This window comes from Stegodyphus dumicola, chromosome 9 (genome assembly GCF_044657685.1).
Source record: "Stegodyphus dumicola isolate Sdum_Otavi_A_Nest chromosome 9, ASM4465768v1".
In the NCBI taxonomy this organism is placed as follows: Eukaryota; Metazoa; Arthropoda; class Arachnida; order Araneae; family Eresidae; genus Stegodyphus; species Stegodyphus dumicola.
Window position 1 is genome coordinate 111,141,059 of NC_140776.1, and position 237,699 is coordinate 111,378,757.

Consider the following 237,699-nt stretch of genomic DNA (forward strand, 5'->3'; position numbering starts at 1 on the left):
TCTAACAATTGAGTTGAATGATATCACTTGATTTAATAGATATGGGAGAAACAAAGACACAAAGGGAGTAGAAAATAGTTGCTTTTAAAAGCAAAGTAGGAGTTAGTGATGTGATACTGTCAAAGATTTCTAGTTGGGAAGAGCAGACATTGTAGTACAGTAATCTTGGGGAAAACCAGAAGACCATCCACTCAGCCAATCAGTTTGCCTAGGATCAAACTCCCAGTATTAAGCATTTGGCCACTGATGGGACATTATAATAAGGATGAAGTTTAAAATACTAAATTGTCTGTATATAGAAGCCTCCAAATAACTCTTGATATTTGATGGAAACAAATACCATATTCACTCAAAAGTAAGAGCCCCTCCTTTTTTTTCCTTTTTTATTCTAAACATTGGTAGGCAACAAGAATCAAGTTAAAGAAGTTAAAAGGTTCATTCTACATATATAATTGTCTTACTGGTGTCTCTGAAAATGAAGAAATTAAGTAACACATCAATGAAGCTACAGAATTTTCAAGCTGGGTTCAAATCTTTAGATCTTGGAAAAGCAGATCTAGATGAAGGTCCATAAAATGTGTTTAGATCTTCAGTGGTACTGCCCATCAGATGAATTGAGATGCCAAGTAGAATCTTACTTTCATGCAGTTCCTCTCCAGCCCTTCCTTCTCCGAAGATTATGAAGACTTGATGGGACAAGGAACTACTGGAAGACATTCAGAAAGAATTCAGCAAATGGTCTACAGAAATACATTTTTTAATGGTTGCTGAATTAATTCTACAATCACTTTACACATCACCTGTCATGCAAACAAACTAGCGTATGATACCTTTATTTTTTAAGAGCAGAAAAAAATTAAATAGTTTTTTGAGTCTCGTGTTAGCAAAATCCTGTTCTTGAACCCTTGAAGGAGAGCCACCCAGATGGGTGGTGGTGGTGGTGGTGTGTTGAGTTATGGCAAAGCACACGAGGGCTATCTGCCTAAGGGGAGGGATGCCTTCGTGGAGGACTTTCTAAGGGAAACTGGCTCGTGTACAAGTTACACATGGGGAAAACCACGAAAACACCCATGCAGCCAGCCCGTTCGCGGGATTCGAACCTCGGACCGAACTACCAGTGTTCAGCGACTTTACCGCTCAGCCGCTGGTGGGCCCTCCACCCAGATGGGAAAGTGGTTAGTGACTCTGACTGCCGTACCGCAGATTCCTTTACCATGGTTAGAATTGATGGCAGCACTTCTGAGTGCAAAATTTTATCATTTGGCTGTTTAAAGTTTCAATAGTATAAATATGAAAACTTATTTCTGGGCAGAATTTTCAGTGTTTTTGGAATGGTTAAAGAAACGAAGTAATTGGTATGTGTTTATAGAAAACCAAGTTAACGATATTCAAGATTACAGCAAAGCAGGATATAGGAAACATACCAGTCATCTCAAACCCTGATGATTTATTTTTAAGAGGATGCTATCCATTGCAACTCCTAAAATCTCCTTGGTGGACAGGACCTGGATTTCAGGAGAAATGTCCAGAAACTTGTCCTTCAAATTATCCTGATTCTAATATGGAAGAAATCGACGGAGAATGACTTCGACCTTATTTCGGCGAAGAATTCAGCGATGGAAAAAAATTCTAGTGAAACTTATATCTAGGTTTTAAAATATTCTATGATTGTACGAACTATATCTTGGATGTTAAGATTTCCACCCACTTAACTGGAGAAATGAAAATCGTCAGGATAAATATATCCGTTGAAGAATTTAAGAAAGCAGAAAAACTACTTTCTCATATACAGAGAAATGCTTTTGAAGAAGAAAGTGGCATCTAAAAAATCTCCATCGCTGATGAATATGGAATGAGGTTGAAATCACGAGTTTTGGATTCTGTAGATTTACAGCAATCCGTATAGTGCTTACTTTCGAAAAATTGAAGAAAGAATGATTCACCAAATACACCTAAAGCATAAATATGGTGGAACACAAACACTTCTAATAATTCTGAGAGAAAGAGTTTGGATTACTAATGGTAGAAAAATTGTGTCAAAGAAATATCATATGCCAGAGCCATGCAGTTAAGGCCTTAGAAGTACCTAGTCTTCGTTTACCTGATGGTAAACTTTATGAAAATGGTGAGAACGTTCCGAGTGCCAGGAATTGATCTCGCCGTCACAATTTTTTTGAAAGAGAATTTAAACGTTTGGATAGTAATTTTCCCTTGTGCAGTTCTTAGGACTGTTGACATTGAATTAATTACTTCCTTGAACATAAACAACTTTATAGATGCTTTCGGACGTTTTATTTTACGAGGAGGTCGAATTGGTCTTATACTTCCAATTTCGTAGATTTAAATAGAGCTATGAATCAACTGGATTGGACTGATATCGAAAAGAAATTTACCTTAATGAAAATAAAATGGAAACTCAGCTTCATAGTGGAGCAGATTTTGGAAGAGGTTAATAAGAATTTTAAAGGAAAAAAAAAACCTGCGATACGTTTGTTTAGAATATGAAGAGTTCTATTCTAAACAAACCCTTCTGTGTGAATGTGAAAACTTTAACTTATTACCTGTACGAAGAAGGTGAAGATCTGAAGTTTATCTTTTCTTTGACGTTTATCTGATCTTTTAGGTTTCTAAAAAGCTCAGCTGGAAACAATGTATGGGTTTTAGATGAAATTCATTCTGTAAGGATTATTATAAAAGATTGAAACACTTGCAACGAATACAAATTCTTTTAAGAAAGAATATGCAGGCTTTCTTCGAAACACAGTGAAAGGTAAGAAAAGAATGATTAAAGTGAATGACATTGTTCTTATCGGAAATGTTAAGAAACGAATAGATTGAATGCTGACTCGAATACTAGGCAACTACTTCTCGTTAAAGATAATATCATGCATCTTCGGAAACTAAAAATATCCTCTGTAGTTGTACTTAGGCCAGTTTAGCGCCTCTTTTTCCTTGAACTAAACGCTAACTCGGAGGTAATCTTTCAGGAGTAATGTAGAAAACGATCGAAAAGCTGAATCTACACCCATCAAAGATCAGGCATGAAAGATTAAATTCGTCTTGATAGAGAAGTGCATCCTTCACAAAAACTGAACTTATAAACTTTAATTTAGAACCTTGTGAACTTTATTTGTAGTTTAGAACTTCCTTTCAGGAGTAATGTAGAAACAACCAGATTTCTCAAATAGAACAAAATGATCAAAAAGCTGAATCTACACCCATCGAAGAACAGGTATGAAAGACTAAATTCGTCTTTAATGTTGCAAAATTCCCATTTTGCAAGGTGGGCAGAATGTTGAAAATTAATACAGTTGCTTTAAATTTATCTTTTGCAGAATGGCAAAGAAAGGACTAGCTTAGCAATTGAGCTCTAAATGTTTAATAAGGATGTCAGGCTATTCTAGCTATGTTCTTTAATTACTTTATAGCCAAACATCGTAGTATTTAAAACAAGCGAAGTGGAATTTTATTATTTTAGAACCATTTTGCCACAGCTTATTGTATAAAAAACCTTTTTTGATAGTATTTTACTTCGTTGATGTCGTCATTAAAACGCTATTTGTGAACTGGAACGTGCGATGATCAATAAACAATTTTAGCAGCGCAAAGTTGCGCACTACATGATTACCTAAGATTTAATGGGAATTTCATGGTGAATGATGTTTGGAAATAAAAGTGACAAAATAAGAATGGGAAACTTTTATTATAGATATTTTTTAATACACAATACATTAGTAAATTGGTCCCCAAACCTTAGAAATTTTGGACATTACATTCATGTAAGCATATGTATAAGTCACAAGAAAGTACAATAAAATATACATTTTGTGTATTAAAAATTAAATGTTTTAATAACACAATACAAATAACAACTGGACCTAATTATTGGATGAGGGAAAAAATAGAGAAATATATGAATATTTTTATTCCTAAACATAAAAATTGTTATCTTTAGTTTTTAACTTTAATATTTTTCAGAATAACGGATTAACCTAATGAAACTTTAGCAAATTACAAGCAGTAAATTATGACTTACATTATTTTCTGCAGCTAAAACACATGATCAATATTTGTATTTCTCAAATAATGAAATGAATAAATATTTTAAGAATATAATCTAAGAAAAAAAAATTTCTTCGTGAATAGAAACAGTGAATAATGGATGAATTTAATGAACAATTATATAATATATGTAAAATAAATGATCATCTGTCTTTCCAGAAAATAATCATCATCACATATACAGATTATTATGAAAAACTGTCCAAATAGTTCCTCTCCGATCTTAAAATGTTCGTCCAGCCTAATCTGCCCTGTTATTCGGTCATTTTATCTACACCATTGAAATTTGATTGAAAATTTCTTAATAATAAAGATATGAATAAATAAAAATTCAGAAAATATATTGCTTCAGTACTTTTTTGATGAAAATACAGTAATTTAGATTTTTCTGTAGTGTAAAGGGGGGGGGGGAGAACCGAGGGAGGGAAGAATAAAATAAGATTTTAAAATATTTAATACTCGAACTTGTCTACATTTTCACTAATCTTTATCAAATTTGTTTAATTTTCTAACATTCATAATTTTCAGAATAAAGCAAACAATTTGAGATGACTGACAAATTTTATTTTATTGATAAAAGGTAGCAATAAATATATGTCTGTTTTATTAAATAATGAAGAACCTGTATGCATGTTATGTTCCTCGCACTGTATTAGAAAAATGAAGGCATTAAGGCTATTGTATTCTAAATACAGGAAGACCTCCACCCAAGCCTTGAAGAGAGAATTTTGAATTTCGAATTAGTTTTCAATTAATTTCATATTTGTGCAAATTTAATTAATTTTTAATTAATAAACTAAAAGCGAGCACTGGCGACACTCTTCGAAAAAGAACATTTTTATCTCAGCGCTGGACTGTTGCCATTAGGCAAAATATAAAGTCTATCAACTTTAATCAACAAATTTTGCTGTTTAAAAGCTGTGTTGTTATTTCTGGAGATAAAATACTTTTATCTTCCATGCCCAGCCTGTTGCCATTAAAAGTAAAGCCTCTTTCAAATTTAATTTGTATGTTACTGATTAAGAAATTAAGCCATTTAAAAGCAATAAACAAAGCTCTTAAGGTTTTTTCTGCTTTTTAAACCGATTGATTTATATTAAAATGCACTTAAATCACGAGATGTTAAATTAGAAATATTAAATATTTTCATGAAAATTGTACTAAATGGACTCATTAAAAGTCATATATTTTTTCTCTTTTTATGATAACTACTTATGCGGAAGTGCAAGCGATTAGTTGATTAAAATGTTCTTAATATTTCATTCCATCCCATTGAAATATCATGCCTAATTAACGATCACTATTGGAAATTTGTTTTACTAATCTATAAGCATTGAAATATGACTATAATATTAGATATAATCTCAATAAAACAATGTTTCCAACTTCGATGTTACATAGCTAAAATAAATACTTTTCACATTAGTTTTAAATAATTCAGCTCAAATCACTTAAAATGGTGTAATAATTCTGAAAAATATTGAAGTTCTATAGTATGTTTGTCATCTGCTATTTATATAATTTGAATATAAGTTTTTGTTTTGTAATGTAACGGTTCTGATTTAAAACAATTTATTTTAGTTTTTAAATCCCCCCTTTTCTGAATCTGCATGCTTGATATAGATTTTTTATTTATTAGCAGACTTAAAAAAACAGAAAATAGTCCAAAGCTGCATTAAACTGCATCTTTCTTAGTCCAACTGTATGCAGAACAAAATATTAAAATTACTTATTGTAAATTGTTTTCTCCTGAGGTGATATTCTTCTAGCATTAATGGAAGAAACATGGTGTAAAATGGCGATTAGTTTCTCCATTTATATGTGGCGGTGACTCATTCAGATAAAACTTCCTTTGGACTACAGAGTACTCCACATTTCTCTGTCGTATTTACACAAACAGCAAAGAATTCGTCTGACACTGCGAAAACAGTTCCACTGATTGCAGACATCAAACTTTAAAATATAGCATTTGCACAATATCTCAAAGTTAATAGTACGAGGGTTATTCGGAAAGTAAGTTCAGTAATTTAATAATTTCTGCCATATGACGCAAATCTGCCTATGCGGTATCACGGCTTCAAGGCCTAAGAATGCGTCGTAACAGAAAATTTCATATCCTAAAACACTCAGGGCAGTCTTAATACATGTGCCCACTGGGCACTTGCCCATGGGCCCCATATTATTTCATTTTTCTGAGTTGACGGAGGAACACCAGCACACTATTTTACCCAGGGGCCATAATGCTGTTAAGACGGTAGTGGAAATATTGAAACGTGTAAATCTTCCTCTAAAGATGTTTAAGACTCTAGAAGGTCCTACCAAATGTGAAAATTCAAATTCGTCCCGTAATTCGCTTTTTGAAAGCAAGGAATATGCGAAATGTATAGGTAAGTCTGTGAGGTGTACGGCGATACAGCTAAGAATGACGGAATGATTAGAAGATGGGTGTTGTTCTTGCACTTGAAGTAATTCTTGAGTGGCCAACGTTTTAATGACCATCCAGAAGTGAAAGATGCCGTAATATCCTGGCAAAATTCATGTGTGGCCCCCTTCTGTGATGATGGCATACAAAACCTAGTCTCTCGATAAGATAAATGCCTTAATGTGCTGAGTGACTACATCGAAAAGACGTGTAAGTTTGTAAATCGTTATTAAATATGCATCTTTCCTCACATCTGTCTACGTTTCACACAGTAAACTGAACGTTCGGAACTTACTTTCCGAACAGCCCTGGTAATTAATTCATAGCCTTTGCTATTTTCCTTTCCTACAAATCATTCGACTTTTCAAACATGAAAAGTTGCCCGAAGGCATTTTAATTGTTTGTCGTAATAATGATATTTATTAAATGAACAGACAAGCATTTTTCCCCTGTGGAATGATAAAACGATTTACGATTGCTTTTTCAAATGAAAATATCTCCTAGTGCGTGATGATCTGATACAGAATGAGCTTTGATTAATGCTAATCAGTTAAAACATTAGCTCAGCAAAAGCAGTGCAGACACAAATGCTCCAAAATTCCAACTTGAGAAGAAAATCCATTGAAATTTTTAGTATGATTTATTAGAATACACATTGATCAAATATTTACAACAATGTGTAAGGAGATGCTTATCTCCATTGTCTATATCACCATTCATTTCCCTTGTATATATATCCATTCCGTATTGCCCATCTTCGGTAAAATTTAAGTAAAAAGTAACTAAATCTCCTTCGACAGATTGTGTCACATTCTTGGACAGTCTTTTCTCTTCAACACCATTTTTATGCAGAGTTGCCATAAAGTCAGTCAAAGGTCTAGACATTCTGAACTGGATCTCCAATTCTCTGGGGGCAAAGATGAGGGCATCCTCGTGGGTAATCGGTATGAGGCCAAATAATCGCGTTGCTTTCATGGGTCCCCATTCCCCACTTGCACAGTCGGGTAGAGGCACCATCACCGTTTGCAGATCCTCACACACAATTTTGAACTTACAAACGCTTTTGAATTTCATGGGCTCGCCGGTGAGATATTCCCTCGGAGTAACAGCATTCGCAAAGATATCCAGAAGCAAGGAACCACTACAGGGTGCATGGACTCTGAAAGCCACGACGTTTCCGACTACAGATTGCATGACAAATCGTTTCAGACTGACAGCTTCGTAGGTGTCTACGTCTGTATCATAGAATTTGAGATTATAATGGAAGATCAAGCTGGAGGACATGCGGGATGGCATTGAAATGCGAACAGTAGCCGCTCCAGTGTTGTCTGTATTGAGCACAGCTTTTGTTTCTTCGTCAGGAAAGTAAAGGCCATATCTATAAAGAGAACAACATGAAAATAAATATAAATCGAAAATTGTTGTTTGAATTCAATAGCCTGAATCTTTTTCTGTAATTTTCTAAACCAAGGGTGGGCAAACATTTTGTGAAAAGGACAGACTGTAAAACTTTCATGCTGAGCGGCCTCCTCCCCCCCCCAAAAAAAAGTTTTAAAATATTTGAAGATAGTCATATTTTTACAAAATATTTATACATATTTTACTGGCATTTACAAGAAAAAGAATAAACAACATGAAAATAAACATAAATCGAAAATTGTTGTTTGAATTCAATAGCCTGAATCTTTTTCTGTAATTTTCTAAACCAAGGGTGGGCAAACATTTTGTGAAAAGGACAGACTGTAAAACTTTCATGCTGAGCGGCCTTCTCCCCCCCCCCCAAAAAAAAAGTTTTAAAATATTTGAAGATAGTCATATTTTTACAAAATATTTATACATATTTTACTGACATTTACAAGAAAAAGAATAAAACATTTCTATTTATCAATAAACGTATTACAGAAAAGTTCAATTTTGTACTAATGCGATGAATGCATTTTTTTTAAATAGATAATATTTCATCATACAGATATTCGACATTAGTACTTCCTATCATTAACGTTGTTTGCACAAGGTCATATGTTAATAACGTAATATCAGTCTGTACTGCGACTTTACACATTTCATGTCAGAAAATATTCTTTCACAGCGGTAAATACACTGAAATACAGATATAAATCCGCGTGTATCCTTTTGCAGTTGCATCAAGATCCGAAAAATGCTGTTGTAACTGTAATTTAAGTTCAGAAGATATCCCCGGCGGTTATATTTTCTGAACTATCTTCTTGGGAATCGAGATGTCGATAATATTTGAATTTTTTTACAGTATGAAAAAATGATCAAGCATTTTTAGTGCGATTTATGTTTCAAACAATATAAATTTTCGGCAATACGACTTACAATACGTTTCACGTACGAGCATACTTTTCCACTGTAATTTTAAATTTGTTAAAATATCCTACGATGTCTAAACAAATGCTATTTTCCACAGCCATTCATTTTCCGATAATAGTATCTATGGGCAGTTTTCTAATTTATAAAAATATTATTTCTCCAAGTTGGAAAAAATCTTAAAAATTTTCCATTCCTGACTCATTAAACTGCTGTATATCTGGTAGAGTCTGGATATTCTGTTTATATCTCTAGTAAAAAATCACTAAACTGACGATGGTTAAGTCCGCGCGAGAGAATAAAATTAAACGCTGACACAATGGTTCAATAACACACGACATATTGAAGTGTTTTCTACAAACAGTTTGCTGATGAATAATATAATGAATTATCAGAAGTTTCGGACATTTAGCTTCTCCACGAGCCTTAAAAATTTCTCCAACTAATCCTTTCTCTGTACCATATGCAAGGCCGGATTTAGACTTGATACGGCCCTAAGCTATTTGATATATCTGACCCTTTACAAGTCCAGATATTATATGTCAGTGCCAAATATGATTTTCGGATACCTAGAGGGTTTTTGGGAGGCCCTGAAGAAAGCGAGGGGGCACTAAGCTATAGTTTGCGTAGCTTATACGTAAATCCTGTACTGTCCATATGTATTTTTACCATCATCAGTTTCGTCACAGTTTAGCTGATTACATCATAAACTGTACAGTGTTACCGTTTTTGTTCGACTTCCTTAAAAATATCTTCGCTTGTTGCTGTTCTATGCAGTTCACGAAGTTAATTAATTCTTCAGTCACCTCAAACACAGTATTGACTCCTTGAATAAATAGCAACAACTAAGCAGTATCAGTAATGTCTATCGACACATTAATAGCCTACGAAAACCACTTGAAAATCTTTACCTTATCTTTTAATTGACTATAATAACTATTGTGTTATTACATGATAAACATAATACTTTTTCATAATTCTATGACAAAATAATTCACACACTATTCTGCTTTAAAAGCACGGCATTTGAAATCCCGTTTTCTGTTTTCGAAAATGGTATGACAACGCCAGATAATAAATAAAATCGACAAACATCACAGTCACTAACACGTTCCCCGCTAAAGCAAAATCGACGAAAATGGCAAAACCTGTTCTACGGCAACGACAAACAACTAAATGGGAATATACGACGCCAACAGAGCCACATGCGGTTATTATTAGTAACTTCTCAATTCGAATATTGACAGTTGAGTTAAAGCGCGTAATTTGATTTACTTAAACATTTTTCAGGCAAAACATAATATTAAGCTGTGGGCCAGATTAAAACAGGCGACGGGCGATGGTTTGCTGACTTCTGTTCTAAGCATCTCTCTGGAACACTTTCAGATAATTATTTCCAATTGGTGATTAAGTCTGTTGGACGGAGACTATTCTAAGAAAAACTACCTTGCAAATTTGCGTTACATATGGTAGATTCTATGAAAACTCCATAAAGCCATCCCGATAAAACTTCTTCAGCTATATTCAGTGGTGTCTTCTTTGTCCTACTCTATCAAAGAATTATATATTTAAACGCTACTGGGAAACTCGAGATCATATGAAACGTTCTAATTAGCATTTTAAGCTTTTTCTGTCTAAATTACGCTTCTGCTACTGAATTCTATTTGTATGTTTATATGCTATACAGTACGCGCCGCTTAATGTGATCATGTTCTCCACGATTATTTTGATAACATTAAGCGATCAGAAAAAGTGTCTTCAAAATAGCAAAGGAATTTAATATAAATATAACTAGCCTAGAAACAGAGTTGCTTTTCTCAGCATTTTAATTATGAAAAGGCAAAAATTTGTTTCATGAAGTGTTCTCAATGTGTTTAATGCAAAAGTTCGTTTATGAACAGTACATGCGGTGTCTGGAAATTATTTGGTTCATGTTGAACTGATAATCTGGAGGGTATCCCTCAGTAAAAGAGAGCATGCCAATGTAAAATTAAAAATGAAGCAAAAAATAAACCTACCTTAGTAGGTGTTTACTTGGATTTTACTTCAGGAGCTAGGAAAAGGAGAAAAACTATTCTGCAGAAACTTTGTTTGGTCCTGAAGAAGACCCGCCCTCAAAATCGATAGAATAATTCAATAGTTTGCCTTTTTTTTTTTTTTTTTTTTTTTCTTTTTTTCTTTTTGGCTTACTTTTAAATGGTTGATTAAAATCGAAAACAAAATGTTTTGCGGTTTAATCCCTTACTTGGTGACATATCTCTGAGACTTGCCGGTTTCTATAACATATTTTGACTTTATTCGGCGACTTTATTTCAGTTAAAAAAATATTTTCATCGTGTTAACCGAGTTGTTGACCACGATAAGCGATATAGTTTCCATATTTTCGTACACAAAGGCGGGACTTAAGCAATTCGATAACAATATCCGAAATGATAATAATAAGCGCAATCACATTAAACAGCGTCTACTGTATTTTATTTGTATCTTTAGTCTAAAGAAAAGTTTTCAGATGACTTTGTCATTAGGAAAGGGGGAAAATTACGTTAATCAGATTTGATTGTGTAGTGGAAAGCAGCAGTCTGAAAAGATATGTTGAATTTTAACCACGATGATTAAATGTTAATGCAAATTTCAAAGTACGAAATCCTTTACAGCCACATAAGAATTCTACTTTTTGATATACATTTTATCACATTGAAACATACTCACCTGAAGAAAAGAGATCGGACGAATGGTAATTCTTCGAATTCTGCTAGTGAAATGGGCACTTTCAGTAGTTGCCATTCTGGCTGCAATGGGAAGAACTCGTAAATAAATTCTTTAGGATCTGTCAAGAAATAATGGTCATCATATTCGTACCGAAGACTATCCGATTTGCCTCTGCTGCCAGGTTTTGGCACTTCTTTCGCGTTGACTAAATGCCTAGCGCCCCAGTTGCACTGGACGAATCGCCATGCGCCTGCAACATACACCGCATTCCAAGAATTTCTGAAACGACTGTCTTCAAATTTCACACCTGGCTGGTAACCCGCACTCTTGGAATAGCCTTTGATGACTACGCAATGCAGACCAGCATAACTAAAAGAGAAAAATTATCATTACATATTATAAAGGAAGAAATGAAATAATTCTTATACAGTCCAATAGAAAGGGTAAAAATAATTTAGTATATATGTATTAACTAATCCCTAACTAAAGACTATCTGTTAGTGTTGATCTTACATCATCGATTAACCTCCTCGCCGACACATTTATTGCTATTTTATTTTATAATTATGGAGAGATCACACGCATTCAATTTGGCCACGCATTTCCGCTTGTGCAATCATGGCCATCAAATGATTAAGTAGTACTTCGTGTAGACTACTGTTTCAATTTTACAACAGTATTTGTACAGTGGGGTAATTGGGAAAATTAAGGGTTTGCGGACATATGAATTTTCGTCCTTCTAAGAAATGTTTGAAATATTTAATGGAAATATAAATTGCGAGAAGTTCGCGATCATATGTACTGCAATTTTGCTGTGTAACGTTAAGTTTGTTGGAAAAAAAATCCGATTGGTTTCCAACTACCATTTTCAAATTGTTGTAAAAGTGAACCGAATGCCAAATCCGAAGGATCTGTGCACAACGAAAAAGGAGGGTTTCGGTGAGAGAGAAGAGCAACATTTGTTATAGCTTGTTCTCATGCGTCGTTTTTCAAAAAATGCTTGTATAAATTAACCATTCCGAGAAATGCTCGTAGTTGATAACAGTAGCAATTTAATATTAAGAATAGCTTTAACCTTGTCAGGAAGAGGTTTTGATCCCTCAGATGTAATTAGACAGCCTAAAAATTCCAATTCATTAACTCCAAAAACAGATTTAGAAATATTAAGTCTCAATCCATATTTTTGCAATCTATCAAAAACAAAATTTAAATGCTTTTCCTCTTCATTATTTAAATGGGTGTTCCTCTTCATTATTTGACGCAATCAAAACATCATCCAAATATAGAAAAACAAAATTTAATCCTCTAAATATCTCATTAATAAATTTCTAAAAAAAGTAGAAGATGCGCTACGCAACCCAAAACTCATGACGTTAAATTCATTTAGCCGGAAAGGGGTTATAATTAGGCAGTTTCTGGCTTATCATTTTAATTAATAGGAATCTGAAAATATGCTTTATGTAAATCAGTTTTAGAAAATATTCGATTATTCTTTAAAATGTGGTTGAAATCTTGTAATCGGGGCATAGAATAACAATATGGCATTATTTGTGCGTTCAAACGTCAATAATCTCCGCATGGTCGGAAAGAACCAACTTTTTTCGGAAACATATGAAAAGGACTGGCCCAATGTGATTTAGAAGGACGAATAATATGAGTTTCAAGCATACTATATTGAAATTCCTGGTTTGCTATTTGTAATCGTTTGGGATCAAATTGTCTAGCGCTGGTATAAACAGATTGTTCTCTAGTAGTAATATAATGCTCAACACCATGCTTAAATGTTGATACTGATAAATTCGGTTTTGCTAAATCTGGATATTGTTGTAACAAATTAGCACATTTAGGATTTTTATTTAGAGTACTATTACCATGATCAAAAATCAATGGTCTTATATTATTACTTCAACAGGTTATAGGTTAATTATTCCATCAATTGTTTATTATGAGTGTCAACTAAAAGTTTAAATTTATATAAAAAAATCAGCTCCTTTAATAGCATTATCAGCTTTAGTAGCTTATAGAAAAGGAAACTGGAATTCTGTTCCAAGTCCTAAATTTAAAGTTAAAATTTTAATTCTTCCATAAGTAGGAATTGCCGTTCCATTCGCTGCATATAATTCAAAATCATCTACATTTGTATTACGATTAGTCGCAGGAATGAGACTAACATCAGCACCTGAATCTACTATTAAACGCAGTCCTGTGTTTTTGTCCTTCACAACGAAATTTGCGGCTGTCGTTGATAACAGAAGCAGTAGTAGACGTTAATCCTGTTGCGCTATGGAGTTTTACAACTTTCTCGGCAAGCTCATGGCGAATAACATTTCTCAGGTGCACAGCGATAATTAAATTTAAAATTTAAGAAAATATTTTTTTTTTCTTTCCTATTAAATCTCTTTCTCGAACGGCTATGACTTCGAGATTTATTCCGATGATATCTAAACCTTGGTCTAGAACGTTAGAATCTAGGTCTAGAATCTTGGTTAGTTATTTGCATTGAATCAATTTTTTGTTCTAACGCAGCTATTCTTGCAAATAGAGCATCATTAACGTTTGGCGAAGCAGAGTAAATTTCTTTCCCAGATTTTATCTCATGAATTTTTCTGCCATCGTGACCAATTTCTCTAAATTTTCTTCACTGAAGAGAAGAATAATTCTTTATAAAATCGGGTATTTTATCCAACCATAAAGATTTTAGCACTCTTTCCGGAAAATCGTCTGTGGATAGACTTTTCATTTGCTGCAAAAGATGACTTATTTTATTATCTCCGAGGTCTAATCCAATAACCAAACGCTGAATTCGCTTATTTTCACTTTCTTTGAAAACATTTAAAAGTCTTTCTTTCGCCATAGAATATTTATTAGGCTTAGTGGTTTTCATACTGTTCCATATATTTTCAACATACTTGAAAAAGCTGGAATATCAAATAATTGAATCTAGTCTCTTCAGTTGTGATTTTATTTATTTGAAATTGGGCTTCCACTTGCAAGAACCAAATGTCGGGTTTTCACACTAAAATGGTGGAATTTTAATACTTACTTATTCGCTTCGCCACCTATAAAAGTAGTTGCTTCTGTTACGCTTTGCGTAGTAATGTTAAACAAACAAGTCGAACGCTGTCGGGTCACCGAATATAAGTACACCTGTTATGAATCCTCAGTTGATACAAAGTAATAGGAGGCAGACAAAATTTTACTATTCCACTGAACTCCAAAAAAATAAATAAAAATGATAAAAACAAAATCTGAAATGTTTCAGATTTTAAATTACGTCCAAAGGGGCGTTTTTTAACATTTTGTGTGTTACCTTTCTTTATTAAATATCATGTTCCTCGCACTTAAACCATAAGATCCAGTGCAACAGCAATATCGCAAAATAGTTTTAAAACGAGCATATCTTTAGAATTTCCGATACAGAGACTCACGCGCTGGAGATAAAAATGTTTTTTTCTGCACAACGTTGCCATTGCTCGCTTTGAAATCCTTGAGTTTGTTAATCAAAAATTCGTCAAAGTTTTAAAAAATAGGAAATCGATCATAAAACAAATTTCAAATTTCAAATTTGGTCTTCCACATGCTCATATTCGTTGGAGGATTACGTTATTCAAAATTCGATGACTCTATGTACCGTTGTTTTATCACAATACGAGAAATATACATACATTTATGCAGATTTTTCATTATTTAATTTCTTCAAATATAATGCAGGACTCTAACATTTTGTGGCAACAGTTTGAAAAGTGAACAGACATTTATGATGAACTGTTGAACTGCGGTGCTTAACCACCAGGGTGCCTGAGTGCCATAGCCCTACCTCTCATCGAATAACATGATAAAAGTTTCGAATTATGAGAAATATAACTGAATGTGCTAAATAATTAAATGAGCAAGAGTTTAAATTCATAATTGCTAATAGTTAAATACAAATTTTTTTCCTTAAGTACCTAATTACTAATCCATACATAATTAACTATTTTTTTAACAACTATTTCACAGAAGAATACATGTACACACAAGAGAAACAAAATACGAAGTGCGACGCCTTAGTGCCACTAGTAAAAACAAAAAGCAATCAGGAGGAAAAAAGAACAATATACAATAAAGAATCTGAGCAACAATTTGCATAACACATATACAAAATTACACATTACTAACATTTAGGATCGCCCTTGGGCGTTTCCTGAAATTGGGGTCCCTAGTATCATAACAATAGTTAACAACCACAGGATTGTCCAGAAGTTCCTGTTTATCATAAAATGACCTAGATAGGCGGCAATAAAAATCACAAAGATCCTCTATTCTTAACTCTTTACGAATTTGGCTATTCCGAATGTACCAGGGGGCATTACATATCATACGCAATACCCCGTTTTGGGCAGCTTGTAACTGCCTTCTCAAACTTTTGCACGAGTATGCCCAGACAGGGCATGCATAACTAAGAATTGGACGCAACATGGTTTTGTAAATGAGCAACTTATTATCAATAGATAGAATACTGTTTCGAGCAATTAAGGGGAAGAGTGAAGCTTTACTAGCTCGAAACTTCCTGAGAATATGTGTAACGTGTGGGTTCCATGTAAGAGATTTACTGAGGATCACCCCAAGATAAGGGACCTGCTTGACCCAGGGAATGTCCACACCATACATTTGCAGGTGAATCGGGAAATTCTTCTTAGTAGTAAACAGTATGGCATGTGTCTTGTCGACATTCACTTTGACTTTCCATTTGGTCAGCCAAGTCTCTAGCGAATGGATGTGGTGTTGTAGCTGTTGTATTGCTGAGCTAACAAATGCACTTTGAGTTAGGATCGCTGTGTCGTCTGCATACATAGCTAGTGTTGTGTTGTGTGTAGTGGGGATGTCGTTCACGTAAATATTGAATAGGGTAGGGCCCAGAAGGGATCCCTGTGGAACATCAGCCCGTATATGCCGGTTTGTGGATAATGAACCAGAAACATGAACGACAAAGTGTCTACCGGTTAGGTAGGATTTAATTATGTTTGTGATGTAGCCTGGGAGTCCCAGGTTGTGTAATTTGTATATGAGGGCATCCAGCCATACTCTATCGAAGGCTTTGGCGACATCTAAGAAAAGTCCACCAGTGACACGATGTTGTTGCATCCCACTGCTTATTAATTCAACAACTCTGTAGAGTTGATGCGTTGTCGAGTGCTTACGCCTGAACCCAAACTGATAGGGTATGAGGATCTTCTGCTCATCCAGGAAGATGTTTAGTCTATGTAGAATAACTGCTTCCACGATTTTGCTAATTGAGCTTAGCAAACTGATTGGTCGGTAACTCTCAGGAGCAGTCGCAGGCTTGTTGGGCTTTAGCAGAGGGACAATCTTAGCAGTTTTCCAACAAGTTGGGAAGTACTGCCATCGTAGTATGATATTCACTAACTTGGTGAAGTAGAGTATTATCTTGACAGGGAAGTGCTTGATCATCTCATTTGTGACCCCGTCTACTCCAGGGCTCTTCCTTTTCGCAATTCGCATGATATAGAGACAGACCTCCGATGGCATGGCTGATATAATGTTGTCTGTGCATGGCTGTGTGGTAAAATTGGAGTGGAAGTCAGCAATAAGCTGTTCAGTGTCTGAGTCTGAAATGTTGTTAATGCAGAACTGAGATTCCAGATGCTGAGCTAAAAGTTCTGCTTTCTCAGTTCCGGTGTAATGGATCCGTTGAGGGCCGTGAAGGGGCGGAATGGCGTTATAGCATTTTTTGTATCTCTTCATTGCTTTCCATAAGGAGTTATCCTCTGCAGAAAGAGATCTGAGGTGGTTAGTCCAGCGATTTTGTGAGAGTTTATTTGTAAGAAATTTGACCGCTTCGCACAGGCGATTGAAGTTCCTTTTATCATCACGGTGTCTGGTACGTTGATACGCTCGTCTTGCAGCATTTCTCTCTTTAATCAATAATCTGAGCTCTTGAGGCTTGTGTTTCATACCAGGTTTAACTTGTGCTTTCGCAGAGGTCCTTGACCAAACTATCAATGTCACTCCCCTTGTGTATCGTGGGTAAAGTGTACTGGGTGTTGGAGAGGGCTTTGGCAAAGACCTGCCAGTCTGTACGAAAGGCCCTGGTGTCTGATGTAGTATATCTGCTGAGGTCCAGAATAATCCTAACAGGATTGTGATCACTTGAGAGTATGAGTCCGACGCAAAATGCCAAAACGAAACTAATAGTCCTTCGGGATTCAAATCCCTTTGGACTAATAAAAAGATTACCATAGCAACATCAAATATAATTTTATTCACCAACTCAGTAGTCAAAAACTCATCTTCTGTTATTTTTAACAAATTGCATTACAAAGATAAAAGCTGTTGCCAAAAACGATAATACTATAATATGTAAAAAGTAAATATTTATAATTATTAAAATATTTATGAGTTACTTTCAAACTAATTATTTACATTTTATACCGTCACAAAAATATCAGTTTTTTTTTTTGGGTTTGTTTAGCCCCGTTCACAAGAGCAGATTCGACCGGTAGCGAAAACCGGTTCTTCCAACGTGCCCCGTTCACATGGGACAAGCATTAACTGCCTCGCCGAATTGGAGGTAGAACTTGGTTGAATGTTTCTTACCTCTCGGGAGCAGGGCAAATGGGGATATTTCCCGTTCTATACTGCGCGGTTCACTTAATTTTAGTTACTGCTCGCTGGACTGTCAGCGAAACAATCGCGCTGATAGATGTCTGGGGATCCCCCCCCCCCAAATTAGATAGAACTGTACAAGATACGGAAATTATAGGCAAATACAGACAAGGTTATCTGATGCTAGGTAATCCAGAAATATCGTTCAAATTAAAACTAAAGTTAAAACAAGTGCATATCGGCTTCAACGCAAAAAGGGACTCGGTACCTTTTGAATGATTTTTTTTAAAATTTAAGCATTTTCATCTACTTAATAATTATGAATCATCCATTTAATAATTATGAATATTATTAAATGGTTTTGTGAGACAAAATAATTTTAAGCTGAAAAAAAGTTTTTGCTAGCATTTTTTTAATTTAAATTTTTGAAGAAAAATTTTACAATTAAAATGTCTTTCTTCTCCTACAATTTTCAATGTCTTCCCCCCAGTTTTTTTATTGTATTTATTAGAGTGTTCGTAATAACTTCAAGGAATGATTTTGCAATTAATGAATTAGTTTCTGAGGAAAAAAAAATACACTTTTATCTAAAATCTTTAAAACAAATATGATCTCAGTCACATTTTCATTTCAAATAATTTTTTCCGAAAGTATTTTGCAAAATCCATCCTTGTTTCTATAAAGTATATAATTCTATATAAGCAGTAAAAATAATAAAAAATTTAATCCATACGTGTATATGTTTTAGGAGTAAAAGGATTTATTGAAAAAAGTGCAAAAGTTTCTCAGTTTGCATTTGCAGTTTAAAGAATTCAAACTGTCTAAATAGACATTTAATCATTTCAAATATTTAAAATTTTAATACTGAATTTCAATATAAACATATGTATATAAATCAAACCTAGTGCTATTTATTCAATTGGTAAATATAAACATAAATTACAATCCTTTTTTTAAAACCTTATGTGGCCAGAAAAATTGCAAAAACTAATAAAACGCAAGCAGAATTTTTCTTTACCTGTTTTTGTTTTGTAAAACACGTTCAAAACAATTTTAATACATTAATTACTTATAATATTGCTGCTTGCGTATGGGTTTGTAATAGATTGATAATAGTTCGTAAAAGATTGTCATTGCACTCAAATCCGATGATAGCTTAATTAAGTTTATTTTATCAACATAAACACTTCAAAGTTCTGGAATTTTCCACAGAAATACTCGTACAAGTGTTTAGCATATCACTAAGTATAATCAGTAGTTATGCTTCAATCTAAAGAACGTTAAACACAACGGAATGCAAAACGCATCTTAAGAGAAAGTTAACTCAGAAATATCTCCAATCTCACGCTGAACTAACAACTGGTAACAATAACAACTTATATAGCGTAAATAATGTCATAAAAATAGTGTGGTATAATGAGATTATTACTTTTAAACCGATTATTCGAATTGATGCCCAAGAAGAACTAATATTTTCCATTCTGCTTCATTGCATATCTTTCAAAAAAGTACAAAATTCTCCTAAAATATTTTTTTTAAAAATTACGCTAAAATTTCATTTAATTTCTTTTTTCTTTCGCAGTGTGTTATGGTGCAAACTATAATATTCTGAGATTCTCAGTTTATCTGTTAATATTTGCAAAAAGTCGTTTCAACTTTAAATTTGAAAAAAAAATCTAATCCTCTAAAAATCAAAAGCGTGACACCACATCCACAAGCAGTGTATGTACAAAGTTTGAGTTCTATATCTTATCGGGAAGCAGTTTAAAAATCCATTACCCTCTTTTAACCATAGCGACAAGCACCAAGAGTGAACTAAATAACAGCTTATAAAATAATAATAATAATAATTAAAAAGCATATATTTTTCAGGAACCATTACGAAAGTTCAGGTACCAGTTGCGAAAGTACAGATTACAAAATTAACAACAGTAAAACACGTTAAAAATGTGTAAACAGTATTAGAAATCTGCCAAATCGGAGACATGATTGTTCACAGAGGCTTTAGGTGTAAAGGGGAAGGAAGACGGTGGTCTTCTGAACGGGTCCTAAAGACGAAACTCTTTCATGTCTCCTTTTTCTCCCCTTGCTAACGGCAGCTGTGCGAAGGAGCGTTGCATGTGAACGGGGCTTTTGTTTTTTTGTTATGGGGGCTAATACTGCTACTACTTATCATTTAAGGGATACGACTATGGAAGACTTATCATTTGAGGCAATGGACTATATAATTAATAGCTCCTAAAAACTAATAATCTATCAGTGCTTTCAGAAAAGGATGTAATGATTAATCATATTTCCTTAGGCCCTCTTTTTTTTTTTTTTTTTTTTTTTTTTTTTTTTTTTACTGTCCAAATCTTATGTATAATGACTTTTCTTGCAAGACTGAATTCTTCGTAATTTTAAACTTCATGTTATTCAAATATACAGAATGTTTCCAGTTTGGTAATTGATTCGTTACTATGGTCATTACCTGCACAATCTCTTGAAGAGGACATGGTAACTCTCAGTTCCGTGCTTTATTCCACGTAGGATTCCCATAGGAGTGTCTGCATTCACATTATCATCGAATGTCATGGTGTTTAAATTCTTCACCGTGATCCAGCGGAAAATGGCTCTGAGTGAAAAAGAAGAAAAATGATTATAACATTTCACAAACTGGTAAATACACTCATGTCCATAAATTAAGGATAATGCAAAAGCAGGCAAAGGAAGAGTTAGAAGCAAAACAAATTTGACTTATTTGTAAAGCTTATTTATTAAACAAAAGGTAAAGAGCAAAAAAAGATGCTATATGTTTGATATTATTAAAAAAATTAGCGATTTTTTCTCCCTGGAGCAAATCACAAAAAAAAAAAAAAAAAAAAAAAAAAAAAAAACTATTTACAAAAAACCAATATTACATGGTTGGTATGATTGTTAATACATTGTACGTCCCCCAGACGATGCAATACAGTCCGTACAACGCCTAGGCATGCTGAGTATCAAATTATCGATTTGATCTTGGGGGATATTTCACCACTCAAAACGCAATGCTCTCCAAAGTTCCGGTAGACATGTAGGAGGAGCTTGACGGGCTGCAACTTGTCGGTCAAGCATGTCCCATACTTGCTCTATTGGATTCAAGTCCGGGGAGAATGCTTGCCAGTCCATACGGGTGATATCCTCCGATTGAAGGTATTCGCTTAGGATGTTTGCACGGTGAGGACGGGCGTTGTCATCCATAAACACAAATTGTGCGCCCATGGCGCCCCGAAACAAACGTACATGTTGTTCCAGAATGACGTGCCGATAGATTTGGCTTGTCATGGTTCCAATTTGAACATGCAGGTCAGTTCTGGAACCCAGAATAATTTCACCCCAAACGAGCACTCCTGCACCACCGTAACGGTGTCGTTCAATGATGTTTTCTTGGTGGTAACGGGTACCTGGAGCTCTCCATATGAAAGTCCGGCGAGAATCAGACTGCAAGCTAAACCTGGACTCGTCGGAAAACATCACACAAGCCCACTGTTGCGGTGTCCACAATGCATGCTCTCTACTCCAGGCTAACCGCAGGCGACGGTGAGTGTCAGTAAGTGGAACGCATCTGACAGGTCTACGAGCATATAGGCCAATCTGCCCTAAGCGTCTGTACACAGTCTGCCTGGAAATTGTCGTACCAGTGGCTGAACAGAGCTGACGAGACAGGTCTGAGGCTGTGTCCGCCTGCTTTTTATTTTATTTTATTTTTTTTTTTGGCAGTAACTGCCAAATACCGGTCCTCATTCGGTGTTGTAACTTTGGGGCGACCTGTGCTGTAACGTCTACTCACATTACCATCATCTTGAAATCGTTGCTAAAGCCTGGAGATGACACTCTGGGCAATTCCATTTTTGTCTGATACTTCCAGTTGGGTACGCCCACATTCCAAACGGCCGATAATTCTACCACGTAAAAAATCATCCAAATGCATCCTTTGTGTCATAACTATTCGGTTATTGCAATGAAATGCTTATAAAGCGCGTGCGAACAATTTTACTTCTTTGCCTGTATTCCTTATATATCACTCTCTTACACTCTCGTCATTGTGACGTACCATCGGTGTCATCTGGGTACTTCCTGAAATTTGCATATGATTCTTGAAGATGAGTGTAGTGATTTTACAGGTGATATATTTATTTTAGAGTTCGATTTCCGCGTGACTCCGAATTATTCTTAATTTATGGACATGAGTGCATTTTCACAAACGTGCAATTCAAAGAAGTTGCGCGTATGAAAACATTTACGAGGTTAAATGAAAGAGCATCATTTTAACAGTACATTAAATTCCTAGTTACAAAAATTAAATTGCCTAACTTGAAATACAATGCATTATATTTGATACAATACATCTGATTTTGCGAAACTTAGTCTTCGTCCTAAATCTTATTAGCTTGTAAGGGATTCTGTACAAAGCGAAATTAAAGGAAGATAACCTTACAGCATATGTCTTAACAGATGCTGTATTAACAGTGTTATGGTTATGAAATTTTATTTTAATCATCATCACCATACTTCAGGAATTAAATTTCATAATTAACGGCATAAATTTAACCTTTAAGATAATTTTATGGTTTTGATTGGTTTTTTACGCGATTTAATTTTTGTATTATGTAGTACTGAAGAAAAAATAACGGAAAGTTATATAAATTTAGAACCTACAGAACGTTAAGAGAAGAAAGAGGAAAAATTCCATTAAAAATGATTCTCACTTAACGAATAAAATATGTTTATATAAAGGCCTTACAAAATTTTTATAGAAAACTCTTCTATAAATTTCTATAAAATATTATACAGTAGAATTTCTACAGAACATTTTCAGCCCTTGAACAATATCGACAGCTTTCTGGGAAGGGTCTTCTAGGCAGGGCGTCGGCTTTCCGTGTGACGATCCTTTTTGATGACGGAAAGCTCGTCACATGTTTGCTTGATTGCTGGATTATCTCCCGTATTAATTCTATGTTGAGCCAAATTGGTTCGATCCATGTCCGAAAATGAGCGAGAGAAAAATCTTGAAATTCTTGAATTGCACGTTTGGCAGCACTCTTCTCTCTTCCTTGCTTAGATGTGCATTCTGCAGCAAATCCGATGTTAGGCTCTCCGAAGATACGGGGGACTGAAAGATTATTGGTTCGTTAAACGCAGATTACTGGAGCACATGGTGCAAAAATGTCGCCTTTCTTAAAGACTTTTGTCTTATCACTTGCATTAGCAACTCTCACCGGGATGAGGGTCTTCGCTAAGTCTACGAGTGCCGAAACTACAAGTACTCTTTCGGGTTCTTACAGTTACAGTTCTTAATATATTTCATTATGCCGTACTCCAAATTTCGTTTTTCAGCTCTGGATCCAGGAAAGAAAAATTCTTTTCTTGCTGGTACAGTGATATGATCTTGAGCTATGATTTGATGGATAGATTTAAATTTTTCATCTTTAATTCCGAACAAGGTTATGTCCTCAGAGGCAGAATGCAGTTAGTTATTTTTTAACTAAAAACTGTAATTCAATAGAAAGTCCAATCGGAGTATGCAAGGGTCTGTAATATTTGCCACATATGCCATGTGATATGAAGCGGAACTTTCAACGTGAAGTTAACATTGAACTTTCCGTCGATCTCGATTTTATCACCAAACACAGTCTGGAGTGTAACGCGGGGCAGAGTTTAGATAACTTCCAGTTGTTGAGCCAAGTTTATTCGGATGATAGTAACACTAGCTTCTGTATCGACGGTCATATTGCAAGAACTCCATTGATATGTCCCACGATGTCCATTACTGCTGCCCTCACTGCGGAAACCTGAAGCACTGGCAACCTTCGTTCTGTGAAATGGCCATTAATTTCCTGCCTCCCTGGTAGTGATCGGTCTTAGATTCCGTGCCTTGGGTAGTTATGCAGTTCCTTTGCACGTGGCCCTCATCACCGCAGTTCCAGCATTTTACGGTCGGTTTTCTGCCACTTCTGTTCCGCCTCAAGGCATTAATTTGCCTGGTTAAATCGTCTACATGAGCAGTCAGTCAATTCACTTGCTACTGGATATGAGCAGCTATGGTTAGGTGGCGGTCTGTACGGCTTACTTGCTGTATGTACTGCCTCGAATTTCATGCAGTATGCTAAGACGCTTTTAAAATAGTTGACATCTGCCATTCGAAGGGTTTTTTGTATCTTTGGATCCCGGATGCCATCGATGGATTGCTGCAGGAACAGGATTTCCCTTGTTTCTGATGGGCGGTTCGAAAAAAGAAGATGAGACATTCTTTCAACATCCGCAGCGAGCTCCTGGAGTGTTTTCATGGGCTTCTGTTGGCGAGATTTTTATTGAAGCCTGCTACAGTCTTTTAAACACTTCTCACCAAAGCGCAGCTCCAACGCGCCGAATACATCATCGAAATCTAGTCTCTGGTTTTCGGGCACAGCTTAGATGATAACTGCTGCGTCTGCTCTCAGAGAAGCGGATACCTGACTAGTTGGCAAGCATTAGGGAATCCCATACATCGGCGTCCACCACTACAGAAAACTGAGTATTGTATACTTGAGAGAGGTCTTTCCGTCATATGTGGATGGGTTTAGAGTGGGATGAGAAGACATGGCTAGGAATTTAAAAGCGTCAGATATTTTCCTGCTGTAATTATGGATTTCTTTAAGCTGTCAACTTCCTTGGCGATAGCAGCCGAAACTCTGTGATCAATTTGTTGTTCGACAGCAGAAACTCTTTCTTCGATTTGTTGTTTGACAGCAAAAACTCTTCTTCGATTTGCTATTTGAAAGCAGAAATTCTTGCTTCAATTTTTTGTTCTGCAGCAGAAACTCTCTCACCGATTTGTTGTTGTACAATTGAAATTTTTAGGTGGCGGTCTGTACGGCTTACTTGCTGTATGTACTGCCTCGAATTTCATGCAGTATGCTAAGACGCTTTTAAAATAGTTGACATCTGCCATTCGAAGGGTTTTTTGTATCTTTGGATCCCGGATGCCATCGATGGATTGCTGCAGGAACAGGATTTCCCTTGTTTCTGATGGGCGGTTCGAAAAAAGAAGATGAGACATTCTTTCAACATCCGCAGCGAGCTCCTGGAGTGTTTTCATGGGCTTCTGTTGGCGAGATTTTTATTGAAGCCTGCTACAGTCTTTTAAACACTTCTCACCAAAGCGCAGCTCCAACGCGCCGAATACATCATCGAAATCTAGTCTCTGGTTTTCGGGCACAGCTTAGATGATAACTGCTGCGTCTGCTCTCAGAGAAGCGGATACCTGACTAGTTGGCAAGCATTAGGGAATCCCATACATCGGCGTCCACCACTACAGAAAACTGAGTATTGTATACTTGAGAGAGGTCTTTCCGTCATATGTGGATGGGTTTAGAGTGGGATGAGAAGACATGGCTAGGAATTTAAAAGCGTCAGATATTTTCCTGCTGTAATTATGGATTTCTTTAAGCTGTCAACTTCCTTGGCGATAGCAGCCGAAACTCTGTGATCAATTTGTTGTTCGACAGCAGAAACTCTTTCTTCGATTTGTTGTTTGACAGCAAAAACTCTTCTTCGATTTGCTATTTGAAAGCAGAAATTCTTGCTTCAATTTTTTGTTCTGCAGCAGAAACTCTCTCACCGATTTGTTGTTGTACAATTGAAATTTTTCCGATTTTGTTGGTTGAAAGCAGAAACTCTTCCTTCGATTTCTTGAAACTCTCTTCAATTTCTCCAAATTTATTTTCAACTGCATTCGCTCTGCCTTCGATAGCCTCAAATTTGTTTTCTATTATAGCAGTAACTTCTCTTTTTCCTCTCGACTTCTTTCAATCTTTTTGTGGACTGACTGTATGGCCCCTTACATCTTTTCTTGGCCTGCTTTCATCTCTTCTTTAACAGACTTGATGGCTTCTTTTATCTTTTTACAGATTGCAGAAGGTCTGTCACCAGCTGTCTTAATTGCTCATCCACAGCTCTTGTCATCAACATTCAACACCACTTCCGAAATCAAAAATTGTTACGTGCGTACGGATTCGTAATGGATTGGATGCACACAGAACCGATTATAACTTGATTAAATATATTTTCCTAAAAACACTTAACAGTTCTGTAACTTTCCACAAAGTACTCGTACAACTACTGTCAGTATAACACAGCACTATCAATAGTCACCAAATCAAACTACTAAGAAGGTTAAGCATAACGCAAAGGGGAGCTCGCAAATACTCTTAATATTTGATTACTTGGCTTTAGATCTCAATTTAATATTATTAGAATTATAATTAGTATTACATTAGAAATATAACAGTAACTATTTATTGAATACTTTGGTACGAAAATGCTTAATAGCCAAACGAAAAATTTTTCTTTAAAATAAAAGAAATCGTATGCAAAGCACACTTCAGAATAAAAATTTTGAGTATAAATAACAACAAAACCCAATTCTCATATAGCAGGTTTTATGCTTCGTACTTCACTAGCATTTCAAGCAGAATGATTTGCGCCAGCACCCTGCGTGTTTGCTGCACCGCATACTAGCTTCGATTCGTAAGTCGCCTGAGGCGAACCAGACTGATTTACATTATGTCTACGGGAGCTAGCCTTCTTTTCCCATTCATATTTTTCAGTACAAGTATGGCTCTCTGGGCATTTTTTATGTATTCCAAAAGAGGAATAGTTACGCAGACTTGGGCTGTCCTGATGGGACACGCTACACGAGGAGTCAACTGTAATGATCGCCTAGGGCAGGGGTCTTCAAACAACGGACTGACAGAGGTTTCAGAAAAAATTTTATAAAATTTAAAATAAGCAAGGTAACATACACCTTAACTATTTTATATAAAAACCAATCTATAAATACACTGTCTGTCACGCACGTTGTTTAAAAGCACACTGGCCAATGCAAAACATTTATAGACACTGACCTATGAATTAGAAACCTAAGATCAATATTTTATTTGGCCTGTTTTCTCAAAGGAAAACTGCTCTGATTCGTCTGTGCATCGTGTCTACATGCTTCTGGAGTGCATTTACGTTCAGAGAATACCATGCATTGTCTACGTAGCTTTTTAAATCTTGTAAATTAAATAGAAGAGGAGAATGCTGTCGGATGCGTGTTTCCACCATATCTCATACATTTTCTATGGGGTTAAGATCCGGGCTATGCGGTAGCTAGCGAAGATGTTGGAAGTCAAACTGATGTTCAACGAACCAATTTTGATCACTTCTGGCACGATGTATAGCTGATTATAGTCCATGAACCCTCGCATCAGGATAAAAATGCAACATTCCAGGGTGCACTTGATCTTCCATTATATATAGGTATCTCATGGTTGTTTGTTTACTCTCGAGGAACACCAGGGCACCACTTGCATGGCAACAGAACATGCCCCATATCATGATACTCCCATCAGACTCTTGCACAGTGCGAGTTAGGCAAGATGGCTTCATGGGGTTCTCACCAAATTCGACGTGTTCCATTTTTTGTAGAAGCTGATAGAGCTCTACGGAAATGCCTAAAGAACTTTATAATATTTCTATATAGAAATGCTTCTATATAAAATTGTACAGTAATTTTATAAAGCTTTTACAGAACAGAACTTTATAGAAAATTTGTTTTCCAAAATTTAATAGAAATTTAACCTTTCGCACTCTTGGTCACTACTTGATTTGATGCGGTAATTCGAGAGGTGATTCTTGACTACACTCGGTTTGACACAATAATTTGAGCAGTAACGATGTTTATTTAGATTTAGTTTGGTCAGTATCGCTTCATGAGTGTATTCAAAAATACAAGCGTATAAAACAATTGCCGATCTTTAATCTTAAATACGTTTTTTAGATTTATTGTTATATATGTGTTTCCGACTCGACAATCTTGGCAACAGGAAAATTATTTCCAAAGTTACGGAGTCCAGTGAGCATGGAATACGATGAAAGAATCAATCCAAATGAAGATAAAATCGATTTCTCGTTGATGAAGAATGAAATTACGTTTATGCGTAGATTACTTGACGATACCGACGAGGAAAGCAGAACTGAAGATAGTGATGAAGTAAGAGGTGTAAGAAGGCGAAAAATCAGGGTAATAAATAGTGAATGTGAAAGCCACAGTGATTCTGCAGAAGAGCCAGAAAACTGAGAATAAATAAAATGCACAGAATCCGAAGAAATACCTCAGAGAATACTGTTTATATCGGCAAAAAAGGCGCGGGACTGCAAGTATCTTCAGACATAAAAAGAACCATTAGATTTCTTTAAATTGTGTTAAGTTCTTTAAATTACTTAGCTCTTTAAATTGTGTGCGAAATAATTTACATTTAAGAAATTCATAAAATATGCGGAAAATCGTCACGAGTTGCTGATTCGCCCAAGTGAAAAAGACCTTGAGTGATAAGAGTTAATAAATCGAATCGTATACTATAGAAACTCACAAAATTTTGAAAGTGTAATCAAAGCAAAATTTTAATGAGCAAAAAATAAACACTAAATAAACATTTAATAATCTTACATATTAAAAGTAAATTTGTACGGGGCGAAAAAATACAACATATGGCAGGAGTTAACGAGGCTGAAGATAAGAAAAGAGGAAAAGGATAAGGGTGGTATGGGTATTTTTAATCATAATAAATAAGTAAATAAACAGTATGAAAAAAGAAAAACTCCTTTAAAAATTATACACACTGTATCCTCTCGATTATCCTGGTGCGGATTATACGTCAAAGGCGAAGCTATTCGCAAGCATGTGTAAAAAACAAATACGCGCACATCTGAGTATGGAGAAAGATTCTTCCTAATATAGAAATTGGAGATTTATCTAATAGTTAAAAAGTCGAGTTAATAACTGAAGTTTTATGCCAAAAAAATTAAAACATAAAATTCTTCGAACGTGTCGATCGTGAAAACATCTAGGCATGGTTCAATAGCGATTCTACCAAAGTGGTCTCTTTCAATGTTCGAGTGATGCTGATATGGTTTCAAATGTCAAAAGAACAGACTAGGCAGAGAGTGATGGAATGAAATGCAATGATAAAATGGCATTTCGAAAAATACGCAGCGAAATTCGACAAATATTTAAACGTTCTCAGAAAAAAAGTGAAATTACTGATATTTTTAAAAAATAAACACAAGCAATATGCAAGAAAAGTAATAACTTGGATTATCCTTGTTTTTCAATTATGAGTGATCCGCAAGAGTCCGGATAATCGAGACTACCCTTTATTTGGAAAATGCGCAAGAGTAAACTAATCTGAAGCATTCACTGACTGGGTAAGCAAAAAAGGAAAGTAAATGTAAAAGAGGCACAGGGTTGAGTTAAGACATTTAGAGGTCCTAACGCTTAAACTATTTCGGTACCCCTACATAAATTTGCAATATAATGCCTGTTTTCCCCCTTTCTTTTCACTTGGTCTTAGATTTAATTGCACCATACATTCCATGGCAGAAAAGTCGGAGCAATCCCCTGATAAAGGTACCAGCACCATCACGAAGTTCAGTTTAAGAATCAGAGAAAGCATCTTTTATTGAGGTACTAGAAACTTTATGATGGATTATGGTGAACAACCTCCGATGTATTTTAAAGGTGTCCGTACCCTTATGAGTTTCAATTTAGAACATGGAGAAAGCAACTTCCATCGAAGTGACATACGTTTATGATGGTTTCTATCTTGGCGAAATCTCTATCATAAAGGTATCGACTTCTTATACTGCACTTACTTCTTATACTTGGACACTGTTTCTCGAGGATGCCTTCTCATCCTGTTTTTTCCTCACACCTTCTCTCTCTGTCTTGGTTTAACTGCACCATACATAAGACGAGGGTTGTTCGGAGTAAGAACATGAGACAGTTCGGGGTGATCATACTGGCGCGGCCAATTTTCATAAACGTGACCCAACGTTTATGGAAATTTACCATTGATCATCAGGGTACAAAAATGCCTCAGCATTTAGACACAAAAGTGTCGACACTCTTATGTATATACCATGATGAATGCAACTTTTATCGAGATTCCGGGACGTTCCTCTGAAGATCTAACTGAACAGCCGCCGACTTGAATAAAGTTGCCGGTATATTTGCAAGTTAGCCATTGTTCATCAAGATATAAGAAGTGCCTGTCACTCATTTGAAGTTTAGTTTTTAGTACGAAGAATGCAACTTTCATTAAGATTCTGAGACGTTCCTAAGCTAACAGTCACAGACTTGAATAAAGGTGCCTCAGCCTTATGGAAGTTGGCCACTGTTCACCAAGACATAAGGAATGCCTGGCACCGTCCTGAAGTTCAGTTCTTACCATGAATACGCAACTTTCGTAAAGGTTCCGGGTCGTTTCTATGAAGAATTAAGTCATCGACATAACGGTCGTCGACTTAAATAAAGGTGCCGGAACCTTATGCAAGTTAACCATTGTTCATCAAGAGATAAACCAGGCTAGACAACCTATGACCTGCGGGTCACCGAATGATCCATTTCATAATGTCACGGTGACTCACTTGATTTCCGAAAATAAAGTATAATATATGAAAATAAATTATAAAACTTAAACATAAAACGAGCACTTGAAGAATGCATAAATAATAAACCGAAAATAAATAACAACAATAATATTTTTGTTTGATTACAAAACTGCAGTAATGAAAATGCATTTTTACTTTTTAAAAATAAAAACTGTAACAGAATTTTAAGAAGAAATCGATAAGTTTGGCAACACATCTAAAATGCATAATTCCAAAAAATTGGCTTTGCGGTTTTGTCCGCATTTCGTTCAACTTATAAATGAGAGCAAATATTTTCACACATGAAATTCATTTTAAGTAAGGTCAGTAGAAGTTTAATATCGAAAATTCAGATGCTTGTTGTTCATCTTAAGACGACTAATTATAAGCCAAACTCAACTAAACTCACAGCACAAGTTCAGCATCAGGGCAGCCATTGATATCGAAGAGAAAAATAAAGTTCATTCAGTTATGTTTGTTTTTATAATAATGATTAGAATCAGAATTTAAACTTCTATGTTTAAAGTGTATTGTAATTATTTTCTCAATAAAATTTATCTTATTATTCACCAAGAAAGACTGTTCCAAAATGAAAATAACCATTGACCCGAAAGGCCTTCTTAATATATATATTTGGTTGATTATGACCCGAAGCCAAAAAAAAAGTTGACGTCTTCTGACATAAGGAATGCCTGGCACTCTTTTGAAACTCCGTTATTACAATAAAGAATGCAACTTTCATCGAAGTGCCGGAATGACCATGGTCAGGTGTTTATTTTAGTGAATAATCATCAACGTGCATATAGGTGGCCGCACCTTTATAAAGTTCAGTTTAGAACTTGGAGAAAGCAACTTCCATCAGAATGCCATACCTTTTTGATGGTTTCTCTCTTCGCAAAATCTTCGGAACAAAAGTGCCAGCAACTTCATACAAGAGAGCTGCTGTTGCCACGGGTACTTGGCATAACAGTGTGATATGGAGATGGCACCATTATTTGGTTCATTTTATGACTTGAAGAAAGAAACGTCCGCCGAGGTGCTGGTACCTTCGTATCACAGCGTTTTTATTAGGAGTCATGCCGAAATCATCTGATAAAGGTACAGGCACCATCACAAAATTTAATTTATGATTTGGAGAGAGCACATTTCATCGATGTGACAGCACCTTTATGATGACTTCCGCCTTGGCGAACAATCGCTGACTTGAATAACGGTGCCGGCATCTTTAGCGAAATGGCGTACGTAGAACCATCGGCAACTCGGGAAATTTCCCGAATTATGTATAGTACAGTCAGCCCCTGAACATACATTCCATACATCCCCTAAACATACATAGCAAAAACAGCAATGGGAAATTCTTTTGGTGCCCCTTTTCTTTTACTCCCTCATTACCTTTCTATGGTGCCTCCTATTCTTAATGCTCTAAAAGCATGTGCTTATTTTACTTGATGGATAGTCTAGGTCTAAAGAGAGATATTTACCTTGCTTTTTCTACATCTGTTATGCAGCTTCCGATCAGTTGTCTCACCAAATCAGTAAACGTTTGTTGATCATTTTGTGCCACCTATTAACGAAATAAATATCAATAAATTATTTATTCAGCATTAGGATAATTTGATACTACTTATTATAGCTAAGTGAAACACTACCTCGGTGTACATCATTAATCCGTTCCAAATCCTTGGACGTATACCAAAAGAACTTAGCAAAAGCAAACAAAATATAGGAAAAATAATTAACCCCTTAGAAAATATCGTACTATTATTATTAGAATATTGTTCAATACTAAAATACAAATGCAATGGGTGAAATATATATTGAGCACAGATGAAGCACTCAATTGGTACACTCAAAAAATGAAGCACTGCACTTCATACTGTATAAGGTATTTCTCCCGCTTTCTTGGCATGCCTTCGTGGCGTGGTGGTCTTCATGTTGGGCGTGTATTCCAGAGCTCCGTGGTTCGATTCCCGGCGAAGGCGTTGCTAATTTTTCATCTCTCCTGCTTCCAAAAGATACCTAATGTCTCTATAACTGTACATAAATGTTTTTCTGTTACCCAGATCAAAAGCAATTATTCAACACGCTCTAACGTCTCTGATCTTTATTTTGGTAATCGATTTCATCCTATCCAAATTTTAGCCGGTTTATAACCTCTTTGTGTTTAACAATCGTAGACACCGCCGTACTCGGCATTTAGAAACTCGGATATGCATGCCATTTTCATACTTTCCAACAATCTCTTCTTTTATCTCCATGGTGATCCTAACCATTTTGTTCATTACTCATTAACTTTCTAAACCTCATTGCAACACAAATTCACTCGAAAATTCAGAGCTATTGAGGAAATATTCAGAGCTATTCATAGCTGTTTACTGAATAGTAACAACAGGCATACCAAATGCCTTACAAACTCATGGGCTGTCGTAACACTGTCTCGAAAGACGTAAACAAGTGTAGTGCGCGCAATCGTGAATCAATTCGAGACGTATTCCAAACAAAATCCAAATCGCGTCTAAATAAGACTTATACCAACTTTTGCGTATTTCTCGGACGTATACCGAGTTGCCACCATATTTTTCAAGTTGTTTTCAGTATCAATCTGTCTTTTTTGAAAAAGATTTCCGAATTTTAAACTGAAATTTATTTTAATGCGGGTGCAAGAAGAAAGTAGTTCGCGGTATTCATATTGCGTCTTTCCATGCAAATGCAACTATCTAAATATATTCTTAAACGGAAAAAATAAATAAATAAAAATAATGCATAATACAGTGAAATAAATGTTTTGTGTAATAAAATGTTTATAACAAAAACCTGAATTGTTATCCCTTCTAGAATGGTCAATGTGAAGTTTGCAAAAGTAAGGATATACGGTTAATACAAAGAAGGTTAACACGTTTTTGTAACGATTTTGCAAAATTTTATATATAAACAAACCTCAGAATTTTATTTTCTAATATGTTCAGTCTGATAGCCCTTTTGTTGAAATATCATATTACATTTTAATTTTCGAGATAAAAGTCCTTAAAACATCCTCATTTAGTTAATGTTATTAAAATAGTTGTGGACAACCTTGATCACATTAAGTGGCTTCGAATCCCGGAGGTGGCATGGATGTTTGTAAATGTATAGTGTCGGTGCAGCATGGCGGCACTCTATATATGCGGCGAGCCGAAAGTCCTCTTGTGTGGTTTGGTGGAAGGGAAGAGAGGTAGGAGACCCTTGGACCCGTCCCCCTCCCCCGGGATGCTTTCCATCAAAATTGGGGAAGGGGCGGAACTGAGGTAAATTGCACTATCACCTGTATGGTACTCAAGGCTGTTGCCAACGACAGTCTTATCTTGCATTCCTTGCCACGAGGAATTTTGTGGGTTTGGACTGATGTTACTGTCAGACAAGTGAGCATAAGTAACAGCAACATTAAGTGGCATCTGCTGGCTGTTTCGTAAATTATTCTACAAGAGGTGCCCCCAACAGAGCTGGTACTGACCCCTTGGGGTTGATGACATTTTAAAGGAGATGAGTGATAATCAAAGGGTCGATAACCGAATATGCATCGGCAACTGATCGGCGTAACCCATTGATTACAATAACAATAATATTTTATTCATGTAAAAAAAGAGAGAAACACACCAAAGTAAAATATAAAATTAGGCAAAGCAACAATCTTGTGTTTGACGTAGATTTTAATTAAGACTCTGTTGATTTCGAAGGCGAACAGGTACAGGTCGCTCATCATAAGGAGCAAAGAAATTAAGCCCTATAATTTCTTTCTTTCTACAGTTATTTCGAAATCGATACAACATTAATTAAAATCAAAGCCAAACACGAGGTTATTTTCACTAATTATCGGCTATGCTATGTAGAGAGGAAGAAATTATATAAATTAAATGTAAGGAGTAAAATGTACAAAAATTACTTAATATATATATATATGTTGTATAATCTTAAATTCATTTATTGCAAAATATATAATTTTTATGCAATAAGAGCAATATAAAAAAGTAAAACGGAAGAATAAAAAAAAAAAAAAAAAATAATAAAATAAGAAGAATGCAAAACTAAAATGGAAAAGAAGCAACAAGTTTAATAAGTTTGAACGAAGTGATTTAAAAATTAAATTAAGCAAATTTTATGCCAAATATTAAAAAAATTGTATCCAGACATCAACAGCAACCATATCATTCATTAAAATCGAACTTATGTGCAATTAAAATCCGTGATTTTGTTTTTGAAAGCATGTTTATATTTATAAATTTAGAAATAATAATTAAACATAAATGCAATAAACCCTGTTTTAGAAACTTTTGTTCATACTCTTTATCTATTTGATATCTTTATTTATATGCAATTATTCGTATTATAATTGTGCTGCGTGCTGTACAACAGAGAGAAACATGTGAGGAGGTCGACTGAAGAAAAACCATTCTTTTAAAAAGGATCGATGCAAGAAAAAGGTAGGTTGGAAATCCCTATTCTACAGAATAGATTGATAATTCTGTACAAAAAGTGTTTTTGTTTACTACTACATTTCCTTTTGGAGAAGTTTAAAACAATATTGTTCCATTTTGTGGTGCTGAAAGGTATTATTTTGTTGTATTATAAGTTGTACAAATATATATATATATATATATATATAATTAATTACCTTAAAAGAAGATTTACTTTTAAGACAGAATTCAATATCACAAGAAAATATTTCAGATTTCATAGGCGGATAATAACGAAAAATTATGCAAAATACATTTAATCAAAAGCTGATGTTTTCGTAATTTTTCTATATGGCAAACGACTTACATTTATGGCGACTTGGTCGAGTTCCATGAAGACACTTGGGTCGCTGTAGATTTCAATTTTCGATATGAGGGGTGGACTTGGAGGAGGAGGATGTGTGGGGTAAGGCACCAGTTCTTCGCTTAAGTATCCTTCTCTGTCATTCAAACTCTGACTCTGAAAGCAAAAATTATTAGTGAATATTAATTATCATTTAAAACAATTCTGTAATTGGAAATTTATGTCTACGGCGAATGACCGAGAAAATAAAAGCCAGGTAAGGAGATGGATATTGCAATAAAAAAGGGAGGTGCGTAACTAGATGTTGTAGCAGTTTCGTATAACAAAATTTCAACGTTCTACGCCTAATCGTTTTTGAGCTATGCGAGGTACATACATACGTAGAGACGTCACGAAAAAATATCTTTTGAATACATTCTACAATCCGTTTTGAGAAAAAGAGTCCTTTATTCTATCCGTATGTACAGACGTCAAGAAAAAAATAGTCAAATTAGATTCGGTAATGGTCAACAATGGATATTTTCGTTGAGATCTAAAGCCCGAAATTTTTTGTGATTACAATAATTCCTTCACTTCGCACAAATAAGTTAAAAAAAGATTAATCACAATATTAAATACATAGAATAAACAAAAACTTAATTTAATTTTACTGTGCTTACGAGTAGAGTGTACGGAGGAAATTGCATAAGCGGAAGGAAAATATAAAGAAAGATTTGGATGCGAAATTTCCTTCCATAAAAACATCTGATAACTCTCTAGACTTCTAATCGTGTAAAAATTAAATCAAAGCATTATGACAATATTAGACTGAGTATGACATAATAATTGGTTAGTTAACAAATTACTTTGCAGCTCTCTTTAGGAGCATCTTGTTTCATCTTATTTTTGTCTCTAAGCGCCACCATGCTTGACAATCTCTAGACCTCTGTTTCACTCAAAATTCGCGCAATGTGATTTGTTGTTGCTAATGTTTTAAAATGTTTTAAAGTGAAACATGTCAGTGTCACTGAAAATGCTTCTGCTTATAGCTTGCTACTGCTTTATTGAGATAATATTATCACAGGAAGACTTTGAATCTTTCCCTATTTTGCGCAAACTTTGCGCCTAAGAGAAACTAGGGTCATATTTTCTTCTTGTTCAGCTGTTTCTTCTACTATCGACTTTTGTTGCTGAAGTTGTTATAATTCTTTCCTATTGGGATCATTTTTATAGTCCTCTCTTTATTTCTTCACATTTTCATTGTTAATTTCTTAGGTTTTTATCAAGAGACACAATATTACAGATAACAAAAAAAAAAAAAAAAAGTCTTAAGTGTCAAAGTCTTTGCCTGCAACCCAATCTGATTAATTTCTTCCTGGTCGAAGTCATGACTGTGTAAGGTGTTCGTGACACTTAACCGACGAGACGCCTAGCCAACAGCAGTTAGCCGACAGGCCGAAAGGACATTTAGCCGACATGGACATTTAACCGACAGGATATTTACCCGACACGAACATTTAACTGACAGAGCATTTAGCTAGCAGGACATTTAGCTGACAGAAACATAAGCCAACAGGTCATTTAACCGACATGGACATTTAGCTGACAAACATTTAACTAACAGCATGTTTCGCTGGCGATGCGTATATAAACAAAACAAGTAATAAAAGACAATGTTTTAGTAAAATTTGTCCATATTTATATGAAAAAAGGGATGTTTTCAGAGTATCCAACCAGAAGGTTTATGAATAAGTACCATATTTTTTACTTTAATATTAAGAAAACTCTGGATTTTAAAATTAAACAGAAAAGCAACCTTATTTTGGCGTACATTCTGAAATCAGTTTCCAGAGTAATCAGACATAGGTTTTATACGTATTTCAATTTGGTATGGTTTATTTGATTATGACAAAGTACTGGAAGGCTATTTGCCTAACGGAAGGAATGTCTTCGTGAAGGACTTTCTAGGGAAAACTAGCTCGTACACACGTTACATATGAGGAAAGCCACGAAAGCAATGGAGCCAACCCGTCCGCCGGGATTCAAACGCCGTACCGAACTATGTTCAGCAACTTTACCGCTCGGCGGTTGGTGGGCTCTTTCTCTGTGTTTCAGAAAAGGGATAAAAAATTTCAGAATGAAATAATTTTATATTTAAAGAAATGATTGGACAAAACGAAAACAAATGCAACGCGATCTATCGTGGAAAATAATAATGAAACGTGAAAAAGCTAAGATATCAGAATTTTGAAAGCGTACAAAAATTAATGTCATTTACTAAAGAAGAAATTTTTTAGTTAATGTGAAAGGGTTTAAAGAAATTCAGTTAACAATGCATTTGTTTTCGCTTTGCTCCGTTCGTTTTTTCATATAAAATCGTTCCGACTGCAGAAATTTTCTTTCCCACTTCTGAAATATAGAGACATATGTCCGATTACTCTCGTAACTGATTTCAAAATCTTCCCCAAAATAAAGTTGTTTTGTTTCCAATTTTAAAATCCATAGTTTCTTCAACATTAAATTAGGTCAAAAACATTGCACTTGACGATAAACCTTCTTGTTAGGTAGCCTGGAAGCACCCTTTTTTCCTCCAGATAAATATGAACAAATTTTACTAACACACTCTCGCATGTTTTTTGTGTATATGTATGCGTTGTCAGCTAAACGTGCTGTCCGCTAAACGTCTTGTCGGTTAAATGTCCTGTAGGTTAAATGCCCGTGACGGTTAAATGCCCTATCGGCTAAAAGTCTGTATCAGCTAAGTGTCCTGTCGGCTAACTGTCCTTGTCAGTTAAATGTCCTGTCGGCTGCTGTCAGCTATGTATCCGCAACCGTTGTGTAAGCATCGAGTTCCGGTAAGTAAAATTAAGCAATAACAAATATTAAGATAACGTTTCCAGAAGTTCCTGAGTTGCCGACTTGAGTGTTCGTAACTCGAGATAAATTTCGTCATTCAAGTTGAGGTTTTTTGGTCACGTAATTTGAAGAAAGGCGTTCATGATGCGAGGTTCCACTATAACTTGATTTAAAATATCGTTGATGAAAAACAGCACGTATATCTTAAATAAGAGATTGATCAAAATAGAATTTTAGAAGATTCCTGATTCAACTTTCTGGAAAAAGGTAAGAGAAAGGCTTGGCAATACCTTCTGGTCAAGGAATTATCCTAGATCATATTCCTGCTGCAGCTGAAGCATCATTTTGTCTTTTAACTGCGCATGATTGCTTCAGTGAAAACGGGCGTGATTGCTCTTTTACATTAGACTTGGAAATGCTCCTGTGTGTTTGTTCTCTTCGTAGCTCTGGATAAACCATGAGCACAGAAATACATACTCTGCGCTTAATGGTTTTGTTTCTGTCACCCAAAAGTACTGGAAGGCAAGACAGCTGCTAAACTGCCAAAAGCCAGAAAATTTTAAATAAATAAATAATAATCTTTAGCTTATACTAATCATTCATATAATTTAAGCTATTGCGGTTATTGCAAATTTTGCCTTAAGCTTCGTTCACGCAGTGGGTTTGAAGTCATAAGCGATCTAAGCCGAGTTTTTGCTAGGCAGGCAGCCCTTGCCACTCCATAAAAACTGGTTTAAGGATCTGCCTAAAAGTTCTAACTGTTTTATGAAAAGTTAGTATAACAGCCACCAATCACAGCGGAGCAAACATCGGTCGACGATAGTGCTGAGTCAACTGCATATTTATGTATGCGCATCTTTCGCTTTCATGACTGGCTACGGCTTAAACCCTGTTAAACATGTGTGAGTGGACTTTAACTTTTCTGCTTGCAAAAACACAAAGCTTGAATGACAACAAAACCGCCAACCAACCTAGGAAGGAAAAATGGCGGATTCGTAAATGCGTAGCTAACTCAGTGAAACCATCGACTGATGCTTGCTTTACTTTGTTTGGTAAGCTCATGCCAAGTGGTTTAAAGTTGAAAAGTTAGCACATTTAGGCAAAATAGTTAGATCAGTTTTCTGACGTACCAAGCTCTGTTTGCGTCACAACGAAGCTCGGCTTAGACGACATATAATTTTAAAACCACCATGTGAAACGAAGCTTTAAAGAATATAGAGTTTATGTTTGGAGAAGAGCTTGCTTGTACGCCTCATGACCTAGTATTCTGGTATGTTCCGTGGTAGGTGTGAAAACACAGGAAAATGCTGTTTATTTTATATTATGTGTTGTTTGATGAATTTCATACCAGAATTGTAACAAACAAACTAATACATTCTCCGTACAGCTACAGGCAATGTGGGGCGATTGAGACCTAAGACATTTGGCACGTCAGGTAAAATAATAAGAAGAGACATACATTATGATAGTTTAGTTATAATACTACGTTAACTATTAATGCGAAAGTGAGGGAAAAAGACGTTTAGAGAGCGCAAGTCTTAAATTTATCTCGAGAGTTAAAACTTACAGCTCGGAAACTCAGAACCTCTATGTGGGCTATAGCAAGACTACCTAAATTTTTGTTATAGGCTAGAATTCAAAGTATCTGTTTTGGCTGTAGCCAGGACTGTCTATTCCGATTTGAAAGATTACAAAAACCAAACAAGCCGTGCTTATTATAATAACGTTACAGAACAATTACAGAAAACCGGCGGTAACTTGTCCTGCAGAGAATGCCAAGAAATTCATATCTGTAAGGATTTATTATGCTCTTTAACTTTGTAGGGTTCCTCGCCGTTTGTCTGTGATAAAACGTCGAGGAACCTAGTGAACTATGTAGCGATTTATTGATGAGTTCAAACAACTTAGACTCGAGATGGGTTAAATTACCCTTTTATTCACTCAAATAAAAATAACAGGTGGCTTCTTCTCGGGCTTAACTCAGAATAAAAAACTAAACTATAATTAACTAAACAAGACTTAGTCGAAACTAGGCACAATTATCTAACGTAGTTGGCCCTTAAATTAAACTAGCCGGCGAATATCAATAGGCACGCATAATACGGCCGAGTGTAGCAGCTTCAAGAGTGATTTAGTCAGAAGACAAATAAGCGCCATTAAAGACTCCTAGCACTTTCTATCGAAGTAAAAGTTGAACCTTCCTTTCTTCTAAACTCATTTGTATTCAACGCGTTTCTAAGAATTCTTATTCTGGTAAAGAGTTGTAAGTGGAAACAAGAATTGATAGAAAAGGGTTTCAAAATTAAAATAACTGTTATCAAATTAAAATATATCTTACAACTTTCAAAATGGGAAGCTGTAGGAAATATGGTATTTACTCACAAGTACAAATTCTGTTCTTTTCTCGTTGATAAGATTCAACATCTCCTTAGAATGTTTCTCTACCAAATCAGCAGTGGCAGCTCTCTCCTGTTCTAGAAGTTTTCTGGTCAGAGATTCCTTCTTCCTATCTAATTTGATAGTCATGTTCTTCTCCAGATCTTCTTTTTCCTTTTGATGCCTGCAAAAGATAAATTGTAATCATTTAGTAATGCTGTGCTAAAATCAAACTCTTTTAGACTCGAATAAATGGTTGCTTAAAGTAATGACGAAGACGTTTATTTCTTTAGATGTAGATAATAATTAAAAAGAATGCATTTTCAGAGGGTGCCAAGAGGTTGATCTTTGATTAAGGATCAAGGCTTAATATATCTCTATTAAAAATGCTTGACAGAAGCCAGAAAAACTTTCTCGTGGCACTAATAGAATTCTGGTTTCTACTAATCTGTAATATCCTAGCTAAAACAGAGTTCTTTGGAAGCTAGAATATTGAAGAATTATCTAGCGACTATTCGCTGAGTCCTTGTAGCGTAAATAGCAAGTCCAAAGAAGGGTTATAATACTCTTTTATCCTAACTCAAAATGAATTACCGTATTTGACGACATATAAGACGCATCCTTATTTAGAAGGCCACACACAAGAAAAAAAAAAGTTTCAATAGCGTGGTTTCTTTTAGTTCTCACGTTTCGTAAAAGCCAAATAAACAATTATTGAATGCAATTACCTTCACGTATAAGACGCAGGTAACTTTTTTGAGACCAAATTTAGGAAAAAAAGTGCGTCTTATATGCCGTCAAATACGGTAACAGGTGGCTCCTCGCGGGCATACAAGAAGCCTCCACTTGGGCTCTAACACGAAATCGAAAATATAATGCTAACTAACACTAAATAATTTAATCAGCCGAAGCTGCACACAATGTATTTGCGTAGTTGGCACATATTAAAGGATCATCGGCGTATATTAGCAGGCACGTATAAGGTACAGCCGTGGAATAGCAAGCTCAGGCTGACAGCAACAACGTGGCCGAAAGGCAGAACGTGCTTTTATGCCCTTTAAGATGATAATGATCTTGCGGTTCGCACTATCGTAAAAGCGCTCTCGTGCGGTAGATTCTGGTATTCCAACCGCTTTGTAATGCGAGCGTTTGATTGGCTCTCGGGATCGCTACAGAAACTTTACACGTATTTTATGAATTAAAAAGAAATGTAAGGAGTATTATGGTCTAAAATTTTCATTAAACGTCTTCAAAATATACATATAATACCGGACAACAATTCCGAGAATTAGTCTGTTAAAAAATATATATATATATATATATCACGTAACAGGATACCATTAGTGTTTTGATAGGAATGAACTCACCTGAAAGTTAAAGCTTTTTCCTCATCCGTGGAAATGCGACGTTTTTTCATCTTAATCTCGTAGTTGAAGCGAGACGTCAGCTTTTCTAATTCTTTTTCCCATTCTTCCTACATAAGTAACATGGGAAGAAAAATTTTACAGTAAAATTTCTGCAACAAAGCAATTTTTATGTATGTTCTCCGTTAATTTGTAACAGCTTCAATTGTAAATAAAATATAATTAAAAAAAGTTTTATGGAATACGCTTTTATTCAAAATGGATATGATAACAAATGCACTAAAAGGACAAGAATAATATATCATATAGTTTGATAGAAATAATGAATTAAGTAATTCTATTTACGACATTCATATACAATTCTATATCGCGAATAACAAAAGCGGGGAGCGGCCATGGCAAATTAAAAAAAATAAATAAATCAAATAAACTTATACATTTGACGATGCAAGTAAATTAATATATTATGTTATTTAGGCGCAATCATTATCAATCAGAATCTTTGCTATTGACAATTCTGTTTAAGACAGAATTCAGACAATTGAAATTCAGATAATTTGAAGTGGAAGTCAGACAAACTTGCATTCTCTATTCGCTCTTCTTTTAAAATATAAATATGGCTGTCACAGTACAATAATGATTTTGAAAAGTCCAGCCATAGTAATTTCATAAAATGTTTATAAATAATATTTGTCATTAATTAGATACATCATGAATTAACTGCAATTTTTACTTATTGCTTGAGCAATTGCTTACTATTTACTTGAGCGTCTCGAAATCTAGTGCCGAGTTGGTCATAGAGCGCATCGACAGTCTCTTAGTGTATTGCAAGTTAGTGCATCGCGGAGTTTTTATCTTAGAGTGTGTTGAGCTCCGGGAACGACTGAACGGAGTCGAGAGCTGTACTCTTGAGTATGGTCGAGTGCATCGTGAGTTGTAGCGTGAAGAGTCTCGAGAGTACGTAGAGTTCCGAGAACGACCTATGAGAGTCGGGAGCTGTACTCTGGTGCTTTGCCGTTAAGCTGTCTTCACCGTTATAGCCTGAAGGCTGCGTCGCTGATTGTTTCAGCGTGTTTGTAGTAGTTCTCCGACGACTGTAGACGTGCTTTTGGAGCTGTCTTGAATAATACTGGCGAATAAAGTGTGTTTTGATACTTCATCGAATGTCGTCGTTATTCACTCCAAATCCACGAACCCGTGCTGTACATAAAAGAAGAAAAACGTAACAATATTGTCTGGTCCAAGTGAAATCCTTTTCATCCAGACAATGGGAAAATCCGAATAATAGGGTAATCATTTTCCCATATCCAAGATGATATGTTACTGTTTTCACTACACGAATGTCGAGTTATCGCAAAATAGAAATCTTTGCTTCTCCACTTGCAGGAAATATTGTTGTAAAACTCATACGCGAGCTAAAAAATGGACCAGGTTGAGACAGAAGTGAAATTTAAAGAAAACAATTAATTAAAAAGATATTTATAATATGCATTAGTTTCTATTGGAATATTACCTATAATTGTAATATTTTATAGTAATTTCTAATATTAAATAATGAAGAATCTGTATGTATATATGTATGTACATTTTTTTCTCATATTGCGGAAAAACGATCACATGTAGAGCCACCCAATTTGGAACACACTTAATACCCCACCTGAACATAAGCACTATGAAGCCCGAATTTTTTACCTTTATTTATTTATTTTATTTTTATATTTCGTATTTTGCGATAATTTAATGACACTGTGATTAACAAAGTCAGAGATTTAAAAGCGATGAATTGCCATTATTCGAAATAAAATCTATCTTCGAGGCGGCAGTGTGTTGCCGTTCGGCATAGTGTAAGACATGCGACTAATACTTCTGAAATACATTATTTTATCGCAAAGAATATTTTGATGATATTTATTTTGTAAAAAGCCAGACTTAAACAGAGATAAAATAATCCATTAGGAGGAAAAAAAATCTGAAGTCTATCCTTCAATATTTAGTACGAGAGCTGTGCAAATAAATTTCAAAATACAAATGTCCGACAACAAATGTGAGCCACTGTATATGCCAGTGTTAAAATTATGTCTCTCTTAATAACAAATAATTTTTGTCATTAAGAAAAATGACATATCATTACGAAAAATACCATACCCCTAACCAAATCATGGTACATATATTATTTTCTTTTTCAAAATAACTATTTTAAGCGGCTAATGTAAATGGTAATAAACATTAAATATCTGTATTAAAAAAAAGTATGAAAAGTGCGCGCTAAGCCAAAGTTAACAAATGCATGCAGTGAATTTTTCTGCGTATCTACAGTTCATTCGAAGCAGTGCAAAAATTTTTATGACTTTCAACTACTTACCTTTATCTCAGGCCACAGCTTCTGCGCAGCATTTAAAATTATAAAACAGTATCACTAAAGCGTACATCACGAGCTTTTATACTAATTTCTTTCACACAAATGCAGTCCAACCCTGCTATAACACTTTCAAGAAACCGGAAGTTTGGTTCTCTATAGCCGATCTGATAAGAAATGCAGATTATTATTATGCAGATGCAAAAGTATAAGAAATATAGGGTACGCTTACAAATAAAAAATTTGGTAACTTTCGCAAAGCATATCCAAGCCTTTCAAATGACCTAAAAACTGCAACCCCCATTCGGAGGATAGGACTTAATTAGGATTTATATTCACTCAAAAAAGGAGGGGAATAAAAAATTATTATTCTCTAAAAGACGAATCATAAAATGTCTTGTAAAAGACCTAAGGAATGTAAAATCCTTATTCGAAGGATATAACTCGCAGAGCATTTATACTAAACAAAACAAACCGATAAGAATCAAATTTTATTTCTGGAAAGACGAATCAACTGCATATACTGAAATTTATATAATTCACTATTTTCTCTTTCCCTGCGTAGTGAAAATTTCAAAATTTCCACAATAACATCTCCGTTGAATAGAGTTCTGTCTGACAGCTCAGTGAAAGAATTTGATTGGAATCAGACTAAAACCATATGGTGTCCTAACATATGTCTACTGTGTACCCATCCTCCTAGCATTGGTTTCAAACTTACAGAACATTTACTTAGAACACAGAGAACGCGAGAAAATAAAAAAAAGAACGCTAACGCCAAAATGATTTTTACGGATTAACTTTTACGGATGGAATGCGGATCGTGGATCATTTTAAGGGTTAGTAAATTTTTTAACCAAAATCTGCAGAAATTCTAAGAAAATTAAAAAAAGAAGTTAATCGAAGATATCCATATAGTTCGCTATATCCGAGTTTTCATCCGATTCCTTCCATGATTCGCTATAGCAATTAAAATAACTGCATTGGAAATTGAACGGGAGGAAAAATTTCTTTTCGTTATAGCAGGGTTCGACTGTATTATCATCTGATATAAAGTCTAGTATTTCGCATTGTTATTTCAGAAGCATTTTCATTTTCACATATCAGAAGATCAGAAATTTAAATTTTACAGTAAATTAAATTACTTCAAGAAATTCATTTTTCAAAAGAAAATTAAAAGAAGATCAAATCTGCGGCAGTCAAGAAATGACAACTCAAAATTAAAAATAACAGAAATAACAATAATACATACGTCCGAAATTTTGAATTCCAGTTCTAGAGTGCACGATCGAAAATTTTTAGGTGATTTTATTTATTTATTTGAATTCTCATTTATCTAGCCATTATTATTACATTTCAGGCCAATTAATGGCCGAATGGACAAGATCGCTGAATACCGATAGTTCAGCCCATATCGCTATCAAGCGAAAGGATTGACAGCATGAAGTTTTCTTATTTTCCCTATTACGTAAATTCTAGTTCAGTTTTCATCAGTAAGTTCCCCACAAAAGCATCTCTCGCATGCTTTGCTCTAATTAATCATACAACTAACCGAAATATTTCTTCAATCTCAGAACGGTAAGATGGTCAACGAAGGTTTATTGATTCCCTGTCGTTGCACTTACTTTCGAATTCTTAATAAGGAACGGATGTTTATGAATGCATAATGTGCTTGCGACATGAGGGCACTTAAAACCTATCCAATGGAATTGCTTGTCAAGAGGTTGGTAGTATGGAAAACCGGGATTCGAGATACTCAGATTTCCTCCCTTGGTCAATTTCCACTCAAGATTAATCCTTTGCGGCACAGTGTGCCCGGTCTAGACACCTAAAAATTTCCTTCTGTACGCAGAGAAGAATTGATTGAAAAAGGATTTATAAGTTACTATAGGTTACTCTGAACCTTCTTTATTTATACTAGATGGCAGCTCAACACAAACCAGTCCATATATTTTAGCCATGTTTAGTTTTTTAAGACCCTCACTTTTCAAAGAAATCTTCGAGATTTTTTTAGGGTATAAAAGGAATTATTTGAAAAGAAATTTCTGTTAATTTTTTGGCTGTATGCTAATCTCCTTATTCTATATTAGTTTTAAATTTTTACCTTGAAATTTTGCCTAAAATCAAATGGCGAACTCTAGGTGTGTCCAGACCGAGCTCACCGATAATCTAGGACAACTGAGTGTCTGTATTCTTTGTTTCTTCACATATCATCGGTCAGTGCATTGACAACAATGCTCGTTCCAGCACTCTTTGCGAAGCTCTACTCGATCAGTGTGCCCACTTTGGGCACACCCACAGAATTAAAACGATAAGTGCTATCTTCACAAAATTTGACTTGTGTATTCCTCTAGGCCTAATTAGACTGCCTACCTCTTTTTTGTTTATCAAAACTCCAACTTTAAAAGGTAGCGTGCTGGAAAGGGTTAAAATGCAGCTGACAGTCATTGTATACTTTGAAAAGTTTCGAATCATATTTCTTAAATTCAAATCATTATAATAAAATCTCATTAGCAAAAATGTGAACGGTTGAAATACTAACGAACGATCAGTTAAAAAAATTAAATTTTCTAAATCAATAAATTTCCTACAAATGCTTTTTTTGCTATCAATAGAGACATCTAGATATTCTCATTATTAGCCCAAAAGGGACGTTAGTCCCGAATGGGATATTAGTCTCGAAATGGCATTTTCAGCTGAATCACTTTAAACGGCGTATCAGTTTTAAAATTGTTATCGCCTTGTATTATGTTTAAAGAAATTTAATGATGAAGAATCTGCATGAATGTATGGAAATTTTGCGCACTGGGAAAAAACAACGGTACCTAGAGCCATCAAATTTTCAATAACATAATCCTTCACCGAACATGGGCACTTGGAAGCGCAGATGTTGAATTTGTTTTATAATCTATTTCAAAATTTGTAAAACTTTTACGAATTTTCGATTAGCACACACAACGATTTCAAAGCGAACAGTGGTGGCAATACTGTACGGAGAAAAACATTTTTACCTCCAGCGTGAGACTGTCTATTGGAAATTCTAAAGATATGCTGTTTTTAAATATTTTGCGATTTTGCTGTTGAATCTAATTTTATGTGGCGTTAGCGCCAAGAATGTGATATTTGATAAATAAGGTATACACAACGTTACTAATGAAAAGACGAAAAAAAATGTTAAAAACGCAGCTATCTTACTGAGAAAAACTGGACATTAAAATGATGTAAAATGTATGCAATACTAAGCGCTGCGTTAGGAATTAAGCGTATATTGCTATGCTGCTTTTAAAATTTTTACAATTTTGCTGCTGAATTCTATATGGCATAAGTGCGAAGAACATTATGCTTAATAATAAAGCTACAAATTAAAAAAATTGAAACGGAAAGGTAATACTGAGTGCAGCAGAATGGTAGACTGCGAACTCTGCGAGAACGTAAAAACCCTTAACAAACCCTGTTAGGCGACCGTTAAAACCTGATACCTTTCAGATTTATTTAAATATAATTTTTGGCAAAAATTAAATGCGATTGTCGCTAATAAAATTTCTGCTTTACATTTTTGAAATTTATGAGGCAGAGTTATAGTTGTACACAGCCCTTGCCGAATGCGGACTTGCAGAAAGTGATTTCGCGTATAAGTGTTATCTTTACTATCTCCATTTAATTTCTCTAACGGAAGAATTTCAGTTATACGCGGGACGCTGCACAATGTTGGTAGCGTTGCGAAGGCCTCTGTAAGGACTATTGTGTAAATTATCATTCATTAAAGAAGTCAAACATTAATCAGAACAGCAAAAATCTGAGCTTGAAAGGCCTAATTTTCGATAATGCTCCAGGACACAGTTATGCAACCTTCATAACATAGCATCCAAAAAGCAGAGGTTTAATTCCTTTCACCGAACACCAATTCATTAATCCAACCAAAAATACCATAATCCTAAATTCATACATATTTACATCTCTGCAAATAAAGAACTAGATGAAAGAATGGACAACACACTAATGGCATTTTGGAAGCAACTCAAAATAAGACACTGCATAGATATGACTAAACTCGCATGGAAGGAGAAGCTGTCAACCGTTTCAAAGGATTTCCATCAATTAAAAATGAAGGCAAGGAAATCCTACACACTGCAAAAGCAAATAAGTGGCGAAGGATTTTCAGATACAGAAAAGGAGGAAATTAAAGAATTAGTCTACATTGATGATCATGAAATGGCAAGAAATGACAAATATTGAACACTAGCCCCGACGGCGAAAGCAGCGATAATAATCATGATAAAAAAGCTTTTAGGAATTGTTAGGAAAGGCATAGGAACTGTCTGATTTTGTAACGTAGAAAGAAGCGAACACCTTATGAAAGGTACTGAAAAACTCTCGCGTGCCTTACCGCGACACGTTTAATGATTAGCCTCAGATATCGTCCCAAGCAGAAATCACCTAGATATTTAAAAAAATTACTAATTAGTAACAGAAATCCGTTCAGTTAGTATTTGTTACGCTTTCCCCTTTTAATTAAAATAATATTTAAGTTTATCAAGAAAATTACATATAAATTCTTAATCTGAACTATACCAAATCCGTTTTTTTTCCACAAAAAGAACGCCATTTTGCCATGCGCGCAATGTGTTAATGATGCAACCCTGTATCGCATGTATTAGGTATAAAGCTTTTTAAGGATATTTTTGGAAATGGTGCAAACTGAACAATATCTTAAAATGCAAATACTATTTTAAATTCCATTCGTTTCATCTCAATTGTAACCTGCAACTAGTTAGAATGCTTTAAATCGTTTTTTGCTTTTACTGTTAATTACTCCGCGACATTTCTAAACATACGTCTAGCATTAGGCATGACTCATCAGCTATTTGATTTTTATTCCATCAATCAAAATGTGCATGATTCATTCATTACCTGTATCTGCTCGGTGATGTGAACCTCTTCTTCTTGACGTTTTTTCGCAAACTGTCGGTAGAGGGCGTCTTCTTCAGCCCGATGTCGCATCTCCAGCTTTGTCTGCGTCTCTTTATCCTGAGAGATAAGAATAATTTTATTTCCAATAATTATTAACATAAATTATTATAATTACAATTATTTATTAATAATAAGAGGAGGGAGAGAGAAAATAATAATTTTATAAGAGAGAAGTAACAATTTAATTAAAAAATTATTATATAATGGTGACAATAATAATTATTATTGGATAAAAATTTTTTAAGAGTTAGAAATAAATTTTTTATTTCCAATAATTACAACTGTAAATTATTATTATTATCATTAGTAGTAGTAGTAGTATAATTAATTGCCATTGGAAATTAATATTAAATTTATTAATAATAATTATTATTAACATTATTTTATTTCCAATACATATTTATTTTACTTTCTTTCCAATAATTTTATTTTATCCTTTTATGATTTATATATATATATTTTCTACAAACAATTATAAATAGTGCTATACACTGTGTCTGTCTTCCCCGGCCTTTATTTTAGCAATCGTTGAGCAATATGTATCTATAGTAGACATATGTATCTATTTACAAAAATGTTTTAAATGATGTTAAGATTCATATTTTGGAAATTTTAAATTTAAAGAAATCAGTTCAGTCAGTGTAGGTAATTAAAATTATTGATCAATGCAATTTTTTCCCAAATTAGGAATTTATTCAAAGAATCTTATAAAATCCGTGTTCTAGAAAACTCCGATACGATATGTTGGCTCGGATATCGGCAAGTAGCTTGATATTATTTGTATTAATTGAGAATAAAAAAATATTTATGAAATTTAATGAATTTTTTATGATTACCAGATTATGTATGTTCTCCCTCCTTTCTGCATGCCTTCATAGTGCAATGGTAGCACACTCGGCGCATATTCCAGAGGTCCAGGTTCGAGTCCCGGCGAGGGCATTTTTTATTTTTCGTGTTTCCTATTTCAAAAATTCTAATGACTCTACAGTGATACCCGAACTAAAAGATGGTTAATGATGATTCTTCATCACCAGGATTTGGCGACTGGGTCCCGTAATTCCTAGTCGCCCTTTAAAAGGGAAGTATTTTTTCCCTCCTTTCTGCATGCCTTCGTGGTGTAACGGTAGCACACTCGACGCGTATTCGAGAGGTCCAGGTTCGAGAACACTGCACATTTTTCATGACTGAAGCTTTAAATAAACCTAATATATCTACAATTCTACTATAATAAAACTTCATGAGTATATTAATCTCATTTCCCTCCCCACTATGTCATATATCCATTCAAAATTTACACAAGATTAAAAAATTTATATTTCAAAATGAAAATTTAATCTATTATTTTTAATCCCTAAAACATTTTTTATAACTTTTTAAATACTCAAAATCTTCTATAAGATCTTTTATAACAAATTAAAGCAAAGAAACTTGGCTAGAATTCTTTAGATGTATGCCTCAGTTTTCTATACACAGGATCTGATGTTTTCAATATAATTCTCTTAATTGATTCAATACACATTAAATAAGATTCTGTACTATGTATCTATTCTGTATCTACTTTAGAAAGTCTTTATAAATATTTATAGAATTCCTGCACAAATCTCTACAGAATATCTACACATAGTTCTATAGAAGATTATATGTAAAATTTTATAGATTTATATAGAAGATCTCTGACCTAGTTTACAGAAAACTGAGCGATTCTAAAGGATTCAAAGCAGTAGAATTTTTTATAGAATTCTAAAACGTATTTCGTATACCTTGAGACAGGCGCTTACATTTAGCTCTAAAATTCATTTTTACAGTTTCAGATTGCGTATTTTGAACGCACGTGGTCAAACATTTAGATTATTATCACAGAAATGCATTTATCTACAACAAGTTTAAACAAATTTGTAGCGAACTTAAAGACGTCGTCTTATTTTTCGATAATATTAAACTCGGCATTGATACGCTATCTGTTGAGATGTCACGTTAAATTATATTCTTACATCACATCTGTTTTATTGTTGCCATTCTGTTAGCTAGAATTTAGTACAATAAAAGGATTATAAAATTAAACTTATTCTTCCTCGTCATATAAAGCAAAAAAGACTTCATGCAAATGCAAGAAATGGCCTAAATTTCACATCGTAAGAATTAGTATTGTTTTATTTATTTATTATTTACTTATTTTTTTTAGATTTTTTAAAAACTGGTGACGAAGTATAATCTCTCGTGGAACTTGTATTGGACGAAACAAGCCATTCTGCTTTCTTGACAAAACAATAGAGCTACAATTGAAAAATCAATTCCTCAAATATAGCGACCCGACAACCTGTATTTCAAATTTTCATACCACATCATTTTGTCTGCAGCTCATAGAACGACCCAGTTAACGAACCGCGTTAAATTAATAAGAAACTTTTCTATTGTCTCCAGCTCTGCAATGACGTTGTATTTTGAATCTTCCAGGCACGCTCGAAGAGGTACATTTTAATTGTTGCACCCAATTTGAAAACGGGAAGTAGAAATCTAAACTTATAATAGACTACAGCTGTGTCCTCAAACTAGCGGCTGCTGAAGCAATTTTATGCGGCCCGCGAATACATTTTAATTTCTTGTAAATACGGTGTTTCAAAGATTTTACGATTTTAGTTATTTGAAGTCCGAGTTTATATCACTTTCATTACCATTAGAAACGAACATGTATAACGCGCCAAAAAATCAGTAAATGGAGCTAATTAATTTATTGTATATAAATCTTGTACACAGATTTGGAGAAGCAGATTTTTATTCACTTTTATTCGCACTTGTAAAAAAATAAATGCATTTAATTAAGACTCAGGGAATACATTTATATGCGAACAGCTTCTTTTCGGAGTTGAAAATTAATAAGAAATTAACCCCATTGAACGGTGAGCATCTACAGTCCGTGATGAAGATAATTTCTAGTAATTTCTCTCCAAGACTACAGATTTTATAAAAATTTATAAACTCCATCAAATGTCAAGCTGTAGCAAGAAACGTAGAAGTTTATAAGTATTTACATACAAACATGAGTATTTTTATTTAAACGTCAAAGAAAAGACAAAGTTATCATTATTTACTCTCAAGCATTGTCCTGCTTGGAAAGCTTTCACTGAAAAATTAAAAAGATTTTATAGTTTGTTTATTTTTATTTTAAATTAAATTTAGGTTAATACGTTAAATTAAATAAGTTAGAATTATTTGGAATATATGTCAGTTCGAAAAATTTAATATTTACAGCTGCCAATGTATTTGAATTATAAAGCGTAACCAATAAAAATGTTTTTCAGGTACCAAACTTTAGATTTCAGATAGAAAAGAAGTTTGAATTTTTTTTTCTTTGCTACATTATTATCGTTTATGTATAGCGGAATTTAAAATTTACTTAAAACATTTTTTAATTTGTTATTACAAATTTTTCATTTTGTTAAAAAAAAAATCTGGCCCATCATCTGTTTTTAGATTCAGTGTGCAGTTTGAGTTTGAGACCACTGGTTTAGGTAACCGGAAAACAATTTGGATGATGTCAATTTTTTTAGACGCACAGATCTCTATGACGATCGCTTCAGCACAATGAGTCAGTCCGTCGGCTTCCTGCTTCAGGTCACGCTATGCTGTCTTCCAGCGTGCTAAGTGGCCAGCCTCGCCGCGATGACAATCGCTGAAGCACAATGTGACCCACGCCACGCTGATACAGACAAAACGAAACAAAACAGGAAAAGCATTACGAAACGGTTACCTTACCTAAATGTACTAGCGGAAGTACAGCTCCCTCTTAAGTGCTTTGTAATTAAAACGTAAAAACACGCATATTCATAATGTCATTACTATGAAAGTAATTTTATTTCGAAAAGAAAAATTTTGTAAGGAATAATTTCTGCATAAAGGAACTTAATGAGCTAAAACGAAGAACTGAACCGGTACAAAATAAATATTTGCTAAAATTTAATTCAAAAGAAACTGCATTATAGTAGTCGAACTAACACGGAACTGATTAACGGATTTCTGCCAGAGGGAAATTAAAAATTAAATTTTATGAAACCATTCCTAGTTAAAAGATCGAATAATTCCGTACCAAACTAAAAAAGTTCCCCCCCCTTCAGTAATTCAGTACATTAAAAATCAAGTACAACAATATTAAAAACATTCAACATAATTCTGCAATTCTGCTTTAATATTAACCGCATATATGTAGTTCAAATATTAAAAATCAAAATGTAATTCTAGAGTTTTGGATATTAAAAATCAAATTCTGTTATTCTTCAGTAATTCTGTATTAATTAATATTAACCCCATTTCTGTAATTCTAGTATTAAAAAATTCCAAATGCAATTATAAATTCTGTATTAATATTGAACGCATTTCTGTAATTCTAATATTAAAATATCTGATGTAGACACAACATTACTTCCTTAAATTTATACATTCAATGCACTTTATTCGTACTTAAAATTATACACATTTTTTACTCCGTTTCATTTGCACTTATTTCCTCCAATTTCATTAGAGATACATTTCTAATACCATCAGTTCGGTTCTCACTTTGCAGCAAAGCAAAAATACATAAAAAACTCAATCTTCATTAAAAATTGTAAAAAAAAAAAAAAAAAAAAAAAAATACAGTTAAAAATAATTTTACAATTAAAATTAGAGTTTGTACGCGCCAGCGAGCTGGAACGCGAAATTTTCGGTGCACCAACTAACTTATATACTATTCTACTAAGAGTTTCAAATCCAAACGAACGACGGCCTCGTTAGGCTTAGCGCCACTACAACTATTAAATTGCTGATAATTCTATAGCTATAGCTTGCAGATTAACTAAAGACATACAAACCTTAACCAGAACATAAGAACAACTTAATTCAATCATTTTTAAAGCAACAAATGCACAATTTACTAATATATAAAAATAAAAAACCTCAGCTCACCGAGTCAGTTAACACAATGACAATATATATGTATATATACACACACACACACACACACACATATATATATATATATATATGTTTGGTGCGGACGACTGCAACGAAAAAAGAAGGTGCCGAACTATATGTCATAGTAGTCCCATATACAAAATTTCAACGTTCCATGGCTTCGATTTTGAGTATACGAGATACATATATACATACGTAGAAACGTCACGAAAAAAAATCCCCTCTGAATCTATTTTAAATGCATTTTACAATCCACTTAAAAAGCAAAACAAAACAAAAAAAAAAAAAAAAAAAGTTCTTTATTCTATCCGTACGTACCGAGTTACGTAAAATCGTCGTTAAAACGTATTCGGAAAGGGTCAAAATGGATATTTTCTTTAAAATGTGATACCCGAAATTTTTCGTGCTTACAATATTTTTTCTTTTCAATATTTTGCAAAACCCATCCTTGTTTCTATTAAGCATATAATAATAAACATGCAGTAAGAAAATTAAATAATTTAGTCTACATCTGCCTAAGTTTATGGACTTTGAGTAAAAAGATTTATCGAAAAAATACAAACTGAGAAAACGCAGTTTAAAGAATGTAAACTCTTAAAATGGTCATTATATCATTTCTAATTTGTTTAATATTTTTCTCACCGTATTTATACTACTTATATCTAAAACAAAACCTATTACTATTCAATCGTGAATATAAATATAAATTACACGCTTGTACTTGAAACTTTATCTGACCGGAAGAAAAGAAAAATCATAAAATGTAAGTAAAATTTTTCTTTACCTGTATTTGTTTTGTAAAACAAGTACAAAGCAATTTTAATAAATAAATTATTTTTTTAACATATTTATAATCAATATTAATAAAATTAATTTTGTTGTTTTTCTTTAAAAAAGTGTAATTTGAAATTTGAACAGTCACAAATACTTAAAACTGCCCAGCACTCTATGTAATATCTTCCGTTGTTTAAACCATTTGTCTAGTATATAAATTGCCTTTTTAATTAATTTAGGAGTCTTTTAATTAATTAAAGAGTTTAATGTTTCTTCCAGCACAATTTTCAATAATGCTACAGTCAGGAACTTGATCATTTTCATTCAGACACCTTTTTCTGTTCATGTCTATCACAAATAATTTTCGTTTCTGACGAAGCATGGCCCCCTCCGATAATAGGAGGCGAGTTACAGATAACGAAAATCACTTCGCATTGGCTAAACGCCCACAACTCTTCGCTCCCCCCTACCTACGTCATCCAAAAATAAGACGCTTAAAGTTAGCAGCCATTTTACTACATGTTTTCAGAGGGACAGCTTTACATCGCCAAGGTCAGTTTTTTGTTTCTTTTGTTACAACTTTTTCTTGGTCTTAGCAAGACCCACTGAGTTGTTCTTTTCTCAATTTTTTTTTTTTTTTTAAATTTTATATTGATTATTAACTACAGGTTTTCTTACAGTTTTATAAAATCTACAATTTAAAAATTAAATTGTTAATCTTTAAGCTTGCAGGCCCAGCCCGAATGTATTTGTATTTTTAGGACTAATAGCTCATCGCTATTTATTTTCGTTTTGATTTTAATTTTAGACTAGATTTAGAAAGTTTGATTTTGATTTACATATTTTAACACCTTAATGTGTCTTTCTAAGCGGACGCGTAGGGAAATTGGAACAGAGAATTGAGACTATTAAAATTTCCAAGACACTTTGTCAAAAAATTTTTTAGCGTAAAAGTTTCAATTGTCTGTTTCGGCGAAACGCGTAATGGGGTTAGCTTGATTCGACGTTCAAACAATGAAATTTCCCTTGAAAAGCCTGTTTGGATATCGAATTGGGCTAATTTACCATTTTCCGCTTACTTTTTAACTTTTTCTGTTATTTAATTTTATTGTATTTATGTTTTACATGTCTAATGATTTGCTTTTCATGTGTATTGATTTTTGAAAACGTCTTTAACCTTTTGGAGCGGCAGCTCTTGGTAACTTTTAGGCGAGCTTTCTACAATTTTTATTTTTTACTTATTTTGCAGCATATTGCGCAAGATGTTTTCTTGACCAAAATTGTTTTTACTGCTTTGCTTGATAAATTATATATATATATATATATATATATATATATATATATATAAGAAAAAAAAAGAGAGGGGGAGAGAGAGAAACCTGAAAGTTCAAATATGGGGGGGGTGAATTCTTTTTTGAATTTCAGTCAGTATTTAAAATCAATCAAATTATACCTACGAACAAAGTTTCATTTACATTGATGTTTAATACATAATTGAGACAATTAAGAAGTAAAAGAAAACAGAGATGGGTGTGGCATTTAAAGGGCTGTTAAAATTTAAAAGCCTTTTTATAGAATTTATTACAGCCAGAACTTTTCAAAATTTCTTCTCAATGTAGTAAGGGTATTAAAGTATATTTTTAGCAAAAACTGGAAAATCGATAATTTCATCCATTTTGTAGGACAAAGCCCCCTTAGGGTTATAAAAGCCTCGAACTGCTATTATTCGAAAAACTCGAACTGTGATGAGTTAAGTGGAATATTATAAGATTAGATCGGATAAGACGTGGTCCACCGGTCAAAGTCACGCAAGTGGTGACAAATGGTTTTCAGTGTCAAGTCTTCGACAACTTTGAAGCAGGCCGGAGGTAGAAAGAAAGTCACGCAAAGAATTGCCAAATTCTGTCAGATAAATTAAGAAAAAAAAAAAAAAAAAAAACTGTAATCCTGACATCAGTGGCATTGAAAAACTTGATGGTAATCCGGAACTTAATAAAATATTTTAAGAGTTATTATGTTACTCAATACATTAATTATATTAGTAACCCCGAGGTCAAATCAAAATATCCGGGTTCGACGATACAGAAATAAATGCGTTTTCAAATCTACGCAATTTGTTTGTGCAACTGAGGAATTAATAAGGTATGTACTCTAATCAAATACAGGCTTACCAGACGTCTCGCTTTGACCGGGACTATCTCGATTTGATGATGTCTCAGCGTCCCGGCCATTTCGTCATTTGGTCCCGGTTATTCAGTAAAATTTAAAAGTGGCGAAAATACAAGAAGTAAAAACAGTGCAGCCTCAGATAAAACGGCGATTTGGCAATTGAAATATTCCCTCTGTTACATTCACTGTTACCAATTTAAAAATTTTGTATCTAGTCTACGTACTTTAAATGCTTTTCTTCAAAATGACAACTGATGTCTTTCTCATTACTGAACTATGAGAAAACATGTTTAATGGAGTAAAATCTTTTCCTTGAATAAACAACAGTGAGTTGACATGAGCTGAAATTGAAGTTGCATGTGAAAACATTAATGAAACTGTCGCAAATATTACAATCAACATGGCTTCTTTTTGATGAAGTAATGATTGCAAAAGTTCTTTTTGATCAGCTACTTATGAAATCTATAAAAATAAAAGTTGTGACAAAAAATCTATACAACGTTTCAGTCATTTAAAAGAAAAAAAAATAAAAAACATTTGCCAATCTTGCTCAAATAATAGAATACATTTTCAGCAAGCCAAGAATATCGCACCACTGGAAAGAATATTTCCCAATATATAACATACTCTGAAGAAAGAGGCAGAACAGCTGAATCAACTGTAAAAATTTTACAAAGTTGAAAATGAACAGAAAACCAAACTGCAGCGAAATCTCCAAGTACCGCTGATCGCGGCGATTATCGTGCGTTCCGCACGACTTATTCCGGCTGTCGAATGAGCGCTTTAAGTAGTATGTTTCCAAATGCAAGTCCAGATAGACAAAATCGCAGGTGTGGAGATTGTAGTGAATTTTTCGATGCCATTACATATAACAAATATTTTTTAAAGAAAGTTCACACTAGTGATAAATGCTCATTACTTCTTAATAATAGGATATGTTCGGTTGAGTTATTAAAAATTTCTTTTATAACAACTTTTTAATTTAGATTATGCAATCAAAGGTACTTATCCTACTCGGTCTAATTCTCTGCTGTGTATATTTTCTCAAAACAGTTCCGCTTTGAGCAAAAAATATTATCGTAAGCCTATATATATATGTTACCGGCACTCTAATGAAACGCCGGCATTCTGTAGAATACCCAGCCATTTTACAGAATACCTGACATGTATGAAATATCATAATTACTATATAATTTACCTAGGCATTGTATATATAATATCTAGGCAATCTATACAATGACAAAATGGTCTTTAGGCAAAGTATGGGGGAAAAATGTCATGATAAGGGCATTAATTAAGAGAAGTTCATTCCTGAACAATACAAATTTTATTCTGAAAAAATAATGAAGGATTGCCTTTAAAAAACTTTTATTCAAAATACGTAAATTTTTGTGAGATGATCTTGATATACCATGATAAATTTGTGTTCCCTACCTGTCTGAGACAGGAAATCAGTAAGATCCACCCGAAAACGGGAATTAAAGTCAGAAAAAAACATAGGTTTCACAACTGTCGAGACATTAGGTATTTTTTTGAAGCAGGAGACTTGAAAAATGAGGAACGCCTTCGCCGGGAATCCAACCACGGACCTCTGGAATACGCGCCCAGCGTGCAGAGCAACTACACCACGAAGGCACGCTAAGAAGGCGGGAGAAATACCTTATATACTCCCCCTTTTAAAGGGCGACTGGGGTTTTAGGGGACCTAAGCGACAAATCCTGGGGATGGAGAATCATCATCCACCACCCGTTTAGTTCGGGCGCCACTGTAGAGACATTAGGATTATTTTTGAAGAAGGAGTCATGAAAAATGAGCAACGCTTTGCCGGGAATCGAACCTCGGACCTCTGGAATACACGCCCAGCGTGCAGACCACTACACTACGAAGGCAAGCTAAGAAGACGGGAGAAATACCTTATACAACAATGCCCTTTTATACTTATTTTTTCCTCCTGGTGGAGCTCACAAAGATGAATTGTACAGTTCAATATTATTAGGTGTAGCGTTTTTGTATTTGGTTGAAAGTTCTTTCAACATTCTGTTACGTCCTCCGTGTCCAACAGTCAAATGAGTTTCATGAAGTAAGAGGAATAACTCAGGGCCCGCGACTTAATACTGTACAGTTGTGATGCGTTCTTTAACAGGATAAATGAGTTTGCTTTTGTTTTCCACAAATATCACATCACAGTGATTCAGCAACCAATAATCCATGCTTCCTTCTTAGTTGTCATTTTGGGTTTTTTTACATCAGTTATTAAATTCTCGTAAGTAGTTTCGGTTGTTCGAAACGAATCGGAAATGTATTTCATCATACTTTGCCGGTCTGCATTTGCCACTCTCTAGAATGCCTAGGCGATGTGTGAAATTTTAATCGTTTCATACATTTAAAAGAAAAAAAAAAAAGGCCAGTTTTTGATGTTCTATAAAATACCCAGGTATTCTATAAAATGCGGGATTTCATACTTTGCCGGTAATACATATATGAATAAATCCTTTTAAGTTTCACAGTGTTTGAATTTGGTGGAGTGGTGTCGCAGCCCATGTCAGCCATCAGACTGGTATCGTATAGTGTTCAGCGATGAATCCCGCTTCTCTCTTGAAGCAAATGACCACCATGTTCGCGTCTGGAGAGGACGGGGCCAGAGGTCCCAATCAGCCCCTTTGTTTTACAAAGGCATACAGCTATAACCCCTGATGTGATGGTGTAAGAATTGTAAGAATTGGAGGCTTCCTTCAGCCCACCTAGACACGAGTGTCCCCATAGCTCAAAAGAAGGGGCCTCGTCTCTCCACAAACGAGTGCAGCCAGCAACCCAGCCACCCCCAAACAACAAACAAAAATACTAAACTAAAAGTAAGTAAGCACATCTAACACAAAATTACACACAAAAAAAAAAAAAAAAAAAAAAAAAAAAGCCTACAAACGCAAGTTCACAACATAGAACATCGCAGATATCTAAAATCCATATAAATACAGAATTCAATTTTAACAGAAGATTCCTACAAGCGCCCTATTTTCATTGATAAACTTCATTAGAGCAATGGTATATGATTTAAAAACTTTAAAATTAATGGCACTTACATTAAAATCAGTAATGTTAAAAATTTGTCTAGTAGGGGCTGTTAAACTACAATCAACCACAAAATGTCTACCATCACTATCAACCTGACAACTATTACATAGTTTGTTTTCCTGCAGATTAAATCGGTTGAAATACAACAGAAACCTACCATGTCCAGTTAAAACCTGATTAACGTGAATATTGCTCATACATTTCATTTTATTCGTGATTTTAATTAGTTTGATAAATCCTTTGTTTTTAGGTTGAAGAGAACCATTGTATTTTCCATTTGTTAACGTAAAACTCTTTCATTCTTCGAATAGCAATTTTCTTCGAACCTGTTACTTCAATATCCATTACATTGACATTTGGCCAGGCTGTCAGCAATCTCGTTACCAATAAAGCCTATACCCAGTGTAGCTTAATATTTAAATATGAACTCAAAGTTTCTAAATGACTTTAATTTCGACAGTTAATGGATTAAAATTGTCTGGGGGGAAAGCGCATGGAGAAGTGACAGGCAGTCAGTGTAAATATTTACAGACGTTGGTATAAACAAGGTATTTTTAATCCATAATAAGGTTTGTTTGAACGCCTCACATTCTGCTGGAAAAACTGAATTATATGTGTTCAACTTAAACATTCTATAATCCACCTCAATTCCATAATAAAAAACAACAAAGGCAGCTCCTACCCCAGAAACATCTGTATAAAAATCAAATACATCAACAGTTGGATTACTTTTATCAAAAACAAAAACAAATCTATTGGAAAGATGTATTAAATGAATATTAAATTTTCCAAAAGCATTCTTTGTAACCAAATAATCTTCATACATTTTCAATTCCATTCGTCCAGTTCTAAATAAAAAATTTTCATAATAAAATTCGTATAAAATTGAGATAGGCGACAGCTCAGCCAACGCAAAGACGGCCTCGATAGGCACTTTTCTAAAACATCGGGTTAAAGCTAAACCCCGAGCTCTCTGAAATACTGTCTAACTTCATCCCCGTAATCTAACCAGTTCCCTTGCCGTCAATCCCCAGTCTCCAATTCCATACATGATGATTGGGAGCACTACATTTAAGTAAATCTTTCTCAGAATGGAGGATTTCAAGGCTAAAATCTGAGCTGAAAAAGTTCTTTTATAATTTAATAAAATCAGATCAGTTCGTCTTTATACCAACTTAAAATGGTCTATAAAATTTAATTTGTTATCAACCATAACGCCAAGATATTTCATATTATCTACAAATTTGATTCTTTTCCCTTGATATTTCAAATTTTGTGGTCTAGTCTTTTTACCTCCTCTGGAAAAAAGACCATCCTGCGGCAGATTGCATAACCCTTCATGACACGTCATCCTGGAGCCATTTTCCAACAAGATAATGCCAGGCCACATACCGCTCGCATATCTCTGGACTGTCTCCGTGCGGTTGATCCTCTTCTTTGGCCAGCAAGGTTACCAGACCTTTCACCAAACCAATCGAGCAGTCTGGGACATGGTAGACCGTCAGATTCGGGCACCACAAAATATCGCAGATTTGGAGCGACAACTGATGAATGCCTGGCAGAATGTGTCACAGGATGACATTAGGAACCTAAACACCTTGCCTCGACGAATTCAAGCATGCATTGCCGTCAGGGGCGGTTTGACCAACTACTAATTTGAACACTAAATGGGTGACTGTGAGCCGTGAACAAGTACTATGACCTTGATTTTTTACTAATTTTATTATCCGTGTATGAGCTATACATATTCAATTTCATCAAAAACAACCAGTTCCTTCGTGGTGCTTCGATTTTTTTGCAAAAGAATGTATGAAATACTCGTAGATAATAAAACAAATTCGAAATCCAAAATTCGGGTGTCCAGGTGCCCATGTTCGTGTGGAGGACTACGTTATTCTGAATTTGATGGCTCAAGGTACCGTTTTTTCATAATGCGTAAAACATGCATACATTCATTATTTAATTCTTTATGCATAATAAAGGGCGATAACATTTAGTGGCAACAATTTAAAAAATTATACGCCGTTTTTAGTGATTCTATGCAAAATGCTGTTTCGAGACTAATATCCCATTGGAGACTAACGTCCCTTTTACTAAAAATAAAACAAAAATTTATAAATAGTGTTTTTATATTTGTATGAAACCTAATAATAATAATAAAAAAATACTGACGGATTTTAACTTTTACTTAAGTACGATTTGCTTATTTTCTTCTCGATCTCCTTCGACACTAAGGCTCACCAGCGGCCTAGCGGTTAAGTCGCTAAACACTCAGACCGGTCCGAAGTCCGAATCAGGCGAACAGGCTATCTGCATGGATGCTTTCGGGGTTTTTCCCATATATAACGTGTACATCAATCAGTTTTTCTTACATAGTCCTTCATGAAGGCATCCCTCCCCTTAGGCAGCTAGCCCTAGTGTATTTTGCCCTAATCTATTAAACCAAACAAATTAGATTGGGTGTTATTTACGAGTTTAGCATTGTCTCTGATTAGGACACAGAGAAAAGTGGGGTGTATCTTAAGTAATTGTAAGGGTTAGTAACTGTTTCGTTAAATCTTCCAGAAATTTTGAAAGACACATGAAAAACACAGCAAAAAAAGTTTCAGTCGAAGCTATACAGTTCGTTACATCCGGTTTTTATCTCTTTGAAGGTTGGCTTCAGCAGTATAAAGTAGCATAAAGTGCATTGAAAATAGTAGGGAACCATAAGATACGTTCGTTATATCCGAGGTTCTTCATAAACCGAGATCGTTATAGCGGGGCTAGACTGCAGTAACCCCTTTCTATTCCAAAAGTAATAAATCGTTGTGAACTGCATATGTCATATTAAAACTAGTTCCTTGTAATCTAAGCTTAAGGAGCAAGTGCCGACAAAAATGTGTATAATTTAATAGTTCCTACAAGGAAATCATCTAGTATCCACTTCAGTTTTCAGAGAATTGGAAGCATTTTAACATACTCACAAAAAGAGAAATGTTTCATTTTATATTCTTCTTCATTAAAGGACGAATTGCGTAAGGCAGGACACCCATTTGACTAAATCCAGGTAGTGACGCGTTATCGTCCATCATGTTTTAGTTCGGGTAGAAATTACGGTTTGGAGAGCCAGGAACGTCAAAATCAACTGCGCATTACGCATAATCGGCTCCTCTGTGGAACGATGGTGCCTGAATACACCAGGGTGCCTGAGTCTTGCTCTACGCCTTGTAGAATAAATTGGTAGCTTCTAAATTTGATGGATGATAACCTTTCAATTTAAGCATTTAAGTAATTAGAAATTTATGATAATGCCTTTTTTTTTAAATTATTTTTAACTATATAAATTAATTTTACATTATGCATAATAACGGGAATTTAACATCTGCATGTGTGTATGTATGTATGTATGTTCCTCCGACTGGGGGAAACGGTGGCATCAAGAGGCATCAGGTCTTGAATGTGCATAGTCTTCCACACGAACATGTGTGCACCTCTAAAACCGAATTTTTTATTTTAAATTTGTTTCTTATTTATTTCGCATTCTGTACGAATTTAATGAACTTCCTATAAAGACTCAGCGATCTAAAAACCAGCAGTGGCAATACTGCTGGAAATAAAGCATTTTTATCTCCAGCGCGCCAGAATGCTGCCATTCGTCAAAATGTTATAATATATAATATTTATTTGTCAGTTCTTACTAACAAACTTGGCTATGTAAAAGCAGTATATTACCACCGCCTAAAATAAAATACCGTTATCTTCCGGGCGGCAGCCTGTTGCCATTCGGCAAAGCGTAAGATAACTAACTTTCAAGTTTAATGTCTGTTATTAATTAATAAAGCAAGTGATTTAAAAGCGCTATTCTTAAGAACATTTTTTCTGTTATTAAATCTAATGGATTTAAATAAAAATAAATTTAAATGATGAGATGTCTAATTAGAAATATTAAATATTTTTACGAAATGATACTAACTGGACGTCAAATTCAAACATATTTTTTCTTTTCTATATTCAATTATTATTTTAAATGCATAGTTATAAAAAAGTAAAAATATATGACAATTTTAAAAAGTCTACGTAATAAATAACAGGTGTTGAAAAACTGCGTTTACTGCCTGTAAGTCGCTTAGTTATGTTAATTAATAACAGACAGATTGAATTTAAAAGAAAATTAAATATCTTATGCTTTGTTGAAAGGCAATATACCTGCGCGTAGAAGATAAAAAATACTTTTTCTCTCGGGCAGTGGCAACATATTTCTTTGAAATGCAAAGAGGTTAGAATACTTATTTAAATAGATGAGTTTCATCATTAAATCTGAAACACAAAATGTCACTAAGCTGGCACAAAATATCAAATAACTAAAAAAAACCAAATAGTTCTTATATACTTCTTCTGTCTCACAATAATAGTAGCAGTTGATGAATTTGATTTATCCGACAATAATAGTAGCAGTTGATGAATTTAATTTGTCCCACAATAATAGTAGCAGTTGATGAATTTAATTTGTCCCACAATAATAGTAGCAGTTGATGAATTTAATTTGTTCCATAATAATAGTACCAAAAGGAAATAAATGTATAACGCAACAGGTTTTATCGAAAAACTAGATTAAATTAAACAATAAATTAAAAATATTACTCTTCATTTTTAATTTGAGTGTTCGTATAGTTTCTTGAATTTTCAATAATTTCGTTGCTGGCTGCGAGGCTTTGCTTTCCCTACATGCCGTGAGCTTAAAATTATTGCAGCCATCGTTCATCATTGCTTCTAACATAACATTTTGATGTGACAGACACGTATAATCCAGTATTTTGGGAGAAATATCATCGAAGGCTATGTTTACTGCTTCTGTGGTGTTTTTCTGCTAAGAAGACATATGCCCAAGATTTCCCTTTATAATCTTTGCATTTACGTTCAAGGCATAAGATTCATTTTGACAAACTTTCAGAAGCACGCATCCTTATTCTTGATTTGGTCATTCTGTTGCACTTAGACTATTACTCATCAAGAACTGGACAATCGCAACTGGATCTTTGCTCGAAAACTCATTTTCTCCCCTCTCCCATCTTAGTTTTACAATGAGTTGATATTGAACTGAAATAAAGTAATTTATTTCGTTCAACGAATGAAATTAGAAAAATAAATATAATTCGTAATAATCAGGTTAACCTCAGGTCAAAACAAATGAGGATGTCATGAAACATTGATGTTCGCAATTCTGCGCTACATCATGACTTACAGCTGCATTCGGCAATAACTTCCGTTTAAATATTCCTTGCTACTATTATTGTGAGATATCGGGAGTATAATTCTTGCAAAGACGGGGCCGATGAAAACTCGAAAAGGACCCCTCCCCCCAAAAAAGGAAATTATGTATTAAATGAAACATTTTAAGCCAAATGAAATGCGATAAATCCAGCAAATCTCATTCAGCTCGAAGAGTGGGAGTGGTAAACATTCCAATGGATTGGTTAAAATATCCCATAGTGCCCTGAAGGGCAAGCTACTCAATTTATGTAACATTCTTGCATGATTCAATGTATGCTAGAACAACAATCTCGTCCGTAATTCATTCTTCCGTTTCGCAACTATGCAAATAAAACTCCCTCCAAACCTTCTTTTTACGACTTCTGTAATCCAGAATCCCTGCTGTTACCGGATGTTTTAACATTCACAGAATTTTCGACTTGTAGATACTTCATTTTGTTTTATATTCTATGGCTGGTGTGTGTTGCAAGTGCCGGAGCAGATGCAATGACTACCGTTTTGTTTAGTTCCTTGAGCGAATACTTTCTTTTGAGCATATTTGAATTCTTTTGGAATTCATAAAAGTTTTGTTTGGTTCCTTGAGCGAACACTTTCTTTTGAGCATACCTGAATTCTTTTGGAATTCATAAAAGAATTGGTAGGATTTGCTGCATATCAATAATTTATCGAATTCATCTATTGAGTATAACTTCCTACATTGAAAAAAAATTGGTAATTAAATGAAATAATGTTCTTTAATAATCGTGATATAAAATTCTAGATGAATTTTGCGAAAAGAATTAAATATTTAATCCTTCGTTCGTATTAAAGTATATGACAAAAATTATTTTTTTCCTTTCAGTGCATTAATCATTTTATCATTTTCACGGAAAAAGCTTATTTTACAAAAAATGTTGACTTCCTTGTGCAAAGTAAAAGAAGTATATTGTAATCGCGAAAAATTTCGGCTATCGGATTTCAGTGGAAATATCCATTCTAACAGTTCCCGAATCCTTTTCGACTATTTTTTGGGGTGATAGAATATAGGTTTCTTTATTCTAAAACGGATTCAAAATGGATTTTTTTTTCGTGGGTCTGTACGAAAATCGTGTCTTTCGTACGTACTATTACGAATTATGTAAAAAATTTTAGCCAACTTATATGTAAAATTCTTGTATCTGTAATATAATGTAATATGAAAGAACTCAAGAGAGTGAAGTATTGGAGGAAAAATAAGGTTATAGTGGAAGTTCATTTAGCACTGAGGTACCTGTTGACGAGATAGCGCAAAGCTGGCGACAGTTTGGGCCCCTAATTTTTATCGTCAAATGTGGCGAGAAACCTCCAAAAGAGACTAAAGTTGGCCAACATTTGCAATATTTTGGTCCGATTCCTCTGTCTTTGGTTTGATTCCTATAGGTAACTGTGACTACATCCGGCCCCATATGTAATAGTAACTATGCCTTCCAGCAATTTCGAAGGTACTGGAAATTTCTCGCCAGCTGGAGGAAAGCTATATAAGACCTGAGAGTGCATCAGGTCTCAGTTTTTAGTTGAGAGTTCGGAGGACTGAGAGATAGCTTCGGTCTTCGGTCTTCAGATGCGCTTTGCACTGCGTTGCGTTTAACATTTTTAATCTTCTGAAGCGGTAACTACTGATTGTGCTCTATCATACTTAAAGGAGCTGTACGAGTGCTTTTGTGAAAAGTTCCAGAACTATAAAATGTTCATTTTGGGAAAATAAATTTTATAACTATCATTGGTTCTGTTTACGAACCCGTACGCTCGTAACAATTTTTGATTTCAGGAGTGGGGTTGAATGCCTGTGACAAGAGCGATTTATGAGCAACTAACACAGCTAGTAACATACTTTGCTGCATTCCAAGAAAAGATGGAAGAGGCCGTCAGCTTTGTTAAGGAACAGATGAAAGCAATTCAAGAAAAGACTAGTTGGTCCAGAAGAGATAAAAGTGGGCTATGAAGAGATGAAACGAGCCATCAAGTCAGTTCAAGAAAAGATCGAAGCAGGTCAAAGCGAAGTGAAAAGAGAAATTACTGTCATAATGGAAAACAAATTCGAAGCTATGGAAAGCAGATTAGACACGGTTGGAAATAAAGTCGGAAAAACTGAAGAAAGAGTTTCTGCTACCCAACAACAAATCGGGCAAAGAATTTCTGCTGTCGAACAACAAATAAATTATAAGTGTGTAGTTGTCTGCACTCAACGCGTATTTGGGAGATCCGCGGCTCGATTCCCGGCGAAAGCGTTGTATATATTTCATCTTGCCTGCTTCCAAAAAATACCTAATATCTCTACAGAGGCGCCCGAACTAAAAGGGCGTTGGATAATGATTCTCCTCACCCAGAATTTGGCGATTGAGTCCCCTAAAAATCCCAGTCGTCCTTTAAAAGGGGTAGTATATAAGGTATTTCTCCCGCCTTCTTAGCGAGAGGTGTAGTGGTCTGCACGCTCAGCGCGTAATTGGAAGGTCCGCGGTTCAATTCCCGGAGAAGGCGTTGCTAATTTTTCATCTTGCCTGCTTCCAAAATTACCTAATGTCTCTACAAGATTACAGAGTTTCTACTACTGTCTCCAAGGAAGTTGACACTTCAAAGAAATTCATAATTACAGCAGAAAACAATTTTGTCAGCTTTAAATTTTATACATATGTCGCCCCTACCTTCTTTGCAGCTGTCTACGCATGATGGAATAACCTCCTGGCAAGTGTATAAGACTCAATGGTAAACGCAAATGGATAAGATTCTAAAACTTAGGCCTGCCACCTTGCCGCTTCTCTAACAGCAAGCGTAGCATATATACTTCCAACTCTGCTCGAAAACCAGAGGCTAGATTTTGAAGTTTTATCTGGCGCGTTGGCGAAAAGTGTTTAAAAGACTACAGCAGACTTTAGTTAAAATCTCGCCAACAAAAGCCCACGGGAACACTCCAGGATCTTGCCAGGGATGTTGAAAAGCTTTATATCACCTTTTAAGACTTTCCAACAGAAACAAGGGAAATTCTATCCCTTGTAATTCATCGATGACATAAGAGATCCGAGATATAGAAAACTCTGCGAATGGCGGATATCAAGGATTTAAAAATCGCTTTAGTGTACCCCATGAAATTCAAGGCAGCCCAGCGAGTTACCCTTAGAGAGAGCAACCCAGTCAGAGCTGGGTCGGACATATAAATAGAGTTCCTTGCAATACGACTATTGATACAGGTAGGTTTGGTTTGGTTTATTTATTATTCTCGAGGGCTATCTGCCTTAAGGGAAGGATGCCTTCGTGGAGGACTTTTTAAGGGAAACTGGCTCGTATACACGTTACACATGGGGAAAACCACGAAAACACCCATACAGCCAGCCCGTTTGCAGGATTCGAACCTCTGACCGAACTACCAGTGTTCAGCGAAGTTACCGCTCGGCCACTGGTGGGCCCATTGATACAGGAGCCAATATTATCATCATCTGAAAAGATCTGGCTCAATAATTGGAAGATAAACTCATCTGGACGCCGCCCTTCACATTATGTCCGAGGACAAAATCGACATCGATGGAAAATTAAGCGTTAACATCCTGTTTGGAAGTGCCACCTACTATCACAATGGCATTTGTGGCAAATATTACAGACCTCTGCATACTCGGATTAGACTTTCTAAAGAAATAAACTTTTCCTTGGACTTTAATAATAACGAACTCTGAGGACATAACCCTATTCGCAATTAAAGATGAAGAACTTAAATCCGTTCAAAGCTCAAGACAGTATCGCAGTACGACCAATAACAGAATTTTTATCACCTGGATAGGTGTCCGCCGATAACATCGCGGACGAAAATGTCGCGGAGAAAACAACGCAAGGCGAAAACGTCGTGCTACAAAACATCGAGGGAGAAAACATCGCAAAGAGAAAACATCGCAGTCCTAAAACATCGTGGTACAAAACATCGTAGTCGAAAAAAAAGCGGTTCAAAAACTTCGCAGTTTTAAAACATCGTCGTCGAAAATATCATGGTAAAAAATAAAGTATCTACAAATCATCGCATGATGATAACATCGCAGACATGCTTTTTTCAAGTTTTAATAATTGTAAATGGATATTTCCATAATGTTTTATGAGCGCAAGATGTAAAGAAGGATAATTTTTGCTTTCACAGTTCTTTATTGACTAATAAAGGTTTGCTCAAAACGTAAGAAGGAAACTTAAGCACAGACAATTAAATGCAACTTATAGATTATACTTTTCATGAAAAATTACCAGTAAAACTTTATAAAAAAAATGATTTATTAATGGCCTTTGTTCGTTAACTATGTCGGTCTAAAATTCTATTGAGTGCTATAAGTTGCATTAATTTTCTATGCTTAAGTTTCCTTCTAATTTTCTCAGCAAAAATTTATTAGTCAATAAAAAATATGATAGTAAAAATGATCCTTCTTTCCATCTTGCGCTCACAAATCATTATGGAAATATCCATTTACAGTTATTAAAGGCTTAAAAAAAGCATGTCTGCGATGTTATCGTCATGCGATGATTTGTAGATACTTTATTTTTTACCACGATATTTTCGATGACGATGTTTTTAAACTGCGAAGTTTTTAAACTGCTTTATTTTCGACGACGATGTTTTGTACCCCGATGTTTCAGGACTGCGATGTTTTCTCTTTGCGATGTTTTCTCCCACGATGTTTTCTACCACGACGTTTTCGCCTTGCGTTGTTTTCTCCGCGACGTTTTCGTCCGCGATGTTTTTGCTGCAGTGTTTTCGGCTGTAACCCCTGGATAAATAGCTGAAAAGAGAAATTTCCTGTACGGCATAATGGAATATCCTAAAAATTATAACAGCCCTAAAGGCGTACTAGTAACCCGGCGCTCGTCGACCTATCGAGGATCATCCTGGCGAGAATTGTCTGAAGTGTGATAAGGCTAAAGTCATCAGTAAAGGGCACTTGGTTGCAGCATATACTCCAATCATTGGCGTTAAACGGAACAGTAGTCCTCCAATCTCTCTGTCTTCGGACAGCCGAACATTTAATTTTATCTCGCTTCGACCAAGGTACAAATTCCAGGGAACGAATAAGCTAAATGATAGTTTTCGTGGTTTTTCGTGCGCCATAAATATTATGCGTTGTCATTATGCAGCCAATAATAATAAAATGGAATGTTTTTTTCTTCTAATCAAAAGTTTCCGGTGGTGAAAAACGCTTAAGAGTTTCTTAGGTAAACTGGCTGAGAAAAAGAATAACAGAAAAGTTAAGTTATGCGAAAAATTAATCCGCAGTATCGAAGAGTTGCCATTTTTTATGAGTAAAGTAAGCGTGAAAAGGTAATGTTCTGAAAAATTTTTCCCAGATATGTTCATCCAGCTTTGACCAAAACCCATATGCCAGTATTTTCCAGTTCATGAGTCATGTCTGTCTTCCACCAGCAAATAAGAGAAAAGAATATTTTCAAGCACGGACTCAAAGTTCAAGACATCTGTCATACGGTTTTCTTTCCGCCAACATTTCTGTATAACACGACGCGGCGATCTTCGAATTTAGTAATACAGTAAAACTTGCAGAACATGGGGATTAAATCATTAACAAATTACACATAAGGCAAAATCGCGTTTTGCAAAGTTAGTTTCCTATGAAAGGAAAAGATTAGGTATAGTTCAGATTAAGAAAGTATGCATAATATATACGAACCTAAATATTATTTCTACATATATAAAAAGAAGAGTGTGTCTTTCGTTTGTGCTGCGCGTAAGCTAACAGACCCATGCCTACGAAATTTGGTAGTACATAGGTGCATCTAGACTAGAGCCAGTGCACCTCGAAGCAAGTTTTTCAAAATTCCAATATTTTTTTTTATTTTATGTTTTTGATGAAATCGCAGCATATCAGCAACAATGGTTGCTCATATATCACTGTTGCCATTGTTGCTGATATGCTGCGATTGTTGTTGCCACTCTTTTTTTTTTTTTTTTTTTTTTTTTTTTTAAGTGGACGTCGACCTTTTCCAGGATCCACAAAAGACAAAAAAGAGTAGAAAGTTTGGTGATGATAGCTATAGTAGTGACTGGGGTATTAGTGAACAAACACACAGACTTTCTCGCTATGCTTTGTATACTAGACTTCTGGCTGTTTTCTATTAAAAATATGAGATAAAAGATTATTAATTATACTTCCCTATTCAGAATTTCTTGGTTTTTTTTTTCCGTTTCTTTCATATTATTTATTGCTTATTTCACTGTTTTTAAGATATTGAAAAGTTTTGCGTGATTTTTTTTAAGAAACAAAGTTCTTAACTTCCTTTATACCATTTGAATTCTTAAGATTTTGCAACGGGAAGTTAGTTAATTTATTTATTAGGATAATTAATATTTGTATTAAGGGATACTGCTTATTTCATTGTAATTTTCTTTATATAATATATATATATATATATATATATATATATATATATATATTTTGATTTTTTAGTCCGAAGGGTCTTTGTCCCTGAGGGAGTATAATTTTGGTTTTGTGATTTTGCGTCGAATCATTCTGAATGTCCGTTTCACTTTTCAAACTGTTGCCACCGAATATTATCGCCCTGTATTATATTCGAAGAAATTAAATAATGAAGAATCTGCATAAATGTATGTATATTTCTTGCATTATGATAAAACAACGATACGTATAGAGCCATCCAATTTTGAATGACGTAATCCTACTGTGACTATGGGCATCTGGAAGCCCAAATTTGAAATTTGGAATTAGTTTTATTATCGATTTCATATTTTGCAAAACTTTAACGAATTTTTGATTAACAAACTCAAGGATTTCAAAGCGAGCAATAGCAACGTTGTAAAAACATTTTTATCTCAAGCGCGTGAGAATATGTATCGGAAATTCTAAAGTATGCTCAATTTAAAATTATTTTGCGATATTGCTCTTGAACTGAATTTTATGGTTTAAATGCGAAGAACATGATATTTAATTAATAAAGGTAACCCACAAAATGTTAAAAAAACGCCCTTTTGGATATAATATATATATATATATATATTTGGATAAAGTTGTTCTGCAGAGTAAAACTGTGCAGTTTTTAAATTTAATGTTTGGTGTTCCCTTTAGGCATTTTTCTGGGACATTTAAAAGCCAGACAAAGGTTGACCGCGTAGCAGCTAGTTGCAAATAAAAGGAGAAAATGAAAGAAATGCTAACCAAAAAGATTTCTATTGCTGCTTAATAGTAGATATACATGATACAACACTTTTTTTGAATAATTGCTGATTTTTGCTTGGGAAAATGTCTGACTGAATTCATTAAATGTTTAGCGGCGAACAGTACAAAGGTTTTCGATATCTTTCATAAAGCGCCTCTTCTTTCTCTATATCAAACTCGGATTGTTCCTGTGCCTTTTTCAACAGTTCGTGTTTAACTTTCTTGTACGTTAAAAGCTCTTCTTTATTATCGCTGTTTTTATTGTCGGACAGTGTTATAAGATCATCGGATTCTTCATTTGTCATTTCATGATCATTATTCTTGACCAATTATTTGATTTCTCCTTCTACCATATCTGGAAATCCTTCTCCGTCTATTGCTTTTGCAACTTGTACGACCTCCTTGGCTTCATTTTCAATCGATGGAAATCCTTTAAAATTGCTGGCAACTTCTGGTTACAGTTGATATCAGCAAGCATTCAATTTTGATGAATTCACTTGTTCCCATGCGAGTTTAATCATTTCTATGCAATGTCTTACTTTGTCTTGCTTCCAAAATGCCATTATTTTGTAACGTACTTTCCTTCATCTAGTGTTTTATTCGCAGAGATGTAAACACGCCTTGGATATTAACAATGCTTGAATTAAGAAATTGATTTTCCGTGGAAGGAATAAAATCTACATCTGGTTTTGGTTTTGGTTTTATTAGATTACGGCAAAGCACTCGAGGGCTATCTGCCTTAAGGGAGGGATGCCTTCGTGGAGGACTTTCTAAGGGAAACTGGCTCGTGTACACGTTACACATGGGGAAAACCACGAAAACGCCCATGCAGCCAGCCCGTTCGTAGGATTCGAACCTCGGACCGAACTACCAGTGTTCAGCGACGCTACCGCTTGGCCGCTGGTGGGCCTAAATCTACATTTGGATGCAGTGTTATGAGGGTTTTAGTACCGTGTCCTGATACGCGTCTATCTTCTCGTTATCGAGAATTAAGGGAAATTTCGAAGCTCAAGTTTTGTTGTTCTAAGTAATGTTTGACTTTTTTTTTTAATGAATGAATTTTTAAACAATTCATTAAAAAAGTAATTGCAACGATGCCGACGCTGTGCAACGTATCAAGTATAATTGAAATTCCCTTGTTGGGTAAATTCAATGGAGACAATTAAGGTAACGAGTATATGCAAAATCACTTTCCACTTGCCTGCGTTTGCCAAGGGTTTACTGAAATCTATATCGAAAGAAACTGACAGCATCTGATTCTAAATCAAGCGATTCAGTGGTAAATCTGTTCCGATCAATACTCCATCTGCTTTTTAAAACAAATTTATTAGAAACAGGTATCTCAAAGCAAATAATCCGTTTTAGAGAATCTAATATCTAGCATTGAAGCTACTTCAAAAAACCACACACACACCATCACACACACAAAGTGTTGTTTTTCTTCTGTTACTATTAATCATTTTTCTAAATCGATTGCGCTTTATTATTTCTTGCGTTGCCAGTGAATGGTTAAGGAAAGCAACTATTCAAATCAGAAAAATTTTCAAACTATAGCTTTTAAAAAAAAAAAAAAAAAAAAGATCTGAAAGTTTTCAGATTTTATATTACTTCCTAAGGGGCTTTTTGCCAACCATTTACACACACATACACTTTTCGATAAGCGTTTCGAGAGCATCTGGGCTAACGCCTCTTTGAGATAAACATATTTAACAACAACATGTCTTTAAAATTTCCGATAGACAGTGTAAAGATCGTGACTTGTAAAGATCATGACTTGTAAAGATCGTGACTTAAAGAGAACGTGAAATATAAATAATAGGACAAGAACTTGCATTTTACGGTGTGGCAATAAGAAGAGGATTCGGAAGATTTTTATATATATTTTTGTTTAGAGAGTTTAATGTTTTAATATTTTAATAGTTATAAGAGTTTTAACTGTAGTAGTTAAGAGTTTAAAATTTTGATAGTTAAGAGCTGCAGTATTTATTTATTTATTTATTTATTTTTTGGTTCTATTTTAAAATTCAAATAAAAGTATTTTGTTCATCTGAAAATTTAGCTTTATTCTTCCTACAAGATTCAATATTCATTATATTGAAATAAGGAAAGGATTTTTACTGGCGCAGCCTTCTGGGATCGGGGTTTTCCCGCATATAATTACGAACCAAAATAACTCAGGTGAGAGCTCAATTTACCTTGTAAACGTAAAATAATTAATTAAGATTATGAAAAGTTAATTTTTGTTTCCGTCATGGAATCTTAGTTTATTTACTTGTCAAAGTAATGAATACGCCAGTGTTCAAATGTAATTTCGTTTGACTCGTCAGAGTAGGTCAACAACACATTAAGTATTGATTCCACTGATTGATTTTCGTGCCGAATAAAATTAAATTCATTGTGAATTATACTTAAATAAAAAGAGAAAAGAATTTTTTTTTTTTTTTTTTTCTTATATAAAACTAAGAGTTTATTGGCTGAATAAAATCGAGACATGGCTTTTATGGGACGTGGAAAAAAAGAGGATTTGCTGGCTTTAGCTGCTGAATTAGAAATTCAAGTAGATCCAAGTATGAAAATCGTGGCGATAAAAAATGAAATAATTCAAAGTGATACATATGATGAAGCATTTGCTAAAGAAGTGTTTTTAACGATTATTGAAGAGAGGAAAAGAAAAGAAGAGGAACAGCGAAGAAAGGAGAAAGAAGAGCTTGAGGAAAGGCGAAGGAAAGAAGAGATTAAGGAACAACGAAGGAAAGAAGAATTAGAAGCACAGCAGAAAAGAGAGCAAATGGAGTTTGAATTGAGGAAATTCGAAATTGAATCTCGTGTTCGACTAACACAAACTCCACCAACAAATGAAAATGGACATCATAATTTTAATTTAATTAAGCTTATTCCCAAATTCAATTTAAGACACGATGATATTGTGATTTATTTATCCTTATTTGAAAGACAAGCTAAAAGGACAAAGATTGATCCTAAAGATTGGGTTTCATGTTTATTGACTTTAATGCCATCTGAAATCATTCAATTAATTGGTAGGGAATCTGAAGAAAATTTTGAAGATTATGAGTACATTAAGGCCATTTTATTGAAGAGATTTAAATTAAATCCTGAAAGCTTTAGAAAAAATTTGTGATGCACCAAAATGATGATGCACGCTGAAAAATCATGGAGAGATTTTTGCTACGAAATTACAAGTTATTTTGAAGAATGGATCAATGGTCTTGAAATCACAAATTTTGCCGCGTTAAAAGACTTGATTATTACTGACCAAATTAAGAAAAGAGTACCCTATGAAGTAAGAGACTATCTTCTTGACGACTGGGCGAAGTTCGTTTCTCCAACCAAATTAGCTGATAAACTTGACGAATATGACAGTGTTCGTAATATCTCAAAACGGACTGGTGGTAATCCATCAGCAGACAGAACTAATAAAAAATGGCAACCTCATTCTCCACTTCCAGAAAGAGCTTTCAGAAATAAATCGCTGTCCGCTGAAAACACGCCAAGAGTGTACCCATCCCGTAAGAGTGACGAACCACAAAAGCCTAGTTTCAAACTAACTTGCTATAATTGTGGAAAAGAAGGTCATACATCTAAGTTATGTACCAAAAATCGGATACCAAGAAGTGCTTCTGCAACAGCACAAAACAACTTAATACAAACACAAGCACCCCTTACAGAAAAAGAAAAACCAGAAGTGCTAACTGCCAAGATCTCTATTCCTGTCTCAAAATCAGTGGACGTGTCTAGAAACATAGATGAATTAAAACTTGTCAAAGTTAAATGGTGGAGATATTATTCTAAATAGAATCGTAGACACGGGAGCACAAATTTCAGTAGTCCGTGAGAAATTGGTTGACAACATACCTTGCGAAGGAGAAAGTAAAATAGAGATATCTTCTGCTTTTGGTGAAAACGAAATTACTCCACTAAAGATTTTCCAGATGAAAATTGACGATTTTCACGGTAGAGTGTCCATTACGTGTGCTGTTTCAAAAAAGCTAGTTACCGATTTGCTATTGAGTTCTTCAGCTTATGAAGCACTCTGTGGGAATATCGAACTGTTTAACTGTGATCGTTATTGGGATGCATCCCCCTTAGAGTACAAAGAGACAGATGATAAACCGTTACCAGTTGAAGAAAATACTACAAATTTGGCTGTTGTTAATCAGCTTTCCCAAGAAAACATAGAGTCTCGGAAAACAACGAATAGAGTAAGACTAGAATTCAAGACACATCAAGAACAAGACGAAACTCTGAAAAAATGCTTTGAATTGGCAAATAAAAATCAAAATTCATATACTTTCGATGATGGCATATTACTTCATTCCGAATATATCTGTGGTGAAAACATTAAGCAAGTTGTGTTACCTTTAGAAAAAAGAAGGAAAGTCCTAAGAATGGCACACGAAATCCCTCTTGCCGGCCACCTCGGTGAGAAAAAGACAATTCAACGAATCAAGTACTCATTCTTTTGGCCTACTATTAAGCAAGATGTTAAAAAATTCTGTGAAAGTTGTAAAGAATGCCAATTGAGGAGAACAGTTACGTACAAAGATCGAATCCCAATTCAACCTATTGCTAGACCGGAAACACCCTTTGAAGTATGGAGCGTGGATTGTATCGGGCCATTAGAACCTCGATTCCAGGAGGGGTCATCGGTTTGTGATATGTGCAGTTGACCTATGCACCAGATGGGCAGAAGCCACCCCCGTCAAAGACATAAGTGCGAAAACAACATGCAACGTTTTGATGAGGTTTTTTACTCAAACTGGATTTCCAAAAGTGATTTGTTCCGACCAGGGAACTAATTTCACAGCCAAACTCACCCGAGCCTTTGAGAACTTACTTGGTGTGTCTCCACGATTCTCCACTCCAGGACACCCCGAGAGTATGGGTGTTGTCGAGCGTTGGAATAGAACCTTAAAAGAGATGATGAACAAAAATATCCAAGAACATGGCAGAAACTGGGATTTGAATCTTCCCTATCTCCTGTTTGCCTACAGAGAAGTGCCACATAGCACCACTGGTTTGTCTCCCTTACAGATGGTATATGGAAGAATACCACCAGGACCATTATCTTTGCTGAAAGAGATATGGACAGGTGAACGTAGCATTCCAGTTACAGCTTCCCGTTCAATTGAAAATTATCTACAGGATCTTTTAGAAAAATTAAGAAAAGCTCATGACATTGCATCAGCAAATTCCAAAATATCTCAAGAAGAGTACACTTCAAGATACAATTTACGTTCTCAAGAAAAGACTTTCAATGTTGGGGATAAAGTCCTCGTGTTAATGCCATCATCATCACATAAATTGCTCAACACGTGGCAAGGACCAGCTACCGTGATCAAACTTACCAGGCCACACTCTGCCAAAATCGAAATGGAAAACGGAAGTATTAGAGAACTCCATGTAAATAAATTAAGGCCTTATATTGCTCGTGTAGATCACGTTGGTATCATTTTTGACCAAGATGAAGAGTTTGGAGATATCCACTATGCACCAGCAGATCTTATGAATAAATCTGCTGATGATATCTGGACCTATTTACAAAATTTGAAAGGCGACTTAAAATATTACCAACGGGAAGGACTATTTAAAGTACTAAAATATTATGTAGATGTTTTCAGTAGCAAACCTGGTCAAGCCAATGTTGATGGTCATGACATCAAGGTTACAGAAGAATGTAATCCAAAAAGATTGAGGCCCTACCGTGTTCCTGTTTTACTTCAAGAGGAAGTCGATCGTTAAGTTAAAGAACTGTTAGAATGGGATCTTATAGAACCCAGTGAGAGTGACTGGGCACATCCTATAGTATGTGTTGCAAAAAAGAATGGCGGCGTTAGACTGTGCATAGACTTCAGGCTTTTAAATAGCTTCACAATTCCGGACGCCTATCCGATGAAGATTGCTAAAGATTTACTATTCGAAATAGGGAAAGCCAAATTCATAACAGTTCTCGATTTAACCAAAGGATATTGGCAAATTCCTATGAAAGAAAAAGCTAAACCCTACACAGTATTTATCACTCATTCCGGCCATTACCAATGGAAAGTTCTCCCTTTCGGTTTGAAAAATGCTGGAAGTACCTTCCAAAAATCGATGGATAAGGTGCTTGCAAACCATAAGAACTACTGCCGTTAATATATTGATGATGTGGCAATATTTTCTGAAACTTGGGATGGCCACCTCTATCACATCGACCAAGTGTTTCAGACGCTGAGAAACGCAGGTTCAACCGCAAATCTAGAAAAGTGTGATTTCGGAAAGAGTCACGTGAAGTTTCTAGGACATGTAATAGGTTCTGGCACTCACTCTCCAGATCCTGAGAAGATAGAAGTCATCAGAAATCTGTCTAAGCCTACCACTAAAAAAGAAGTCAGAAGTCTTTTAGGGCTAGCAAGCTACTATAGGGATTATATCCCAAATTTTTCTGAGATTGTTTTACCTCTAACAAACCTTACAAAGAAGAATGTTCCAAATAATATTCCATGGGACTCTGAAAAAGAAGCAGCTTTCAACAAACTTAAAGAAGAGTTGATTAAAATGCCATCTCTGCATACTCCGGACATCAGCAAGCCCTTTCAACTCTATACGGATGCATCTGCTTTCGCAATTGGAGCATGTTTAGCTCAAAACGACGAACATGGCAAAGAAATGCCCATAGCATTTTTCAGCAAGAAATTGACGCCCTGTCAACAACGATGGTCAACCATCGAACGAGAAGCATTTTGTGTCATTGAAGCCTTGAAAAAATTTGACACATGGATTTTCGGTGCCAAAGTGCAGATTGTGTCTGATCACAATCCCCTCACCTACTTGACCCAAAGCGCCCCTCATGGTGCTAAACTGTCTCGTTGGGCCTTAGCGTTACAACGGTATAACATGACTGTGACATACCGCAAAGGAAGTTCACATGGGAATGCTGATGCTTTGTCAAGGTTAGCTGTTAACTCTTTCTCTCTCAATGAACTCTGAGCAACATTGTCTCTACGGTGACGAATGTGCTTCTTGTGGGGGGACTTGTAAAGATCGTGACTTAAAGAGAACGTGAAATATAAATAATAGGACAAGAACTTGCATTTTACGGTGTGGCAACAAGAAGAGGATTCGGAAGATTTTTATATATATTTTTGTTTAGAGAGTTTAATGTTTTAATATTTTAATAGTTATAAGAGTTTTAACTGTAGTAGTTAAGAGTTTAAAATTTTGATAGTTAAGAGCTGCAGTATTTATTTATTTTTTTTTTTTTTTATTTATTTTTTTTTTTTGGTTCTATTTTTAAATTCAAATAAAAGTATTTTGTTCATCTGAAAATTTAGCTTTATTCTTCCTACAAGATTCAATATTCATTATATTGAAATAAGGAAAGGATTTTTACTGACAGTCTCGCGCGGTGGAAATAAAAATGCTTTTTTTCTGTACAGTGTTGCCACTGTTCGCTTTCAAATCGTTGAGTTTTTTAATCAAAAATTCGTTAATGTTTTTACAAAATAGGAAATGGAAAATAAAACAAATTCGAAATTCAAAATTCGGGAATTCGAAATTCAAAATTCGAATTTAAGAATGCGAGAAACATACATACATTCACGCTGATTCTTCGTTATTTAATTTCCTTAAATATAATACAGGGTGATAATATTTGGCGGCAACATTTTGAAAAGTGATTCAACGTTTTTAGTAATTATACTCAAAACGCCGTTTCGAGACTAATAACCCTTTTGGGCCAACGTCCCTTTGGGCTAATAATGCCTCAAAATTACATAGTAATTCGCTCTTAGACGAACGATATTTTCAGTCGAGAGAAAATTTTCTGTAAACGCAACCTCAGCCATCGGATACCAGATGTGTTAAAAAAATTATCAAAATAAGAACGTTTAGATTTGAGCTCTAATTCAGCTTTTAAGATTTGGCAATAGCTTGTATTATTTATGCTTTTTGATCATGGAGCCGTTTTTGAAGTCTATTTTTCAGTATTAAATTTGCAAATAAAATTCGACAATAGAAATATCCGAAAACAAATGTTACCACTACATGTTAGCCACTACATGTTAGTACAGTAAAGGTCCGACTATCCGGCATTCAACTAACAAGCTAAAAAAACCGGAATATTTCAGAATTCAGAGTAAAAAAAAATCAGCAAATAAGAGACTATCATAAAACTGTTATGACTTTTTTCATAAAACCATTTTGAAGTACGTATGGGCTAAGTCACCAAAAAGCGTGGTTTTGCACGAATAATAGATAAACATAAAGTAATATCATAATTATAAGGTTTATTTTACTATTATAATTATAAGGTTTAGGTTTACTTGATTATGGCAAAGCACATATGGGCTGTCAGCCTAAGAGAAGGGATATTTTCGTTAAAAGACTTTCTAAGAGAAACTGGCTCATACCCACTTTACACAAGGGGTAAAACCACGCAAACGCCCGCGCAACTAGCCTCTTGGTCTGGAATCGATCAAAGAGTGAACTGCCAGCATTCAGCGATTTTAATGCTCGGACGCTCAAACACAGTCAAACGATCGTTGCCTTGGTTTTGGGTAAAGCTATTCACTTTCGATAAGCCGGTTTAGATTTTATAAGGTAGGATAGAAGTTAACTGTCATTCATTTAGTTTCTCGAGTTTCTCGCATTTTCAAAAATGATTAATGATGGGACCTGCCTTCTCCGGAACAGCATGGAGTGGAGTATTTTCAAAATTACGGGAGCATGCCTTCAAGGTTAGGTGACATGAATACGAACAAGTACACGAAGGCTATTTGCGTAAAAGGAGGGATAACTTCGTGGAGGACTTTCTACGGGAAACTGTCCTCGAATCTATATTAAATGTGGGGAAACTACGATGACCCCCATGCAGCCAGCTGGTTCGCCTGGAATCGAATCCATGTCGAACTGCCAGTTATCAGCGACTTTCCGTTCGAACGCTGATGGCCGGTGGCTTTAAGACTAAAACAGTTATGATAGTTATACCACGGCGTGAACGCTCCGAAACGCATTATTAATTAGCTTCCAGTTATCACAGTCCTATATTTCGATTGCTGGTTTACTGTATCTTTTGGGATATCTTAATTATTTGCGAAATAAACAACAAATTATCCTACGTCTAACTTATATGTGTTAATCTGTGTCAACATTAAACATTATATACCCGTGATTCCAAAGTGAAATATTATATGCAGTTTCAAAATGATGAACGACATGCAAACTAAAAAGCGTTTGCCTCGTGTTCTTTTTGAGATTGGAAATGCTTTTAATTAATTATTTATTAGTTCAAAATGGCAATTAGTTCCGAAACACGATTTTGCATTGTTTCACTTTTCATTCCAGTCTGTAGCCATTCGGCAAAATGCAAGACAATTATCTTTAAAATTGAATTTGCCTGTTGTAGATTAACAAATAAAGCTATATCAAAGCAATTGATGCCTTTTTAAGAATATTATTTTTTCCCTTTTCATTCGGATTGACTTGATTAAAAATACATTGAAATCACGATATATCTGATTAAAAACATTTAATATTTTCACAGACGGACCTTCTATATTTTTTCATTTTTCAAGTAAACAGTAGATACAGAACGTTCCCATGCTAGTCTCAATGGTTATTCATCTAGTACCCCATTAAATATTTCGCTATTCCAGCTGGGCAGACATACTAAACAATAATTAAGCCCTTTTAGACGATCGTTCAAATTTGAAACATTTTTAGTCCAAAGGGATTTTGTCCCTGAAGGACTTGTTTTTGTTTTGCGATTTTGCGTTGAACACTTTAAAAGGCTGTATCATTTTTCAAATCGTTGACACCAAATATTATCGCTCCATATTATATTTGAAGAAATTAAATAATGAAGAATCTGCATAAATGTATGTATGTTTCTCGCATTGTGACAAAATAACGGTATCTAGAACCATTCAATTTTGAATGACGTCATCCTACTGCGAATATGGGCATCTGAAAACCCAAATTTGTAATTTGGGATTGGTTTTATTATCGATTTCATATTTTATAAAAGTTTAACGAATTTTTGATTAACAAACTCAACGATTTAAAAGCGAGCAATGGCAACACTCTATGGGGGAGGGGAATATTTTGCGATATTGCTGTTGAGTTGAATTTTATGGTTTAAGTGCAAAGAACATGATATTTAATAAATAAAGGTAACACACAAAACGTTAACAAAACGCCCCTTTTGAAGTAATTTAAAATCTGAAACCTTTCAGATTTTTTCTTATTTTTTTTTATCAATTAATAGATTAATTTTTTTTTTTTTTTTTTTTTTTTTTGACGTGATCACTTAGATTTCTTCTTCCCATCTGATTTTTTCAAATTTATCAGAGCGTATTATGCATTATAATAGCTGCCAACTCTCCGGATTTTCGACACATTTCTCGGCAGATAACCAAATTTCACGTTTTTTCATATTTCTAGGTTGGCAGCTAATGCTTTATTGTGTTCATTAGCCTTCATATTCAAAATACAATAAATAGTTCTTAGAAAGGCCGATATTGTTTAGAACATAAATATACTGGTACGAAACGTCACTTTTCTAATATAACCACTTCAACCGAGAATCAAGATAATTTAGAGCTGTGAGTGGTCGTCTCAGAGAGGATTAAAATTTTTACTTACATTTAGTCCCTTATGGTGAAAACCGCGTCTAGGTTAGATTTATTAATCAAATTTAAACAAAGCCTAAATTTGAAAATTAAAATAAGAATTCATGAGAAACACATAAATGATAAGCGTTTCGTTTTCTGTCCCGGACGTGAACAGAGCGAAAGAAAAATAATAAACGCTCAAGGCGTCTTTCAAGTGTTATTCCAGTGCCTTAATATTATTATTAAGTATCATTCACAATCAACAATGCGAAAACTTCTTAACAACAGCAGACGATAACGCTTTCGGCGGTTAAAAGTGCGAGAAATAAAAACGAAACGAAACAAAAGGAGACTGCAAAACATATTGCGGGAGGCGGGATGCAAAAAGTGCTTTCATCTGTAGATCCCAAAGAATTGGATCAGTGGGTTAGCTGACCCACTGCCCGCTAGAACCACGCCCACTGAGAAGAGGTCAGAGGCCTCTCACAGATTTGGACACCTCTCGTCTAAAATCGAAAACTTTTCCCCCCTTTTTTTCTTTCTCTCCCCCCCCCCACAAAAGCTGAGCTCTTTGCAGTTGTGTTTTGTGGTATTTAATCGTTATCAGTGCGAAAAGGTGTCAGTATTGGTTTAAAATTAGCTTCTCGATACATCACTTTCTTTTTCATCACTTCTTTCTTTGCACGAAGTAAAGGAAAATCGTAAAAATTTCGGGGTTCAGATTTCAAACGAACTATGCGTTTTGACTATTTTTGTGCGTAACGTCTCCACGTAAGGCCAGAATAAAGGATTCTTTACTCCAAATCGGATAGTAATTTTTTTTTTTTTTCTTTGTGACGTCTGTACGTGCGTTATGTATCTCGCATAATTAAAAAACGATTAGCCGTACAACGTTGCAATTTCGCATGTAAGACTGTTATAACATCTGATTGCACACCTTCCTTTTTTACTACAATCGGCAGTACCGAAAGTATATGTTATGTATATATATATATCCACCTTCTTATAGGGTTTAAAATTCCTTACCCGGCCTTTGCTTTCGCAATCGTTGGTCTTACATATTTACTAGTGGGTTCTACATCCTAAATCCCTCTGCAAACACCGTAAAATTAAATCGTGCAGCCAATAAGCGTGATGTCCCATTTCGGACTTTCCCAAGTCAGGCTTTCTAGGGGTAGCAAGAAAAATCGTGCCATTTCAAGTTCCTCCCCCTTTCTGCAAGTGTTTCGGATGAGAACATCAGAAATCGTAATATTTTAACCTTTTTGTTTTTAACCTTTCATTAGAGTTTCTGGGAGTAAAATTGAAAAGAGACTCGAGGAGTAAATTCGTAAGGTAAAATGTTTTCAATCAGAACACTTGCAGAAGGGGGAGAAAGCCTGAAACGGCACGATATTTGTACCACTTTCAGAAAACTTGAATCGGGAAAGCCCCCGAAATGGAATATCACAGCTCAGAAAGCCTGAAATGTGACATAACCGCCACAAATGAAGTATGTGCTTAGGGGGGGGGGAGAAAAGAAAGAAAAATCATGTATAAATAGAAGATTCTGTGCTTATTGAAAATGAATAGCAAAAGAAAAAAAGGAAAAGAAAAAATGTGTAGCAAAAGGAGGGGGAAAAAAAATAAAATAGTAGCGCATTGGGTAACGTCATGGCTGATTTACTCGACTATTTCCCTTTTTCGAGTCAAGAATTTTATTTTTGTTTTCCGTTTTCTTTTCTCCAATTTTCCCGCAGCGCTCTGACTGAGACGGACAATAGGCTAGTAAAAGAGAAAGAACGGTGAGTAGCCGCACGCGACGTCTAATATCATTATGAGTAATGTGTTTTTTGCGTTTTTCATCGAAGTCGGCTGCTTCGAAGAGAATGAATGGATTCCGCTGATCAACTGTCAAGAAAAACAGGGTAAAGACAGTTTCCCTTGAAACTTAAGAACTACATACGTACACCTTAAAGCTAAAATATCATTAATGCCCCAATCATACAGTAGACGCCGCTTAACGTGATCGCGGTTAACATTATCATTCGGATGCTGTTATCGAACTGCCAGAGTGCCCTCCATTAGTGTGTAAAAACATGGGAAACAGCAGTGTGCAAAACTTAACAAATTCATTTTTCAACATACAATCATGAGTTGTTCAAAAGAGCTTTTTGCGGTAAGTAGTTAGTCTGAAAGCCAACTTAGTTGAAAAGTGATGCGTATACAAATATCAGCACCATAACATCACAGGGTACGTCAGGCCACGCAAAATGCGAGGAGCGCGCACCGTGCAAGCCATCTTGAAAGGAAGAAAGGAAGGCGCATTTCCAGGCACTGCAAGTGAAAGTGAGATTTTACGTCCAGTATAAGAAAACATCAGGACGTCTTTAGACGTCATAGAATGATCGGCAAGCTTGAGGAGGAGCAGCCATCCAACAATCCTATTAAAATCACATGCACTATCATGCCAAATCATGTGTATGATGGCGTAGCACCATCATACACATGATCTGGCTTAGTCTCGCAGCGGCAGAAATCCTTTAATTCAAAATATACAGAGTATGTTGCTGAAAAGACACTTGAATCCAAGATCGATCTTGTGCTGGATGTCTGCCCACACGGAAAGCGCGCTGTGATTTAGCAAACTCGGGAGCTGTACCGGCACTTTCCAAAAATAAGGAGTTAACTCGTCGTATTTCATACAGTTCCTTACTGGACATGGGCCCTTCCCATCATACCTACATCGCTTTAAACTCGGTACTGTGAATGCAGCGGTGAAGGTGATCCAGACCACTTTACATTTAAATGTAGGAATAAAGCGGGCTCCCATTTACGTAAGCCTTCTCATAAACATTGACTGTTATCCATCTTGCAGCCCAGCATATTTTGTATTTTTAGTATACATAGTACTATAACTATACGCACTTCGAATAGCAATTTTAATATATACTTGTAAAACGATTGTGATGTATGCTTTAAAATATAAATGTACGTTTTAAAGTGAAATGTATGTTTTAAATGAACTGAATATATATTTTTAAAATGAATTGTTAGCTTTAAAACAAATAAAATGTATGCCATAAAATGTAATGCTTTCTTATAATTTAATATAAGATGATTTGTATTGCACAGCTTTGTATATTTTTCACTGAAACGTAGAATGAGTACAATCTGTACTGCCCTACAACTGAAATGTATTGCATGCTTCCCATAAGTTGATTCTGTTGCCTCAAATAAGAATTACAACCGTTCATTCTAGTAGAGAGCTGTATGTTACTATCCGGAATATGTAATTTGTATTATACTTGTCTTCGTACTCTAAGATATAGTTATAGCACTATGTACTACATACTCTAACAGTATGTTTTTCTGCATGCATGTAAGCTTTTACGTGCCAATGTTTATTATGTAGTACATTTAATCAATTAGCACTTCATTCATATTCGTTTATGTAAAGCTTTTAATATAATAGCTAATCTTCCTGAACTTTATATTTAATTGAAATAAAAATAGCACATAAATACATATTAACGTATAAGGTGTTTCTCCTGCCTTCTTAACGAGCCTTCGTGGTGTAGTTGTCTGCACGCTCAGCGCGTAATTGAGAGGTCCGTGGTTCAATTCCCGGCGAAGGCGTTGCTAACTTTTCCTCTTCTCTTGCTTCCAAAAAAATCCTAATGTCTCTACAAACTTACGAATGAAAATATACATTCTTTTGAACTACTATGAATGGAACTCTTTATTATGTATGTATATAACTGTATTATAATTCTGAATTTGCAGCATGTTATTAAATGCAACAACATTCAATAATCTACACACACTAGGTAATACCCATACATCTTTATCTATATGTTAGGAACTTAGACTAGAATTATACCAATCCTATTTTAATTATGTATATAATTTTCCCTTATTTTTATATTTAATTGCAGTTACATCTAGTTGCGTGTCTTTGTCTACAATAGTGTATTTACTTTAGTCTCATTCTTAACATTATTACATATTGTGTATATACATTTCATTCTTAACATTATTACATATTGTGTAATCCGGAACTATATTTGGTACTGAATAGTATATTAATAGTATACTGCACATAATCTGTCTCCACCTTATGTAATGCAATACTCTTCATTTGTAAAACAATAACATAACCATGTCTCTACGTTGAAAATAAAATGTACTCTCTTCAAAAGCCTTGTTTCCTCTTGATATTACGTTTTAGAGAAACATGATAATGCTGTCTGTATTGTTTTGGCTAGGCTTTGGCCACTCGGATGAAGAAAATCCACTTTGGTGAGTAGTAGTAGCAGTCCCATATACACAATTTCAACGTTCTTACGGGTAAATCGTTTTTGAGCTATGCGAGATACATAGGTCTGTACAGACGTCACGAAAAAAATTCATTTCTAACCCATTCTTCAATCCATTTTGGAACAAAGAGTCCTTTATTCTGTTAGTATATACATACGTAACACACAACAAAGAGTCAAAATGGATTCGGAAATGGTCAAAATGGATATTTCCGTCGAAGTCTGAAAACCGAAACTTTTCACAATTATGATATTTCCTTTACTTCGATCAAGGAAGTAAAAATCTACAGTTTTATTCCGATCTTGATCTTTCTACACAAGATTGGTCTCACGTCACCCATCTTAGAATCACGTCTCCTTTGTTGCGTTCCCGGTATTAAATGCAATACACTGTAAGCAAGGAATTTATAATTGTTTTAATATAAAAGTGAATATTAATATTTCTACACCGTTCCAATTCTGAAATCACGTCACCCAATCTTAAGTTCACGTCGCCGTCGTTGCTATCAGTTATTACTAAAACCGCCATATGGCGCTGTATGACATTTACAGCTAAGTGCGTTCTATATCAGTTTTTCGCGAATATTTCTAAAACAGTGAAGAAATCGATAAAGTGGATGGCGATTTTCTGAAGGCTTGTTTCCGAAGAAAGACACAAACGATAACAAAGCAAGTATGAGTTCTTATTAAGCTTTTGATAGTCATCAACGAGCTCAGATCGCTTTTCAGTTATACACCGCAGTGTGCGCAAACGAACACAACTCGAATTAAAAATACACGACTTACAGATATTGCCGATGTTTGGAAAGAAAGAATTGCTTAATTTCGCAACCGCCGAAGGGTTAAAAGCGTTTGATAGCGGCGTTTTAGTTACCTTCGCCAGCTTCATAGGGACAAAATTGAGGAATTTTTCATCCTTTTCCTCACTCTCCTTGCTTCCTCCATGGGATTCACTCAGGAACTCTTTATCACCATACCCATTGTGGAACTCTTTCAGGTTTACAGGGAAGTACTGCTAGAGCGGTAGAACCCCTGTATAACTACATCTGTATCAACGTATCAACATGTTAGTTACCTCTTTAGAGCTGTGTAGAAACTTAAAAGTAGAATTTCAGAGCACTCTCTATCAATTTTTGGAGAATATTTCGAAAACGGAATTTTGAAGAAACCTCTTCATACCCGAGCAAAGCAAAGCAGGGTACTTCAGCTGTTGTGTAATATTTTCTACTTCAGCTGTTGTGTAATATTTTCTACTTCAGCTGTTGTGTAATATTTTCTACTTCAGCTGTTGTGTAATATTTTCTACTTCAGCTGTTGTGTAATATTTTCTACTTCAGCTGTTGTGTAATATTTTCTACTTCAGCTGTTGTGTAATATTTTCTACTTCAGCTGTTGTGTAATATTTTCTACTTCAGCTGTTGTGTAATATTTTCTACTTCAGCTGTTGTGTAATATTTTCTACTTCAGCTGTTGTGTAATATTTTCTACTTCAGCTGTTGTGTAATATTTTCTACTTCAGCTGTTGTGTAATATTTTCTACTTCAGCTGTTGTGTAATATTTTCTACTTCAGCTGTTGTGTAATATTTTCTACTTCAGCTGTTGTGTAATATTTTCTACTTCAGCTGTTGTGTAATATTTTCTACTTCAGCTGTTGTGTAATATTTTCTACTTCAGCTGTTGTGTAATATTTTCTACTTCAGCTGTTGTGTAATATTTTCTACTTCAGCTGTTGTGTAATATTTTCTACTTCAGCTGTTGTGTAATATTTTCTACTTCAGCTGTTGTGTAATATTTTCTACTTCAGCTGTTGTGTAATATTTTCTACTTCAGCTGTTGTGTAATATTTTCTACTTCAGCTGTTGTGTAATATTTTCTACTTCAGCTGTTGTGTAATATTTTCTACTTCAGCTGTTGTGTAATATTTTCTACTTCAGCTGTTGTGTAATATTTTCTACTTCAGCTGTTGTGTAATATTTTCTACTTCAGCTGTTGTGTAATATTTTCTACTTCAGCTGTTGTGTAATATTTTCTACTTCAGCTGTTGTGTAATATTTTCTACTTCAGCTGTTGTGTAATATTTTCTACTTCAGCTGTTGTGTAATATTTTCTACTTCAGCTGTTGTGTAATATTTTCTACTTCAGCTGTTGTGTAATATTTTCTACTTCAGCTGTTGTGTAATATTTTCTACTTCAGCTGTTGTGTAATATTTTCTACTTACAGTCTTCAAAACGGGAATTTTCACAGACGTAGGTTTATTTCAACAAATTTTAGTTGATAAAATTCGGAATTTTTAAAATTTGTATTTAATTTACACAACACATGTAGTAAATAAGGGGAAAAATATGAATTTGTTTGAAATTATTGAAGAAACCTACTCATTTCTGGTTTCGAATATTGCTAAAAGATAACTCTCAAGTGTTTTTAACGGGAATCTACAGAGTGATGATGCAATTTTGCAACACTTAGTAAAGGTTATTTTTGAAAGGTGATTGAAGATTTTCAGATAGGATAAGATCCGAAAACAATAACACTTCTTCGAGGTGTTGATAAAATAGCAGCCTGATTCTGCAGATTCCCGTAAAACACTTGAAATCCCATTTGACATAAAGAGATCTTGCAAGATACAGTGTATAGTAAAGTTTCACTCGATATTATAAAATTCCTTTAAGAATACAGCTTTCAGTTAATCTTTAAAAATGTTATTTTATCTGGACTTCTTAACAGTTATTTTGCAAGAAAATATCTACACTGTTAAATAGTTAAGAATCTATATGGATCTATGTAGATATCTTCTTCGCATTGCGAAAAAAAGTCACTTAAAAGTCTCCCAGTTTTGAACACACTATCCTGAACCTGAAAATGGGCACCTCGAAGCCAGAATTTTAAGTTTTGAATTTGTTAGTACCAGATGTGCTACTAATCTCGAAACTCACTTTTTGTCAGTAACATTTTTCTGTCAGATTCACTTTTCAAATTTCTATCACTAAATGTTACTTACTACCTTGTGTTATTTAAAATAATTACGGAAATCTTTTAAATGACGAAATTACTCATTTTTGGGCAACGTTAAATTAAAAAAAAAAATTAATGTGGGACAAATAACGAAATCTAACTTCTAAATGCGGTCTCTTTGTTCCTATACTTAAATTTGGAAAATTTTATACGCGTTATGAAAAAATAAACTTATACGAAGTTTGGCTCCCGTACGGCATATCCAAAATTGACAGAATATTTAATTTCGAAATGTGCAGTTTCCGATGTCATTTTTATTTTCCCTCGAGGGATCGGTTAAGTGAGTTTGACTCATTCGGGGAAATTAGTTTAACTAATAGATGCCCAAACAGGATAGTGGTTCGTGACTCTAACTGCCGTAATGAAGTGCCCGGGAAGCGTAATGGCAGACCGCACATTGAGTTGAACAGTGTTAAACGAATGTCGCATACTGCATATGCCCGGAAAAAAAATTTGGCGTAATTATTATGTTGGCGCAATTTGAAAAGAAGATAAATACTGTATATGGTAGATGTACCGCCATCTGATTGTAAACAAATTTGGTGTTTATGTCTTCGTAGAGTATATGTGCAGTGTAAAGTAATTACTGTGTTAAAATTTTTTTTCCTCAACTGCTCCAACAACTGGAAAGTTGAATGATACGATAAAGTATAAATTCGATTAAAGAGTGCAAAAAATGGGTAAAAGAAGTCAGCTTAAATACGGGATTTACCATACGTTCCATTCGTACATAAGTAAAGAAACACGGAGGAATATAGCAAGTGTTTGTACATAACATTGAAGAAATTTTACAATTCCTTAATGCTGTTTATTTAATTCTTTGAAATAAGAAAACGAAAGCGGAATATACGTTAACAAACTTAGGGAGAAAATGCAGTTTACAATTACTGAATTATAACATGTAAACAAATTGCATCTAAATAACGAATTATTACGCACAACGTATGTTAACAAATATTAAATGCACTGTTATTGAAAAATTAAAATAAAGAAAAATAGGCAAGTTCAATCGTTATGGAGGTTAAAAGAACTAATAAACAAAGTTCCACAACATTGCAGTTGTACACATAACTGGACAGCCATGGAAATCACGAGTAAGCTAGCGTAGGGTTGCTTAGTCGCCAATATTTCGCCCCGCGCCAAAGGTACACCATTAAGCATGCGCAGTAAGCGAAATCCGTTTAACAGTGTTCAACTCAATGTGCGGTCTGCCATTACGCGCCCGGGGGAACGAACCCTGGAAAAGCCAGAGATGTTTGTAAATGAATAGTGTCTGTGCGGCATGGGGTACTCTAAGTATACGCCAAGCCGAAAGTCCTGTCCAGAGATTAATGGAAGGGGAAGAGGGGTAGGAGATTCTTGGACCATTCACCCCCCCCCCCGCGGTCCTCAATCTCAAAATCGGGGACGGAACTGAGCTAAAGTCGGGGTGTCACCCATATGGTGCTCAAGACTCCTTGTCAACGATAGGCGCATATGACTCTTGTCATATGAATGTCGTGAGCTTGTGCTGACCAGCTAAGTGAGGTTGATAACAACAACAAGTTTAATTGATGTGCAGCAAAAAATGTGTATAATTTAAAAGGCTGTACAACGAAATACTGCGCGGTCATCATAATTTTTAATTTTTATTTGTTTTTACTTTAAAAGCTTTTAATGGTAAATTCGTCTTGGAGGTGTCATGCCGAACCGTAATCTGAAATTTACAGGTTAGGATTATTCCACTCGTCCCGCAAAGTTTCCATGCACTGCAGTGCTTTACAACAGAAGTTCGCCATACTTCGCAACAACAACTTCCTTTCTGGAAATTGATTATATAAGCGTAGGATTATTGTTTGTCAGTAGGTTAGGGGTTGCGTTGTATAGTAAACGCCTCGCCCATTCGACGTCAATTTCTTGTGTAGGTCGCGTTTTCGAAAACGTAGGAATTCCTTCCTACACATTCACGAATATTTAAGAATGAAAGCTACTCAAAGTTGCTTGGTAAACAGGCCGACGTTCCATGTGTGCATGCTTTCGCAGTTAAGACGTCATTACCAACAGCCTCCGTTTTTGTCTGAAACACTCGCAAAGGCAATACGTTTTTTAATCTTTTACTCCTCCTCTTCAAAAAAATAGCATTTAATAAAGCCTTTCTTAATGCGGTTAACAGAATACGTGATAAGCGAAAATTCGTTGAGAAGATATAAGCAATAGGGTTAATTATAACTTATAAATTACCCTTAATTTGAAACCAATTTATAAATTACCGTTTTTGTTCGTATATTTTCTTCCCTAGCTTTACAGCGAGGTTCTGAAATTTCTTTTAAACATTTACATAATTTTCCTCTTGCTCTATTGTATATAGTTCTTCCCTCGGAGGGTTAGTTTATTGGTAAACTGGATTCTCTTGACTAATTATTATCTTTATTCGGTGTATTCCATTTTTGTTTGCATTTTTATACTAGCATCTCATCCATTTTATTTTTCCTTGAATTATTATTTGATATGTACTTTTTGCAGATTCTTGATCAAACTACCAGGACGTGGCTCGTCTTCTCACACTCAAAGAACTTCCTCAACATATAATTTCACCTTATTTCTTTTATTTACGTTCCAGCTCATTGTAGTCTCACTACTGGCGATTATTTGATCTTTCGGATTGCAGGTCTTTAGTTCGCTCCCCAATCTTCTTTACTCTGATGTCTCTCTTCAGAACTTCGGTCAAGACTCCTTCGTGTGAGGTGCCCCTGTGGCTTTGCAACGTAATTAGCGCGACGTGTCCAGCCGAGTTACCGTCAGAATGGGTTCAATATCCGTCAGACATTGTAAAGTTAATATGACATGTAATCTGAAATCTTAATATTATATGCAATTATAGCTTTGGAATATAGCTTTCTTTTAAATAAATAACATCGGGATAACCACTGGTAGTTTATCCATAAATATGATGCTATATTCTTACCGTAACCGCATGCTTGGCAAATTAAATGATTCGCAGAATTTTTCTCTCTCGATTTTCGTACTATAAAATTAGTCAAAAAAGTGGGGAAATACGCGAGTATATATGGTATTATCAAAGAACAAATATTACTGATCATCAAATATTAGGTGGTTTGAAGGAGGAAATGTACAAAAATCATCTGCGCCCTCTTCGGGATTCAAAACGCGAATGCTCCGTATACCAGCTAACCATGCTAATCACTCATAAACGAAAGCGCACACGAAGGCGATTGAGAAGAGGCATGAAATTAAGTCCCGGGCGCAACAGTAAAAATCAGAAGGGTTTTTATTTTTTGGAGGGGTAGGAAACATAAAATATCAACTGCGGGCTCTCCCGAATTTCGAATCAAGGATCCTTCAAACAGCTGTTAACTACTCACACCAGCGCAGTACACACGAGAGAATGCGTTAATTCTTTAAAAAACAATTTAAAAAACCACCATGTTCATAAAAATCAATTGCTCTTATTTTTATTTAGTTTATAAACATTTGGTTGAATGACATGATTCCATTAAATAAGCAAATAAAAGGGGATTTACACATTACAGATCTAGGCTAGACTTACCCGATACTGTGGCGTAGCAAGCATAACTGACGCCCGGGGCAAAATATCTTTTTGGCGCCCCTCCAAAAAAACACTTACGGTATAATGTATAGAATATATCCGTAATAAGAAAATAATGCAAATAATAATAAAATGCTGAATCTGCCATAAAATACTCTAAAATATATTAAGAATAGTCAATACCTAACACTGCATTATCATTGGATTCGGAAATGTATCTGTGTCGACGGAAAAATCGGACATACGATGATCTAGAATTAGTTAAAAAAAATATTATTTATTTTACATATTTTTATAATTGTTTTTAAAAATGTACAATTTTTATACAATTAAAAGTTTAATATATATTATAGATAAGTAGATATATTTATTAATAATAATACAATATTATAATACATTAATACAATTAATTACTATGTATACATTTTTCTTGCCTTGGATGAAGCAAATTTATCAATTACTTCATCAAAGTCGATTCATTCAAATTTTTCTCTTTCCACATTTAAAAAGGCTAGATGACTTGGGGATCTTGTCCCATCGTTGTTTGTAAATATGTCAAAATTTATTTTAATTTGTTGAATGAACGTTCACGTCTAGCATTTGATAACGAAATAGATGGAGTATTTGAAGTGCGACTCTTAGGTTTAGAAAAACATTTTCTCTATAGATCTGCAATGGAGTTTTAAGTTCCATTCCTTTTCTACTGCGGAGTAACATCTTGCAGTCACATTCACTGCTCAAAACAATTAGGTGATATTGTGAGGTCAGTATAAAATAACCATATAACAGACAACCTTTTAAACAAAAGGAAATAGAAGAGATTATAAAGGAAAAATTATAACGTTTGCAAAGTTGGGAATATGCAAATTTAGTCTGTGACGTCCAAAAATATGCGTTTTAGATAAGGAGTAAGGAGCGACCTGCACCATTCCTTTTGTAATAGGAGATTAAAAACAATTGAAACGCGTTGAATGCTTCGTAGCAGTGAATATACGATGTCTCAACAAGAAAACTTATTTGAATCGGTAGCCAGGAAGGCCATCACTCGTTTACAGAAGAGTCAAACGCAATCCATAGTAGTGGAAGCGTTAGGAGTTTCTTGAAATGTCATTATTTCCAGACTATAGAATCGGTTTCTGGAAACTGGATATGTTTGAGAAATTCCGGACAATGTCGTATTATTGTTTTAAAGTAAAAAACGGGAGCTATACGCGCATTTCGTTTTAAAAAAATAAAAATATATCTCTATTTTAGAGAAATAAAGCGGTCAGAAAGAAAGTTTGTATGCGCAGATATTTGGTTGATGTACTGCAAAAATTTTATTACACATTTTATCAGACAAATCAAGAAATAAATAATTAATTATATTACAATAGTTATTAATTTTAAATATATTTTCCAGAAATCTATCAAAATAAAAACTGAAATTTTCCGGAAAATCTCGTTTGGAGACCATTTGCCGCCCCTTTCCGAGCGGCGCCCGAGGCATCATACACCCCTTGCCCCCCCCATCGCTACACCACTGACCCGATAAGGCTGCTTAATGTCGCCAGTGATGTAACTGTACCACAATCACGGGAGTTTCACCTTATGCGCGCGAAAATTTCAAGCTGATCACGGCAATACTAGTTAATTATTTATTAGTTCAAAAAACAAATATCTGCATGTACACTCTGACAACACCATACCTGAAAGTATCACATTAAGATCAAAACTTATGTGAAATCCGAAAAATATCACTGATGTTGAGAACAACATAAAGATATCACGAAATTTTCAGTTCTGTTATAGTTATGAGAAAATGAAAAGCCTTCTTAATGCCTAAAATGCGAAACTTCAATGATAACTGCTTTCTTTTTCGACGTCGTATTAAATATGCGCACAGCCGTGATGCCGGAAACTGTTCCATAAAAAATACAGATGTCCTGTATGTTGCCAATACTACGATGACCATTTTGAAAATTACAAAGGATGTCCCCTAAATTCCGTTAGAATATCTAACATCCCTAACGGAACAGCTTTTGGCATAGTGACACATTTTGCTGAGCCTACGACTACCTTAGGATTCAGCAAAATCTGATGTGGCAGCTACTTCTACGACTATAACTACTTGCATCACAAGCCTATAATCATACATCTTTCTATAGCTCAGTGAATCAAAATTATTTCGAAGGCATTTTTCAAATGACAAAGCAATGCAATATCACGACTTACGATTTAGAAATACTTCAATACGTAATTTAAACTGCACATTTTGTTTGTTGAAGTGCTGGATGAAGAACATCGATCGCCTCGAGCATTAATTCTTAGCAAAATAGTTTTTAACAATGAAAAGGTAATCCGGTTTGAACCCGCAGATAAACAGCAGCTGCAAAGAATAGCTTAATCCAGCTTATTACATATCTGTTGACACGAACAATGGAATCAGAGATATAGGTCTAGGTCAGAGTAACTGCTTATCTTGTATAGGTGTTTGTAAGTTAGACGATTGTTAACAAATACTTTTTACATATGCGTCTCGATAATGAATGTATTCGTAATTTAAGATCTGATTTTTTTTTTCGTAAAGTCACAAGTTTTAGGATATTTAAGGCAAAGACTATATTAAAAAATCACAAAGTGAAATATATTGAAAGCAAAGAAAATTACACAACGAAAATTTTAGAAGCATTTCTGAAAGCACCATTGCAAAAAATCTGACGTGCTCAACACTGAACCTCCCGCAATCTAGTGCTAAGACATGGCACTGGTGGTATAACCACGAGCTTTAAGTAAACTGTTAGTCACTTCCAGTCGATTATTAGTCCAAAGGGGCTTTGTCCAAGAGGGAGTATTGTTTTCGTTTTGCGATTTTGCGTCTGTTAGACAGACGTAAACATACTGCAACTGATAGCATGTAAACAGCTCTATAATTACTAGAAATATCCCGTTTAGTAATATGGCAACATATCTCAGCGCTTTTAGTTTCAGTCGGCAAAACGATTTATTTATTAGGAAATTAGATCTCAAATTTCCTGGATTATTCGCCTCATTGGCTTAGAGACTATGAATCATTTCACAGTTTGAGTGTTTGTTCACTGGGAATTTATGAACATTTTAGGTGTTGCCTTATTCTAGAGATTTCAATGAAATACTTATGGGGAACATTTCTATACGAAACTCAACAGTTTCTCATTTTGATAACTGTCTTCCATCGGAAAATGTGCTTCACATTTTAGCATACCTCCGATGCATACTCTTTTCAGACCACATACAGTTCCTTCCTCCACATACTAGCATAACTAGGGGGACTGGAGAAGTCGGTTCGGCCCGGGCGGCACATTTTTACGGCCGGCATGTTTTGCGTGAAACATTTTTATATAAGGGTTACTCAGGAGGATCGTCGAGGCAGCTGAAGGATAATTGCATTCTGAATTGCCATACGAAATTACACTAATAAGATTTTTTTACTCTAGTAAAATAAAATTACCACCTGATTTCACCAGCTACACACTTTTGTTACATCTTTTTTACTCCTTCGAAACATTTGCATGCAAATTAAGAGTGTCAACTAAATTATGATCAATGTGACGTTAATAAGCGAGAATTCCTCGTTAAGACAGAAGGGTTTGAGAGTTTTATTTCCGTCATTTCCAACGATAATGGAAACAGGAACATTGAAAGGCACTTTTTTTTATTTTTGCAGTTTACTCTAAAATACAATATCCAGAACAAAATTTCAAATATTAATAAAACTACTGCGAACTTTAGCAGTACTAACAGAAGTTAAACTCTTAACTTCTGTTAGTACAGCTAAATGTTAGAAGAGTTTTCTAAATAAAAATAATTTCAGTAGTATTTAAGAACCATAAATGTATATTCTGCATTTAAAAGATCTTCCTCTACTGTCTATATAGCAGTTAAGTAGATCTCTACAGTGTCGTCGCTGGTTTTGAGAACAAAATATCTCATGTGGACACCACATGATTTCCTTTTACCGTCTATTAAGTTATACACATTTTTGTTCTTTGCTTAAACTTATTTCCCCGAATTTCATTAGAAATATATTTCTCATCCAATAAATCCAATTCTCACTTCGCGGCAAGGCAAAAATACAAAAACTCAATCTTCATTAAAAATCGTAAAATACAGTATAATCCTAAAATATCAAATACAGCTTTTAATTAAAATTACAGTTTTTTCGCCAAAACATGCAAATTCGGCCAGTGGAGGCAGGAAGCTAAAATTTGTGCATAAAATTGAAAGCCAAATTTTAGTCACACTGGGCAAAAAAGACACTCAAGTTGGTAAACCAACTGGGACTTACTTCACTATTCTACTAAGAGTTTCAATTGCAAACAAACGGCAGCCTCGTTAGGCTTAAAGCAAGTTAAACTTTAAAATTGTTGTTAATTCTACAACTATTGCATGCAGATTAACTAAAGACATAAAATCTTTAACTGGAACATAAGAAATCATAATTCAATCACTTTTAAAGCGAAAAAGGCACAGCTTACCAACATATAGGAATAAAAATACCTGAGATTACCGAATCGGGTAACTGTGGCTATATATATATATACACGTTCAGGGCGGCCGATTGAAACAAAAAAGGGAGTTGCACAAATGTTATAGCAGTCCTGTATAAAAAATTTCAACATTCTACGGCTAATCGTTTTCGAGTTATGCGAGATGCACTGCTGGCCATTAAAACTGCAACACCATTAAGGAAAGCAATTACAAAAAAGATATTTATTATACGTAAACAGTATAGTATGAAGACAAAATGATGAAATTTGTAAGCAGTTTGAGGATTTACAGAGGTGCGAAATTAGTAGAAACAGCTGCCACCTCTGGCAGCTAAAACGGCCCTTACCCGGTTAGGCATGGGATCGAAATGGACTTGGACGACAGAAACGGTCAATTCATTCCATGCTGCTTCAAATATATGTCACACTTTATCAACCGCATTCGATGGAGAGGGGGGTGGGCCACTTTCTCAGCAACACATGACCATATATTTCCAATGAGTGATAGATCTGGAGATCGTGTAGGCCAGGGCAGCAATCGAATACTCCCTGTATCGAGGAAGATCAGAACACAACGTGCAACATGTGGTCTTGCGCTATCTCGTTGGAAAATGGCGTTTGGCAGGCCTCAAAGACAGGGCACAACCATGGACCTTATAAAAAATAGACCAACCCAAATGGGTTTTCTCCCTCGTCTGACGCGTTCCCGGCTGTCACCTTGATCACATCCGGAGGAGTAGGGACGACTTGCAGGTTTGTAGCGCCTCATTTCACAAATTAGAATTCTCCATATTTTTATTTTTGAAACTGAGATTGATTTTTAAAAATTTAGCATATTTATTGAAGCATAATTAGCGTTCCCAATAATTATAAAACTATTGCATGCTTTCAGGGCTGGATAATTTTTTAGCTTTTCCTATGCTGTAAGAAAATTTCTAATAACTTCTTTTAGAAAATAATATTTTAAATCTGAACTAACAGAAAATTTCAAACAAGTTTTTTCTCTTGCAGTTTTTATGCTTTTTATTGGCGTAAATAAGTAAAAATACTAAAATATTTAAAAACGAATTTTTGAAAGTTTTATTTAAAATTCAAAACTGTGCTGCTTTTTTAAAATTATAGGTGAGTATTATAGCACAATTTCTATAAAGAATTTTATTTCAATTATATTTCATAATACATCATAGTGATAAAAACTTTTGACATCTTAATTTTTATACATTTAATTATAATATTAAAATTGTATTTAACCGTAATAATTAATTTTGCTTGTATTTTATAATGATTATTTTTTTAATTTATTTTTAGTTCTGCATAAGATTTTTTTTATTTACTGTTTATTTAATTTATTAGCTCGAAGCGGCATTTTGCGCTGTTTCACTGTAAATGTCCGTGTCTCCTTGCAAATTGTTGTTACCAAATATTATCGCCCTGTATTATATTTAAAGAAATTAAATAATGAAGAATCTGCATGAATACACGTATGTTTCTCGCACTGTGATAAAACGACGGTATCTAGAGCCATGAAATTTTGAATAATGTAATCCTCCACCCGAACATGGGCATCTGGACGGTCGAATTTCGAATTTGTTTTAATCGATTTCATATTTTGTAAAACTTTAACGAATTTTTGATTAACTCAACGAGTTCAGAAAGAGCACTGTACGGAAAATAACAGTTTTATCTCCAGTGCGAAAATTCTAAAGATATGCTGTTTTCAAATGTATGTGGTTTACGGGCAAAGAACATGATATTCCATAAATATAGGTAACACACAAAACGTTAAAAAAGGGTTCCTTTTGGGCGCAATATAAAATCTGAGTGCTTCTAGATTTTATTTTATCTTTTTTTTCCCTTCATTACACTCAGAAAATTTTATGCTCCGAATTTTATAAATTACTAAAATAAATAATCCACTTTAATGTTAATAATTTAATGATGATATAATCAAATAAATGATCGTTTTGTAATGTTATTATAGTTTTGAAACTCACTGCCTGAAAATGTTCTTTAAATTAAAAAAAAAATATCAGATCTTGTTTAATTTTACCTTACTTATTTCAAAGCATCACGTACTATCAATCTTATTTAATTTTACTTTATTTTTACGCAAAATTAAGTTCGTAAATTGTGTGCTTAGAGTTTACCAAAGTAAAGATGTTTGTACAAGAATTACGCGTGAAAAAAATGCGCGAAATGCAGCAAAAAGTGCTTTAATGAGATATATTAAATCCTATTTTGGAAAAACTGTGGCTTTCATAATCTCATCACTATACAACGTATCAGATTTAACAATTAAAAAGAGTTATGTGATACAAACGCCATAGGTTTCACTGTTAAAGTAAACCAGATCGTCCCTACCCTTTCTTGCGAACATGTCGGTGACGCGCGCCCCGCCCACTGGGTTAGTCTATCTCTTATAGGTCCATGGGCACAACCACTAGACGTCAGATGTCATAAATGCACCGATTGGCGTTCAAATTACCATCAATCCGAATTAGAGATAATCGTGTCGTCTACCCAATGGTTGCCCAAATCATTACACCAGGTGCAGGGCCCCTATGCGGATTTCGAATGCAAGCAGGCGACGTGCGGTCTCCTCGGAGCCTCCAAACACATATACGGCCATCAGAATATTGCACGCAGAACCCTGCATGTTCGGTATGATCCTCAGCAACATATTGATTCCATATTCGCATGCCAGTGGTTGGATGTCGACTAGTGCGACAGGCGATATCACGGAACGATAATCCACATTCTCGATAAGCAACGATCCTGCCTCTATCGAATTCTAACACTTGCTGGTAAACATTTCTTATTATTATTCGAGGCATAATACGGTATTCTGAGCAAACTTCGACCTTACAAAGCGCTTCCCAAATGAGAAATCTACTACACAGCTTTTGTTTTATGCAGTACTTCAGATGTCGTTCCTCCATCTTACGTCGTCTAGATGCGCTGAAATACTAATTATTTGCATATCCCAAGCTCTTCTTCCTTTCATGTGATGTTGACATTAGTCAGATCATTCTTTTCTGGTGTTGCAATTTTAATCGCCAACAGTGTACATACATACAGACCAGACGTCAAAAAAATCCATTTTAAAATCTTTTTCTTTTTTTTTTTTTTTTTTTTTTAAAGAGTCCTTCAATCTATCTGTACGTACAGACGTCATGTAAAAAATAGTCAAAATGGATTCGGGTATGGTCAAAATAGAAATTTCCCTTGAAATATGATGCCCAAAACTTTTTGCGATGACAATACTTTCTTTACTTCGTACAAAGAACTAAAAACTTAATAAGCAAACGGGGTAAATTTGGTTGGTAGATGGATACCTATTGTTTCTCTCCCGACATTTAGCATTTTATTTTTTTTATTTTTTATTATCTTCCGGATGCCTGGCGACATGGTATTTGTTCACAGTAAGAATTTCAAATCAAAGGTCACGTGAATATCCATTAACCTGGACCTCGCTCTTCCTTCCTTTACTACAATTTTTAAGACGAAGAATCCTATTTCGAGGTTGTTTGTATTTCAGGACATGAACCCATTTCAGGATAACAATAGTACTGAAATGTAATCAAATTTTAAAAACATATTGTCTCATGTATTAGGTGCAATCATCAGTATGTTTAATGGTTTATCTAGGCAGTACCTGAACTAAGGGATAAAGTGCCTAGTGACGCAGTCAGTTTCAACACAGTCACGTGACCTTTTATCGCGCTTTCCGATTTTACGTTAAATGAAAAGACTAAAATGGGAAACGGTCTTACTTATTCTATGGAGAGAGGCTAAAATGGCACTATTTTTAAAAACAGACAGTTTTTAGTAATATTTTATATAACTTTTGCTACTTTGGCAGGGTGAACCGAGGGTCACAACAAAATGAGATAAGTGTCGAGAGTTTAAAAAAAAAGCTGGATGGAATCTGTGCTGCAGTCTACTATTATGTAGACTACAAATGCTTTATAATACAAGTTTTAAGGGTGAAATTCCGCTTAGGACAGCAGCGGTGCACCACTCGCACACGAAATCCCACTGAAATGTATTTACTTATTATTAAACCTTTAAAAAACAAACAAAAAAATAGAGGCATATAGTAATGAAATTATAATAACTTTAAAATGCACGGTTACTAATTTTTTTTTTCTTTCTAAATTCATTTAAACGTGTACCGCTTACGTAAATAGTTAACTTCAATCTTTCTCACTACTTTTTAGTTTTGATAATCATTGAAGCGAGTCACAGGAAATGCTATTTTAATTGACTGAAGGGCAAACGATGAACAAACTGAAGCTCAGACATTCTAATGGCACAGTACTCAATTCTCAGACAGGCTAACGACACGCATAATCTGTTTCATTGAATTACTTAAAACTTAATTTGCCTTTTTTTGCACCGGAAGAAGAAGTTCGTAGAAAAGTACTCACTTTTGTTACATTTATGTGTAATTTATGCAAGCCTATTTTATACATACGCTTTAGACAATTTTCTCGAGAAAGAAAGAAACTGAAGGGTATGTCGTATAGTTGTAATTGCTTTGATACACGTCGATGAGTTTTTTTAGTAATGTTTCTGACGGCTCGACCTTTTTCCTTTCTCGGAAATTCACATGAAATATATCAATAATTTTTATTTTTAAATAATGAAGGACCTGCATGTTTTATTTATTTTATATTTGTGCGAATTTAATGAATTAATCTTAAGTTAAAAATTCATTGCAGTAATTCATTTCATTATTCCCCAATTAAATATTGACCGGTAAGAGGCAAGAGATCCAGTCGACTAACAGCAGGTCCCGATGAGTTGTCATGGTCAACATTTTAGTTTATAAAACTGTAAAATCTGTTATAGGTACGTTAGGAGCAGGAAACACAGGAACGAACTGTACCTCCCCCCCCCCCCAGGAATTAAAAAAAAAATAGCTAGCTTAGTTTATAGTTCACTGCTAGCTTTAATCAATTACATTCTGACAACAGTATACAGAAATACAAAAAGTCCTTATATTCTACTCAATTTAAAGGAAGATGTGAAGAAACATGAGATCCGGTTGGTCAAATCTGTGTGATGATGAGCATTAGCTCGAGCGCGACTGTAGAGAGCTGCTTTTTAAAGCAGGAAACAAGGAAAATCAACTGTCAGTTTACGAGAATTCGAACTATGTATCTTCAAGTAGTTAGCTCGACATGCCAACCGCTAAAACTGGTATCATACCTACAAGTTTACTCTTAACAATCCATAGCGAAAAACATTTCCTAGAACATCTGTTTTCGGAATATCTGACAGGCTGACTTACGCTAAAAGCAGATCTTTGAAGAAATCGTACGTGGGACAAAGTTTCAGACGTAACATTTTCAGTTCAGTTTCTAAAAGATCCGCGCAGCTATCCGGGACACCGATTCTAGCGAAACATATTTCGGTAAATCCCCCTCCAATGGAAAGAAAAGAAGAACCCTTTTTCGCAGAAAGGTATATCTAAGTCTCACATGTCGTTCGTAGTGATAACCCATTACGCCAAGATAGTACACACGGTGGAATGCCATAATTCTTTACCAGTTCTATAAACGCACTGTGAATATGAGCCAGTTTTGATTAGAAAGCCACCGTGAAGGTATCCTTCGTAGCCCTCGAGTACTTTGCCATAATCAGTAAACCAAATAAATTATAATCACGAGCTCTACTTAAATTATTTAACTTAATGATTCTTTTTTCAACGGGCTGTGTAGTATTACACATAATAAATAATCTGTTGTCGCTGAATTTATTAAATGTAAGATTATTTTTCATTAAAATTTAATGAAATTACTATAACACAATAGCACAATTCTTTGTAAAATATTCCCATAAAATAGTTCTGTAATTTATTACAACCGTATATGTAATGGAACAAACTCATTGCACCATTTTTTCTACTCACTGCGAGGCCTATTTAAATCGCACCAAAATCACACACACAAAAAAATTAAATCGGAATAGGAACCTAGAAACTTAAAAGAATGAAAACCAAGTCAGAAGAAGAAAGACAGAAGACAGAAAAGTTATCGTTTAGTAGAAGTTGGGAAAAGGGGGGCTGGAGCATTTTTCCTAAAACGTTTTACGAATCGTTAGAGAGAAACTTTAAGACCAAAAGTGGAACATGGTTGAGTACATATCCCCGGCCTTCAGCATTTTAAAAGCGTGTTAAAATGATTCATAGTCTGTCAAATATGAGTCACATTACGAGCGGTGTCTCAAAGTGATTTTTCGTCACAGGTACCTTCATTCGGAAAAGATATTTCTGCTTTTATAGGAAGACAGTTTACAAAGTTCCAGCATTATGGACTCATAGACAATAAGAGGAGACAAGCGTCTTTGCTGCTAACTCATCAGAAAAAAAAAGTTAGTACTCCAAATTTCTATAAGTAAAATGACATGGGCTGATTACTGAAGCGTAACATTTAGAGTGACAAGAAAAAATTAAATTTAAATGAACCAGACAACTAAGAACAACGTGACTGACGTGCGTCTCCGTAAGTGCTGGTACGACAGAGGGAAGAAAATAATAAATAAAAAAGAAAATCTGAAAGGTTTCAAATTTTAAAATACGTCCAAAGGGGCGTTTTCTAAACATTTTGTGTGTTACCTTTATTTATTAAATATCATGTTCTTCGCACTTAAACCATAAAATTCAGTTCAAGAGCAATATCGCAAAATAATTTTTAAATGAGTATATCTTTAGAATTTTCGATACACAGTCTCACGCGCTGGAGATAAAAATGTTTTTTTCTGTACAACGTTGCCTTGCTCGCTTTGAAATCCTTGAGTTTGCTAATCAAAAATTCGTTAAGTTTTACAAAATATGAAATCGATAACAAAATTCCAAATTTCAAATTTGGGCTACCAGATGCCCATATTCGCAGTAGGATTACGTCATTCAGAATTGGATGGCTCTAGGTACCGTTGTTTTATCACAGTGCGAGAAACATACATACATTTACGCAGATTCTTCATTATTTACTTTCTTCAGATATAATACAGGGCGATAATATTTGGCGGTAACGATTTGAAAAGTGATACAGCCTTTTAAAGGTTTCAATGCAAAATCGCAAAACGAAAATAACAGTCTTTCAGGGCAAAAATCCCCTTTGGACAAAACAGCACAAAGTCCAACATCCGGAACCAGCCAGACTTCGTCAATTCTGATTTCCGAAAATTTCCAGATTTTAGGTCGTCAATTTAAATTTAGTATAAGCCGGCAACAACGGGACTTATTGTTTAAATCAAATAGAAAGAAGAATCAAAGTCAAATAGAAAATTGCTAAACCCCACAAGGTCCGGAGCCAGAGCAGGTGCAAACAGTGCTACCGCACTGGGCGTCAGAATTTAGAGATGGTAACAATTTTAGAATTTAGAGGAGCGCCAAACAGAAAAAATCAAGATGGCAATTTTTACTATTTAGGAGAGGCACTGGGCACTAGAATTTAAGACCCCCGAAGATTGCACCGGACGCGGCAAAATGTGTAGCGCCTTCCTTCCCTTCAAAACCACAGAAACAGCAAAAGTATAATCCCGGCTAGGATCAGTAAACGTTAAATCAATGCACTGGTATTCGTCATGCTGTCACTCCCTACCCAGCAAATGTTTGAACATGATACGCAGAAATCTCAATTAGTTCAGTGGGAAAATCGCATTTATGACACCTGTTTCCTTTTGTTATTATATTCTTCCATTTCTAAATTTTGTAAAGGCGCGAGATAGGGTATTATTATTTTATTTACTTTGGCTAGTGATCCCGAGATTGCACGTCCAGATTTCGGACTTCGTACTCTACAATAAAATTCCAAAATTAAAAGCCAAATTTTCTTCTGTCAAGTTCCAACTACCAGAGGCGGACTCAGCGTATTCTGTCTAAAAAAATTAATTTTATTTATCACGGAACGATGAAAGAACTGCTGTTCTAAATTATTGATATAAAGCAAAACTGTCTACGGAAAATGAGAAAGATAACAGATGCACGATGCATGGGCTAACAGCAGTGACGTGCGTACCCAGTAAGTGCTCTCGTGATGTAAGGCAGCGTTTCTCAAAATTTGATCCGCGAACTACAAGTAGCCCTCGAAGCCTGCCCTCGTGGTTCTCCTTGACTTCCAAAAAAGACAAAAAAATAAAATTCAGAATAACTACGTATAGTCAGCTACGTATAACTACTATACCTGAAAATCTCAGAGTCTGGATATGACGCATGGAAATCCCTTATCGCTTTTTCTCCCAAAACAGACATTTTAAGAAATTTATTATCAGTCATTTTAACTATGGACTTCCCACTCTAGTCTTAACGACAAAAGAAGGATCTAAAGCACTCTGACTGTGCTGCTTCTCACCATCGTTTCTCTCACATCTTTCACCGCTGAGCTCACTGCAAGTGGAAACGGAATATAGTGAGCTGTACAGTGGTGGTTTAAAAAATTTAATTCAGTTTGCTTCTACCTATGTGTTTAAGAAAGGATTTTTTTTATCACCCTTTCATGAAAACAAACGATCGAAATAAACTTCATTTTATGTGCCCATCTTAGACTTAAGCTTACCGGCATACATGCAAACATGGAACAGCTGTGCAAGAATCGGAATGCTCATTCATCTCACTAAATGCGAGTACCAGCATTTATTTAGTTTTTATTTCCTTATACACAGTAAGGGAAGTACCGCACTCACAAATTTTGATTTTCAGATATCAACGAAAACATTTAGACCATTCCCGAATCTCTTTTGACTTTTTTGTTTCGTGACATATATACGTATGGACAGAATAAAGGACGTGTTGTAAAATGATTAAAAATGGATTTTTTGTGACATCTGTACATATGTATGTATCTCGCTTAACTGAACGATTAGCCGTAGAGCGTTGAAATTTTATATATGAGATTGCTATAATATCTAGTTGTGCACCTCCCTTTTACTGTAATCGGCAGTGTATATATAAATAAAATATGTAAATATAAATTATAATTTAAATTAGCAATAGCCCCTTAATGCTTAATTTAAAGTTGGTACCTCCCCTCTCTATTCTAAAAATAGTAATCTTTTTCTGCATTGCGTCATTTCGAAATTAATCCATCTCATATGACTCTTACATAGCGCTAGTGATGTAAATGGAACTAACTGAAAACAGCCTATAATAATTTTACAATAGTAAAACGTATGCACTTTAAATAGGCACGAATCAGAGTGCCAAGTTAGTTGTGGCCACAAATTTTATAAAATAAAGATGAATATTTAATCTGCCTCGGCTGTCAAGTTGTTCTTCACGGATTCTACGCCATCAATATTTTCACAATATCATTACTTTTAAGTCTACTGCTTCATTACATATATATACACCACCCCTTTTAAGCAGCTTAAAAGTCTTACTCGCCTAAAAATGAATTTTGGACAAATAAAGAAATCTACGTTTTAATATAATTCCTATAATTATATTCCAATTCCTATACTTATATTTAGCAAAGTTTTTTACTCGTTATGGAAAAGTAAAAATATGAGAAGTTTGACTACCTTAAGACAAAGATTCACCGAGATATTTTATTTTCAAAATCTGAAGTTTTGGATATCCTTTTCAACTTGCTTTGAGAAATCTTTTAATTAAGTTAGAATAATTCGAGAAAATAAGTTTAATGAAGAAGTGCAGCAAAAATATGTATAATTTATTAGGACATGAAAGAAGAAAGTGCAATATTTTAGTTATTAGGATAAAGATTATCCGAACTTTAAGAGCTTTGAATTATTAAAAACGAATACGAATGTTCTTCTGTTAACGTAATACCGGTATAAAATTAAATGAATTTTAGTTAATTATATTTTTTTAATGTAAATAGTAGTAACATACGCTAAAAAAAAGTTTCCGAAGAAGGCACGAATGTGGTGGCCCGTAAAACATTCTAATTTATAAAAGAGGTCCCATCTGAAATAAGTTCGAGAAACTCTAGTGTAAGTGGCTTAGTATGTCCCGGTAGTAACTAGAAAATCTGCGATTCTAATTTCGGTTCGGTTACTACTCACTTTCCTGGCTGCGAAAAAAAATATAAAAATGTTTCTGCAATGGTACCAGCACTGAAATGTAGATGAATATAAGGAATTGTGGCATTTTTCCGTGCATGCTTTTATGGCGTAAAAGGTTAACGCGTCCAGCTAACAAGCAAACGATACGTTATTTGAAAACTAGCCAGAGCACAGTGAGTGTTCACGTTTTTTGGCTTTGAAAAGTTAGTCTTCTATAACTAACTGTACAACAAGATTTTCTGTATTTTTTCGTTTACTTTAAATGCTTCCCTTCACAGTCCAGCCCCACTTCTATTTACTTAATATTTAGTAAATAATAATTATAAAAAAGTTTCCTAAAATGCAGGTCTAAATTTGATAAAATAATAGTTAGTAAAATTAGAATTACAATTTTCAAACTGACCAATGCTATTAAAATTAAACAATAACATTTTTTTAAAATTAGTAATAAAACATTACGGCAAAGCTTTAAAACAGAACTATTACATTTTTGAAAAATTATCAGATTAGTTTAACAAGAAGCGATTGGCAACTTAAGCTTATTCGTGCTTGGGTAAGAATGATACACCAAGTAAAACCGAGTGGAAGAAAAACTGAAGATTTTGTTTTAGTTGCAGCACTTTTAGGAATTGAACACCACTGTTACACCAATTAACACTATTTTCTTCCACTCTTGTTTGTGAAAGAGAGCTATGCCAAATAAAACTGAGCGTAAGGAAAACGGTGTTAATGGAGTATTTTAATAGAAGCGCTGTTAGCGATTGAAAACAATAGCCTCATCAATTAACATTATTTTTCTCGCACTTATACCATCTTAGTTACCCTAAGTAACATTATTTTTTTTCCACTTATTATCTTGTTTGGGAAAGAAGGATATGCCATGTAAAATTCAGTGCAATGAAAACAACTTTAACTGAAGTAGATTTTATTTTAACATGAGCACTGCCGTACCGAAGAGCCCGGGTTCGAATCCCGGAGAAGTTACGGGTATTTATATATGAATAGTGCCTGTGCAGCATGGGGGAACTCTAAATGTGCGGCGAGGCGAAATTCCTCTCGTGACGTTGGTGGTGGGGACCCTCGAAACCGTTTCCCGGGGTACTCTTCTTGCAAATTGGGGGTGGAACTGAGCAAAGTTGTCCTGTCACCTGTATGGTGCTCAAGGTTATTGCCAACGATAGGCGCAATCTTGCACTCCTTGCCACGATGAATTTCGTGGGCTGGTTCTGATGTTACTGTCGACAAATGAGATAAGTCACAGCACACAGAAGCGTTTTCAGCGATTGCACATTATTGCCGCATCACTTTTATTTATTTATCTTTGGTTTGGTTTATATGATTATAACGAAGCACATGTATGCTATCTGCCTAATGATGCCTTCGTGGAAGACTTTCTAAGGGAAGCAGGTTCGTATCTATGCCCATGCACCCAGCCCGTTTGCCTAGAATCGAATACAAGCCGAAATAGTATTTTATCGCTCGGCTGCTGGCAGACCGCAGAATTTTGAATCCGCAAAGAATGCATCAGACAGCAAAATGCTTAGTGCTGGCTGGCCCTACATATAATTTAGTGACTTCATCGGTGAGCGCAAAAGCATTTTCGGAAATTTTTGAAGAGGTTTATATTCTTAAGTTAACTTTCTTTTTAAGACTGATAGAACAGCTGCTCTATTCGGTTAAATGCGCATTACCTTGTTGAATCTTGTCGAAAGAATAATAAAACTAGAATGTGGTAACAATGTTTTACTAGACTACTTGCTTATTGAAACAAGGACCGGAATAAGGAGGCAAAGTCCAGCGAAGGTTAACTATGCACATCTGAAGGTACACTGCGCAAATTTAAAAAAGAAAAGGGGGAAAATGGGACAGTTCTATACCTCCTGTTTTACTGAGCCGATTGACAAAATTCAAATTGCGTTTTTCATGTCTCGAAAGCGTGACTTAGGATATATATTAGATTTACATATAGCGTTGTTCTAACATAGGTGTTTTAACCGAAAATTGGACTTTTTCTGAAATAACATACCAATTTTTTTTCCAGATTTCGATTCTACGACTCAAATTATGCCTAGATATTAAATTTTGTTAAACTTTAGTGCGAAATTTACGGAGAAATTCAAATATTTATCTTGGCGCAACTTTTTCAGTTTTCGCCAAGAATAATTCATTTGGCGAACTTCTTAATATGTGGCAACCAATTTTCCTTTCCATTCCATTATGCTGGAGCGGAAAAAAAGGCACCTCCTTGCTACCTGTTTACATTGAGTATCAGCGGAAAAAAAGTCGCATTGTTTCTACTTCCAAATAATTTTAGGAAAGTGCCTAAACCACATTTGATTTTTTATCGCTTTCAACAAATTTCAGAATGCTCCAATATATAAATTCAGGTATATCTTCGGAAATTTTGAATAAAAAACTGTAATTTTTTGCTGGTATGCTTAGAAAAACGCATGCTTTAAGATGATGGTAAACATTTTATAGATTATAATACAAAATTTTTTTGGAAAAGTTATAAATATTATTTAAAAATACAAATTTTAAAAATAAATCATAAAAAAAAGAGTGAATTTTATTTCGAATGAACTTAAATTTCGAAATACGAAAGGAAGAATTAAATAAGTTTAATAAAAAAAAGAGAGATTAATAAATATATATCAAACTCAATTAACACTGAGGAGCTAAAATTTTAAGAGCTATATTTTTAAAAACTACTCGTGCAATTATTACAAAACTTGCTAATTTGGCACAATTTGAGTCGTATAATCGAAATATGGAAAAAAAATTGGTATGTTATTTCAGAAAATATCCGATTTTGTGTCAAAATACCTATATTAGAACAATGCTATATATAAATCTAATACATACCCTAAGTTGTCCTTTCGAGACATGAAAAACGCAAGTTGAATTTCGTCAATCGGCCCAGTAGAACGGGAGATACAGAACTGTCCCTCTCTCTCTCTCTCTCTTTTTTTTTTTTTTTTTTTCCTCCCCGCAGTGTAAGTACATTTGAGGTTTAGCAATGAAACTTCTCTTCTGCTCTTTAGTTAAACCGAATTTAAAAAAGAATAGTTCTTACAGCGTACAATGCAATCAAACGTAATGCATTTCTTACTTCTTCGCCACGGGTTCTCAGGAATCACCAAGGAACCTGTGGCATTATCCTAACTTTCCACAGATTTGGTGATTGTAAGTCCCAATCCGGGGTATTGGTAGCAGTGTAGCGGCTGATCCGATCCATCCATAGTCTATGTAAGCCCACTACGGAGCGACCGGCGTAATACTGCTGGGTAGCAGATCATGACGACCAAAATTCCAGGCGAATATGGCTACACTCCGCCTTAAATTCAGGCAACAGGGAGTGGTAATATCTCAGGCTCGCTTCGGCGGTGGGGCTAAGAAGAACATTATTTATAGAACCTAGGTGTCCGGCCACCTGGTAAGCTGAGTTTGTTCATCTCCAAGTGGCATTTTGGCTGATCTACCAACCCTTATTTTTTTATCACTCGATGCCGACAACAGACATACATACGATGGTCTCATAAATACTTGATGTTTATGAACTTGTAAATAAATATCATGTAGACGAAAGTTTTACGGATGGAATACTTTAAACTTCTGTTCAACTCAACTCATTTGCATCGGACTTAAGACAGCCATCCGGAATCCCTTCCGCATACGATGCCAACAACCGGTTAATTTTCTACCGCGATAAGAGGCCAAGGCATACGAAAGTGAAGTGGGTGTAGAAAAACCTTGGAAAGCACGAAGAAAGGTTATTTTCCAAAGAAGGTCTTAGAAAATCTCTGCGCTGACCTATTTCAAACAGTGAGGAGAGAGTTTGAACCTTTGAAGAACGCCTTTCCGCCAAGCGAGGAGTTTTTTTTTTTAAACATGCATAATCATATTTAAAATAGCAAATTAAATTCGAATATATGTAATTACATATTTTATAATTATATTTTAAATTTGAAATATTTCTTTCATGGTCTAATTGCAAACCAGTCTTCTTTCAAATACTTTATTTATTTATTTAAGAAACTAAATTCAAGTAACTGCCAAGATATTAAATGTTTGAATGGCAGAGACTGTCGGCATCTTCAAGTAATGTAAGGAAATCGTTTGTTTCTATGGAAACATATCAACCGATTGTACGACTTTCTTTTACAGTGTCTCACATTCGTTTTTAGACACCTGTGTTTTGCAGTTTTATTTGGAAATATCATTTACTAAACACTAGGGATATGACTATCCTTTTTTTTTCACATATACTTTTGATCCCTTTTTTAAAACCGGTTGTTTAGGGGAAAAAAAATATTCAAAGCGTTTTTGGTAAAAAGAAAATAATTTCTTTAAGTACTAAAAATGAACTCACGTAAGTATACGGACACTGCACAAAACAGTTTATATTTAATAAAAATATGAAAATAACGGGAAATTCTATATTTTGTTGGACAGACAACCTTTGGCTAAAATTACATTTTGACATGGATTCAACAAATAATTTTCGTGTACGAGTGTTCTATTTTGTATCATTGCTCCATAAAAATTTCTTTTAGCACAGTTTACGAAGAAATGCCCTGCTTCCTTATTCTTTCACCAACTCACACCACACATATTCGATAGATTTAAGTCTATCGAATTTTTATATGGAGAATATGGAAGAGTTTTGATAACTTCGGAACAGTTGTGTAATAACCACAAGTGAGCATTCATAGCTGTGCATTAAGATCGTTGTCTTGATAGAACTTGAATGTATTTTCCATTCTAAGTTTTCTAGCAGATTGTTTAAGGTTTTCATTCAGAATATTTATATCGATTCACGTTTTCTTTAATAACTAAACTTTCTATTTTAGAGGCAACGAAAGATCCCCAAACCATTTTCCTCAATTTCAGTGCTTAAAAATATAGATAAGAGACTTTTCTTGTTCTGCATTTGGCTTTCGCCACACAGTAATTCCTATGTCAGGGCCCAATATGTTAAATTTTAATTTGTCAGCGAATATAATATAGTTCCAATATGATACATCTTCGAATTTCCCTGCATTTTGTGAATGTCAGGCGTATTTTCCTTGTTTTCTTGTTGACGAAGAATTTCTTCTTCCTGTTCGTCCACTGAATCTATATGCCCTGAATGACTCTTCTAACAGTTTAAAAAAATTAACCTTTATTGCATGCCGTTACTCTAAATCCGTTATAAGTTTCATACATTAATATTTGGATTTTGTTTTATTCTTCGTAACATAAATCTCCAACTCCTTCGTATTAGCTTGGAATGTGATCCAGGCTCAGTGCATTTTTTAAAGTAGCGTCCTGCCACGTTCACTTCAGGTACGGAACTGTTAATGTATTTTGCTAAATAAATAATAATTTCCAAATACAGACGGTAATTCTTGTGATGTATCTTCATTTAAAACCAAAATTTATGACAAGAAATTTCATCAGTCAAAATATCTCAATAGAAGTTTCGAATGTCCGAATTATTATGCGAGTTACGATTAATACGATTTGAATAAACTATTTCTTACATGGAATATTTTGATGATATTTATTTTGTAACAATCGAGTCTACAGGAAAAAAATAATATATTAGGAAAAAATATGATATCTCTGTTTCAATATTTAGCACAAAATCTATGCAAACAAATTAATGAAATTTTAATGGTTCGTAAAAACAATTAATGCACTGATAATCCAACTGCTTGAGAAATATTTTCACTTATTACTTCCACACCTTATTTCCTTATTGGCGTTTCGGCTTCCCTGTTCCGAGTAACTCAATCTCACTACAGGTCGACTCCACCTTTGGGCACGTCGTGGAGGTTCAACCTCCACTATTACCCTCCAGTAGAGCCGCGCACCACCTGGATACGTCACCAGGCAGCACCGGTCGTCTAATGCTCCTGCCAGTCGCTCGGGCGAGCCCGTCGCAGCGGGACATTACCCAGCGACCCCGGGGGAAAACCCCACGGGTTACTAGCACCACGCCGCGCTAGGACGTGCCAGACTCCGAGGCCGGCCAATAAGTGACCTTTCCCAGAGCCTTCAGAACCACCAAGTTCATAAATTTTATACCCCCGTGGCCGAGACTGCCTAGGTACAGATCCTAGCCAGTAGCTTCGCAGAGTTCTCTACGTCGACCGTTTTAAGCAAAAAACTGGCTTAAAGTTTCTAATTAATATTTTACAAGAAATGTGTGAGAACAACCAAAAAAGAAAATTAACTAGATGCTTACATAATCACATCCCTCCAAAAAAAAAAAAAAAAAAAAAAAAAAAAAAAAAACTGAAAAATTCGTAACATAGGATTGTCAGTATTATTTCGAAGGTTCACAAAAGTAAGATTAAGAAGATCTCGCATCTGTTTTCAAATAGGGGTGGTGGGAAAATGGGCTATTTTTACTATCATTCAAAACATTTTATTCATTAATATTCCTTCCAATAAACCTCTATAATTAATTAATGAAAAATCTGTATATATGCACGTAGGTATATATGCTTGTTTTTTGCATTATGGGAAAACACCGACACCTAGAATCACCTAATTTTGATATCGCCGCGAGAGCGGCTAGTTACACAAATAACGAATGTCTGTAATAAACTGCTTAGAAGGCACTGAAACAGTTATAAAATGATAGCTGTAACAGAATATGCAATTCAAATTAAAAGACTTATGTAGCCAGCAAATGATCTCCTACCAATTCGATGTTTTAAATAGCTATGAACTTTACGTAAAAGTGTTAATGGTTTCAAGTAAAGTAATACTTCTCACTGTTCAACATGATTTCCAAAATCTAATCAACTCTTTTTAAGACTGCAGAAAGCTTCAGAACGGAAAAAAAAAATTTTTTTTTTTGCTGTTTGATGTAAAAGTTCTCATAAATAAAAAAAAAAAAAAAAAAAAAGTCGTCACCCACAGACAAACAAACATCATTTTGTAAAAAATAGTACAAAAAATTTGCAGGGATCCTAATTCGTACTTATTCACTGAAAGCTGGCTATCGAATCTTTGAACCAAAACCAATGCCTCTCTTACCAATGTATATATATTTGGGGGAGGTAAAAATATCTTCGTATTTTTTAGGGGTATGGGAGGGTCTTATTTATGAAAATATAAAATCAAGTAAAACCGAGGCAGTGAACTGAGTATCAAAACATTACATGCCAAACTACACATTTTTATTGCTCAAATAAGTCTCCGTAATATAAGAGAAAACTAACCCTAACACGCGTCTGTTCTGGGGCCACGGCCGTCTTCTAAAGAAAAGAATAAAGGCATGCAGAAGTTTTCGCTGTAATATCGACGACGAACCCAAACTACGGATGTGGTAGCTATAAGAACATTTAAAAATCACTTCCGCTTTGCCATCTCCCTCCCCAATCCTCGAAATCACGCAGTGGATTAATATCGATGGCATGCATTGTTCGGAACGACCAGACAGACAATGATGACCACGTCCAGAGAGAAGATTAAGGTCACTGTTGCAGCTCCATTCATTTTCTTTGCTTTATTATGACGACGGCGATTACTATTTACCCACTTCATCTCATAATGCTGCGCTCACGACTTCAAAATCGTCGAAGTTTTGGCATAGACAAACAACACAGTGTTGCTATCGCAAGCTCCGAGAAGAGACATGCATGCACAGAAAAAAAAATAAGCTGAATCTGGTGGCATCCGGTGCTGGGTCAGGCTGGATGGTAGAGGAAGCACGTGTTGGTGGCAACCAATGGCTTGGCGCGACAGGGACGTGACTATCGCACGCGCCGTGGATTCGACATCAACTTAATGAACCAGCTGCCCGGAACGACGATCTGATTTCCATTACATCATCGAATTTAAAATTACATTTATTTCCATTCCTTGCTGGCTTGAAATTTGAAAGCCAGATCTGCTACATCTTCTCTAGAAAGTAGTAAGCCCTGTTCTCTAATGAATCGAATAATACTTTAAATTAAAATGACCAACCAACGTACCTATATCCTGTTCAGTGAGGCCGATTGCAAACAAAAAAGGAGATGCACAACTACATGTTATAGCAGTCCCATATAGAAAACTTTAACGTTCTGACGCTACTCATTTTTAAGTTATGCGAGATACATAATACGAAATAACCTGATATAGAGGCCCTTCGCAACTGACAGAAAAACTTCTTTAACATATGTTGACCAGATTAACGGCCATTCACAAAAGTATGTGCCCTTCATGCAAACACAAATGTATCCCTATTATAGTAGTACTAGCTTACAGACGTAATTGTTTGCTTATGATGATCAAATATATTTCCAAGTAAAAAGTTTCATGGAAAAATTTCACTGTATTGCCATTTAAAAATTAATCAGTAACTGAAAAACTGAATAATTGATTAATCACTTCAATACATTTTTCATTAAAAAAAGAGGACATTTCAAGAGCGAGGTTAATTTCACTGTTATTCTTAAACCACAACAACCCGGCCTTGTGCCCATAAAAAGCAAATACTTCAGGGACAAATACATACTGCAGCGGAACAAAAAAACTTACCTAACAGCGACATCAGGTTTATAAATTGTTCAAATAATGTCAAGAGCACAACCCAAGAAATTAGTTACTTTGTGAGCCAAGAAAATCAAAATTAATTACAATGTGAGTAGAAAATGTGATTAAATAATGAATCAGTTCTAGATTGTAGAAATGAAGACAAGAAGTTCAAGAACATTGTTCCGCTAATTACAATCGAAACAATAAAGCAAACATACCAGTTTTAAATAACCATAACATGATGTGTTCTGATAACGTAATGATGTGTGATAAAAAAACGTAATTCAGAAGAAGAGTATTAGCTGGGTGCGCGTGCTTTTCTTGAGGTCGTACTTCGCGATTTTGAATTGAAATTATAGTGCTCTTGTGCTGAATGTTGTAATAAAAATTATGAACAGCTTTGGATTCCTGTTCCTTATAAATCAAGGATAATTGGTTACTTCTCTAAGGGCTTTGTTTTGCTGAATTTCAATTTCCTGTAGATTTGTTTTAGCAGACGGTCCGCAAATGAGAGAGACGTACAGGTAGAAGTGGGCGGAACACCAATATTTCACCATTGAGTCGTACAGGTATAGTCCCGCTGCATTAACTATGCAGTTCTGCCCAATTTTTATACAGAACCCCCCTGAGGGGGCGGCCCAAGTGTTTCCCACTCTTCAATACATTTTTACATATCTCCCACTCTTCAATACCTACCACCAACCTCTGGAGAGGACTTTCGAGTTTTTTTTGGGGGGGGATGTAATATCATTTTATTATGAAGGGATAGACTGCTTTGTTTTCCGAGAAGAGGTCTGAAGTTAGCTACGGAAATATTAAATTTACTTGTGAGTTTGGCAAAATGAAACCTAAGAGTGAGTTTGTTGTCAAGCATTATTTACCCGCCTAGGTATGTGTATTCTTGTTTCCAGTGTATTTCTTCTTCAAATAATATGGGAGCAGAATCGTAAATTTATGAAACTTAAGCTGATTCCTGTTGTCTCAGTCGAATCCAATATTCTTCGGCGTGTTATTTTATCCTCTTAAATTAATTAATTCTAATCTGAATATGAGAAGATTTAGAAATGTATACAGAAATTAATTTTCCAATATATTGTTAAATCTTCTCATGCAGATTTTGCATATTACCTAGTAAATTTATTTAATGATGAAGAATATAAAAATGAATTGGGCTTTATTGCGGCAAAAAGATTCGATACAGGCTTAAGTTAACAGATTTCACAACATTTAAAGGTGAACGCTTTATACGACACATCACACTTCCGCAGCCAGTGGCGAAACACCTGTCACCTGAAAGAATAAAAGGTAACTGACTTCTCCCCTCTCCTCCTTTTTTTTGTCAAAAGGAGGAAATTGATGCAGTTAACACAAACTCATCAACCTACGCATTCTGTCGTAAAAAAGTTAACGATCGTGAAATGACGTATTTTTAATTTAAAAAAAATTCAATCAAACCTATTCAGGACTAATATTTTTTAAAGAAATTCTAGCAAACTTGCCAAAATTATTTATTACTACGGCATCTCGATTCGCTTTTCCTAAACAAACGGAATTTTCAAGTCAGATATGTGTTCATCGTTCTCTTTGTTCCAATGAATATCTGCTGTGACGGCTTTCAAAACCGAACAAAGTATAATAATCAAGTTCTGTTGCAATGCAGGCAAAATACGAACTTCGCAGAGACTCGAACCTGGATCTCTCGAATACGTGCCGAATGTGCTACCGTTAACACCACGAAGGTTAACCGAACGGAAAGATTTGAAATGCTGCATGTAACGGGGATCTGTAATGGATCACGTAATGCTGCATACGGTTATCAAGCAGTAGGTTAGGTTAGGTTAAGTAAAATGCAGATGCACCTGTTATTACCCTGCGTAAGTAGGTAAAAACCCCTTACATTAGCTATCCAGATTAACAATGGCTTTGTGAGGCCCACGGTGCGATTCTGGTGCTCAGGTGGTCCGGTTGTCTGGTGCAACCATGGAACTAGTAAGAATAAATTTCCTACCTCCAATGCGTACAACCAACATCGCAAGTTCTGCTATCGCTGTCGATTTCAGAGGTTGTCCCGTCTTATGTCCTGATAGGATATTTAACTGCGTACGATATGATTGTATGATCATCACATCTGACCATTCGTTGCTTAGAGATACAATCTATGTACTTAATTTCTTTTTAATGCATATTCACGTGCAGGTCCCATAGGCATTGCATTTAAGTTAAAGCTGGGCTTTGAATCAGCCTATTATGTATTTTACTCGATGGAGTTGTTAATGCGAGTTTTCTACTTTCGTCAGATATGCGTTATAGTATTATGATATGTTGCATATGGATCAAGTAGCGTACCGAGGGCGGGAATTGGCACCTACCTCTAATCAGGAAGAATCTTAAATTTTTAAATGCTTAAGTGTCAGGCTTTTCAGTAATCTACTAACTTTAATCCATTGGCGAGTGCAAAATAATTGGTTAACTGAAGTAATGGCTCTGTTCCCTAGTCAAGCACTCATCTAATATACTATTTGCAACGAAAGAAATGTTCTAACTATCCCTATATATATATATATGCACTCACCCCCTTACTCGGCTTATACATATATGTTTGGTACTGCCAATTGTAAGAAAAAAAGGAGGCGCACAACTAGATGTTATAGTAGTCACATATTTAAGTTCTTTTGAAAAGGTCTAGCTAGTAATTAGTATTAGGTAGTACCTACCAGAGCGACTAAACACTGAAAGACTTCTCCAGAAAAAGCTAGGTCAGTGGTCATCCTTGGTGCTGTCAAAGTCCCACAGAAAATTTCAAAGTTCTTTGGATAATAGTTTTTGAGTCATGCGAAATACGTGCGGACGATACGAAAACCTCCATTTTGAATCTATCTTACAATCCGTTTTGGAATAAAGATTCCTTTATTCCGTCCGCCCGTACGGATGTCATGCAAAAACGTCCATGACATCCTTCAGCCACATGTGTTGCCACTCATGGGAGGGCTCCCAGGAGCCTGTTTTCTACAACACAATGCTCGGCCACACACATCGCGTATCTCACAAGACTGTCTCCAACACATTAACACCTTACCTGGCCTGCTTATTCCCCAGATTTCTCACCAATCGAGTATATCTGGGATCATTCGGGACGGCAAGTTGGATAGCCTACGAGATTGGCCGAACTAGAGGCGCGTTTACAGCAACTGTGGAACGAGCTGCCTCAATGCCCGCTCGTATCTCATCGTGCATTCGCGCTAGAGATGGTTCAACAGAGTACTAAAACTTCTGTTCATGTGGTACTTTTTCGTGCAATAAACGATCCTTTTTTCTTTGATTTTCTCATCACTTACTCGTATCAAAATAGTACTTACACATGTAAAATTTCGTTTCATTCTGACAACCCTTTCTTGGCGCGCAAATTTTTATGGCAATGAGTGTATAATCATACATAAACATAGATGCTTCATCTCTAAATATAATAAAAGAGAGAGTCTGTCTGTGTGTGTGTCAGTATGTCTTTCGTTCGCGCTGCGCGTAAGATAGCTGGACCCACGGCGAGGAAATTTGGTACATAGGTGCATCTAGACAAGAGCCAGTGCACCTCGAAGGGAGTTTTTCGAAATTCGAATTAGATTTTTTTAAATTTTATGTTTTGTGACGAAATCGCGTCATTTTGAGACATAATGGGCTATAGGGAAGCGAGATTTTACTCACATCGTCATGAAACGTAGGCGCTTAGCTATTTTACGAACTTAAAATAAATTTCGTGTTTCAATAAATCGATTAAATATGAATTTATTTAACAAAGTGAGCTTAACACCTTTTCAACGGGATTTTTTCTAAAAAAAGATTATTTTTAAAAATGTGCAGTTTATTTTTCCTTGATTTTTAAACACGTTAAACTTTCATCCTTGCGACTGCTTTTACAAAAAGAATTTCGGAAAATTTATATTTTGTATTTTTTAAATAAAAATTTTTAATGAAGCTCCGAGTACACTTCTCACATCTCACATCTTTAAAAATGTGATTTTGGCAACAATTTTCCTTTCTTGTTGTTGTTGATAGATTTTTGATGAAATCGCATTATTTTGAATAGTTTCATTCTTTTAGAAATATGGTTTTGGCAACAATTTTTCATCGTATTCCTTATGTCACTGTTCTTAAGAGATTGGCATATTTCATTGTCATTTTTACTTCCTTGTACGAAGTAAAAAGGAAGTATTGTAATCGCGAAAAGTTTCAGGCAGCATATTTCAACGAAAATATCTATTTTGACCGCTATCGAATGCAATTTAACGATGTTTTTGTTACTTTCTTGTACGAAGTAAAAAGGAAGTACTGTAATCGCGAAAAGTTTCAGGCAGCATATTTCAATGAAAAAATCTATTTTGACCGCTATCCAATGCAATTTAACGATGTTTTTGCGTGATATCTCTACGTAAGGACAGAATAAAATACTCTTTTCCTTCAAAAAAAAATTATAAAACTGCTTTAAAATTAATTCTGAAGAGAATTTTTCGTGGCGTCTGTACGAACGTATGTACGTACGTGCGTACGTACGTACGTATCTCGCATAACTCGAAAACGAGTATCCCCAGAACGTTGAAATTTTGTATATAGGACTTCTATAACATGTAGATGTGCACCTCGTATTTTGGTTGCAATCGGCTGCACCAAACGTATATAAATATATTTATATACATAGCCACTCTGTTAGCCGGCTCAGTGATCTCAGTTTCTTTACTCTTATATGTCGGTAAATTGTACATTTTCTGTTTAAAAATGATTTAATTATGTTGTTTTTATCTTCCGGTTAAGGATTTTATGCCCTTAGTAAATCTGTATGCACTATTTTTAGAATTATCAACAATTTTAAAGTTGTTTAAGTGCCGCTAAGCCTTTTTTTGATGGCGGCCATTGATTGTTTACATTTGAAACAGCAAACTAGTGGATTTGTTGCCAATCTAGAGAAACTTAGCTTCGCAACAACAAAGATAACGCCTTAATTTATTATTGCCCATTAAATCATGCTTAATCCTTTCTGGAATTTTTTTCGAGGAAATAAGCGTTTAAGATTTACTTCGTAATTTTTAATATAGATATTTTGAGTTTTTATGTATTTTTGCCTTCTCGCGAAGTGAGAACTGAATTAATTGAATGAGAAATACTCAATCGTCTGCGAAAAACTGTTTCTTTTTTGTTTTATTTGCTTAATTTCTTTTATACAGCATTCTAGCTTTATTATAGTATTTGAATAGAACATGTGGCAACGATTAGATAATTCTATTCTTTAAATGATATAAATTTTGTGCATTATGAGTTATAATAAGAATGAAATATAATACTGTTAAGTGAATCTAGCGCCAGAGTGTCGCTATGGTAAACAAATACTAGAGTGAATTTTAAAGAATGCATTTATTCTATTGTGGTTTATGCGCTGTCGGCGAAGTAGATTTAATTCAATCCAATAAATTTAAATGAAATGCAAGAAAAAATGCGTATAATTTAATATTCCGTACAAGGAAGTCATGTGGTGTATACATCAGATTTTTTTATATATATAATACATTGTTATTGATTTTTTTTTATAAAGTTGTTCTGCAGAGTAAAATTCTGCGCAGAATTTTTTGTTTTTTGAGTTTCTTTTATGTTATTTTTTGCTTATTTCACTATTTGTAAGATATTGAAAAGTTTTGCATGATTTTTTTTCTTCAACGGAAAGTTGGTTAATTTTTTTATTAGGATAATTAATATTTGTATTAAGGGATATAGCTTATTTCATTGTAATATTTTTCTCTTGAAAATATAAGATAAAATATCATTCTTAACCTCCTTTATACCATTTGAGTTCTTAACCTCCTTTATACCTTTTGAGTTCTTAAGATTTTGCAAAGGGAAGTTGTTTAATTTATTTATTAGGATAATTAATATTTGTATTAAGGGATATTGCTTATTTCATTGTAATTTTGTTATACGTAATAACTTTTTTTTATGAAGTTGTTCTGCAGAGTAAAATTCTAAGCAGTTTTTAAATTTAACATTTGGTGTTCCCTCCAGCCATTTTCCCGGTACATTTAAAAGCCAGACTAAGGCTGACAGCGAAGCTGCTAGTTATTTAATAAAAGCGACGATAATTAATGTAATACTACTAAGCTATAGTAATGATAAAACCATTTTTTTCAGAAAATATTAGAAATGTTACGTTTTCTGGAAAAGCTATGTTACCATTAATAACTAACAATACATATGTCTGCTATTTACTAAATTAACTGCTATTTACTAAATTAACTGGGGAAATGATAAACAAGATTTTCGCTTTATTTTGTGGCTAGTGAGAGTCATGGAGTTGACGAAAGGCAAAACAGACCCAGATCGTGCAGCATCAAAAAACTTCTTGTCAGAAATTGCACGATTACGCTGAATCCATCTTTGCCCGCTTAACCTCATCTCCGTTGTAGCGCAACTTCATTGTAAATGCGCAAAACATCTGCGTTTGCGAAATCACGATTGTCTGGCCCGTAGATGGCTGTCTCACTTTTCAAGAAAAATGGCTTCCGGGTCAAAAGCGACTAGCTTGTCGTTTGCGAAAGGAAACTCGCATTCCTTTTCCTTTTTAAAATTTTATTTGCTGCATTATTTTCTTCACAACGGAGTTGAAAATAAACATGACGTCTTATTTTTTGAAGCAATACCTTTCAGATATGTTGTTTTTCATTTCATAATACTACAGTGCGCGCCGTTTGCCGGCGGCTATTTTGATAACATAAAAACGATGATCCTTTAAAATAGCAATCGAATTTAACTGATTTAATACAAATAGATATAGGGTGGTTATAAAGAAACATCTCCGATATATATTGGTCTTTCAGAATGCTCTTCTTTTGCAAATGTTTGACGCCGACAGTTTTAGTCATACATGTACCGTTCCAGCGCCCTTTATTGTTTTTCAATGCGCTGATCAACCTGCGCAGGGAAAAAATGCATGTTGCCATTTGAAAATCTCGAGGTTTTTCCACTCTCACCGTAACCGTGACAACCCTTTTGTTTCAAATCATCACTATCTCGAGCGCACACCTTCAATTAACAGTAGCTGAAACTTCATTTCGATTGGTTGAGCGGATAGGCGGCTAGGGGTTCATACGAGGGGAAAGTTTTTTATGACCACCCTGTACAATCAGAACATATAAATAGGTACTTTGACAGTATGACAATTATGAAAAGGCAAAAATTTGTTTATGAACTGCTCACAATGTCTTTAATGCAAAAGTTGCAGAAGTTTAATGCAAATTAATTTTTCATAACGTTTCTGTATATTTTTCACTTACGCGTTAATCATAATATTCGAAGGGCATCCCTCCTTAAAAGAGAACATGCCAATCTAAAGTTAAAAATTAAGCATAAGAGCAACATCAGCTTGTGTCCATGTTTTCAGGAAATGTACCCCCAAGAAAGAAAAAAAATCTGCAGCCGCCCCTCCCCACTCCCGATGAAGATGACCTCTGTTTGATCGCGCTCAAAATCGCTAACTGTTAAAATTCTAAGCCAAAAAATACGATTGCTTCTTTGGTTAGTTTTAAATGATTCATTAAAATCGGTACAAAACTTGCAAAAAGTTAAAAAAAAAAAGGGGGATCAGAAAATTTCTTTTAAAAAATAGTTAAACACAATTAAAATTTAAGATAAAATGAAATAAAATAATAATAGCAAAAGGACCCAATAATATAAATTGACAACTAAATTCCGGAAAACAGAAACTGTCTCTTTAATCCGTAGAAGTTCAGAAAAAACTGGCGGCTTTAAAACACACTGAAGCACTACCATCGAGACAGATTCGACGATCATTTCGACGGTGGTGCCTGAGTATCTTTCTCTGGTAAACAAGGTAAATACACGCAAGAAAAATGTGATTAATAACTTCATCACCGCTATCGCATCTGCACAATTAAAATAGCTCTTAAAATTACGACGTCTTGATAAACTGAGTGGATTTAAAATCTGTTGAAGATTGATCTTATCAACTTTTATTCTGCGAAAAAGTGTACGGAAAAACCTTTCTGCTCCTTATGCTTTTATGAGGCAAGATTATTTTCTGTTCCATATAGAGATAGCATAATTTTTATAAAGGCACTTCCAGTGAGAAAATGGATTTACAAATGTTTAATTAGACTTGTTTTTTTTTTTTTTTTTTATATACGGGTGGAACCTGGAGATTGACTGAAAAAGATAAAGAAATAATTGCAGTCTCAGGCAGAAAGATTTTGAGAAGCATTGTTAGAGTATTCGAATGGATAGCATCTATAGAAGAATGCAGAAATCTAGCAGGACGCACGGGTATCCAGACATACAAAGATTAAAATCGGCTATGCTAGAGCATTAGCTTTTTCGTTTCCAAGATATCCACAGTCTGCACGAAAAATAAAAGTAAGTAAAGTTGCAAAAAAGTTTCAGTTTCTTTCTGTTCTAGTTACTAAGGAGATCTCTATGACAATAATATGTGATCAGGCCCTAAACTGTCATTTTTCGAAGCTATATAGAAAATCTATTTCGATCCTATTTGAATCTGTAATAATCTGCGAGTAAAAAAACGTTCCATCTGCAGATCGAGTTAGCATTCTCAAAAGTCTGTTGTCTTGCGAGCACTTTTGGAAAGTACATATTTCGGAGAAAATATACGAAGCAAGTTGTAACTCAAACAAAAAATACAGCAGATTATCTTTATTATTCAGTAATGAAGAAATCTATTGTATGCATGTATGCATGCATGTGTTCTTACCTATCTTTTTTTTTTTTTTTTTTTTTTTTTTTTTTTTTTTTTTTTTTAATAAGCATTCATGTGTTCTTACTCATTTCTGTTCTTACAATCTAGTTTTTATTTATTTCACATTTTGTACGAATTCAATCAACTTCTGATTAAAAGCTCACTTCATGTTGCATCTCTGCAAAGAGTAAGATAGTTACATTTCAAAGTTAATTGGAGAACTCAGCGATGTAAAAGAAGTATGTTGCCGCTCGATAAAATACAATATATTTGTTTTTCGAGTTCAGTCGCATTGTACAAAAACGGCGACACCACCAAATTTTAACGTATAGTCTTCCACCACGCCATAATTTAAATTTTTTTTTTATTTATTATATATTTTGCTAATTTCAGAAAATCTGAATTAAAAACTCGCACATATAAAAGCTTTGTGTTGTAGAGACATTAGGATTTTTTTCGAAGCCAGAGAGATGAAAAATTAGCAACCGCCTTCGCCGGGAATCGAACCACGGACCTCTGGAATACCGGCCTAGCGTGAAGAACCACTACACCACGAAGGCACGTTGGGAAGGCCGGAGAAATACCTTATATATTCCCCTTTTAAAGGGCTACTGGGGTTTTTAGGGAACCCAACCGCTAAATCCTGGGTGTGGAGATTCATCATCCACGACCCTTTTAGTTCGACCACCCATGACCCACTGTAGAGACATTAGATAATTTGGAAAAGCCGGAGAGATGAAAAATAAACAATCGCCTTCGCCGGGAATCGAACCACGGACCTCTGGAATACCGGATCAGTGTGCTGACCACTACACTACGAAGGCACGCCAAGAAGGTGGGAGAAATACCTTATAGTGTTGCCATTTGATAAAACGCAATATATTTATTTTTCTTCCGAATTTAATCAACAAAATGAGAGATTTAAAAGAAATGCATTGCCACAGCCGAAATTACGATATTTTTTAATCTTCCTCGCGGCTGTGTGTTGTCGTTACGCACAGGGTAAGATATTTATTTTTCTTCCAAATTTGTTGTGTTAATAATGAACAAACTAAACAAAAGTAAGCAGCACAGATTCATTTTGGTTATTATTAATGACTCAGTGATTCTCAGTGAGAGCTCAATGCTTCTCAAACAGGACTATGGAGTCGGAATCGGAGTTGGGCAGATTTTTGAGTAAAAGGAGTCGGAGCTGAAGTCACTAAAAACACCTCCACTCCAGTTTTTGTTGGACAGTTTCAATTTGAAATAAAATTAAAGTGAATTGATAAAAAATTAATGACAAACTGAGTTATTATTTTTATTTTAATAATATTTAGTTGCTTTTCAATTGATTGACATATTAATAAATAAATATAAGGGAGGAGGAAGGATATGAGATTTATAATTATTCATTAAACTGTTCATTTAGTTACTTTTTTAGCTCATAGATGGCATTACAGCAGAATTCACAACAAGGAAAAGGTGCCCATGGCTGCAAAATGCATCAAATGTTACAAATATCATTGGTACCAATGCTACAAATATCATTGTTATATTTAGGCTAGCAGCAAGCACTCCCAAAGTGATGCCATTCTTTAGGAGACCAGCTTAAAAGCAGAAATTATTGATCAAGCAGCGCGATGGGGAAGTACATATTTGATGATAAAGAGGTTGTTAGAATTAAGAACTTTTTAGAAGATGTAGATAACCTTAATATTTCCCTTATAAGGTATTTCTCCTGCCTTCTTAGCATGCCCTTCGTGGTGTAGTGGTCAGCATGCTCGGTGCGTATTCGAGAGATCCGTGGTGGATGGTGACACTTCACCACCAGGATTTGGCGAATGGGTCCCCTTATCCCCAGTCACCCTTTAAAAGAGGGAGTATATAAGGTATTTCTCCCGCCTTTTTAGTATGCCTTCGTGGTGTAGTGATCAGCATGCTCGGCGCGTATTCGAGAGTCCCGGCAAGGGCGAGGGCATTGCTCATTTTTAATTTCTTCTGCTTCAAAAAAAAAAAAAAAAAAAAAAAACTTAATGGCTCTACACACTAACAGAAAAATTAAGCTAAATGTTGACAAAGCTCTTGCATTATTATTTAATAGGAAAAAGATCATTAAAAAGCATCTGCAGTTCTATGCAGAATTTCTCCCTTGGGCTAATTTAGTCTCTTATCTTGGGGTGATCCTCACAAATTCTCTCATAAGGTACCCACATATACACTCTATTATCCAGAAGTTTTGGGTGCATAAAGCTACACTCTGCCCCCCAAATGCCCGAAACAGCGTTCTGTCTACTGGTCACAAACTTCTCATTTATAAGTCCATCTTGCGGCCCATGCTCTGTTATGCTTGTGCGGTCTGGGCATGCTCAAGTAAATCTTAAGGAAAAGTTGCAAACTGCTCGGAACAGTTTCTGAGGCAGATTAAGGATGCGCCGTGGTACATTCGTACTATTCATGAGGAGCTTGGGCATTGTCAAGCTCAGAAATCTATTGCTACTACCTTGCTAAAAGTTCTCATTCTCGCATGAGAAACAACAGCAACACTGAACTGCTGAAGTGTTAAGCAATGTATTTGCCCAGAATAAGCATAAAAATACAGAAATTTAAAAAAAAAAAAAAAAAAAAAAAAATCTGTTTCAAACTAAGATAATTTGCATAATTTATCATTATTATGTTCTACTGTAAAGAATACATTGTCAAGAATTTATTCTTAATCGTAGGTGACTTATGCTCTCTCGCAATCAAAAGACGGAGACAGTTTCACCGCCCCAAATGGATTTCGTTAACTTTTATGATCATTTCTTTCACTTTTGTCGTTCAGTTTCCGCCTCGTACGATTCAGTGACCTAATGGTGAATGAAAGCTTCAAAAAATACTTTCCAACCAGGCCATTATTCGGTCATAACCGAGTAAACGAGGGGAAGAAGGGGAAGGAGACAGCAGAGGAACAACTCCTCCCACCCGAGAGCGCGTTGCATGGATGCCCATAGGTACCGTAGGTTCTTGACCCGATTTTCTCTCTAACCGTGACCGAGATGCGGCATTCTTCGGAAAGGACAAACGGACGGCTACCTAAGAAAGTCGCCTTTACTTTTCGAAGCGCTTTCTGGGAAAGTTTTTCGGCGTATTTCTTCTTTGCTTTGTGGTTTTGTGATAGGTGCCACTGAGCCTGATCGAATGATATTTATACTTTTAATTTATTTCAGGGCTTAATTTCTAACATTAGAAGTACTGGAGTCCTGTAGAAGACTGTCGGGAAGAAGGGGAAAAGGGAAAAAATGAATAAGAGCTAATAATTAAAATAATTAAATTTAAATTTTAATATAAAGGGACAAATAAAAATTAATAAATTATTAAAAACAATTACAAATAATTACGTAAAACAATAAAATATTGAACATCGTCTCATTTGGAGCTCCGGTTGGAAATGCAATTTCCCTCAGACTAAGAAATAGCTCAGCCGGCGTTTGGCAACATTTAAATTCTGAATATACGGTATGATATGCTGATTCAAAGAATGATCTGTACAAAAACCATTCTTTTTCCAATAAAATAATGAAAGAAAGAGAAACGATTAAATTGTCACTAATGAGAACTGAGAAATACTAGAAACAGCATGAGAGCACGGAAGGAAATTTTAACAGAGAAATGTAACTTCAAAAATGAAGAGGGAAGAGTACAACTCTTTCTGATCACGATCCCCTGCCGGTATTATTCTAGCCGTCAAGCAGAAATTCCTCTCGAATCCGATCTGACAACAGCGTGAAAATAAATGCAGATCTCCTCTGTGTAAGCGATAATTGTCATCCTCTGTGGTTGGTTATATCGTTCAAAAAGTCTGTACGAGCTCTGCAATGGGAAGTCACTAGCATTGCATTTCAGGACGAGGGCAATAATTTTTAGCACATTCAGGAACGAAAATTTACCCGCTGTCATAAATTCATTGGACCTCCTGGAGAATAAGCCTCGTGGATCGTGGCTTTTCTTTCTTTAAAAGTGTCAATCTCTGTCTAAAGTCCGTGTCCGATGAAAAGACAGGCGCGCATTCAGTAGTGAGAATAATTTTTTAAGGCCTATTTATTTTTGAAATGAAATCTTTCTGCAAAAATTTGGGTTCACTTACATAATAACAGATGTGTCAGAGTCTTTTAAATTAGGACCCGGTGCGCTCCGGCTAAAATTAGATTTATCTCAAAAAGTGGGAGGTACCGGAGCTGGGCTCTGGTGGGCTCCGGCACAATTTAAGCTCTGATTTATTTGACTAAAATAGTTATCATAAAAGAAAGCGGTTTAATGAGTCCAACGAGCGTTATTTCATAAAAATATTTTTGGTTTCTAATGAGACATCTCTTTCGAGGTATTATGAGACTGACACGCTGCCTACTGCGCTACATCTAATAAGACATCTCGCAGTTTAAAAGCACTTTTTATTTAAATCAATCGGGCTAAAAAATAATCTTAAGAACTGCAGTTATTAATTTTTAGTTTCCTTGTGCAAAGTCAAGGAAGTACTTTAATACCGAAACATTTCGGGTATCATATTTCAACGAAAATATGCATTTCGACCGCTTTTGAGTCCATTTGAACGTTTCTTTTGCGTGACATCTGTACGTGAGTAAATAAAGGACTTTTTTTAAGGACTGAATAAAGATCTTTTTTCCCCAAAACTAAATGTAAAATGGATTCAGAAGAGATTTTTTTCGTGACTTCTGTACGTACGTATGTATCTCGCATAACTCAAAAACGAGTAGCCGTAGAATGTTGAAATTTTGTACATGGGACTGCTATAACATCTAGTTGTGCCCCTCCCTTTCTCGCTGCAATCGTCCATATCGAACGTATATATATTAAAGTAGTTTTTGGGTTATCTCCTAGGAAAAGAATTGAAGAAGATTAATAAAAATGGTGAACTGTAATAAAATAGTTACGTAAACTTTTTTTAAGAATTCTCTATTAAAGTAAAGCATTCATTAAAAGTAAATTTTATGTTAATAGTAAATGTTGAAATAAATGTTGTTATTAATCGGAAATTAATTGACTTTCCAAGAGGAACAAATCAGTTTCCTATTAATTCATACTAATTAATAAAAGCTAATGTGTTTCGTCGTCGTCTTATGCGGGAACTAGTTATAAAAACCTAATCAAATCTAAAAGGGTAGCCAAAATTAATTCACATTTCAAGAAAAAAACTTAAGTAAATATATAAGTAAGATAATTCTTAAAAAATTTTTCCTTAACTATTTTTCCTTAACTACTTGAAAGAAAGTGGCTGATATCCATGTTACACATGGGGAAAACTACTAAAACGGCCGTGCAGCCATCTGGCGCGCCGGAATTCGATACACGATACACGCAAACTTAAAACTGTACCCAATATCTAAAAGAGGTTTTCAAATAATCAATGTGTAGGATTTCTTAAGAGTTAACATTAATTAATTTTATAAAGGAAACAGAAAATTAGTACACTGAATGCCCCGAAAGCAATTTTATGCGGTCCGCAAATGTATTTAAATTGTGTATCTGGTGCAAATACAGTACTTACGCAGATATAAAAACATGAACTGAGCTTGCGTGAGTGACTGTTGAAAGAAAAAAAAAAAAAAAAAAAAAACAGAATGAGTAGATTGGAGCTTTATGCTCCACCAACCTCTCCAGAGGTCCTCCGGCTTGCCGCGTATTTTGAGTGCCCTTTCCCGCCGAGACACTATGCACTTACTGTATACTTATACGTCAGACCACATAACTGGGGCAGTATGGGAGAATTTTCCATGTTAGAAAAGCCAGTAAATTTAGTATATCGGCCGACATAGGGTGGCGTTTCAGTATTCTGATATTTTCGATTTCACGGTTAAGATAAGAAGAAAGTTACTTAGTAGTCAGTCCACCAGATTGAAATGACCAGAAATAAATATGAGACTGAAATTTAACATTTAGTTGTCACTGTGTATGAATTACAAAGTATAACCAATAGAAATTGCTTGCACGGGCTTAGACTTTAGACAGAAAATAAATATAAATTTGTTTTCCTTTGTGTTATTATTTATTTCGATAAATATTCAGTTAAGTAAAATTTAAAATATGTATATGGCGTAAGTGCGAAGAGAATGATGCTTAAGAATAAAGCTAAAAAAACAAAAAGGGGAGAAGGAAAGAAAAAAAAAAAAAAGTAATTAGTATGAGCGTAAGAATAGGTTGGTAGATTGCGAACTAAGCGAGAGCATATAAAAACCTTAAAGGTTAAATTTTAATTAATCTGGAAAAAAATATGAAACTTTTCAGATTTTATTATTTATTTATTTATTGTTAAAGATGATTTTAAATTTAAAAAATTGAGTCTGAGACTACTAACCTTCGTAATAGAATTCATAATGTAATGGATTCGTACAAAATAAACGTTGGAACTTCGTAATGGAATCATATACAAATTAAACGAATTGTCAAATCATACACATGCAAAATACGAAATTATATCTGAAGTAATTACATTTCTTGTACCGTATCTCTGAATTTAATAGATAAGGAAAAAAATAGATTGTATATACAGAGAGAGAGAAAATTAGGTTAAATTTAATAAACGGAAGGTTTTTAAAAAAGCATAGTTTTGAAGAACGAATAATTTGTATGCATAGTTCAAAATCCTTCTTTACTAATAAAAATAAACTACTTGGATTCAGTAATGTATAGTTTTTGTATAGCATAAGTTCGAAAGCTAAATAAAGTTACGACAAATTGATGGTTAGGAAATTGATTGGGTCACGAAGTTTTTTTTGAATGGCTGCCAAATTTTTTTTTTTTTTTTTTTTCCTATCTCAACAACGGGTTTTTCTGCTTCAAGTATTTTTCAATATTCAATTCACATAAATTCGCGTAACACAGATTTAATTAAAAAAAAAAATAACAAAAACAAATTAAGGGCAACTGTTTCATTGATTAGTAGTCGCTTGCACGGCAAGTCGCTTAGTTATCCTGAAAAAGAAAAATATAATGATTTCAATGAGTCCAGAAGACGTAATTTCATAAAACTATTTAATATTTATAATTAGACATCTCACGAATTAAGTGCGCTTTTAGTTAAATCAATCAGATTAAAAAGTAGAAAAAATAATCTTAAAACGATTCTTAATAGGAACTGCGTTTATGGCTTTAAATCGCTTGGTTTTGTTAATTAGTAACAGATTAAATTTGAAAGTTGACAATATCTTACGTTTTACTGATTGACAAACCTGGCGCGCAGAAGATAAAGGTATTTTATTTTGGGTAGTAGAGTCACATTGCTTTTAAATAGCGGAGTGTTTTAAAGCAGAATGTTTTAGAATTCCACATGGAATGTGTTAAGTGTTGCCATACATTCTTCCATTCTTTTTTCAGTCTCAGTTTATCATGTCAATCAGTTTTCTTAGTAAGATAACTTGCAAAAAAAAAAAAAAAAAAAAAAAAAAGTCTTTTTTTTTTTTTTTTTTTTTTTTTTTTTTTTTTTTTTTTTTTCTCGTGTGTGTTTTTACTTTATTTATTAAATATCACGTTCTTTAGGCTTACGCCGTATAAAATTCGATTCAACAGCAAAATCACAAAATATTTAAAAATAGCATATCTTTAGAATTTCTGACGTACAGTTTCGCATGTTGGTGATAACAGTGTTTCAATCCATACAGTGTTGCCACTGCTCGCTTTCAAATCAAACAGCTTGTTAATCAAAAATTCGTTAAAGTTTTACAAAAGACGAAACAGACAGTAAAAAAATTCCAAATTCGGGCTTCCAGGCGCTCACATTCGGGTGGAGGACTACGTTATTCAAAATCTGATAACTCTATGTACCATTTTTTTTTTTACGCAGTGCGAGAAACATACCAACATCCATGCAGATTCTTCATTATTTAACTTCCTTAAATATAATAAAGGGCGATAATATTTGGTGGCAACAATATGAAAAGTGATTCGGCGCTTTTAGTGATTCAACGCAAAACGCTGTTTCAAGACTAATAGCCCTTTTGGGTCAATAACCGGAGAAAAAGTGCCAATTTAAATGTTGATTTAAAATACAGAATTCACATTGTCTGCTTATTAAAATCTTCCTTTTTTTAATTCGTTTTTTATCAAGCGTTAAAGATAATAGCACTGGAGTTTTTTATAGTCCTTAGTTAATCCAGCTTATCGACAACCGAATAGTAACGCATTAAATAAATCCCTAACTCATAGTATGCAATTTTGCTAACTTACCAGTCTGCTTAATAACCAGTTTTTGCATTATGAATAAGAGGATAAGGCTAAGTTCCTTTCGAATTCTTTTATTACATTCATATGAACAGCGTAAACCTCAAAAATCTAATCAGCGTAAAATGTTTATGAAAAACATCTGATGTGGATCCTTATGACTTCTTTGTACGGCATATCAAATTATACACATTTTTCCTACACTTCATTTAAACTTTTTTGCTCGAATTAATTCTGTTTTGAATAACCGGTTCGTCAAGGCAAATAGAAAATGACATCAAAAACTGCAAATTTTGAAATCAAATACCCATGTTCATTTTTGTCGTACGGCAGTTAAACTTCTAATAATTTTATTTATTTACTTTTGTTAGGAGTAAAAAACTTTCCTATAAGTTTTTCCATGACATCCGTACGTACGGAGACAATAAAGGACTGTTTTTCCCAAAAAGGATTGTAAAAATGGATTCAGAAGACATTGTTTCTTGAAGTCTGGATGTACGTATGATGTATATATAATTTATTATTAGAAAACATTTTTCATATATCATCTCCAAGAAACAGAAATTTAATTAAAGCTATGAATTATTAGAATTAACGGTCAGTATTTCAGTAACAGTAATTTTAGTCAGTATTTTTTAAGTATAAGTTATTTAGATGTTTATTGTAGTAATTTTTTATCGCTTTAATTAAATTTCTGTTCCTTGAAAATGACATATGAAAAACCTTTCTAATAATAAATTATTGATTTATTACTTGACAGCTTTAGCGCAAGTCTTCGGCTTTTTAAATTTGTCAAAATTACTTGTTTAATTAGAATTTCCGTTCTATATATATATATATATATTCTCACTCTGTTATCTGGCTCAGTGAGCTTAGTTTTTTTATTCTTATATGTTGGTAAATTGTGCATTGTTTGCTTTAAAAGTGATTGGATTATGTAGTTTTGTTCCTGTTAAAGTTTTTATGCCTTTAGTTAATCTGCTTGCAACTGTAGAATTTGCAACAGTTTAAAACTTTAAATGGCGAGCTAACGAACAGCCATTTGTTTACATTTGAAACTCAGTAGAATAGTGAATTCAGTTTCTGCACCTTCAATGTCTTTTTGCTGAGTGGGACCAAAAGTAAACTTTCAGTTTTGTGAACCGAAAAATCTGCCGTCTTGCCCGCTGGCAAAATTGCCTGTTTTTGCGTAGAAGCTCTAATTTTAATTGTAAAAATTTTTTTAACTGTTTAAATTATATTTGGTGGTTTCTGTTTTTCTGTATTTTACAATTTTTAATGAAGATGTTTTGAGTTTTTATGTATTTTTACTTTGCCGCGAAGTGAGAGCTGAATTAATTGAATGAGAAATATATCTCTCATGAAATTTGAGGAAATATGTTTAAATGAAGTGCAGCAAAAAATATGTGTAATTTAATAGGCCATACAAGGAAGTCATGTGGTGCCCACGTCAGATTTTTTTAAATATTAAAATACAAAAGTAAAATTTTGAAACTTCAAAAATTACGATTCGCGTCATTGAAAGCATTGTTGCGTTTAGAAGTATATGTTTACGACTGTGAAATCAATGGACACATTGTTATTTAACAAATACGGCAACATTCCCAGACGTGAACGTCATCTGTATGTTTTTTACGTAAAAGTTCTTTAACAGGTTTAACTAACTATAAAAAAATATTAAAGCAAGTAACCATAATGTAGATTTAGAAATGAGTTATATCTATGTCAACAGCAGTTTATGGTACTCTCAAACTGGGTTTATTTCAGAATACGCAAGACATGTCCAATAAAAACGTTTTCAAAAGGTACACGAGTTGTTACGCCACTCCTACACTAAATTCACCGTATATTACATATACGGTGAATTTATAGGTGATCAAAATCCCGGCCCTGCTTATTTCTATATACTAAATATGTTTGCTTATTATAGGTGAAATATGATTTAATATTTGAAATATGAAGTAATGTAATTAAGTTAAAAGCTGGATGTTTCTTTATTTGCTTGTAATATGTAGGATGGTGCTTCTATTTTTAAACCAATTTTTAGTTATTTCATTCGCAAGTTTGCGATTTCGGAAACTGATAGTTAAGAAGACTGCTTCACTTTCATGTGACACAAAGATAAGTAACATGAGAATCGCTAGAAAAAAGTTAGACGTGTAACAGTAAATAAAATAAATATCGAGTTGTCAATTTCCAAATTAATTTCTGTGTCTATTAGAACAAAACAGGAAATGTAATATTAATAAAAATTTCATGAAAATTAATCCTTATGATTTACGTTAATTAGAATATTGTTATGAATATTACATAGATGTAAGTAATTTTAGTGAAATTACATGTAAATTGTAGTATATTACATGAAAGGCCTAGAAAATGTCAAGCATCGCTGGGAAAACAGGATTACAGGGGTAAATCCATTTAACATTAAGGTTTGGCGCCAAGCTGGCGAAAGTTTTGGAGCCTAATTTTTGTCGTCGAATTTGCGTCAAATGTCGCTAAACTTGGCGAACATTTGGTGACATTTTGGTTCTATTACTGTATCTAGCTCTAATTGGTCCGATCCCTATGTAAATGTACTAGTATTCGGACGTCATTAATCATAATCGGTGAGTCATGCAAGGCATCATTCATTCTCTCATTTCAGATTTAGGCAGCTCATTTTTGTAAATATAAAAACCCATTATGCGAGGTGGAATAATCTCTGTAATGCAAACATGAAAGTTTTAGACAAAGTCGATAGCACGAGTATAGTTTTATTTATTATAAAGAACCGGATTTTGATGACATATGCAACGTTTTGCATTTAAAAAATTATTTTCCTTCTTTAAAGCATTTTACTAAGCTTTTAAAGCATTTTGAGGCCTTTTAAGGCTTTTTTTCGCCCCACTTCAGAACATTCTGAGGCAGATTCTAATATTTAAACCGAAAAACAAAGTTACCCTTGGAATAACACTGTTTCAACTCCTCGTAAACTCATTTTTACTAGGTTCACATTTTTACTAGGCATCCACATAAAACTTATTATTTAATCTGTTAGTCCTATCCATCATGACAGGCTTCCAGAAAGTAGGACTGTCACTTCTAGGAATTTTTCCATATAGGCATTTTTTAGCGTTTTTAAGATTTTTTGTGCCAGTTCCATAAAATTACATGCAGACAAGAAAGATCTGTTCCCCAGAGATATCCATAGAATTACACACTCATAGCTGTGAGCAACACGTTTTCCTATTTTCATAAAATCTTCATTATTTTCGATATTTCCTCATTTGTTACAGCTTACATTCAAACAGCATAGAATGTTTTCTCCACAGACAAACAAATTCAAAGAAATCCTGCTTACGTTAGATCCAATTTCAGGATTCTAATTTCAACTGTTAAATACTTACAACAGAAAAATATAGAACATGTCGATGCAATAAATTACATACACAGATAAGGCGACGTTTTAAAAAAGCAAAGTTTCAAATACTGCATTTCCTAAATTCAGAAGTTGTTTTATAACTAAAACTGTGGCTTCCAAACAACTATACCGAAAATATCTTCCATCTCAATAGGAGGATCAGACTCTTTTGAAACTGAAGAAGAATTAATAAGTGATGCAATTTTTTAAATACGCTCCAAAAACTGCAGTAGATGTCGAGAGAAGCTTCTCATCATATAAAAATATATATACTGACACAGAAGATCTTTCAATTTCGAAAACATCAAGAAGCATTTAGTAATTCAACACAACTTCTTGCGTAAGGTTGAAAATTCGGAAGAAAAAAAGTAAAATTCAAGTGACTAGGTATGTGTAATTGTTTGGGTTTTAATCCGTTTGTCAAAGTTTATCAGTTGTGTCATTTTTATATTATCTTTTATTTTTTAAGGAACCTATTAACGGCATTTCTTCCATTTTAAAGGTATATACGGTGAATTTTTAGGTGATCAAAATCCCGGCCCTGCTTATTTCTATATACTAAATATGTTTGCTTATTATAGATGAAATATGATTTAATATTTGAAATATGAAGTAATGTAATTAAGTTAAAAGCTGGATGTTTCTTTATTTGCTTGTAATATGTAGGATGGTGCTTCTATTTTTAAACCAATTTTTAGTTATTTCATTCGCAAGTTTGCGATTTCGGAAACTGATAGTTAAGAAGACTGCTTCACTTTCATGTGACACAAAGATAAGTAACATGAGAATCGCTAGAAAAAAGTTAGACGTGTAACAGTAAATAAAATAAATATCGAGTTGTCAATTTCCAAATTAATTTCTGTGTCTATTAGAACAAAACAGGAAATGTAATATTAATAAAAATTTCATGAAAATTAATCCTTATGATTTACGTTAATTAGAATATTGTTATGAATATTACATAGATGTAAGTAATTTTAGTGAAATTACATGTAAATTGTAGTATATTACATGAAAGGCCTAGAAAATGTCAAGCATCGCTGGGAAAACAGGATTACAGGGGTAAATCCATTTAACATTAAGGTTTGGCGCCAAGCTGGCGAAAGTTTTGGAGCCTAATTTTTGTCGTCGAATTTGCGTCAAATGTCGCTAAACTTGGCGAACATTTGGTGACATTTTGGTTCTATTACTGTATCTAGCTCTAATTGGTCCGATCCCTATGTAAATGTACTAGTATTCGTACCTATGTAACTGTAACTGGACATGCCTTCCAGCAGTTTCGAGAAACCGAAGGCACTGTAAATTTCTGGCGGGCGGGAGAAAACTATACAAGATCGGAGAGGGCATAAGTTTTCAGTTTAGTTCAAAATTTAACTCAGGGTATTGAGAGATCATTATGTGAACTTTAATTTAAGGCTTTTTGTATTACCTTGTGTTTAACGTTCTTAGTAGTTTGAAGCGCTAACTATTGATGTACTCTGTCATACATAGAAGAGCTGTATGAGTACTTTTGTGTGAAGAGTTCGAAAACTGTAAAGCGTTTTGGGAAAAAATAAATTTCACCAAGCTATCATCTGTTCTGTGTACATTCAATCCATTACAAATCCGTATACGCACGTAACAATATTTGTGAACACATAAAAATATATGAAGTACCTGCGATTTAAACTGATACAAGCGCTGATGTTCATGCAAACCTTTTATGTCATGTGACGATATCACAACGAGTGAGGCAAGTGTAGTATTTGTTTAGTACAACGAGCATTAATTGACATCAAGTCAATTGTGGAAGCCATTCAGTTCAGCTTGCTGTATCTTTATCAGTTCAAATTCAGAAATTCCGCAGCAGTTGCATAGGAGGGAAACATCAATAAAGAATTTTCTGAAGGAACAACACATGAGAGATTCCCTTGCTGTTGGTTTTTGCGAAATTTCGCTCGGGAGACTGCAAAATGAACCTTGTGATCATTGTTCATTTATTGATTAAAATGAATTACAGAATTTAATGAAATAAAACTCACGATAATTATGAGAGAGGTGTCCCGGATGTAAAATATACACTTTATGGGATGAGTAACAACTGTTTTTTCGCTTTTTTTTTTTTTTTTTTTTTTTTTTAGCGAAAGTTAAATAATCTTCAAAAACTGAGTGGGCTACAAATTCCAAGGATTAATCATTGAACTTACTTTGCTGTCAATTAGTAAAATTCATGGTGAATCCTAGATTATAATTTGACACTTGGTTGATTTAAAACCTTCTCTGTCAGTGATATTGGACACAGCTTTTGGAAAAAAAAATCAAAAATTACTCCAATATATTGGGTCAGTGCATAAGCCTGTACCTTTCTTCAGTGGGTTGTCGTTTTTACCATGCTATGATTTTATTAGTGTAAAATAACTACACTACGCTACACAATAAGAAGACATTGAAACGCTACGCAGTAAATCAATAATCACTATTAAGCACTCACTTAGTGATGTAATCACCACCTTTGTCAGTGACCCCCGGCCAGCTTTCAGGTAGTTCAATGCATCTCCGGTAGAAATGTTGTGGTTTCGAGTTGAAAAAATATGCTAGCCAGTTGCTAAGAGAAAGTTCATCATGAAACTCTTATCACCGAATGTTGTTAGAAAGAGACCGGAAAAGATGGTAATCAGAAGGGGCAATAAATGTGTCGGAAATGTTCACTTTTCTCCACTAGACACTCCATACTGATTAGCCCAAAGCTTGTTTAGGCCATTTCCAGGCCATACTGATTACCCTTGGCTAATCAGTATGGCCTGGAAATGGCCAAAACAAGCTTTTAACAACGCACAACCTCCTGTTCGCAACGACAAACTTCAAACTGAAGAGAAACAGTTGAATAACGAAAAAGGAAGGCTTCACAATTCAGTGTTGCCAACACAGTGAAGAACAGCACGGACTTAGGAACCGACCCTATAGTTTAACAGAAATGTTTCAGATTAATGCAGCTGTAGTACATATTTTTCAAAAAAAAAAAAAAAAAAAAAAAGAGAGAGAGAGAGAGAGATTTAAAATTAATCATTAAGAAACGTGAATCTGTCATCAGAAAAGGTAATTAATAAATTTCCTGTTAATTATCATTGCTGATCTCTTGATCGTGCATCTTTCAACTTTTCTTCTGTTACAATTACCCAAAAGATCACGAGACAAAAGGAATTATAATTGCTAAGAGTTATTTTTTGCTCTTGCTTGGCTCGGAGACTCGCACACCATATGCGAGAAACAGGACCCGCACAGCGGCGAACGTATGAAATGGGGAAAGGATCAATTCATCTAAACGTTTAGGGCTTCTGATCTTAAGGTACAGCATGAACTGGTTTTAGGGCGCCTCGGAATGATGAGATACTTGAGATTTTGATTTCCCCGAGTTTGATTTTGATTTATATATTCGCATCTGCAGAGATGGATGAACCGTTAAGCAAAATACGAACGTGCTTAAGACATCAAAGAAAAGGGAATGTGAATAAGAAGGTGCTTCAGGGAAATTGGAGAACCTCAAAAATTTCTCATTGCAAATTTTACTGTGGTATGGTGCTGCTATACCAAAATTGAGAGAAAAGCTATAGGGGTAAAAAACTAGGCGTTATATAATAAAGGTATGTGAAAGCACTAAACTCTTTTAAATGCTTAGGACCTCTAAAATTTTTAATCCGGCCCTGCACCTAAATTAAGACTTTTAGAGGCTTAAATTCGAGCGCCATTTAAACATTAAGACTCTGAGACCATACATAAAGCCTTAAGACGGACTCCATTCAAACAAGCATAGCAATCTTTCGAGAGCACCAATGACCAGATTGTTTTGTTTCCGTTAGAAAAGAAACATTTCTATGATGAATACTCCCTTAGTTTCAACTTATGTAGGCGTACGCCGTAATCAGATCTTTAAATAAAAAAACGCAAAGAAAAATGCTGTTCATTTTAAAATAGTCAAAGCAGAAAGCCTCAGCAGAGATTCCTCAGTCACGCTGAAGAAAATTAGGTTTTGTCGCAACAGGTTACTTACCGAGCCGCATCCGTAACAACAGGTGGCCTACCCTGTATTTACTTTTGATGGTGCAGCGATGAGTGGCCAGCTTACGGAACTCTAGACAAGCATGAATACTCCCACCTGAGGATAAATCATCAGACGATGAATTTTGTTGATCCTGACAAGTACACGATAGATTGTTCATGGGGTCATCTTAAATTAATAACTGTATGGAACATAAGAGCAAGAGCACCTGCGATGCTACCCTGTCACCTTACCGAATTGTAATGACTATATGACAATAATAAGGACCAATTTCTTGCTATGTTAAGAAAAATCGGGACAGTGTTTAAGAATGATAATTAGGGGTGGCTGTCAGTGTTGCTTTATACCTGATTAATTGTACTAAAAACCTGATTAATTATACCTGATTAATTGTAAGATGTGAAATAGGTCTGCTTCAGTTGACAGATGCCAAATCGGATTGCTTGAACTGCTCTTTTAATGTGTTTAAAATACAATGACGGTCATCGAAGAATAGGATAGTTCCTCTTCGAGACCAAATCAGTATATTATTCCGTAATGATGAGTAATTTAATATAACACTCTAGTAATGTTGTAGAGTCATTTGGTTTACTTAAAGCAGGAAACATAAAAAAATATGCCATGTCCTCGTCAGGATTTGAAAACAGGACCTCGAGATTGCCAGCAGCATGTGCTATCCGGTGACACCACAAAGGATAAAGAGAGAGAAAACAGCCTGATAATGTAACAAAAGTAAATTCGTATAATTTTCTTTACTTTAAATTATTTATGTACTGTTGCTGCCCGTGTGGTTGAGTATAGTAATGTTATCAGTTTCATTAGTTTTGATCATAGTTTTCGGGCGGTAGGTGAACAGACTGCGGCAAGCACCTATTGCTAGAATACGGAAACTTCTTTACTCTTTTCCAAAAAATACGCCGCAGACACTGCCTCAAATCTGTCTCCAGGATCCAACGTCCAACGCCATAAAAGTGGCGGCGTCAAATAATTTGCTTTAGGCGTGCCATCTGTTGCGAGCAAGTGTGAATAGCATGGGAGGAATATATTTGCCTTGCCACAATAAGCCAAAACGAATTTCTTGCACATCACGTGCAGTGACAGCCTTCTTTAAACAATAATGTCGACATCAGGCGGTTATGGTTTGGGTGTCGGTGTTTAATGATCTCTTTCCTCCGTGTAAAGTGCACGGTAGTGGAAAAAAACAAGCTTTTCGAGCTCTGGAAGTATCCATTAGAGCTGATACGCTCGCCTGGGCACCGACCCACTCGTCTCTTGAAATTTTCACAGGAACTATTTTAATACATAGATGGTTGAAAAAGGGGAAAGAAAGTGAAAAATGAAACTATCATGTGCAGACTGTATGGTAAGTCACAGACAAAAGGCTTCTTCGGCTGTTGCAAAGTCACTGATACAATGACATAGCTACACAGAGGCGGCGCGCGCGGTCCAACCCCGGCAGACAGATTTTTAGGGGCGTCATTTTTATGTCAAACCTTATAATGTAGCATAATTTTAGAGGGGTTAGGTTTGCCCAGGGCAGGTTAAGAAAAAATAAATTATAAATTGCTTTATGGAATTAAATTTAGGAGAAAAAATAATTTTAACACTAAATAAGGTATTCAAAAAATCAAAACGTGATTGCAACAGCTACATACTTTTTGTTATATCCCTTTTATAATTCCGTTGAAACTTTTGAATGCAAATTACGAATCCATCTAGTTTTCTGATCACGGTGACACTAACATAGAAGAATTCCTCTTTAAGAAGAAAGTATTTGAGAGTTTTATTTCCGTTATTGCTAGGGAAGTCGAAACAGAAAGTTGACAGTCGGTCCATTTTGAATTTTCGCAGTTTATTCTGAAATACTGTCTCCAGAGCAAAGTTCCAAATATCGTAATACTAACGCGAAATTTCCTCTCAATTTGTTAGTTATAAGAAATGTTTGGGAATCATCCCAAATAACACACACTATAATAAGGACGCTGGTTCATTATTTGATTAATTCTTATAATTAAATTACAATCACTCATTATTAACTCATAGCTGTGACCAGCCCTCGTACACCGTCGATGGCAATTCTCAAACTCGTCTGATCATAACATTACAGATGCGCATGCGCGGATTACAATACATGTGCGCAGGCGCGAACAAAAAACGTTTTCTAAATAAAAATCCTTTAAGAAGTATTTAAGAACTACAAATGCTTATTTTGTATTTAAGAAATCATTCTCTGTTGTCTGCATAACAGCAAGAAAAATCAAATAGGTCTTTATAATATTGGAGAGGATTACGACTTAACTTGAAGACTTTGCTGCGTAGTTAGCAAGATGACACTCGAAGAAAACACATAACTATAAATTCCTCACAAATAATTTTATTTCTGGATGATAATGCACATTATCACTGTGGGTGCGCTATGCACCCCACAATTTTGTTCAGCTTACATATATATATACTGACGTGGACACCACACAAATTATAGACATTTTTTGCAGAACTTCATTAAAACTTCTTTCTTCGAATAATTCTAAATAAATTGACCATTTCCTCGAACCAAATTGAAAATGACATCGAAAACTGAAGATTTTAAAATTAAATATCCTTCGTCCCCTATATATAGGGTCTATTTTTGTCGTACAAAAGTCAAACTTACTGTATTTCCTCCCATAACGAGTATAACACTTTGCCAAATATAAAAACTAAGAGACCACATTAAAAGTTAGATTACGGTATTTGCCCAAAATTACTCTATTTTAAATTTGAAATTGCCAAAACATGAATATTTTCGTCATTTAAAACACTTCTGTAATTGGAAATATACGACTAAGACCTCTAACAAGTGCGAATATATATAATAATTTATAATAAGAAATTTTAATTTAATAATAAGAAGAAATTTTAATTTACTATTAATTACTTTATTTTTAATATATATATACTTTTGGTACTGCCGATTGCAATAAAAAAGAAAGGTGCACAATTAGATGTTACAGTAGACCCAACCGTTTTTGAACTAGACGAGAAACGTACGTACGTATTGACATCATGAAAATATCCATTTTTAATGCACTTTACAATCCTTTTGGAAAAAAAGTGTCCTTTATTCTATCTGTACATACAAATATCGCGCAAAAAATTGTCAAAACGTATTCGAGAAAGGTCAGAATGGATATTCCTGTTGAAATATGATACTCGAAATTTTTCGCGATTACAATGCTTCCTTTACTTCGTATAAGGAAGTAAATAACGAAAATAATAATATAATTTTAATATGTTGGAATTAAAGTTACATGCTCAGCCATTAGGCACTACGCGGAAATGGAGAGATTTCCCGTAGAAGACTTTTTAAGGGAAACTAGATAGTATCTACGATACACATAGGGAAAACCAGCTCAGTACCGAACTACTCATGTTTTACCCGCTCGGCCGCTGGTAGACCTTTTCTTTAAATTAAACGTACGAACTAAACACAGACAAACATTATTGTAAAAATAGTCAAAACGTGTTGTGGGGACCCTAGTTCGGGTTTTTGACGGAAAAGTCAGTATCGAATTTTCGGTCCGAACACACATTACCTCCTTTACCTATACACACAAGCTGGCGAGAGATAAAAGATGGCAAAAATGCATTTATATATGATTAAAATATTCTTTCCGATTATGATTTAATTATTCAGAGAAAGTCGTGGAACTCTAAGCGATTCTGTAGATCCCTAAATTTCCATAGCATACCTGCTGAGCAGTGCTGGCTTGGACAAGATATTTCTTTTTGTGAACGTATTTAATAGTTTTGCGCAGTGAAAACTCAAAAAATGCTTCGAAAATGAAAGCAGTTTTATTGCAAGAAATACTGATACCACAGGCAACCTTTACATAACGAACTTTCACGGATACGGAGATTTATAGTGGAATCCCCGCCCTTTAATTGGCTAAGTCATCATTATAAAAGCAATGAAAGTTACAGTTATCCTGAAGGTAAATACATGAAAGACGATGATGGAAGTACCTTGAGGGAATTTGGGAAATAGTTTTAGATCGATCTACGTTGCTGTTTCGAACATCAGTAAGATTGATGCGTCGAATAACACTGTCTGTCCAATTTTTTTAGCGATTTTTATATGAGTAAATTTTTTTTATATGAGAACACTTCTTGGGAACTTAATACAGTTATGTAATGTTTTAAAATTCTTTCTAAAGGATTATTTTAGTGTCCCAATTTTTAAACTAAATGATATGACTTCAAATGACATAACAGTTCTTCAAAACTTCGTACAGTTATGAATTTTTTTAAATTCTTTCTAAAGGATTACTTATTATTTTTCTATTCCTTAAACCTTATTATATGAGTTGAAACAGCAGAATAGTTCTTGGGAACTCGATAAACTCATGTAATACTATTTTAAAATTCTTTCCGAAGGATTATTTATTGGTACTACTGGAAACTTAACGATAAAGGAGTAGTTCATAGATTTGATGAAACTGGAACTGCAACCAATTAAAAAAAAAAAAAAAAAATGAAACAGAAAATGCGCTAGACGTTGAAAACATTTTCCGCTGCCCATCTCAAAATAATAATAATAATTAATTATGTTGAAAAAAAGGTGCCTGATGATTACAGACTGTTAATCGAGTGTTTGCTTAATTCGAGACAAAAAAGATTTTGCCTTTGAAAAGTTTGTTCATCTGCCCATTAAAGCCATTGCACTATTTGCATGCCTCCATGAGTATTCGTAGTTTTTAGCCTATTCATACTATTTGTAGTATGTACAAAAAAGTCACTTGTTTGTGACTTTTGTTACTAAATAAAATAATAATAAGAATAATGAAAGCCATACAAAACTACAATAATAACAACGTTAGTTAGTTTGATAAAATATATTACTCAATATGTCCCTGAAATATTTTTATTGCAGTTGATATGGATTGCAGATTTCAGTAAGCATTTCAGTGCTTCTACTTTTACCTTACCAAAAGCATAGCACGAATCAAAAAAATATTCTTCCTTGGTTTCGCAACCCCAGCGAGAAAGTTCTGTCCGCAGTGATTGCATTAATTCTGTCCTTCAAGTGCTTACAACTGTAAATTAATATTTTCAAATTATTCTAAAAAAATGGCGCAATGAAAGATAATCGCATTCAGATTCTTCTAATCTTCAAGCTAAGGGTACGTAGGTAACTCTCGGGTTTCTGAGGCTAGGCAGAAAATATATGTTATAAAAATTTTCAGTTAGATGTGTAAATTTGAACTCTTTTCTAACACAGACATAATTTGTGGAAAAAATCGCAATTTATCTATCGTAGGATAAATTTTAAGAAAGATAAGTGGATTCGACGCGAAAGCATTATCGAGCTACGATTTTAAAAAGGGGCTAAATCTTCAAAGGTATGCTTTTAACGTCTGCAATTAGCACACGGAAATGAAGCTCCATCTCGTGCCACAGTATTGAGATGTTTTACATTTCGTAGAGGCCGAAACTCTCTCCAGGCTGGAGTGCACGCAGAAAAGCCTTTGCCAGCTTCAATCACAGAATATGTGTCGAACATACGAAAAATGTTAATCATTGGTAATCAATGTACCTACCAAATGATACAAAAAAAAACTTAACATTGGATCCGCACCCATATATAAAATTATTCATGAAGAACTGGATATGAAATTTTTCAGTTTGTTGCTGGATCCTCCATAATTAAAAAGAACACCAAAAACCAAAACTGCGTATCAAAATCAAGCAAAGAAATCTTAAAATTACTTAACGATGTTGAATACGGCATTATGTTAAGAAGCAAAACACCTCTTGTCTTCTTTTCACCATCCAAGACTTACAACGAGGGATAAATTTCATATACACCTGGCATAAATAAATAAAGATAAAAAAGGACAGTTCTTAATTCTCGAGCCGATTGACGAAATTTAACTTGTGTTTTCCATGTCTCGAAAGCGCAACATATATATATCCTAATATATATAGGATATATATTAGATTTAGGCATAGCATTTTTCCAACGTAGGTATTCTGACACAAAATCGGTCTTTTTCTGAGTAGACATCCCTATTTTTCCAGATTTCGATTCTACAACTCAAATTATTCCAAAGTGCCAAAAGTTTTGTAAAATTCGCTCCAGTAGTTTTTAAAAAATTAGTTCTCAAAATTTTAGCGCCTCAATGTTAATGAATTGCCGCCCAGTCGGTATAGTGGTCAGGGAAATTGACTGCGATGCCGAAGGGCCTGAGTTTGAATCCCGGAGAAGGCCTGGTTGTAACTGTCCGTCCCTTCATAGGTAAGGCGATGGTGGCCCACCTATTAGGTGCCTCCATAACAAAGAGACCACCACATCCGTCCTTGTATAGATTAATGAACTGGGTTGCATTTGTAATTGTTCACAATCTGCCATTGGAAAATAAAAAACTTTTAATTGAATTTGATATATATTTATCAACATCACTGTTTTTATGAAGCTTACTTGATTCCATCCTTCACAATTCGAAATTTATATTCAATCCAAATAAAATTCGCAGCTATTTTCTGATTTGTTTTTAAAATTTGTATTACCGAGTAATTTTTATAAATTTTTCGAAAAACGTTTTTGCAATATAAACTATAAAATTTTTACCATCACCTTAAAGTAGATGATTTCTAGGCATACATGAAAAACATTAGATTTTTGTATTCAAAATTTCCAAAGATATATGTGAATTTATATATTGGCATTTTGAAATTTGGCATATTTATTATAAGAGATTATAACGTCAAATACGCTTACGCTGTTTGTTAAAATTAGTTGAAAGAATGAACGATGCACCTTTTTTACCATTCGTGCATGGTGAAAAAAGGGAAAGGAACACAGGTTGCTATAAATTAAGAATTTCGCCAAGTGCATTATTTTCGGCTCAAACTTAAATATGTGCGCCAAGATAAATGTTTAAATTTCTCACCAAATTTTATAAAATATAATATTGGACATAATTTGAATCGTAGAATCGAAATATGAGTAAAAATAGATTATGTCATCTCAGAAAAAGCCTAATTTTGTATCAAAATATATATGTTAGAACAATGCTATATATAAATCTAATACATATCCACTGCGACAGACCATTAACAGCCGTCAATTATAATTAGGTCCGTAAGTAAAATACTGAATGTATAATCACTAGCAGTTGTCAGAAACATAAATAAAATGCGAATGTGAAACACAGTGTTATAAAATTGAGATATTGCTATGCACATCGTCTACACATTTTCAACTCTTTTGTTTATTTAAAGATGCTAATCAAATTTGCATAATTCATACATGCGTTGTAATTACGTTCAAATATAACCCTATCTCTGCTGCTATTATATTTCTGACACCTGATTCCCTTGCTGAAACAGCCTTTAATAATGCCATAAGCAACAAAAGAGAGAAGTCTTAAAAACAAGAGCATCTTATTGGAAGCACGTAATATCACACTGTGTATTGCTGTTTCCAGAACGATGAAGAGATATCAGAGAACACTGCTGAAAACTTCATTAGTGGCATAACAATTTTACCTAGGTTACGGTTACGATTCAAGATGGTATGCTGATTAAATCAGATATGTGAGATGATCTCCCGATAACCTTCATCGATTGTATATCCAATGAGCTGATCGGTATTCCTCAAATGAAACAGGTTCCGGAACTTAATGAGTTGGTCTCGGTATTGCAGCAGGAGATTATGTTTAGCTCGTTACAAGACGCGTGCTGCTGATTGAACTGACTACGAAGTGTATGGAGACACCACTAAATCAACACTGGTGTTAAAAAAAAAAAAAAAAAAAAAAAATCTTCACAAGCTTTGGAGATTTCATTGCTGTAGCTGATCCAACGTTTCGCTCTCTCAGAGCTGATTTCCTGCCTAAGACCCATAAAACACCAGGCCTTTAGCAGCACCCCCCCAAAAAAAACATGCTCTAGGGTCCTTAACAGAACATTATGTCTGGCCATCCATATGTCTTTATTCGACCCCTAGATTCAGTAAGTATTACTAAATGAATTCTTTTAGTCATCGAAGGTTTGCGAAGGTTGTGTATACAGAAAGATTTCAATAGTGAAAACAAAACGGTTCAATTAGACGTTTCTAACTGAACAAATTTAGTCGATGGATGAGAGAGGTGTTGCAAATTCTATTCATATTGTCATTTGTCGGAATGGCAAAAGGAGCATTTAAATCCTTTTATCATTTCAGAGTATCCTGCTGACTAGAGTATTACTAAATGTGGCTGGAAAAAAGAGCGTATGGTAGAAATGTACATTTTGTGATCGAATGGATGGTTATGAATCACAGCCATTTAACACTGCGGTTCAATGAATTCTGAATTTTGATTTATTACGGCAAAGAGAAATATTTCTGATTGCTGTACCAAATGTTTCATCTTGAAAGCTAACAATTTCACTAATAACTGATCCCCCCCCCAAAAAAAGGAAAATAAAAGAGAAAATCATTTGGAGGTTTGATTATCACATTTGGTTGAGGTCTACTAAGAGGTAGGTTTATGCTAATTTTTTTTTTATTTATTTATTTCCCTGTTTAGTCATGTATTTGCTCAGTCCAGAGATATATGTAAATTTTATATCAAGCGAGTCATGTTAAAATGAGAATGAAATCGTAATCGATAGCAAATTTCACAGTACAAGGACATTGGTATCATTATATGAGAGTGAATTCTAAAACGGACCAGTGGGCTTCAATTAATTCGTTCTCTCGACGTTTCATGAAAAGGAGAAATAAGAATTTATTTTCAGACTATAGACCTAACCCTAACGAAAATGTCTTTTAGAATTCTATACAGCATTCCGAAATCTTCAGTAGAATTCTATAAAATTTTAGATATGGCTTCTAGAAAGTTACGTGTAGAGATTCTACACAGATGTTTAGATATTCTACAGATATTTGTGCAGAGATTCTATAAAAATTTGTACCATTTCAAAAAGTTCCACATATAGTATCTTATATAAAGAATTCTAAACACGTTTTCTTGTTTAAATTTCTGTAAAAAATCCTAAAGAAGCTTCAGGGTATTTAAAAACAATGAAAAAAATTCTTTAAAAGTAAAAAACATGAAGTAAATTTTCAATCTTGGATAGAATTTTTTAATCTAAATTTTGAAATGATCTATGGCATTAGCAGTATAAAAATTTTCGGAACATATGTAATTTTTTTAATAAAATGTTTCATTTTGTTTTCCTTTCAAAATATATCTGAAGGTAGGTTACTTAAATGAAATTACATACCTTTTCTTGCAATTGATCTCATTATGTAAAAATTGCAAGAAAAAGCTAAAACGTAAAATGAATTTAATAAAAGTTAAAGTCCTGATGCAACAGAACTTATGGAAAAAACTTCAATCTGAGAATTTGTAGTCTAATGTCTCAGAGAAAAATGCACTATTAAAAATTAAAAATATTAAAAAATATCAGAAAGAATTTTCAAAAACTGGGAGCTGAAAGGTTACTATAGGTGTAAACTGGATTAAGAATTAATCCTTAGAAGCTTAAAATACAGATAGAACATAAAATTATATACCGACAAGCCGTTCACAATATCATTGCCAAATGGTGCGGATAAAACTTTACTGTGATATTATTCTATCACATCTTTACGCCACTTGGAGACGTTTACATTTATTTAATAAAATGCAATAATATTCACGGTTTTTATAGAATAAGTTTTGTTTTATAGAAATTGAAGGTTTTTGTACAATGAGCTTTTATTTAAAATGGATATAATAACAACTGCACTAATAGGAGAAAAATAATTTATCGTATACTTTAATGGGGAAAATAGATGAAATAATTCTACTAAAAATAAAATTCGGGAACCAAACCGCGGACCTTGGAATACCGGCCCAGCGTGCAGAACCACTACACCACGAAGGCACGCTAGAAAGAGCGGGAGAAATATCTTATACCCTCTCTCAATATCGACTTCATCATGAAAATTCCAATCAGTACAATAAAAATAAAGTTGCACGAGCTAGGAGTAACTAAGCGGTGAGATATAATAATAATAAAAAAAATGTTGTATGTTCCCTTGTTGCAGATCGGATGCCGATGTTACTAACATAATTATGAAATCACTCAGCTTCAGAGAGCTCAGCAGAACTGTCCCATAAAAATTTACAGCGTGGACAAAACAGGAAGAACGTTGTAAGCATAATTCAATGTAATTAATGTTACGCATTAAAAAAATTGTGATATAGTCTTCCGCTGAGATACCCGCTTTTATGAAGAATGTTTCAAGACGTACAAGGTTATCAAGCGCCAGAAAGAACAAAAATTCGACAGAAGTAGGAAACGGGATACTTATTTTTCTTGCATACGTGATTAAAAAAAAAAAAAAAAAAAAAGGGAAGACGATCGTCCACGAACACGAGGAAAAAAATATGCTACAACGATATCACTAGCATCAGTATACCATAATTTGAGAAAAGCTTTGTGGAAAAAAAACTTGTGCCCAATAGGATCTTTACCACTTGACACGACTTGATTAAAATGGGGATTTGATACCAAAGGCGAATGATTTCTCTCTTAAATATTCTAACGAAACATGGTGTTAGGCATTTTGTGCACAGATAATATTGTAGTGCAATTACTATATGTTAAATTGTTCTTTTTTCTGTGTAATGTAACGCGAAAAAATTTAAAGACACAAGCTATGCCGAAAAGAAAAGAATACAGGCGGAAAGGTAATGAATACAGAGGCCGCCAAAACTCGCCAAACTTGGCGACGAGCATAGTCTTCCAATCAATTTGGCGTTAGTCCATTTTAGTCCGTCCCTGTATCACCATAATAGGTATTGTAATTGAATACATGTAACTAATCACTATATTAGCTGTAACCGAAATTCGGCCCTCATATTGCCTTCCAGTAATTTCGAGAAGCCAGGAAGTACTAGAAATATCTCGGCGCCTGGGTGAAAACCATGTAAGGCCGGAGAGATAATCTGCTCTTAGTTCTTATTGTTAGCTCAGCGTAAGTTCGGGGTACTAAGATATCTCCGGGTAGCTTTCTCTTTAGCTACGATTTGCATTACCTTGTGTTTAACGTTCAGAGCACTTTGATGTGTAACTACTGATTGTACTCTGTGTTATTATAAAGAGTTGTACGACTATTTCTGTGGAAAATTCTAGAGCTCTGAAGTGTTTTTGATAAAATAAATTTTATCAACCTATCATCGGACCTGAGCGCATTACAAAGACCATTACAAATACTTCTTTTGATTTTAGTGTACTTGTGCTAAGACTATTCGACAATCATAAAGAAAGAGGAAGGAAGGAAACCAGAAGAAAATGCTTAGTTTTTCTGTCTGAAATGTCCAATCGTATCGTACGATTGTTTCAGATCTGCATAAAATAAAAACAAATTTTCTTGAATATAGAACGAGAGAAATAAAAATTGTTATTTATATTTATACGCAACCTCATTAAATTACACAAAAATGCGAAATTCTTATTAATGTACTTCGAAAGTTTCTTTCCTAGAAAATCTGTTTCATTATTCTTAAAACAATATAAGTAAGGAATCGTAACTCTAAAAAGAAATCTAATTACGGCTATCGAAGTTTCCTACATTCCAACATGCGGCTCCTACACCCATGTTATATGCCATCATACTAAGAAATTCGTAGTTTTCACGTGACAATAAATGGCAATTTTTAAATGTTGTTTGTTTTCCTGAAATATAAAATCACCAGTATGTGTTTTAATTTTTAAAATATTTGTATATTATTTATTTACCTGTGGCCAATAGATCAAAAACATCAGCAACAGTGTTCGCATATTGGAATTTCTACAGATGCCATCATAAAACATCAGCTGGTAAGTTCTAGAAATATATATTGAATTATCCAGAAATATCTCTTATTCACAATGCATACGGTCCCGTTGATGCCGGTTAAAAAGGTTTCTAACGTATGTAATAACAGTATAGGATTAACTTCCCCCACCCCAAGTAATTCTACTTCCTGAAAGAGTTAAAGCAGACAGAGTGGCGTTTAGCGGTGAATTAGCGTCTGCTTCTTACAGTTGATTAACACTCTTAAGAATTACGTGAACGGATCATTAGAGACAGACGTTGTTTCCAGTAGTCGGCAGACGAAAAGACTGAGACAGCTCAATGAGACCAGAGGCAAATGAAAAATGAATTTTAAAAATATTGAAAGAATTCAAATTTTACAGTTGTATACGAGAGGATTTTCAATACCTACAGTGCGGTTCTTTCTTATATGCATACATACTATGCATTATATGTATATATAGACAAACCTTGCCCATCCCCCAAAAAATGGGACAGTAAATGAATGGATTTTGTTATTTTAGGCACCCACGTTTTTATTATTGTGATATAAAATTATACAGGAATTGTATAAAGAGAATTATTTAATGTCTTGCTCCCATTAAAATTTATTGATAATTTTTTTAGTTCACTAATTATTTTATGAGTTTTAAATAAAAGCTTTTTTAAAAAACATTTTTTAGTTTTATCTTTTTAATCTCGATGACATGTTATCAGTCAAATTATTCAAATTAAAATTCTTTTTTAACCATGACTAATCATTGTTTTACTTCCAACTACCCTGTAGAGTTCCTCACTTCGTAATTCTAAGTTAATGTTGGAAGTGAAGAATCTAAGAACTGATAAGCGAATAATCGCCTGAGTTCGGTGACAAGAAACAACAAGATAGAAGGGTAACTAACCATTTATTATTCCAATAAGATTTAACAAAACTCCGCCTGGGAGTGTACAAAGCCCGCACTTGGACTTGAACTTAAAAGACTAAGAATTAAACTAAACTAAGATTAAACTAAAGAAGCATAGCCGAAGCTATCAAGGTTCAAATCGAGTTGGCCCCTTAACTTATTTGACTACGAAGCTTAGCAAGGGCCTGAGTACGGCCGAGCGTAATAACAGCTTTGAGAGAGAGAGTGGCCAAAAAAGGCAGACGCGCGTAAATCAGAAACTCTGATTCTCTCTGACTCAGTAAGTAACTTCGTGGTTTAAATACCGCTCCTCCTCATTAAATATTCAGCAAGATTCCAAAACTACGTTCTGGCCGGAAGTAGTAAGTTGAAGTTAAGAATTTGACAGGAAAGGAACTTAAAATTTAACTGTTAATAAAATTAACATAATCATTACAACCCTTTTATATGAAAGGTGTTATAGCACTTTTTTAACCTTACAAAATTATTTTTTAAAAGATAAAATATTAAAAAAAGAGATATTTCCCCCCCACTCTATTCGATGGTATAAACAATAAAATGAGAATTTTAGCTATTCATTCGATTTTGAAAAAATCCCTTCATTACCTTGCTCTGTCATCGACAAGCAGTTGTATGTGCAAAATCTGAACTCGACAGCTTATCAACAAATAGGTCAAAAGTCCATAACAAAATTCTGACTGCAGTGAAACACTAGGACTGAACTAAATAAAAGCTTATTAAAAAGTGCAGAAACCAATACTCGGATTTTTAAAATTGATTTTTTTAAAGTTGAATTTTAATATTGTTTAACAAAATTTCTTATAACAAATTCTTCTCTGAAGTGCTACGCTACGATTCAATCCCTCGATCAATTTTCAGATTGCAATCTCTCGTAATCTATCAAATAATTAAATTTTCATTTTAATTGCTTGATTAAAGAAAAATTCTTGAATTCTGAAGAAAGAAAAATGCTATTCTTTTTATTATTCTGGGGGGGGGTTATGTTAAGAAACACAGCTTTTAGAATCGGTTGCAGCTGAGAATGTGCAAATATAGGCCAATTTTTCCATGGGAAAGCTCTTTCCCGATTTTCTCAAGTTGGTAAGTTCGTTCACCAAAGACCTAAGATGAAATAACAGCGACAGAAATTGGTCACTTCGTGGGAAAGGAAGGAGGGAAACGGAAAACGAAAAAATCAAAGAGATCTTCACCGGACATTGCTCTTGGGAACAAGGAATCAAATAAATCTTTCTCTTTTTTTCTTACATATTTTGTAATTTTTGTTTTCTTTCAATGCACGCGATGGCGATCAAACAAGCTTGACACGTGGAGTTTGCTATTAGAAGCTTTCACTACACGTGCTCTGATCTTGACCAATTCTGAGTCTTGTACCTGATGCTCATAAAAATTTTAAATCATTCATAAACTACTTGAAGATTTGTAGTTTATCTCAATAATAAAATATTTTTTCATTTAGTTTCATTCTATCAATTTAGAGCACTCCACACATAATCACAACGCGATGGGCGTTTCTACACATTTCTTAGAACTAACATACAGAAGAAATAGAACTGTTCAATAGATTATTCAACAGAACAATTTATGCATATAACAGAGTTTTAATTGTTTATGCATGCACGATATAATTTATGGATGCAGAACAATTTATGCATACATGCAATATATTATGCGTATTTGCTACTTATTCTTACAGTTTATGCATAGAGAATGTGTTTTACACATTTTTAGTTCGATAAATAATTTTAAAAAAAAATGCTCTGAAACAAAATTTTCAGCAGCAGGTTATACTTCAAATGAGAAATATCGTCCCTACGTTTATTCTTGTTTTAAAATGTGACATGTCAACAAGTTGTGGGTTGATTTTTTTTTTTGCGCTTTCCGAAGAGAAATTATTCCTTGTCCGTATTTCATAAATGTTGTGAAATACATGATATTAAAAATGATAAATGCAAAATAAGCAACATTATGACTCGGAAAGGGAAAATCCGTTAATCATTACTTTTACATGGAAAGAAGGCTCCAAATGAATACTCGAAAAAAGTACGTACTCTTTCTTGTACTGTTCATGTACTGTTTCTAATATTTCTAAAGTTAAATCTCTGGTAACAAAAGAAAATCCGCCGGCGCAAAAATCAATTGCAAAGACACCTGTAGCAACAATAAATAAAATAATAAACTCAGATTTACAACTTACAGAATCTAAAAAAACAAAGTTTGCCAACTTTTCCGAAGCACTAGCTTAACGGAGAACAATCTGTGGAAGCCTGCATGAAAACTATTTAGCGGGAGATAAATGGGAGTGCATTGTGAACCTCGATGAAGAAGAATCGGTCTAACTAGTATTCCTCGAATTTCACCAGAGATAATATTTCTTATTCAGTCAGATCTCACTTAGCGACAAGGCAAAAATACATAGAATCTTAAAACATCTTCATTAGAAATTGTCAAATACAAAAGAAACCTAAAACGCCAAATAAAGTTAAAAACAATAAAAAAAATATTTTTGCAATTAAAATTAGAGTTTCTGCACGAAAACAAGAAATTCGGCCAACGAGCAGGAAGATAAAATTTTTGGTGCACAAAACTGCAAGTTAACTTTTCATCCCACTGAGCATAAAGACACTGACGTTGGTAAACCAACTGACTTAATTCACTATTCCACTAAAAGTTTCATATGTAAACATATGGCAGCCTCGTAGGTCTTAACTCATCACTTAAACTTTTAAATTGTTGATAATTCTACAACTATTGCATGCAGATTAATATAAAAACCTTAATCGGAACATAAGAACAACATCATTCGATCCCTATAAAGTAAAAAATACACAATTGCCAACATATAATCATAAAAAAGATGGGCTTACCGAGCTAGGTAACAGAGTGGCATTATTTATATATATATATATGTTTGGTGGGACCGATTGCAAAGAAAAAGGGAGATGCAGAACTACATGTTACAGCAGTCCCATATACAAAATTTCAATGTTCAATGGCTATTCATCTTTGAGTTATGTGAGGTATATATGTACGTACAGACAGACGTCTCTCCTGAATCCATTTTACAATCCGTTTTTGCAAAAATAATCCTTTATTCTGTCCGTAGATGTCACGTAAAAAACATCGTTCAAATGGATTCGAGAACGGTCGAAGTGGATATTTTCGTTAAAATATAATACCTGAAATTTTTCGGGATTACAACACTTCCTTTACTTTGCACAAGGAAATAAGTTTAGCATCGAAAACGAAGAGAAAAAGGTGTGCAAACCCTGGTTTCGTTAATGAAAAGAAAGTCTCAGTAAGGAGTTTATGACTGTCCAGAGTCGTAGCTAGGGTTTTCAGCGCCCAGGGACAACTGAAGATTTCGCGCCCCCTACTGCTTGCCAAGGATGGAAAACATTTAATTCTAAAATTTCGTAACATCAGTTTGGCGCCCCTTGGATTCTGCGCCCGGGAACAGATGCCCCCTCTTGCCCCCCCTCTAGTACGCCCCTGTAACTGTCGTAGGATTCTCTAACAATGGGAAATTTAAAATAAGAACAGTAGAAAAAAATGTTAAAATCAAATCTAGTACAATCAAGAGAGATTTTTACGTCCGATATTTACACAAGAAATTCCTTTTCTTTATCCCACTGGCTTTCAAAGAGTGAAACTTCATCAAGAGAAAGTAATAAATCATACTTCGAAAACTGCCACTGCATTACTTAAAAAAATGAAAACGGATACAGTGGAACCTCGAGATCCGAGCACCTCTATATGCGAGAAATTCGAGATACGAGGAAAGCATGAGCAAAAAATTCGTTTCGAAATACGAGCACTAACTCGAGTAACGAGCAATAAGCCAGGCTGTTGGTATGCGTGGCGCTCTTTCCCGATCCGGCTCGACTCGCGGAATCCCCTAGTCAGATCACTCAGTATTCTTTGATCTACGTGTTTGTGCTCTTGTGAGTTAATTGTTTTTTACATTTAACTTGAAAACAACTATTTCGCGATGCCTCCCGAGAAGATTGTTGCCTCAGACAGGGCTGCAAAGAAAAAGAAGGAAGCCGTGGCCGTTGAAATTAAGATCATAGATAAACATAAGCATGGTGTAAGAGTGACCTGATAGGCGAAGACCTGTTCGACATCGATGATCTGCAGTATTCTGAAGAAGAAGGAAGAAATTGAGAAACTTTATGTGGCCAAAGGAATTACCGTTACTTCCAAGCATCGTCCCAAACTCCTACAAGATGTTGAGAAGCTGTTGTTGGTATTCGGTTTTGGAAGCTATCATAAAAGTAAACTACGGTTATATTATTTACCAGTATTATTATTAGAAAAATTGAATTGTTTATGTTCATATTTTTGGAGGTGCGGAACGGATAAACTGGATTTCCATTACTTTCAATTGGGAAGTTTGCTTCTAGATACGAGAAATTCGCTATACGAGCTCAATGCTGGAACGAATTAAGCTCGTTTCTCGAAGATCCCCTGTACAAATCTTGCACACATACTTTTTATCAACGCATTCCTGCGAAGTCCCCATTTTCCTTACGGACTCTCAAAAAAACCCCTTCTAAGCGCAAATTCACCATGACTGATGAAAAGTAGTGACGAGGAATGGAAATTAATATTCCTGGAAATTTTACCCAGAGCCTTTCAGTCATAGAAATCACAATGAAGACTTAGTTCAATAAACCGTTTATCAATTCGAACATTTAAAAACATAACTCCTTAAATTTTAAACATTTAATTAAACGAACCAAAAATCGTTCTAAAATGTACAAATACTCCCCCCCCCCGTATTTGCAGGTCATGCTATCACGTTTAAGAGTTCTTAGTCAAGAACTGTTATTGCTGCTGCAAAAATGTTAATAAATTTGATGCATCCTTTTTAATTGTTTTTTATCTTCGATGATTACTGAGGTCATCTATTTTGTTATATTTCTGCTGCATAGATTTCAGCGGTTATCTAAGAATTTAAACTGAAATATATATATATATATATATATATATATAAAAACAGAGATCACTGCTAATCGTTACGAACAGTAAAAATATTTATAACAATTATTTTAAAAGCAAGCCGAACTGCGAAGAAATTTGAATTGCTAATGTTCATAACTAAAACTAGTCCTCCGCCCGAACATGGGCACCTTGAAAGCCAGAATTTTGAATTTGTTTTATTATCTATTTTATATTTTGTAAAACTTTCACAATTTTTGATTGACAAACTCAACGATCTCAAAGCGAGCAGTGGCAACACTGTATAGAATAAAGCATTTTTATCTCCAGCGTGTGGGACTCTCTATCTGAAATTCCGAAGATATACTGTTTTTTAAATTGTGATTTTTGCGTCGAATCTATGAAAATCGCGAAGTTCGAAACTCGGACCGAACTGCCATTTTGTTCAGCGACTTTACCGCTCGGTGGGTCTCAATAACTCAAGGAGAATGTCCTTAACACGCAAATAAATCATAAAGTTCCTCAAATTCAGGCTCAAACCCTAACTCGTAGTTCAGTTAACCGTTAAGTCTCACAGCCGATTCGCAACTGATTCACTCAATTCAACTCTCTAAGCTCTCCGACCTGTATTTATACCCTCCAGCATGGGCTCTGAAAACCTCAGGAAGAATCGGTCGTAATCAAAAAAGATTAAAATAGTTATAAATATTTACAGCTTCAAAAGGTACGCTGTGTCTTTAAAAACAGCTGTATTTACAACTGTAAGTTTAAAAAGTTAAAATCAGTAATAATCGTTAAAAATTATTCTTCTATTAATATTTCTTTAATTTTGTTTTTTCATGAGTTACACCCACAACATGCATTGGAAACAAAACCATGAGATGAAAACACTTCTATTAAATAAGTTAAAAGAATTTTGTTTTGTTTACGTAATTCTTTTCACGGTTACGTAATTATCACAGGAAAATAAACAGTTCAATAACAACTCAGACCCTTCACATTCAAAACACCTTAACTCACGCATCAGCTATCATACATTCAAACTGCCAAGAAATAATAGTTTTCAAATGATTGAATGAGAAGCAATTAACACTAATGAGTACTGAACTCAAAAAAAGAGAACAGCTTTTTTTTATTATACAGATATTCTGCTTTTTCAATTTGAAAAGAAGATTTGTTTCGTGTTTAAACGACTTGCATCGTTAATAAAACATGCACTCAAAATGAGAACTAGACAGATTTAAGCTTATGGCGCATTATAACGGTTTTAAGTCTTCGTTACGCTCTACTGATAACAACAGTCATTAAGAAAGACTGCATGACGTGCAAATGTTATCATTTACAAGCAACTTAAATTAGAACAGCTTGATTGCTCGGAAGCTCGATAGGCCCACAGATTTCGATGAAGCCTGAGTCACGGCTTTAGGTACGATTTCCCTGGTTTCTGTTTTCAATTCCTAGCGCAAAAGCTAGCATATTGTTCATAAGATTAACTGCACTTGACCTCGCCTATTTCAGCGCCCTTTTTAACTAATTTTATCGTCCGGAAATCGAGAATGGAAAATGACGGGATTTAATATCCGAAGAACATGAAATGAGTGAAAGAAGAATGAATGAGGTCTTCTAGTGAATGAGGAATGCCCTCCAAGTGTTCATATTAGGGGTACAGCACCGTTGAAATAATTTCGAGAAACGTTATGAACTTCTTCGTAAATGAACTTCTGCATTAGAGGCATTATGCTCATAACCAAATTTTTGCGTTTTCCCAATTAAAATACTGCGAAAATGCCTTTTATGTATTTATATAGTTATATTTATGTAAAATTAGTTATAAATTTCAGTTATTTTGAAGGGCATTTTTCTTTCATCGTTGAATGTTATCATTCGGTTAGTGTTACGAAAATAGCCGTCACATTAAGTTGCGCCTCCTGTATGTACAGCGTACACCGCTTCATGTGATCGCGGTTAATGTTACTCGGTTAAAAAAAATTGCCGTAATATTTCTTTAAAAATCCTACAGATACATAACATTTGGTGGCAACATTTAAAAAGTGATAAGAATAAAAAAGTAAGATTTGAGAGTAATAGCACTTCTGGTGCTAAAAAGAGGCGTGTAACATCCAAACTAAAACCCATAAAGGCCTCAGTTTTTCATCCCTTGATTTATAGCGTAACTTAGTAGAGGTTAATCTGTCAAAAGCATTGCGAAATATATTGACTTCGAAAACTTGCTTCTGAAAAACAGAACATAAATTCTGAGTTCTCTGCGTCGGTGGAATACAGTCGATAGGTGGCATCTAAAAATATATTTCCTTATAAAAATATCATACGCGGGAAATACAAAAACTAGGAAATGAATATAATGAAAAGGTACACTTGATTAAAATATATTTTTCTTTGAAATGAAGCCGCACGTAGAAGTTTTGAAACACATTTAAAATTCCAGGTATTCCTAACGTCACCTATCGGACGAGAGAAAAATGAGAGCATAATGGTGTCGAGATCGATCAACTTACGTAACCTAGACAACAAATCAAAATATTAAACATCACCTAGAAAGGTCACAGTAAATTATATAAATAATCTTTGTTTTTGGTTTAAAATTCGAACTGCAGATAACAGAAATATGTGCAAGAAATTATTTATAAAAAAGTAGACAAAAAGAGTTTGCTGTTATTTTTCAAACAAAATAAAATCCGCTCTAAAATGGACTCTGTTATAACGTTGCCATACTTGTTATACAAGTTAGTAAAAAATGTGAAATCTCCGTTATTAAATAATGAAGAATGCGTGTGTATGTATGTTTGTAGATTCCTGCTCGCATTATGGGAAGAAAAAAAAAAAAAAAAAAAGGATATTTAGAGCCCCCACATTTTGAACATATGTGGTCTTCCACACGAAAATGGGCATCTCGAAGCATGAATTTTTAATTTTTAATTTGTTAGCCCAAAGGGGCAATTTGCCCAGAAGGGCTTTAATTCCGTTTTGTCATTTTGCGTTAGTTCACTATATATACGGCGTTTCATTTTTCAAACTGTTCCCACCAAATATTAGAGCCCTGCATTACATTTGAAGAAATCAAATAATGAAGAATCTGCATGAATGTATGTTATGTTTCTCGCACTGGGAGAAAGAAAAAAAAAAAAAAAAAAAGGTACCTAGAGACATCAAATTCCGAATAACATAGTCCTCCACTCGAATATGGGCATCTGGGGGAAATATAGGATGAAAATAGGAAAATTCTAAGGATATGCTCTTTTTAAATTGTTTTTGTGATTTTGCTGTAGAATTGAATTTTATGTGGCGTAAGTGGAAAAAACATGATATTTAATAAATAAAGTCAACACACCAAACGTTAATAAACACCCCCCCTCCCGCCAAAAAAAAAAAAAAAAAAATACGACTTGCAAGCTATTTTACTAAGAAAACTGAACAGAAAATGAGATGAGTTTGGTAGGTAGCCGGTGCGCAAGGCTGAGTTTGTGCCGTTCCCTATGAGGTCGCTGTCTACATAGGGAGAAGAAAGCGCTAAAACATTTGAGATGGATTTTTGAAAAAATGTGTTTTATTTTTTCATTTGTAAAAGATTGCTGTAACATCAGGTTTATATTAGAAAACTTCTTGTTTATCTTGTGAAAAACCAGTGTCCACGCAGTGGCCGGAAAGTGATCAAAGAAAAACTCGTTAAGGACACACCCGTTGCGCGGTTTTCGTGGACGAAAATGGAAAATGTACATAAAGTCTTTGCATTGAGTTATTATCTGAAAAATATTATTTGAGTTATTGTCTGAAAAATGCCCGAGGACTAAGTCGCATCAAGCGACGAGAAAGCTGTTGTCTTTCCCTTTTTGTAATTGAGCTGTTATATTTACCTTTAATTTAACCAAGAAAACTTGTGTTAAGTTTTAAAATAAATATTAAAAAAGACAACTGGTCTTTGCATTTCTATCGCAGAAGTTCGGCAAAAGTTACAAACCGCGCAAAGGTGGCTGCGTTTACCCGTAAACACCGACATTTCTTCTTCTTGGTCGCTCATTATATCCATATGCCCTAATGACTGTTTTATCACTTTCAGGGTCAAATTTTATTGAAAACCGCTCCTCTAAATCCGCTGCAAGTTTCACATTACAAATTTTTGAGTCTTATTTGATTTCTCATAGGTTAAATATCCGGTTCTTTGTTTGGCATGTAGTTCAGACTTCAGTGCATTTTTAATATCTGCACGCAATTTCTATCGTTTTATAATATCAAAGATAGCTGAATTGTTTTTTAAAAGGATACATTTACTATTCTTAAAAAGACGAATTATTGAATTTCCACAAGAATTTGTTATTAGTTTGTAGCGTATTGCCATGTTCAATAACCGTAAATATATTTTCGCTAAACCAGTAATAATTTCCAAATGCAGACAGTAACTCTTGTGATTTTTTGCGAATTGCATCCACGTGCCTTAACGACTCTTCTAATTATTTCAGAGTTAGTGTTTATTATAAGCCATTCTTCTGATATAAGCCGCTGCAAATTTTACAACACTGAAATTTGGGTTTTGTTTGATTTTTCGCAGGCTAAATCTTCGATTCCTTCATGTTAGCTTGGAATGGGCTCCATAATTCAGTGCATTCTGAACAGTTCCACAAAGTTTCCATCTTTTTTATTGCATTAAATATAGTTGAACGCTTTGCACCAAAGCTATCTTGAATAGCTGGAATACTTTTACCATCTTTGAAAATATAAATTATAGAATTTCTAGCAGAAATTATTCTCAATTTGTAGCGTCTTGCCAGGTTTACTTCAGATATGGAGCTGTTTAAATATTTTACTAAACAAGTACTAATTTCCAAATACAGAAGATAATACTTGTAATGTATTTCCATTTAAAAAAAATATGACAAGAAACATCATCTTCCAAAAAATCTTCGTCAAAACTATCGAGTGTGCGAATTATCACGTGAGTTACTGATTAACACTTCTGATACAAATTATTTTATTACACGAAATATTTGCAGATATTTATTTTGCAACAAGCGAGGGTTAAGATAGAGTACAAAAAATTATATATTAAGAAAAATCTGAAATCTATGTTCAATATTTAGTACAAGGTTTATCAAGAAATTTCAAACAAGTGTTCGAAAACAGACGTAAAACAATGTAAAATTATACTACGTACAAACAATTACATTAAAACCGCATCATATAAATTTGCGCTGTCATTAAAACAACTAATGGAGTTCAGCAAAAAGAGCGGTGTAAAAGTACTTTAGGCAGGAAATCGAAATAGGTAGTTCTTCAAGTTTTGTTTTCATTTTTAACTTTCAACTTTTTTTTTCCCCTCACACTGAGCCTTGTTTTTTTATTTCGAATGATCTGCGAATAAAAGAAAAAGATTTAATATCTAATTCTTCCACAAGACAAAGTGACGCAAGCTTCCTTCTCGATCTACTTGAGGGAAAAATCATTCACTTCGTAGCGTCAAATGATCGGAGTTCAAGGTTATCATGGGTCTCATACATTATTTAGCAAGAATCGAAGCGTATTCAAATAAAAAGATCCTTATCTGAAGACAGGACATGCGTAGCAAACATTTTTCCGAACGTGTATCTTCTTAGACAAACAGCAATAATATGCTTAGCATTGCCATCTTCACCGTGAGAAATAACCAATTGCTGTTGAATGGATTCGGTATGTTACAAAATTACAGTGGCTCACATTTGTTTTTGGACGCTTGTATTTTTAAAATTTGTTTGCATACTAAATATTGAAATTTACATTTCAAATTTTTTCTAAAGTAGAATGTTTTCTGTATTTTAACCCTTGCTTGTTGTAAAATAAATATCACCAAAATATTCCTTGTAATAAAATTTTTTTTAAACCGTATTAGTCGTAGAGCACTCGAAATTTAAGGTATTTCGGCAGATGAAGTTACTTGTAATAAATTTTTGTTTTAAACGAAAATCCGTCACAAGAATTATCGTTTGCTTTTGGAAATTATTATTTATTTAGCAAAATATATTAATAGTTCCTCATCTCAACATGACAGGATGCTACAAGCTAACCACAAATTATGTTAAAAATTTAACTAGTCATCTTTTTACAGATGGTAAAAGTATTTCAAATATCCAAAAAATCCTTGATGTTACAAAATGATGGAAATTGAGTGGAACTCTTCGAAATTTAGACCACATTCCAAGCTAATACGAAAGAGTCGAATTAATGCTGTGAAACTTACAGCGGATTTTAAACAATGATTTGCAACAAAAGTTAACCTTGACAGTTTTAGAAGAATCATTACAGCATATGGATACCACGGGCGATCAGCAGGAAGGAAATTCTTCGATAACAAGAAAACAAGGAAAATGCCCCAAAATCTATGGCAAGCAAAGTTTTATTGTGTTAAAAGAATGTTATATTTCCAGACGAGTCGCTGTTTAAATACACTTAAGTTGAATGGGATGAAATGCCGCGTGGTAAAGCCGACTAAAAAAAGAGCTAAACATGAAAAACTTATTGTCAACTACCAAGCGTGAGGTGGAGGGAATAAAAGTTGAGAGATGTTTTACTGCCTCTGGGATCGGAAGTATATCTTGTATACAAAATGATATGGATCGTATAATTATACAAATATTCTTAATGAAAACCTGAAAGTATATTCAAGAAAACTTGCAATGAAAAATACATTCAAGTTCTATCATGACAACGGTCCTAAACACACAGCCCTGAATATTCGCTTCTGGTTATTACTCAACTGCTCCCAAGCTATCAAAACTCCTCCATGTTCTCCCGACAAAAATCTCATTGAAAATGTATGGAGTAAGTTAGTGAAAGAAAGGGGAAACATATTTCTTTGCAAGCTCTACTAAAAACAATTCTTACGGAGCAATAGTACAAAATCGAACACTGTTACGCGAAAGAAAGTTGTTGAATCCACGTCAGAATGTAATTTTAGCCAAAGGCTGTCCAACAAAATATTGAATGTCCCGTTGTTTTCATATTAGATATATACTGTTTTCTTCAAAGTGTTCGAATACTTATGTTTAGAACTTTTTAATTTTTTTTAACCCAAAACACTTTAGATATTATTTTCCAAAACAAGTAGGTTTTAAAAAAGGGGATTAATAGTATACATAAAAGAAAAAATTATTTCGTTCGCGTTTAAGTAACTGATTTTTGCAAATAAAAGTAAAAAACGCAGGTGTCCGAAAACAAGTAAGACACTGTACAATCAGTTAATGAAATATGAACTACAATGACGGGATATTTACAGCAGGATTTCTTTCTTCAGAAAGTAAAAGAAAAAATATATAAAAAGTCCGATATGGCTAGCACACCTCCCTCCAATTCCGTGTTTTAAATAGCATTATAAATCGTACATAATATGGAAAATTATGATTACACAACAATAGAGTAGTACTGCAGATTACAGGTAAAAATACTAGAATAATTTATTTTTTTAGCATTTTACTGAAAAATTATTTTATAATTCATTTCTACATCAATGCATAATTTATTTTTTAGAATAATATTTATTAAAATATCGGAGCAGATATAAAGATGGTTCTATACTTTTTATCACCGGTTTAGTTAGTAAATATTTTCAGATTATAGTACTGAGAAAATTCTCTGATGCATTATTCTTTTAATCGTCAGATTCCTTTGCATTACAGTGAATTATATTTGTTTTCAGACACTTGTATTTTTGAAATTTATTTGCATAGATCTCATACAAAATATTGATACACAGGCTTCAAATTGTTTTTGTAATACTTTTTTCTCTATTTTAAGCCTTTCTTGTTGCGAAATAAATACCATTAACCTATTCCGAGCAATAAAATTACCTGTTCAAAAGGTGTTAATCATTAACTCACATAATAATTTGTCATTTTTGTTGAAATGTTTTAATGGACAACGTTTCTTAAAGCAACTTTTTGTTTTAAATGTCACAAATTTACATAAATTGAAATAAATCACAAGAATTATCGTCTGCATTTGGAAATTATTACCCATTTAGCAAAATACATTAACATTTCCGTATCCGAAGAGAACATGGTAAGACGCTGTAAGGTATTTCTCCCACCTTCTTAGCGTGCCTTCGTGGTGTAGTGGTTCTGCACGCTGGGCCGGTATTCCAGAGTTCTGTGGTTCGATTCCTGGCGAAGGCGATTGCTAATTTTTCATCTCTCTTGCATCCAAAAAAATCCTAATGACTCTACAACGCTACTAACTAATGACCGATTTTGTTAAAATTCCATCTTTTTAAAATGGTAAACGCATTCGAAATATTAAAAAAAAAAAACTTTGATGTAAAGCTTCGACTGTCTCTGGTATTATAAAAGGATGTAAATTCATAGAAACTGTTAAAATGAGCGGAAGTCTGGACCACATTCGAAGCTAATAACTGGGAATTGCAGATTTATTCTATGAAAAATCAAATAAGAGCCAAAAATTAGTACTGTAAAACGTTCAGCAAATTTAGAAGAACGATTTTCAATTTAAAAGTCAATTTTAAAGCTTTTAGAAAAGTCAGTTAAGGCACATAGGCGATCAGACACAAGAAAATTCTTTGTCAACAAGAATACAAAGAAAATACTTCTCGCGTTCGCAAAATCTATAGTAAGAAAAGTTTTGTCATATTGGAATAATATTAGATTTGCAGATAGTCAAAATTTAATATATTTGGGTCCGATAGATGAATCAATAGTAGTAAAATCCGAAATCAGAACTCAATTAAAAAATAGCCTAATGTTATGGAGGGATAGAGAAAAAATGGTCTGCGGATGTTTCACTGCCTTTCAAGATAACGATCCTAAACATACAGCCCTAAATATTTGTTGTGATTATTATAAAAACATCCTAAACTTAGCGGAACTCCTAAATATTCTTCAAACTTAAATCCTATCAAACATGCAAAAACTGAGTTGAAGAAAAGAATAAGAAAACATGATATTTCTCCGAAAATTCTACTAAATGCAATTCTTACGTAGTAATGGAACAAAGGAAACATTCTTACCTAAAAAAATTAGTTCGTTCATGTAATTTTAGCTAAAGGATGTCCAATGAAATATTGAATGTCCTGTTGTTATCTTTTAAATCACTTCACTAATAAAATTTAAAAACATTCCTTAGTCTTTGGTTATAATATACAGTACACATATGTTTTTAATTTACGTATAAATGTTTTTTTTATACATTTCATCTTGTTTACAGTCATTTTGAATATATGACTTAAATTTTTAAGTTTATATCACAGAACTTAAAAGTGGAAGAAAATACATACACAAATCTCATTGCTGTTCATTCGATTCATTTATTGCTTTGCATGTCTTTTAAAACCTCAGTGACTTCAGAAAATTTATTAGGGGGTTAATTGATTAAATCATAATAATAATTGCAATTAAGAACAGAAAATTTAATAATCGACAACTGCAATTTTTTATTTTTAAATTTTCAAATAGTTCTCATTTTCGTGTTCTTTTATTTTTTGCAATTTATTCCCGTACTGGTACTATATTCATAAATTTTTGTTTCAGTAAACTTACTTTTGTGTTTAATGCTTCCTTATATAAAATTATACAATATTATTTATGCAAATTTATGCATTTTTACTTCCTTGTACGAAGTAAAGGAAGTATTATAGTTGCGAAAAATTTCGGTTTCCAGAATTTAACGGAAACATCCATTTTGAAAGTTTCCGAATTCATTTTGACTATTTTTTGCGTATCTTCTGTACGTACGGACAGACTAAAGATCTTCTTACTCCAAAACAGGTCGTAAAATGGATTTTTTATATGGCTTCTATACACGGATATGTACGTATGTATCTGGCATAACTCAAAAATAATTACCGGTAGAATGTTGAAATTTTGTATATGGGACTGCTATAATATCTAGCTGTGAAAAACTCTTTTTTATTACAATCGCCAGGACTGAAAAGTATACGATATATGTAACCACCCCATTACCCAGCTTTTATTTTCGCAATCGATTGTCATAAAGATATACTCCTAATTGCAAAAATGTTTTAAATGAACATTTTGGGAACGTTTTATACCCGTTATGAAAAAATATAAATACAAGATGTTTCACTCGCGTATGACAAAAATTGAGTGAGATATTTAATCTTAAAATTTTCAACTTGCCTTGAGCAGTTATTTAATTAAGTTAGAATAATTCGAGGGAATAAGTTTAAATGAGCTGCAGAAAAAAATGTGTATAATTTAATAGGTATACAAGGACATCATATGGTGTCCACATCAGATTTTTTTATTACATAAGTAGGAAAACCAAATTTTATCACGTGTTATCGCGTCTTAGAGCTAATTGACAATTAATATCTTATTTTATAACTATTAACTATCGTAAAATTAAAATTTATTCTATTAGACATTTTTCAACTATTGTCATATGCTTTATAAACGAATTTAAAGAAAGGGAAAAAAATGAAAATTTTCAGATTTTATATTACGCCCAAATTGGAGCTTTTTCAACGTTTTGTATGTTACCTTTATTTATTAAATATTCATGTTCTTTGCACTTAAACCACATAAAATTCAATTCAACAGCAATACCACAAAATATTAAAAAAAACAGCATATCTTTAGAATTTGCGACAGACAGTCCCGCGCTGGAGGTAAAAATATGTTTTTCCGTACAGTGTTGCAACTACTCGCTTTGAAATCATTGAGTTTGTTAACCAGAAATCAGCTAAAGTTTTAAAAAATGTGAAATAGATAATAAAACAAATTCGAAATTCAAAATTCGGGCTTCCAGGTGGCTAAGTTCGGGTGGAGAATTACGTTATTCAAAATGTGATGACTCTAGGTACCGTCGCGTTTTTACAATGCTAGAAACATACGTACATTCCTGCAGATTGTTCATTATTTAATTTTTTTTTAAATATAATACAGGGCGATAATATTTGGTGGGAACAATTTAAAAAAGAATTCGCCTTTTATGGTAAAATGCACAAAAATGCCGTTTTGAAACTAATAGGCCTTCTAGGCTACCGCCTCTTTGGGCTAAAAAGTCCTATAAGATCCATATTTTAATGGCTACTCAAAAAGAGCTCATGGTTTTTCAGCAAAGTGCCCAAATAGAATAGCGTAACATTTTATTGGGTACTAGAAATATAGACTTTCAGAGTAACATGGGAATGTTCAACATTTCCTGTCTACTTGAAAATGAAAAAAATTGAACGCTCTTCTATAAAAACATTCAATGTTTTGAAATGGATTATTGGTGAATTAAATGCATTTTTATTCTAGTGAACCCGATTAAAAAATGAAAAAAAATAGTGTTCTTAAGAACGGCATTGATTACTTTATAACAGACAAATATCTTTCATTCTGGTGAAAAACAACAGATTCGAATGAAAAGTGAAACAACGTGTTGACAGTGGACGACAGTGAAAGTGAATCAATCCAAAATCGAGACAAATATCCCTTTAAAGCTACTAATATTTCATGAATAAAAGTTCTTAAAAAATTAATCTTAAGGTAATTAAGGTAATTATCATAATTTTTTTAGAAAACGAATCAACCTGCTGTCACTTTTATGTCTGTAAAAAGGCCATCACTTATTTTGCACTTATAATTTCGCTTTAATAATTTTATTAATATTTTATAAATTTTCAACTTGCAACAAACTTTCTTTCAGTTTAAAACGGAGTTTTGTGAAAACGTTCTATAGGATTCTATTAAAAAAAAAATCCAATGTCAAATTTTTTTAAGAGTCCTTTAGAAAATTATACCGCAGTTTTCTATAAACTAGGTCCTTCTATAAAAATATAAATAAAGCTTCTGCAAATAATATATGCAAGTTTTATAAAGATGCATTCTGCCATTTCATTTATATATATATATCATGTATATATTTCATAATTCATTTTCCATAATTATTATTGAGGTAGCGGCCGTCGTTTACCGTCCTCTTTAGCATCGTCTCTCTTGCCCTCGAGCGATTTCTTAAGTGGTACGCTTCTCGGCCAAGGGGATATCCATAGGTATTTTAAAGATATTTTTGCGAAGATTCTATGGCAAGTGTTTTCAATCAGGGAAGATATTTCATAGTTTCAAGGGGAAATGAGGATATCTTTTTATTTATCTGTCTATTAATATAAAAAACTATGTTTATTCAAGTTATGGTATTTGTCAACATTTTCTGCACTTTTTGTTGTTTAATTTACAAAGCATGTTTGAAAAATCATCTAAATCTAGATAAATATATATATTTATTTTTGAAGTTTGGGAAAAAGTAAAGTTTTGGAAAGGAGGGGAGAAAATGACCTTCTAGCAATGGTGAAAGGGATGCATAGAGCAAAAAAGGTTTGAGAATCCCTATTCTGTAACATCGTGCGCACAATTTTTAAAGGTCCTACACATAGAATATTATATAACATGTATAAAGTCAACTAATATTGAAAATACCAAATAAGATTTATAGAAAATTTTTCCTCAATTCTACAGATATCTAAATAAATTTCCATGCTTTAATTTTCTATAGAAGGTACTACAGAAGCTTTTGAACGATTAAAACAACTCTACAATGAACAAAATTTTCTTTTGAAATTAGAAAGAACGAATTGAATTTTCATTTTCAAACTGAGGTTTTCATTTTAAACTGAGATTTTGAAACGATCTATGACACACATGGAGAAGGGGGGATGAAAACTGTTGGAACAGATGTATTTTATTCCAAATAAAAAATTCAATATCATTTTGTTTAAAAAAATATTTAAATTAAAATAAATACATTTTAAATATTACTCAAGTTTAAATAAATTTTTAAAAAAATTATTTGTCTTATCAAGGCTAGAAATAGAATAATTAAAAGCATTCATTTCAGGAATTAAAATTTTATAATTAATTACATAAATGTAATCGTTTAACGAATTTTTGATTTAAATTGCTTTTATGCTTTTAGAAGATTTTATTTTGCATTATAAAAGTTATACTGGAAAAACAGTTGCAGAAAATGTTTCATAAATTTGAACCCTAGCTTTAATTTAGAGGGAAAAGGGTTAAAATTTCCATTTGAAAATAATTCAACAATTATGGATAAAAACTGCTTTTAATTTTGCTTTTCTGTATTTCATATCTCTTTAGAAACTGAAAATTTACTTTGATTGCGATTTAAAAACTTCTACAGAATAACATTCTATAAAAACTTTATAAAATTTCTTCACAGTTATGCACAATAATTTATGTTCTGTAAAAATTTTATAAATTCTCTATAAAACATCTATACATAACTCTATGGAGGCAATATTTAAAAGTTTATGGAATTCTGAAGACGATGTTTGTAGAGAGTCTGCCCACACTTCTAAAGAAGTTTAACATTGAATTTTTTTACAGAAATTCTGTAAAACATTTTCGTAACAGTTGACATGAGCTTCACACAGTATTTACCAATCGATTTTAGCTCGTACAATAATCGCAAAAGAATAAATAAACGTATACACTTAAAACTGGAATCAAGATTTAGTAAGTGCCAGGGAAATCATCAAATTATTCTGAAATTATTTTTGGAACTACCATGCAGATTACACATTATTCGTAACGCTTGTTGTATGTCTATTGTTTAAGTGAGAGGTAATCGAAAAAGAATTCAAAAGACAAAACAGCGGCTTTTAAACCACGTCGGAAAAACATAAATGATTGAAAGTTTTAAACTTACCAAATAATCATCTATCCTCCTTTCATACTGGTATCCCCTTTGCACTTTGGTAGCATTGAGCGCGTGAGTAATGTGGAGGGCACTAGCATCAAATCGTCCGGCCATGTGATCCCGGTTCCTAATATCCGGTTCGTGTGTCCGGGGTGAAGAAAGTGCACTCTTAATGCCTAAGGCATCGGCGTCGAACGTTCCTTTGCCGAAGCCTCGTATTTGATCGTTCACGAGGTGATTCGTTTTCGGGACACTCAAGGCGGCTTTGATGCCTACAGACATACCATCCAAGTGACCCGGTCCCGTTTTCGGCATGTGGCTTTGACAATAAACCTCTTTGTCATCCTGGTCTTGTTGGTTGTTGTAGTAGGTTCGAAGGGTGAGTTTGGTGCCACAGACCAAACACTTGAAGCAGCCCTGATGAAAAAAGGTAAAATCCTTCAAAGGTCCCACTTTGTCCACCTGGTACACAGTCTGGCCACATCTCAGGCAACTGTTCTCGTAGCGGTTCATGGTGAGGTAATCTCTAGATGGAATTTCACTTAAGAGCACCATTCATAATTCGTTGGGATACGAAAGTTATTAGTAATATATGCTTGCTGTCAGAACTTTTAATTATATATCCGAATTATCCGATACCTGAGGGCTAGAGCGCACGCGTGTCCAGTTCGCAGAAATTATTTTAAGCGAAAGGTAATTCCAGAACAATTGTAAGTCATTCCAAACAGGAAATAAAAGAAATAAAAGTGAAGATGCGAGGGAGGAAAGCAAATGTACCTTGAAGACAATTCTGTCAAATCAATAATCAACAACGGTCATTTCCTTCTGTTTCGTGTCTTCTGAATTCCTTGAATCGCAAAATTCGAATTTCGATGGTCAGTTGTGCGGAATAATTTCTTCGTCCCGTGTCCAGAGGGCTCTTTTTCATTGCATCGCAAATGAGAGTCCCGAGGTTTAATTTTCGGCGCAGGAGAGAAGACGCTCGACTCGAGAGGTAAGTGTTGGGCGGAATACAGCCATTATGGCCGACAGCTTGACTGGAGTGTGGGACGTTCGCTGAAGCGTATCATGCTTTGGTTGGAGTTTGAAACTAGTTGGCCGAGCCCAAGGCCTTTTCCCACATCCCACTTACCTTGGGGTGGGTGGGAGAACACGCGCGCCACCTGGGCGCAGGTACGTGGTTGGAGACTTCGGTGCGGTTTTGCAGAAAAGAGTCGAAAGATTCGCGGCGTTAATTACGCATTTGTAAAATTGCGTAACAAAATAATTGTGCATTGTTTTAGAAAATAGTTTTGTCCATTTGAAAATGACGAAGCTTATTTATATGCTGTGTTCTCCTGCATTGTCATAAAAAAACTCGACATCTTCCGGTAATTGGGTGTTTTTTTTTTTTTTTTATGCGAGTACAAAATAGAAACCGGGAAAGAAATTACAAAAAATATTTATTAAAATTTTGGGTTTTAATGAAAAAATTGTTAACTGAAGAACTCTGCGAATTATATCCAATTAGTGAGATCGCGATTCTGTAACGAATCGAACAAACGAACGCGTGAAACTCTGAGAAGATGCTGATGTCACTGCTAACAACGACAATAATAACTGAAGTAACTGTAAATGATAACTAAAATAGGCATCTCGTACCTCAAAGCTCATTTATCTCATATTGTCTGAAAACTAATATTTAAACAGTTCGTAGAAATCATAAAATTAGGTCATATTAATAAAACTTATAATGCCCATGGATTGTATCAGTGGAATCTTAAAATTCACAATTTTAAATACATAAAAATAACATCTTGCCTCTTTTCCAAAACAAAAGTTTTAAAATTTAGGAGTCCGTTTTAAATTGCTTTACAGACCTTTGTCATCCCAGCTTCGAAACAAAGAATAATTAAATTAAGCATTTTGATATTTCCCAATCTTTTCAAATACCGAATTAGTATTTTTCTGCGTTAGCAATTCGTGTAAACTCTGGGAATAAGCATGCCAGAACAGGAAAGTCAACCAACAATTTGGAGCGTTTTAATTCAAGCAGTAGCAGTTTTTACAGGTGAAGATATTCGGAACAAATCTGAATATCTTCATCAATATATATCCTAAATATAAATAGTATAGAAAATAAAAAAACGTATGGCACACTTAACTTCTTTCAGCATGATTAGTTGACTGCGTCCACGGCACATATATTTTTTCCCGCTTTTTCTAATATAAGATTGTCTGACAACATTTTTTTTTTTTTTCTTTTGAAAAAATTTTGTCGTTCATTGAATGACTCGTGAACACCAGGGTATTCCCAAACTTTTTCTTGCATCGACCCCTGTTAAAGGAATGATTTTCTTCATCGACCTCCTTATTTCTCTATAATATACAATATACAATACGTAATCACAATGTAAAGAATTGCACATGAATAACTAGATATTTCTAATAACTAAAATTTCAGAGATAACAATTTGATTAAGAATAAGAAGAAAAGTTTGGGGAAAAAATAATTTTTGAGATATATGTTTAATAATTCTTGTAATACTATTATTTTTTTTTTATTTTACAAACATAAACAAATATCACAGATTCTAATTGCACCAAAGTTCGATTTTTATGAATAGAATAGCTGTACATGATGCATTAATACAATTTTTGATTTTAATATTTGAATATAAAATTGCTTAATTTAATTTTTAAATCACCTTGCACAGAGGTACTATTGGTCCCAACCTCACATTTTTATCCGTGTCACTTTTCAAATCCAAGGACGTTGCCACCAAATGTTATAGCTATGTATTATTTTTTTAAGCAATAAGAGTAAATATTTTTTTAAATGTATCACAATACTCAACATTTCATCGGGATTTCCAAAGTAGACTGTTTTCAAGTATTTTGTGATTTTGCGTTGAATTTAAGTATCGAAGCTTTAAAAAACTATGTTTAGTAAAAGTTAAAAAGACCAAAAAAAAAAAAGTTGTGTAAGCCATCTTACTAAAAACACTGAACATCGATAGGATAAACTGTGAAAAGATTGAAAAAACAGAAAAAATGTATGCAATACAAATGTATGCCCTATCAGAAATTCTAAAAATGCACTGTTTTTAGAAAATTTGTAATTTTACTGTTGAATATTATGAGAAGTAAGTGCAAGGAAAGGCATGTTTAGTAATAAATTAAAAAGAAAAAAAAAACTGTGTTAGCTTGAGTGATGCCAAGAACAGATTTATCAACTACGAGCTTAGTGAGAACATAAAAAAAATACCTTCTAGTGCGACATTAAAATCTGAATCTTTTCAGATTTTTTCCCCCTAAAAGCTTAAATGTTTGTCATTCAAGATTCAAAAATAGTATCAATAGAAAATGAATGATTCCCACCTCGTTTCCTCGAAAACATAAAGTAAAACATAAAGTAATTCATAATCAATTACTAAATAAATAATTTATTAATAGTTTCTCTTCATTTTTCTCCCATCCAATTCATTTCACTTTTGAATATTTGCTCATAAGCATTTATTTCCTTTTTAATACATTTCTTTGGTTTGAGCCGCGCATATGCGCTTACATCCATTACCTATAGTATATAAAACTTTATATCCGAATCAAGAAAATCGATAACAGTTGTATTTATCTCGAAGAAGGAATTGTGAAAATTATACTATGTCCTTGCTGCGATTCGAACTCCAGACCTCCCGCTGCTAGTCAGATTTGCTTCCAGTTATATTACGAAGTCACGCGGTAAGGAGAGAAAAACATTCCTTGCATTCTCCCCCACTTAAACTCTCTCTCACAGGGAAAGAGGAGAACCAGTCGCCACGTCGTGGTGGTGAAGACTTATTTTTCACCACATTTTTGTTCCGTTGTCTCATATAAAAGAATTTAGAATATTGTTTTAAGCTAGGAAACGTGAAAAATAAGCAAAGCCCTCGCCCAGATCCTAACTTCAGAGTGCTTCCAGTTACACCTCGAAGGCACGCGATAAGTAAGAAGAAAATGCTTTGAACCTTAAGTGCAAATACCCTTATTAACATACGATTTAGAAATTTGCGTTTTTAATTTTTACATAATCCGATCCGATAAGTACGTGAGCAGTTGGAGAAGTTTTTCAGTTGCTCATCTACCATTTGTTTTGTATCACCCTCTAATGTATTATGAAGATTGTTTAGTCCAAAGGGGCTTTGTCCCTGAAGGACTATTGTTTTCGTTTTGCGATTTTGCGTTGGTTCGCTATAAATGTCCGTTTCACTTTTCAAACTGCTGCCACCAAATGTTAGAGTCTTGCATTATATTTGAAGAAACTAAATAATGGAAAATCTGCATAAATGTACATATATTTCTAGCATCGTGATAAAACAACGGTACCTAGAGCCGTCCAATTTTGAATGACGTAATCCTACTGCAAATATGGGCATCTGATAGCCCAAATTTGAAATATGGAATTTGTTTTATGATCGATTTCGTACTTTGTAAAACTTTAACGAACTTTTGATTAACAAACTCAACAATTTAAAAGCGAGCAATGGCAATACTCAACACTCTAAAGGAAAAAAGAAACATTTTTATCTCCAACGCGTGAGACTGTATATCGGAAATCCTAAAGATATGCTCATTTAAAAATTATTTTGCTGTATTGCTGTTGAAATGTATTTTATGGTTTAAGTGCAAAGAACATGATATTTAATAAATAAAGGTAACACACAAGAACGTTAAATAAATGCCCCTTTGCCCTTTGGACGTAATTTAAAGTCTGAAACCTTTGAGATTTTTTTATATTTGTACGCAGGGGAGCGAACGACATAAACGGAAAATTATGAGAAGAGGAAGATGTAGGATGTTTTTATCATTTATTTTAGTCTTCTTTTGCCTTTAGAGTTTACTTCCCCCCCCCGTACTTAATAGAAAATTAGTAATTTTAAAGTTGACTAAATATATGTGCGTTGAATCTTCCTTAAATATATAATGGAGACTCAGAACATCCGTATTTTAGAAATAATTAAATATCTTAAAAAGATATTTGAGAAGTAATTTTTCATTCGAGTAATGGCGTATGATAGATAGACGTATGTACTACTTCTGATCTCATTCTAAATTTAGTCATGCATTCACTTCGGTTCCTTTCTATTCCTATCATGGTATTTTATTTATTCAAATGGCAACATTAATTGCCTTATGATATCAGGAAGAGGAAAAAGAATTTTTATCTGTTATCAAGCAAAGCAGATTTGTAACAACCTTATATTAAACAGACAAGAAAAAATAAACTGAAATTTCCTTTACGACATCAGGGAACTTGCATTACAGCTAATATCATATCGGAAAAGTCTTCCGGATTTTAATTTTTAGCCTATACAGAGGAAAATGTTTTTTTTACCAATAAATCAAATTTATTGAATTAACGAAACTTAAAATTGTACAAATTCCATTCCCCCACATTTAATGATTTCCAGAATAATTTTTCGTATTAAATTTATCTCCTCTGAGTTGTTTTTTTTAATGACATTTTATTGAATTTCTTTAATCTGAGTTGTATTAATCTACTGTTGATATCTATAGACTTTTATATGAAGATTCCAGCAGTGTTTAATCAGCCCATGTTTGTATTTAATTTTGTTTACTTCAGTAAATAGAGTATTACTACATTTATGCGCATAAATACTATGTAGTACATTAATTTATTAACATTAAAACTGATTTTGGTCATGTAGCTGACCAAAATCAGTTTTGATGCAAGTTTTGATAAATCAGAATAAAAATATATTCTGTGCCGGTGTTTTCAATTCGAAAACAATTAAACTTCTTAACTTCATAAAATAAACGTGTTAGATAATAAATAACGCAATGAGTCAAAAATGTTGCAACGTATGAAATACCATGCACTGTAACAATTACAAAGAATTTTAAATTCAGATGAAATTCGGTCTAAAATCGGTATTGACTTGAAAAAGTAAAAATATCTGATATAGACACCACATGACTTCCTTGCATGGCCTATTAAATTTATACATTTTTTTCTGCATTTTACTTTAACTTACTTCCTCGAATTTCATTAGAAATATAATTCTCATTCGGTTATTTCAGTTCTCACTTTGTGTCAAGGCAAATAAATATATTGTTGGCGATTTTGTATTTATTTAGCTATGTTTAGTAGAATTGTAAATAAAATTGTTTTATATTCTCGTGCAATGCAGCCCATGACGAGTTTGGACAGAAAGCTAGTAAAAAAAAAAAAAAAAAAAAAAACAAGAGCAAGCGCATTTAATAAATAGATATCTCGTAATTGTTCTCTTTTGCTTTTCAGAAGCGTCGAGAAAATAGATTTTAACAGAATGTTCTCGTGCATGATTAAAAACTTATAAAAGCAGGACAGAAATATCTCACCTCAGTTGTTTACTTAGTTCTTATTGTTAGTTGTAGCGCATTCGCGGTGAGATCGGTTTAGCTTTCTTTGCATTTTGAATTCGTGTTCTCTTTAACGTTTTAGTAATTTAAAGTAAGTACTGAGTTTTAGTTTATGTGTATAAATAACTACTCTCATTCAAGTTTTGGTATTTATCAACTTTTTCTATGCTTTTGTCGTTTAATTTATATAACGCATTATAAAATAAGCTAAATCTAAATAAACTTGTATACGCATAGATGTGTAAATTATTAAAAAATGTTTATTATTAACAAATGTTAATAGTGTACTATTACATATTATTAACATATATTATTATATACATATTAATAATTATATTATTAATAATTATTAATAAATGTATTAAGAAGTAATTATAAATACATATATATGTATATATATATACGTATAGTCTATTGTAAAGTTTTGGAAAGGAGGACAGAAATAATCTACTAATGATGAAAGGGGCACATGGGGGGGGGGCAAAAAAGGTTGAGAACCATTGATCTAGAACGAAAAAAAATCATTACTTGGAAGAATCCATTTTAAAATTTAGGGGGGGGGGTTCTTTCTCTGAACACAATGAAAAAGGGAAAAATGCCAGGAATTTTTTTTTTTTAATTTTTCAGAATGTGATGCTAAATTCAATAGCAAAATTACAAAATTTTTAACAGCAGCATAGTAGTATAAGTTTAGAATTATCAATGCAGCGTTTAAGTGTTGGCACACCTTTTTTTTCCCCCGCGCAGTATTTTTCTCGGTTCCTCATGTCAATGTTCAGTTTTCTTACTAAGATGGTTTTACATTTTTTTTTTTTTTTTGTCTTTTTATTATTAGTGTTTTGTGTGTACTTTATTAGTTAAATATTACGTTCTTGGCACTTACGCCATACAAAATTCGATTCAACGGCAAAATCACAAAATATTTAAAAACAGCCATATCTTTAAAATTTCCAAAAGACAGTCTCGCGAGATGGAGATAAAAATTGCTGCTGGAAATCATTAAGTTTGTTAATCAAAAATTCGCTAATGCTTTCCAAAATATGAAACAGATAACAAAACATATTCAAATTAGAAATTCGACCTTCCAGGTGGCCAAGTTCGGATGGAGGACTACGTTATTCAAAATCTAATGGTTTCAGGTAGCGCTGTTTTTTCACAGTACGAGAAATATACTTGTATATACATTAATGCAGATTCTTCATTATTTAATTTCTTTAAATATAAATGCGGAACAATAATATTTGGCGGCAACAATATCTGAAGTGATACACCGTATTGTAATTCAACGCAAAATGCTGTTTCGAGACTAATATCCCATTCAGGAGCTACGTTTCTAGTGGGTAATTTATCATATCGTTAAAAGGTATTAAATAATTCTCTTTACAAAATTCATCTATAATTTTATATCACGAATAGTAAAAGCCTAGGTCTCCCTTGATATATTATAAAGGTAATGCTCATACTTTTGACATGCAATTCGATTAACAGATTTTGTTCTTTGTCAATCATGGTTTTATTATTCGTGGTATAAAACTGCAGATGAATTTTTTCAAAAGATTTATTTCATTCTTTCCTGTCATTAAATCGTTTGATAAATTATTTTCTCCTTTTAGTTCATTCATTATTTTATAAGTTTTAAATAAAAACTTATTTTATATTTTTTTCCTTATTTTATTTTCATTCTTTAGTATCAATGTCAGTTAAATTATTCAACTGACAAGTGGTTTTACGAGAATGAAAATTCAGATTTTTTACGTCCAACAGTCTACTACGTTCAATGGTCGATAAAATCGACCGATTTTCTTGACCGATTCCGTCGATGAAACCGACAGAAATCGCCAAAAACTCAAAAATGAAAGTAAAATTTTTGACGTAAACTATACTTAAAGGAATTTTTTCCCGCTCTATCCAATGACGCAATCAGTAAAATTTTGATAGTTTTAGAGTGTTCATTAAACAAAGATATACTCGAAAAATCAAGTAACAAAAATCTAATTCGAATTTTGAAAAAATCCCTTACTCCACTGTAATTTCGTCGAGAAAGAGTGTGTGTATAAGTCGATAGCTTATCAGGAAATAGATTAAAAATCGACGAAAAAATTCTACCCTTAGTGAAACACCAATGTTTATAATTAATGTGCTTATAATTAATATATTGATAAAGTCTTATAATTAATCTGATCCTGTGGAGCAAGCATAAAAACAGATATATATTATGAAAACAGTCTTTGACGTGTTGTAATCTTTACGAGAATAAATTTCATTTCAGCGAAAATATTTCTCGCTTTTCAATGACATTTAAGAAATAGTCTCTCGGTACGGAAATCAAGGTCATAGTTTAATTTTTTCCTTTCTTAAATTTCTCGATTACTTTCATATCCAGACACTCCCAGTCATCATTATCTTTCGTAATTGCAATTACAAGGGCATGGCCATCAATTATTAAATCAGATTAAAATCTTCATCGTTCGTAGAAATATTTCATTACAAAAAGCGCCGCTTAATGTGATAGCATCTGTTTGTTACGAATATTTTGATACGTGATGTCCCATTTTGGGCTTTCCCAGTTCATGCTTTAGGTAGTAACAGAAATCGTGCCATTTCAAGCTTTTTTCCCTCCTTCTGCAGCTATTCTGGATGAGGACATCAAATATTGCACCATTTTAGCCTTCTTATTTTTATGTTTTCATTAAACTTGATGGAAAGATATTGTTTAATGTAAATAATATTTATTAATATATAAGTAAAATTTGTGCATTTTAAGGTACTCCAAAACAAACTGTGAGCGAAGCAAAGAAAACCGAAAAAAGGATTCTTCTTAGATGCATAAAAAAACAGACTCCCGAAGATGGACCGGTGTCTGACCGCTCTCGAAATTGGAAAAGTTATTAAAAATGTACGTGAAACCAAGGTTCTATCTCTTTTTTTGGACTAATTTTAAATGGTTGACTAAAATTGAAACTAAGATGTTTGGCCACTTAGAGCCTTACTCGGAGACATTTTCTATGATTTAGCAACTTTTGTAATGCAATGTGAACTCGTTTGGCGATTTTACTTCAGTTTAAAAATTTATTATAGAATATTCTGATCATCTTAACCGAATTATTAATTACAGTAAGCGATGTATTTTCCATGTCTTCGTCTACAAACGGGCAGGACTTCGGCAATTCGATAATAATATCCGAATGGTGACATTAACTGCGATCACATTAAGCGGCATCTAAATAGTTGTTGCTGTGAAGAAACTACATACCATGAGATAATTGTGTTTTTACTGAATTGGTATGTATTAGTTTTATTATTTGTATATATTAATTTTTCCCCATGTGTGTGCATTTGTTATGTAATTACTGTACGTTACTTAGCGCAAATGCACGGGGTAACAGTCAGTCACGAAACAACACGCATTTCAAACACACATTAAAAATACAAAATTTTAACTCGTTACTTCCGTTTTCAAAAATGTCGTATTTCAAAACTAGGAATAAAGTTCAATCGAATTGTTTACACTATTACAATACTGTTGTTAATAATTTTAAAATAAAAGTACTACTCATTAAAAAAAGGAATGTTTGCTGTATTCAAAGTCATGCCAAGACGAGCATTTGATATAAGGAATATCACTGCAGCACTGACTTTCTTGTGTTGGGGCCCACCAGCGGCCGAGCGGTAAAGTCGCTGAGCACTGGTAGTTCGGTCCGAGGTTCGAATCCCGCGAACGGGCTGGCTGCATGGGTGTTTTCGTGGTTTTCCCCATGCGTAACTTGTATACGAGGCAGTTTCCTTTAGAAAGTCCTCCACGAAGGCATCCCTCCCCTTAGGCAGACAGCCCTAGTGTGCTTTGCCATAATTAAATACACCAACACACCACCTTTCTTGTGTTGTTTTGAAAAAGGTGTCTTGTAAGACAGAGAGACAAACAAAGTAGATAGACGTCTTGTTTTGCACCTTCTAAATCGCTCTGCCCGCAAGGTGCAAAATCAAGCTTAGGTGTGAAGGAAAGGCAAATAGAAAGAGGGCAGTTTTGTTTGAGAGAATATTAATTTCATAATTCTGCATACGAAATTTTATAAAGCCAGGTCAAACAGGAAGTTAAAAAAGAAGGAAAAAAAATAAGGCCCAGACTATATAAAATACATCTCACCCAATTGGTGAAATTTGACAGCTTTTCTATTCTGGAAGCGTTTCTTTGGACTTCATCCAGTGCTTAAATTGCGCGGGAGTGCACCGGTGCCGGGCTCCAGTACTTCTCAATTTTTAAAATTAATTACCATTTTAACCGGAGCGCACCGGAGCCCTAACTAAGATAAGCTCCTAAATAAGATTATTTTTATAAAACTGAACTACAATTTAAAGGGAAAAAAATTTAGAATTCCTAACGTTTTAGTTTAACAATAAGCAGACTTTGCAATACTCTATTTCCCTAGGAATACGAACTCATGAGACGTTCAAGTAAAGTTCTCTCACTCACATGCGGAAACCTTTCCCTTTAAGAAGGGCAATACATTTCAAGAAGTTTGTTTAGGAACGCCATGCCATCTTATCTAGTGTATTGTTATCGATGCTTACAGTTAGTTATCCTCGCAGGAAGGAAAATTTGTGTTCTTAAATGGGCGTTAACGACAGCGAGTACAATAAGAGTGAAACACTCAGATAAACTGCTCAAGCACGTCCTACACATCGTCTTCCCACAGCAGCGACTAATGGAGGGGTGCGGGAAAGCGTAACCAGCAACTTTACATTCATCTTTAGGGAGTCAGATTTAGGACTCATTTTACCCCTGACATACATCTGTTTGATGGCTATAATTATATCAGCAGAGAGCCCCGGTCAAAGAGAAAGTTTTCTTTTACCAAGATTCCCCACATTTTTTGTTTTCACCCACTCATACCCTCATTCTGTTTCGCCCTGGAATTTTCATCAGCAACATTTTAAGTATATTAAATTTTTGTGATGATAAAAGAACTTCCCCCCTCCCACGATCAGAGCTTAAATTGGGCCGGAGCTCCTTACTTTTTGTAATAAATCATAATTTCCAGCCGAAACGCACCGGAGCCCTGAATAAGAAGGCTGCGGCACTTCTTTTATGTAATTGAATAACAATTTCAGTAGAATTTTATCTCGAAAATTTTATTTTAATAATAAAATTATATTAAAAATTGCTTATTAAATTTCAATTTATCTCTTTACATTTTATTTAATATTAATTATTTAATTACTTCAGTCATTAATTAGTTCAATAAATAATAATTAATTATCAATTAAATTATAATTAATTATCAATTAAATTATTAATTAATTATCAATTAAATTATTAATTAATTATCAATTAAATTATAAATAATTAATTATATAATAATTATCGATTAAATAACAATTTATAAACATTAAATAGCTATTAATTAATTAGATAATAATTAACTATTTAATTTTAAAATTATTAATGAGGTTAATAGTCATTTTATTTATTTATTTACTCTTGTTCCTCTTTGCTGACGGTCTTCCATAGGGCTCCGGCACTTCTAGTCTTAGAAATTAAGACCTGACTTCATCTAATTCTGGCAACCTTTTTTCATGATATTTGCTCGCTTTAATCTGAAAAGGCAATCGCAATGGACGCAGGTATGTCAGTCTTTCTCTTCTATTTTTCTTTGCCTTCTTTTTTCTTTGCCTTTAAACTTAGCAGGACCCATTTTGTGTCTCATTATTTTTATTTTTATTTTTAGTGAAGTTTTTATTCTTCTACATACCCTTAACATTCCCCCTGGGGCTTACCTTAACATTCCCCCTGGGGCTTACCTAATAGGGCTTACCCTTAACATTCCCTCTGGGGGTGTTTCTGGCTCGATTTATATCTTGACAGAGCATCCTAAGGGTAAATAATTACGAACCTAGCGGTTCCAGAACCCCGAGGGAAGGCTGTCTGTACGGCTGGACCCATGGAGGTAGGAAGTAAGAAGGAGTCGCCCTAAACAAGTTTCACCGTAGCCTGCTCTGAAGCACCGGCGATCCCTACGTGGTGACCAAAACATTGGGTCATTTACCATTGAGTTCTATGGGATTTGACGCGTTCGGGTGTAAATATTTTGTAATTACGTCGCAAATATACATATAAATGTATATGTTTTCTTTTTCTACAACACTTCAGAGTCCTAAGTATGTGAAAACAACATATTTTTAAACAACATTTCATTCTGAACGGAATTAAATGCTATACTTTTCACAGGACAGTTTTCTCAGAAGGGTTTAATTTGAATGAAATATTTTCACAAGTTTTCGTTAATTACATTAGAAAAAAAAAAATTAAGGTAGTTCGATTTTATTCGGTTAAGGTACAAAAATTAAGATCAAAGTTTATTTAATTATTAATATTAAAATAGAGCTTCTTCCTAAAATACTTTCTTAAATATGACATGATTTTTTGGCTTCTTTTAAATCGAAAAATGTAAGTCAATTTATAATTAATGCTCTATTCGGTTCATTTTAAATTAGAGAATTATTAGGAAAATAGTATTTGACTTTCTCTGAACATTTCTGAAAGGGAATAAAATAATTTTTTTTTTTTTTTTTTTTTTTTTTTTTTTTTTTTTTTTTTAAGTATTATTTAAAACTTGTAACTGAGTTATTATAAAATGTAAAGTGAATAATTCTTTTAATTATACTTATCAGATTTTTTTTTTTTTTTACCCTTCATTTCAACAATACATATTCCAAAACTCTTTATTACGTTCTTAAGTGCGCATCTCATAGCATTTGCTTTACAATACCTTTTAACAGATTGCTTTCCAATACGAACAATTCTTGCTTAAATAGTTTGTTAACGTATTTGTCAATAGGATTTCAATTTATGTTTACAATTCAATATTAAGGTTATTATATATTTAGATAACATTTATAATCATTATAAATTAGATACATTTAATCATTAGATTTCTTCACAGTACTATCAAAGTTGTTTATAAATGAATAAATTCTTCATTTCAAATACATTTATAAATAATTTAATGAATATTTAAGTATTTTGTCCAAGGCAGATACATGCTTTTTGCAAGCACATGCATAAATACCCATACATATTTCCTATTTATCATTTCCGGCATGTGCAAATCTTTAATTTCTGTGCATTCACTATATTTTTCGTGTAAAGTAATTTACACTAATTTAGCATACACCCGAAAGTTTTACATAAAAAATATATATGAATATAATTTGAATGAAAATTATAAGTATTATTTTTAATACCCACTCAAAGGTCAGTTTTTCTTCAAAATTCCCCCCACGATGGCATCTCTCTCTTTAGGCAGATAGCCCTTGCATGCGTTACTCTATTTAATAAAAACTTAACCTGACCTATGTGCCTAATTACAAATATTTTAACATACATAATTTTATATTTACAGTTAGCCATCAAGTTTCAAACTTTTCAAATCTTCTAGAAAATAAATTTTGGCAGATCTCTTTTAGCAATTTTCTTAAAATCTATATTTTTGTAGTGCAAGAGCTTAGAATTTTATAAAACAAATTCATAATCAAAATCGCTGTTGTTAGTTATCGAAAAATAACCAAGATGTGATTTTTGCGTAAATGTCAGTAAACTATACAAATTGCTATTATCCATCACACTATGAATGTTTCTTTCATGCGAGAGTGTCCCTTTTTCGATTTCTATGGAACTGTCGTGTGTCGAAATACTATCAGAATTTTGTCAAGCGAGTTTCTGAATGTAAACAAAAAACACCCCGTCTGGTGACCCAAGCTTCAAAGCAGTGCTTCACTTCTAGCGCGGAATGGCCCCTCCTCCCTTTCCTACCTCCATGGCTGGACCAAGGGGGAAAGGCTATAGGCCACCGTGATGGTGGTATCGGTAGCGTACGTGGCTTTGCCTCTGGTCCTGTATTCCGTGCAAACCCATGGTATTGGTAGCGGTGCGTGCCACGGCCAGTCCGTGGTCATCACCGTATTCCATGTCAAACCCTCAGCCGGTGAACTGCCCGCGTAGTACTGGCGGGAGCAATTAACGACCAGTCAAATCGTCAGGTCAGTATTTTGCCCATCCATGGCGAAACCTGAGAACCGGGAGTGGTGACCCCGCGCGCCCAGGCGTAACCATGGACACAGAGGAAAACTTAAAAAAAGTCTGCCACTCCGGATTAGGGCCTCGGAGTCGTAGCGAATGTGAACTACGTTCCTCTCGGGGAAAAATTTGACTGTGATCCACCCCTTGCCTGATATGGGGGTTCTTAGTTGGGTCCAGTCCGTGTAATACCATAGTTAGGTGGGGCACGCATACTAATAATTATTATTATTACCCTTAACATTATGTATTCTTATGACTAATAGCTTTTAAGTTATTTATTTTAATTATACATTTGCCAACCCATGCTACGTTGTATAGGTTTTTCTTTCATCCGTTTCAAGTTTTAAAATTTTTTCGCAAAAAATTATTTCTTGCTTTTTATTTTGTTCTTTTTTAATTTAAAATTGCAAGCACGTCGGGAAAAGAGACGAAGCTATTGAGACATAGCTAAAATAAGATAAATTAAAATAAGATAATTTAATTTAATATTTTTATTAATGAATTACTGGTTTCAGTCTCAATTGTTTCGTTTGACGAAAGTGCTTCTGGTATTAGCTAAATTGGAGTTTTCTCACACTTTTCCCTTGATAAATCTGTGTGAAACCTCGAATTAGGCTAATTGACCATTTATGCAATTAGCATAAATGGTCAATTAGCCAATTATGCAATTAGCATAAATTGAATTAGCATAAATGATCAATTGCAATTCTTTGTATATAATTTCTTTGTCTTTAAAATGTTTTTGATAGTTTGCGAACAAAATATGATGTTTTTTAGGTTTAAAGATTTTTGTTTGTTTCGTTTTTTCTAATTTTCGATTTTGTTTTGTAGTTTAAATTGTTTAGTAGTTATTACAGTAGGTTTTTTCGCGTAAACTTTAACTGGTTGTTTATTCTTGGTGTTACTTGTGTACTCTGGAGCTAAGGTATAAAATGTACTTGAAATTAATGTAAGTAATGTAAAGCATTAGCGAATTTTAACTTTCCTCTTCTTAATATATATATATTAAGCCTATGTAAGCTAGAGATGATGAAAGAGAAGCGTGAATTAACTTAATCGTGAATGTATCCTAATGGGCAACTAACAATGTGCTAAATAATGGAGAAGTCCATATGACCTATCACCTTATAAAGGAAGCCTTAATGTGTTGCTATAAATGTATAGTCTGTTGAGTGAGGTGTTGAAAATACTAACCTAATCTAAATAAAAAGGGATTAAAAAAAGGGGGAATGTTTCGTTCCAGTAACTGAGCACTCCTGAACACTTGTTTCTTATCAGAGAAAAAAAACGAAGCTGAAAAAACCTCCGATCAGGAGTGCGGCGTTTGGAGAACTATAATAAGTGTTTGAGTGTTCTTGAGATAAAGCACCGGCAGATGTCCGGTCACTGTGTAGAGACATTATATATTTTTTGGGAGCAGGAGAGATGAAAAATGAGCACTCGCCTTCTCCGGGAATCGAACCACGGACCTCTGGATACCGGTCCAGAGTGCAGAACCACTACACCACGAAGGCACGCTAAGAAGGCGGGAGAAATACCTTATAACTGTATGCGCTTCTCATTTTATAGCGTAGACATCCAGTTAAAAAGCTAATTGATCGAGATCAAACGATAGTTTACGTGATAAGATTTACAAAATAATGACTATAATGTTTAACATAAATAAAATGGCAACAGTATACAGAATTCTAAATGGATTTTAAAATATATTAAAGTCATTCATTAATTATACTTTTATGACAATTACATGAAGCAAATGTAATCCCCGTTTTGTAGCGGGAAAATCTCCATGTATTTCCAGAATTCTAAATGTTTATTGTTGAATTTGTATTTAGTGAAAGTGAACGTCCTTGTGTTAACGTGATAATAAGCTGGAAAATTATTTAGACTGGTACGTCGTTGTTGGTTACTATCTACAGCTTTACGAGAGGAAATTTGAATTTAAAGAAGAAAATAAGATTTTTAATTTTTAGCTAAATATTGTTGATTTTTTTGGGGGGGCGCATAAATATTTTTATTTTATTTTGGTTTTTGTGCGTTTTTGTGTGTTACGTAATGTTTTTATCTATTTATTTGGTGCAATGTATGTGATAATTTTAACTTGTATTTTTGTATAATCGAATTTTTAGCCATGCAGTGTATTCTTCAAGTTCTGCCGTCCAGTCAGGGACCCTGACAGCCGTAGCGATAGACCCGGATTCGAATCTCGGAGAAAGCATTATTGCAACTGTCTGTCCCTTCATAGGAGGCAACGGTGGCCATCTATTAGGTGTTTCGATAATGAAATGGCCACCACTTCCGGCCCTTGTAGTGGCGCTATGCTAATGGCTATTAAATAAAAGCGCCCGGTCATTAAAAAGAAATCTTCAAATGCTTCTTCAATCCGGCCTTTTCGAGTACTGCTGCACGTTAAAGAAATTATACAATATGCTCTGGTTTACCCTGTCTAATTTCTACATTTTAACATGTAGAACTGTTGATTAAATGAGTGTACAGTAAACATTTGCCGAGCGCAGGACGGGATTTCCCATATACCCCCTTTTTTTTAATTATTTCCATTTAATATGTCCAACACTAGAATTGCACTTGTTTACTTATTCTCACTGAATACTTATTGGCACTAGCTCTAGCCAGAAGTAATCAGTTAAGTTTTATAAAAATTTCCATCGATCGAAAATGAAACCAAAGAAATCATACAAATTGCGAAAGCTAGCGACGGCAAAGTATTGTCAGAAATGGAAAGAGGAGAAGGCAAAGAATTAACAGAGAAATAATAAATGAAGAAATAGAAGATCTTATAACACCAGCCATAATATTTAAAGTGAAAGCAGCGATAGTGAAGCCAGGCCCGTTCCTGGCATGTATGCAGCGAATGTTCCGCGACAAAATTTAGAGGTGTCAAATTCTGTCGGTATCCTGTAAAGTGGAAATTACCTGTGCAAGTACAAATACATTATGCAGTTATTGTTTTGTCTCAAAGACCGCAAAATTGGTCTTTTTTGTCCAAAGGCCAGAGTAAATTATTAAATTATATATTTAAAATTATGAAAAGGTGCGCAAAAGAACGTGAACCCAGGCGTGAACGGACTGAGTGAAGGAAAACATAAAGTGCCTTAGAAAGAATTTCAGCGAATTGACCCAAAGAACTGTCTGAATTTGTAGTGGAGTCTGACGCAAGGAAAAAGGCATTTTATGGGAGGCATTGAAAATTTCTTCGGTTCTAACCGCGGAACTTTTTAAAAGTTGTCTCAGTCATTGCTTCGAGCAAAAATCACCAACGTTTTAATCAAAGATTTATTTCATGACAAATTTATTAAGCTGACATAAAAATCCTTTCAATTAACATTTGTTTCCTTTCTTGTTTTCTCTTTAGTTGCAACAATATTTAGGCTTGTTTAAACTATAGGTACTTTCTAAATCTGAATTACACCTAGCACACTTTTTCCATAGAAAGTTAAATTTGCGGAACTGTGTATTAAGGACTACGTTCTAATTGTCAATTTTGATGAAACTTTTCAAAACATTTTTGTTACTTTATTTTAAAGCTTATAAATTAATCTTCCCAAAACTATTTTGTCTTACGAAGCAGCTGTTCTTGTTCTACGTCGTGAACAGTAAGTTTTGTTTAAGAGCCCGAAGATCTGTATGTAGATCTGGATGTCTAAGGTAATAAAAGTCTACTTTAAATAACTATAAAATAAGAATTTTTAATTTTAACATTTTTGGTGATGTCAAAAGATGATTTTAAACCTTTCTATTTGTTATTAAATGCTTGGGAACAAGACTGACTTTGCAATTTAATTTTCACAGTCGGTAACTTTTTCTTTTGCTTCTCTTTGTATTTGCTTTACATTATACCTATTTTTTGAAAAATACGTATAATGTAATTTTATTTTCCTTCTGTTTTTATTTGCATTAAAGTTTCTTTCTGTTCTGTTTGTATTTGCATTACATAATAATACCTATTTTTTGAAAAACTTAATTTTTTTCAACTTTACGTAAATAGCGTTAACTTAAAATATTACTATAGTAATTTTATGAAACTTTCCACAAATAGTCTATAAAATAATGTAAACTAAATGGACTAAATGTTTAGGTTTATGTACGTATGTAAAAAAATTTTTTTCAGACAATTTTGTTAAAGAAAACAGAAATTTCGCGAAATATAGATAGCGCCTGTATTCAGACAGGTATATTTAATAAAAATTTTACTTTATATTTAGATTTTAGACCATTTAATTCCTTATACCGTAATAAATATAAGTGACAAAAAAAGTAAAATATTGATAAATATTTTTGCTGAAACATATCTAGTAATCCTGAAATTTAACAAATTTTTAACCCAAAATGTTAGCAAAAAACAAAAATTACACTTTGACAGTATGTTTATGATCCCTTTCTATCATTTTAGGTAGTACTTTGCTAAATAACACCAATAATAGATTCATTTGTACTTTTTTTCAAAAATTTGGGTCTCGATCATCATCGGATACCTTAATGACGTAACCGTTACAGATTAGACTTAAAATTTAACATGCGGTCAACATGTGTCGAAGAGATGGTGAAAGAATGACGATGTGCAATATACTGCAAAACTAAACAGTTTTTCTGATGAAAAATAAATTGAGTGTAGATATCAGTGTTAAAAATTATACAGTGGAGCGTCTTTTTTCATTGAAGAAAATTATAAGAGAGTATTTTCCAAAGGAGAAAACTAAATGTTTTGGAAGGAACTGAAAGGAAGTGGAGAAAACTAAATGTGACAGTATAAAAACCTGTTCGTGTACTACGATAAATCGGAAGGTGTGACAATGAAGGAAAAGGAATAACTTATCCACATATCAACAGATCAACAGATTTGACGTTAAAACTTAAATTTAAGCAAGAGTGCTTCTAAATTTTTGGTTCTAGATTCATGCAGAGTATCTAGAAGTTTCTCTCGCAGCTATTAACATTTATTTTAATACCATAATACCATTCATAATGACATATTTAAATATATATATATATATATATAGTTTCAAGAGTTCCCTGAATTGACCAAGTTTGATGATCATTGGTTTAACGTAATAAAAAAGCAGTGTTTGTGGTTTATTATTAAAATCCTTTAATACCTGCATGAAAATATACTAGCTGGGCCTAATGAAATGACACTTTACTAGACAATCTTTATAAATAAAGAAAGTTCATATTTTCATTTAGAAAGAAAAGCTGAAAAAGAGAGTTATTGCTAGATATAATATATCAGTGGAAACTGTGCTGCCCCATCCTATGTATATGAAAAATACGTACGTGTTCGCCAGATCTCTGTTCCGCTAGAGGTATTTCCCGCTGTTACGTCATGACTTCTGCTCTCTCCGAGCGTACCTATCTCTCCCTGCCACCTTTATAACCACATCTCCTTATCGAGCAGGTTTCTAATCGCTTCGCTTATCTAAGAACACTTTAGAGGAATAAAAATGAAATATATGATTATCTCCTTTTTTGCTTCCATTCAGGTATCCTGCCGGTGAATTGTGAAATTCCGTTGTCGAGATTTTAGCAGAAATTATAAACCATTTCTTACATTACCGTTAGCAATTTTATATAAATGAGCAGCCAAAAGTGACTATAATATAGAAAGAAAAATAGGCAATGATTTTTATGAGTGCAGCATTTTTATTTAAACCAATCAAATCAAAATTCAAACGAATGAAGAGGAAAGATCAATAACTTTACTTATTGCTTTTAAATCGCTTAGTTTGTTAATCAGTAAAAGACAGATTGTAACCCCATGGCTCAACGAGCGCCACCTAGAGGCCGCCGGAAAAAAGCACCGGCCAATAAAGACTATAGCAGTTAGTTGATGTACGGGAATCATGCACTGAGCATGGTGTTCTCGAGATTTACTTTGTAACCTAAATGTATAAATTATAACGCCCTTAATCGTAATGTTTTATCTTAATTGTGTTTTGTTAATTAAAGCTAATTAAAAAGGCCAAGTAAGTCTTTTGTTTATGTTAGTTTTGGTTATAAGATTTAATTTCAAAAATAGATATCTTAAAATCACGTGCGAGATGGTAACACGTTTACTGGGAAGAATAATAATTAAATAATAATAAATGATGTTTGAAATCATAACATTATACAAACACGTGCAATATATATATATATTTTTATGCTCATTAAAAGTAATTATTTCAAGTGAAAATACAATAATTCTTACAGTAATATTTATAATATTTAACTATAACTTTGTATATTCCACAAAGCGAAACATATATAATGATTAACAATTTTGAAATGGAAAATATTAAAAATTTACTTTTTGAAAAATGGCAAATAATATTAAATAATATAAATAAAACACCTGTTCAAAAAAATTATGGCATAAACTTTTCAAGCATATTCATAATTTAATTTTTCTTGCTTTTGAAGAAGCAAAATCATCAATAATTTTTTTCAAAATCTATTTGATTACTTAACTCATGTTCTATAGAGAGAATTGGCCATGTTTGAAAGTTTTTCTTGGCCTAGTGAAGATCACATATAGTTCTTTATTATTTTAAGTTTGCTAAAGCTCCTTTCGCCACTAGCTACGGTAACAGACAACGTTAAAGAAATTCTTAAGGCTGCTTCCAAATTCGGATAGGACTGAACTAAATTATAATCGTATATTATTTTTAAAAGTTCTAAACTTATAGCTGCGTTTGTGTCCAGAATTATTGAAATAGCATGGTTTTTAATACTAGATATTTCATACTGAATTGCTTCAGCGTTCATATCATTCGAATATTTAAGTGCTAAGTTATAGGCTGCTGCCTTTAAATTACTTAAATCTAATGACATTAATTGGTTACCTGTAAGAAACTGAAAATCAGAAGAGATTTCATTTAACTTTACGTATCGGTACATTTAAAACTCTTTTTTTTTTTTTTTCTTTTTTTTTTTTTTCTTTTTTTTTTTGATGCATTTAAAAGCCAGACGAAGGCTGGAAGCGTAGCTGCTAGTAATATAACAAGCATGCATAACGTAGAAATTTTCATAATTTAATAGTAGAAATACTTTATATATATACATGTGCGAATTCAGTGTTAACAATTTCATACATACGCATAGCACATCACGCTGTAAATTTGAAACAAAAATATCTATTCGTACCGTAACCGGTTAAATGACAAGTTTTGGAATAATTTTTTTATTGAATAAATGTAATAATGATTTTAAAGTAATTAAAAAAATAAATTAAAATTTTAGAACAAAGTTTTTGTAAGTAATAAATTCCAGCAAACCTGCCAAAGAATAATTGACAACATTTATTAGTATGACATTGTAATTTGTTTTCCATAAATTAGCGTCTGCTTATGGATGGAATTTTCAATATATTTAACTATTATTTCCTTTGATTCGCCAAACATTTTCTATCGCGGATTCGAAAGGTGAACAAAGAACAGCTGCACAGTTGTGCTGTAAAGGATGAAAAACAATAACGAAGAGATCTGAAAAGTTGCGCAAAGCATACGAGGAGCAAATCCTTTAAGATTGGTACCGCTACCATGGGAGTGGCTTCTGAAAAAGACCAATGGGCTCCAACTGAAAATTAGCTCACGTGATTTTTCTTGAAAAAGGGGAAACAAACGTTCATTTTCTGAAATTTTGCGGAATATCTAACGCGCATCCACGTTCTTCCAAAATTTACTTTATCAGATACTGAAATCTTCGTTACGATCGTTGCAATTTTTCTCGTAGAATGAGAAATTAAGAATACGAAACGTGAAAATCATTACAAATTCAAGTCAGTGGCTTAGCGAGCAAAGCTGGCGCCCGGGGCACTTTTTTCAGACTGAATGATACATTTTTTTTTCGGGATAACAGGTTCAGGTTAGACTTTAAATTTGAGACTAAAAGTCTAGTTAAAAAAATCAAGACTAAAATCGGATTCGAAAATATGTCTGTGCCAGTGGAAAAATCAGACATACGCTCAGCTAGAACTAGTTAAAGAGCTATTAGTTATTTTACATTTTTATATAACTGCTTAAAAAACATACAGTTTTTAAACAATGAAAAAAGTTCATATACTTTATAAATAATGTAATATATAATTATATAATATTATAATAAATTAATACAATTAATTACTATGCATACATTTTTCTTGCCTTTGATGAAGTAAGTTTATCAATTACTACATCAAAGTCGATCACTTCAAAATTTTCTCTTTCCCCATTTAAAAATGAATATCACTTAGGCGATCTAGCCCCATCGTTGATCGTAGATAGGTCAAAATAATTTTAATTTGCTGAACGAACGTTCACAGCTAGCAAATGATACTGAAATAATAAGGAGTATTTGAAGTGCGACTGTCAAATTTAGAAAAACATTTTCTGCGAATAAGATTATAAAGGCTCTAATACAGTTTTGAGTTCAGTTTCTTTTCTATATCTTGCAGTCACATATTTCGACATAGAGTTCTGTTCCATTAATATTTGTATTATAAAATTCACTCATATTTTTACAATTCTTTTTAAGATGGTTGTCAATCCTTGTTTGATAAATTTTCAACATCCAGTAAATACCCAAATTTGGAATTAAGATCACTTAGTCGTGTAAATCGTGTACTTGTTTCCTGCTGCAGGTGATCAAGAGCACTTTTCACAACGGGAGAAATTTCACTTTCTTCGGAAAGACTAATGTCCTCAGCCAGTGGTCCGGCTATTTTTCGGCGGCTTCTAACACGGACTGTTGTATCAATACCCCATTTTTCACAAAGAGACTTAGCCTTTTCTATTGCCTCATCACAGATCTATCTCTTCTAGGATTTCTGCAAGTTCAGTCGCTAATGATTCAAGATCATGCAACGCTTCTCTAAAATTTATGTTAGAATTTTATAATCTGAGCTCCACACGATCAGTTCTCAAGAGTTCATACTATCAGTTCTCCTCAAGAGTTCATACCATCAGTTCTCCTCAAGAGTTCATGCCAGAAGTGGACTTAAGTTATGAGATTAAAATAAAATATATTTTGCAATAAAATTATAACTTCACTTTTGGTGTCACTTGTGCTAGAATTGTCCTCTGCTAGTTTTTCTAGTAGTTCTGCTAATTCTTCCAGCCCATCGGACAGTAACACTAACCGCTTTTGTTCTGGCACTCCATCTTACGTTTAGAGAATAAGTATTTATCTTTTAAACGTTATTTAAAATGCTCTGAAATCATTCTACGAATGTGTCCGTCTGCGCAATATATACAGTGGCTCACATTTGTTTTCAAGATACTTGTATTTTTGAAATTTATTTTCATAGATCTTATGCTAAATGTTAAAACAGAGACTTTTGACTCTTTTGTATATATATATATATATATATTGTTATATTTATTTTAAGCCTTGTTTGTTGTAAAAAGAAATATCGTCAAAATATTCCTTGTAATAAAATCATTTGTTCAAAAGTGTTAAATAGTAATTCACATGATCATTCGGATAATACAAATTTTTGTTAAAATATTTTGATAGACAACGTTTTTTTTTTTTTTTTTTTTTTTTTTTTTTTTTTTTTTTTGCTGTGATTGCTGGTTTTTAATGTAAATGCCTCACAAGAATTCGTATTTTCTTAGCAAAATATGTTAACATTTCCATACTTGAAGTAAACATGACAAGACGCTACGAATTAAGGCCAAGTTCTGTTAGAATTTTCATAATTAATCTTTTTAAAGTTGGTAAAAGTATTCGAAATGTCCAAAAAATCCTTAACATAAAGTGTTCAATTATCTTTAACTTAATAAAACGTTGGATATTGCGAGGAACTTTCAGAAAGCACTGAAGTCTGGGCCACACTCCCGGTTAAAGCCGAGGAATCGAAGATTTATTCCATGAAAAGTCAAAACAAGATCCATAAATTATTATTGTAAAATGTTCAGTAAACTCAGAGGAACGATCTGCAATAAAAATTAACCTTCAAACTTTTAGAAAAGTTATTTGGGGCACATGGATACAGTGGGCGATCTGCAAGAAAGGAATTCTCATTAACAAGAAAACAAAGAAAATACGTCTAGGGTTCGCAAAATATACAGGAATAAAAGTTTTATCACATTGTAACAATGTTATGTTTTCAGAAAAGTCGAAATTTAATATATTTAGATCTGATAGACGAATTAATACGTGACGAAATTAAGAACTGAGTTCTAAAAAACCTATTGGCAAGTGTTGCGCATAGGGATGGAAGCATAATGATTTGGAGATACTACGTTGTCTTTGAAACTAGCAATTTAGTGTTTATCGAAAATAATATGGATTAACATAAATACCGGGTGATCAAAAAGTCAGTATAAATTTGAAAACTTAATAAATCACGGAATAATGCAGATAGAGAGGTAAAAATTGACACACATACTTAGAATGACATGGGGTTTTATTAGAACCAAAAAAAAAAGTTACTGTTATCGAGCCTTTTTTCTTTGAGGAAATGCGTGATTCTGGTTTTGTAACTGCTACCGTGACGGGTGAGAGGTACGCCGATATGTTACAGAATCGCATCGTCTCCAGCCTGGCTGATAAACACCTGCTGGAACGTAGTACGATTTTTATGCAGGATGGCGCTCCACCGCATATTGCTAGACGCGTGAAAGATCTCTTGCGCGCGTCGTTTGGTGATGATCGTGTGCTCAGCCGTCACTTTCGTCATGCTTGGCCTCCCAGGTCCCCAGACCTCAGTCCGTGAGATTATTGGCTTTGGGGTTACCTGAAGTCGCAAGTGTATCGTGATCGACCGACATCTCTAGGGATGCTGAAAGACAACATCCGACGCCAATGCCTCACCATAACTCCGGACATGCTTTACAGTGTTGTTCACAACATTGTTCCTCGACTACAGCTATTGTTGAGGAATGATGGTGAACATATTGAGCATTTCCTGTAAAGAACATCATCTTTGCTTTGTCTTAATCTGTTATGCTAATTATTGCTTTTCTGGTCAGATTATTGCTTTTCTAATTATTGCTTTTCTAATAAAACCCCATGTCATTCTAAGTATGTGTGTCAAATTTTACCTCTTTATCTACATTATTCCGTGATTTATTAAGTTTTCAAATTTATACTGACTTTTTGATCACCCGGTATATAAAAATTCTGAATAAAATCCTTAATGAAAGCTACTGCAGGAAAACTTGGAATGCAGAATACATTTAAGTTCTATCAGGAGAACAATCATGATCGAACAGTCCTAAATGTTAGCGGTTATTACAGAACTGTCCTGAAATTATCAAAACTTCTTCACACATGGAGATACATACATTCATACTTCTCAGTGTATGAAATGAGTTGGAGAAAAGAACAAGGAATCATGATTCCTTTTCGAAAGCTCTACTAAAAGAAATTCTTACGTAGGAATGGAACCAATGGAGCATTCTTATACGAAAAGATGAACTGAATCCCTACCAAGGCGCAAGAAAAGTGTAATTTTAGCTAAAGGATGTCCAACGAAATATTGGATGTCCCGTTATTTTTATAACTTTATTCGTTTTATACCATTTATTCAAGTGCCGGAATACTTACGTGAGCATATTTTCAAGACATTTCGAATAAGTTTTCTTTCTTTCATTTTTTTTTAAACCAAAAACGTTTTCAAAATCTTTCTTCAAAATGAGCAGGTTTTTAAAACAGATGATAAATAGCATGCCAGGAAGAAAATAAAGTCGTTTTCCTAACATTTAATGACTGATATTTCGAAGTGATACTGAAAATAAGTGTCCGAACAAATGCGAGCCACCGTAGATGAATAAAAATCTGTGCAGCCATTGCCATTTTTGATATTTTCATCCCCGGTGCAAATGAGTGTTGTCAAAAATACTTGAATGTGAGAAAATGAAATGCGAACGAGCCTTCTTTCATCCGTCACAATTACAGGGAAGACAGGATGAATGAATGCATGCAGGGTCAGACAGAGAAAGGAAAGAGGAAAAAAAAGGATTACGTCCTTGCAAAATGATATACTTCGATTTAGTTATGCAAAGAAGAAAGGAAAACACGCGGATTTAGCATTCATCATTGGCTGCTATTTTTCCCCTCCTGCTTTTACATTTAACCGAACGGGGAAATTGTCGTACCCGGAAATATCTTTCCGTGTTTGTAGTGACGTTGAAAGAAGCGTTATTATGTACAGTTTCGAAATTACCTCGTCTTCAAAAACAAATAAAGTACCTTGAGACCTTTAGTCTAAGAGGACGTTTTCATTTTGGAATTTAAAGCTACAAGGTAGCTACGAGCAACCTAAATTGGATAGCATCGGTGCATCCGGGGATAGTTTATAACATCCTTAGGTCTATTTAGAAGCAGGAAATATGAAAAACCATTAATGCCCTAACCGAATTAGAACTCCGTACTTTCCGATTGCCAGATACAGGGTGAAATGAGTGGGGCACCAGAATTTCACCATTGGGGTTGCACAGATATAGATAATTGGTTCTCTCACCAAACTCTCGAGAAGACTTTCGGTATCACAGCGTATTTTGAGTGCCTCCTTACTGCACAGAAACTATATGGTTAGAAACATCCACGCCATCTTTGGTTTTCGAACCCGCAGCCATTGATACGATAGTCTGCTTCCGAATGGGCAGTCGCGCTAATCACATTATTATTCCAATTCGCAATAAGGATCTAGAGACATTAGGTATTTTTTTGAAACAAGGAAATCGAAGAAATGAGCATTGCCCTGGCTGGGACTCGAACCGCGGACTTCTTGAATACGCGCCGAGTGTGCTGACCGCTACACCACGAAGACATGCTAAGAAGGCGGGAGAAATACCTTATAAGGAATTATGAAGTTTCTTAAATTTTCCTCAATTTCAAAGCGCGGATGGGGAGGAAGGACCCAGTCGCCAGATCGATGTGGTGAAGAATTATCATGTACTACAGCATTTCTTAACCTGCCCTTGTGGTCCTCTTAAATTTTCGGTGCACAAAAGTGAAATCTTACTTTTGATCTCACTGGGCAAAAAGACACCGAACTTGGTGCACCAGTTAACAACTTAATTCACTATTTTACTAAGAGTTTCAAATGTAAACAAATTGCGTCTTTTTTAGGCTTAGTAGCGCTTAAACAACTTTTAAATTGTTGAAAATTCTATAAATATTGCGTGCAGATTAATAAAAGTTATAAAAACTTTAACCGAAACATAAGAACAGCATAATTCAATCACTTTTAAGGCAAAAACTACACAATTTACCATCATATACGAATAAATAAAACTGAGTTTACCAAGTCGGGTAAAGAGTAGCTGTACATTTTAAATATATTTATTTATGTTTAGTGCGACTGATTGCAACGGAAAAGGATGTCCATAACTAGAATTATAATAGTCCCATATGAAAAATTTCAACGTTCTACGGCAACTCGTTATTCAGTTATGCGAGACACGTACATACAAACGTACGTACAAACATCACGAAACAAATCTCTCCTGAGTCCATTTTGAGATTGATTTCGGAAAAAAAGAGTCCTTCATTCTGTCCGTATGTACAGGTCACGCAAAAATATCATTCATATGGATTCGAGAGCGGACAAAATGTATATTTTCTTTGAAATATGGTACTTCAAGTGTTTCGCGATCACATTTCTACCTTCACTTCGTACAAGGAAGCAAAAAGAAGTTATCAAAAACATTACGAACAAAAACAATCCAAAATGTCTCATCTAGCATTCTAATCTGTAGCTAAAACAAATCAAAAGAATGTGGTTTATTGTAACTAGAATTGAAAATCATCTAGTAGTCTTCTTTGAGATATAATTCATGACGTGTAATCATAAAATAACCAGAATCGTCTTTGAAAATCTTTTTAAGTCTTTGGCTCCCCACCTCCCGTAAAAAAAGTAATCAGTAAAAAAGTTTATTTGCTTTCATATGGCAAACATATTAGTAAAACAAAAACATTTTTACAGATTTTAATTTTAGCTCAAAAAGGACGTTACTCCCGAATGTGATATTAGTCTCCAATCGGCATTTTGCATTGAATCACAATAAACGGCGTATAACTTTTCAAATTGTTGCCACCAAATATTAACGCTCTGTATAATATTTAAATAAATTAAATTATGAAGGATCTGCATGAATGTATGTATGTTTCTCGCACTGTGAAAAAACAGCGCTACCTACAGCCACCAAATTTTGACATGCATCCGAACATGGGCACCTGGAAGTCTGACTTTTGAATTTGTTTTATTCCTATTTCATATTTTGTAAAACGTTATCAAGTTTTTTATTGACAGACTGACAGACTTAACGATTTCTAAGAGACCAGTGGGGAAAAAAAAAAAAAAAAAAAAAAAAAAAACTTTACTGTACGAAAAAACTGTACAAAAAAAAACTTTTTTTATCTTCAGCGCGCGAGACTGTCTATCGGAAATTTTAAAGATATGCTGTTTTTAAATTTGTGATTTTGCCGTTGAATCAAATTTGTGTAGCATAAGCGCCAAGAACGTGCTATTTAATTAATAAAGCACATACAAAACGTTAATAATAAAAAGACAACAAAGAGTTTTGTAAGGTAAAAATACTGAATATTGACATGATGAACTGAGAAAAGACTGAAAAAAAAGAGAAAAATGTATGCCATTACTAAGCGCTGCATCGGGAATTCTAAAGGTATAAAGTTATGTTGCCTTTAAAACTTTTGTAATTTTGCTATTGAATTGTGTATGGCGTAAGTGCGAAGAAAATGATGCTCAATAGCAAAGCTAAAAGGGAAAAAAAGAGGGTTAGCAGGATTGAATGTAAAAAGCAGAGTGGTAGACTGCGAGCTCAGCGAAAGTGTAAAAAACTATTAAGAAACCTTTTGTGCGACCGTTAAAATCTGAAACCCGTCATATTTTTAGTTTTAAATTTTATTTTAATTATTTAAAAAATATGTTGGTTACACTGCAACACCATTACAAGACTATAAATCTTGATTCATTTCTGATACTTCAAAAAACAGTTCTTATCGTTCAGACAATGTCCCAGTGTTGCAAATTGAGAACTGCCATTTTGAGCTATGGGGTAGTTTTTGTAGTGCATAAATCACTTCGTAAAGATGTTCCAAATATTGGTACACGCCCTGCTTCTCTTTAGCGAATACCATGTGGACCAATACACCTACATTTTCTGGATCATGTGCTGATGGCTTCCCTTTTTCGTCGACGTAGATCCTAATTGGTCACATAATGACATTTACAAAAAATTGTTCCTTTCTGGAGTAAAACTCAAACACCCGTTTCGGTGCTAAGAATTTGCATCATGTATTTTACTTTTGAAAAACATACACATCAATAATTTTAACTTAAAAGCGATCTACATATTAACCTAGTTCAGTTTTCATCACATGTCAGAGATACACATCATCACATGTTTAATTTACTTAGTAACTGGATGCACTTATCAATGAAGGTTTACTTCTGACTGTAAAAAGAAACTGAAGTTTAATTTTTTGAATGGATTAAACGCTTAATGCTGCAATTTTAACTAGCTTATGGAAATGCACTAACTGAAATCTGAAAGTGTTTGCTAACTAACATGCTGCTGCGGTAATACCAAATAAAATCTTTACACTCAAAAATATCTGCCAGCATTCAGATGCTTGTAACAACTGTTGGCATTCTCGTCCCGTTTAGGAAAGTGAGAAATTCATGAGCTACACTCCTTTAGACTCTCGTTTCACATTCGTCTAAAGTTTATGACTTTCTTTGCCAAGAGACTAGAAAGAGTTGACAAAACAATTCGTATTCAAGAAGCTTACATTCTTCCCATATCTCGAAGCGAATTCTAAATAGAACCAACTACTCCCTTTCTGCAGAATTTCTTCTCCTAGTCGATGATGCAACAAAAACATACTCATACTTCATAAGTAGGTTACGATTGTTATCTCTTTTTTTTTTTTTTTTTTTTTTGAATTCAGAAATTTCTTTACATTTTGCATTTACTGACTTCTTAGAAGCGTTTAAGGTAATAAATTTAAGCTATAATTAACATTTGATGGAGACCATCAACATCCAAAAGTTCATACTATGACTTCCTTGATGTCGAGTTCCGTGAAGACGTTAGCATATCTTCGGCATTATATCGAAACCACAAATCTGCAATTTTTTCGTTCAAAGATATTTTCTCGCGTGGTAGATTTTTGATGTTTTGCATCGAGCCGAAATGGCAAATACATATTCTTTTTGAAATTCATGACAAAAAAATTTTTTATCGAGTTTTGTCCATATAAAACTGTCGATGTATAGGAATTTGAAATCTCAATCTTAGAACTGTGAATTAATGTTCAAGCTTATAACTTTATATCTGTAATAAATGTTTATGTTCCGATTCAATAGTGTTGATATTTAGAATTAGAGACGTGAGAACAGAAAATACATTTAAATAGAACATTAACCTCTTCATCGTCCGTCACGCGTCTAGCGCGTTCAAGTGAAACTTCCGCAGGGCGGCAGTAACAAGCAACCGTTCGCGGCCGCAGGGCGGCCGTACAAGCGTTCTTCTACATTTTAAAACTTTTAAACGTTTAAAACGCTTTCTAAATGTTTACTTATTTGAAATTTTATTTTTGTTTGTTCTAATACCTCCTAGAGGGCAGTACTAATCAGGTATTCTCTATTTCTAATTGAATTTGCCCCAGGTTTTATGAATATTCGCGCCATTTTACATAAGATACAGTGAGAGATATCTTCAACGTCTACTCAGCAGAAAAATAGAAAAAATGAGGTTGTGAATTGGAAAGACAGAAAGGATATACGTTTGATGAGTACAGTCCATAATAACTCGATGACTGATGTTGAAACACGAAAAGAACTTTCTTGTAAAAAACTTTTTTGTAAAAAAAAAAAAACAATAATTGTAAAAGATTACAACAACAAAATGGGAGGAGTGGACCGCCTGGATCAGATGTTATCAAATTATCCTGCTGTGAGAAATAAGCAGAGATATTTTTTCCATTATGCTTTATTTCCTTATAATTTTACTTAATATTCATTGATATTCATCCACTACGAAAGTTACGTATGGAAAGTTAGGATGTACAGAGAAAACAAAATTACAAGCTACAAAAAACAGACGGCCGCTGGGGAGAAATTTTCGCGGACAGAAGAGGACGGCGAAAGGGTTAACAAAAATAAAGGAATTTTTCTACCTTCGTAAGTATTTCTGCTCAAGCATAATCCAACGGAAGTAAATAACAAACGGCTCAGAAAATAATACATATAAATGCTTCATTTGTTGACCTTCAGAGAAAATCCTTTTCAGTGAGTAATATCACCATAAAAAAGCAATAAATTTCAATTTGGTACATTTTACGCCGTCCGCGTTTCGACCAACAGAAGAAAAATATCGAAAAAGAAAGAAAAGAGTTCCCGACGCCCAGCAGATGGCGCACGCGATAACCAGAGCATGATGCCACTCGGAAATAAAGAATCTATTCTGAGAAGTAAAATGGTATTATCTAGTTGCGCAATGTAAATGTCGTGAGAGATATGCAACGGACCGTCAAGAACTGGTCGCCTTAGATAATGTATATTTGAATGATTATTTTGAAAAATCTACTGGATGTTATTTTTAAAATTATCTTTATCCATCAAACGAGCATCTCGGGGCTTCAAAATGCTGCCAAGCTGTGCAAATTTCCGACCACGTGATTATGTCGGAAATGGAGCACATTTAATGGATGGGAGCATGGGTTAATACCAAATAGCGAGAAATAAAAGCATCGAGCACCACATTTCGTTCCAATAAAATAAAGAATTTTCAGTTTACGATTAGGGGCATCAAAAGAAACTAATAGTTCAGATTTTAAAATGAGCGAAATAGTTCCTCATTTCCGCCTGCGTTACGAATGTTAATGTTCCATATGCCCGATTTTCCATTTGCGTCACTTAGATTACAGAAGAAGAAAAACTGGCATTCCTAATTAAATATTACAAGTGTAAAGTCAAGAAAAGAGCAAAAATTTTGTAAATAGTCAAATTCAAATTTAATTTAATACTCATTTCAGCTCTTAAAATGTCAAAATTCTCAATCGTCTTTATGTATTTCAGGATGTAAGCATTATCATATTCTTTTATGTACGGTGTCGTGATGTAAAGGCTGATTATTTCTTGCTGGCAAATAGAAGATCCCGGTTCAGATCCTAGCATGGGCACGGATGACCTCTTCTCAAACTCGTGCCAGTTAGTCTGCTGCTGTCCCCACCGATTTTCTAGTTTCCGTTTTAACCTCTTTTCGAAAACTTATTATCTCAGGGGGAACCATATTTTTATCTGGTCACCGTCAGATAATATTTTTAATATAAGAAAGCACACGTATATAAAAGCCTACACGGATGTACATGCTACCCAAGTGAAAATAATTTTCCCATTATTTTCAGTTTGTATGGACAATCATGATTGTGCACTTTAATCTGTAGGCTTTTTCCGTATTGACTTCTGCTCTCACATGGTTTAGCTTCTAATATTTGTTAACCATTTTCTTCCGACAATTTATTTTGAACATTTCTTTCTATATATATATAATCTACCTTCGAATATTAACGCTGGACGGCGTTTCATTTAAATTAATTCGGGTTTCGATAAAATAAGGATCACTTTTTAAACAGACATGCATGAATATATCATGGGGAAAATTTCTAATAACGGTCAAGTTATGGAAAACAAAGTTCTACGTCGTTTTAAAAGTATTTCACATTAACTGGTTTGTTGATCAGATTTTTAAGAGTAACAAACTAATAGGCATTTATAACGTAATTGTTCCCTGCCTCAGCAAACGACTCACTCAAAAACGATTTTTTTAAAGCAGATGATGAAACGAGAAAGATTTTATCATTAGTGACTACTGATGGATTGGGAGGGGGGTGATAGTGAATAGATAGCCATGATTTTGACCACAAAAGAGGAAAAAAAAAGAACGAAATGGGAAGTCACTACTGATTTGGTTGGCTGGACCCCATGTCTCTCACAGATGTCCATTAAGGGTAGAGGAACATAAAAAATTATCTCAACCTTCTGTGCGTATTCTCGTGGTGTAAGTGGTTAGTATGTCCGGCTGGTAGCTAAAAGATCAGGGTTCTAATCCTAATTAGAGCACAGAAAAGTTAAATAAAGAGTTGTTTTATGAGTAAGTTCGGTTTGATCACACAGAGACATATCTTATATGAATGACTTCATCGGATTCCGAAACCTTTTAGCTTGAAATAAAAATGAATCTTTTTGGAATACCTGGCTACTTCAGTAAAAGAAAACTGCTGAAAAGCAATTACAATATATGTAAGAAAAAAAAAGAAACCTGATAACGGGTGGGGGAATCGATATTCGTAACGAGTTTTGAGAGAAACAGAGTAAGGATGACATCATTCGTATTCGGATCTTCAGATCCTCGAAGTGGCAAATAATAGGCGGACCTCTGACAAAGAACACGCATATAAAGAAGCAAAACTTCCATAGACATATTGTAAACCAGTTTGACTACTGACTGTTAATTCTCGTAGCCAAATTACCAGGAAATTGAGAAATATGGTACAAAAACCAAAGAACTTATAGCATTCGTTCTTGCACATAACGTTTTTGCGATAATTGAAAATCGGATTTTTGTCGATTTTTTTTACTCAAAATAAATAATCCATTAATTAATATACTTGCGCTGATCAATGATTTGATTTATGTCTGATAAGGCGGGAAAAGAAATAGTGTCACGGAAGTCTGAAATTTTGATAAACGTGATTTTCGACTTTCAACACCAGCTCGAAGCTATACGGCGCATGCGTAAAAAGGTATTAAGCTGGATGGACAGCCCTGTAAAGTAAACTTCGTGTATATTTTTCCCTCTTCGATCTCACGGAGCCTCTCCTGCTTTGACAAAGCTTTCGTTCTTAATCCTAGAAGTTTTCTACCTTTGAGCCACAAAGTCACATTGTCTTCGTCCGGGGAACAAGCGTAGGAGGAGCAAGGAGCAGAATCAGAAAGCGAATCTTCTCGAAGAATTCTTATAAAATCTTCAACTGAAGGAAAGTGGTCAGCGTTGAAAATTTATCTCTTGAAAGGAATTTTAATTAGAGCCAATTAATTTATCTCAAAGGAGTTTTAATTGAGCCAGTTAATTTATCTCTTGAAAGAATTTTAATTAGAGCCAGTTAAGTCGAGCCCGTTAAGTCGAATTTAAATAATGACTAAAGTTTATCGTAGCTTAAGGATTTTTATTTTCTCTTGTACTGAAGACCGTTTGTAGAGGCCTTCAAAATACCATTATGAATTCGTGCAACAAAATTCGTCAGCACGTTAATTTGCACATTGTTGCACTTTTTCACGTCAATGGGTCGTGATCACGTGATTTTGAAGAGCCGAATTCTGAGTTTTGTTGAGTTCATATAAATCTAACGCCTTGCGCAACGTACTTTTTTATGACCAACATTTTATGAAGAAATCCATTTAACATACTCTAACTTATCAAACTCTGTGAAGATTTAAAGAGAAAACTTTTACAGAAAGTGTTATACATTTTTAGAATGATTTCAATAAAGGAAAAAAAAATAATGTTTTGGAAAAAAACCTCGTGGAAATAGCTCATTATTTGAATTGAGCAGTATCTTCTGCTCTTTTTAAATTTATTCTTTTATTAAAATGTCGCATGTAAAAAGTTGTGCATTGAAGGATATGTTTTTGCGCTTTCCGAAGATAAATATTCCTTTTCCATAATTCAAAAGCGTTGTGAAATGAATCATATTAAAATTTCTAAGTGCAAAATAAGCAATGTTAGTTGGAAAGCGAAAAAATCATCAATCATTATTTCTATGTGGAAAGAAGCTTCCGCAGGAATACTCGAAAAAGGTTACATATTGTTTCTGATGTTTTTTTAAGTTAAATGGTTAGTAACAAGAGAAAATTCGCCGACACAAAAATCAATTCCAAAGTCTTTAACTACATCTGTAGCAACAATATATAAAATAATAAACCAAGATTTATAACCTTAACGTAATGTTCACCATTTTTTGCTTTAAAAAAAAAAATCTCTTTATTATCGAAAGGGAAGAGAAGAAAATGTACAAACCTGATTTCCATCAAAAAAAGAAAAAAAGTTTTCGTAAAGGGTTTATGATTGTCACAGAATTCTTTTAGAATGAGAAATTAAAAATGAGAAGAATGCGAAAACAGTGCTAAAATCAAGTCAGTGTATTTATTATCAAGAGAAAGTTTCACGTCCGATATTTACGGCATAAAGTACAGTTCTTTATTGCCAAAACTTTCAAAGAGTGAAACTTCATTAAGACAAAGCAATAAATCAGAGTTCGAAAAGTACCACTGATTTCCTTAAAAAAATGAAGGCTGATACGGGTATTACCTTTTCCATGCATTCTTGCGAAGTCCCCTGACGTTTTGCTTATGAACTATTATTCCTTTCGTCTCTGCTAGAGAGATTAAAGGCATATGATGTAGAATTAGAGTCCCGGAAATGGCTATCAGATTGAATATTTAAAAAAATACTCTTTACATTTTAAACATTAATTAAAAGGCCTCAAAATCGTTCTAAAAATGGAAAAACACTTTATCAGTATTTAACTATCAATTTGAATTATAACCACAAAGCTTTACGAAAGTTTAACGAGCAGAAATTTCTGGCAAATTCCAAACTTTAGATTTCAGACAGAAAATAAATGTAAATTGGATTTTTTTGCCTTGTGTCACTGTTGTTACATTTTAAGCATTTTTTATTAATATATAGAAAATAAAATTTTTAATTTAATTAAAATTTTTGTTTTGTTTAAAAAAATAGACCCGTCAGCTGGTTTTAGTTCAGGCATTCGGCCCGCATGTCATTTGAGTTTGAGAACACTCCTCTAGTATACATTTTGATATCATAAGCTAAATTATATATGCATTTATTTAAATTTCCCTTGTAGTGTAGCAGGATGATAAGAAACATTTTCTTTACATCCCGCCAACCTATTATAGCATACATGTGTGCGTCTGTATGTGTGTGACGATTTTTTTCTCTCATATTTATAACTCTTATATCGAACTTACAAAAATTTCAGTTTTCTGTCATTAAATTTTCTATATTCATATAAACAGTTCATTAGATTTCGGATAAAATTAAACAACCAGAAGTGGTACTTTACAGAAAGCCCATAACAGTATGTAATGGACAACCGAAACAGATGCTTTACTTGAACCCCATAACAATTCTTAATAACAAACTATATTAAAGAATAATCCAAAATTTTTAAATTTTAGTATTTGAGAATATACCAAATGAGAACGACATATTACATTTTGGCTAAAGTCGATGAATCAGAAGTTGATACTCTACTTGAAGTAATACTTTGTACGGACTTTGTAAAAATACGTTATGAGATAATCCAAAACTTCTCAGATTGGGGATTTAAGACGTGTATGTGATTGAGAACAACATATTATATTTATAAGCAGCTAATGTATTCTTAGAATTATGCCAAACGCAACGAGAATAAGCTCATTATAAAGACAACTTTTCGCTACGAAGCAATTAAATGTGTTAGCTTATAACGTATTTCTCCCACCTTCTTAGCCTGCCTTCGTAATGTAGTGGTCAGCACGCTCCGCGTATTCGAGAGATCCGTGGTTCGAATCCCGGCTAGGGCATTGCTCACTTTTCATGTCTCATGCTTCCAAAAAATACCTAATGTCTCTACAGTGGCGCCCAAACTAAAAAAGGTGGTAGATGATGCTTCTTCACCACCAGGATTTGGGGACTAGGTCCCCTAATCCCCAGTCGTTAAAAGGGGAACACTTATTGTGCAAGAACTTTAAAAAGGAGACACTTTTTGTGCTAGAACATAAAAAAATCAACATTAATTTAATTGTATGCTGTACTTTTCCGTGTCCAATATTGTGTTACAAATGTCTAGAGTAATTTACAGTTAAATATTAAGAGTTCTGAAAAACCCACCCCTTATTCCGTAAAACTCGACTTTTTGGCAACTCGACAGTCTCTCAGTCCATATTATGTCGAGTTTTCGGGACTCTACTGTATTTAATAAATAAAGTTATCACAGAAAATGAAAAAAAAAAAAAAAAGCCTTTTTGAGCGTAATGTAAAATCTGAAAGCTTTCAGATTTTATTCTTGCTTTCTTTTTTTGTCTCATCATCATTTTACATTTTACACTACAAAGGGGCAACAGCGAACTTGTATCAATATATACGGTTAATAGCAGATTCCTGGTGTATTTTTCATTTACTTCTAATCCTGCCTTGTAAAGGTAAGAGAATAAAATGGTTTTTCAGTTAAGAGTGAGAAATTTTAGGTATTTTTCTAAATTTAACGTCTTCTCTTGAACTGGTTGAAAAAAATCCAGTCGTGAAACTTTGTATGTGTTTTAAGTCTTTATTTACTCTGGTTATTCTTCAATTTTTTAAACACCCGTTAAGATATTCTAATGTTGGATAACATAGCTTTACATGGCCTTAACAACGTGAAAAGTGTTTGAAGGAACTACATCAGATGAATTCAGTTTTGATTAAAATAATAAGATGAAACTTTATTTCTTAAAATTCAATTACTTTTTACTTCGTTGTACGAAGTAAAAAGGAAGTATTGTAATCGTGAAAAATTTCGGGTATCATATTTCAACGAAAATATGCATTTTGACCGCTATCGAATGCAATTTACGATGTTTTTACATTATATCTGTACGTAAGTACAGAAAAATCCGATGTGTACACCACATGACTTCCTTGCACGGAAAATTAAATTATACGCATTTTTTCTTGTATTTTATTTAAACGTATTGGACTGAATTAAATCTACTTCGTCGATAGCGTATAAACCACAATAGAATAAATGCACTCTTTAAAATTCACTATATTTGTTTACCACAGCGACACTCTGGCGCTAGCTTCACTTAATAGCGTTATATTTCGTTCATATTATAAAAACTTAGACAGTTCTATATTACCGAGCTATTGCAGCCGCAACGTTGCCGGTTCCTTAAATTAAGCCCAAGGGCACATGATATAATGAATTCTGGAAATGGAAAACATCTCGGATGAGAAAACGGAGAAAGGAAAAGTGAGAGGAGTACCAAAAGGAAAAAGGCCAAAGGCGTCTGGCAGGTGAACTGAACTTGACAAGATGAAGAAAATCCGAACGGATCCTTGACAATTCAGCGAAACGACAAATGCAAAACATAGTTCAAAATACTATACAACTATAAAACTACACAAAATCAACCCATACAACAGAAAATCAACATACAACGGTGATTACAACATCACACTAGCAATTCAAACAACTTAGAGTACAGTACAGTCTTCATCAGATAAAATGAAAGAAATTACAGCCACCAATTGAGGAGCAAGAGAAGAAGCTGAGGCCTCATCCCACGAAGGTGTGAGCTGCAAGTGGTCTTATGTTGCGGTCTTCATTGAGTATTTCGTAGTTGAAGACTTGGGAATAGTTCACATAGTCGCATTGGACAGCTTTTAGAGAAGAATTTCTCATTTGTTCTTTTAATAAATTCTGTGAGGGTTTCAAGCTTAAGATCTCTATGAAAAAGTTCATTTCGGATGAGAAAGTCAGCATCAGTGATAATACGAAGAAATTTATTCTGCACTATTTGAAGTTGATGTAATTGATTAGGAGAGGCAGTTCATGTTATAAATCAGAGTGCATATAAATTTATATCATTTGAAGAATTATCTAATCATTGCCACATGTTCTATTCAAATACTATAATAAATCTAAAACGATGTATAAAAGAAATTAAGCATACAAAACAAAAAAGAAAGAATTTTTCACAGACGATTCAATATTTCTCATTTAATTAATTCAGTTCTCACTTCGCGACAAGGCAAACGTACATAAAAACTCAAACTAGCTATATTAAAAATTATAACCTGCATGCTAAGTAAATCTTAAACACTTATTTCCTAGAATAAATTCCAGAATGGATTAAACATGATTTAATTCGCATAATAAATGAAGGCGTTATCTTTGTTGTTGCGAAGCTTGGTTTCTCTAGATTGGCGACAAATCCGCTATTTTGCCAAGTTTGAAATGTAAATAAATATGTCCGCCATCGCATAATAAATGAAGGCGTTATCTTTGTTGTTGCGAAGCTTGGTTTCTCTAGATTGGCAACAAATCCGCTATTTTGCCAAGTTTGAAATGTAAATAAATATGTCCGCCATCGCAAAATTCATTAGGCTTAGCTGCACTTAAATTGTTGATAACTAAACAAATATTGCGTGCAGATTTACTAAAGTCATAAAAACCTTAACCGGAAGATAAGAACAAGATAATTCAATCATTTTTAAAGCAAAAAATGCACGACTTACAAACATATAAGAGTAAAGAAACTGAGATCACTGAGCCGGTTAACAGAGTGGATATATATATACATATATTTGTATACGTTTCGTGCTGCTGTTTGCAACCAAATTACGAGGTGCACATCTACATGTTATAGCAGCCCTATATACAAAATTTCAACGTTCTGAGGCTACTCGTTTTTGAGTTATGCGAGATAACTACGTACGTACAAACGCCACGAAAAATTCTCTTCGGAATTCCTTTTAAATCAGTTTTATAATTTTTTGGGAGGAAAAGAGTCACGTAAAAAAATCGTTAAATTGCATTCGATAGCGGTCAAAATGGATAATTTCGTTGAAATATTATGCCTGAAAAGTTACCGATTACCATATATTACCATATATTTACCGATTACCGATTACCATACTTCCTTTTTACTTCGTACAAGGAAGTAACAAAGGACCTTTATTCTCCCAAAAAATTATAAAACTGATTTAAAATGAATTCTGAAGAGATTTTTTGTGCCATCTGTACGTACGTACGAACGTAGATACGTATGTCGCAAAGACGAGTAGCCTCAGTACGTTGAAATTTTGTACATAGGACTGCTATAACATGTAGATGTACACCTCTCATTTTGGTTGCAATCGGCCGCACCAAAAGTATATAAATATATACACTCAGTTACTCGGGTCAGTGAGCTCAGTTTCTTTATTCTTATGTGGTCGTAAATTTTGCATTTTTTGCTTTAAAAGTGATTGAATAATGCTGTTCTGTTTAAGATTTTTACGCCTTTACTTAACCTGCATGCAATAATTGTGGAATTATCAACAATTTAAAAGTTTTTTTAAAGTGCGGCTAAGCCTAATTTCTGATTACCATGACAGCCATGTTTGTTTACATTTGAAACTTAACAGAAGAGCATTTACTGCCGATCTAGAGAAGAGCTTCACATCTAAGCTTCATAACAACAAAGTAACGTCTTCGTTTATTATTGCGAATTAAATTATGCTTAATTAATTCTGGAATTAACATTTAAGTTATTAGCTTGTTTTGGCGTAGAAATTGTAATTTTAAATGTAAAAATTATTTTTTAAATTTTTTAACTGTATTTGGTGTTTTATGTTTTTATAGCTTTCACATTTTAATGAAAATATTTTGAATTTTTATGTATTTTTGTCTTGCCGCGAAGTGAGAATTGAATTAATTACTTGCCTATGCGCATTAGGTAAGCGGCGCTGAATCGTCTGCGAAAAACTGTTTCTTTTTTATTTGCTTAATTTCTTTTATATATCGTTTTAGATTTATTATATTATTTAAATAGAACATGGAGTAATTCTTCAGATGATATATTTTTTGCGCACTCAGAGTTATAAAATGAATGTTAATGCTATTAAGTGAACGTAGAGCCGAAGGTTTGCTATCTTAAATAAATATAGTGAACTTTAAAGAGCGCATTTATTCTATTGTTGCGTTTTCCTTTTTTTCTGATACCAGTTGTTAATGTTGTTTTCTTCTTTCACGTGCCTCCGGGCTTCGTAGATTTGGAGTGAATGAGGACGACACTTGATGAAGTATCGAAACACACTTTATTTACCAATATTAATCAGATAGCTCCACTGTTATAAACACGCTGACACGTTCAGCGACACAGCCTTCACACTGTCACGCAATAACGATGGAGACAGTTTCACGGCAAAGCACCAGAGTACAGCTGCCGACTTTCGAAACTCCACGTACTGTGGAGACTCTCCACGCGATGCACTCGACGATACACAAGAGTATAGCTCTCGACTCAGCACAGTCTAAGACAAAACTCGACGATGCACTAATTCTCGATGCACTCGACGACCAACTCGGCGCTAGACTTCGAGAAACTCGCTCAATGACTGACTATCAGCTCGCTAGACGAAGCACACACTCTAACTGACGAGACACCAGCAGGGTTTATATAGCTTTCGGCTTGTATTCGAGAACATTCTGAGCTAAACCGGTAAGAATTCGTTCCAGTACGTTCTCCATCCGTCCATGGCATATCGCCTATTCTGTCGCCAAATGTGGCAACCCTGCCTTCCCTTGCCATTTTATGGCAACCCTAAACCTGCTTTGCGAGGAAACTATCTCACCGCGTCTGGACATTTCGTAACACTATTGTTGTTTTATGCGCTAGCGACGAAGTAGATTTAATATCGTTAACTGTTAATTCCATATGTTTAAATGAAATGCAGGAAATTTGCTTATAATTTAATATTCTGTACAAGGGAGTCTGGTGAACACATCAGATTTTTTTTCATATGGTCAAGAAAAGTTTTTTGAAGGAATCACATGAGATGAATTCAGTTTCCATTTAAATAATGTAAAAATATATAAAAAGAATAAAATAAAATGGTAAACGATTTTTTGAAAGTTTTCTTTTTCTCTGGTTAAGTAACATTTTTTGAAGGAATCATGTGAAATGAATTAGTTTTGATTTAAAAAATGTTACGAATTTCGTTATTGTTAAATTCTTTTTTTATTTGATAGTATGAAATATTTAATATGATAATATGTTGAAATGAATTTTAATCTAAATAATGCGATGATATTAGTTTTGATCTAAATAACATGTTGAAATTTGTTTTCATAAATTTCGTTTCTTTTCTTCTGGTCAAGAAATTTTTTAAAGAAAACTATAATGCGATTCCTTCAAAAATTTTTCTTGAAACTAAATTTATTAATTTAGTTTTAATTTAAATTATGTAATGAAATTTTATTTCGTAAAATTCTTTTTTCCCCTTTCACTTCTTTCCCCTCCCCCTCTGTGAACAGCATCATAACAAAGACGAGGAGAAACAACGTTTATATATCTCTCGCTATCAGAATCACCTCACGCTTTGTTTGGCATAATTTGCTATAGCAGAAGTGTACGGAAAGGGAAAAAGAGAGAGAAAGGGGGGGGAAAGAACAATAATTATTAAGGGATGAAGAAGAACTGATTTTCGAAGCCAAATAAAAATGGGTTAATGAGGATTTTTCAAAGTGGACCGCTCACCCTCTAACAAGCTTTTTCTGTAGAAATTTTGCGGATAAAGTTATATTGTCGGACATCCACTGGTCTGTGACCCAGGCGAGTACAAAAAGAACGTTCCTAACTGTAACTGTTTTCGCCATTATAAATGTGTTAATGCCGATTTTTTTAGAGCGCAATTTACGCTAGTGTCTGTGTAAACGGATTCAGACTGAGACAAATTCTTTGTTCGTGGAGGGGAGGGTATCAACCATGGAGGTAGGAAGTAAGATGGAGTCGCCCTAAACAAGTTTCTCCGTACCCTGCTCTGAAGCACCGGCGATCCCTACGTGGTGACCAAAACATTGGGTCATTTACCATTGAGTTCTATGGGATTTGACGCGTTCGGGTGTAAATATTTTGTAATTACGTCGCAAATATACATATAAATGTATATATTTTCTTTTTCTACAACACTTCAGAGTCCTAAGTATGTGAAAACAACATATTTTTAAACAACATTTCATTCTGAACGGAATTAAATGCTATACTTTTCACAGGGCAGTTTTCTCAGAATGGTTTAATTTGAATGAAATATTTTCACAAGTTTTCGTTAATTACATTAGAAAAAAAAAATTAAGGTAATTCGATTTTATTCGGTTAAGGTACAAAAATTAAGATCAAAGTTTATTGTATTATTAATATTAAAATTATGCATTATTTCTTTTCTATTTATAGAGCTTCTTCCTAAAATACTTTCTTAAATATGACATGATTTTTTGGCTTCTTTTAAATCGAAAAATGTAAGTCAATTTATAATTAATGCTCTATTCGGTTCATTTTAAATTAGAGAATTATTAGGAAAATAGTATTTGACTTTCTCTGAACATTTCTGAAAGAGAATAAAATAATTTTTTTTTTTTTTTTTTTTTTTTTTTTTAGGTATTATTTAAAACTTGTAACTGAGTTATTTAAAATGTAAAGGGAATAATTCTTTTAATTATACTTATCAGATTTTTTTTTACCCTTCGTTTCAACAATAAAAAACTCTTTATTACGTTCTTAAGTGCGCATCTCATAGCATTTGCTTTACAATACCTTTTAACAGATTGCTTTTCAATACGAACAATTCTTGCTTAAATAGTTTTATAACGTATTTGTCAATAGGATTTCAATTTATGTTTACAATTCAATATTAAGGTTATTATATATTTAGATAACATTTATAATCATTATAAATTAGATACATTTAATCATTAGATTTCTTCACAGTACTATCACAGTTGTTTATAAGTGAATAAATTCTTCATTTCAAATACATTTATAAATAATTTAATGAATATTTAAGTATTTTGTCAAAGGCAGATACATGCTTTTTGCAAGCACATGCATAAATACCCATACATATTTCCTATTTTTCATTTCCGGCATGTGCAAATCTTTAATTTCTGTGCATTCACTATATTTTTCGTGTAAAGTAATTTACACTAATTTAGCATACACCCGAAAGTTTTACATAAAAAATATATATGAATATAATTTGAATGAAAATTATAAGTATTATTTTTAATACCCACTCAAAGGTCAGTTTTCTTCAAAATTCCTCCACGATGGCATCTCTCTCTTTAGGCAGATAGCCCTTGCATGCGTTACTCTATATAATAAAAACTTAATCTGACCTATGTGCATAATTACAAATATTTTAACATACATAATTTTATATTTACATTTAGCCATCAAGTTTCAAACTTTTCAAATCTTCTAGAAAATAAATTTTGGCAGATCTCTTTTAGCAATTTTCTTAAGATGTATATTTTTGTAGTGCAACAGCTTAGAATTTTATAAAACAAATTCATAATCAAAATCGCTGTTGTTAGTTATCGAAAGATAACCAAGATGTGATTTTTGCGTAAATGTCAGTAAACTATACAAATTGCTATTATCCATCACACTATGAATGTTTCTTTCATGCGAGAGTGTCCCTTTTTCGATTTCTATGGAACTGTCGTGTGTCGAAATACTATCAGAATTTTGTCAAGCGAGTTTCTGAATGTAAACAAAAAACACCCCGTCTGGTGACCCAAGCTTCAAAGCAGTGCTTCACTTCTAGCGTGGAATGGCCCCTCCTCCCTTTCCTACCTCCATGGTATCAACGAGGGGGCGCGAGTAAATTTATCTACAGCCTTTGGCTAGTTCCGAGAAATTTCTTCGTTTTCATCGTGTATTGTTGTAGAATAAATATATCTTTTTTTCATCTTTTCTTTTTTACCTTCAAAGAGCAGGATTTTCTTTCTTTTTTATTCTCGAACTTTCATTTCTGCCTTTATCTTTCTAGTTTTAGAACTGTGGCGATAAGGGTATACATATATGTACATATATATAAACTTAAAGCATTTAAATTAATTAGTAAATTGGAATGAAAGCAAGGCCTCTGTAATATAATAATGTAACCGTGTATAAGAGGTTTAAAACAATAACAAAACTAATCCAATTAAAGAAAGAATTCATAGTAGAACAATCTCGAAAATGAAAAATGCGAAAGAGAAAATATACAAAATTATACAAATAAAAATTAATCTCCTTTTATTGAGACTCCAATGCAGAACTCATCAGAGGAAAATGATAATCAGTATAATTTTTAGTCTTTGTGAAAAATAGTTCTAAATTTTTACTTTATATGTATATATATATATCTACGTTCAGAGCTTAAATTGCGCCTGAGTCTGGCTCTGGTACTTCTCAATTTTTTAAATAAATCGTATTATTAGCCGGAGCTCACCGCAGACCTAAATGTCCCTTTGGTGCTGTTATTTCCGTGGAAAATTTACATTTGACTGAGGTTGAGGCTTTTAAAGAAAGGAAACTCGCCGTCCACTTCTGAAAGACTTATTCTATAGGAAGTTAAATTAATTCATGAGAGAGGGTATATTTTTCATTCCCGAAAATACTAAACGCGATCACCTTAATGCATGTCCGTCGCTAGTAACTTCCGACTGCAGATCTATCATCGCTAAAAATATTACATTATACCGTATATTTAGGGCTTTAAATTCAGCCGGAGGCCAGCTGAGCTATCTCGGAATCTTTGAGTGAAACTGTAATTCCAGCCGGAGCCCCAAATAATATGAAGTCAGTTTTTTTTTCGTTTTATCTCTTTATCATTAATTTAATAATTTATTAACTTGTAAGATATATTTTAGATTTATAACACTTTTTTAAGTTAAGTTTATGACACTTTCCTATCTCTTCTAGCTTCAGCTTACAATTCCTTACCAGAATGACTTTTTAGAATTGCGTTAAATGCAAGTGAGAAATAGAAAGTATTTAAGTCAAAGTTCCACTGACTTCGAGAGAGAGAGTTAGGATTCCTGAATAGCGCGCGTTTGCCTTTTGGCTACGTCTCTGTAACTAAACTCGGCCGTATTACGTGCCTTTTGATAGCTTTGCTAGCTAATTTAAATATTACGGGTTAACTAGTTTAGAACTCTGTTAGCTTAGGCTAAATCTCTTTAGTTAGTTTTATTTCTTACATTTTGAGTTTAAGCCCAAGTGGAGGCTGTGTTGTACGCCCTGAGAAAAGGGCCAATTGTTATATCTTTATTTTGAGCAAACAAAGGGCAATTAACCCTTCCCGAGTTTACGTTTCTGTTTTTGAACTTAAGCAATTATTCGCTTAGTAATTCACTAGGTTCCTCAACACTTAGTTTAGTAGAATAAAAGGGAGGAACTCTACACACTTTTTATTTATACCTTTACATTTACTGAATTTAATTTGTTTTCCCTTCCTGGTGGTCTTGCATAGGGCTCAAAATGAAATGTCAAATAAAAGCTACCGTTCAAAACAAAATGTTAAAGGACACATATCGTTCAAAATGAACTGTCAAATTAAATATATCATTCAAAATGAAATATAAAATAAAGCATATCGTTCAAAATGAAATATAAAATAAAGCATATCGTTCAAAATAAAAGATCAAATGAAACATATCATACAAAATGAAATGTAAAATGAAGCATAGCTTTCAAATAACATGAGCATCTAGAAGCAAGTGATCTGAATAGTACTTGATTGATTCAATGATTAATTCAATATATAGGCGTTAACATATTTGAATTACAAAGTATAACCAACAGAAATCGTTTGCTCATATCAAACTTTAGATTTCAGACAGAAAATAAATACCGTATTTTCTCCCTTCTTTTTAATCAATTTTATCGTTCGAAAATCGGAAAGGGAATATTATGCGAATAATTTAATATTCTGAAGGACGCAGTTACAGTGAGAACATAGCAAATGAAAAGGAATCATAGGTAAAGTAAGAACAGGTAACTATCACAATATTATTTCTTTAAATATACCTTCATTCCAATAAAAATACATACCAATGTTTATTTAATTCTCAAGTAAATCCTTATCATCTTCAGTTTTCGGGCCATATAATATTTTGTAATAATCAATCAGTTTCGATGAAGGTTAGACCTTGAGTCCGAGTCTCCGGTGCTAACACCACTTCTACACATTAACATACCAATATTAACATTTCAATATATGATGGCCATTCAGGCGATATGTCATGATAATTGAGCTATGCGCGACTAGTCTGGTTCAGTTATCTTGCAAATCCTCCAGGGGCACTTCACATGAATGAGTCGTTAGCTCATCCAAGAGGGATATCGGAGGAAGGAAGAAAAAGAGGTGCGAACAAAACAACCGAACTTCGAAAGGTCGAATATTGCTGTGGTAGATAAGCCTATTATGAGCTGGAACATAAATAACAGAAGTAAGATTAAATCACATGCTTGAAAAGTTTCTTAAATGCGAGAATATTTGCCTCATCCGAGTATTTAAACGAAAAATCTGTTCAATATACGTTTTTTACCCGCCTGGACTGTTGTACGTCATGTACCCTTATGGGAGAAATGTCATTGAGCCGGCAACATTGCGTTTAAAACAGCGGCAGTTCGGCGTAAGAGTTTATTGATTGATTGAATATATGTTTCAAGCAATATATGTGAGGGAAAATAAAATGAACGAAGTGCTAATTCAAAAATGCAAATACAAATTGTATACACTGAATAATGATTAAAATAAAAATAAATTGCTATATGATTAATTTTAAACGTATTTTTTACTTCTTAATTTCTCGTTATTGCCCCCACTTGCTGCTGCTATCAGCGCGGTGTTGGATTAGATTTTTAACTCTCTTTTACTTTCCATTTATTCATACATATATATATTAAATTCAATTTGTGTTCCTTGGAGATAGTATACGGAAAGTTTTGCTATTATAAATTATTATGTATATATATATATATGCACACATACAAACAGCTTAAAAATTTTTACCCGGATTTGATTTTCTCAGTCGGTGGTCGCAGTCATATTGCAGAGTTTTAAATGACGAAAATATTCGTGTTTTGGCAATGTCGAATTTAAAAACAAATTAATTTTGGACAAATAACGAAATCTAACTTTTAATGCTATCTTCCAGCTCCTGTACTTATATCTGGGAAAGTTTTATACTCGATATGAAAAAATAAAAATACAAGAAGTTTGATTCCCATACAATAAAAATTTACTAGCATATTTAATTTCAAAATTTTCAGTTTTTAGTGTCATTTCAAACTTGCTTTGAGGGATCGGTTACTAATTAAGTTAGAATAATTCGATAAAATAATTTTAAATGAAATGCAGTAAAAAAAAAAAAAAAAAAAAAAAAAAAAAAAAAAAAAAAATTGTATAATTTAATAGGCATTACATGGAAATCATGTGGTATCCACATTGAGAATTTAAAAAAAAATTATGTTAATTTATTATTTGGGACATAAATTGATGAAGATATCCCGATTTGCTCCGTTTATTTTCATGGGTGTCCTCCAACTGCGCTAATGAAAATCCCCCCCCCCTGCTCAAGCTATAGTCCAACTGCGCCAATCAGAATTTCTTTCCCCTGCTGCCTACAGGGTTACAATTTAACATTTCGAAGCCAATTGTAGTCAAGAGGAAAATAAAAATAAATAAATAGAATTACATATCACAAGACCAAGTAAAAAACTATCTAACAAGTAGGCTAATTACTTGAATAACAGTAATAAATGCGAGAGCTAACAAAGAAAATAAAATCTATTGGTAAACATACATATTAGCATTACAAAAATCTTTCATTTATTATAATAATATCATAAATTAAATAATTATAAACCATACAAATCATATTTTTAATAAATTACATCAATAATAGTCAAGATGTCTGAACTAGACTGGAAAATTTAATAGAGTTCACTAGCATGCAAAAAATTATTCCATATCAAAGTGTGTTAAAGTGTGCTACAAATCTTTTTTGTTAATTAAATTAATCATGTAAATGTTTGTAGAAATTAAATTTAGTTAAATTTAAAAAAAGCTTATCATGAAATCTATTACAACAACATTACTATGCATTTGGAACACTGACGTATAAATTTAAATTATTATGCTAAGAAAATTTTTCTAAAATTTATCTAGAAGAAAGGAATTAGATAAACAATACTGCAAATTAATATAATCAGTCAGGCCTCTCAGTAAATAAAAGTTTTTTTTTTTTTAACCAAAAATTAAAAATTGGGATGCAAAAGTTTGAGTAATATACTTGGAAATATCTGAACATATAATTAATTAGAAATGTATAATTAAATTAATAACAAGCTAATTAACAGTAACATTAAGCTTAATTTCATTCAATCTAAAACAAGCAATCGATGAGGAGCTCAGCATAACTGAAGTTTTAATGCTATTTTACGTAGATTTGCGTATAAAATAAAAGTTGCACTTGTGAAACAAGTGAATAATGTACTGATAGTCAACAGGAATTAAAATACAGTGTTTAAAAATATAACTACTTGTCAGAAGGTATGCAAAGTTGCCATGGCTAGAGAAATTGAATGGTTATAGAAAACTCATAAAGCGCTATGGTGTGAAAAGAAAATTCTGGAATAAACATGTTAAGGAAATTAGATGGAGGAATAATCCTTAATTTATTGATATCCATATAAACTCTATGCTTTTGGAAAAATGTTACATATAATTTCCACCGAGGTATCAATCATCGAAACCGAGTTAATTTCTTTCCTTATTTTTTCTTATTAGAGGGATTTGTAAAAAGATATGCTAAGGTAAAGGTGAAAATTTGTGCAATATTTTTAAAGAATAAATTTAAAAAGTATTTTTACTTCATGAACTGAAATTTTTACGCTACATTTTTACACAGTAAATAAGTACAAGGAAAAAAAATTGCTGGAGGATCTCTGGGATTAGAAACTCGAATCGAACTACCAATGTTTAGTGAATTTTCCGCTTGATCGTAAGATCTTTCGAAATTAAGCGGAACAATATGAACAATATATTAAAGAAAGTAGAAGATACAGCACATGTAAAAACAAAAGTAGGCTGAATTATAGATTTGCATGTTTGGTGAATGAGTTAAACATAAAAAAGTATGCCATACAAATAAGTATGCCATTATGAAATATTAGGAATGTAGCATAAACGAATGAAGAAGGCAATGGAAATCTAAAACACTGTAATCTAAATGTATAATTTATCAGTATATGCTATTAATTTCAATACTGCTGAAAAAATTATAAATGAATAATATTATAAATCACAGGACCTCGTTGCATTATAAATTACAACAGTTAGAAATATTATTAGCGTGATTTAGCGACCATCATTGTTAACAAATAATTTCAAGTAATTAATTTTACATATAATTTAGCCTGAAACTAGGTTAGAAAATAAGCTACATGCTGAAGATTAAGCTTTGCCAAGGTGTTAGAAACATCTTCTGTTAACTAGAGTTATGATGCAAGAATTTGTAAAAATTATCATTTATACATAAATTCACATTAATGCAGTACATAAATTATACATACATGAAAACTTGAGTACAGTGCAACAATATGAGAAAAAGGAATGGATTAAAAAGGAACTGAAAATTCCAGGATATAAATATAAGGGAGTTTGATTTTTTTTTTTTTTTTTTTTTTTGTTAATTATGAAAATTCTACTGATGCTCATAATTATTAATTTATTAATTAAATGTGTATTACAAATTGTATTAAATGTATATATTAAATGTATATTAAATGTATATATTAAATGTGTATTAAATGTATATATTAAATGTGTATTAAATGTATGCCAAAGTACATCATGTGGAAAACAGAATAAATATTTAAACGTTTCTAGTATTAAAATATGGAATTTGTAACAAAGTTAAATAACCTTAAAATAACTTCAATAACTAAAAATGGAAAGCGTAATACGAGAATATATTGCAATAATATTAGAGTGAATTTAGAACGACTTAAGACGTCCAATTTTTAGATTTAATAAAGAGAATTTTTTAAATTAAATTAGAACTGTTTACCTAAAATGGTAAATTTGAAAGTTAAAACCATTCTACTATCTAAGAAGATTTGTTAATATTTATCTAGATAAGAAACTTATTTAAGGTGCGCTACAAATCTGATATTTGATAGGTTGATTATGTATCAGTTTTGTGTATGTCATTAAGCTATCAATTTTACTATTCAAAACTGATATATATATATCAGCGACTAAAATCTACAACTTGGATAGTTTTTAATTCTTACAGAGAATAAAAAAGATCTGGCTCATCATTCCTTTAAGCATCATAAAACTTTAAAATGAGTGTAAAAGAAATTTGTTTTTACTTTAGCACACGCCAGACTTTAAATTAATATTTGTTTTGCATGCACAATTTTTACAATATTGATAAACGAAAAATAAAGGTCAGTCTCAATAGAATGTCCCATTAATGGTGATAAATGACTTTTTGTAACACCCAATCTTCTTGGGCAAGAAATAGGGGACAGCAAAAGTCGCGAAGTTCGTGGATTAGATGAGAGGGGACGGGTATCTTCGATCAAATTTGGCGCAGTTCGTACCCTACCATTTTCATGTGAAAAATTGTTACTGCTTGGAATTGTAAAGACTCCAAATCTTTAGTTGATATTTTTGCTCTTCTGGCATGTTTACTCAGTAAGTTTGTTTATACGAACTATTAACACATATAAAAACTCACTCAGTATTTGAAAAAAAAAAAAAAAAAAAACTTGAAAATATCAGAATTTTTAAATTAATTCTTCTTTGTTTCGAAGACGAGAATGGCAACGATTTGTAAAGTAATATAAAATAAAATCTTAATTTTTAAGACTTTTATTTCGAAGAACAGGTAAGGCTCTTATTTTTTATATGTAAAATTGTGAATTTTGAGATACCAGGAATACAATCCATAGATGTTAAAAGCTTCATTATGATGATTTAATTTTATGATTTGCATTCTACTAACTGTTTGGATGTTAATTTTAAGATATCACGAGATGAAGGATGTTTGTGGCAAGAACAGGGTCAGTTTAGGGGTCAGTTTAGAAGGGGCTTCGACCTTAAGAAGGATCGGTATTATGCGTAAATATTGAATAAAATTAGCGCTGATCGTCTTTCTAAAGCAATACTTTTATTCTTTAATTTTTTTCCAAATCGCTCATTGACTAAAATCAAAATAAAAGAATTATTGATGATAAATTATATAACAGCCTGACTATGTCATAGAAAAGTAAAATTTTGAAGCTGAGCCCGTAAGGAAGCCCCCATTTCCTAACTTCTGGGGGACCTCGAAGTTCTTATGCCGGCCTTGGGCATAAGTTGTCTGCTCTAGTTGTTATTAATTATTATTTTCAGTGACATTAGCTTTTTGGCAGAATTTCAGGCGTTCGCTTATTCCATTCGTTACAGCATTAGAAGCTTGCTAGTTAAATATACGAAATAAAATAAAAATTTTTAAAAAAATCTTCAAAAATGAATTTATTTAGTGTTCTTATGGAATTTTGTACAGGTGAAAACTCAAAGAGAATAATTTTTATTATTCCTTAAAGCGAGCTGCAGAAATAAATTTCATTGCTTATCTATAATTTGTTGAATAAATTAATTAATAAAATATTATTATTGACTTAATTATATTGCATTCCATGTACAGAAAATTATTTCGGAAACATGTAAGAACTCTTGTAATAAAATTTGTTCATTACAGGGCTCCTTCTGAGGAGATAATTACTTTCGTGCGGTTGTTAGTTTCGAGTAATATTCAACAGATGGCAGCACTACACATTTTAGTTTAGAAGTAGGTGTACTGTTTTCGAAAATACGAGCCCTTTTTCATGATCTAAAATTTAAAAGGTTGTTAATCGGACATTTTAATGAACCACAGAACGAGAGGAAGTACTTTTATTATTGTATTATATGGAATTTTCATAAAGCTTAAATTCGGTGATCTGACCAGCGCAGCCAATTTTTGCCTGCACATTGATTCAAATTGGCCCACCGTTTGTTGAAGGTAAAGGTTAACGGACGTAAAGGAGACCGGAACCGTTTTGAAGTTCATTATATACCACGGGTTACCAAACTATGGCCAGCGAGCACTATCAATCCGGCTCGCCAAAGCTTTTTAAATAATTTTACAAAGTTAAAATATACAAGGTAAGATACACATTAACTATTTTATATAACAACCAATCCATACATGTATTTCCTGTCATGCATGTTCTTTATAAAGCATATTATAAACATTACACAGCCGTGTCTAAATTTACAATAAGTGAAATACGACAACACTCTGTTATAAAATTTGTTCTTGTACTTTTTACGAGAATAAAGGTTTCGTGAATTATCTTTACCTACTACTATTATACTATTAGTTATTCTAGGTTTGTTCATAAACATTTTCAACAACGATCTTTTTACATCTTAATTTTTGTTCTGTTTTTGTCTCAATTTATTTTAATTTTGGAGATTTGTTTTTCCACTCAAAACTTGCCCAAAATTTGAAATACCCATAAGCGAAAGTTTGCACCTGATCAAAATGCATTGATAAATTCTTACAACAGGACAGGGAGGTAAATTCACTAAATAAAGTTACATGGCAAGCCGAAGAGATCTCTGATATTCTGGAACAAGAATATTTTTGCAAATATTTAAGCAATTTTAAGAAGTTTATGTTAGGTAAAAGCGTGAAAGTTTAAAGAACAGGTTTCTTTGTGTTTATAGATCCATCGCAAAAATCTCGCTGCCTTGTTTAAAAACGCATATATTCATCATAATTACATCATCATGGTATGATGACCTAACTAGGTGTCAACTCTCGAAGGTTTCCAGGGTCAAGGAAGCTCGAAGCTTTGAGGGAATGTGTATTTTCATCATAAGCACATCACTAAGGTATGAAAACCTCCATGCTTTGACGGTCAAGGAAGCTCGAAGCTTCGAAAAAAAGTATATATTCATCGTAATTACATCAGCTTGGCAGGGAGTTAGTGATGATCAAGCGGTCGATAGCTGAATATGCACAGGCTGTTGATCGGAATACTCAAGATCCTATTGACTGCAATATATACATATATATGCATATTTTTTTCTTGATTTTGAATTACCTTTTAATTGTTTACTTCTTTTTTTGAATGTTAGAGTGTAGGGGATATGTCTTCTAAAGTAAGCATCTCGTACAGATTTATTGTGTTCTTAACAAGAAACTTTAATTTTAAGGTTATTTGCTATTTTGTTTTATAAGATTCTTATGGCTTAAATGGACTAATGTCTTTATTTGGATTGAGTATTAGTTGTATTTATGGTTTAAATCTAGCAAATAATTTGATGCTTACTTGGAAGTAAGATGGCACTTTCTCTTAATTTAGTTGTTGTTAATTGGTGGTAGATTGGTTTATCCCTTTGATAAGTCGATTAATCTGCGATCAATGACAATAGCTGCTTATTCAATATTTAAAATTTACATTTGGTTTTGGATTTTTGCGATTAAAGACTTTTCTTAGCCGATTTATAAACAAGAGTTGAAATTACTATTTAAAATGCTATTTACATTCTAAAAAATTTTTGCTTTCGTGGTTTTTAATTTAATTTGTGTTCCTTGGAGATGGTATATGGAGAGATTTCTTACATATATTTGAATTTAACAAATATTCTCTATTCGTATGAAGCTAATATAAAATTAAAATTTAATTCACACATGCACGTTACTACAAATATTCAAAAACAGCATATCTTTAGAATTTCTGATAGACAGTCTCGCGCGCTGAAGATAAAAAGTGTTTTATTCCACACAGAATTGCCACTGCTCGTTTTGAAATCGTTGAGTTTTTTTTAACCAGAGAATCATTAAAGTTTTACAAAATATGAAATAGATAATAAAAGAAAATCGAAATTTAAAATTTGGGCTTCCAGGTGCACATATTCAGATGGAGGGCTACGTTATTCAGAATTTGATGGCTCTAGATACAGTTGTTTTTCACAATACGAGAAACATATATATATTCAGGCAGATTATTCATTATTTAATTTATTTAAATATAATACAGGGAAATAATATTTAGTGGCAAAAATCTGGATAGTGATTCAATGCCGTTTCGAAACTAATAGTCTTTCTGGGATAACACCCTTTTGGGTTAATAAACCGTTTTTTCCGAAACTTTTGTTCATGTTCTTAGTCTAATTGTTATATTTAGGTTATTTATGGGTAACTATTTGTATTGTGAACATATTGTTTACTGAAACATTATACGTGCAAAAATGTAAAAGGTTCGATGAAGAAAACAATTCCTTTCAAAAGGAGGTCGATGCAGGAAAAAGGTTGGGAATTCATGGTTTAGACATTCTAGTAGTGAAAAGCCACGGAATCAAAGTAATATTTATACCAGGGGGTTCTCAAGCTATTTTGCCCCACTCACTCACTTTCGTCATTGCTAGACGATCATTTCCTTCGCCTTCCTTTTTAAAACTAAAAAATCCCTATATATTAATTTAAATTTAGATTTTTTAATATGCTTTATAAATTAAATGAGAAAAAGCATAGAAAATGTTGATAAATGTTAAAACTTGAATAAAGGGGGTTTTTATATTCATAAACTAAAACATGTAAATAAAAACCCGATTCCATTCAGTTCCTGAAATTATGAAATTCCCTCCTGAACGTGAAGCTCTTTGGTAATTTTGTTTAATACTTCATCGAGTGAAAAACAATTTTCTTCCCAATTAAATTTCGTCTGACAATTCATTATCTCATTAGTGACCCAGTGGATAAGATAACTGAATCTGGCGTCGAATCCAAAACTTATTTATTTATGAAATTTAAAGATGAATACGGAATTCTACAAGATAATTTTCATGTGACGGCAATAAGTACTACGTTTAGAGTGATTCAAGGGAAGATGAATATTACCTGCGTGATGCAAGGGAAGATGAATATTACCTTGATCACCTTAGTGAGCCTGAAGAGAAGAAACTGGATGTCAGTTATTTAAATGCAAACAATTATAATATAGTTACATCTTAACGAATTTGGGGAAAAAAAGATCATTTATTGTACTATTCACTTGCACGACCAGCCGCCTAAAATAGTTACCGTTAAAAGGAAATATATATATATAATGGTTTTAATGATTCTAGCTAATGTCATTTCATAAAAATATTTTATATTTCTGATTAAACACCTCATAATTTAAATGCACTTTTATTTAAACCAATCAGATTAATAAATAGAAAAATAGTCTTAAGAACTGAGTTTATTGCTTTTAAATCACTTTGTTTGTTATTGAATATTACACAGATTATTTATGAAAGTTAAATATCTTACATTTTACTGAATGCCTAAACCCTCGCACGTGGAAGATGAAAGTGCACTCCTGCTAAAAAAATAAGCAACAAAGGCAAAACACGGAATAAAACAAAAAACTAATTAATGGATATGCGGGTAAGTAATCCAAGAGGTTGGTGTGGCATTAATAGACCATATAGCAGACTATAAAGCAAAGACGTACAGAAACACATGTATTACAACCATCACATCGCGGAAGACCAAATGGGTCGTCGGAAGAATGGGCAATGGAAACCTCACGCTAATAACGAGTATGATATCCTCTGGGTGAAATGCATGCTTGACAACGGTGAGGCAAGCTGGTAAGAGTGTCATTGATAGCTTAGTGTGGTAGTAGCGCCTCTTCCTGTAGTAAAGCATATTGGAGCTCATGGAGGGTGCCTGATGGCATACTGGCAACCTGCTTATCCGTGGTCCCAACGTTTCCCACACATTCTGTATGAGATACTGGTCCGGTGATCTAGCAGGCCACGGCAGATGTGGAATGGCTTCGCTTTCTAGATAACTCCGCACCTCTCGAGATCTATGCGAGCGGGCGTTATCATCGCTTCGGTACCCATTGCAGCGATAAAAGGATGCACAAGAAGGTGTAGCATTTTGTCGCGATATCGGACGGCTGTGGCAGAACCACCAGGGATCACACAGAGGTCGAGGTGGTCATTCATTGTTATCCTAGCTCCCATACAAGTAAGCCTTCTCGTTTGTAATGGTTTCTTTTGGCGATGTTTGGCCCCTGATAGCGTGTCCCTGGCTCTCGCCGTGCCCTTCGGAAATCATTCTGGATGTTCAATGGAGTTTCATCCGTAAAGTTTACGTGGCCCCACTGCTCTGGTGTCCAACTGCGATGTTCACAGGCCCAATTCAACCACGCTCTAACATGCAATCGGGAAAGGGTACAGATTCACGTGAGACTTGACTACACGCATTGGGGGCTTGGTCCATGCCAGAGGTCCAGGTCCTGAACCGCGTGCGGCGCACCGTGCATTTCATCTACAGGTGCAAACGTTTATTTAAAATTAAACATGAATTACATGGAACATACACAGAGTTACAACATACATAGAATAGGTAGGGATATTTGCGTTACAATTCACCTATAAAATTAAAAGATACTTACACTGTTAAACATTTTTTGGTCCATTTGGCAAGAATTATAACATTTGAGAGTTCAGTATTGGTTTGTGACCATCTAATGTTCTAAGTGTTTGTTATTGCATTAATGCTTTATTAAGTTTTTTCATTTGTTAATCTGGTTGCATAATTTTCAGCCCCTCTCCGGGATCTTTTTTATTATGCATGATTATACTTCTTCTGTTGCGAAAGTAGTTGGCCCTTACATAGAAGAAATTTTGGGGGAAGTTTGACTCTCTAAGTGCTTGGAATCCTGATGGCCACCATAGAGGATCTAATGCTTTGCTTAGATCTAGACAAAGCAGTATTGAATGAAAATTTTCTGCTTTTGTTTCAAGAATTTGTTGAACTGCAACATTCACTGCTAATTGCGGCTAATTTTTTTGGCTTCATGAAAATTGTGTCTAAGGCGACCAGCAATGGCTTGTTCGTATACTTTGATTATTGCTGCAAAAGGTTGATGGGGCGATAGGAGGCCGGATGCTTTGGGCCCTGATCTTTTTTTTTTTTTTTTTTTTTTTTTTTGGAAAATAGAATAATTTGCCCTTTTTTGAAGGTGTCTGGGAAGACCTTGAGTGAGAGGCATTTATTAAGAAGGGAAATTATTATTTCTGGCGTACAGCCTTTAAAAATTGCCCGTATGATTTCGTTATATATCCCGTCTGGCTCTGAGGCTTTGGGGAGTTTGCGAATGATGCTTCTGATCTCTGCTGTTGTAAATTCAACATCAACTTCAAAGACAGGAGGTGAGGAGTTCATTCGAGTTTCGTTTTGATCATCGATGTCTTCCTTTTGCAAGTCTTTAAGAAAGACTGTATCAAGGATACTACTCAATGCATACTATCTTTACATTGAAGTTCCTTTGGGAATTGGACTGGGTGAAGGTTGGAAGTTGGATCTGTTATGGCTTGAAAACTTTGATTGTACAGATTTTATATAGGGAACCATATACTTCGCTGTTGTCGGTACAAAGGTTCCTCCAGCAATTGATTTTTGCTTCCAGAATTTTTCTTTTGTATGCAGCTATCTGTTGGTTGTAATCTAGTAGTGGATTTAGTTTTGCAGTTCCTGATTGAGCTCTTTTTCGTCATCAGTGAAGCGCGATTGTCTTTTTGCTCTCTGCTCGTAATGTGAGAGTCCGCCAATTGATTTGTTTAAGTCGGAGTGGGATCGGTTTATGAAAGAGACCCTTGCAATAATTTTCGATCATTGAAATTAGCATTTCAGTTGTTGCACTGATTTCTATCTCTAAAGAAACACTTATAATAGATTGGAAAATATCTGCCTTTTTCTCTTGAAGTTTACTAATGAACTTCTTCGTTGAGTTCTTTGTTATCTTCTTGAAGCGTTTTGTTTCTTGTAGCTCCAAGTGCTTACGTAGGGTAAAAGAGATAGGTTTGTGGTTTGAGACAAGCTCCTCTGAGAGAATTTTCCCGTCATGGATTTGGTTAGTAACGTTGACTGAAGATAGTGTTAATTTAGGCCAGTCGATGCCTGTGCTTGCCTAAAAGGAGGGTGGGGGGTTTTCTTTATTCAGAAGAAAGAGATTTTAGCGCCTATAAGATCTTCCAGATCGTGGGCTCTAGAGTTGAGTTATTTCTTTGGCAACCCCATAGTCTGTTCTGGCCTCGCCGATAATACGTGCCGTTTTGGGGAACTTGTTTATGATCGTCGCGAGTGAGTGAGACTCAACCGTTATTTGAAATTTAGCTTATTTATTTAAGTATGTTTCAAAATCAAAACTACTTAAAATTTTTTTTATTAGGGAAAAAAATCACATGTGTTAAAATGTTTATTCCCTTCTTTACTATGGTGCAAATCATTTTAAAATTTAGATAAGGTTAAAAAATGCTATTCGAAAAGGAAAATTTAATTCATTTTTTTAATCCCAAAAGAAAACGTTATTGATTGTGTAATGCTTATCACTCAAAATGCTTCTATGGAACCTTTCGTAGAAAATTAAAGCAAGAAACTTATTTAGAATAACGGCCCAATTTTCTATAAACTGGATATGATATTTTCAATTAAATTCTATTAGTTCACTCTATGTACGTTATATAAGGTTCTTCACGAGGATCTTTGGAAACTATGTGAAAAATATAAGTTTTCTTTTAGTTTATTAATCAGGTATTTTATTTTAATTTGCTTTTCTGTCCTTTTCGCTTCCCATTTTCCTGTCAGAATGTAAATTTCTAGCTTGTATGCATTCAAATGAGATAGAAAGGAGATAGTAGTTAAATGAAGGCTTTACAGGGTAGATTCAGGGCATGTTCCGCCTGCTGGAGGCCCCGTTGCTAATTTGATTCTCTTCACAGGTGTATTTTTCGGCGCTGCGTTATTCTTGTTATTAAGCTTGTCATGCCGACCTTACGTCAGAACCAATATGCGCGCTTTTTCTATTTGTGTAGCCGCTGAGCTAATTTACATTTACTTAGTCAAGTCAAATTTCTTATTTTTGTTTTGAACCATAAATGATAAAAGTACGAAATGATAAAGTAAATAAAATAAATGATAAAATACGAGTGGTGCCTTCTGTTAATCTTTCATCTGGTTTAAATAAAAGGGTTCTTTACACCCTTTTTCAGTTTCTGTGGTACTTTACAAGACATAGTGATTATTCACTTATGTTCTTAGAAGTTCCGTAAATTTGATACCACCAAAGAACACGAGACTTTATAAGACTTTTACAGAATCTCTGCTCAAATCTGTATAGAACATTTAGCTACACGTACCTCTATAGAATATGCATACCTAACTCTATAGTAGAAGCTGTATCTACAATTTTATATAATTCTATGGAAGGTTTCTGACCTAGTTTATAAATAATACTAAATAATAATATAATTATTATTTATCTATCGATTCCATTACTCTAAAGGATTCTAAAGAACTCAAACGACGGATTTTTTTATAGAATTCAATACGATATTTTCATAAGGATGATATCTATCAAAGACTATAGAAGTACTGGAAAAGGTCAATTTTAAAAGTTATTTATTAAAGATAGCAAATGAACTATAAATGAAGTGAAATTAATAAAGAATTTATAACAGCCCAAGTTTGTTACCTCATTATTCTCACGTACAACTTTCTGCTAAAGTATCTCTGTGTGTATATTAGATAATTTATGCTAGGCTTCTGTTACGCGAGGGTGTCTCAAACGTTTTTCAGTCGCAACCCCTTTTTATCACTGAGATTTTTTAGAGACTCCCAGGACCCCATAATATTTACAAAAACTTTGTGGGACCCCATAAGTATTGCGCAAATCCGACATACGCGTGAGTGAAACTGTCAATTTTTTCACTTGTACTGTGATATACTATAGCAGTTTTAGGTCATTAACTTTAATTTCTAATTTTAAGATATAGAGCAATGTGAAAATTTTAAATAAGTAACAGATGAAATGACAGCGTCATGTGCAAAGCAAGGAAAATGAACGTTTATATTATAAAAAGAATGCGTCGGAACGTTTCCGTTTTTTTTCTTTGTCTGTATTGTCTTATCTTTATTTATTTTCAGATACACTATGTAAAAATATTTGGTAATTGTAAATTTATTATAATAATTTAAAGAAATATCAAAACTGCTAAACATTTTGGCGACCCCATGCTGCAGGTCCCGCGATCTCCTTGGGGGTCGCGACGCACAGTTTAAGAAACCCTGTTTTACGCAATCATTGGCAGATGATAATTGCAAGAATGAACTTACAGGTGGCCAGAATTTAAAAAATTATTTACTGAAATAGAATTCTGTAGAAGATCTCTGACCTAGTTTATAAATATTATTAATGATAATTATATGATTATTTAGAATTATCTATAATTCTAAAGAAGTTAACACTAGCCTGATTTTTTTTAACAGAATTCTATAAGACATTTTCATAAGGGTGATATCTATCAAAAACTTCAGAAACACTGAAAAAAAGGTCAGTTTTAAAGGTTATTTATTAGAGGTATAAATAAACTAATAATGAAGTAAAACTGACAAAAGATTTTTAGAACAGCCGATATCTGTTATTTAATTATTCTTACGTATTAATTTAATTATTCTGTGCTAAAGTATCTCTATATAAGTATTGTAGATAATTTCTGTTATACTTAAAAATTTTAAGTGACGCCCCAAAATTATCAAATACAATCCAATACCATCTTCTTTAGGGCTAAATTTAGGGACAACTCTAGTAATATCCATAAGTTTTTGTAATTCCAGTTGGACGTTATAGTTTTTCCAACTCTCTTTGCATGGGGAGGCGTGGCTTCTTCTTTTACGTAGTTATTGGCAGACGATAATCGCCAGGATAAACTTACTGGTGGTCATAATTTAAGAGATTACTTGCTGAAATACTAACGAAAGAATATCATCATCGTTGACGTCAGAACACACGAAGAAAAGGAGGGTTCTCGATTATAGCTCACAAGAATAACGAAACGCTGACGCGCCCATTATCTTTCCAAGATTCCCGCTAAGCACTGTTAAAACAACATAACTCCTCACCTGATGCATTTGCAACTTATGAAACTGAATGGGATTAAGTTGGAAAAATTCTAATTTTACCAATGTGTAGATCAGCTCAGTTACTATATTTGGTATCATTTAGGTTACGTATTTACTGAAACTAATATTTCATTACTTAATGGTTAATCAGTAAATGATTATAATTATTCATAACTGAGAACTACTGTAACTACTTTAAGCGGTTAGCCGCTTAAAGTAGATAGTATATAAAAAGGAATATATACATATATATAATGAATGTTTTGAGTTCAGCTAGTGTAATTTCAGGGTAATATAACGCGAAAGATGCAGTGTGTGTCATTGGTAAAGTCATTGTCACAGTGTTGCCACTATGCAAAGCGTAAGATGTATGTTTCAAATTTAATCAGAAAACTCGGTGATTAAAAACGTGTTGCCAATCGCCAGATATTTGTCTTTCACACTGAACAAACAAGCTGCGCGATTTACAAGAAATGTGTTGTCACTGCCCAAATTAAAATATTTTTATCTTCTACGCGGCAGTGTGTTATCTTTCGTCAAAACATAAGCTACTTAATTTTTCTTACAAGTTTCTTTTGCTCTAATTAACAAACTAAGCAATGATAAAGCAGTAAATAAATTTATTTCAGTTATTATAAACTACTAATTGGACCTGTGAAATCACACCAGCTGGATTCATTAAAATTATCTGTATGTGCTAAAGAAGAGCGTCCGTTTGTATGATTGTGTAATTCATACAAATCTGCAGTTTTATTACGTTCTCGATGAAATTTTGCTTAATTGTTCGTGAAACAAGAGGAACGGCACTGTAGACATAAAATTTCGAAAAACCAGTTCATAATGTCCCCACTCGGGACGTTTATATTAGAAAATTGCGCTCACATGACGTATCTCAGGTTCACGTCGGTGTTGCTGCATTCCCGCTATGAGTGGAAGTCGGAAGTCACGCAAGGTAAGCAAACAATTTGTTACAAAAAGAGTCAAGAGAAAAAAAAAAAAAAAAAAAAAAAAAAAGGAATAACTCAGAAAAACCAATAAATATTTATGCATTTAATCTGGTATTTAACATCGCATGTTCTAGATTTAAAATAAAATTTCAACGATTTCGAGAATGGCCGATTATATGTTTCTATTCTTCAAGAGCAAAATTAATATCAAGAAAAACTGATTTGACCGGCGGTAGACTTCAAAATTTACACCAGTCGAAGATAGCCACCAAAATGCCGCTACATACTTTTCTGGATTACGATTTAAGCACGATTTATAATGTTTACAAAATGCGCATATGCTTAAAGAAAACAAAAGGCCCGTTAAAACCAACAATAAATTATAAATTATTAAAGAAATTAAATAAAGAAGAATCTGTATGAATGTATGAATGTTTCTCGCACTGTGAAAAAACTACCACCAAATTCTGAATAACGTAGTCTTCCACCCGAAGCCCGAATTTTGAATTCTATATTTTGTAAAACTTTAATAAATTTTTAACAAAATGATTCAAAAGCAGCAGTGAGAACACTGTATAATGAATAAAACTTTCTTATCTCCAGAGCGCGAGACTGTTATTGTAAATTCTAAAGATATGCTGTTTTAAACACTTTTAGCCCAAAGTAGTGCTAGCACCTGAAAGGTCGAATTTTGAATTTCAAATTTTATATTTCATACTAGACGGTAAGCCCGTCAGATGAGCGAGCTGCGGCCAAAGCAAAATTTATGAGTTCTGTGTACGTCTGAAAAGAAAATGTATAAAAACATTTCAATATGAATGAAATCAGTTCATTCTTTCCAAGCAACAACCAATTCATAAATATTTTTTTTTCTTTGCCATACCAGGAAACAAAAAACTTTTGACATACGTAAGACGTCATGATTTAAATTTAATGCCAGGCAACAATAATTTAACAACTTTTTCTGAATAGCAATAAAAGAATTAACGTGACAGTAACATACCTTATCGATTATCCTAACCTGAAACAAAAAAGTTGCCAACAGCAGCTATTTATTTAAGATGCTGACATTAACGAAACCTTTTTGACATACAATGATGTCATATGCAGTAGCGTGCTTTCTTCAACGTTAGAATATAACCTCCATCTATATATATTGTTACGAAATGTACAGGCGCGGGGAGATAGCTTTCCCGAAAAGCAGGTTTAGGGTTGCCATAAAATAGCAAGGGAAGGCATGGTTGTTACCTTTGGCAAGAAATTGTCCATTTGGCGATATTTGGCGACACCTTCTGGAACGAATTCTTACCGGTTGTACTCTAGAATGTTCTCGAACACAAGCCGAAAGCTATATAAACCTTGCTGGCCCGCTGTCAGTGAGTGAGTGACTCGTCGAGAGGGCGAGTCAGAGTGTGTCTCATCTAATTAGTCCGGGCGGAGACGATCGAGTTGACAGCCGGCTAGCGTGTGGGTCGTCGAGTGCATCAAAAAATCTCTTACTGTATCGCGGTTAGTGCATCGTCGAGAGAGTGTGTTAAGTTCCGGGAACGACTGAACCGAAGAGTCGGGAGCTGTGCTCTATCTTGTCGAGTGTATCGCGATTTGAAACGTGGAGAGTTTCCAGAGTACGTGAAGTTCCGAGAACGACCGAGCAGAGTCGGGAGCTGTACTCTGATGCTTCGCAGTGAAGCTGTCTCTACCGTTATTACCTGACAGTGTGAAGGCTGTGTCGTTGATTGTTCCAACGTGTTTATAGTAGATCTTTGA

General features: G+C 33.9%; 1 protein-coding gene across 1 annotated transcript; it reads right to left on the reverse strand.

Moving 5' to 3' along the window:
* Positions 1-3,684: 3,684 nt before the first annotated feature.
* Hil (peptidase hillarin) lies at positions 3,685-174,003 on the reverse strand. Its single transcript, XM_035364367.2, has 9 exons — positions 172,936-174,003; positions 49,241-49,357; positions 41,977-42,083; positions 40,616-40,793; positions 35,402-35,554; positions 32,086-32,168; positions 20,601-20,744; positions 11,525-11,893; positions 3,685-7,862 (listed from the first exon to the last, which is right to left on the reverse strand). Exons 1-9 carry the CDS (start codon positions 173,479-173,481, stop codon positions 7,115-7,117), a joined length of 2,445 nt encoding a protein of 814 aa, XP_035220258.1. The 5' UTR covers positions 173,482-174,003; the 3' UTR covers positions 3,685-7,114.
* Between the last annotated feature and the right edge of the window lie 63,696 nt (positions 174,004-237,699).

Excerpts from the sequence above, each read along its gene's own strand:
- Hil (XM_035364367.2), bottom strand. The coding sequence starts at position 173,481 with ATGGTGCTCTTAAGTGAAATTCCATCTAGAGATTACCTCACCATGAAC. Across the intron at positions 42,084-49,240 it reads ACATCACCGAGCAGATACAG|GAAGAATGGGAAAAAGAATT; the intron begins GTAATGAATGAA and ends TTACTTATGTAG. Across the intron at positions 32,169-35,401 it reads TCGACCAAGTCGCCATAAAT|GTGGCACAAAATGATCAACA; the intron begins GTAAGTCGTTTG and ends TTTCGTTAATAG.